The sequence below is a fragment of the Bufo bufo genome, chromosome 1 (genome assembly GCF_905171765.1).
Source record: "Bufo bufo chromosome 1, aBufBuf1.1, whole genome shotgun sequence".
NCBI lineage: Eukaryota > Metazoa > Chordata > Amphibia > Anura > Bufonidae > Bufo > Bufo bufo.
In genome coordinates, this window is record NC_053389.1 from 681,465,612 (window position 1) to 681,753,969 (window position 288,358).

The 288,358-nt window shown below is 42.3% G+C and overlaps 1 protein-coding gene across 1 annotated transcript; it reads left to right on the forward strand.

The window, feature by feature from the left end:
• Nucleotides 1-60,780: 60,780 nt before the first annotated feature.
• On the forward strand, nucleotides 60,781-219,484 carry LOC120985917 (aminopeptidase N-like). Its single transcript, XM_040414138.1, has 21 exons — nucleotides 60,781-61,008; nucleotides 180,582-181,427; nucleotides 184,780-184,922; nucleotides 186,331-186,455; nucleotides 186,667-186,796; nucleotides 188,630-188,784; nucleotides 189,885-189,998; nucleotides 195,182-195,325; nucleotides 199,087-199,152; nucleotides 201,101-201,166; nucleotides 202,421-202,593; nucleotides 204,877-204,953; nucleotides 208,123-208,262; nucleotides 208,758-208,813; nucleotides 209,975-210,122; nucleotides 211,304-211,395; nucleotides 212,285-212,392; nucleotides 213,584-213,751; nucleotides 215,916-216,056; nucleotides 216,142-216,223; nucleotides 218,811-219,484. The coding sequence occupies exons 2-21, from the start codon at nucleotides 180,811-180,813 to the stop codon at nucleotides 218,964-218,966; spliced, it is 2,901 nt and encodes a 966-aa protein (XP_040270072.1). The 5' UTR covers nucleotides 60,781-61,008; nucleotides 180,582-180,810; the 3' UTR covers nucleotides 218,967-219,484.
• Nucleotides 219,485-288,358: the final 68,874 nt, after the last annotated feature.

Genomic DNA, 288,358 nt, shown 5'->3' on the forward strand with positions numbered 1-288,358 from the left:
ACAAAAATAAACTTTATTCGTAATTATCAGTTAAAAATGGGCGAATCTCTCTTTTTTTATTATTATTCTCGTATAGAGAGAGGCAGATTGTGGAGATATTTAAATAGCGTAATAGAACATATACTATCCACTACTTAACACTCTAGTTTTCACACACCTTGGTTCGAGGGTATAAGGATATATAAGTATCTGTACCCCCGTTTGTTTCACTGTTCTTTAGTGCAATGCGGGAAATGAGTGTAATATCCACTAATTGGCAAATAGGGTGCCGACAAGGTTATGTAGAAATTAGTCGTTCATTGTCGTGTCCCACTGTGGGTACGTACATAGTCAGCTGCACATTTAAAGTACATAAACTGATTAGGGTCGTGTAGCGGCTGATCATATACGTCTATATCAACAAGTCTCTATTGACACTCCACATTCCAATGTTCCACTAGTCATCCATCTGGATCGCTCTATGGGGACACCAGTTATTGAACAGAGATCTACAGTTGCAAGAAAAAGTATGTGAACCCTTTGGAATTATATGGATTTCTGCACAAATTGGTCATAAAATGTGATCTGATCTTCATCTAAGTCACAACAATAGACAATCACAGTCTCCTTAAACTAATAACACACAAAGAATTAAATGTTACCATGTTTTTATTGAACATACCATGTAAACATTCACAGTGCAGGTGGAAAAAGTATGTAATCCCCTAGACTAATGACATCTCCAAGAGCAAAATGGAGTGAGGTGTCAGCCAACTGGAGTCCAATCAATGAGATGAGATTGGAGGTGTTGGTTACAGCTGCCCTGCCCTATAAAAAATACACACCAGTTCTGGGTTTGCTTTTCACAAGAAGCATTGCCTGATGTGAATGAAGCTTCGCACAAAAGAGCTCTCAGAAGACCTACGATTTAAGAATTGTTGACTTGCATAAAGCTGGAAAGGGTTATAAAAGTATCTCCAAAAGCCTTGCTGTTCATCAGTCCACGGTAAGGAAAATTGTCTATAAATGGAAAAAGTTAATCACTGCTGCTACTCTCCCTAGGAGTGGCCGTCCTGTAAAGATGACTGCAAGAGCACAGCGCAGACTGCTCAATGAGGTGAAGAAGAATCCTAGAGTGTCAGCTAATGACAAAAGTCTCTGGCATATGCTTACATCCCTGTTAGCGAATCTACGATACGTAAAACACTAAACAAGAATGTATTTCATGGGAGGATACCACAGAGGAAGCCACTGCTGTAAAAAAAAAACATTGCTGCACGTTTACAGTTTGCACAAGAGCACCTGGATGTTCCACAGCAGTACTGGCAAAATATTCTGTGGACAGATGAAACCAAAGTTGAGTTGTTTGGAAGAAACACACAACACTATGTGTGGAGAATAAGAGGCACAGCACACCAACATCAAAACCTCATCCCAACTGTGAAGTATGGTGGTGGGGGCATCATGGTTTGGGGCTGCTTTGCTGCATCAGGGCCTGGACTGATTGCTATCATCGAAGGAAAAATGAATTCCCAAGTTTATCAAGACATTTTGAAGGAGAACTTAAGGCCATCTGTCCACCAGCTGAAGTTCAACAGAAGATGGGTGTTGCAACAGGACAACGACCCAAAGCATAGAAGTAAATCAACAATAGAATGGCTTAAACAGAAGAAAATACGCCTTCTGGAGTGGCCCAGTCCTGACCTCAACCCGATTGAGATGCTGTGGCATGACCTCAAGAAAGCGATTCACACCAGACATCCCAAGAATATTGCTGAACTGAAACAGTTCTGTAAAGAGGAATGGTCAAGAATTACTCCTGACCGTTGTGCACGTCTGATCTGCAACTACAGGAAACATTTGGTTGAAGTTATTGCTGCCAAAGGAGGTTCAACCAGTTATTAAATCCAAGGGTTCACATACTTTTTCCACCTGCACTGTGAATATTTACATGGTGTGTTCAATAAAAACATGGTAACATTTAATTATTTGTGTGTTATTAGTTTAAGCAGACTGTGATTGTCTATTGTTGTGATTTAGATGAAGATCTGATCACATTTTATGACCAATTTGTGCAGAAATCCATATCATTCCAAAGGGTTCACATACTTTTTCTTGCAACTGTATGTTTAATCAGACTCCCCATTCATATTAAATTGGAACACAGCAAGTCAGTTCACCACCACCTTATGGCCTCATGCACACGACCGTTGTGTTCCGTTCCGCAAAATGGGGTTCCGTTGTTCCGTGATCCGTTTCCGTTTTTGTTTCCGTGTGTCTTCCTTTATTTTTGGAGGCTCACCAGACATGAAGGAAAGTAAAAAAAAAAGTCTGTCAAGTTTGCCATGCAAATGATATTGCATTAGAAAAAAAGATCTTTTTTTCTAATGCAATACATATCATTCCTCTGGAGACTTGGCTACTCCACCTACGAGGACTGAGAAGATACCGGCTGCACCGACCCCCTGTCCTCGCCAGTGTTGTGCCCACGTATGCACAACACCACAAGGTGAGCACTATTTCTGATATCTTGATTTTATATACTTATTACTGAACCTATTACCCTATGAGCACCTTCCTATCTTTTTTCGCCACAATTGATGCAAATGATAGGAAGAAAACAGATGCGGAAGCGCGGACGCGGATGACAATCTGGTGTGCCTCCGCGTTTTTTCAAGGTCCCATTGACTTGAATGGGTCCGCGAACCATTTTCCGTGAAAAAAATAGGACAGGTTATATTTTTTTGACAGACTGGAACCACGGATCACAGACGCGGATGACAAACGGTGCATTAGCTGAGTTTTCAACGGACCCATTGAAAGTCAATGGGTCCCCAGAAAATCACGAAAAACGGAACAACGGACACGGAATAAAACAACAGTCGTGTGCATGAGGCCTAAGGCTACCTAAATTCAACTCTCTCAGCCCGCTCAACGCGTTTCTGTGCCCCCTTTTTTTGTTGTTGTTTGGATACTTCATTAGGAGCTAAGGCATTTGGGTCTGAGAGGTGGTAATCTACAGTATCTACACTTTGCACCAGCGGCAGACGCTGCACGTGTCTCGTGCAGCGTATCGGCACTATGATGGTCGTATGCGCGCTACCAGAACCTGCTCTTTAAATAGGGATGTGCCCGGTCACAACGAGGAACAGAGGTGCTGTCAAACCGGGCCAATCACAGGTCATGGGTGTGGCCAGATCCATAGTCTCGCCCTCGCTTCATTCTACCGGGTCTCAATGCATTGTAGGAGGTGTTCCCCGCCCCATGATGTACAGCACAGAAGAAAAGAGGGGGGGGACTATTAGGCAGCTACATTACATTGTAGGGTGTTGTATTCTATTGATATGGATGGCGAGGGTATAGAGTAGCATGCGACAGAGGAATTACATATACCTCATAGGAGCATATGAGAGGGTTACTGTGTATCAGCATAATATTGTATCTTTATATTACGCTGATACAAAATAGCATCATGGTTATCAATCCACAGCTGAATATATTGATAAAGCAACTGTGGAGGATGGAAGAACTAGGATTCTGGTGAGAGATTGTCACCTGACCCAGATAACTTAGAGAGATACCGTATTCCTCAGAATCCACAATAGAGATACACGGCCAGGCACACTAGGCACCGCATGTCAGTTTCCAGACACACACGTACCTGTCATATGTTCCCAGATCCACTATTTTCTTATGGACTACTCAATAAAGTTACTAACTTCATTTAGTCCCTTTGGTCTCTCAGTGTTCAGGCGAAAAATCCACTCCAGTTCTTTTCGGAGTACTCTCTTGTCCAGATTACCTCCTCTAGGGGATTGGTGCACATGTTCAGCATGCACCTCACCTACATGTCATGCAATTGGGGTGTCCCGGATATTTCGGACATCGTTTAGGTGTTCCCCTATCCTGCGTGTCAGTTCACGTATTGTCATGCCGACATATTGTGCGCCGCAGTTACATGTCATCAAGTATATGACCAACGTGGTTCTGCATGTAATAAATGATCAAATGTCATACGTATCCGAGGTGACTGTGCTGGTGAAAGTTTTACCTGTCTTGATGGAATTGCATGCAATACAGCCGCTGCATCTGCAGTATATGTACCTTTCAGATTAGATGTCAGCCAGGTTTGTGGTAATATAGGTGTGAGGTAACTGTGAACCAGTCTATCTTTAAGGTTCCTCCCTCTGCGATAGGTTATTGATGGACGGTTCCCCACTAAATCACCTACATATAGATCTGTATGTAAAATGCCCCAGTGGCGGGCAAGTATGTTTTTAACTGCTTCATGTCCTGCATCAAACGTAACGATGATCCTCATGACACTCGCTATGTAAACAAAAGTTATCCTCCACAATAAACCCAGGCCCCTCCTCCTACAAATCCTGGCATACATGCACTAGCATGAGAGGGGAGAGGAAGGAAGAGAGGTTATGGCTGCAACCCGAGAGAACAGTGCACTGCTTTTGTTTATTTTTCATAGTCTGCAGTTGTGATATCTGACCAAATAAGAACAAATAACAAAGACACATAAGGAGATTTTATTCCATATTTGTTCTCATTCCCACTTTAGTTTCTGTTTAAGACTGTCTGCCATGATAAAAGTCCAAACAAAGAGGAAGTTAAAGAGCCAGGAAAGGAAGTAAAATAAAAAAAAATTATATCAGAAAACAATCCATTCGTTTTTTTTTGTAAAAATAAAATAAAAAAAAACAATAGCAGAAAATGAAAAAAGGACTCCTGAAAAACTTAACACTGAGACTGACAAAGTATGAACTGCTAGTGGTGCTTGGTCAAAGATCAAACAACTAAGGTAGTGCACCATTTTTGGGGTTCTGCAGCAGGGTATGTGAAGGGGCAGGGTCACATTAATACTGGGTGGCATTTCCCCTTGCTGCAGTACAAGCTTCCACTCCCCAATGGTAATGGCCATACAGATGCTAGATATCCTCCTGTGGTATGTCATTTCAAGCTATTTCAACTTGGCTCTGTGTTCAGCCAAGGTGGTTGTTACCTGCTGTGTCTGGGAGATCCATCATACAATCCACTTCCAGACTTTCTTTATGAGGGAGAGATCTAAGAATTGCAGACCAGCTTTTTGCATGTCTCCACAGGTATTTTTGCCCATTCATCTTTAGCAATGAGCTCCAAATCTTTCGGGTTGGAGGTTCTTCTTGCCATTACCCTGATCTTTAGCTCCCTCCACAGATTCTCAATTTAATTCAAGTCTGGACTCTGGCTGGGCCACTCCAAAACGTTAATGTTGTTGTCTGCTAACCATTTCTTCACCACTTTTGCTGTGTGTTTTGGGTCATTGTCATGCTGAAATGTCCACTGGTGCCCAAGGCCAAGTTTCTCTGCAGACTGCCTGATGTTGTCGTTGAGAATCCTCATGTATTGCTCTTTTTTCATGGTGCAGTTTACTGTGATTAGGTTCCCTGGTCCATTGGCTGAAAAAAACCTCCAAAGCATTAGGTTTCCACCACCATGTTTGACAGTGGGGATGGTGTTCTTTGGGGTGAAGGCTTCTCTTTTTTTATGGCAAATGAAGGAAACATCATTGTGACAAAACAATAAAATTTTTGTTTTATCTGACCATAACACAGAAGACCAGAAGTCTTCTTCTTTGTCCAGATGAGCTTTTGCAAAGGCCAAGCGAGCTTTTGGGTGCCTTATCTGGAGAAGTGGCGTCCTCCTTGGTCTGCATTGTGCAGTGTCCGTTGGATTGTCTGCCTTGAGACATTGCCACCAGCAGAGCCCAGATTCACCAGGATGGCCTTGGTGGTGATCCTTCGATTCTTTTTCACCTCTCTAACTATCCTCCTGGCCAGCACAGGTGTCACTTTTGGCTTCTGACCATGTCCTCTGAGATTTTCCACAGTGCGGAACATCTTGTATTTTTTGCTCAAATGTAAATAAAAGCTGAGAAATGAGCTGATGAAATACAAATGGCAGATTTAAATGTTGTATCTTGGAATGTAAGGGGACTGGGTAGCCCTAGGAAAAGGATTGCTGTATTCTCTCATCTCCGACAGTACAATCCCCACATCTTGGGGCTACAGGAAACCCACCTGACGCCAGATACAGGGAATAGAATCAAGAAGCCATGGGTCCAGTGGTCTCTGAATGCGTTTGGATCAACGCACTCCAGAGGGGTAGCTATACTTGTTCACAAGAACATTAGATGGGAAGTCCAGCAATCGGTGGTGGATCCTGAGGGGCAGTATATTCTTGTGTATGCATTCATCAATTGTGCTCCATATGTTGTGGTCAATATATATAATCCCCCCCCCTGCCACTATAGCCATATTCCAGGTGGTGTTGAGCTTTGCTGTGCAATATCCCAATGCTAAACTCCTTTGCATGGGGGATTTTAATCTAGTGATGCATGAAGACATGGATAGATTTCCCTCAGTGGCAGGGCCGGATTAACGTAGGGGCGGATGGAGCTGCAGCTCCAGGCCCCTGCGTGAAAATCGGCCCAGCAGCCCGCATAGGCCAACCAGAGCTAGGCCCGCATAGGCCGCCTCACTAAGGTTGCCTGGCGGCCGCCCCGCGACCCTTTAGTAGGACCGAACCGTGCCGACTGTCAGATGATGACAGGGCCGACGCGCAAGGAGAAATCTCCACGCGGGAAGTTCAAAATTCTTCATGCGTGGAGTCAGGGGTGCTGCCAGCGGTGTACTGCCCAGAAAACAACTCATAGGCGGTAAGTAAATCAGCATTGGCTCACCTCACCTATTATACTGTATACTGTATAATTTATACATGTCATTCAGGAGCATGGAAAAGCTGGGTGATGATTTTTTTCACCTAGCTTTTCCATGCTCCTGAATTGCATATCTGCTTATAGGCATATATATCTTTATAATAGCTGAGCCTGATCTATTATAAACAGATATGCCATTCAGGAGCATGGAAAAGCTAAGTGAGAAATAGTCACCTAGCTCTTTAATGCTCCTGAGTGGTATATCTGCTTATAATAGATCATGTATTATAAACAGATATGCCTATAGGCAGATTTGCCACTCAGGAGCATGGAAAAGCTAGGTGACTATTTCTCACCTAGGTTTTCCATGCTCCTGAATGGCATATCTGCTTATAATAGATCAGCTATTATAAACAGATATGCCTAAAGGCAGATTTGCCATTCAGGAGCATAGCATGGAATAGTTAGGTGAGAAATTGTCACCTAGCTTTTCCATGCTCCTGAATGATATATCTGCTTATAATAGTTCAGCTATTACAAACAGATATGACTAAAGGCAGATCTGCCATTAAAGGGGCCCTAAAGCATTTTAGGGGCCCTAAAGCGTGAGAAGTAGTTTGGAATCCAAATGCGTAAAAATGCCCTGTGAAATCCTAAAAGTACTCATTGGAATTTGGGCCCCTTTGCGCACCTAGGCTGCAAAAAAGTGTCACACATGTGGTATCGCCGTACTCAGAAGAAGTAGGGCAATGTGTTTTGGGGTGTATTTTTACATATACCCATACTGTGTGTGAGAAATATCTCTGTAAATAACAACTTTTTCCATTTTTTTATACAAAGTTGTCAATTTACAGAGATATTTCTCTCACCCAGCATGGGTATATGTAATAATACACCCCAAAACACATTGCCCTACTTCTCCTGAGTACGGCGATACCACATGTGTGACACTTTTTTGCAGCCAAGATGCGCAAAGGGGCCGAAAGTCCAACGAGTACCTTTTAGGAGGGCATTTTTAGACATTTGGATTCCAGACTGGATTCAAAGCTAGAGGGTGGTGCCGCCCTGCCTGATTTCATCCTATACTATTTAGCTGGTCAGCTGAAATTCTTAACCCCCTGGATTCTAACGTCAGAATTGCCAAATGCGGAATATTATCTCAGGGAATATTTAAGCATGTCCTCCCTGTGGCAAGTGCTGGAAGGATCACGTTCTGTTCCTAAGCGCTTGCTCCCTATACACAAATTGGCTCACCAGGTATGGAGTGCTGCCAAGATGCAATTATTTAAGGATCTCCCGGATGCTATACCGATATGGGATAACCCTATGTTTGCCCATCTGAAAGAATTGGAGGGAGTGAATCTGTGGAAGGCCCACGGGGTTCTTACCCTGAGAGACCTATATGTTGGGGGCACTCTATGCTCCTTTTTGCAGATGCAGGAGAAATTTGAACTACCTCGCAACTTTTTCTTTAGGTATCTGCAACTGAGGCACGCGTTAACAGTTCAATTCGGGGCAGGAGGTCGGAAAATTTCAAAATACCCCCTAATAGTTGTTCTAAGATCACAGGGTCCGAGAGGTATTATCTCTGTGCTTTATACGCATCTGCTCAACAACCGAATGCTGATGAACCCTCTTGCTGTTGAGGGAAGGTGGAGGAACTCAATACCTTCTCTAATGGCTGATGACTGGAATGAAGCCCTGATGGCTCCAGTAAGGGTCTCTCCATCAATTAATAACAGGCTGATTCAGCTGTTTATTCTGCACAGAAGTTACCTAGGTATTATTCTTTGCTAGAAAAGCCATTGCTCTGAGGTGGATGGCTGATAGAGCACCCACACTAGGTCAATGGAAATCATTGGTCAATCACACTGCGAGTATGGAAGTTTTTTTATTTATTCACAGAAAATGTCCACAAAAGTTTCACAAGGTATGGAGAGAGTGGTGCTCATCTCCTTTGACATTGCACAATGCATGTATGTATTCGGTGGCCGATATCGTCCATATGCCTGCTGTATGATAATATGTGGATTTCGGGCTCTAGATTAATGCCTCAATACTCCCACTGATTCCTTATGTCTGATCAAGAAAAGATTCCTCTTTAGACCTGATGCAAGATTCTTGAGTTATATTATGATGTCAATGTATCCCCTGCGTGGGATTTCCCCCTGGCTTTGTCCTGATTTAACATGCCTTACTTGTTAAACTTCAATAAAACGAGTTAAAAAAAAAAAAGCTGAGAAATGTTTTTTTTTCCACAATAATGCCTCCTGTACATCTACTTATTATCTTTTGGGAGACACCTATGTCATTTCCCGTCAAAAAATTACTTGCTGGTTGAATAAAAGTTACTTTAAGTCAAAATTTGCCAGGGGTATGAATAATTATGGGCAGCACTGTATGTACCAAGAAATATGAAAGGTATTACTGCTATTGGTATTTAGAACCAGTATCCTCTGTTTACTTTGGATTATGGTACTGGATTAAATTGCAGGGTTATGGAAGAAAAACAGTCCTGATCAAAAGTTTAAGACCACTTGAAAAATGGCAAAAAATCATATTTAGCATGGCTGGATCTTAACAAGGTTCCAAGTAGAGCTTCAACATGCAACAAGAAGAAATGGGAGTGAGACAAAACATTTTTTGAGCATTCAATTTAATGAAAACAACGAATAAACTGAAACAGGCTGTTTTTCAGCTGATCAAAAGTTTAGGACCACACCTCCAAAAAAAAAACTAAACCCCTCCAAAACAGAAATCCAACTTCCAAACATGAACTCAGTAATGAGAAGCTCCGCCGTTATTGTTTATCACTTAAAAAATTAGTTTCGGCATGCTTGATGCAAGCTTTTCCATGAGGTGAGTGGGAACTGGTGAAGACGGCCGCACGAAGGCCATCTACTGTCTGGAACTGTTGTCCATTTTTGTAAACTTCCCTTGCCATCCATCCCCAAAGGTTCTCAATTGGATTTAGATCAGGGGAACACGCAGGATGGGCCAAAAGAGTGATGTTATTCTCCTGGAAGAAGTCCCTTGTCCTGCGGGCATTGTGTACTGTAGCATTGTCCTGTTGAAAAACCCAGTCATTACCACACAGACGAGGGCCCTCAGTCATGAGGAATGCTCTCTGCAACATCTGGTCATAGCCAGCGGCCATTTGACGCCCCTGCACTTCCTGAAGCTCCATTGTTCCACTAAAGGAAAAAGCACCCCAGACCATTATGGCGCCCCCTCCACTGTGGTGCGTAGAAAACATCTCAGATGGGATCTGCTTGTCATGCCAGTATCGTTGGAAACCATCAGGACCATCAAGGTTACATTTTTTCTCATCAGAGAATAAAACTTTCTTCCACCTTTGAATGTCCCATGTTTGGTGCTCTCTTGCAAAGTCCAAACGAGCAGTTCTGTGGCGTTCAAGGAGACAAGGTCTTTGAAGACGTTTTTTGTTTTTGAAGCCCTTCAGTCTCAGATGCCGTCTGATGGTTATGGGGCTGCAGTCAGCACCAGTAAGGGCCTTAATTTGGGTCGAGGATCGTCCAGTGTCTTGACGGACAGCCAATTGGATCCTCCGGCTCAGTGCTGATGAAATTTTTTTGGGTCTTCCACTTGACTTTTTTGTTCCATAACCCTCAGGATCATTTAAGAAATTCCAAATGACTGTCTTACTGCGTCCCACCTCAGCAGCGATGGCGCGCTGTGAGAGACCCTGCTTATGCAGTTCAACAACCCGACCACGTTCAAAAAGGGAGAGTTTTTTTTTGCCTTTGCCATCACAACGTGTGACTACCTGACAGAAAATGACAATGAATCCACATCTTTGCACAGATTTGGCCTTTTAAAGGCATGTGGTCCTAAAATTTTGATCAGCTGAAAAACAGCCTGTTTCAGTTTATTCGTTGTTTTCACTAAATTGAATGCTCAAAAAATGTTTTGTCTCACTCCCATTTATTCCTGTTGCATGTTGAAGCTCTACTTGGAACCTTGTTAAGATTCAGCCATGCTAAACATGATTTTTTGCCATTTTTCAAGTGGTCTTAAACTTTTGATCAGGACTGTACTATGGGTTTTACTGCCCAAAGATTTCTAGTTCCTGCCAGCGTAATTGTGAAATTCAATGTTCTTTCCTGTTCAACTTTGTGTTTTTTTTATTTTTTTATTGCATAAATCCAGATTTATGACTGAGGAGTACTATATTTCTCCATTGCAGAAGTTTTGTTCCCAGCAAAAAAGTTTCACGTCAAGGGAAATAAAAGATATGTAGGCCTGGATACATGACTCATTTCATGATTTTAAAAGACACATTGTATATGATGGTCGCATAATTCTTGCCTCTTGATTTATTGGTTGTAGCTGGAATTTTGTTTTTACGGATATCTTCATTTGCATTTCTGGATTTCATTTATGCTCTTTTGATTGTTATCAAACCTTTCTGCTCTTTTCCATTTTATCTGTACAAATAATACAGTTCCAAATTTATTGCTGTGCTAAAGAATTATGAAAATATATTGGCTCATTAGAGAGTCATTTTAGATGTCACAATCAAGCTCTACAGTAATCCCCAGGGTAGATTAACCCTACTGTAGCAGTAATGCCAAGTGTGCTGAGCATAATCCTAATAAATGGTAAAGACTATGGAAAATATTACAGGTAATCCATGTAAAAAGATCAATAATTCTGCTATTTACTGACGTATCTGTTTACTGAAAAGGCGGTGTCTGATCTGTGTCATTAAAGGAGATGACAGTCTAGCAGTATGCAGTTATTCCAACCATTTTCACCAATTTTGTAAGGTGTCTTAAGCCTAGTGAACTGTGTCTATAAAGCTTTCTACTGTGCTGTAATGCTACTGCAAATCTAGATTTGATTACATTTTGAAACATTTAAATTTTTAAGACAAAAGCTGACTATTGAAGGTAATGTATGTAACATTCAATTAAAGGGGTTGTCCAGGATTTTTATATAGATTGCCTATCCTATGGATAGGTCATCAATATCTGATTCGTGGGAGTCCGACTCCCAGCACTCCCACTTATCAGCTGTTATTAGCCACGGTGCTCCAGGGAATGCTGCAGCCCGCCCTGTGCCAGTAGCATCACATTCACCAATCACATGTGTAGTCTCATCCTGTCACCCCACTAGTGACCCTGCTCCCCCTCCTCCTGTCACCTCACTAGTGACCCTGCTCCCCCCTCCTCCTGTCCCCCCACTAGTGACCCTGCTCCCGCCTCCTCCTGTCACCCCACTAATGACCCTGCTCCCCCTCCTCCTGTCACCCCACTAGTGACCCTGCTCCCCCTCCTCCTGTCCCCCCCTAGTGACCCTACTCCCCCCTCCTCCTGTCCCCCCACTAGTGACCCTGCTCCCCCTTCCTCCTGTCACCCCACTAGTGACCCTGTCTGTGTGTGTCTGTCCCTGTGTGTCTCTCCCTGTGTGTGTCACCATCACCACGCCCACAGTGTTCCTATGTCTTGACGCAGCTGCATCAGGACGTTCTGTGCGGGGCAAGAAGAAGAAGATGGTAGAGGAGGCAGCGCCACCAGCATGGAGTCCGTGGAGTCCACTTTATGGTGATGCTGCATATGTTGACGCAGGGCCGTGGTGCCAACATTGGCACCCTGGCTACGCTTTACCTTCTGCCCACAGATGCTACAAATGGCCATGTTCACCTCCTCCAGTGGCTTAACAAAAAACTGCCACACAGCCGAGTAGGTGATTTTGCCCCCAACACTCCGCACTGACTGACTGCTACCGCCACTGCCTCCGTTAACCCCCTGCACCACTACTTTCCGAGCAGCTAGGCTCCTGCAAAGTGGGTGGTCTGCCTCGGCCACGTTTGGCTCCCGATCTCCCACTGCTGCCACCCTGCTGATTCCCGGCCACGCAGCTTCCACCCTCGTCTTCAGATGATGATGAAGCCCCTTCGTCACCAGGCTCCCAATTGCGATCATCTACATTATCATCGAGTACTGTCTGCACGTCACTGATGTCCTCCTCAACGGTCTCTGACCACTCGCAACACGCCACTTTCCTCATCACTACTTGCCAGCCTACCGGAGGAAGCGGCAGATGTCTCCTCCAGATCTTGGCTGGGCAGTAGCTGCTGACTGTCCTCTAGTAGCTCGTCGATCATCTCTAGCTCTATGTTTGGGATTGTTGTCCTGCTGCAGAATACATTTGAAGCTAATCAGATGCCTCGCTGATGGTATTGCATGATGGATAAGTATCTGCTTGTATTTCTAAGCATTGAGGACACCAGTATCCTGACCAAATCCCTAAATCCATTTGCTTAAATCCAGCCCCAAACTTCCAAGATACCGCCACCATGCTTCACTGTTGCCTGCAGACACTCATTATTGTACCGTTCTGCAGCCCTTCACTGAACAAACTGCCTTCTGTTACAGCCAAATATTTCTAATTTTGACTTATCAGTCCAGAGCACCTGCTGCCATTTTTCTTCACCCCAGTTCCTATGTTTTTGTGCATAGTTGAGCGGCTTGGCCTTGTTTTCACATTGTATGGCTGTTTGGCCGCAATTCCATAAGGAACATTTCTGGCCGGACTTCTCCAAACAGTAGAAGGGTCCCACTGGTTTCTGCCAGTCCTGAATTGATTGCACTGCTTGACAGTTTCTGTCAGTTTGGCCAGAACCGTAGTGGGAATAGTACTTTCCTGGTCCCTGGTTCCCTGCTGCTGGGTTCTGGCTTTATCGCTCCCTCTTGGATGATGCAGATCTGATCTCGGGTCGCCCCTCATCAATATCTGGCTTGACGCGGGTCACATAGTTGCTGCAATCAGGGCCGGTTCTAGGTGAAATGGGGCCCTGGGGCGAAAAACAATACGGCCCCCCCCCCTCATGACACTTGATGACTTTTACAGAAGAAACTGTATATTGTGTGGCACAGTGTATGCTATATGTGTATAACATAAACATATTTCATATGAAAACTTAGTTACTTGGCTTGGCCCTTGGGGATCTCGGACACCACTTCAACACTTTGGCTGGGGGGCTCGGTGGAGCTGATGTGTTTTATCCTAATGAGAAAGATTTCATAATAAGGATTTGGAGAATGGGCAGAGGCTGGTGCTGCTACTAAGGAGCTCATACCATGGGGGATTAATAAAGCCCACAATAATGCCCCCCCCCCATATAAATAATTCTTCTTATAATGTGACAGTGCAATAAATACCCCCTTGTAATGCCCCCAGTTGAGCTAATGTCCCCATAGTGCCCCCATAATGTGCCAGTATAAAATACCCCTATATAGTGCCCCCAGTAAATGCCCCCAGAGTGCTCCTCTCCCCCCTCCCTCCTAGTGCCCCCTATAATGTACCAGTATAAAATGCCCCATCTATAGTGCCCCAGTAGATGCCTCCAGGGTCCCCCATAATTTGTAAGTATAAAATACCCCTTCTCAGTGCCCCCGTAGATGACCCCATAGTATTCCTCTCCCTCCTTCCCCATAGTACCCACCATAATGTGTCCCAGTATAAAATGCCCCTATACAGAGCCCCCATATAAAATAACAGTCCTTTGTAGCCTCAGTAGATGCCCCTATAGTGCCCACCAATAATGTGCCAGTAATAAGTGCCCCCATAGTGCCAGTAATAAGTGCCCCCAATAATGTGCCAGTAATAAGTGCCCCCATAGATGCCCCCCAATCATGTGCCAGTAATAAGAGCCCCCCCACTATCATGTGTCAGTAACAAGAGCCCCCCATATCATGTGCCAGTAGCCAGAGCCCCCCCATCATATGCCAGTAGCCAGAGCCCCCCCGATCATGTGCCAGTAGCCAGAGGACCCCCCTATCATGTGCCAGTAGCCAGAGCCCCCCCACATCATGTGCCAGTAGCCAGAGCCCCCCCATCATGTGCCAGTAGCCAGAGCCCCAACGATCATGTGCCAGTAGCCAGAGCCCCCCCGTCATGTGCCAGTAGCCAGAGCCCCCCATCATGTGCCAGTAGCCAGAGCCCCCCCATCATGTGCCAGTAGCCAGAGCCCCATGTGCCAGTAGACAGAGCCCCCCCCATCATGTGCCAGTAGCCAAAGGCATCCCATATCATGTGACAGTAGCCAGAGCCTCCCCTATCATGTGCCAGTAGCCAGAGCCCCCCTATCATGTGCCAGTAGCCAGAGCCCCCCTATCATGTGCCAGTAGCCAGAGCCCCCCTATCATGTGCCAGTATCCAGAGCCCCCCCTATCATGTGCCAGTAGCTAGAGCCCCCCCTATAATGTGCCAATAGCCATAGGCCCCCCCCCCCAATTATGCGCCAGTAGCCTGAGCCCCCCCCCCCCATCAACATGTGCCAGTAGCCAGAGCCCCTCCCCCCATCATTTGCCAGTAGCCACCAGTGTTGTACACAAAAAAAAAACACTTATACTTACCTCCATGTCAGCGATGCAATGCAGGCCTCTTCCGGCCTGTGTCCCGCTCTGTACGGCTCAGGCGGCGCGATGCGCGCCGCCTGCACCGGCCTCTGATAGGCTAAGTGCCTGCAGCCTATCAGAGGGAGGGGAAGGGACACACCTCTCCCTCCCCTGCCCCACAGCACAGCCATCTGTATCGCTGTCCTGAGGACTGCGATACAGATGACTATGGAGATGAGCGCTTCCACAATGGAAGCGCTCATCTCCGTGTGACTGTCCTGCCACCGCTGCCCCCACGAAAATATAGTTAGTTGCGGGGGGGGGGCCCCTAAGGACTCGGGGGCCCGGGGGCAATTGCCCCCCTTGCCTATATGGAAGCGCCGGCACTGTCCGCAGTGTTGATGTGTCAGCCATGTGTCATGTCACTTGGTAACGTGACACATAGGAGACCTGCATCAAACTGGATGTTGACATGGGGAGACTTGAGACCTGCATTGCCCAAGGGGAAGCAATGGAGCTAAAACCCAGCAGTGGGGATCAGATAAGTATGATTCCCACCTTGGGTCTGCAGAAAAGGTCCCCAGAGGTAAACAACCCCAACCAATCTCTGCAGAGATATTCTAAGGTATTCAAAGCTGTATAAGGTATTTAATACTTTAATCTTTAAAGGATCTATCCTGTTCTTTACCTACTAGTGGACAAAGGAGGAATCAGCAAACCAGGCCTTCCACCCACTGTGCCTATGACCACCAGACAAACCATCTGGATAATCCAAAGTAATAGATTATACCATTACAAGCTCCAAATGCTTGATAAAGGTGTTTTTTTTCGACTGAAACATTGCAATTTGGTTTGTACTGGATGCACTTGCTATAATAAACGGTTTGGAGCAAGATTTGGAGCCTGCAGTACTGCAATCTGTTCATTTACTTTCATTCTTTTTCTAGATAGACATATTTGGATTAATGCAAGACAAGACAGATGTTTGAATATCCAGTAAAACAGCCTGTACCAGTGCTTCAATGAAGTGGAGAGCGTGAGAATGCCACCACACAGGGCACCAGAGCTGGACTTTAGTGAGCAAAGTGCTTATCACATCAGCATTTACATTCCTCCTCCTAACAGTGAATGTCAAGGACAATTGCAAAGACAAACAATCACAAGCAAAAAGTAACATGAATAATATGCCATAGACCAGTAAAATCTGAATTGTGTACAACCTACATGAACTTGACAACTTTGTCACAAAATAGAAAATCTTCACTCTGAAAAGGAATGCAAATGCACAAGTTAAGTAAATCATTAGATAGAAAATGCTGGGCTAATTAGAAAATTGCTATCTCCAGGAACAGATAAATATAGGCTTAAGATAAGCATCCTGGATGTTAGTGAAAGAACAAAGCTCAAATGTAGAATGTATGTCCTATAAACCCAAGCACTTGTTACCCCTGAGGTTCTGAATAAATTGATCTGTGGCAGGGGCGTTGCCAGGGTCTCAAAATATCCAGGGCCCAAGCACCAATAAATATAGCCCAGTTCTCTAAATCGACCCTCCCCCGCACTTTCCTGCACTTGCTATACAGCAGCACGTACCTCTCACATCCAGGGCCTCCCAGGTGATGTCTCCTATGAAGTAGATCTTCTCCATTCGGTCCGGACAACTTCTTTCAGCCGCCTCGTCTCTGCAGAGTGTGACACACAGACATCTTAGCTTCCTCACTTTTCTATAATCATCCCCCAACCTAGAGTCCCCACAGTGTTATCCTGCTGCTTGCTGTGCCCCCCAATACTCCCAAATACTATCCTGAAGAAATATGAGTGCTCGCATAGTAATAGTGCTCCTCATAGTCCCACCAATAGAATGCCCTTATTATTAATACTGCCCCTACAGTGCCCCCAACAGCGATAATGCTCCCCAAGAATGCCCCCATTAGTAGAAGAGCCCTCCAGTATTATTAATGCCCTCACAGAGCCCCCAGTAAAAATAAATCTCCCCTATTGTTCCCTCAGTGGTTATAAAGCTATCTCCTCCCTCCAAAATACAGTCCCATGTAAATAACACTATTTCCCTCCCTCCGCCATAGAGTCCCATGTAAATAACATCACACATCTCTCCAGCCCCCTCCAATATACAGTCCCATGTAAATAACATCACCTCCTCCCCAGCCGCCTTTAACTCCTTAAGGACACAGCCTTATTTCACCTTAAGGACCAGGCCATTTTTTGCAAATCTGACCAGTGTCACTTTAAGTGGTGATAACTTTAAAACGCTTTTACTTATCCAGGCCATTCTGAGATTGTTTTTTCTTCACATATTGTACTTCATGACAGTGGTAACATAAAGTAAAAAAAAAAACATTTTTATTTATAAAAAAATACCAAATTTAGCAAATATTTGTAAAAAATTGCAAATTTCCAAGTTTCAATTTCTCTACTTCTATAATACATAGTAATAGCTACAAAAATACTTATTACTTTACATTCCCCATATGTCTACTTCATGTTTGGATCATTTTGGGAATTCTATTTTATATTTTGGGGATGTTACAAGGCTTAGAACTTTAGAAGCAAATCTTGAAATTTTTCAAAAATTTTCAAAAACCCAATTTTTAGGGACCAGTTCAGGTTTGAAGTCACTTTGTGAGGCTTACATAATAGAAACCACCCACCCATTCTAGAAACTACACCCCTCAAGCTATTCAAAACTGATTTTACAAACATTGTTAACCCTTTAGGTGTTCCACAAGAGTTAATGGCAAATGGAGATAAAAGTTCAGAATTTCAGAATGATTTTTTGGCAAATTTTCCATTTTAATCCATTTTTTCCAGTAACAAAGCAAGGGTTAACAGCCAAACAAAACTCAATATTTATTGCCCCGATTCTGTAGTTTTCAGAAACACCCCATATGTGGCCGTAAACTACTGTACGAGCACACAGTAGGGCGTAAAGGGAAAGGTGCGCCGTGTGGTTTTTGGAAGGCAGATTTTGCTGGACTGGTTTATTTACACCATGTCCCATTTGAAGCCCCCCTGACGCACCCCTAGAGTAGAAACTCCATAAAAGTAACCACATCTAAGAAACTACACCCCTCAAGGTATTCAAAACTGATTTTACAAACTTTGTTAACTCTTTAGGTGTTGCACAAGAGTTATTGGCAAATGGGGATGAAATTTGAGGATTTCAATTTTTTGGCAAATTTTCCATTTTAATCCATTTTTTTCCAGTAACAAAGCAAGGGTTAACAGCCAAACAAAACTCAATATTTATTGCCCTGATTCTGTAGTTTTCAGAAACACCCCATATGTGGCCGTAAACTACTGTACGGGCACACAGTAGGGCGTAAAGGGAAAGGTGCGCCGTGTGGTTTTTGGAAGGCAGATTTTGCTGGACTGGTTTATTTACACTATGTCCCATTTGAAGCCCCCCTGATGCACCCCTAGAGTAGAAACTCCATAAAAGTGACCACATCTAAGAAACTACACCCCTCAAGGTATTCAAAACTGATTTTACAAACTTTGTTAGCTCTTTAGGTGTTGCACAAGAGTTATTGGCAAATGGGGATGAAATTTGAGGATTTAAATTTTTTGGCAAATTTTCCATTTTAATCAATTTTTTCCAGTAACAAAGCAAGGGTTAACAGCCAAACAAAATGCTATATTTATTGCCCCGATTCTGTAGTTTGCAGAAACACCCCATATGTGGCCGTAAACTACTGTACAGGCACACAGTAGGGCGTAGAGGGAAAGGTGCGCCGCGTGGTTTTTGGAAGGCAGATTTTGCTGGACTGGTTTATTTACACCATGTCCCATTTGAAGCTCCCCTGATGCACCCCTAGAGTAGAAACTCCATAAAAGTGACCCCATTTTGGAAACTCTGAAATTTCATCTCTATTTGCCAATAACTCTTGTGGAACACCTAAAGGGTTAACGAAGTTTGTAAAATCAGTTTTAAATACGTTGAGGGGTGTAGTTTCTTAGATGGGGTCACTTTTATGGAGTTTTTACTCGGGGTGCATCAGGGGGGCTTCAAATGGGACATGGTTCCAAAAAAAAAAGGCCATCAAAATCTGCCTTCCAGAAACCATACGGCATTCCTTTCCTTCTGCGCCCTGCCGTTTCGTCATACAGCATTTTACGACCACATATGGGGTGTTTCTGTAAACTGCAGTATGAGGGTAATAAATATTATGTTTTGTTTGGCTGTTAACCCTTGCTTTGTTAGTGGAAAAAAACGGATTAACATGTAAAATTTGGCCAAAAATTGCATTTTTGGCACCGTTTTTATTTTTTACCGTGTTTATCTGAGGGGTTGGGGGTATTTTTATAGAGCAGATTCTTATGGATGCCGCGATTCCTAATATTTCTTCTTTTTATTTATTTATGTTTTACACTATATTATCTTTTTAGAAAGAAAAAAATAAACATTTTAGTATCTCCATAGTCTGAGTCATTTTTTTTTTTTCGTTTTTAGCCGATTATCTTATGTAGGGGCTCATTTTTTGCGGGATGAAAGGACGGTTTTATTGGCGCTATTTTGGGGGGCATATGACTTTTTGATCGCTTGCCATTACAATTTTTGTGATGTAAGGTGACAAAAATAATACCTTTTTTTCACAGTTTTTTTTTTTTACCGTGTTTATCTGAGGGGTTAGGGGGGGGGTATTTTTATAGAGCAGATTCTTATGGATGCGGCGATACCTAATAAGTCTACTTTTTTATTTATTTTAGTTTTGCTAAATATTTTTGAAACATTTTTTTTTTGTTTTAGTGTCTCAAGTCTGAGAACCAGTTTTTTATCCGATTGTCAGTGGCTAAATTGGGATATAAATTTTGTACTCCATGGAAGTGTGGTACTCCCTGAAGCAACCAATAATGCAGAGGCCCGGATGATTAGGGCACGTGTCACTTTGAGTAGTGGTGTCCTTCCGTATCCCCCTCCTGTGACACACTCTGCACCTTTTTTGGGTCCATCCCTTCTTTCCAGTATGGGGGACCACACCTAGAAAGTTTTGGCCAGGGACGATCCGGGCGCCTCCAGTTCCCGAGGTACTCCGGTCTGCTCTTTCCCGGTCCGAAAAGATCAGGGCCTTCAGGACTGCCTCATAGAACTGAAGGAATGTCCCTGTGTTGCCAGCGCTCCGGGACAGCACAAAAGAGTTGTACAAGGCAACCTGCACCTAGTAGACCGTAACTTTTTTGTACCATGCCCGGGTTTTGTGCATGGCTTTATATGGCTTGAGGACTTGATCAGAGAGATCAACTCCTCCCATATACCGATTGTAGTCGACGATACAATCGGGCTTAAGGACCGTTGCAGCGGTACCTCGCACAGGGACAGGGGTGATGCCGTTACCATGAATTGTGGACAGTACAAGGACATCCCTCTTGTCCTTATATCTGACCAGCAACAGGTTTGCAGTTGTAAGGTCACGGGTCTCACCCCTGGGGATAGGTACCTGGACGGGGTGGGCAGGGAGGCCGCGTTGATTTTTCCGCACGGTCCCACAAGCGGACGTGGATCTGGCGGCGAGGGACTGGAACAAGGAGATACTAGTATAAAAGTTATCCACGTACAGGTGGTAACCCTTATCTAACAGTGGGTTAATAAGGTCCCACACAAGTTTCTAGCTAACACCCAGAGTGGGGGGACATTCTGGAGGTTGAATACGGGAATCTCGCCCCTCATAGACACACGAAACTTGTTAGTGTACCCTGAGGTACTCTCACAAAGTTTGTACAGCTTCACGCCATACCTCGCCTGCTTTGAGGGAACATACTGGCGGAAACTGAGTCTCCCCTTGAACGCAATGAGAGACTCCTCAACGGTGACCTCCCCTTCAGGTACATAGGCCTGTACAAATTTGGCCCCAAAGTGATCGATGACCGGCCTGATTTTGTACAGGCGGTCATAGGCAGGATCACCTTGGGGGGGACATGCTGCATTATCTGCATAATGCAGGCATTTCCGGATGGCCTCAAACTGGGAGCGTGTCTTGGCCGTACTGTAAAGTGGGGTCTGGTAGAGGATGTCCCCACTCTAGTAATGCCTGACACTAGGGTTCTTGACTAGGCCCATATGCAGCACGAGGTCCCAAAATGTCCTCATCTCGGCTGCACTGACCGGCATCCAGCCACCGGGCCTAGCCAAAAAGGAGCCCGGGTGTTGAGCAACGAACTGTTGGGCGTACAGGTTCGTCTGCTCCACCATTAGATTTACCAGTTGGTCACTGAAAAAATGACTAAAAAAGTCATATTCAGTAAAGCCCACTGTGGAAATCTGGATTCCTGGTTGGCCTACAAAATCAGGAATCACGGGCTCAAAACGCTCTGGGGTATACCAGACAAGTTCACCGGCAGGGGGCTCCGGTGGATTTAACTGGTGGGCCGGAAAACTAGTACGAGCCCCAGAGCTGCTCATACTAGGGTGGGCCACAGGGTCCCTATCATGGCGGTCCCCTTGCTCCGCCTGGCGGCGTCTCTGCCGCCTTGGGGGCTCATCATCATCGCTAGATGATAAGGAGGACGCGGAGGACAACAGGAAAGTGGGGTCGTCCTCGTCCTCACTGGGACTCTCGGACTCGGAGGCAAGCTGGGCGTATGCCTCATCGGCTGAGAACATCCGTCGGGCCATAGGGGAGTGTGTGTCTGCGTGTGTGTGTGCGTGTAAATCTTTATTCATTGTGCGTGTGTGTGGGGGCACGGGTGTTTGCGTACTTATCCCTAAAACTAACAGAAAAAGAAAAGACTAACAAAAAAAAGGGGAAAAAATGTAAAAATAAAATAAAATAAAAATTCAAAACTGCTGATCAACCGTCCGAAGTTTATCAGCGGTGGGGTGTGCGAGGCGCTAACAGTGTCCGGACGCTAAGAGTGCCAGCCACAGTCAGCATACGCACACAAAAAAAAAACTGCTTGCGCCCAAAAATTAGTTGAGGGTGGGAGGGGGGGCAGGGGGGCAAGCTGCAGCACGCCTGGGGGGGGGGGGGGGGGGTCTAGGGTCACAGAGCTGTGCTGTGGACCCCCGACACCCGATTTAGGGTGATGCAATCAGAAATTATTTTTTTTTTTACTTCCACTAACTTTCCCTTTATTATCCCTGCCTAACCCAACCTTTCCCTATGTACCTGATTGAACAGATGGGGGGTGCTGGAGCACAGATCGGGTGCTGGGCACAGATGGGGTGATACCTGGACAGATGGCGGGTGCTGGCTGATCACCATTCTGTTCCGGGTTATCGGGTCCCCACAGACCCGAATAACCTGGAAACGCCGCAAAACGCAGGTCTGAATTGACCTGCGGTTTGCTGCGATCGCCGACATGGGGGGGTCACAGGACCCCCCAGCGCATTTAGCCAAGGTGCCTGCTCAATGATTTGAGCAGGCACCGGGTTCCGATCACCGCCCGCTGGGCGGCGGTGATCGGAACCTTACATGACGTACCGGTACGTCATGTGTCCTTAAGTATCAGGACAACATGCTGTACCGGTACATCATGTGCCCTGAAGAGGTTAACATACAGTCTTATGTAAATAATATCATCCTCTCCCCAGCCGCCTCCAACATGCAATCCCATGTAAACATCACCCCCTCAACATTCAGTCCCGTGTAAATAACAACACTTCCTCCCACAGTCGCCATTAACATACCAGTCCCATGTAAATAACATCACTGCCTCCCCCAGCCCCCTCCAACATACAGTACCATGTAAATAACATCACTCCCTCCCACAGCCGCCTGCAACATTCAGTCACATGTAAATAACATCATCCCCTCCCACAGCCACCTTCAACATACAGTCCCATGTAAAAAAACATCACCCTGCCCCAGCCCCCTCCAACATTAAGTCCCATGTAAATAACATCGATCCCTACCACAGCCGCCATCAACATACAGTCCCATGTAAATAACATCACCCTGCCCCAGCCCCCTCGAACACACAGTTCCATGTAAATAATACCCCTCCCTTCAGCCCTAACATACAGTCCCAGTTAAATAACTCCCAGCATTGCTCTGCCTCTCCCTTCACTTACCTCTCCTCATGTACAGACCTCACCACAGCTTCTTCCCCCAGGACTTCTCTTCTTCACTGCCGTCCTCTCCTGCACTGGTCACATGATGGTGACATCATCGCAGGTCGTTCTCAACCACTGCCTGTTTTACTGGTCACATGACCTGTGATGTCATCACAGATCCTTCAGCTTTTCCAGTGCATTAGATTAAATTGTATTGCCATCCTGATGACGGCAATACAGTTGTATCTAGCTGGTAGGCAGTACATTCGGGGCCTGGGACAAAACATCAGGGGCCCAGGCCCCTAATGTTTTAACCTAGCAACACCCCTGATCTGTGGTCTTATTGGATGCAAGAGGCACCACAAGATCGGCTAACCTATAAAACCCTGTAACATGACTGAGCAGCCTTATCTGCTAGATATGTGTCTTTGACACCAGGCATCATGAGGTCAATAAGCAGCTGGTTTGTCCTACACTGTAATGTGTGTGGGGACCTCCTGACTCTCCCCCAAGAAATTATGTTGTCTAATTAAGTTTCACCCGACCCTTTTGTTCTCCCCTGAGATAAGTCACTGCCAGAGGTATATGGCAGCAGCAGCTTTCTCCACTCTCCCTATAGAATACACATACACTTTTGGCTGAGCAAAATATGTATGGAAAAGTCATAAGAGATAGCTGCCGGCCGAACAATTGAATGTGTATACTCAACTTATCATCCTCCTTCATTACATACTCTCACGCCTACACTATGCTATTGCCTAAATAACTTGGCCCAGATACTCATACTCTTACATCCTCAACTTGCTACCTTTATTGCATCACTATGCACTCTAAATGTGTTTATTTGTATTCACCATTATGCATGCAGATGTACTTTATACCTACTGTATCATTCCCCTCATCCCCTTTAGTTACTGGTCCTGACAGTCATCGTCTTTTCCAAGCAGTCCCAATATAGCAACAGATGTGTCATCATATTATGGCCATTATTTGCACCATACAAATGGTATATATGTATGATAGACTTAAAATTGTGTTGGAAGTTGCTCCAAATGTATAAATGTCATGCTTTCTTACATAAAATACAGTGGTGTTGTCAGCCTCTTATAGTACAGTAGACAACAGAAGCACCATGAATAGACAATGGGGGGAAATGTATCAAGTCCTGCCCTCCACAATTTGAAAAGTCACAAAATAGGGCTATTGAAACTTTTTGAGATCACTTGCAAAGAGAAAAAATGTAGTGACTATTTGCATTTTACACCACTCACTCCAGTTTTGAAAAGTGGGTGCGAATGTGGGCATGGTTCACTATGTTAATGATTTTCACTCCAGATTTATCACTAGGGCATTTAAAAAAAAAGTCCCAAAGTCACTCCAGTAGGGGGCTGGTGCAGGAGACTAGAGTAGTATTTGTGGACAAAAGTGTTAGGTGTAAAGGTGACCAAAATTTAACAAATAACGTGAAATTTGATAAATTTAGCCCAAAATACATTAACGAACACTCAAGGAAAACTGACTTGAAATATTTTTTATATTTTTATTTTTTATTTTTGCTCCCCGGGTTCAAATAGCCATAATGTTTTTAATTTTCCGTTCACATAGACATATTTTTTGCAGGACAAGATGCATTTTTAATGGCACCATTTAATTTATCATATCTTGTATTGGAAAAGGGGAAAAATATTCTTTGTAGGGTAAAATTTAAAAATAAACACAATTCAGTTTTATAGCGATACCAAACTTGTATAGTTTTTATTTTTATTTATTACTTTAAAAAATAAAAACCTTTATATTTCGGTCTACAGAGCTGTATAATGGCTTGATTTTTGCAGAACAAAGTGTAGTTTTTATTGGTACCATTGTGGTATGTATGACTTTTTGATCACTGTTATAACATTTTTTTGGGTGAGGGACAAGGTGCCAAAAAAAATTGCAAATTATGAGTTTTTTTTATTTTTTTTCATTATGGCATTCCCCTAGCAGAGCAGGGCTAGAACCTGAGATCTTTTGATCCCTTGTCCCATTCACCCTAATTGAAGTCTATTAGGCTCAATTCACACCTGAGCGTTCTGAAAGGAGCGCTCTGTATGCGCGATTGTACGGACGTTTACAAGCGCGCATACAGAGACAAGTGTGCACACAGTGTCGCGCGTTCCCGAAAGTCTATGTACGGGAACGCGCGACAAGCGCCCAAAAAAACGCTCCTGTACTTGTGTGAGCGTCGGGCGTTTTACAGCGCGATCGTACGCGCTGTAAAACGCCCAGGTGAGAACCATTCCCATAGGGAAGCATTGGTTTCTCCTTGTTGAGCATTTTACAGCGCGTAGGAACGCGCTGTAAAACGCTCAGGTGTGAATTGAGCCTTAGAGTAAATGGAATTGTGTTGCACTCCCTGCTGAGCTGTCTCCTGCACATCTTAGCAGGGAGGTTGCTAAGACAGACCCCAGCCTGTTATGGTAACCAATCAGAGCCCCATGATTTCACTGTGGGGGCTCCAATCAGAAGGCAGAGGGATCCACATCCTTTTGCCTTACCTCACAGATGCCAAGACCGCTGTTGATCTCAGAATCTGATAGGTTAAATGATGAGGTTTGACGTGATCGCCATTCCCCATCATTGCTGCCAGGTGCCTTCTGTATTATACAGCTGGCACCTGCCGTGTGTGGAGCGAGCTTACTGCAGCAGCCCACTCCATATAATTGCAGGCGCATAATGCTGTACATGTACGGCATTATGCGTTAAGGGGTTAAAAGTGTTTATTACTGATGACCTATACTTAGGTCATCAGTATCAGAAAAGTTGGGGTCTAACACCCGGCACCCCTCCCAATCAGCTGTTTAAAAAGGCAACAGCCTCCTTACAGCTCACCAAGCACAGCACCATACATTGTATAGTGGCTGTGCTTGCTGTCCCACTCAGCCCCATTCACTTGAATGGGACTGAGCTGCGCCTAGGTCATGTAAATGATGAACGTGACATCACTGGCGTAGGAAGAGGCCACAAAGTTCGCCAGAGCGCCACGATCTGTCAGCTAGTCATCGGGAGACCTGGGAGTCGGACCCCACTGATCAGATACTAATGACCTATCCTGTGGATAGGTCATCAGTATAAAACACTAAGAAAACCCCTTTCATAATGAGGGCTCTCAACAAATATATTTTGTATAGTGCTCCTGTCATACTGTTGTTATCTTGGCTTAATATAGCCAACAAGGTGTCAAATCCAGGCCATTCTTTTCTTTGGTGGTCACTTTAATAACCCCATTCCCAGTGAATTATTACTCATTATTATTGGGGTAGAATAGTAAGGCTGCCAAAACAAGGTCAGGTTTTGAGATGCAATTCTGAAGCTAAAATCTTAAAGGGAGATATAGTATAAAGGACAGATACTATTTCTACCTCTCTTTTTTGGCACACTTGATTTTAGCTTCAAAAACTGCATCTGAAAACCTGATCAAAACCTGATCGAGTACAGGCACCCTAAAGGAATCCAAGGTGAACATAAACCCATTTTGAGGTAATCTGTTTGAATTTCAATTTCCCAAGCTAGGTTTTGTCTACAACACATTTTTGCTAGGAAGCCAAGTTTAAATGTGTGTGTACTGACTCATTCAACACATTCTGCCATAAATTGTAAATTGAGCAGCTTTGTAATACATCACTTTGTAATAACAGAGCTCTCAAATAAAGCACAGCTATACAAGTAAATGTAAAGTGTTCTAGAGATCACTGTAAACAGTAAGGACTTATTCATTAAAAAATCTGCATCATACTTGTACAAGATCCAAAGACAATGTGAGGCTAAATAAGAAGTGGATATGGTTGATTTTGTTCACTCAGTAGAAATGATGCCACATTTTCAGTGAATTAAAGAGAAAGGTTTTAGCTAAATTAGTGAATATGTTAAATTATGATTTTCTTCCCTGAACATTTGTTCTCATTGTTCTAAGTGAGGATGTGGGACTGAAACAGGACAGTTAGGGCTCATTCACACAACCGTATGAATGGGTCCTCATCTGTTCCGCAATTTTGCAGAATGGGTGCAGACGTATTCATTTCAATGGGGCCACAAAAGATGCAGACCCTCAAAAAATATAGAGCATGACCTATTCTTGTTCGCAATTGCGGACAAGAATAGGCATTTCTATCATAGTGCCTGCCATGTGCGGCCCACGAATTGCGGAACGCACACGGGCCGGCATCCGTGTTTTGCAGATCCGCAAATTGCGGACCACAAAACAATTCAGTCATCTGAATGAAGCCGTAAAGGGATATTTCAGATGCTATCTATCCTTGCACATCAAATCCATACAACTCTGTGGGAGATACAGAAACTGTACTGTATATCTAGTTTGGAAATATATAGGCTCCAATTTTATGCTGCTCTTGCTACTTTTCATAACAGTGGTTTGGGCTTAGCCATCTTTTCACGGCAGGCAGTTCGGATTTTAAGTCTAAAGCGATGTCTTTTGGCATTGCTTTGGTGGAGGGGGTTAATAGCTCCTGTATCATGTCTTCTGTAAGAACGAGCGGTTAATTACAGCTTTGGTTCTTACAACAGGATCTAGCTCTACAGCCTGGATAGGAGGAAGCTCCGATCCTGACTGTTAACCCTTTGATTCCCACTACAGTATAGTCAAAGGATATTCCCCCCTTCCACTGGGTCATCAGATTTCTAGGTAACCCAACTAGAGAAGCTATCTACAGTCAGCTCTGGGGAGTGGTGCAGAGAGTGTGGTTGCACTAGGGCAGTGATGGTGAACCTCTTAGAGACCGAGTGCCCAAACTGCAACCCAAAACCCACTTATTTATCGCAAAGTGCCAACACGGCGATTTAACCTGAACACCAATATCATATATCTTCCATGTACTTTATCATATAGCTATAATAACCTGACTACATTCAATGTGCTGCCTGTGATGTTCAAAGCATGTCCTGCACTGATGAATGGCAGGAAAAGTCTAAGGCATATTGGTACACCATAGACTTTCTCCAGGGTGCGGGTGCCCACAGAGAGGGCTCTGAGTGCCGCCTCTGGCACCCGTGCCATAGGTTCGCCATCACTGCACTAGGGCCTAGATACCTGAGGGGCTCATAAGGTCTCTATTTCTCATATGAGGAGAAGAGTACTGTAAATGAAGAATGAAAGGTGGTGACTCTGTTAATCATTTTTCATTGGAGGCCTGGAGCTTCTCATGTCCATATTTTATAACACATAACACACACATATTAGGTGTATATAAGGCCATAATTACTTGAACTAAGAATTTATTAAACTGGTTGTTTAGAATTTTGAATGAATGGTATAAAAAGAGAGCAAAAATGCAGAAAATCACTCTTTGTATATGACAAATATATAAATTACACAGTAATCTAAATGTGCCCCCAAAAGTTACGGTTGCTGAAATGTAGAGAGGCAAAAATGAAAATTTATACCTGATCATTTAGGCCATTTCAAGCCTGATCTAAAGGGTTAAAAAATTTGGCACATCTTACTCCAGCGCACTTATTATTAAGACTGCCATAGGAAACCCTAGTCTTATTAAATTCACCCCAATATACGCTACATACTCACCAGTCTGAGAGGAGCAAGTCGAAATTCAGTTCACTCTCATTATATTGATGTTTAATATGTAGGAGGCTACTTTCACATTAGCGGCAGCCTTCTCCAGCAGGTTGTTCCAATGGGTACACAGCCTGCCGGATCCGCGCTGCCGGAAGTCTGCTCCGGCCCTATCCACTATAATGGGGGTGGGCCGGGGGTACTGCCGCAGCACGGCAAACGTGCCGAGAGGCGGCCAAAATAAAACTACGACATGTCACCCGCCGGAGAAGGCTGCCACTAATGTGAAAGTAGCCAAATATGATTTTAATATGTCAAAATATAAAACAGTATAATAAGAATTCTAAGGCTTTTTTTTTGCATGTACCGGTATGTGGGATACTTGCAATGAGATTAATCATTTTGCTGTGTTGAGCTATATGCCATTTATTTCAGTATGTGTATCCTCAGCAGAACCATGAACACATAAATAAGACAATGTATCACAAGCTCTTTCCTTACTTTACAAGGTTTCAGTCAACACAATTCATCCATTATTCACTGTAGAGAGAGAATGAGCATGTGTTCTCCAGGAGTCTCGTTTTGGAACATTATGTTCTAGTATGTACAGATGAGTATCACGACTGCAATATATCAGATACATTGTATACCGAGTCAAAGGAAGATTACTGCAAAATAAACATGCAAGGCTGATGTCCTGACCATTCTAAAGCTTATTCTACACTTTATAACTAGTGTTGAGCTCAAATATTTGAATAGCAAATATTAATCGCGAATATCGTAACTTCGTAAATTCGCGAATATTACGAATATAGTGCTATATATTCGTTATATCGAATATTCGTCATTTTTTAACATCTGAAAACATGATTCCTCCCTGCTTCTTTCTTGTGGGTCAATAAGCCATTGGCCCACAAGCAACTTAAGCAGGGGGGAATCATGTTTTCATATGGAAAATAAAATGACCAATATTCTAAAAAACGAATACATAGCAATATAATGAATATATTCGTTATTTAGAATTTTGGCATTATTTTTTCCTATCTGTACAGTTGTTCGCATACTCCTCCCCGACAAGCGTCCCCGTCACCATGGGAACACCTGTGGGTTAGAAAATACCATTGGATCAGAGTTTTCCCTGAGATCGTGAAAACTCTGATCCGATGGTATATTCTAACCCACAGGCGTTCCCATGGTTACGGGGATGCTTGTCGGGGAGCAGTATGCCAAAGTGGAATAACAGTACACATTGGAAAAAAAAAAGACGAATATTCTAAATAACGAATTTATTCGCTCTATTGCTATAACTTCATCTTTTAGAATATTACGAATATTCTAAAAAATGAAGTTATAGCAATATAGCGAATATTTGTAAAATACACATATAGACTGTAATTTAGCTAATATAGTGCTATAGTATTTTTTTTAATAGTGTACATATTTTCCAAAACTGAAGTTCAGAAGAGGCAAAACAAATTTGACAAAAAAAAAAAAAGATTATAGCACTATATTAGCTAAATTACAATCTATATGTGTATTTTACGAATATTCGTAATATTGCTCTAACTTCGTCCTTTAGAATATTCGTAATATTCTAAAAGACGAAGTTATAGCTATATATAGAATATTCGTAAAATACACATATTAGCCTAGCCAAAGTCATAGGAAAGTTGCCTTATACTGTCAAAAGAAAAATCGCAATACGCGAATAATTAAATCGTATATTATTCGCGATAAATAGAATAATGATGAATATTCGACTTCGACGAATATAAGACGAATATTCAAACGAATATTCGCGAAATATCACGAAATCGAATATGGCACCTCCAGCAGATCACTATTTATAAGTTATATTCAGAACTAAGATATATTATTATTATTATTATTATTATTATTATTATACAATGACAATTGGAGCATAGGAATTGTGTAAGGCCTCTTTCACACTTGCGTTGTCCGGATCCGGCGTGTACTCCACTTGCCGGAATTACACTCCGGATCCGGAAAAACGCAAGTGTACTGAAAGCATTTGAAGACGGAACCGTCTTCCAAATGCTTTCAGTGTTACTATGGCACCCAGGACGCTATTAAAGTCCTGGTTGCCATAGTAGGAGCGGGGAGCGGGGGAGCAGTATACTTACAGTCCGTGCGGCTCCCCGGGCGCTCCAGAATGACGTCAGAGCGCCCCATGCGCATGGATGACGTGATCCATGCGATCACGTGATCCATGCGCTTGGGGCGCCCTGACGTCACTCTGGAGCGCCCGGGGAGCCGCACGGACGGTAAGTACACTGCTCCCCCGCTCCCCGCTACACTTACCATGGCTGTCAGGACTTTAGCGTCCCGGCAGCCATGGTAACCACTCTGAAAAAGCTAAATGTCGGCTCCGGCAATGCGCCGAAACGACGTTTAGCTTAAGGCCGGATCCGGATCAATGCCTTCCAATGGGCATTAATTCCGGATCCGGCCTTGCGGCAAGTGTTCCGGATTTTTGGCCGGAGCAAAAAGCGCAGCATGCTGCGGTATTTTCTCCGGCCAACAAACGTTCCGTACCGGAACTGAAGACATCCTGATGCATCCTGAACGGATTACTCTCCATTCAGAATGCATTAGGATAATCCTGATCAGGATTCTTCCGGCATAGAGCCCCGACGACGGAACTCTATGCCGGAAGACAATAACGCAGGTGTGAAAGAGCCCTTAAATAAAAAAGCATTATTTGACTGTTAATTTGGCTGCCTCCGTTCACTGGTCTGTGCTCACAGGACTGCAGTGCTGATGTCTCTTTGAAAATGCTTCTGATATCACATGAGCTGCAGCCAATCACTTGCCTCAACTGTGTACCTTTGAGGCCAGTGACTGGTTGCAACAGTCATGTGTTGTCATCATGCATGATGTCAGTACTTCAGTCCTGTAAGCAATAGCCACCTAGGAGGACCGGAATGGCAGTGTTGGAACGACAGGCGATTGAACAGGTAAATAATGCTTATTTTATTATTTTAGGCCATTTCCTTCCCATGCCCCATTTTTTGCTTATCTCAAACATACCTTTTTTTCTTGAAGGGCCCTTACTATTTATTTTTCCTTCCATGTAGCTGTATGTTATTTCTTTGTGAGATAGGTATTTTTCAGTGACCCCTTTTTGTGGATGCATACTGTATAATTTATTGATTAGTTGTACTAATTTTTTGGTAAGACGTGAATAAAAAAAAATCCTGTGATTTCCATGCTTAGTTACCTGTTGCATTGTGATCCCACTGACAATCATTCGATGCAATGCCGTGCGATCTTCATGTCATATGACACATTTTAAAATGTAGCCCCAGCCTTATAAGCAGGAAGGGAAGGTAAACATTAAACAAAACTTTGCATTTTTCTTGCTAACAATAAGACTTATATTTTTCTTCCAAATCCACCTCTCAATATACTTACATACACTATTGTGGACCATTAACTACTCTAGTGTAAATACTTTATTAACAATGTCGGAGTTGCGAGGTAACTTTAAATTCTACCAGAGCTGAAAATACATATTATTTGCTTTAGGTTATAAATTCTATGTAAAATTCCTAGTTTTTCTCCTTTTAGCTTAGTAACATAGTGATTGCAATTCCTCAAGATCTCTTGGTACTTGTCACTTTAAAACAACTCACAAAATAATTGTCTTGTACCTGCTATAACCGGATGGAGAAGGTCACCGCAGTCCTGAAGACTAATGGATGTTGACAAACAGAATAAAGCTTATTACTGTTTGCATTATCCTTCAACCACATCCTCTGTAGTGCGAGATGATTTGTAAGTAGTACAGTTTGTGAAAAGCAGCTTTTACCCTTTTCATGGTGTAAACACTGGCACACACGGATAATGTCTGAATGTGCTCCTCCATTCCATACCTCCCAGCCATCTGCAAACACAACACTGCACTTGGTCATTGACACTGCTGTCCCCACAAGACATTCATAGAGGATCACATTCCAAAATCTGTTTTGTATCAGTCCTAAGACTAATGAAAAACTCATTTTAGTTTGGACACTTGCTTTTTAACTCATTTTGAGAGCAGCTAATATGTTATAAAGTAAGAGTACGACCATACAGCGCAGTCATGATCCAATTTGGTTGTGGCCATCTGCGGTCAAGAACCACGCAGCCAATTAGGGTGCAACTGCCTGATATTTAACTTATGAAGACTGTATAGGCGGTCTGAATTCTTAATGGCTGCGCAGCACCTTCACTACCACGTGGCCATCAAGAATTCAGACCGTCTATGCAGCGCAGACTTCATTAGTTAAATATCAGCCATCTGCAGCCTAATTGGTGGCGCAGTTCTTGACCGCAGCTGGCCACTAACCAACCGGATCACAACCACACCATCAAGTGATGACCAAGGCATACGCAGTGCTACATGGTCTGCTTCCCCTTATTGTTTACCAGGCACTGCTCCGTTTTGTATCAGCAGTCCATGGTGCTGCAACTTACTTGGGTCTGAGCCTTAGCTTTCTGCAGTACCAGATACAGCCACTACAAAGTGTATGGCACTGTGCCAGGTAAACAATAAATAGGACGTGGTACTCGCATGAGTGCTATGGCCCCTTAATTCAGCTGATCAGTGGTGGTGCCAGAAATTGGACCACCACTGATCTGATATTGATGGAGTAGCCTAAGGATAGGCCATCAATAGGAAATCCCCGGAAAACTCCTTTAATGATGTTGTTTCATGAAGGCAAACGCTAACGATATATGTCTTGAACTTTATAGGGAGAAACCCCCGTCTATGAGCTCTGTGAGGCTGATCTGGTGGAATCCATTCATCTAAATGTTCTTCATGTAATACATTTTCTTTGCAGCTGTCTCTGTTTGCTATAGATGCTTCTCACAAGGTTCCTCTTTCATTCAGTATTTCATAGAGTGATGTACATGACAGGAATGTATGTAAGGGGAGTATATTGCACAGTTAAAAGTACTCCGATGAGGTAACCAACAATTACCCCCATACAGGGTCTGTATAATACCAACATTTGGTAACCAAATTCTATCTTCATATAGCGGCTGATTAATACCACTAGTCAGTGACTAGATTTGCCACCAAAGACTATCAGCAGATGTTTTCTCTGATTATGCTCATTTGATCCCATTTCATTGCTTTTAGCTATAATTTACCTCAGCAGATGTTAAGGTATGGACTTCTTTTGATTCTTCTAATACACCACATCACTACTCTGTATGACTGCACAAAACTACACTCTGTCATAGTATACACACACACAAAGTTTTGAAATGTTATAGTAACCCATTAAAATGTCTATGGTAGTGCCCAACAACAGAAAACCTCTTTTGAGAGCACCCTTCCTTAAAGAGCTATTCTTTCTGTATCCTATTTTTAATGCCTTGTGCCTTGTCCTATGTATGTGTCTGGTTTAGCCCTATGAAAAACACACTAGAAATATTGCCACTCAGGTGGGCTGTTAGAGATGATCATGGAAATTACTGTCTATTTATGATTGTCTCAGGGACAAGTATTATATGGAACATCAGCCTAGGCTACATTTCACATGTAAGAGGTCAAAAGAAGTGTGAACGTGATGTAGAATTCAGCTGGGGGTTTGTTTGGCTCTTAGATAGTCTTTAGCAAGTTTTGAAAACAGTTTAACTTTGCAAATGAAGCCAAATAATTATAGCTCTGCAACTTTCAGTCCTCAAATCATGTTTTCTTTCCTGAAATGAAATAGTAATAAATCAAGAACCCAGTTTTGTCATTAAAGAAGCTTCTGACTTTTATAGGCAAATAATAGTTAACTCAAATTAATCTAAAGTAGTTTCAAGTCTTTCATAAAATAATTATTTGCCAAAAAAGTATAATTGTTACTGATTTTCCTGTATGAAACACATGGCCTCTAACTTGGAAAGTGTTCTGGTGCTTGTCCCAAAAGTTGTTCATGGCCATTTACTCAGTGCTCTCTTATTCTCTCAGTACTCAGCTGGGAATATATTTGTTAGTCTTATACAAGGGCCATAGAGAACATCTGATTTAAAGGAAATGTATCATCAGAAAATAACCTGTTTAACCCCAAAAAAAGAAATAGTAGTTAGGGCCTTATATAAATATATATAGAGTTCTATATTTATATATATATAGATATAAGTTACATTTTTAGCCAGTGTTTAATTTTTATACTACAGTTTTTGCGTGCATGCACGATCTGCGTGCGTGCGTGCTGCAGAGCACCGATCACTAGTGTGCTCATTTATATCTGCACATTTTTGAGTTTTTTTTAAACATTTTTTTTGTTAAAAAAGAACTGCAGTTAATGGTAATTTGTTATATATATATATATATATATATATATATACACTGCTCAAAAAAATAAAGGGAACACAAAAATAACACATCCTAGATCTGAATTAATTAAATATTCTTCTGAAATACTTTGTTCTTTACATAGTTGAATGTGCTGACAACAAAATCACACAAAAATTAAAAAATGGAAATCAAATTTTTCAACCCATGGAGGTCTGGATTTGGAGTCACACTCAAAATTAAAGTGGAAAAACACACTACAGGCTGATCCAACTTTGATGTAATGTCCTTAAAAACAGTCAAAATAAGGCTCAGTAGTGTGTGTGGCCTCCATGTGCCTGTATGACCTCCCTACAACGCCTGTGCATGCTCCTGATGAGGTGGCGGACGGTCTCCTGAGGGATCTCCTCCCAGACCTGGACTAAAGCATCTGCCAACTCCTGGACAGTCTGTGGTGCAACGTGACGTTGGTGGATAGAGCGAGACATGATGTCCCAGATGTGCTCAATTGGATTCAGGTCTGAGGAACGGGCGGGCCAGTCCATAGCATCAATACCTTCGTCTTGCAGGAACTGCTGACACACTCCAGCCACATGAGGTCTAGCATTGTCTTGCATTAGGAGGAACCCAGGGCCAACCGCACCAGCATATGGTCTCACAAGGGGTCTGAGGATCTCATCTCGGTACCTAATGGCAGTCAGGCTACCTCTGGCGAGCACATGGAGGGCTGTGCGGCCCTCCAAAGAAATACCACCCCACACCATTACTGACCCAATGCCAAACCAGTCATGCTGGAGGATGTTGCAGGCAGCAGAATGTTCTCCACGGCGTCTCCAGACTCTGTCACGTCTGTCACATGTGCTCAGTGTGAACCTGCTTTCATCTGTGAAGAGCACAGGGCGCCAGTGGCGAATTTGCCAATCTTGGTGTTCTCTGGCAAATGCCAAATGTCCTGCACGGTGTTGGGCTGTAAGCACAACCCCCACCTGTGGACGTTGGGCCCTCATATCACCCTCAAGGAGTCTGCTTCTGACCGTTTGAGCAGACATATGCACATTTGTGGCCTGCTGGAGGTCATTTTGCAGGGCTTTGGCAGTGCTCCTCCTGTTCCTCCTTGCACAAAGGCGGAGGTAGCGGTCCTGCTGCTGGGTTGTTGCCCTCCTATGGCCTCCTCCACGTCTCCTGATGTACTGGCCTGTCTCCTGGTAGCGCCTCCATGCTCTGGACACTACGCTGACAGACACAGCAAACCTTCTTGCCACAGCTCGCATTGATGTGCCATCCTGGATAAGTTGCACTACCTGAGCCACTTGTGTGGGTTGTAGACTCCGTCTCATGCTACCACTAGAGTGAAAGCACCGCCAGCATTCAAAAGTGACCAAAACATCAGCCAGCAAGTATAGGAACTGAGAAGTGGTCTGTGGTCACCACCTGCAGAACCACTCCTTTATTGGGGGTGTCTTGCTAATTGCCTATAATTTCCACCTGTTGTCTATCTCATTTGCACAACAGCATGTGAAATTGATTGTCACTCAGTGTTGCTTCCTAAGTGGACAGTTTGATTTCACAGAAGTGTGATTGACTTGGAGTTACATTGTGTTGTTTAAGTGTTCCCTTTATTTTTTTGAGCAGTGTATATATATATATATACGTATGAAATCGGACAGCACTCCAAGACTTGAAAAGACGTGATGTATTTATTCACCCATGTGGAACAATTGCAACGTTTCAGCTCAAGCTTGAGAAAGGCTCAATTGTGAGCTGAAACGTTGCAATTGTTCCCACATGGGTGAATAAATACATCAAGTCTTTTCAAGTCTTGGAGTGCTGTCCGATTTCATACATATATTAAGGGTGAGGAGCTAATTCCCTTGGACCTTGCACCTGAGCCCGTTCACTGGTGCCGCCGAATCTCTTTTTCCTCTCTCTCTGTCTCTCTCTCTCTCTCTCTATATATATATATATATATATATATATATATGCAAAAAAAGGAGGTTAGTCAGCACCTCCCAGTGCGCAGGTGCACGCTGCCATGGCAAAGACCTAGAGGAAAAAAAGACAATGCAGCAGCACCCTGCAAATCAGATAAAGTACAATAATGCCAAAAATTATAGTGCTAATGCTACGCTTATTTATAAAGCGAGATGCTTGGCCAATGCATTTTGTACAAAACCATCTGAGCCCGTCTGCCGTACGTCAAGGCGATCTCTGTTAGACGGGTCCTAACACTAAATACTACCTGTTATGCGCCATAATGGCCGCCATAAAGTTCAGGGAGTGTTGGATCCACATGCATGCTGGATCCACTCTGCTTTTTACCATTTGTGGTGCCATAATGGCCTCCATTACAAGGGATGCAGGTACAAACATGCATGCCGAGCCCACTCTATACCTTTCCTTGTGCCAGACAGCTTTCAATGAATGTAGTGAGAGCAGGCTACAGCTTTATACGGGTCCTAGTATTTAGTGTTAGGACCCGTCTAACAGAGATCGCCTTGACGTTCGGCAGACGGGCTCAGATGGTTTTGTACAGAATGCATTGGCCAAGCATCTCACTTTATAAATAAGCGTAGCATTAGCACTATAATTTTTGGCATTATTGTACTTTATCTGATTTGCAGGGTGCTGCTGCATTGTCTTTTTTTCCTCTAGGTCTTTGCCATGGCAGCGTGGACCTGCGCACTGGGAGGTGCTGACTAACCCCCTTTTTTTGCAGAGTTACAATACTGGAGATGTGGCACTCCAGCAAGTCGTGCACTCCTGATTAGCCTGTCTGTCCCATAGGCTGATTTTAATTAGCTTCAGTATAAAGCTGTAGCCTGCTCTCACTACATTCATTGGAAGCTGTCTGGCACAAGGAAAGGTATAGAGTGGGCTCGGCATGCATGTTGGTACCTGCATCCCTTGTAATGGAGGCCATTATGGCACCAAAAATGGTAAAAAGCAGAGTGGATCCAGCATGCATGTGGATCCAACACTCCCTGAACTTTCTGACGGCCATTATGGCGCATAACAGGTAGTATTTAGTGTTAGGACCCGTCTAACAGAGATCGCCTTGACGTTCGCAGACGGGCTCAGATGGTTTTGTACAAAATGCATTGGCCAAGCATCTTACTTTATAAATAAGCGTAGCATTAGCGCTATAATATTTGGCATTATTGTACTTTATCTGATTTGCAGGGTGCTGCTGCATTGTCTTTTTCCCCTCTCTCTCTCTATATATATATATATACACAGTACAGACCAAAAGTTTGGACACACCTTCTCATTCAAAGAGTTTTCTTTATTTTCATGACTATGAAAATTGTAGATTCACACTGAAGGCGTCAAAACTATGAATTAACACATGCAAAATTATATACATAACAAACAAGTGTGAAACAACAAAAAATATGTCATATTCTAGGTTCTTCAAAGTAGCCACCTTTTGCTTTGATTACTGCTTTGCACACTCTTGGCATTCTCTTGATGAGCTTCAAGAGGTAGTCCCCTGAAATGGTTTTCACTTCACAGGTGTGCCCTGCCAGGCTTAATAAGTGGGATTTCTTGCCTTATAAATGGGGTTGGGACCATCAGTTGCGTTGAGGAGAAGTCAGGTGGATACACAGCTGATAGTCCTACTGAATAGACTGTTAGAATTTGTATTATGGCAAGAAAAAAGCAGCTAAGTAAAGAAAAACGAGTGGCCATCATTACTTTAAGAAATGAAGGTCAGTCAGTCAGCCGAAAAATTGGGAAAACTTTGAAAGTAAGGGCTATTTGACCATGAAGGAGAGTGATGGGGTGCTGCGCCAAATGACCTGGCCTCCACAGTCACCGGACCTGAACCCAATCGAGATGGTTTGGGGTGAGCTGGACCGCAGAGTGAAGGCAAAAGGGAACTCCTTCAAGACTGTTGGAAGACCATTTCAGGTGACTACCCCTTGAAGCTCATCAAGAGAATGCCAAGAGTGTGCAAAGCAGTAATCAAAGCAAAAGGTGGCTACTTTGAAGAACCTAGAATATGACATATTTTCAGTTGTTTCACACTTGTTTATTATGTATATAATTCCACATGTGTTAATTCATAGTTTTGATGCCATAGTCATTAAAATAAAGAAAACTCTTTGAATGAGAAGGTGTGTCCAAACTTTTGGTCTGTACTGTATATATATATATATAAATTTCAGTTAGTGTCAGTTTAGAACTTTGCACGAATGCACCATCCGCGTACGTGTATTTTGCAACCACTGAGCACCGATCAGTAGTGTCCTTTACTGATCGAGTCTGCTCAGTTTGCACTGCAATATTTTTTTTTGTGCAGAAGACTTTTTTTTTGCAAATTTTTTCTCAAAATTTCAAATTTATTACAAGCCCCTTCACGTGTGAAAACACAACATACACACCCCTCACACTAAATAAAGGTTTACACACTTCACACGTCACACCCCAATAAAATAAAAATGGCCCGTCTATCCGAACGAGTATACTCAGCTGAAGAGTCATACGCCATCCTTGCCTCTGAGTCTGCCAGTGAGGAAGAAGAGGATGCCACTTTCCCCTACTCTTCAACCCCCTCATCATCATCCGGTGATGAGGGACCCTTTAGAAGGCACCCCAGGGTAGCAGCGGAGGCAGCCCCCCAGAGTGAGCCCATATGGATCCCATCCCCTGACGATTATCAGCCCCAAATTCCTGAGTTTGTGGGCAACTCAGGAATTCAAATAGATTGTGTGGGCTTCGCAGAAACAGATTTTTTTCAAATCTTCTTCTCTGAAGATTTTGTAAATTTAATGGTGACCCAAACTAATTTATACGCCCAACAATTAATTGCTCAGAACCCTACATCGCCATACGCTAAACCCCTAGGTTGGACCCCAGTAAGTGCAGCAGAGATGATGAAGTTTTGGGGACTCATGCTGCATATGGGTGTTGTAAAAAAACAAACGTTAGGCAATATTGGAGTTCGGACGTTTTCTAACAGACTCCAATTTACAGTCAGACCATGACCCGGAACCGATTTGAGTCAATTAGGAAATCCCTACACTACAATGACAATGCGCAAGTGCCCACCCCAAAATGACCCAACATTTGACCGTCTGTTCAAAGTAAGGCCTGTCATTGACCACTTTAAACACCAAGTTTGCTGAGGTATACAACCCAGATAAAAATGTCTGTGTAGATGAGTCCCTATTACTCTTCAAATGGAGAATTAGATTCCGCCAGTACCTGCCTAGTAAACGGGCAAGGTAGGGCATAAAAATATACAAACTTTGAGAGAGTAGCTCTGGGTACACCCACAAGTTCCGCATTTATGAAGGGAAAGATTCCTAGATAGAATGCCCAGAATGCCCCCCCATCCTAGGAGTTAGTGGGAAGATCGTGTGGGACTTACTTCACCCACTGCTGGATAAGGATTACCACCTCTATGTGGATAACTAACGTCCCTAACTGCCTTGTGGCACAGTGCGCAAAAATCAGAGAGGCCTCCCTAGATCCCTGGTAGGCCAACCACTGAGAATGGGTGAAAGTAGGGCTCTCCTCCGTGAGAACATGCTGGTGGTTAAGTACAAGGAGAAGAGGGACGTCCTAATACTGATCACAATTCACACTAACGACAGCTCCCCTGCCCCTGTACGTGGTAGACCACTACCAATGTCCCCAAACTAGTTTGTATCCTGAACTACAGTACAACAGGCACATGGGAGGGGTGGAACTTTCAGATCAACTTCTGAAGCCCTACAGTGCCACATGTAAAACAAAAGTGTGGTACAAAAAGCTGGCCGTACACATTGTACAGATGGCAATGTGCAATGCATACGTGCTATTTCAATCTGCAGGCCACACAGGAACTTTCTTTCAGTTCCAAGAGGTGATTACCAAGGCCCTAATTTTTCAAACCCAGGTCGGGGAGGGTCCCAGTACTTCTGGAAGTCATGGTGCCCGTGTCGTGCCATTTTTCAGGTCAAGTCCCACAGACAGCAAGGAAGGGAAGGACCCAAAAAAGATGCAGGGTGTGTTCCCAAAGAGGGATAAGGAAAGACACTTCATATGTGCTTGTAGCATGCTGCATGGGAGCACAGCAGGCATATAGCAAAATATGAATTTTGCTGACAGGCCTGAATTGGCAGACATGGGTTTTAGCTGCCATGTCGCATTTAAAGAATTCCTGAGGTCCCCAGAAATTTAAAACACCAAGAAGTGACCCCCGTAGCAACATTGTAAGTGGTGGAAAGGGTACATTTCAACAAAAAGGTGTTTAACAGAAGGCAGAAACACTTGTTAAAGCATTTCAAAGCACACATTTGTAAAAAAAAAAAATAAAATAGCAAACCCCAATTTTCACTTTCACAAGGGGTTAATAAATAAAATGTACCCCAGTAAGTGTTCTTACTGCGTTTTTATTGCGGTTGCTAAAAAATGCATGTACATCCTAATGTTTAAAATATAACTTCACATGAAAGGGGTTAAAGGAGAAAATGCACCCCAGTATATGTTCCCCATTTTCTCCCCATTCAGGAAACACCCCATAAGTGCTTGTAGCCTGCTGAATGGGCGCACAGCAGGCAAATAGCAAAATATGAATTTTGCTTACAGGCCTGAATTTGCAGACATGGATTTTAGCTGCCATGTCCTCTTTAAAAAATTCCTGAGGTCCCCAGAAATTTACATTAACCACTGAGGAAGGAGCAAGTACAGGCTCCGAAACGCGTTTGGTGAAATTTAAGTATACCAAAATTATTAATAATGGAATGAAACAAAATATGTTTGAATAGCTTCAGCGGAGTGCTCCCAGAAAGTTATAATAGAGCCAGCTACAGCGCAAGAGACTACAGTGTGAGAGACCGCAATTACCTGACCAGACACATGAGACACTGCAAAACCACGGGGACCGGCAAATTCAAGTAAACCCAATGTGAGCGGAACAGCACGGGAAACGCCGCCATACCACGTGGGACGCCGAGCCTGAACAAGTACAGAAGCATATCCACGGCAGATCACATACAGACCGGGGCTGGTAAGTCTGTTCTTCCACCCACGTGGGACGCCACAGTTGGAGACAGACAAAACCGTGAGTAAACCACTCTGATTTCATGTATGCTGAATGAATAGTGTGCTCCAGATCCAGAAGAAGCACAATGAGTGGGATAGTTAATTATCTTCATGTCCATGTGTCTGGATAGTGACACAAAAAAGCGGTGCTCGCTGTTAAAAGGACCATTATAATTCCATCTCTGCAGAACTGTACATCTTCCCTTTTGCAGGACCATATGTTCTAAAATAATTCCCAATTCTACATGTTTGGACACTGATGGTACATGAGAAAGAGGTGACTGCTGCTAAAAGGATTACTGTAATATTTCCTTTTTTTTGTAGGATCATACATTATATGCTGCTAGAAGGACCATAATATCTTTTTATCCAGTTCTTTTTTTATTAAGTTATAGTTTTATTTTGTGTTGTATGTACACATTATTGAACAACAGGGTAAGTTGTAGCAGCTCTCACCTCTGATCACCTGCATGAAGCATGGAAAGAAAATGGCTTGAACCCAGCCATACTTGATGTGTCCGAAAACAAAGAGGTTGATTCCAGCTTTTAACGTATAAAAATGTGTTCTTTATTCGGCTTGCATAGTTTAAGATCCAACAAATATCACATGGAGAGACACAAAGTGATTGTGACGCGTTTCGGGCTGTGGTATTGAGCCCTTCTTCAAGACAATACATAGTGTGCTAAAAACAGGTACTTATATACAACACAGGAGGGTTCCTCCTCCATCTCTAATTGGATGGAGGTTGCGTCCCAGGCCCAGGTGTTCCAGGATTGGGAGATCCTCCCAGGAACATGTGGGTGGGGAAGCAGTAAATCAGTGTTATACATTCAAAATCACATACTGATGAATTACATGTACTGCAAGGTTAAATCATGTTTTCTGTTCAAACCTTTCGGTATACAAGTTTCCAAAATGAACATCCAATATGTTTCTCTACTTAGAAGCTTTTGTTTCCGATCACCTCCTCTGATAGGTGCGGAAACAACCTCCACCCCCTGTACAGAAAACGCAGAGATATCACCCTTGTGAACAGTGGCAAAATGCATTGTTGCCGCTGAGACATTGCGAGACATAAAATGAGGGACATCACTTAAGTGCTTTCTTATACGCACCTTCAAATCATTTGTGGTGCAGACCACATATTGTAAACTGCATGTTTTGCATGTTATAACATATACCACATGATCTGTATTGCAATGTATGTACTGTTTTAACATATGTTGTTTGTTGTTGGCCATGGATGTGACCTCTTTTGAGATGAGCATGTGTCGACAGCAGATGCATTTTTTGCTGCCACATTTGTAATTTCCGTTAGTTTTGGGCCAGGTGCTTATTCTAGGAAAATTTTCCCTGAATAGGCTCTGACTAATTTTTTGGCCCACTGTGGGAGCTCTTTTCGCTACACATCTTATCCCTGTGGATGCTATATTTTTCCAATCCTCATTAAAGTTCAGAATATGAAGATGTTTTCGTATAATTTTGCAAATCTTAAAATAATCTCTGCTATAATTTGTGGTGAAAGTAATGGGTTCCTCTTTATTAGTGATATTTTCCTTTTTATTCTTGTTTTTGTTTTTATTTTTATTTTTTTCAGGAAAAATGAGGGTTTCTATATTTTTAGATCTAGCAAAATTTATACCTCTGTTTATACTGGTTTGGGTATATCCTCTCATTTTAAGTCTGCCTGCAATGTTTTTGACCTCTCTTTCAAAGAGTTCCTGGGTGGAGCAGTTTCTTTTTCCCCTTATCATTTCTCCCTTAGGGATGTTTTTTAGGACGTGTGGTGGATGGCAGGAGGAGGCAGAGAGAATAGTATTACCAGCTGTAGGCTTTCTGTGGGTGTATGTAACCACCCTATTGGTGCCATTATCCACTTCCAGGCAGAGATCTAGAAAAGCAATTTTTTCCGGATCGCTGGAAAACATTAATTTTATTGATGTAGTGCAGTTATTCAAGTACTCTATACACTCTACTATTCTCTCTTTGTCCCCCTGCCATACCCACAGCATATCGTCGATAAATCGACCATACCATTTTATATCCTCCCCATATGGGTTTTTGTCAGAAAAGAGGAATCTATTCTCCCACCACGCCATATATATATTTGCGATTGAAGGTGAGTACTTAGCTCCCATAGGGATTCCTGAAATTATGTTTCATCAAAAAATCTATACATGAACATAAAAATTCCTGCAGCTCTGGAGTGTAGTTGCTGTAACATTCTAAGAACCATTTTAAAGCAACAATGGCAGATTTGTGAGGTATGCTCGTGTATAATGAGGAGATGTCTGCTGTTACCCATATATAATCCTTATGCCAGTCAAAAGAAAGAAAATTGCCCAAAACCGTACCAGTATCCCTCAAATATCCCGGTATCAGTGGCACAAGTGGCTGTAATAGGGAATCTGCCCATTCCGATAAATTTTCGGAATAAGAGCCGATGCCTGCCACAATCGGGAAACCTGGTTTGTGAATTTTAAGGAGCGCGTGAAATATGGGTGTAATTGCATGTTCCACATATATGAATTCAGTTTCTTTTTTAGACAGAATGCCCAAGGAGTGGCCCCTATTCAAAATTGCACTGAGCATTTTCTGACAAGGGAGGAGAGGATTGCAATCCAATGCGAGATAGATACTGGAATCTTTCAATAAGTCCAGAATCTGATTTTTATATAGCTCGCTATCTAGGATAACTACCGCTCCTCCCTTGTCAGCTCTCCGTATGACAACATCTTGCATATTTTGTAACTCTTCAAAAGCTTTATATTCATTTTTTGTAAGATTATTTTTATACATTTTTTTATCTGAAATGGCTTTCAAAGCACAAAGATCCCTCTGAACCAAATCCTGGAATCTGTCAAGCACCTCGGATCGGGACTGTATAGGGTAAAAGCTCTTATTAGAGGTCTTATATGAGATAGATCTATTATATACACAGTCCCCATCCGAGACCCCACACATCTCCTGGAGTGAAGAGATTTGTACCAGGTCAGCAAAAGTAAAGCATGGACATACATTTTTCATCTCATCCTTATGAGGTGCATTATTTTCATTTAATACATTCTCTGTTTCAATACCAATGTCCTCATTAATAGATGAAAAATGTTTCTTTAACGTCATTTTCCTGGCAAGTTTGTTCACATCTATGATTGTATGGTATAAATCAAAGTTGCGGGAGGGGGAGAAAGAGAAACCCTTCCTCAAAACCCTCTCCTGTAAAAGGGAGATGGGCTTTGAGGAGAGGTGGATCACCTGTATATCCTCAGCTATTTCTTGCGGCTCGGATATCGCCTGCTTTTTTCGGTGTTTTCTCCCCGCCCTCCGTTTTTTACTTGGTTTCGGTGAGAGGTGCCTCCTGTTGTCAATCCCTCCACATAAATGCTGGAGCTCGCTGCATTATCTGAATTGGATTCAATGGAGTCCATATCTGTAGAGCTAAATGACACACCTGTGTTTCGCTTTGCTCTGGATTTGAACCGATTCATTTTTTTGAGAATGGATCGGGGAGTTCCTATTTTATTATTGGACCAGGTGTACACTGCATCTGTGCTATAGTCCAGGAGATCACGATTGAATTTGCTCTGTTTGAATCCAATGAGCATGTCCTCCAATTTATTCAGATTTTCATTTAATTTGGCATCCATCTCTTGGAAGCTTTCACTCAATTCATGGTGTTTTAAATCCTCTTGCAGTATTTTTATCTCATTGTGGGTTTCTTTCAGGGTGATTTCTTCATGTGAAATGATTAATTCCATTAGTTTAATGGAGCATTCTGATAAAGTATTATACCATTGTGTTGTAAAAGATTCAGAGTAAATCGTGGTTGGTTTTTTTCTTAACCGCACTCCCCTTGGCACCATGTTTTTATCCAGGTATTTTTTTAGGGATGTGCAGTCCCACCACGTCTTTAACTTCTTTGCCAAAAGTTTCTCCAGTGAGGTCATTTTTATTTTTAGGTCAATTTCATCCTGTTTTGACGTGCCTGCTGTGTTAAAGATATTGTCCATGTTTTTCATGCGGTCTTCACATTGCTCCATTGAGCGTAATGCCGCAGACATATTTCAAATAATACAGCAGGCTTTTGGATCTTGAGCCAAAAGAACTATTCAACGTATTCAGGTGAGGGGAGTGCACGCTGGTTCGCATAAGCATGTGAAACAAAAGGGTAAGTTGTAGCAGCTCTCACCTCTGATCACCTGTATGAAGCACGGAAAGAAAATGGCTTGAACCCAGCCATACTTGATGTGTCCGAAAACAAAGAGGTTGATTCCAGCTTTTAACATATAAAAATGTGTTCTTTATTCGGCTTGCATAGTTTAAGATCCAACAAATATCACATGGAGAGACACAAAGTGATTGTGACGCGTTTCGAGCTGTGGTATTGAGCCCTTCTTCAAGACAATACATAGTGTGCTAAAAACAGGTACTTATATACAACACAGGAGGGTTCCTCCTCCTTCTCTAATTGGATGGAGGTTGCGTCCCAGGCCCAGGTGTTCCAGGATTGGGAGATCCTCCCAGGAACATGTGGGCGGGGAAGCAGTAAATCAGTGTTATACATTCAAAATCACATACTGATGAATTACATGTACTGCAAGGTTAAATCATGTTTTCTGTTCAAACCCTTCGGTATACAAGTTTCCAAAATGAACATCCAATATGTTTCTCTACTTAGAAGCTTTTGTTTCCGATCACCACCTCTGATAGGTGCGGAAACAACCTCCACCCCCTGCACAGAAAACGCAGAGATATCACCCTTGTGAACAGTGGCAAAATGCATTGTTGCCGCTGAGACATTGCGAGACATAAAATGAGGGACATCACTTAAGTGCTTTCTTATACGCACCTTCAAATCATTTGTGGTGCAGCCCACATATTGTAAACTGCATGTTTTGCATGTTATAACATATACCACATGATCTGTATTGCAATGTATGTACTGTTTTAACATATGTTGTTTGTTGTTGGCCATGGATGTGACCTCTTTTGAGATGAGCATGTGTCGACAGCGGATGCATTTTTTGCTGCCACATTTGTAATTTCCGTTAGTTTTGGGCCAGGTGCTTATTCTAGGAAAATTTTCCCTGAATAGGCTCGGACTAATTTTTTTGCCCACTGTGGGAGCTCTTTTCGCTACACATCTTATCCCTGTGGATGCTATATTTTTCCAATCCTCATTAAAGTTCAGAATATGAAGATGTTTTCGTATAATTTTGAAAATCTTAAAATACATTATTATAATACATTTATTTGATGGGAATCATGAGATATCTGTAATTCCATAGATTGTGTGCCTGTCCCCCATTTATCACATACAATATTTTGCTATTTGCCTGCTGTGCACCCATGCTACAAGCACATATGGGGTGTTTCCTGAATAGGGAGAATATTGGGAACACATACTGGGGTGCATTTTCTCCTTTAACCTCTTGTGAAAGTGAAAAATTGGGGTCAGCTAGTATTTTTTCATTTTTATAAATGTCTGCTTTGAAATGCTTCAACAAGTGTTTCTGCCTTCTGTGAGACTTTTCACCACTTAAAATGTTCGTACGAGGGTGCTCTTTCCAAAATGGGGTCACTTCTTTGGATTTTTAATTTCTGGGTACCTCAGGAATCTTGTAAATGTGACATGGCACCCAAAATAAATGTCTGCCAATTCAGGTCAGCAGAATTCATATTTTTCTGTTTGACTCTAGAGCCCTCCTGTGCGCCTGTACATAATTGTTTGAGCACATATTGGGTGTTGCTGTATTCGGGGGGAAATGGGGAACAAAATGTGTGGTGCATTTCATCTTGTTGGGAAAGTGAAAAATGTGGGTGTAAAGCAACTTTTTTGTAAAAAATGCAATTTTTCATTTTCACTGCCAAGTGTTTCCTAATTCTGTGAAACATAGAAACATAGAAACATAGAATGTGTCGGCAGATAAGAACCATTTGGCCCATCTAGTCTGCCCAATATACTGAATACTATGGATAGCCCCCGGCCCTATCTTATATGAAGGATGGCCTTATGCCTATCCCATGCATGCTTAAACCCCCTCACTGTATTTGCAGCTACGACTTCTGCAGGAAGGCTATTCCATGCATCCACTACTCTCTCAGTAAAGTAATACTTCCTTATATTACTTTTAAACCTTTGCCCCTCTAATTTAAAACTGTGTCCTCTTGTGGTAGTTTTTCTTCTTTTAAATATGCTCTCTTCCTTTACCGAGTTGATTCGCTTTATGTATTTAAAAGTTTCTATCATATCCCCTCTGTCTCTTCTTTCTTCCAAGCTATACATATTAAGGTCCTTTAACCTTTCCTGGTAAGTTTTATCCTGCAATCCATGTACTAGTTTAGTAGCTCTTCTCTGAACTCTCTCTAGAGTATCTATATCCTTCTGGAGATATGGCCTGTGATGGTTCAAAGTGCTCACTAAACACCTTGACATATTCCTTGGGGGGTGTTGTTTTCGGAATGGGGTCACTTTTTGGGAGTTTCCACTGTAGGGCCACCTCAGGGTGTCTTGATATGCGACATAGCTCCCAATTACCATTCCAGCTAAATCCGCTCTCCAAAAGCCCTATGGTGCTCCTTCCACTCTGAAGCCTGCTATGCGCCCATACATCATTTTTTGAGCACATGGGGCATTGCCGTATTCGGGGGGAAATGGGGAACATAATGTAGGGGGCATTTTATCTTGTTACCCTTTGGGAAAGTAAAAAATGTGGGTGTAGAGCAACTTTTTGTGAAAAAATTTAATGTTTCATTTTCACAGCCAAGTGTTTCCTAATTCTGTGAAAGTTCTGTGATGGTTCAAAGTGCTCACTACACACCTTGAAATATTCCTTGAGGGGTGTAGCTTCCAGATTGGGGTAAATTTTTGGGGGTTTCCAATGTAGGGCCACCTCAGGTTGTCTTGATATGCAACATAGCTCCCAATTACCATTACAGCTAAATCCGCTCTCTAAAAGCCCATACATCATTTTTTGAGCACACATGGGGTGTTTCTGTAAACTCCAGATTCAGGGTAATAGATTTTGAGTTTTGTTTGGCTGTTAACCCTTGATGTGTTGTAGAAAAAAAATATTAAAATGTAAAATCTCCTAAAAAAAGTGAAATTTTGAAATTTCATTCCCATTTTCCTTTTATTCTTGTGGTGCACCTAAATGGTTAACAATGTTTGTAAAATCAGTTTTGAATAGCTTTAGGGGTGTAGTTTCTAAAATGGGGTGATTTATGGGTGGTTTCTAATATGTAATCCCCAGAAAGTGGCTTCATAACTGAACTGGTCCTGAAAAAATGGGTTTTGAAATTTTCTTAAAACTTTTAAGATTTGCTTCTGGACTTCTAAGCCTCCTAACGTCCCAAAAAAATAAAACATCATTTTCAAAATGAGCCAAACATGGAGTAGACTTATGGGGAATGTAAAGTAATAACTATTTTTAGAGTTATTTATATCTATCTATTATAAAAGTAGAGAAATAGAAATTTGCTAATTTTTCAATATTTTTTCTAAATTTGGTATTTTTTTATAAATAAAAATTAAATATTTTGACTCAATTTTACAACTGTCATGCAATACAATATGTGACGAGAAAACAGTCTCAGAATGGCCTGGATAAGTAAAAGCGTTTTAAAGTTATTACCACATAAAGTGACACATGTCAGATATGGTAAAAATGGCCTGGTCCTTAAGGTGAAAATGGCAGGGTCCTGAAGGGGATAAATCACGTTACAAATATTTTGGTTTAAAGTTTTTTATTTTTTTTATTTCACTGCCTTAAGATGTTAATTGAAATCAAACTGTCCATACACGATAAATAAGAGTCAATTTGAGTGTGATCAGCCTACTATCTAATATGCGGATTTGAAAACATTTTAAAATAGGAATCCGAAGTCGGCTTCGGTACTGAAGGGTACCTTGGCACCGAAGCCAACTTCGGATTCCTATTTTAAAATGTTTTTAAATCTGCAGATAGGAATACCGAAGTCATTTACCGAAGTCTTGCGCAACTTTGGACGAGTTAAAGTTTTCCTACACAGAGCAAATACATAGTAAATGCTGTACAGAGCAGTATTACAAACAAAGGTTTTTAACGAATCTACTTCGGATCTATGATCAGAAGTTTGATTTGCTCAACCCTTTCGGCAGTGCTCGGGTAAGTACTGCAGCCTCTTCATTAGCCTATAACGTCACGCCCATCTATGAAATGACCTTTGTGCAGTTCAGTCCTGACTGCAATATCAAGTACAGGCACTATACAATGTACGGCGCAGTGCATGGTATACAATGAACAGGTTGCAGCACTCATACAAACACTGTGGCCTTTTGAAACAGCTGATCGGCAGGGTTGCTGAAAATCAGGTGCCACTGATCCACTTATCAGATATTGTGGACCAATCTTAAAGAATGAGGATAGATCATCAACAATGAATTCATGGAAAACTCCACACATAGCGAATACGATGTTGATTTTCTGTCATCAGACTGTGTGCAGAAAATACCCGCATTTTCCAGCAAGATCGAAGTGAATGACATTTAGGCTATTTTCAAATCTGCTTTTTTGCTGGATCCATCATGGATCAGCAAAAACACTTCCGTTATGGTAATACAACCGGCTGCATCCGTAATAAACAGATACGGTTTTATTATCTCTCAAATAGCCAGGACAGATCTCTCTCTAAAACCATTGTAAGTCAATAGGGGACGGGTCCGTTTTCTTTTGTGTCATAGAAAATGGATCTGTCACCATTGACTTACATTGTGAGTCATGACGGATCCGTCTTTCTCCGCATCCCAGGGTGCACTCAAAAATGCTGCTTTCAGCATTTCTGTGTGCGTCATGGGAATGCAAAAAAATGGAACGGACTGCATTCTGGTGCACTCCGTTACCTTCAGTTCAGTTTGGTACCCATTGACAATGAATGGGGACAATACTAAAGTGTTTTCCTCTGTTATTGAGATCCTATGATGGATCTCAATAGTGGAAAGTGAAAGCGTAGGTGTGAAAGTAGCCTTGTTCACATTCATCCACATACTACATAAAAATCTGCAGTGAAAACTGACCTGGTGTGTAAATTTTACATCCTTGGCACATCAATTTATGTTAGCTGTACATTGTGGTTTTCATCTTCTGAGATGAAAAGAGTGAAATCAGCAGCATTTATGAAATGAAATCCACAAAAAAAGAAAAAAAGAAAAACACATTCTCTTTTAAACTGCTGATCTGATCTCCAGCAGAAACCATACAGGTTTTCTACAGCTTAAAATGTATTTTGTAGCATTCCGGTCCCATATTAACATAACATACCCTGAATCTCTGGGTTTGTGATGTAACAGTTATGAAATAGCAGACTATGCAGATTCCAATGACTACCATTTTTTTGGACATTTACTCCATGTTGTTCTACTGTTTAAACTTTGGAAGGCAAAGCAGAGCTGAAAGGCATTGAATTTCAGACAATTGTCTTTGTTCGATGGCAGGAGGAGTTGGAAAAGAGGTACATTTCATGGCCAATTTCTAGTTTGCTTCCTTCCAAACTGCAACAATTTTAAGTTCTAAAACTGCTAGGATAATGATCACAATCACTACAGTGCTTACCCGACATACTAAAGCAGAGGTGGGCAAACTTTTTGACCCGTGGGCCACAATGGGTTCATATATTGGAGTAGATGGATAGGGCGTTTGTGTGAATTAATATAAATAAAATTTAAATTTCGTAAAGGTTTAGTTTCAAGGTAGAAAAGCATAAAAAGAGTTATTGTACAAAACTTTTATGCAATGTATTTCTTTTATAATAGATACTGTGCCAGTATATAGGGCCCCCATAGTGCCCCCCATATTGTGCCAGTATATAGGGCCCCCATAGTTCTTTCTCCTCTTCTCCATAGTGCTCCCCCATATTGTGCCAGTATTTAGGGCCCCCATAGTGCTTCCCCTCTTCTCCATAGTGGCCCCCATAGTGCTTCCCCTCTTCTCCATAGTGGCCCCATAGTGCTTCCCTCTCTTCTCCATAGTGCTCCCCATATTTTGGCAGTATATAGGGCCCCCATAGTGCTTTCTCTCTTCTCCATAGTGGCCCCCATAGTGCTTCCTCTCTTCTCCATAGCACCAATCCATATTGTAACAGTATATAGTGCCCCCACCCCCCCTTCTTGCCACAGTATACTATAAATAATAAAAACAATAAACACTTACCTTATGCTGTTGTCAGTGATGCGATGCAGCCCTCTTCCGGCCTGTGTCCCGCTCTGTACGGCTCAGGCGGTGCCGTCTGCACCGGCCTCTGATAGGCTACAGGCACTAGGCCTGTAGCCTATCAGAGGAATGGGCAAGGGATCTCTCCCCTGCTCCTCCGCACCATTCACCTGTATCGCTGTCCTGAGGACGGCGATACAGATGAATATGGAGATGAGCGCTTCCACAATGGAAGCGCTCATCTACACTTCTGCTGCCTCCAGACAGCTCTGCGGGTCGGATAAAAAGGTCCCCTGGGCCGTATACGGCCCGTGGGCCGTAGTTTGCCCATCACTGTACTAGAACCAAGGTCAATAGATGACAGGGGCCCTTTTACAATGGCCGATGACTGGGAATGATTCCTGATCATTGTCCCATATACACATGCGGCTGATCACCCTCTCACTCCCATCTTTAAGGCTTCTCTTGAGCTGCACCAGTTCTCTGGAATACTCTGCCCCAACCAATTAGGTTAATTCACGACATCCACAGTTGTAGGCACTCCCTAAAAACTCTTTTTAAGGTGGCCTATCACATCCCATAATATAACTTTTCTCCATTCACCCTCCCATCATCATCATTCTTCTGAACCTGATCCATCATCAATCAGTATCCACCACACCCCATACACTCAAATACACTACAGATATTGGTTGGTGGCGGCTCATGCAGCCTTATATCTACTCCCCTATTGTGTTAAGATGGACCTTTGTACACATCAAGCACTTGTAACCTTTTGTGTCACCCCTATCTTCTCATAGATTGTAAGCTCTTGTGAGCAGAGCCCTCACGACTCATGTTTTAATTGTTGACTTAACTTCTGCTATGTAATGCATATTTTTTTTTTACATAAACCCTCTGATTGTAAAGTGATGTTGAATATTTTGGCAGTATATAAATAAAGAATATTATTATTGTTATCACCACCCGACAAATGAGCATTTGCCCATCATATCACATCTGATCACATGTTTCATGCACTACCAAAAATTGTCTTCATCTCCATGAGTAATTGATAACAAGTTGTACCACCAGCTAGTCTTTAATAAATGGGATTCTTAAAGTTTATTGCTGGTTAGCTATGTAGTTATTTTATATTAATGATATTTACACATTTTAAATTACAGCAACACTTCAGATCTTCCTGGTGACAATCAACCTATTTTAAAAAAGTTGATAATTAAAGGTTTTCTCCATACCTTCCGTGTTATTGGTATATGTTATTAGTTAGCAGAGCATTGAAGTAATACAGGATTGGAAAAACATTTCTGCCTTCTTCCAAGCGGAGCATAATGAGGGTACCATATTTTTTGCCCTATAAGACGCACTTCCCCCCCCCTAAAAGTGGGGGGGAAATAGCAGTGCGTCTTATGGGGCGAATGCTGCATTTTGTCGAATTTTCAATGATACGCCACGCCGAGATGCTGCGCGGCAGGTGTATTAGCTGAGAGGGAGGAGGGGCTGGGGGCCGGCATCTGCTTTTATAATGACAGCGGGGCTCGTGCAGTGACTGTATTCTACTACACGGGCCCCGCTCACTGTATATAATCGTATCTGTAATTGTAGGCATTGATAATGTATACAAATTCTGGGTAATCAGCGCCTGTAGTAGAATACAGTCACTGCATGGGCCCTGCTGTCATTATAAAACCAGATGCGACCCCCACCCCCTGCATTGGGGTCATTCACACTACAGGGACACTGTTATGGAGGGGATCTGTGGATGACACATAGCATAAGATGCTATATATGTGTCATCCACAGATCCCCCCCATAACAGTGTCATCCACAGATCCCCATAACAGTGCCATCCAGAGACCCCAATAAGAGCCATCCAAAGATCCCCATAACAGTGTCACCCACAGATCCCCCATAACAGTGTCACCCACAGATCCCCCATAACAGTGTCACCCACAGATCCCCCATAACAGTGTCACCCACAGATCCCCCATAACAATATCCTCAACAGATCCCCCATAATAGTGTCATCCACAGACCACCATTAGTTCAAAACCCACCAAAAGCACACCTTTTGGTTCAAAATATTTTTTTTCTTATTTTCCTCCTCAAAAAATAGGGCGAAAAATACGGTATGTTCACACAGAGCTTTTTCTGTGCTGAAAAAAAAACTGATCTGGAATCCTTTTAAGGATTCCTTGTGGTGTTTTGGATGCAGGTTTTTTTCTGATATGGTTTTTGATGCATTTGTTAATGTGGTTTGATCCTGCCCATTTGAATTGCTAGTTTGGATCTGGATTTGACATGGAATCCACATGAAGAATGAACGTCACTTCTTTTTTCCACGCTGCGTTTAAAAAAAAAAAAAAACATGCATTTGGTTATCTCTGGCACTCCCATAGAGTTGAATTGATTGGCCATGGGCATGCGTGACCGATGCTCCATTGAAACAGGTGAACACAGGGCCCCTGTTCTCATGATCATTGGGGGCTTCAGAAGTTGAATGAGGCATTTATCTACTACATTGTGAATAAGAAATAAATTAATGTAATGGGTCAATCTTTTTAACTAAAGGTGTCTTTACTTAATGCAAGATGCACCAAATCTATCAAACACAATATGCCACAGTGATACATTTGGTGCATCTGCTGACTGATTATCTGTCTATTATACAGCATTAGAAATCTGAATGTATGTATCTTGTTTGGGAAAATATTGTTTTAACAGCTTGCGCCAATTTATTTGTTTTATCCAAATATTCATGTTACCAATATGGGATTACATCGTTTTTAAAGGGGTTGTCCAAGTTAAATAAAAACATCCCCTATGCCACTAAATGTCAAAATTAATGATGAGTCTAAACTTACCTGTTACTTCCCTATCATTTACAGCAGCTCCTGTCCTCCTGTTTGTGTACACGGCTGTAGCATTGACGTAGAGAAATATGGCACCAGCGCTGAGGCCAATGACTGACTGCAGTGGTCACGTGCCTTCTGCTGCAGCCTTACACACAAACAGAAGGACCAGAGCTATGGTGCTGAAAACGATGGGGTAGTAATAGGTGAGCATAGGCTGACTAATTATGTTATGACATTAAGTGGTATCGGGGAAGTTTTTAATGAACTCGGACAACCCTCATTAAGTGACACAAGAGGGCAAACCAAGGCCTGAGTGTACATATGTGGAGCGGTTACAAAGCATACATTGTACAGTATGTATCCTTTCTTTATGCTCTGTTACTCATCAAATAGGTAAATTCTGCTTACGCTGGAGTTCTAACATGGGGATGATTTAAAGTTGTCTTATATAGTTAGGAATTTCTCTGTTGTAACCTATTAGGTCATTTGAGGTTTGGAACAGTTTTTTTCTAGATTTAATAAATGACTATGTTGTTAATTGCTATCAAATTCCTATTCAGCCACATCCTTTCAAGACTCTCAAAGGTACAGTACCAACTGATATAAGAAATCACCAGAAGTAAGACCAATTAGTACATAGGATTGTTCAACACTAGGAAGTGTATTCAATGTGTTTTCCCACACAACTATAGAACTTCTTTAAAACATTTAGGAGGACACTTATCAACCATTTTGCTCAAGAAAACTGGTGTCACAAAGTCACAAAGTTTAGAGCATAGAGGAGGGGGGGGGAAGAGGGGAGGCAGCGCCAAATGTGTAGTACAGTATTAAGTAATTATAATATTACAGAAGTAATGCGCTTACCAGAGTATGTAGTGAGGGGTCGCAATACCTTAAAAAGCCCTGCTGGTAAATTAACCCGACCAGCATCCGGGGAGTGCCTTACTGCAGCCTTGGTTCCAGGACGCACTTATAGATTAAATGCGGAAGCAATGTAAAGTAAATAAAAAGAAAGAAAAACTGGAACTGCTTATTCTTTTTGCGGCGCTGCTAGGCTGGATACATCACGCAGGTGGTAAAGTAAAAGGTAGTATTTTATTTGTCTACGAGTTTTCGAGGGCATAGGACCCTCTTCTTCAGGACAATACACTATTAACAAAGTACAAGACAATTTGGATTTATTTATACACTTATTTTGGCGCCTTCTCTTGATTACAGGGGGCGTGGCTATGGGCGGGGGTTAATTTGAATGGCCGGAGGTTCAAAACAGATAATTAGTATTGTGCCGGCGTAGTGAGGTGCCTGCCCAAGCCCAGTTGGGCACGCCTCCCACTGACGTCAGCCCACCACTGAAAAGGAGGACATCCCCGGGTTCTTAATCATATGTAAGATGAGCGCTGAGGAGCGCTCGACTCTCAGAATAAATCTGCCCCGCCCCTTTGCCTGACGTCACACTCACTGCGAGAGGAGAGTCACTGGGTTCTGCTCATTGACGAAGCGCTGGGAAGCGCTAAGCCGTCCGGAGTAGTGGGACATGCCCCCCTCTGACTACGTCAGCTGGCGGGGTGGACCTCAGGCGATAGCGATGGATACTATCTGACGACGAGGGAGCGATGGAGGAGGGTACCGGGGACTAAGGGGAAGGGGGGGGGGGAAACTAAAGCTGCGCTCCATGACACCTTTAAGTGTCAGTGAGTTCGGCGCAGGCATATAAATGTGTGACATTAAACATTAAGTTGTGTCTCCACTCCCCCCTTATGTTTAATGTCACACATTTATATGCCTGCGCCAAACTCACTGGGATGTCCTCCTTTTCAGTGGTGGGCTGACGTCAGTGGGAGGCGTGCCCAACTTGGGCTTGGGCAGGCACCTCACTACGCCGGCACAATACTAATTATCTGTTTTGAACCTCCGGCCATTCAAATTAACCCCACCCATAGCCACGCCCCCTGTAATCAAGAGAAGGCGCCAAAATAAGTGTATAAATAAATCCAAATTGTCTTGTACTTTGTTAATAGTGTATTGTCCTGAAGAAGAGGGTCCTATGCCCTCGAGACGCGTAGACAAATAAAATACTACCTTTTACTTTACCACCTGCGTGATGTATCCAGCCTAACAGCGCCGCAAAAAGAATAAGCAGTTCCATTATTTTTTTTTTTTTATTTACTTTACAAAGTTTAGAGCATGACCCACTTGCATGAAATGCTGAAACTTTTTTTGGGGGGGTTTGCACCCACAAAAATAGGGCACAGCAGGGCAGAGCTATTAAGATTATATCTTAAATTTACACCACCTCCCTTGCTGGTGTAGATTAATGTTCTGGTGCACAGACCTGCATAGATGCACCAAACTGATTGGGACATGCCCCTCTTAAAAATTTTGTTGCATTTGACACCGATGAGGGAAGGCTGATGTTTAGAGTGCTGGTCTTAAAGGGTTTCTCTGGGAATCAAGAAAATGAAAATACGTAAATATTATTTTATAATAAATATATTCACAAATACCTTTTATTGGGTTATAATGGCTCGTTTTGTCTAGGGAGCAATTAATAGGAGAAATAAAATGGCCGCTATCCTATTAGTACACACAAAACCTGTCCTAACCACACAGGAGGGCAAGTTACTTCACAACACTAAGGTAAAGAGCTGCCTCATCCTCCTCTTTGCTCTGCTTGTCAGATATTATTATTCTGAATACGGGTGAATCTCTGTGGTAATGGAGCTCAATGGGATGTGGCTAATGAGCAGCAGCACTTGTATGCAGTCTCCACTACAACAGCAACACATTACCACAGTCTGTCCTGTGTCCATCCTCTCTGTACATCATGTCTCCTCATGAACTAAATTACCCAGAGATTCAGCTAAAGTTCTCATCATCTGTATTCAGGATCATTATCCCTGACAAGTAGAGCAGAGAGGAGGATGAGGCAGCTCTACCTCAAAGTTTTGAAGTAACTTGCCCTCCTGTGTGTGTGACAGGTTTTGTGTGTTCTAATGGGACGGCAGCCATTTTGTTTCCCCTGATGATTGCTCCCCAGACAAAACGAGGCACTATAAATAATGAAAGGTAATTGTGAATATATTTATTATAAAGTAATATTTAAGTATTTTCATTTTCTTAATTCTTAATTAATTTAATAAATGTCCCCCATAGAGTGTATTAACTTGCACTCAGTTGGAGATTTTGCTGCCAAACTGTGGAAAAAATTCACATCCTTGCAGAGCTTCAGTGTTTTGCTGTGATTCAACAGCAACATACCCTTACAATGAGGGCTCATGCACACAGCCATAAGTGTTTTGCAGTCCACAAATCGCAAATCCCAGCCGAGAGCCTGCCGCCTGCGGAAATGTCCTATCCCTGTCCACAAATGGACAAGAATAGGACATTTTCTATTTTTCTGTGGGGCCATGGAATAGATGCGCCGATGTGGACAGAACACAGTGTGCTGTCCGCATTGTGTGCGGTCCCATTGAGATGAATGGGTCCGCATACAACCCTCAAAAAATTTCCGTGTGCATGAGACCTGAGGTAAAAACTTGTAATAGGTCTGATGGCTGACTAAATAGCAGTTTTCCAAACCAGATCAGATAATGTCTCTATTCTAGATGGTTGGCACTGTGCCAACAATTCACTTCCCAACAAGGTTACAGTTCTGATGAGCAGAACACATTGATCATTATATTACTGCTGCTGCTAAATGTCTCCTCTATTTTATTTCTCAAGAAACTTCATAATGTATTAGTAATTCCTGCACCTATTACTTTTAATGTAATGTGATATCAGACCTATTGGAGTCCTGTTAGGCAACAGCACTGCCAGAAGTGATCCTTCATTGTTTTTTGATAACCATATTTGTGTGTAAAATAATAAATGAGCCCAGTTGGGCCACCATAGTACATTGAACAGCTGAAAGTTAGAACTTACTTTTTTTATGCTGCCAGGCTCCTGATATTGATGACGTATCCTCATGATAGATAATTAATATCCAATCAAAGGGGGCCCGATACCCGACACCCCCTTAATCAGCTGTTTCCTGCAGTCACCAGAACTGGATCTTGAACTTTGAATGGAACAAGAAGCACAGCTCCGTTCAAATTGTTGTGGTTGTGCTGGATTACCACAGATTAGCTCTCACTCAAGTGAATAGGAACTGAGCTGCAGTAACCCTGCCCGGCCACTACACTTTGAATGGAGCTGTGTTTCCTGTTCCATTCAAGGTGCAAGATCCAGTTCTGGTGAGTGCAGGAAACAGCTGATCAAGGGGGTGTGGGGAGTTGGGCTCATTGGATATTAATTATCTATCCTGAGAATAAGTCATTAATATCAGGAGCTTGAAAAACCCCTTTAAGATGCCTGTCAAATTAAAAGGCAGTTCTTAACAGAAGAGAATGAGAGGCATCTGTTAAATATTCTGCCATTGGAAGCTCCAGCTGACTGATTTGGTGGACCTTTATATGGAGACTTGTCTATGACTGTTGACTGTTGAGCCACAGTCGCAGTCCACAAGAGCTTCATTGAGGTGTATGCATCCTTTAGATTGACGCTGCAGTTCAATAGCTAGAATGTGAGTAGCAGTACAAAAAGTCTCCATGTAGCCTCATGCAAAGTAAGACAAGCTTTGATTTAAATATTCAGGAGGTGCAGGAGGAAGAAACTGTGGGAACTGAGCATCAAACTACTATTAACTATAATGGAATAATCATTCCCATCCTGTTCCTGTTTGAGTAGCTCTGCTCTGATGAAATCTACACTGATAATGCTTATATATAATATGTTCCCCATGTCATGAGACTGAAGCTAAGTACAAGAAAACTATTCAATCACCAAACATCATCTCACCTAACATTCAAATGTCTGTGCTGTTGTGGTGAGGGATCTTAAAATAAATCCTAAGGCAATAAATCTATTGTTTTACCATTTATTTACAGTAGGTAGATGTTAGGACTCACATAGTGAATACCCCTTATTTAACATACTGTATGTATCTAACCAGTGTGGGGATTCGCTCTGGTAGTTAGGATAAGCGGACAGTACAGAGGCAAAATACAAGTTTGTAATTCAAACTTCAGTGTTTATTCACACATGATGCCAAAAACAAAACGTCACTTTTGCGGTGTTGGTGTTACTTCACACCCAATGGCAAGTTAATAAAACAAAAGCCACCTCGGTGGCAGTTCTGCCTCAGAAAGTTTAAATACAGGCTTTAGGCGGCCTGTTCCTCTGACACACTGGTCTCCGCTCTCCAGCTCAGCACAGGCATCAGATCCCAGCACACAGACCTCCTGAGCTCCACTGTCAGATGGAGGTAATCCTCTCCACCTGGCAGTGCTGGCTGGTTTCATGCCTGGCAAAACCCGGCCTGGAACGTGGGGAGTAGTCACCCACCCAGCACTTTGGCTACTCCCAGTAACAGCTGTCCCGGATCAGCTATTACAGCCATGCTAAGTACCAAGGTGTCAAACAGCAACTGCTGCTGACCCCTAAAAAACGGCTCTTACTCTACCGAGGCCAGGAACCTTGGTGACATGTACCTATCATCCACGATGATTCCTTGTACCTTCTTACACCAGGTATTCACTATAAATGAGTACATTTCACGTTTTAGCCTCCCATTGCACTTGTAGTCCAAGCTGTTGGACAATCATCATGTGGTGCACACAAGAGGTTAACTCTGAATATTTGCTGTTCAGGCAGAAGGTCAGGTTACTTGCATTTATGTTGGGAGAAATTCTGCCTACCCTGTTTCTAATTTTGAGAGAGTGAGTGAGAGGAAGAAGTTGAACATATTTGGTGTAATAGAACAGTCATCCTCACACTGTGTTGAGTGTGTGTCTGTGTGGGAGGACTACTACGTTGCAGAAGTTAGGACAATCACAAATGTCATTCTGGATCCATAAATTGAACCTTTCACAGACCGAAGAGAAACTTTTTTCTGGACACTGCGACTTATGGGACACAGCAAAAGTTCTCTAAGTTTGTGAACCTGTGCAATGAATAGGCAAAGGTGAGTGATATCTCTTGTGGTTTTATGTTTCCAGCTCTGCAGAATACAATCAAGGATTCTTCTCAGGCATAGGAGTCACAGGTTCTTTGACATATCTCTTCATTCCCACAGTCTGTTACCCTGTGAAGGGCAGCGTACCATGAGTTAATGATTTTTCAACTCCATGGCAGCCTAAAACAAAATGCTGAGAAGTTCACACAATGCAAAAATAATACAAGGAAGAATATGGAAAAGTAAAATATTAGATATGCTCTCAGGTCTCTATTTACAGGCTCTTATACAGACTGTGCAAAGTCACATTTCATCACTGTGATTATCTGTTATAGTTTTTTTTACATTTTTTATTCCTCTTTACTTTTATACATGTTCCATAATCCTGTACCAAATGTATTTTCTCACATAACTCTGTGTCCCTAATCGGTTTACAATAGAGAATCCCGAAAAAGAACTGAAGGTGTGCCAATGATTATTACCCTCATCAGGGATCCAAATAATATAATACATAATCAAATCTCAGGACCACCGAATGAGATCAGGGGTCTGAAACGTCATGCTGGGTGAATAAACTTCACTTCCATTTATCTCATCCCATGGTGCTGCAATTTTTTATGGACTCATTGTGTCTATCGATCTATCTATCTTACTATCATGTTTAGTAAGTTAACTGTTTTACATCTAAATATACAGTACTGTAGTTACAAAAATAGTATTCAGTTTTTCAATAACACTTTGTTATTACATACTTCATTGGCATACATAAAAAAAACAGGGTGCCACAAGCACAGATAAAAATTAGGCTCTAATGAAATATCCAAAAAAACATGGATCGCACACCCACATGCTACGCATTCATCTATAACAGCTTCTCACCGTAATAAATAGTATACAGCCCCTGATATAAGGTCTGTACATGAGGTATACGTTTTGGTCAAAATGCATAAGCCCCCTCACCACGCCAAGGTTGCCCCCTTGAGTGGGACCTACTATAATTTGGTGCGGCACCATGCGGCAAACACTGACGCTGCAGCACTGCACCAGCAGACGGCAGGACCCAGCAGTCAAACAGCACCCCTGCTGCTAGACAAAGCCACCCTGGCACTGGGTCCCACCAACCCGCCAGCACAGCACAACATCAACAATGGCAACTACGCAGTACTGCACCATGTGAACAGATGTCAAAAGTTCACCTTTCCATATGCTTTCAGGAACGCCAACTGAGAACTGGTAGGAATTTATTAACCCTTATGCAGTCTCCTAATTAAAATCCCCTGGGCTGAATGTGAGGAGTGCTGATATCATGGGAGAAGGAAAGACACTAATGAAATATCCAAAAAAGAGAGAAAAACATGGATTGCAAATCCATATGCTATGCATCGATCTATAAATGCTTCTCAGCACAATTAATATCGCTTCTCAATGTAATAAATGGTATACAGCCCCCAATATACATACTGTACATGAGGCATTAGTATATGTAATAAATAAATAGTAGTAGGGCACTCTCTGTAGTATTGGGATTTTATTAAAAGTAGGATAAAATTCAGATAATAATTAGCACAATTCTAGAGATAAATTAATAAAACAAATATTCTCAAAATGAATAGCAACAATAGTAGAGAGTGGATATATATATATATATAATTTAAAGAGGACCTTTCACTAGAATAAAAAATGTAAACTTAGCATACAGACATGGAGAGCGGCGCCCAGGGATCTCCCTGCACTTACTATTATCCCTGGGCGCCGCTCCGTTCTCCCGGTATAGGCTCCGGTAGCTTCATATGTTCAGTTCAACTGGGTGGAGCCTGCCGGCATCTCCTTCTCCCAGGCTGTAGCGCTGGCCAATCGCAGCACTCAGCTCATAGCCTGAGAGTTTTTTTTTTCTGCGATTGGCCAGTGCTACAGCCTGGGAGAAGGAGATGCCGGCAGGCTCCACCCAGTTGAACTGAACATATGAAGCTACCGGAGCCTATACCAGGAGAACGGAGCGGCGCCCAGGGATAATAGTAAGTGCAGGGAGATCCCTGGGCGCCGCTCTCCATGTCTGTATGCTTAGTTTACATTTTTTATTCTAGTGAAAGGTCCTCTTTAAAACCACATCTATGTATATTCACAGTAAAATATGCATCCCAATTGTCAATATCAATCTCTAAAACCAGCAATCTGCCAGACCTCTGATAATTTGAAATGTTTGCGATATAACAATCGATCAAAACGTTAATGTTATACAATGTTCGATGATGTACAATATTCGATGGTGTCCGATAATAAAGTTCGATGATAAAATTCACAATACGGTAAGCACACGAAGTTCTTCCAAGCGCCAAGCCAATATACCAGATACTTATAAATTTCAAGCACAGGTAAAAGCTAGTAGCATATAGAGTGGCGTCCCACTCACTTAATGCAAATAGCGGCGTCCCGCTGTATATTCAACAGAGTGCGATCGCTTTTTTGAAAAGGAAACTAGCACAGTATCTGGTATATTGGCTTGGCGCTTGGAAGAACTTTGTGTGCTTACCGTATTGTGAATTTTATCATCGAACTTTATTATCGGACACCATTGAATATTGTACATCATCGAACATTGTATAACTTTAACGTTTTGATCGATTGTTATATCGCGAACATTTCAAATTATCAGAGGTCTGGCAGATTGCTGGTTTTAGAGAGTGATATTGACAATTGGGATGCATATTTTACTGTGAATATATATAGATGTGGTTTTAAATTATATATATATCCATTCTCTACTATTGTTGCTATTCATTTTGAGAATATTTGTTTTATTAATTTATCTATAGAATTGTGATAATTATTATCTGAATTTTATCCTACATTTAATAAAATCCCAATACTACAGAGAGTGCCCTACTACTATTTATTTATTACTTATTTTTTTCCAGACTGGGTGTTGTCTGCCAGTGGGAGCACCTCTAAGCGATTCCTCATCACCCGAGTGCGACATAATTTTGTATTTACATTAGTATATGTGTTGATCAAAATGCATAAGTTCACTCACCACACCAACGTCGAGTGGGACCTACTCTAATTTGGTGCGGCACCACATGGCGACCACCGATGCTGCAGCGCTGTCAAACAGCAGAAGGGTTAATAAACTCCTACTAGGTCCCAGTTTGTAGTTCCTGAGACTACATGGAAATGTGAGCTACTGCAACACTTGTGGAAACCACGTCCCTGTGTAGGTTCTTACAACCCACTAAAAGGGACAAAACCACGTCCCTGTGTAGGTTCTTACAACCCACTAAAAGGGACAAGACCAATCTAAAATGGGCTTCAACTTTCCATCTGCATGCTCTGCCTCCATGGTATGTACACACTTGTCCTAACTATGTTGCATTAGGATATAATGATGCTTGAAAGTTTGTGAACCCTTCCGAATTGTATACATTTCTGCATAAATTTGACCTAAAACTATATCAGATTTTTACACAAGTCATGAAAGTAGATAAAGATAGCTAAATCAAACAAATGAGTAAAAATTTTTACTATTAATATTATTTATTGAGGAATATATATCACATGTCTGTGTGGCAAAAGTTTGTGAACCTTTGCCGTCAGTAGCTGGTGTGACCCCCTTGTGCAGCTATAACTGCAACTAAATCTTTCTGATACTTGCCAATTAGTCCTGCACATCGGCTTGGAAGAATTTTAGGCCATTCCTCTGTACAAAACTGCTTCACCTTGGTTATGTCGGTGGATTTCCTCCCATGTACTGCTTGCTTCAGGTCCTTCCACAAGATTTCTATTGGATTAAGATCAAGGCTTGGCCATTCCAAAACTTTAAGGCCCCTTGCAGACGAGTGTGTACGGATTAGGTCTGGATGCGTTGCAAATGCGTTCAGTGAAAAATGCACGATTTCGCAGGCAAAGTCATTCAGTTTTGCCTGCGATCTCGTTCAGTTGTTATCGCGCGGGTGAAAAGCGTTTTGATGCGTTTTGCACGCGCGTGATAAAAAACTGAATGCATACAAACAACATCTCTTAGCAACCATCCGTGAAAAACGCATCGCATCTGCACTTGCTTGCGGATGCGATTTTCAAGTAGCTCCATTCACTTCTATGGGGTCAGCGTTGCGTGAAAATCGCAGAATATAGAACATGCTGTGATTTTCACACAATGCACAAGTGATGCGTGAAAACCAACACACATGTACACAGCCCCATTGAAATAAATGGGTCCGAATTCTGTGCGGGCGCAATGCGTTCACATCACGCATTGCACCCGAGTGGAATACTTGCTTGTGTGAAAGGGGCCTAACTTTATTCTTCTTTAACCATTCTTTGTTAGAATGCTTGTTATCCTTAGGGTTGTTGTCTTGAAGCATTGAGCACATTCTCCTGAAGAGATAGCTATAATCGTTTAAACCAAAAAGTTATATTTTGGTCTTATCCGTCTACAAACCATTATTCCAGTAGCCTTCTGGCTTGTCCAGGTGATCTTTAGCAAACTGCAGATGGGCAGCAATGTTCTTTTTCTAGAGCAGTGGCTTTCTTCTTGCAATCCTGCCATGCACAGTGATGGCCAGTTCACAGTGTTCACCCGCGAACACATGCGAGCTGGCCATCTTAAATCACAAGTCTGGTGAGGCACAGGTAAGTCCTTACCTCTGCCTGCACCGCGAGCCGGTCTGAAACAAATGCGGTCACCGGGAGCAGGCAGTTCCGAGAACAGCCCAATGAAGGCCCCCAGGAACTGCCTGCTCCTGGTGACCGCATTTGTTTCAGACCGGCTCGCGGCGCAGGCACAGGTAAGGACTTACCTGTGCCTCGCCGGACTTGTGATTTAAGATGGCAACCCGCATGTGTTCGCGGGTGAACACAACGAACTGGCCATCACTGGCCATGCACACCATTGTTCAGTGTCCTCCTGATGGTGGGCTCATGGACATTAACATAACGTGACAAAGGCCTTTAGTTGATTAGAGGTTATGTTGGGTTCCTTTGTGACCTTGCAAAATATTACATGTCTTACACTTGACATGATCTTTTTTGGTTGACCACTGCTGGGAAAGATAATCATGGTATTGAGTTTCCTCCATTTATAAGACATCTGTATGACTGTAGATTTGACCAGACTTCTTTTTTCTAGCCAGAAGAGCATGAATAACTCTTCATCTGGGCTCTAGAGAAATATTTTTTGTTCATACCATGATACACAGCCAAAAACATGTGTGAATATCAGATTTTGATAGATGCCTGTTCTTTAATAGAAATGTGTCACCAAAAATCTTATCTGCCAGTTAAATACATTTAGTGACACATATCCTTTTTTTCTAATCTGTTTTTATTTTCTGATTACATATTTTTTATTCTATTCTCTGAACATGATTATGGAGGCTGCCATCTTGCTTGAGCAGTTCTTAACAACATTTAGGCTACTTTTAACTGTGATATCACCTACTGTGAATGGTGGATCTTGTATAAGCAGAGGTGATTTTTACAGGCAGGATTAGAATGACAGATAAGCAGGTAACTGCCGTAATGTGATCTCTACAGACAAAGAAGAGGCATCTATTAGTCTTGGTGGCCAGTATGAAAACTGCATGATTTTATGTTTTTTGATTAAAGGGGTATTCCCATATTAGACAATGGGGGCATATTGCTAGGATATGCCCCCATTGTCTCATAGGTGCAGGTCCCACTGCTGGGACCCGCACCTATATCGAGAACTGAGCGGGGAGCGCTGTGGCTGGAGGACCCCAGATTTCCTGGGGTCCGTCCACCACCAATGCGCTAATCCCCGCCTCTCCAATAGAAGTGAATAGGAGCGTTCGGCTATTTTCGGCGGCCCCATAGAAATGAATGAAGGGTGGCTGCGCATGCGCAGTGCGTCCTCCTTCACTTTCGGGGCTCTGTTCTCAATATACAGTACAGACCAAAAGTTTGGACACACCTTCTCATTCAAAGAGTTTTCTTTATTTTCATGACTATGAAAATGGTAGATTCACACTGAAGTAATCAAAACTATGAATTAACACATGTGGAATTATATACATAACAAACAAGTGTGAAACAACTGAAAATATGTCATATTCTAGGTTCTTCAAAGTAGCCACCTTTTGCTTTGATTACTGCTTTGCACACTCTTGGCATTCTCTTGATGAGCTTCAAGAGGTAGTCCCCTGAAATGGTTTTCACTTCACAGGTGTGCCCTGTCAGGTTTAATAAGTGGGATTTCTTGCCTTATAAATGGGGTTGGGACCATCAGTTGCATTGAGGAGAAGTCAGGTGGATACACAGCTGATAGTCCTACTGAATAGACTGTTAGAATTTGTATTATGGCAAGAAAAAAGCAGCTAAGTAAAGAAAAACGAGTGGCCATCATTACTTTAAGAAATGAAGGTCAGTCAGTCAGCCGAAAAATTGGGAAAACTTTGAAAGTAAGGGCTATTTGACTATGAAGGAGAGTGATGGGGTGCTGTGCCAGATGACCTGGCCTCCACAGTCACCGGACCTTAACCCAATCGAGATGGTTTGGGGTGAGCTGGGCCGCAGAGTGAAGGCAAAAGGGCCAACAAGTGCTAAGCATCTCTGGGAACTTCTTCAAGACTGTTGGAAGACCATTTCAGGTGACTACCTCTTGAAGCTCATCAAGAGAATGCCAAGAGTGTGCAAAGCAGTAATCAAAGCAAAAGGTGGCTACTTTGAAGAACCTAGAATATGACATATTTTCAGTTGTTTCACACTTGTTTGTTATGTATATAATTCCACATGTGTTAATTCATAGTTTTGATGCTTTCATAGTCATGAAAATAAAGAAAACTCTTTGAATGAGAAGGTGTGTCCAAACTCTTGGTCTGTACTGTAGGTGCGGGTTCCAGCGGTGGGACCCGCACCTATAAGACAATGGGGGCATATCCTAGGATATGCCCACATTGTCTGAGATGAGAAAACCCCTTTAAATATAGATATTGACATGGAAAATTAACATCATCAAAAATTCTTTAAAAATATATTTCTGATGACACATTTCCTTTAAATAAAACAGGCCGTCCACTCACACCTGATTGTTATTGACTAAAAACATTTGACTCTAATTTCTCCTTATTATCTTATCTCCTTATACTAAAGCATCACATACTTTTTCCACTCACAGACATGTGAAATTGAATCATTTTCCTCAAAACATGTGACCAAGTCTAATCTTATTTATTTGATTTGGTTATGATGACTTGTTTGAAAATCTGATATCGTTTTAGGTCAAATTTATGCAAAAATATAGAAAATTCTGAAGAATTCGCAAACTTTCAAGCATCACTTTACTTTCTAGGTATTGCCATGTAGTACAAGATGTAGTGACTGTCAAAGGTTGTCATCACATACATGATATATACTGTACAAACAAGTATGGTTAGCATTGTGGTTCACAAAGCTATTGTCCCTAGTTGCCCTAGAGGCCTAAATAGCAAATATGAAATTTTATGGCTACAATGGATGTGTTGATATATCATGACATAACTAGGACAAAGAAAGCATAATTATCCATTGGCTGAATGCGATTTTCACAGCTTTTTCCTTTGAACCTCTTGAAGCCTCCTTTCTAAACTGTCTGTATATGAATGTAAAGATACTAAGAAATAATATTTTATTATTCACCTACCCTTATAGTGTACTGAATATAATGTTATACTGCACACTCTGCATAGTAATAAAACATACTACAAAATATCTACTGGTGTCAACAGTATAAAGATCATTTTTATCTGGAGAACATGATGTCACTGCAGAGAATGTTCTACAGAGCAATTCATAGTTTAATCAAGATAAAACACACCTGGATATGAGTTTCATTTCCCACAAGAAAAGTCATTATGATCTCCCTTCAACTGTCTCTATGGCTTTGTGCTTTTAGTCTTGACATACAGGTCATGTGTCCCAATTTTTTTTTGCTATATTGTTGTTTTGTGATTATCTAAGGGCTAATGCACACTACCGTAATCAGCCTGGGAAACACAGCCGCATCTCCAAAGCCGACCGTGGCTCCCCTAAACCCTAATCCTCGTTGCAAAGCCCGAATCACACATAGCTTAATACCAAATAACAGCGTAAGGGCTCATGCACATGACTGGCCATGCTCTGTGCGTCGGGCACATCTCCCCTGATTTGCACCAAAAGTATCACAGTAATTTATGATACAGTCAGTCTCTATTTGATTGTGATGCTATTGCAGTGTACTCACATCACCCATGTGTGTACACTGCTATAGCCCCGTGATCAAATATGAACTGACTATCATAAAACACTATGATACAGTCGGTTCAGGTCAGGGGAGCAGCAGTTGTGTGCGATTTGGGTTTTGCAATGAGGTTTAATGTCAGGGGTGCCGCAGTCGCCCTGGGAGATGCTGCCGACGCAAGGACTGTGTTTCCTGAGCCGATCACGGTCATGTGCATGAACCCTTAGGCTGTGATTTGGCATTAAGCTGTGTACAATTCCAGCTTTGCAATGAGGATTATGGTCGGGGGAGTCACGTTTGCCCTGAGAGATGCGGCCGACACATGGACCATGATTCCTGGGCCATTCACAGTCATGTGCATGAGCCCTTAGGATGTGATTTGGCATTAAGTTGTGTGTGATTGGTGCTTTGCAATGAGGATTAGATAATAAAAAAAACTACTGAAAGTGATAAATAACAGAGTTTGTGGCACACCATGATCTTTAGTGTCCTCTCTCTGAATGGAGCCACAGTTCCCATGTTGGTTCTTGGGTCTGATGGAGTGCTGTTCTCCTCCCTAGGTGTGGGTGTAAAGATGAAGATAGAATTCCTCTATTCTCTGTCTAGAGACAGTACTATCAGGGCTGTTGGGCCACCTGTATAGACTTCTTAGGGTTGGCATTTTCATCTGTATGTTGTGTTGGCACATTTTTGGTCCCACTAATAGAGTTTAAGGGTGGACATTTACTTCATGGCACACATCCTTATTTTTTCCCAAAAAAATTGTGGTGTTGTAAACTAAAGTTGATTTATTACCAATGCAAAATTACCTCATGCAACTTATTTTCTTGTTGAAGTTTTAATTCACTCCACAATTTATTATGGATTTCATCTGTCAATAGCAACACATCTGTTACTAGACAAACTGTGGCTGTTGTAGAACTACAAGTCCTAGTCAGAATAGATCAACAACAGATGGAAAGCAGCAGGATGCTTAAGTCTTCAGAAGTCAACCAAATAAAATAATGTACTAACATACACTTAGTCCTTTACTGAAGTGCCTGTGTCTCACTATGGAAGCTCTGTCCTGCTGTGTGCCGCAAGGTCAACAGTTAAAATGTGTTCTGAGTTTTCTAGTGTCATCTATTTTTTGTAGGCTGCCTAGTACTGATGAAATAGTTAGCCTCGTTCACACAGGACAGTACTGAATGTATTTCTAAGAATGCCAAGGATCGTACGAAGCATACCTCTAAACTGATGACCTATCTGGAGGATTGGTCATCAATACCTAAAAGGTGAGAGAAGCCCTTGAAGAAAAGTAGAGAAATGTAAAAATAAAAATAAAGGGAGATTTATTAAAAGTAGAATCGGCTTACTTGCCCATAGCAACCAATCAGATTATATCTTTCATTACTCACCGCTCCTTTGGAAAATGAAAGGTGGAATCTGATTGGTTGCTTTGAGCAATTAAGCCAGTTCTACTTTACACCAGTTTGATAAATCTTCCCCAGAATATTTTTTTTCTCCACTATAGCGAAATCAAATGTTATACAATGTACACATATTTGACATCGCTATGCATGTGAGAATCAGAGGATTAATTTTAGGGGTAAACATTATTTTCGACACACTGCCTTAAAGAATGAGAAAAGATAAGGTACATTGGAGCAGATTTACTAATGTGTCTGTGCATAGACTCTGTCTAAAAAGTGATGCAAATTGCTGCTATGTTGGCTCAGTTTGGTGCAACAAGGGTTTGTACACTTTTTTCTTAATTGCTTGAAAAGGCATGGGGCATAAAATGTGACATTTTGCATCAACATTGTGCCACAATTTTGGTGTAAATTATTATTATTTTTTCTCACTGTAAGTTGCAAAAAGTTTCAAAATTGACTCAACTCTAGGCTCAGCCTGGATGATAAATTAGCTGGAGGCTTTTTCCTAACTCTATACCATCTATTGGTTGAATAGATGGTATAGAGTTAGGAAAAAGCCTCCAGCTAATTTATCATCCAGGCTGAGCCTAGAGTTGAGTCAATTTTGCAACTTTTTAAAAACCTGCTCTAAAATCCTGACCAAAATTTTTCTCCACATCTGTAGGTGGTGCTGTAAGGGGCAGTGTGCAAAACCTCATTTGCCAGAATTCTGGAGTGAATGGCTTGATAAATAACCCTCATAATGTTCTAATGATATGGCAATGCAGTGCCCCATAGTAGTCCCTCTCATTGCTCACAAACCAAACTTAAAAGGGTTGCCCCACAAAGAATATTTATAGTTAAATGGGTATTTCCATCCAGGACATTTATGGCATATCCACAGAATATGCTGTAAGTGTTCAATAGGTGTGGGTCCCTCCTCTGGGCCCACAGCTTTATTTGAAAGTCCTTTTTAAGCGAATGGGGAGAGATGTGCAGGTCCGACGACCGCTCCATTCATGGTCAAATGCAATGCAGCCCCATTCCAGACCAAGAATCTGCACCTTTTGAACATTTATAGCATATCTCGTGAATATGCCATAAATTTCCAGGTGGCATAACTCCTTCCAAGCGTTTCTCTGGGAATTCATGAAATAAAATTACTGAAAATATTACTCTATTATAAATATTTTCCCAAATACCTTTCATTAGTTATAATGGCTTGTTTTGTTTAGCGAGCAATCATTAGGAGAAATTACCACCGTCAGCCTCCTCTCTGCTCTGCTTGTAAAGGATTATGATCCTGAATACAGATGATAAGATCTTCAGCTGAATCTCTGTAGGAATCGAATTCATGAGGAGGCATTAAGTACAGAGAGGGTGGGGGTGTAGTAATGAACAGCAGCACTTGTATGCAGTCTCCATTACCAAAGCCCCACATTACCACAGTCTGTCTTGTCCATCCCCTCTGTACTACAGCTGTCTCCTTATGAACTCCATTCCTACAGAGATTCAGCTGAAGATCTTATCATCTGTATTCAGGATCATAATTCCTGACAAGAAGGAGAGGAGGATGAGGCAGCTCTTTACGTCAGTGTTGTGAAGTAACTTGTCCTTCTGTGTGATTAGGACAGGTTTTGTGTGTACTAGTAGGACGGTGGCCATTTTATTTCTCCTAAGGATTGCCCCCTGGACAAAATGAGCCATTATAACCTGTGACGGATTATAATTGGGGCGTTTGGGTCGGTTGCCCTGGGCCCGGCATCGCTGGGGGGCCCAACGCCGACCCAAACGCCCACAAACTACGGCGGGGCATGGGAGCGCATAGTTCCCTGCCCTGCCGCCATCCGCCGATCACCGCCATAGGCTTCAGGCCTAGTAGGCCTGAAGCCTATGCGGTAGTAAAATCCTGACGCAGGCTGGCGTGATAACATCATTGCGCTGCGCCTGTGCCCGGATGCAGCACACTGACGTGTGTGCGCAGTGCGCCTGCACCATCGACGAGTGAGCGCCGACTGGGACACAGGTATTAGCTTTTGTTTTTTTGTGTGCCAACTGCCAACTTTGGGGGACATTACTGAAGGGACAGTGGGGGCAAACTACTACGTGGGAGAAAATTACTAGTGTGGGGGAAATTAGTACTCTGGGGGCAGTAAGGGGGACAATTAATACTGTGGGGGCAAATTACTACCATGGGGTAATTAATACTGTGGGGGCAGTGTGGAGAAATTAATACTGTGGGGGCAGTGTGGAGAAATTTATACTGTGGGGGCAGTGTGGGGGGCAAATTACTTAATGGATGGCAGTGTCGGGGCAAATTATCTAATGGGGGCAGTGTGGGGGGCAAATTACTTTTTGGGGGAATTACTACATGGGAGGCAGTGTGGAAGAAATTACTGTATGGGGAAGTGTGGTGGAGATTACTGTATGGGGCAGTGTGGGGGAGATTACTGTATGGGGGCAGTGTGGGGGAGATTACTATATGGAGCAGTGTGGGGGAAATTACTATATGGGGCAGTGTGGGGGAGATTACTATATAGGGGAGTGTGGGGGAAATTACTGTGTGGGGGCAGTGTGGGGATAATTACTGTGTGGGGGCAGTGTGGGGAAAATTACTATATGGAGCAGTGTGGGGGAGATTACTATATGGCGCAGTGTGGGGAAAATTACTATATGGGGCAGTGTGGGGAAAATTACTATATGGGGCAGTGTGGGGGAGATTACTATATGGGGCAGTGTAGGGGAAATTACTATATGGGGGCAATGTGGGGAAAATTACTATATGGGGTCAGTGTGGGGGAAATTACTATATGGGGCATTTCTATTAGGGGACATTATTTCTGGGGATACTATACAGGCATTATTACCTGGAGCACAATAACGGGTGTTATTATTACTGGGGGCACTCTAGGGGACATTATAATTACTGTAGACACTATAGGGACCTTTGGGGTAATTTATCAAACTGGTGTAAAGTAGAACTGGGTTAGTTACCCATAGCAACAGATTTCACCTTTCATTTTTCACAGCTCCTTTGGAAAATGAAAGTTGGAATCTGATTGGTTGCTATGGGCACCTAAGCCAATTCTACTTTACACCAGTTTGATAAATGACCCCAATTATGAGAAATCTAACGTGTCTGTGTAACAAACTCTGTAGAGACGAGATGCGGCTGAAAGAATTTGTCATGGCGGTCTGGGTCAAACGGAGGAAAAGAGGAAAGAGAAGATCTTCATGACAGGAGAAGTCACTGGATGTAACAGGTATGTGGTGCTGTATTCTCCTATATGTAGAGCTGGCTCACTACTGTGCAGAACTTCAGCGGTGTTTCTGGTGGATACTCAGACACTGTGTTTTAAAACAGTGCTGATTTTTATAAGTGCATTGGAGATATTCAGGAGATACTCAGGAGGTAATCTGGAGGTGGATACAATCTAAACAAGTAAGATTTGTTTGTTTATAATCTTTCCCCTCTTTAAAATGGCAGACCTGGTTCAGAGCAGGATTTGTTGTGCTTTTATTTCAGGTTCCACTCTTCAGAGGTTTGGATGCTGTCTGGTCTGTAGACAGCTCTCCATAATGCAGCAGGAAATCGCATTTTTTAAATCTGAGATTTGTAAATTAACCGTTAAACAAACTCAGGCTGAGAACGTTGCAATGCCACTGCCACAGAGGCCCCCTAGAAATGGAAGATGCGTTACTGAAGGTTCTGGTAGACTGAGAGTTGTTGATAGAAGACATGTCCCACAGTCTGTGGCTCTCCATAATTCATTTGCAGCACTTTCAGAGTGCAAGTGCAACATGGAGGATGGCTCAAGCACAGTGGGTGAGAAACAATTATCTCCCATGCCTAAAGTATGCAAGACTGCAGCCAAAAACAAAAAGGAGAAGGTGAGGACTGATAGTAAGCAGCTGTTGGTGGGCTATTCCATCATAAGAGGTGTGAAGTTTGAGGAAAATGGTGTTGTGAGATGTCTCCCTGGTGCTACCGCTAGCAGGGATAGACGACAGATCCTTAATTTTGTTAGGCAAGCAAAGCAGGAAAGGGTGGTGGATGTTATTGTCCATCTTAGGACAAATGATCTGGCTTGCAATGAGGTTTCAAAGGTGAAGGAAGCTTTTCACACACTTGGAAATGATATACGGGAGGTTGCATCAACTGTTTTATTCTCTGCAGTTTTGCCTGTGCATAACCTTCAGCATGACAGGAAGATGCGCATTAAGGAATTCAATGTATGGCTTGGTGAATGGTGTCTGAACCAAGGGTTTTATTTAATTTACATTTGGCCACTAAGACCATCAAGGTCCCTAAGCTGACACGTGTTAATTAATTATAAAATATAGCATTTATTACTTGTCCTTAAAATAAATCAATTAGAACTCTACTATTAAAATTATCAGCGATGTCTGCCTGCCTAATGTTTATAGTAGCAACATAGTGTCTGATTAATGAGTACGTCCTCTGGATGGCGCTATATACGTGTGGCTATGTCTCTCATTGCTCTCGTTATTACAGCATCTTTCTGCTTACATGATGCACGCTGTTATTTCCACAGCTTGCTACTTGCTACCATAACTGCCTTCCTAGTCTGTACTCCTATTGATATATCTCCCAGACGTTATTGCAGGCCAGGCATAGACTGGCTAAAACACTAATATCACTCGCTGCCCCCCGACATGTTTCGCCTACCAGGCATCTTCAGGGGTTTGGGCAGTGGACTCATGTTAGCTCTCGTTGGAATGGAAAAGAACTGTACAAGAAAGATGGTTTGCATCTTTCTCTCAATGGAACGAATGTCTTCAGTAAACAGTTCCAAGTATTTGCTAAGGAGCATTTAAACTAGGAAAGGGGGGCAAAAGAGTGATAATCCAGCAGTCTGACTGCCCCCCAGAACAATGCCAGAAGATGCCAGTAGCACAAAGGTTAAGAAATGACAAGCTCAGATTCTTGTCTACAAATGCTCGCAGTTTAGGGAATAAGATCAATGAACTTGAGGCTATAATGGCATCTGAGAATATAGATTTAGTGGCTGTTACTGAGATGTGGTTCAATGGGAGTAATGACTGGGATATAACAATACCAGGGTTCTCTCTATACAGGAAAGACAGAGAAGGCAAGAAGGGGGAGTGGTGGCTCTGTATGTGAAAGAGAGCATAAAATATAATTTGATACAAGTTAGCGAGACCAATTTAGAGTCCGTTTGGATTACCTTGCAGCTTGATAATCATAAGGTAACTCGTGTAGGTGTGATATATAGACCACCTAGCCAAGTCAAAGAATTAGATGATCTACTAGTTGAGGAAATAGCTAAAATGACATTGAAGGGGGAAGTTATCATTATGGGAGACTTTAATCTTCCTGATGTAAACTGGAAAACCAAAATAGCTAGTTCTGCCAGTACAGATATTCTAAATTCCCTACTGGGATTATCTCTACAGCAAGTAGTTGAGGAGCCAACCCGGAAGGAGGCCATTTTAGATTTAGTATTCACAAATGGGAATTTGGTATCTGATATTACTGTAGGGGAAAGCTTGGGATCTAGTGATCACCAGTCAGTGTGGCTTACTATAAGTACAGTGACCGAGTCACACCACACAAAAACTAAAATTTTAGATTTTAGAAAAACTGACTTTTCTAAAATTAGATTAGTGGTATACGAGTCCCTATCAGATTGGAACAGTATCAATGGAGTCCAGGAGAAATGGTACTACTTAAAAGTGGCACTATTGAAGGCAACAGAAAATTGCATTAGGCTTGTCAGTAAAAGCAAAAAAAGGAAGAGACCACCGTGGTACTCAGCAGAAGTGGCCAAAATCATTAAAAACAAAAAGATAGCATTTAGTAATTAGAAAATAAAAAAAAACGAGGATGACAGGCAAATTTATAAGATTAGGCAGAGAGACGCTAAACAAGTTATAAGAGCTTCTAAAGCACAGGCAGAAGAGAAATTAGCTCAGTCAGTGAAAAAAGGCGATAAGACATTCTTCAGATACATAAATGAAAAAAAGAAACTAAAACAAGGAATTACCAAATTAAAAACAAAAGAAGCAAGGTATATGGAAGAAGATAAAGAACTAGCTGACTGCCTCAATGAATACTTCTGTTCAGTTTTTACAAAGGAAAATGGAGGAAAAGGACCTCAGTTAGGAAAGAAGACTAATGAATCTTTTGATGTGTCTTTACAGAGGAAGAGGTTCTAAGTCAGCTGTCTAAAATTAATACAAATAAGTCACAGGGGCCTGATGGGATACACCCAAAGCTATTAAAAGAGCTCAGCGGCGAACTAGCAAAACCATTAACAGATTTATTTAACCAATTACTGGCAACAGGAGTCGTCCCAGAAGATTGGAAATTGGCAAATATTGTGCCCATTTACAAGAAAGGTAGTAGGGAGGAATCGGGCAACTATAGACCAGTTAGCCTGACATCAATAGTGGGGAAATTAATGGAAACCATACTTAAAGGGAACCTGTCACCAGTTTTATGGTGTCCTAACTAAGGGCAACATAAATAAGTGACTGATTCTCTTAGCAAAATGCTGGGTCACTTTCTTTAATTGACCCAGTCAATCTGCCAACATCTTGTATTGAAAAGCTCCAGCTGATAATGATGAGTCATGAATATTTATGAGCTCCTGACTCTCCCCGCCTACCTGCTGCTGATTGACAGTTATTTTCCATATGAATCAGCAGCAGGTGGGCAGGGGAGTGGCTATAGCTCTGAATTAAAAAAACGCTGGACTCAATGACATCACGCTGGACTCAAATCAGCTCATTAGCATGCGGCATGTGGCATCTTTGTGTGTATATTATGAGGTAACCATCTGTCACACCAGTAAGTGAATACATCTAAGGTACTTTTTAGTATTCATGATTGTATATAATTAGTTAGATTATAATCAAATATCCACATGACAGGTTCCCTTTAAGGAGAGGATTGTGGAACATCTAAAATCCCATGGATTGAAAGATGAAAAACAGCATGGGTTTACTTCAGAGAGATCATGTCAAACTAATCTTATTGATTTTTTTGATTGGGTGACTAAAATAATAGATGGCGGAGGTGCAGTAGACATCGCTTATCTGGACTTTAGTAAGGCTTTTGATACTGTCCCACATAGAAGGCTTATCAATAAATTGCAGTCTTTGGGCTTGGACTCCCATATTGTTGAATGGATTAGGCAGTGGCTGAGGGACAGACAACAGAGGGTTGTAGTGAATGGAGTATATTCAGACCATGGTCTTGTTACCAGTGGGGTACCTCAGGGATCTGTTCTGGGACCCATATTGTTTAATATCTTTATCAGCAAAATTGCAGAAGGCCTCGATGGTAAGGTGTGTCTTTTTGCTGATGACACAAAGATTTGTAACAGAGTTGATGTTCCTGGAGGGATACATCAAATGGAAAAGGATTAAGGAAAACTAGAGGAATGGTCAAAAATCTGGCAACTAAAATTTAATGTTGATAAGTGCAAGATAATGCACCTGGGGCGTAAAAACCCAAGAGCAGAATATAAAATCAGTGATACAGTCCTAACCTCAGTATCTGAGGAAAGGGATTTAGAGGTCATTATTTCAGAAGACTTAAAGGTAGGCAGACAATGTCATAGAGCAGCAGGAAATGCTAGCAGAATGCTTGGGTGTATAGGGAGAGGCATTACCAGTAGAAAGAGGGAGGTGCTCATGCCGCTCTACAGAGCACTAGTGAGACCTCATTTGGAGCACAGTACTGGAGACCATATCTCCAGAAGGATATTGATACTTTGGAGAGAGTTCAGAGAAGAGCTACTAATTTAGTACATGGATTGCAGGATAAAACTTACCAGGAAAGATTAAAGGACCTTAACATGTATAACTTGGAAGAAAGACGAGATAGAGGGGATATGATAGAAACTTTTCAATACATAAAGGGAATCAACAAGGTAAAAGAGGAGAGAATATTTAAAAGAAGAAAAACTGCTACAAGAGGACATAGTTTTAAATTAGAGGGGCAAAGGTTTAAAAGTAATATAAGGAAGTATTACTTTACTGACAGAGTAGTGGATGCATGGAATAGCCTTCCTGCAGAAGTGGTAGCTGCAAATACAGTGAAGGAGTTTAAGCATGCATGGGATAGGCATAAGGCCATCCTTCATATAAGATAGGGCCAAGGGCTATTCATAGTATTCAGTATATTGGGCAGACTAGATGGGCCAAATGGTTCTTATCTGCCGACACATTCTATGTTTCTATGCTTCTATTACCTGTGTCTCATCTTCTCCTCCAAGTCTGTTTTTTATCATAATCGTATGTATTTTAAATTTAGCAACTAACATTTTAATTTGTCACCTGCAGTCCTATGTAACAGCCCAGATAACAGTGATAACTTTCTGTGTACAGATAATGTAGTAGATGTTCCATGCAGTCCTATGTAACACCCCACATAACACAATAGTTCACTGTGTTATGTGGGGTGTTACATAGGACTGCAGGTAGCATTAATGACATCTGTACTCAGAGAGTTATGAGATGGTGGGGGTCCGACTCCTGGCACCCCCACCAATCCACTGTTTGAGACCGCGATGTCCCAGTGAGCGCCGCAGCCTCTTTGCTCCTTACCAAGCACAGCGCTGTCCATTTGATAGCACTGTGCTTGGTATTACAGCTCAGACCCAATCACTCAGATGGGACAGAGCTGCACCTAGACCATGTGAACAATGTCATATGGCCTAGGAAGAGACTTTGGGTAGACAGCCCCGGGCCTATCATGCACTTAATCCACCCCTGATTATAATTAATAAAAGCTATTTGGGAAAATATTTATAATAAAGTAATATTAAGTATTTTCAATAATTTTATTAATTCCCAGAGAACCCCTTAAAGTCCATACAATGATTATAAACATTTTTGTATTTACATTTAGAAAAAAAACACGTATATGCCTATTTGTTCCAAAAATAATCATGGTATAGTGCCACCTGCTGTTTTTAGTGAACAGCAATTCTGTACCCATCTCAGTGTGCCAAGATGGATACACATGCTCAGTCTTGTCTCTCTCTCTCTCTCTCTCTCTCTCTCTCTTCTTCACCGATATATGGAGGGATCCCTAGTATGGCTGCTGCTACACTGCAACATCTTCTCTGCTAGTCAGGGAATGCTGAGCAAGTACAAGTACAGTAACAATGTCTCACTCTCTTTTCACTTTCTCTGCATCTCATTTGATAAACAGAGAAGATGCTGTAGTTTAGAAGCAGTCAGCTCAGCACATAAGGGATCTCTGCTTACCCAAAGGAGCAAAGAGAGGCAAGACTGAGCATGTGTGTCCACCTCAGAACATTTGGATGGTGGGGGAAAGTTTCTGTGCTAGGATAGTGAGTTCCAGAGTATGGGGATCTTGTACATAATTTTTGGAAAGCAGAAAAGAGGAGAGCAAATAAGGAGGTGTTTGAGGATTGGAGATTAGATGTGGGGATGTATCAGGAGAGTAGGTCAGAAATAAAAGGCAAGAACTTTGACAGCCACAGTGCCTTGCAATTGTGTCAGCTAAGTTGCGCCTGTAATAATGCCAGACACAGTACTCTGCAATAGTGTCAGGTACAGTACACCTTAATATCAACCAAAATGACCTGGGATAGTGTGAGCTACAGTAGCATACAATAATGTCAGCTATAGTACACATGTAATAATTCCAACTACAGTGTCCTGTGATGGTGTCATCTGCATTGCCTACTTTACAACATTTCTCCACAATCAAGTGCTGCTCTACTACAGGCTAAGTCCATAGAAAAGTGGGTCTGCTGCCTTTTCTGTTAATAGACATTAAAGGGTTAAAATTTTATTTTTTACATTTCCTGTATGGGATCGAAGAAAGGTATGCAAATGAGCGCCTAACAAGCTCTGCCCCTAATGCTACCAGATGTAAGGCAGCTATCCTATAAGTCAATGTTTGACCCTTTATATAGGCCTTAAAACATGACTCAGATATTAAATAAGCCAGCACCTCATCTGCAGACAGCTGTTTCAGGTGATTGCCCCTCATCAGTGCAGAGCAGAGAGTACTGGCTTAACTGGGTGAGAGGCCTAAGTCAGGATTTGGGGGGTACTATCTCTCCTTGGGAGAGCGCCTTAATCGGCGTGAGGAGACTTATTGGCCATACATGCTCCTCTGGAATTCTGAGAAGAAAGGGATGCAAATGAGCTCCTAACAAGCTCTGCCTCTGATGCCACCAGATGTAATATGTGACCTGCATAAGGATTTCTACAAGCCCCATAAGGAGGAGTTAAGACTAAGGCCCCTTTCACACGGGCGAGTATTACGCGCGGATGCAATGCGTGAGGTGAACGCATTGCACCCGCACTGAATACCGACCCATTAATTTCTATGGGGCTGTTCAGATGAGCGGTGATTTTCACGCATCACTTATGCGTTGCGTGAAAATCGCAGCATGCCTCTATATTCTGCGTTTTTCACGCAACGCAGGCCCCATAGAAGTGAATGGGGTTGCGTGAAAATCTCAAGCATCCGCAAGCAAGTGCGGATGCGGTGCGATTTTCACGCACGGTTGCTAGGAGACGATCGGGATGGAGACCCGATCATTATTATTTTCCCTTATAACATAGTTATAAGGGAAAATAATAGCATTCTGAATACAGAATGCAAAGTAAAATAGGGCTGGAGGGGTTAAAAAATAAATAAAAAATTTAACTCACCTTAGTCCACTTGATCGCGTAGCCCGACATCTCCTTCTGTCTCCTTTGTTGAATAGGACCTGTGGTGAGCATTAAATACAGTTACAGGACCTTTGATGACGTTACTCCGGTCATCACATGGTACGTCACATGATCTTTTACCATGGTGATGGATCATGTGATGACCGGAGTGACGTCATCAAAGGTCCTGTAACTGTATTTAATGCTCACCACAGGTCCTATTCAAAAAAGGAGACAGAAGGAGATGCCGGGCCGCGATCAAGTGGACTAAGGTGAGTTAAATTATTATTATTATTTTTTTAACCCCTCCAGCGCTGTTTTACTTTGCATTCTCTATTCAGAATGCTATTATTTTCCCTTATAACCATGTTATAAGGGAAAATAATACAATCTACAGAACACCGATCCCAAGCCCGAACTTCTGTGAAGAAGTTCGGGTTTGGGTACCAAACATGCGCGATTTTTCTCACGCGCGTGCAAAACGCATTACAATGTTTTGCACTCGCGCGGAAAAATCGCGGGTGTTCCCGCAACGCACCCGCACGTTTTCCCGCAACGCCCGTGTGAAACCAGCCTAAGACAGTGTAGTAAGCAAAAGCAGGAAACAGGCCTGAGAAAGAACCAGCCAGAAGAGCTAAATATGTGAAGAGAAAGCCCTAAACCAGCTTATGGGGAGAAAAATAGAAAAGTGTGCATGCAAAGTTGAGACTGTGGAGATAACTTGTTTGAGAAACATATTGACTTTGCAGTTAACTTGTCCAGGAGATGAAAGACTTGGGTAGCCTGTACATACTTTAGAAGCAGATGGAGGATCTGCTAAGGACTACATCCTGCAGAGAAAAGCTGTAGTGCCACATTGTGAGTAAAGAATTAAAGGAAAATTGGCCTGTTAACTACCTTTGCAGCGATGAGAACTGTAAGAACTGGGCAATTGCAAAGCTGTGTAACATCTGCCGATCCATGCAAAGACTGAATTGTGACAACTGCCATGAGCACTGTATTCAAATTTTATTTGCCAGAGAAAGCACAGTTCTACTGCTAAACTGTCCTCATCATTGCCTCGCATTTTAGGGAACCCTGCCTTGCACCTCAAAACTTATCTTCACCAAGGGCAGGAACCCCAAACTAGGGCATGCCCCGAAGTGAAGAAAAAGTGCGCCCTTCCCATCACTGCACAGCCCTGGGGAGTGTCAGTAAAGACTGCCATCGTGAGTAACTGCTACCTTTATTATTGCAACAACCACTCCTATCCTCTCTGCTCTCCCCTGCGGGCCACTGCATAGGCAGGAAAAAGGGCAACAGGCTTGGTAATTGTGGAGTATTACAGTGTGCTGTTATTGATAGCGCCATCTTAGGGAGGTGTATCATTCACTTGAAATGGAGTAGCTTCAGTACCATGACAAGCTGCTGTGTCTCTATAAACAACAAAAGAGGTGCAGCACTTGCAGGACCACTATGGCTGATTCTTTGTACTGAATAATGGGTGTAAGGTAGGGGAGCTACACCCACCTTACGGAAGTAACACCACCCTCTTATACTAACAAATAGAGCTGCCACTCCTTAGCTGCAACCCATTGCAGAGTGCAACCCTTAAGGAATTGAGACAGGCCCATAGAATTTCTATTTACCCCCTCTCCTGCAGCGAGGAGAGAGAACACGTTACAGGGTATGTGAACACTTCTTTCTCTGTCTTCTAGCTATTAGTGGGGGCCTCAGTTCTCAGATTCCTTCCATATGTTGATATATCAAAAGTTTCTTCAAAGTTCATTGATCATTTAGGCGGAAACCAAATTATTTATAGCGATGTTATATATGAGATCTACTGCGCAAAAGAGAACCCATATACTACAAGTACAGCAGATTGCAAAGCTCCTGCAGAGGAATAACACCTTTTCATGTGAGTGAGCCTCCTCAGTCTCTGGACTCCAAAGTGGAATTTGATTCACACCAAAGCCGAATTTCCTCACGCTTCATGATAACGAATGAAATTTTTTCCTAAAATGGCACGTGTGAAGACATGGAGCAAGGAACTCTGGGAAGGCGGGATAACCCATAATGCCATGCATGCAGCCAATCAGCAGCCAGCCAGCCCTGTGCCATGACAGCCCTTTGAATAGCCTCAGTCATCTTGGATTCTGCCATTTTCCAGTATACGTAGTGCAGGGAGATATGCATCAGCAGGCGCTAGGGACAGTGCTAGGAAAGACTTTATTGTGCTAAAACAACGATTTACAAGTGCAGGGAAAGATTATTCAACTGCAAGGAAAGGATAGGGAGGAATCTTTCCACCGCATTTATGTTGAACAGGGTTCAGTAGGGGAGGTTACAGCCTGGGTAATAAGAACAATCCTATTACACTTTGCTGCACTGACTGCAGATCCAAATTGCCATTATACAGCTCTCTAATTCCAGCAAAGCATTCTTGTTATTGGGTTGCAAGTGCTGTTTGATACAGCCATTAACAGGGTTTAATTCAAGGAAATATTTCTTTGTCTTATTTGCCCTTGTGCGGTGCAGTTATATGTTCTAAAGCATTTTTTGGCTTGTATTAGTGGGAAAAAAGGGCTTATTAGCCGTTGTGTGGTGAAAATTACAGCCCATTTTGGCGTGTATTAGTGGCAAAAGTAAAATTTATTTGCCGTTCAGCGGTGCAGTTATATGTTCTAAAGGCCTTTTTGGCATGCATTAGTGCAAAAAGTAAAATATATTTTCCGTTCAGCGGTGCAGTTATATGTTCTAAAGCCCTTTTTTGCGTGTATTAGTGGCACAAAAAAAGTATTTGCCGTTGTGTGGTAAAGTGAGAAAATTACAGCCCTTTTTGGCGTCTATTAGTGGCAAAAGTAAAATATATTTGCCGTTAAACGGTGCAGTTATATGTTCTAAAGCCCTTTTTGTCATGTAATAGTGGCAAAAATAAAATATATTTGCCGTTTAGCGGTGCAGTTATATGCTCTAATTCTAAAGCCCTTTTTGGCGTGTATTAGTGGCAAAAGTATAATATATTTGCAGTTCAGCAGTGCAGTTATATGTTCCAAAGCCCTTTTTTGCGTGTATTAGAGGCACAAAAAAAGTATTTACCGTTGTGTGGTAAAGTGAGAAGATTACAACCCTTTTTGAAGTGTATCAGTGGCAAAAGTAAAATATATTAGCCGTTCAGCATGCAGTTATACTGTATGTTCTAAAGCCTTCTGTGGCGTTTATAAGTGGAAAAAAATAAGGGCCTATTTGCCGTTCAGCGGTGCAGTTATATGTTCTAAAGACCTTTTTGGCGTGTATTAGTGGCAAAAAATATATATATTTGCCATTGAGAGGTGAAGTTCCATTGTACTACAGCTATTTACATGGTGTATTAATAGGATAGATACGTATATCCTATTAGCTGTTCTGTGGTGAATTGTGATTGTTATAATTTATTTTTTTGGGGTGTATTAGCAGGAAAAAGAATATGGAAAAATTGATGGGTGATTGTTGACTTTTTTTTGTATGAACCGAATTCCGTTGATTAGCCATTAAGCGGTGAATTTTTTTTGTGAAACAGCCTTTATGGGGAAAATAGATGGGTGATTGTTGACTTAATTCTGTATGAACCAAATTCAGTCGATTGGCCATTCAGTGGTGAAATTATTTTTGTGAAACAGCCTTTATGGGTAAAATAAATGGGTCATTGTTGACTTAATTCTGTATGAACCGAATTCCGTCGATTAGCCATTCAGTAGTGACATTTTTTAGTGAAACAGCCTTTATGGGGAAAATAGAAGGGTCATTGTTGACTTAATTCTGTATGAACTGGATTCCCTCGATTAGCCATTCAGTAGTGAATTTTTTTTGAGAAACAGCCTTTATTGTTGTCATTGTTTACTTAATTCTGCATGAACCAAATTCCGTCGATTAGCCATTCAGTGGTGACTTTTTTTGTGAAACAGCCTTTATAGGGAAAATAGATGGGTCATTGTTGACTTTCTTCTGTATTAACCAAATTAGGTCAATTAGCCTTTTTGGTCGGTAGCTGTAACTATGGTCAAGGACAATATATGTCCTTTATGGCCCACTCGGTAAATGTGGTTCCTGCTCAGCCACACCAGCAACTTGGCCAGATGACGCCGCTGGTCCTGCGACAATGTCCGCCTCTACCTCCTCATCCTCCACCGTGTCCCCAGCCTCCACTGCAGGGACAATTCACAGTGCTCCTCCAGCATACCACATGTGCAGGGCACGGCGGTGTCACGCTGTTCTACATCTCGTTTGCCTGGGTGAACGGAGTTACACAGGAGAGAGACAGCTCTGTGTCCTTCATCAAGAAATCGAATCCTGGGGGGGCTGAACTGGAGGAGGAGTAGGACATTGGAGCACAAGCAATGTGTTGCAAAATGGGTGGTTTTTCTACACAGGTGACAGGAGAGGAGGAGCAGGAGCAGCCAGAGAAGCTACAGGGCAATGAGGAAGATGAGGCAGAGGACCCAGACACATTGTGGCAGTATACAGTGGAGATGGAGGCAGGGAGTCCCTCCGAGTCATTTGCAGAAATGGCCCGATGCATGCTCACTTGTTTACATAGTGACAGCTGAATTGTCACCATTCGGCAGAGGGAGGACTTCTGGCTCTCCACCTTGTTGGACCCTCACTACCGGTCCAAAATGCGGGCCTTTTTTACACCCACTGAGAGGGAGGACAAACTGAACTACTATAGAGACATCCTATGTAGTCCGTTGGCCACTGCCTATCTGCGCCATCTGTGGAAGAAAGGGGAGAGGCGCTCATAGGGTAATAGTTTTTGGGGTAAATGGTTGACAAGAAGAATAAGTTGTGCTCACCTTTTTGTGTTGTGCAAGCATAGGCTCAACACTAGTTTAGGTGTGTGGTTAGACAGTGGTCGGTGCTGCCAGTATCGTTTGCTTCTCGTTTTAGGGTTGCCAGTCCTCCAGAGGAGCGATGAAGAGACAATAAAGGGGTGTGGAGTAATTGTGGTCCACCGTTTTTAGATACTTCTTGGCACAAAGACATGACCTCAGGTAGTTGTAAATAGTTTTTTTATTGTTTATATATAGAGGTGACAACGCGCTTCGGAGTTGAAAACACTCCTTTTTCAAGTCTAAAAGGTAGTCAAGTTCCATAAAATAAATAAATAGGTAAAAAGTGGGGATATATAACATCAAGGATTGTGTATGATAATATATGATATATAAATAAATAAAATAATAGTAGCGTTGGTAATAGTATGATAAAATGAATGTTGATATATATATATATATATATGTTGGTAAGGCTGATTAGTCAGCCTGCATTTGTGGGAGGGGCGGAGGCTCTTCATATACGAGCCACAGCCTCACTCACAGGCATGTGTTCTCAGGTGCACAGCTATAATATTTCCAAATGACCCATTGGACCCAGGAGGTCAAAAGTACGGTTCCAATAGTCAAAGACTATAATTCCTGTTTCTGGTCGTTTTTTATTATTAAAATATAACTTTTATTTATTTTTTAATAAACGAATATTGCGCAAAAACATATAAATTTCAAAATTGCATATGGAGGGCAAATGCTGTTTGGGGCTATGGGTTTAACAATCACTACTTGTTTGTAGATGGGATGAGATTATTGCTTCTATCTCTTTCAATAGAGTGCAATAGGTTCGTGTTTGTAATGTCGGCCGACACCAGACACTCTGTAACTTATAGTCTCTCCGATTGTTACCCTACCTAAAGTGCTGTATTTCCAAGTGTCTGATATCTGCTCAGGCACTCTTAGCGGCTGCTACCGCCCGCACTTAAACCTTCTATCTGCCCCTGTAATATACATATATACACGGCGTCTGCAGATCGCCGTGCAGTTATTCATTCATTTGCCCTGCCATAATTATTAAAAAGCTAAAGGTGCAGCTCCCCCGACATGTTTCACCGCAAAATGCGGCTTCTTCAGGGGGATAAGGAGCTACTGACAACACGAGTGTTACATTTGTAGAGTCTTATATACCTATAGGGCGGTTCTCGCCCTATGATGTCCAATAGGATTCTCTCTCATGTTGATAGACTTACAATTGGGCCAATCCAGATGCGGATTAATCAGTCACGATGGACTGGTTATAAACTAATCACTTTGTTCCTTATGCGCTTGCGTCCGATACTTAGTATCTTTTCTCTACAGTTGTTATATGCGCATGCGTCTGGACTTCAGATTTTTTCTCTCTCGGCCTCAGTGGCGTCCGTGCGTGTGCGTGAATACTTAGAGTTTTCTCACTATTCCGGTGTTTCAGTGCGCATGTATAGGGACTTCGACTTTTTTCCTTTTCTCTACTTGAGGGATCTACTTGCGCTTGCGTGGATAAATAGAATTTTCCTACCGACCTGTAAGGCGACAGGGCGCATGCGTCAGGACTTAGATTTTTTAGCCTTTCTGCCTCGATCATATAAGTCCTTGAATTTTCTGCCAAGCTTTTAATCAGGTTTGTAGACTTTAGTTAGAAACATCTAGTCCTGTGAGTAATCAAAACGCTTGCGCTACTACTTAGAATGTTCCTATCTAAAATTTATACTAAACGCATATGCTTAGTATTGTCAGGTAGGTAGCATGCGTCCGTACTTAAATTATTGCAACTCCAGGTCGATGGATCAGATGCCTATACCGGTACTTGATAATTTGAATATACACTATACTCTGAGTCTATACTATATTCAGTTACCCCAGATATAGCTGTAAAACACATATACGTGCAGACTCTGACTAGACATGCTGCCTTTTTTCACTGTTTTTTGAAACAAAAACGCTTATTTATTGTGATATGGATATTAAAGCCCTTTTATTTTTTGCTTCTGAGCTTTTGTTTATTTACTATTATTTTTTATTATTACCTTATATAAGATTATTTTTAGTGAAAAGAGTAATGATTCATCAGTTGCTATGTTTTGTATCTTATTTTATTTTTTGACTTTTATTTTATATAAACGCTGTAAAGGTGAATCCTTCGTTCAAACCATTCGGGCTTATAGTGTTCAGCCTCTGGATCCATCTTGCTTCACTCTGCAGGAGTTTCCTATCCAGGTTACCTCCTCTGGGACCCATACTTAGTTTTTCTATGCCCCAGAAACGTAGGACTGTTATATTATTGCCATGTACATATTTTATATTATATGTCTGGCAATTGGTGTATCTTTCCCTGTTTCTATTGAGCTCATATGACCTGAGATACGGCGCCTCAGTTCCTGGATAGTTTTGCCCACGTAAAGTTTGGGACATGAACACGATGCTATATATACGACTCCTTTTGTCTTGCAGGTGATCAGTTGTCTAATTACATATTCCTTTCCATCCGCTGGGTTTATGAATTTTTTAATGCGTGGGATATATCTACAAAATGAGCAATCCCCACAAGGTGTTGATCCACAGTATTTCTCTCCTAATCAGATTTTTTTCGATTCCTTTTTCTTTTAGGTGGCTGTGTACTAGATGGTCTTTTAAGTTGGAGCTTCTTCTATAAGTAACACTTGGATTGACGGTAAGTACTTCTCTAAGATCTCTCTCTGTCTGTATAATATGCTAGTATTTTTGTAATATACTGTATATCTCTCTATTATACCCGTCAAAAGTTCCAATACATCGAATGATCTCATTTTTCTTCGGGGGGATAGTTGTAAGTAGTTCATCCCTGTTTGTGCCTTTCGCTCTATTATAGGCTCTTTTTAGGGGGGCTGCAGGATAGCCTCTTTTTTTGAAACTCGCATAAAGATGTCTGCTCTCTTTTTCAAAAGTTGTTTCATCAGAGCAATTTCTACGAGCCCTCAGGTATTGGCCCGGAGGTATTCCTCTCTTAAGTGGCGGAGGATGCCAACTCATCCAATGTAGATAACTATTTGTGGAGGTTGGTTTTCTGTATACCTCGGTACCAAGATGTCCATTGTCCATAATTCTTATTTTCAGATCTAAAAACACAATTTCTCTATCCTGTAGTTCGTACGTAAATCTCATCCCTATATTATTATCATTCAACACTTGGGCGAATTCCCTGAAGAGTGTTTGTGCACCATCCCACAGGATAAGGATGTCGTCAATATACCTGCCCCAAAATAGAATGTGGCAGGCATATTGCGACATCCCCTCCGTGAATACAGTGTTATTTTCCCACCACTGGGGAGCTGCACCTTTAGCTTTTTAATAATTATGGCAGGACAAATGAATGAATAACCGCACGGCGATCTGCAGACGCCGTGTACATATGTATATTACAGGGGCAGATAGAAGGTTTAAGTGCTTGCGGTAGCAGCCGCTAAGAGTGCCTGAGCAGATATCAGACACTTGGAAATACAGCACTTTAGGTAGGGTAACAATCGGAGAGACTATAAGTTACAGAGTGTCTGGTGTCGGCCGACATTACAGACACTAACCTATTGCACTCTATTGAAAGAGATAGAAGCAATAATCTCATCCCATCTACAAACAAGTAGTGATTGTTAAACCCATAGCCCCAAACAGCATTTGCCCTCCATATGCAATTTTAACATTTATATGTTTGTGGCAATATTTGTTTATTACAAAAGAAATAAAAGTTATATTTTAATAATAAAAAACGACCAGAAACAGGAATTATAGTCTTTGACTATTGGAACCGTACAGGTGCACAGCTGCCGCTGGGTGTCATTAGCAAACTAGCTTCTCTGGTGGTAGGATTCTTTCTTTGCAGCATGGAGCTTGTTATTAGGCTCTCTGCTACCGTAGCATGCACATGCCATACTACGTAAGTAGGTTGGGCCGGGGCCGTCTCTTCTGGCCGGTCGGAACCGACTTTGCTAGCGAACGGGAGGCTTCACCTCAGAATCTGCTGCCTCAGGTTTGTTCGTTGGGGCTAAATACACTGCTCAAAAAAATAAAGGGAACACAAAGATAACACATCCTAGATCTGAGTTAATTAAATATTCTTCTGAATTACTTTGTTTGTTACATAGTTGAATGTGCTGACAACAAAATCACACAAAAATAAAAAAATGGAAATCAAATTTTTCAACCCATGGAGGTCTGGATTTGGAGTCACACTCAAAATTAAAGTGGAAAAACACACTACAGGCTGATCCAACTTTGATGTAATGTCCTTAAAACAAGTCAAAATGAGGCCCAGTAGTGTGTATGGCCTCTACGTGCCTGTATGACCTCCCTACAATGCCTGTGCATGCTCCTGATGAGGTGGTGGACGGTCTCCTGAGGGATCTTCTCCCAGACCTGGACTAAAGCATCTGCCAACTCCTGGACAGTCTGTGGTGCAACGTGACGTTGGTGGATAGAGCGAGACATGATGTCCCAGATGTGCTCAATTGGATTGAGGTCTGGGGAATGGGCGGGCCAGTCCATAGCATCAATGCCTTCGTCGTGCAGGAACTGCTGACACACTCCAGCCACATGAGGTCTAGCATTGTCTTGCATTAGGAGGAACCCAGGGCCAACTGCACCAGCATGTGGTCTCACAAGGGGTCTGAGGATCTCATCTCGGTACCCAATGGCAGTCAGGCTACCTCTGGCGAGCACATGGAGGGCTGTGCGGCCCTCCAAAGAAATGCCACCCCACACCATTACTGACCCAATGCCAAACCGGTCATGCTGGAGGATGTTGCAGGCAGCAGAACGTTCTCCACGGCGTCTCCAGACTCTGTCACGTCTGTCACATGTGCTCAGTGTGAACCTGCTTTCATCTGTGAAGAGCACAGGGCGCCAGTGGCGAATTTGCCAATCTTGGTGTTCTCTGGCAAATGCCAAACGTCCTGCACGGTGTTGGGCTGTAAGCACAAACCCCACCTGTGGACGTCGGGCCCTCATATCACCCTCATGGAGTCTGTTTCTGACCGTTTGAGCAAACACATGCACATTTGTGGCCTGCTGGAGGTCATTTTGCAGGGCTCTGGCAGTGCTCCTCCTGTTCCTCCTTGCACAAAGGCGGAGGTAGCGGTCCTGCTGCTGGGTTGTTGCCCTCCTACGGCCTCCTCCACGTCTCCTGATGTACTGGCCTGTCTCCTAATAGCGCCTCCATGCTCTGGACACTACGCTGACAGACACAGCAAACCTTCTTGCCACAGCTCGCATTGATGTGCCATCCTGGATAAGCTGCACTACCTGAGCCACTTGTGTGGGTTGTAGACTCCGTCTCATGCTACCACTAGAGTGAAAGCACCACCAGCATTCAAAAGTGACCAAATCATCAGCCAGGAAGCATAGGAACTGAGAAGTGGTCTGTGGTCACCACCTTCAGAACCACTCCTTTATTGGGGGTGTCTTGCTAATTGCCTATAATTTCCACCCCTTGTCTATCCCATTTGCACAACAGCATGTGAAATTGATTGTCACTCAGTGTTGCTTCCTAAGTGGACAGTTTGATTTCACAGAAGTGTGATTGACTTGGAGTTACATTGTGTTGTTTAAGTGTTCCCTTTATTTTTTTGAGCAGTGTACTTCTATTTCTTTTCAACTTTGTTTGTCGGTAATAGGAGTTAGTTCCTATAAATCTTACAAGTTTCACTTCGCTTTGTTCGTCTCGTATGAAAAGTTACTTCAGCCGGTTTGCTGTAAAGGAAGAGTTACCCGGGCTGCACGTGACGTCATGTTTGGAGATCGGACGCAGCGTTTATTGTTTAGGCCTCTTGCTGTAGCTGTTCCTTGCCACGTGTCTCCCCCTCCCCCTGCTACCACCAACTGTAGACTTCACGTATTTCACTGCTCCATGTACTTAAAAACCCTGCCGCACTTTCATGCTCTGCTATTATCCTGAGCGGCATTTACACTTTCGGCTTTTATTTCATGTCATGCTGTATCCGCACGTCCTTACTGTCCAGCACTTTCCTACTCTTGGTTCGTATTCACTCAGATTGGTCTCACATTCAAGCTGCGGTCACCTATTGGCTGTTACATCTCATTCCGTACCCAGCCGACAGCCGGATCCTTACTGTCCAGCACTTTCCTACTCTTGGTTCGTATTCCCTCAGATTGGTCTCACATTCAAGCTGCGGTCACCTGTTGGCTGTTACATCTCATTCCGTACCCAGCCGACAGCCGGATCCTTACTGTCCAGCACTTTCCTACTCTTGGTTCGTATTCACTCAGATTGGTCTCACATTCAAGCTGCGGTCACCTGTTGGCTGTTACATCTCATTCCGTACCCAGCCGACAGCCGGATCCTTACTGTCCAGCACTTTCCTACTCTTGGTTCGTATTCACTCAGATTGGTCTCACATTCAAGCTGCGGTCACCTGTTGGCTGTTACATCCCATTCCGTACCCAGCCGACAGCCGTATTACACGCCTGTTATTACATGTTGTATACTCGGCTTACAGCCATAGCTGCTACTGTTACTCCATTTTTATTCTCTGGATGCACCACCCTGGTGTTCACACCTTGCTCCACTCACAATCAGAGCTGCGTTCATGCGTCGACTGGTATACCATGTTTGCTCTGCTCACTGTGAGAGCTGTGTTTACATGTCCGCTGTCACAACATGTTCATACTAGGCTTGTTTCAGAGCTGCATTCACGTTCACTGTTACATCATGTTTATGCTCCACTCACATTTAGAGCTGCTATTCTTCCAATTTCATTCTCGGCCACACCCAGAGGTGCATTCACACTACGCTGTCAAATCATTTTTTTGCACTCCACCCACGACCAGAGTTGCATTCATACGTCTATCGGTACATCATGTTTGCTCTACTCGCACTCAGAGCTGCGTTCACACGTCCTATGCTACTACAGGTTCTTTCCAGGCCCATTTCAAGAACTGCATTCACGTCGCTGTTACATACATGTTATGCTCCGTTCACAACCAGAGCTGCTGTTATACCAAATTTCATGCTCTGCTTATACCCAGAGTTGTGTTCACACTTCTACTGCTACACCAGGTCGTATACCATACTCACCAAAGCCGCTTTCCATGTCTGCTGTCACATCAAGTTAATATTCTGTTCACATCCAAAGCTGCGTCCACATGTCTGCTTTTACATCTTGTCCTATACTCCATTCACTACTAGAGCTGCGTTCACTTGTCTGCTTTCGCATCACGTCAATACTCTGCTCACTTTCAGATTGCATTTATACGTCTGCTTTATACCATGCTTTTCATGCGCTACCCATACTCAGAGCTGCGCCCATACCATGTTTTTTAGGTACTACTCACATCCAAAGCTGCATTCACCCATTTGTTGTTACATCATGTGTACTCTGCTCCCACTCAAAGCTGCATTCTCCTGTTCATTGCTACGTCATAGTTTTACTCAATCTCACCGGGGTACCTCTCTCCCGACAAGCATAACTGCGTTCTTTTCAGGCTTACGTTCCCTTCCTCGGTGGTCTGTTACATTCCATAGGCCTACTTTTCTGTTTAATCCTGGTTCATAATCACTCAGACTGGTCTCCTTTTACTTCTGGTTCGTATTCACTCAGATTGGTCTCCTGCCCCAGTTCACCAAACAGCTCCTCAGCGGAGGTCAGTGGGCCAATAGGAGTACGTTTCCTGCTATGTTTTCACAAGCTGTTCATTTGTTTTTTTAGCAAACTTGCAATGCCTCAGGCTCTTGTTTTTCTCCCATCTCTGTTTCAATTTCATGTTTACGTTTTATGGTTCGCGGTGGTTAGTGTTTTATGTATGCACGTGCTTCGGATTACTAATGTCTATATTTTCAACGCCTGTTGGCAGTTATGTTCCTTAGGCCACCTTCTAGCCAATCCAATCACTCAAGTCGCTGCATATCCCATCGGGTCCGGCTTACATTTTAATTACTTATCGTCACCACAACGTCATCCCTCTGGCTTCGGGGGCCCTATGACTGATCCGGCCTCATGGCTCCGGGGGCCCCATGACCGTTTTTCATGTTTTGTTTGTTAGGGGTACAACATGGTTGTAGGCTGGTTAGTGTCCCAGGTTTGCTGTTGGAGGGGGTCATGGTTATGCGAGTCTCCAAGGCATTCTGGTGCTGCATAAGTGGTTTATTTAAAAAAAACTAAAAAACATAAGAAGCTTGCACAAGTGGCTCTTCGCTTATAGGACCTCACGATTGGCACAGACACTTGTAGTTCGCACGGCCATCTTATACTTTTTTCCGCCATAAGAGTCTCGCATGCATGGCTCCGCCATAAGAGACTCGCACGCATGGCTCCTCCCATAAAAGACTCGCACGAGTGGGTGTTCGCTTAAAGGACCTCACGACTGGCATCGTCATTCGTAGTTCGCACGGCCATCTGATACTTTTTTCCGCCATAAGAGACTTGCACGCATGGCTCCCGCCATAAGAGACTTGCACGCATGGGTCCGCCACAAGAGGCTCGCTGGAGTGGCTCTTGGCTTAGAGGATTTCACAATTGTCATCGACATTGGTATGTCATACGGCCATTGATACTATTTTCCATGGCACACCTTTCAGAAGTTTTCTTTTGTTCATTTATATTTTACAGATTAGTACTTGCGGTTCATTTCAGACTCATTTCATTAAGAAGCTTAACCCCAAGTCTTTGTCTTTCTAGGTTATCGAGTCTAGGTTGATTACTAAACCAGTCGGGTTAAGCCCCAATCTTTTCCCCAGCCGTCCTTAATTCTTAAGGTTCTCATCCCGGCAGCTGCCCGGCCCCATGGGCCCCTGGTGGTTGCTTCGGCCCCATGGCTTCAGGGGTCCGACCAATGGTTGTCTGTCCACCTGTGCAGCTATGCTTTTGGTTTTGAATGACTCACATCTTTACCTGCTTGCCAGCTTATGTTATTTAGGTTTCTTTTTAGTTAATGTCCGTTATTATCTCCATTTACTGTCACGTTTTTCCCTTCGTCTTTTCAGGTCATGCAGTTGAATTCATGTTGGGGGTCACCTTCCACATTGGTCAGGTCTCGTTCCTAACGATATTTCGCCTTGCATGTTATTCAGGCCACGTAGTTTTAGGTATCGCCTGCCACATTGGTCAGGCTCATGGTTTAATTTCACCTGCACCTTATTCAGGTCACTTATTATAGTTATAATTTCTTGTTAAAAAAAACAAAAAAAGAACTCGGCCCCATGGCTTTCTTGGGGCCCGATGACAGCTTCGGCCCCATGGCTTCGGGGGGCCCGATGACAGCTTCGGCCCCATGTCTTCATGGGGCCCGATGACAGCTTCGGCGCCATGGCTTCGGGGGGCCCGATGACAGCTTTGGCCCCATGGCTTCGGGGGGCCCGATTACTGTTTTCAGTCCTGCTGGGCTGATTGCCTGGTTGGTTGTCCATCTGTGCATCACATCTGTGCATCACATATCACACATATTCCTAATAATCCATGTTGATCGCTCACTTTATGTTTTGACTGCAAACTGGTCAGGTTCGCCCTACAGCATCATTGTCATGTCTTATGCAGATATTTCGTCTTGCTTTAATTGTTTATGCTTTTGTTCAGGTCCTGCCAGAGGAGGAACAAGTAGGGTAATTCCCTCCAGCATTTCAGTCTCTGATCGTAGTCGATCATATCTTGTCAACCAGGTCCCCGCGCAAAGTCTTTGCCTTTTTACCACAACCAGGAATTCATTTTCGCCGTTAGCTTCATTGCAATTGCATTCCCTCACTCATGGGAGGGCATAGACAGAATCTTGTATTTTATGGCTTCGTAGCTTCTTGCCACACTAAACTCGGACTCCCTACAACCACGTTGAATCGGGTTTTGGACAAGGTCCAGCATTTCCTCACGGTAGAAGATTCAGATAGTAGGTTGTTCTTCACGTCTCAAGCGTTAAAACAATTCTCAGGTGCACACAGTAGAACAACGAGCGGACCACGGCTAGCAGATAGCTGTTGTCTGGGGAACTATTCAAGGATTCTCTTCCTATCTACATGGTTCTTTTTGGCCCTCATTCCTGCATAGTCTAGGCAGTTAGGGTCGGTCCCACGATCTCCTGAGGCTAGGGCCAGTACTCGCACTAGAACCAAACTTTACAAGGTTCAGTTGGTTTTCATGATCCATTTCACAACGTATTCCCGGTCCTCCATTCCGCTTTGGGGCAGTATCCGCAATATTGAGCATCATGTCTCTGGCAATGCCATCCACAAGATGGGTTGTAGGTCTCCTTCTGGTCTTGCCTCATACACCCCTAATTTTAGATCCCTGACGCCTTGCAGTTGGCTTGGGGATTAGTTTGCACATGCCATTCGAGTTCCTTTTCTACCCTACTTGGCTTGGTTTTTCCCCACTTATAGGCCTACCCACGATCATGGCTTAGGGCACACAACAAGCCATTTAGTCAGGTTAGCTAAGACGCGCCTGGCTGGGTTAGGTTGTTCCCGTTGATTCTCTCCCTAGGGTTCTTCGGATATCTCTTGGCCGTAGCCATGACCACAAATATATATAAAGAAGGTACAAGGAATCATCGTGGATGATAGGTACGTGTCACCAAGTTTCTTGGCCTCGGTGGAGTAAAAGCCGGTTTTTATGTGTCAGCAGCAGTTGCTGTTTGACACCTTAATACTTAGTATGGCTGTATAGCTAATCCGGGATGGCTCTTACTGGGAGTAGTCAAAGTGCTGGGTGGGTGACTACTCCCCATGATCAAGGCCGGGTTTGGCCAATAAGAAAAAAATATTTTTCATAACACCTCAGCTCAGACCACCAATCAGACCCCCAATGTTAATCAGACCTCTAAGACCTTAAATCAGACCCCCAATCAGACCTCAGCTCAGACCCCAATGTAAATGACACCCAATTAGACCTCAGATAAGTGTCTCATGCCTCTCATCAGCCCCTATATCAGCCCCCATGCCTCTCATCAGCCCCCATATCAGCCCTTATGCCTCTCAGCCCCCATTATGCCTCTCTGACCCATTATCAGCTTTTATGCCCCTCAGCCCCCATTAGCCCCCATTATCAGCTTTCATGACCCCATTATCAGCCTTAGGCTACATGCACACGACTGTATGTGTTTTGTGGCCAGAAATTGCGGATCTGCAAAAAAAAGAATGATGTTCCGTATAGCATCCGTTTCTTTTCCGGATCGTTTTTTTTTTTTGATCCATTGTTTTGTGTGGCAACAGAACGGACATACTGATGTGGACAGCACATGGTGTGCTGTCCGCGTTTCTTGCGGACCCATTGAAATTAATGGGTCCCCATCCTATCCGCAAAAAAAAACGGAACGGAAACAAACAACGTTCGTGTGCATGTAGCCTTAGGCTTCATGCACACGGACGTTTTTTTTTTGCGGTCCGCAAAACGGATTTCCGTTGTTCCGTGATCTGTGACCGTTTTTTCGTCCGTGGGTCTTCCTTGATTTTTGGAGGATCCACGGACATGAAAAAAAAGTCGTTTTGGTGTCCGCCTGGCCGTGTGGAGCCAAACGGATCCGTCCTGATTTACAAAGCAAGTCAATGGGGACGGATCCGTTTGACGTTGACACAATATGGTGCAATTGAAAACTGATCTGTCCCCATTGACTTTCTATGTAAAGCAGCACCTGAGGGGTTAATTGTGCGGATCACAGCCCCCGTAAGAGATCGGGTGCTGCCAGGCAGCAGGGGGCAGTCATGTACACAGTTCAAAGTATATTCTAACTAGAAGCGTCCCCATCACTATGGGAACACCTTTGTGTTAGAATATACTGTCGGATCTGAGTTTTCACAAAGTGAAAACTCAGCTCTGAAAAAGCTTTTATGCAGACGGATCTGCGGATCCGTCTGTGTGAAAGTAGCCTACGGCCACGGACCACGGACGCGGATGCCAATCTTGTGTGCATCTGTGTTTTTTCACGGACCCATTGACTTGAATGGGTCCGTGAACCGTTGTCCGTCCAAAAAATAGGACAGGTCTTTTTTTTTGACGGACAGGAAACATGGATCATGGATGCGTCTGCAAAACGGTGCATTTTCCGATTTTTCCACGGACCCATTAAAAGTCAATGGGTCCGCGAAAAAAATGGGAAAACGGCACAACGGCCACGGATGCACACAACGGTCGTGTGCATGAGGCCTAAATGTGTGAATAAACACAGAGCTGTTTAATTTAACTCCTTAAGGACACAGCCTTATTTCACCTTAAGGACCAGGCCATTTTTTGCAAATCTGACCAGTGTCACTTTAAGTGGTGATAACTTTAAAACACTTTGACTTATCCAGGCCATTCTGAGATTGTTTTTTCATCACATATTGTACTTCATGACACTGATAAAATTAAGTCAAAAAAATTCATTTTTATTTATAAAAAAATACCAAATTTGGAAAAATTAGCAAATTTCCAAGTTTACAATTTCTCTACTTCTATAATACATATTAATACCTACAAAAATAGTTATTACTTTAAATTTCCCATATGTCTACTTCATGTTAGGATTATTTTGGGAATGACATTTTATTTTTGGGGGACGTTACAAGGCTTAGAAGTTTAGAAGTAAATCTTGAAATTTCTCAGAAATGTTCAAAAACCAACTTTTTAAGGACCAGTTCAGGTCTGAAGTCACTTTGTAAGGCTTACATAATAGAAACCACCCAAAAATGACCCCATTCTAGACACTACACCCCTCAAGGTATTCAAAACAGATTTTACAAACGCCGTTAACTCTTTAGGTGTTCCACAAGAATTAATGGAAAATAGAGATACAATTTCAAAATTTCACTTGTTTGGCAGATTTTCCATTTTAATATTTTTTTTCCAGTTACAAATCAAGGGTTAACAGCCAAACAAAACTCAATATTTATGGCCCTGATTCTGTAGTTCACAGAAACACTCCATATGTGGTCGTAAACTGCTGTACGGGCACACGGCAGGGCGCAGAAGGAAAGGAATGCCATACGGTTTTTGGAAGGCAGATTTTGCAGGACTGTTTTTTTTGACACCATGTCCCATTTGAAGCCCCCCTGATGCACCCATAGAGTAGAAACTCCATAAAAGTGACCCGATTTTAGAAACTACGGGATAGGGTGGAAGTTTTGTTGGTACTAGTTTAGGGTACATATAATTTTTGTTGCTCTATATTACACTTTTTGTGAGGCAAGGTAACAAGAAATAGCTGTTTTGGCACCGTTTTTTTTTTTTTTGTTATTTACAACATTCATCTGACAGGTTAGATCATGTGGTATTTTTATAGAGCAGGTTGTCACGGACGCGGCGATACCTAATATGTATACAATTTTTTATTTTATTTATGTAAGTTTTACACAATGATTTCATTTTTGGTGTCTCCATGGTCTGACAGCCATAGTTTTTTCAGTTTTTGGGCGATTATTTTGGGTAGGGTATGATTTTTGCGGGATGAGATGACTGTTTGATTGGCACTATTTTGGGGTGCATATGACTTTTTGATCGCTTGCTATTACACTTTTTGTGATGTAAGGTGACAAAAAATGGTTTATTTAGCACAGTTTTTATTTTTTATATTTTACGGTATTCCTCTGAAAGGTTAGGTCATGTGATATTTTTATAGATCCGGTCGATACGGACACGGCAATACCTAATATGTATACTTTTTGTTTTTATTATGTATGTAAGTTTTACACATTAACAGCTTTTTTAAAACAAAAAAATTATGATTTAGGGTCTCCATATTCTGAGCCATATTTTTTTATATTTTTTGGGCGATTGTCTTGGGTAGGGGCTCATTTTTTGCGGGATGAGGCAACGGTTAGATTGGTACTATTTTGGTGGGCGTACGCCTTTTTGATCGCTTGCTGTTGTACTTTTTGTGATGTAAGGTGACAAAAAATGGTTTATTTTGCACAGTTTTTATTTTTTACGGTGTTCATCTGAGGAGTTAGTTCATGTGATATGCTTATAGAGCCGGTCAATACGGACGCGGCGATACCTAATATGTCTACTCCCCCCCACCTATTTTTTACCAATTTTATTTAACTTTATTTGGGGAAAATGAAGTTTTTGTTTATTTTTACTTGAAACTTTTGAATTTTTGGGGGGAAAACTTAATTTTTTTTACTTTTTTTTTCACTTAATTTTTTGTCCCACTTTGGGACTTCAACTTTTGGGGGTCTAATCCTTTACAATGCATTCCAATATTTCTGTATTGGAATGCATTGGCTGTATGAGTAATACAGTGAGTATTACTCATACAGCTTCCGGCCTGTGAGATCCAGGGGGCTGGAGCAGTACCAGCTCCATCAGCAGCAGCCTGAGTCTAGAGTAGCTAATGAGCAGCTTTCTTCACCCGCATAGTAAAGAAACTATGCACCAGCAGCTAGACATAGAGCAGCAGGTGGTGGCATACTTGGAGTGCACCCTGCCAGCCATCCTAGAAGATCCGCTGGACTACTGGGCAGCCAAACTGAATTTGTGGCCGCAACTGGCTGAGTTTGCCCTGGAAAAACTGTCCTGCCCGGCCAGTACTGTGGCATCAGAGCGGGCGTTTAGTGCGGCGGGGACCATAGTTACCCCAAGAAGAACTTGCCTGTCCACCCAAAATGTGGAGAGACTGACCTTGATGAATCAGGCATGGATCAGCCAGGATTTCCACCCACCAATGCCTGATGCATCAGACTAGATCATCCATGGTGCCACACCAACACTTTGACAAAAGAGACCTGTTTCTTCTGGCTACCTGCCTCAGCTACTATTCTGATGCTGCCACCAGCCTGATGCCACACATCTGATGCCAAGTGCTCCTTTTTTCACCCACCATCTTCAGCTGGTACTGGTATTGCCAACCACCTCTCCACTCTGTCACCTTGCCACTCTGTGGCCTCCTGATGCTGCTGCCACCTTCACACTATGTCACCTTGCCACTCTGTGGTCTCCTCATGCTGCTACCACCTCCACACTATGTCACCTTGAGACTTTGTGGCCTCCTGGTGCTGCTGCCACCTCCACACTCTGTCATTGTGCCGCTCTGTGGCTTCCTGATGCTGCCGCCACCTCCAGACTCTGTCTTTGGGCCACTCTATGGTCTCCTCATGCTGCTTCCACCTCACCACTATGTCATAGGACCACTATGTGGACTTCTCATGCTGTTCCCACCCTCCCCACTTCATGACTTGGCCACTATTTTGCCTTTTGGCCTGGCTGACATCATCATTTATTTGACCCTTCTTCTGATCTGTCAGAAGGAAGGAAAAATGAGACGCATACCAGATCCTGTCTGTGTAGCAGCTCTAAGGCCTTTATGGTCCCATCAGAATTGGCTTATGATTTGGTAGCCAAAAACAGGAGTGGGTACAACACACAGAAGACATGCAAATATTCCATACATGTGTCATCTCTGGTTTGGATCCACCCTTGTTTTTTTGGCATATCATATGTCATATATCATATGTTTCCTGATCGATATGTGACACAGAAGCAATGTACAGTTTAGTAAATGCCTGTAGTGCAAGAATTTATTAATAAAAATATTCAGTTATTAGGTCCATATTAAGCAGAGTTGAATATTCTAAATAATAATTTAGATTCATTACAGCCGGTTAATGTCTTGTCAGTGGCAGGAGTATATCTAGTGCAACAAGGGAAAATTATTTGTACATTCAGTCTTAATGGAGCAACAACGCTAAAGCTACATTTTATAAAAGTGTCTAAGACTCAAATCACATAGAAAGTTTTGTATTGTTTTTCGTGTTATATTTTGATGGAACTTTTAACCATGTTTCTTGGGTCAAAAAAGCTGAAATCACATAGAAAGTTTTGTATTGTTTTTTGGGTCAAAAAAGCTGCTGCCAGATGTTAAAATCTAAATAAAAATATTTAAAAGTATATGCAAAAAGTGTTATGGGTCTTTTTCTTTTTTTTCACATAGAAACTTAGAAGATTGACGGCAGAGAAAGTCTACCTGTTCCTTTTTAGCCTGCCATTGTAGTATACTTTTTATTTTTTATTTTTTTTATCTTACGGTAGAACTGTTTTTATTCCTTCACCATTTTTGTAGCCTGTCTCTGCACCCATTCCATGTTATCTATCCATTTTGTAGGTCACTCTCTAAAACTGGACACCATATTCCAGACGTGGTCTCACTAGCACCGCATATAGCAGGATCTGGCCTGTATGGTCTAATCAGAATTGACTTGTGATTTAGTAGCCAAAAGCAGGAGTGGGTACAAAACACAGAAGACATACAAATATTCCATTCACGTATCATCTCTGTTTTGGATCCACTCCTGTTTTTTTTTTGCCATTAGCAATACTGATGGATTATTACTGACCAAATGCTCCACAGACAGGATCCGTTTTTGGGAGTTATTGTTCTGACGGATCAGAGGAAGGGCAAAATAATCAATGACGTCAACACAAACTTACTGCTGACACCCTCTCCACTCTATCAGGGGGCTCTACTTGTATAAGCGTTTAAGAGAACAGGTTCTGTAGACATCTATGTGGAGTGTGCTTATTCTTGACGCTACCATCGACCTGTAAGGCTGAGTTCATAGTTATTTGGTCAGTTTTGGCCCTGTGACTGACAAATAAATGAAGCGTGCAGTGATTCTAAGAGCGACGCCTGTCATCTGCATGTCATACTGACTCACAGTATTATTTCACTACCACAGCAGACTCCCTATGCATGTTACTGCAAGGCACAGTGTTCTACACCACTATAAAGGCTCTCTGCAGCCAGGAAATAGCCGTTTTTAACGTGATTTACTGCAAATAAATTTGGATCGAACACAATTTTTCCGAAAAATTAGTCGAACTGGCTGAATCGAATTTTTTAAAAATTCGCTCATCTCTAGTTACATTCACCATACTTTTTGAACATAACATATTTGTTAATTTGACTTTCAAGGTGTTGACTTGGCCGCCAAATGTGTATGTATGCAGTATATAACAATTCAGTATTGTTAATTAGCAGCTGAAAAATTTAACTGGTTGAGCTGGAAGGTGATTTGCCAAAAACGTATGATAATTGTTATTCAAATACGTGTACACGTAAATCTCAGCGCACACATTGCTATAAAATGAGTGTAGCAAACCATGAAGCAGGCAAGCACAGCTGGCAGGAGAATCTATTACTGGCAACAGTTCAGGGCATGATTAAGGTAAGAAGTTACTTTTGGGATCGAATGCACATTGCTATATACCTGCTGCTGTTATACTAATGTAATATCATATGTTTCCTGATCGATATGTGACACAGAAGCAATGTACAGTTAGTAAACGCCTGTAGTGCAAGAATTTATTAATAAAAATATTCAGTTATTAGGTCCATATTAAGCAGAGTTGAATATTGTAAATAATAATTTAGATTCATTACAGCCGGTTAATGTCTTGTTAGTGGCAGGAGTATATCTAGTGCAACAAGGGAAAATGATTTGTACATTCAGTCTTAATGGAGCTACAACGCTAAAGGTACATTTTATAAAAGTGTCTAAGGCTGAAATCACATAGAAAGTTTTGTATTGTTTTTCGTGTTATTTTTGGATGGAGCTTTTAACCATGTTTTTTGGGTCAAAAAAGCTGCTGCCAGATGTTAAAATCTAAAGAAAATTATTTAAAAGTATATGCAAAAAGTGTTATGGGGCTTTTTTTTTTTTTTACATAGAAACTTAGAAGATTGACGGCAGAAAAAGACTACCTGTTCCATCTAGTCTGCCTTTATAGTATACTTTTTATTTTTATTTCTTTCTTTTATCTTACGGTACAACTGTGTTTATTCCTCCACCATTTTTGTAGCCTGTCTCTGCACCCGTTCCATTTTATCTATCCATTTTGTAGGTCACTCTCTAGAACTGGACACCATATTCCAGATATGGTCTCACTAGCACCACATATAGCAGGATCCGGAGCTCTTTCTTCCTACTGGTTATAACACTAATTATATAGCCAAGCATCATACTTCCTTTCCCTGCTGCCTGTCCACACTGTGCACTCATTTGCCGTTCTGTAGCCTCCTGATGCTGCCGCCACCTCCACACTGTCATTGTGCCACTCTGTGGCCTCCTCCTGATGCTGCTGCCACCTCCAGACTCTGTGATTGGGCCACTCTGTGGTCTCCTCATGCTGCTTCCACCTCACCACTATGTCATAGGACCACTCTGTTGACTCATGCTGTTCCCACCCTCCCCACTTCATGACTTGGCCACTATTTTGGCTTTCGACTTGGCTGACATCATCATTTATTTGACCCTTCTTCTGATCTGTCAGAAGGAAGGAAAAATGAGATGCACAACGGATCCTGTCTGTTTAGCAGCTCTAAGGCCTGTATGGTCTAATCAGAATTTGGTTGTGATTTAGTAGCCAAAAGCAGGAGTGGGTACAAAACACAGAAGACATGCAAATATTCCATTCATCTGTCATCTCTGTTTTGGATCCACTCCTGGTTTTTTTGCCATTAGCAATACTGATGGATTGCTGACCAAAAGCTGACCGAGTGAAGGCAGATGCTCAACAGACAGGATTCGTTTTTTGGGGGTTATTGTTCTGATGGATCAGATGAAGGGCAAAATAATCAGTGACGTAATCTCTAGTTACATTCACCATCCTTTTTGAACATAACATATTTGTTGATTTGACTTTCAAGGTGTTGACTTGGCCGCCAAATATGTATGTATGCAGTATATAACAATTCAGTATCGTTAATTAGCAGCTGAAAAATTTAACTGGTTGAGCTGGAAGGGGATGTGCCAAAAACGTATGATAATTGTTATTCAAATACGTGTACACGTAAATCTCAGCGCACACATTGCTATAAAATGAGTGTAGCAAACCATGAAGCAGGCAAGCACAGCTGGCAGGAGAATCTATTACTGGCAACAGTTCAGGGCATGATTAAGGTAAGAAGTTACTTTTGGGATCGAATGCACATTGCTATATACCTGCTGCTGTTATACTAATGTAATATCATATGTTTCCTGATCGATATTTGACACAGAGGCAATGTACAGTTAGTAAACGCCTGTAGTGCAAGAATTTATTAATAAAAATATTCAGTTATTAGGTCCATAATAAGCAGAGTTGAATATTGTAAATAATAATTTAGATTCATTACAGCCGGTTAATGTCTTGTTAGTGGCAGGAGTATATCTAGTGCAACAAGGGAAAATGATTTGTACATTCAGTCTTAATGGAGCTACAACGCTAAAGGTACATTTTATAAAAGTGTCTAAGGCTGAAATCACATAGAAAGTTTTGTATTGTTTTTCGTGTTATTTTTGGATGGAGCTTTTAACCATGTTTTTTGGGTCAAAAAAGCTGCTGCCAGATGTTAAAATCTAAAGAAAATTATTTAAAAGTATATGCAAAAAGTGTTATGGGGCTTTTTTTTTTACATAGAAACTTAGAAGATTGACGGCAGAAAAAGACTACCTGTTCCATCTAGTCTGCCTTTATAGTATACTTTTTATTTTTATTTCTTTCTTTTATCTTACGGTACGACTGTGTTTATTCCTCCACCATTTTTGTAGCCTGTCTCTGCACCCGTTCCATTTTATCTATCTATTTTGTAGGTCACTCTCTAGAACTGGACACCATATTCCAGATGTGGTCTCACTATCACCACATATAGCAGGATCCGGAGCTCTTTCTTCCTACTGGTTATAACACTAATTATATAACCAAGCATCATACTTCCTTTCCCTGCTGCCTGTCCACACTGTGCACTCATTTGCCGTTCTGTAGCCTCCTGATGCTGCCGCCACCTCCACACTGTCATTGTGCCACTCTGTGGCCCCCTCCTGATGCTGCTGCCACCTCCAGACTCTGTGATTGGGCCACTCTGTGGTCTCCTCATGCTGCTTCCACCTCACCACTATGTCATAGGACCACTCTGTGGACTCATGTTATTCCCACCCTCCCCACTTCATGACTTGGCCACTATTTTGGCTTTCGACTTGGCTGACATCATCATTTATTTGACCCTTCTTCTGATCTGTCAGAAGGAAGGAAAAATGAGATGCACAACGGATCCTTGTGATTTGGTAGCCAAAAGCAGGAGTGGGTACAAAACACAGAAGACATGCAAATATTCCATTCATCTGTCATCTCTGTTTTGGATCCACTCCTGTTTTTTTTGCCATTAGCAATACTGATGGATTACTGACCAAAAGCTGACCGAGTGAAGGCGGATGCTCAACAGACAGGATCCGTTTTTTGGGGGTTATTGTTCTGACGGATCAGATGAAGGGCAAAATAATCAGTGATGTCAACACAAACTTACTGCTGACACCCTCTCCACTCTGTCGGGGGGCTCTACTGGTATAAGTGTTTAATAGAACAGGTTCTGTAGACATCTATATGGAATCAGCTGACGACGGTGTAAAAGGAGTGTGCTTCTTCTTGACGCTAACATCGACCTTTAAGGCTGAGTTCATAGTTATTTGGTAAATTTTGGCCCCGTGACTGCCCAAATAAGTGAAGTGTGCAGTGATTCTAAGAGCGACGCCTGTCATCTGCATGTCATACTGACTCACTGAATTATTTCACTATCAAAGCAGACTCCCTATGCGTGTTACTACAAGGCACAGTGTTCTACACCACTATAAAGGACTCAGCAGCCAGGAAATAGCAGTTTTTTAAAGTGATTTGCTGCGAATAAATTCGGATCAAACCCAATTTTTCAGAAAAATTCTCCGAACCGGCTGAATCGAATTTTTCAAAAATTCGCTGATCTCTAGTTACATTCACCATGCTTTTTGAACATAACATATTTGTTGATTTGACCTTCAAGGTGTTGACTTGGCCGCCAAATGTGTATGTATGCCGTATATAACAATTCAGTATTATGCAGTATTGCAACAGTATTGTTAATTAACAGCTGAAAAATTAAACTGGTTGAGCTGGAAGGGGATGTGCCAAAAACGTATGATAATTGTTATGCAAATATGTGTACACGTAAATCTCAGCGCACACGTTGCTATAAAATTAGTTTAGCAAACCATGAAGCAGGCAAGCACAGCTGGCAGGAGAATCTATTACTGGCAACAGTTCAGGGCATGATTAAGGTAAGAAGTTACTTTTGGGATCGAATGCACATTGCTATATACCTGCTGCTGTCATACTAATGTAATATCATATGTTTCCTGATCGATATGTGACACAGAAGCAATGTACAGTTAGTAAACGCCTGTAGTGCAAGAATTTATTAATAAAAATATTCAGTTATTAGGTCCATAATAAGCGGAGTTGAATATTGTAAATAATAATTTAGATTCATCACAGCTGGTTAATGTCTTGTCAGTGGCAGAAGTATATCTAGTGCAACAAGGGAAAATGATTTGTACATTCAGTCTTAATGGAGCAACAACACTAAAGCTACATTTTATAAAGGTGTCTAAGGCTGAAATCACATAGAAAGTTTTGTATTGTTTTTCATGTTTTTTTTTATTGAGCTTTTAACCATGTTTTTTGGGTCAAAAAAGCTGCTGCCAGATGTTAAAATCTAAAGCAAATTATTTAAAAGTATATGCAAAATAACATATAAACTTAGAAGATTGATGGCAGAAAAAGACTACCTGTTCCATCTAGTCTGCCCTTATAGTATACTTTTTAGGGCTCATGCACATGACCGCATGCCCTCCGAGACATACGGTCCGTGAGAGGGCAATATGTCCCGGAGCCGCATACATTGTGCACACTGGAGCGTGCAGCATCATAGGTTATTAGAAGTGTGTTTATTGTGCCACAATTTTTGTCTCTGCACCCGTTCCATTTTATCTATCCATTTTGTAGGTCACTCTCTAGAACTGGACACCGTATTCCAGATGTGGTCTCACTAGTACCACATACAAAAGGTTTCGGAACTCTTTCTTCCTACTGGTTAGAACACTAATTATATAGCCAAGCATCGTACTTTCTTTCCCTGCTGCCTGTCCACACTGTGCACTCATTTGCAGCACACTCTGATTATGATCAATTTTTTTTTCTAGCAGTTATCCCATTAGACTTCAAAGACCCAAAGTAAAAATAAGTTTCATCAAAAAAGCTTGTAAAAACACTATAAAAACAATTGAAATTAAAAGTACTTTGTACAAGCATAAAAGTATTTTGTACAAACACTGAAAATAAATTTTGTATGAAAGAAACCTAGGTGTATATGTACACTGCAGTGTAAATTATTCAGCGTAGAACGTTGTGCAGATTTCACTGCATTTCTGCAAGAAATCCGTACCAAAATCTACATGTGTTACTTGCAGATTTTGATGTGGATTTTCTCCAGATCTCACCCTTTGCATTGCAAAGGGTGAAATCTGCACTGAAAAGCCATTCAAACTATTGACATGCTGTGGATTTTAAAAATTCATGCCAGAGGTAAATTTCTGTGTGGAAAATTCCCACACTGTGTACATGAGATTTTGAAAACCTCATTTATGTGGAAAATCCACACGTAATATGTATCATGTGCATTTGGTCTAAGAGTACTACACAAGTACACTAGGAGTCATTTAATATGACCCCTTATGCAAGAAATTAATGTTAAAAAAAAAGACATAAACTGGCGTAAAACTCTGGTCTTTGATAAATGACCCCCATTGTCTGGAATGGAATTTCCACTGTGGAGCAACAAATCTGCAGCACAATCCATATGTGCACTTATTTCATTGCTGTGTTTGCTGCAGAATTTACTTTATACATTGCAAATCTTGAAATCTGCAGAGAAAATCCGCAACATAAATTGATATGCTATGGATTTAAAATTTACACTGCAGGTTCATCTAAGGCATATTGCCTCTTGGTCTACTTTATTTTCATATAATAGGTGGACTGAGGTGGAGCGCCTTTGTTCGGCCCCAATCTATCTAGACTCCATGATATGGGGTCAGCCAGCTCACATTTCATCCGGTGAGAGGATGTCTTCACCCACAGTACGGCCTTGGCTTACTGCTGGGCTTTTCCGTTTTGTAGATTTATTTGACCTCTTGACGGGTAAATTACTACCTTTTGTAAAATTAATAGACAAATATCCAATTCTCTGAAATGCTGCTTTTACTTATAGTCAAATAGTTCACTACTATTGCTCCTCATTAGGGTCTATGGATATGCCCTCCCTTACCTCATTTGAGTGGGTGTGTTTGGGAGAACCATCACCAAAGGGTCTCATTTGCTATATTTATATGATGCTGAACTTGCATGCCGATCCTTCTGATTATAAACATCCTAACATGTTATGATGGGAAAGGAGGTTGGGCAAGGAAATATCGCCAGAGGTGTGGAAGGGGATATGGTCTAGGTCGCTCAAGAGCTCAATATGCACTATTTATAAGGAAAAGCAAATAACGATTTTAACGACCTGGTATCATACATCGGAATTGATAATTGGACTTAATTAGGTGATTCCAGATATTTGCTGGAGATGTTCATCCTTGGGTTGCTCATTCTATCACAGATAGTGGACGTGCCTAATGACCTCATTTGGCGAGAGGTGGCTTTAATGATACAATTGGTATTTGGGAACTTTCGACCTTGATTCCTTGACATACATTCTGAATGTGCCACCTAGAGGCTTTGGGGGGCTTGTGTCAGGCTGCTCCTCCATCTGCTGATGTCTGAAAAATGCTTAATTGCCTTTTTTTTGAAGCGGCAGGCCCCTCCTTTACAATCGGATTTATATGCTGGGATCCAGGACTTATACTCTATGGAATACCTCACGGATTTGATCCATCATTCTGTTGATAAGTTCTCAAAATTGTGGACTCCCTGGGACAACATGGCACACTCTATCCAGTGTAATATCCAGGCTCGGCTCAGTGTCTATTGGGATACGGTAAATTTGTACTTCATCTACAATAACTGTTACCTTTTTCCTTTTTAAAAAAAAAAAGATTTTATACTGATGGGAGATATCAAGCCTTTCTCTTTCCTCTGATATTTGAAACTATTAGATATTTTGAATTTTGTTGTTGATCCCATAAGTTTTTTTTTTTCTATTTGTATTATTCTAGACAAAAGTCAATTAAAACTAGACGGTGTCGTTTCTGAAGAAACCACAGGATGTTGGCTTGAAATCTGATTGGCTGTTGGTGGCTCCACCTACTTTTTTGAATTTTAATCCCAGTCCTCCAGTGACAAGTTTGAAGACTGTGCCAATAAAAGTCTAAGAGCAGCGGCAGTTTTAAATTTCCCCATTTAAACTAATGGCTGAAATTTGATTGGCCGTTGTAGACTCCGCCCACTTTTTATAAATTTTTTACCCCAGTCACCCATTGAACAATAGTGCAAAGTTTGGGTATTCTGGCCTAAATACTGTGAGAATGACAGCAATTTAAATTTTCTCATTAAAGTCAATAGGAAATTCTGATTGGTTGTTGGCTCCGCCCACTTTTCAGAATTTTAATCCTAAATTGCCCAACTGTACCAAGTTTGGGGACCCTGCCATTAACAGTGTAAGATCAGCGGCAGTTTTAAATTTCCCCATTAAAACAACTGACTAAAATTTGATTGGCCGTTGTAGACTCCACCCACTTTTAATAAATTTTAACCTTTGTCACACACTGACCCACCCTGCTGAGTTTGGGTGCTGTGGTTTAAATACTGTGAGAATTACAGCTTTTTAAAGGTTTTTCATTGAAGTCAATAGGGAAAATCTGGTTGTTAGTGGCTCCGCCCACTTTTTAGAGTCCCCAAAATGTGACAGAAATTTTCAGGTTGACCCCATGACTAAGTGATCCAAGTTTGGCGAATTTAACTTAAAAGCTGTACGAGTGGCAAAAGTTTAAAATTTTCCAATGAAGGTCTATGGGAAAAAATGGGATCTTCGGGGGGCCCCTGGAGCGGCCCCCCGAGGGTGGGATCACTTAACCAAGCACAAGCAACCTATTCGGGTATGTGCCGAACAAGTGTGCAAAGTTTGGTAATTGTACTCCTAAAACTGTGGGAGGAGTAGCGTATAGAAAATTGCTAAATTTTCATTGGCCATTAGCTCCGCCCACTTTGGGGTGTCCCCCCAAAATTTAAAGTTTTGTTCGGGGTGACACCAACAATATGTGATCCGAGTTTGGGGAATGTAGCTTAAAAATTGTGCGAGTGAGAGCGACTTGAAAATTTTCCCTGTCAAAGTCTATGGGAAAAAAGTGGCGTTTGGGGGCCCGTCACAGGGGCCCAGAAGGTGGGAAAAGTTATTAAAGCACAAGCAATGAACTTTGCTATAGGACGAAGAAGTGTCGAAAGTTTGGGGTATGTACCCCCAAAACTGTAGGAGGAGTAGGAAGAATAATAATAACTAGATGGTGTCGTTTCTGAAGAAACCACAGGATGTTGGCTTGAAATCTGATTGACTGTTGGTGGCTCCACCCACTTTTTTGAATTTTAATCCCAGTCCTCCAGTGACCAACTGCCAAGTTTGAAGACTGTGCCAATAAAAGTCTAAGAGCAGCGGCAGTTAGAATTTTTCCCATTTAAACAAATGGCTGAAATTTGATTGGCCGTTATAGACCCCGCCCACTTTTTATAAATTTTAACCTTTGTCACACACTGACCCACCCTGCCGAGTTTGGGTGCTGTGGCTTAAATATTGTGAGAATGACAGCTTTTTAAAGGTTTCTAATTGAAGTCAATAAGGGAAATTCTGATTGGTTGTTGTTGGCTCCACCCACTTTTTCTATTTTTGAAGTGGAAGTAACCTATGACCTGATTTCTGATATTTGAAGCCCCTGACATCAATAATGGCAGCATTTTTCAATTTTCAGCATTTTTCAATTTTCCCATTGAAATCAATCAAAGAAATCTGATTGGTTGGTTTTGGCCCTGCCCACTTTTCTGAATTTTAATCCTAAATTGTCCAACTGTACCAAGTTTGGGGACCGATCAGCGGCAGTTTTAAATTTCCCCATTAAAACAACTAACTAAAATTTTATTGGCCGTTGTAGACTCCGCCCACTTTTTATAAATTTTAACCTTTGTCACACACTGACCCACTCTGCCGAGTTTGGGTGCTGTGGCTTAAATACTGTGAGAATGACAGTTTTTTAAAGGTTTCTCATTGAAGTCAATAAGGGAAATTCTGATTGGTTGTTTGTGGCTCCGCCCACTTTTTAGCATCCCCAAAATGAGACAGAAATTCTCACAGTCCTCCAGTGACCAACTGTGCCAAGTTTTAGGACCCTGCCATTAACAGTCTAAGAGCAGCGGCAGTTTTAAATTTTCCCATTTAAACTAATGGCTGAAATTTGATTGGCTGTTGTAGACTCTGCCCACTTTTCATACATTTTAACGTCAGTCACCCATTGAACAATGGTGCAAAGTTTGGGTACTTTGGCTTAAATACTGTGAGAATAGCAGCAATTTCAATTTTCTCATTAAAGTCAATAGGGAAATTCTGATTGGTTGTTTGTGGCTCCGCCCACTTCTTAGAGTCCACAAAATGTGACAGAAATTTTCAGGTTGACCCCATGACTAAGTGACCCAAGTTTGGCGAATTTAACTTAAAAGCTGTACGAGTGGCAAAAGTTTAAAATTTTCAAATGAAAGTCTATGGGAAAAAATGGGATCTTCGGGGGGCCGCCCCAGGGGCCCGGAGGGTGGGATCTCTTAACAAAGCACAAGCAACCTATTCGGGTATGTGCCGAACAAGTGTGCAAAGTTTAGTAATTGTACTCCTAGAACTGTGGGAGGAGTAGCGTATAGAAAATTGCTAAATTTCATTGGCCATTGCTAGCTCCACCCACTTTAGGGTCCCCCCCCAAAATTCACAGTTTTGTTCGGGGTGACACCAACAATATGTGATCCGAGTTTGGGGAATGTAGCTTCAAAACTGTGCGAGTGAGAGCGACTTGAAAATTTTCCCTGTCAAAGTCTATGGGAAAAAAGGCGTTTGGGGGCCCCCCACAGGGGCCCGGAGGGTGGGAACGGTTATTAAAGAACAATCAACGAACTTCGCTATAGGACGAAGAAGTTTGGAAAGTTTGTGGTATGTACCCTCAAAACTGTAGGAGTAGCAGCATTTAGAAAGAGAGGGGGCGCCAAGAATAATAATAAGCTGAACCACCAACGAATAACAGTATGTTGGCTTTTCCAAGCCAACATAATAAGCTGAACCACCAACGAATAACAGTATGTTGGCTTTTCCAAGCCAACATAATAAGCTGAACCACCAACGAATAACAGTATGTTGGCTTTTCCAAGCCAACATAATAAAACTGAAAAAAACAAAAATTGCACTGCAGGTCAGTTCCGCTGTGGGATCTGCACAGATGTTTTACACAGTTTGTGGATCAGGTTTGGTACAGTCTCATTCACTTTGTAAGGCTACTTTCACACTAGCGTCGGGGTTCCGCTTGTGAGCTCCGTTTGAAGAGTCCGTCCAGCTACCAATGCATTCTGAGTGGACGCGGATCCGCTCAGAATGCATCAGTCTGGCAGCGTTCAGCCTCCGCTCTGCTCAGCAAGCGGACACCTGAATGCTGCTTGCAGCGTTCGGGTGTCCGCCTGGCCGTGCGGAGGCAAACGGATCCGTCCAGACTTACAATGTAAGTCAATGGGGACGGATCCGTTTGAATTTGACACTATATGGCTCAATTTTCAAACGGATCCGTCCCCCATTGACTTTCAATGTAAAGTCTGGACGGATCCGTCTGAAGCTACTTTCACACTTAGAATTTTTTCTACAATTTAATGCGGATGGATCCGTTCTGAACAGATCCCAAGTCTGCATTATATGAGCGGATCCGTCTGGGCAGACCCCAGACGGATCCGCTCTGAACGCAAGTGTGAAAGTAGCCTAACTACTGCAAACGATGCAGATTTTCCATCCACGATTCTGCAGCGTATCTGTGCTGTGTGGCTAAGGGTATATTTGCACGCAACAGATTTGTTACATCAACTGCCCCATTTAACTGAAAGTACGGTAGATATCCACATGCTTCCTGCAACAACAAAAAAACTATTCAGATGTATGGAATAGAATTCAGTGGCACAAATTTGAGTATACCCTTAGGTTACAGCATCATGGTCAGCTTTCCTAATGCAGTTTTGGTAGCGAAAATCAGGAGTGAATTTAAAAAGAGAACTTGTATCTGTCCTTTATATTTTTTTAACTTTTATGATCCACTCTCTAGTTTTTGCTTCCAAAACATCATCAGGAAATCTGTCTGTGTGGCCATACCGTAATAGTTGCAGATGTTTGCAGAAATATTATTCTAAATATCTGCATCTTCCCACATCTGCTGAGAAGTTTGTAAGGACTCAATCACGTGTGTTTTTTCTCAACTTCAAAGAAAGAGCAATGCACCCATTGCTTGGACAAGCAACTAAATTTTTTATATGGATGTAGTACATTGTTTCAAGCCTGATGCTTGCAATAATCATTCCCTTCATGAAATCCAGCGCCCCTCTGGCCTCAGTAGTAGTGGGGGAAATGCAATCCAGTTGGCACAGTTACATATGGCAGATTATTATTGTGCACAGGCTGCGTATTGTGTAATTTCCCATAACTATTCTATCCTGGATGTCCTGATTCTAAATATGTGTTTTACATATGAGGATCTGGTTTTAATTTTCTGCTGCCATTGCACGTTCTAGTCAGATGAATTCCCTGTGTTTGTGCTTAGTGTTACATTCTCACTGCAGACTTGGTGGTTGTTTCCAGGGATAAATGTTGGTAAATTTGCCGGACTGCATTCACGGCCCGACACTGCCCTGACACTCCCTGCTCTGTCCCATCACGCCCACAGTGTGAAACTGGCTGTGTGACTAAATATTGTCACACGGTCAGTTAAAGAATTAACTTGTGACTATTTTTTCAACTAAAATAGTCACAAGCCCCTTAATAAATGACCCCCAGTGTTTTATAGAGCATTGGTCAGACAATTCACAAGCTATAGAGAAATATTACAAATACATTGATCAAATCAACACAGATCTTTGCAATTAGAGGAAGCCTTATATGCATTAATCCCTTCAGGATCCAGTTAAGTTTGGCCTTGAGGACCTTAGGAATTTAAAGGGACACTTCCACGAAAAAGGAATATTTTTAAAAACTCCATATTCAAAGAAAACACATTTTTTTCATAGTTTTTGCTTTTCTTTTTCATTCTGGCACTACTACATGGAAAATGAAATGCAAAATATTGTCCTTCTGTAGGAGGACATCCTACATAGATAGGTCATCTATTGTCAGTTTACTGCTGCTGTAAGGAGATGTTATCTGAATAGTAATCCTCATGATAATAGTAGGTGTAGAATTTTGAATAACATTATGACAGCTCTATTGTTCTCTTTATAGGCCTAGATAAGGATGCCCACAGAATACCATTGCATTGAGCATAATTTGTGACACTCTAATTGAATAACTGGGGACTTTCTCAGGTTGCAGTCATGGCCTGACTGAAAAAGTTATGCATGGCTGTTTGCTGTGGTAAAAGTAAAAACAAAGGAGGATGATAAGGATCCCATTGCAGCAAAACATCCCAAATGAGCTAAAGCTAAGATAATAGCATAGCATTTTCTTGGTTTGAAACCCATAAGCTGGTCCTTTGGATGTTTGCATTATCTGTGTAAATGTGTACATATAGATAGCTAGTTTGTATACATAGATAGCTGTCAGTCACTGATAGCTGTACACAGGGGAGGTGTTATCAGTGATTGGTAAGTGTGTATACATAGCTGTCAGTCAGTGATAGTTGTACACGGGGAGGTGTTATTAGTGATTTATAGCATTCTCTGTGTAAGTGTATATACATAGATAGATGTCAGTCACTGATAATTGTACACGGGGGAGGTGTTATTAGTGATTGATAGCATTCTCTGTATAAGTGTATACACATAGACAGCTGTCAGTCACTGACAACTGTACACGGGGGAGGTGTTATCAGTGATTGATAGCATTCTCTGTGTAAGTGTGTACACATAGATAGCTGTCAGTCACTGATAGCTGTACACAGGGGAGTTGTGTATACATAGCTGTCAGTCACTGATAGCTGTACATGGGGGAGTAAATAAATGCAGGGTAAGCAGCACTACAGATCCCAATCTGGGAAAGACATGTCAATGTTAAGGGTAGTAATAATGGTGCTCGCGGGTAGAGATCCTGGCTGGGGGTCCCGTAATGCAGCAAATATATAGAAATCCACAGCACTTTATTTAGACCGGCAGCATAACAGCGACGTTTCGACCACCTCTGGTCTTTCTCAAGCACAAAATGTGCCTTAAATAGTGGATTTGTGGGTGTGTATAGCACCTCCCCCAAGTAGGAAGTGTACACAATACCATCACATATAATCAATTTATCTACATATAAAGTACCATACATATTGCTGAATACATTTATCAGACATCATAGGTTATGTTATGTCCTAGATGTTTCCTTATATATTTCCTTATGTGTCATATTTCAATAAAAACAGAATATGAGGTGGTAAAGATCCATGTGAAGTCCTGCGCTGCACTCAGAAGGTATTGTGTTCAGAGGTGATCTGTCGCCATTGCTCCCTATTCACCACTGCAGTCTTGGGCTCTGTCCTTGCAGGCATTGTCTGTCCTGGAATCCACTCCGTGGTTTTCTTCCAGCCCTGAGCACAGCTTGCCTTCAGCTTGTTCCCTGTAGCACTTCCTTTAGGGCTGGGTTATTTTTTAGCTCATGTGACCTTGCTGACCAATCCTAGCCCTCCTGAACCTATATAAGTGGTCCACCCCACTTGACAGATGCCTAAGCATCAAGGTCCTTATGTCGTGCAAAGGTTGCTGTTATCTCTGCTTATGTTCCAGTTTACCTGACCAGTGCTTGTGTTTTTGGACTCCGCTACCTGTTTGATCCCTGCCTGCTTGCCTTGACTCTCCTGTTGCCAACTCAGATTGCCTGACCTGTACTTGTGCTGCCTACCCTGACTTATTGCTTGTTTGATTCGCCTCTGTCTCATCCTTCAGTCTGGCACTGTTACTCCTGGTTACGACTCGGGCTGCTGACTATGTCTATACCTCTGGTACCTTGTTCAGGTACCTCCTGGTCCATCTGCACCAGCTGCCTCGTGTGCCAATCCTCCTCAAGAGGTAACAACCTGGTGTTCCCCTCGGGAAAGTCTATCCCCATCATCAGGGGTACTGTGAAGAACTAAGGGTTCACTTAGACAACGCCCTCAGAGGAGGTAGGACACGTGGAACAGTGGGTTCACACCTGCTGGTTCGTGATAGTGTGTAAACATAGGTAGCTGTCAGTCACTGATAGCTGTACACGGGGGAGTTGTTATCTCCTCCATATGATAGAGACAGATTGGAGGTTTCTAATGTTAAGATATATATTTTTAGCATCTATTATTGTACTGCATGAAATCCGAACAGTTTGATTTTCAGTGTTTTTTTGTGGAAAAGAGTGAGGGACCTATGCCAAATATACACTCACCTAAAGTATTGTTAGGAACACCATACTAATACGGTGTTGGACCCCCTTTTGCCTTCAGAACTGCCTTAATTCTACGTGGCATTGATTCAACAAGGTGCTGATAGCATTGTTTAGAAATGTTGGCCCATATTGATAGGACAGCATCTTGCAGTTGATGGAGATTTGAGGGATGCACATCCAGGGCACGAAGCTCCCGTTCCACCACATCCCAAAGATGCTCTATTGGGTTGAGATCTGGTGACTGTGGGGGCCATTTTAGTACAGTGAACTCATTGTCATGTTCAAGAAACCAATTTGAAATGATTCGAGCTTTGTGACATGGTGCATTATCCTGCTGGAAGTAGCCTTCAGAGGATGGGTACATGGTGGTCATGAAGGGGTGGACATGGTCAGAAACAATGCTCAGGTAGCCCGTGGCATTTAAACGATGCCCAATTGGCACTAAGGGGCCTAAAGTGTGCCCAGAAAACATCCCCCACACCATTACACCACCACCAACAGCCTGCACAGTGGTAACAAGGCATGATGGATACATGTTCTCATTCTGTTTACGCCAAATTCGGACTCTACCATTTCAATGTCTCAACAGAAATTGAGACTCATCAGACCAGGCAACATTTTTCCAGTCTTCAACAGTCCAATTTTGGTGAGCTCGTGCAAATTGTAGCCTCTTTTTACTATTTGTAGTGGAGATGAGTGGTACCCGGTGGGGTCTTCTGCTGTTGTAGCCCATCCGCCTCAAGGTTGTGCGTGTTGTGGCTTCACAAATACTTTGCTGCATACCTCGGTTGTAACGAGTGGTTATTTCAGTCAATGTTGCTCTTCTATCAGCTTGAATCAGTCAGCCCATTCTCCTCTGACCTCTAGCATCCACAAAGCATTTTTGCCCACAGGACTTCCGCATACTGGATGTTTTTCCCTTTTCACACCATTCTTTGTAAACCCTAGAAATGGTTGTGCGTGAAAATCCCAGTAACTGAGCAGATTGTGAAATACTCAGACCAGCCCCTTTGGCACCACAGCCATGCCACGCTCAAAATTGCTTAAATCACCTTTCTTTCCCATTCTGACATTCAGTTTGGAGTGCAGGAGATTGTCTTGACCAGGACCACCCCCCTAAATGCATTGAAGCAACTGCCATGTGATTGGTTGACTAGATAATTTCATTAATGAGAAATAGAACAGGTGTTCCTAATAATTCTTTAGGTGAGTGTATATGCATTGCTAGAGTCAGATGGAGTCTCAGATGGATAGGAATTGGATGGGCTCTATACCTATTGTGAGAATGATAGTCCGGGCATGGAAAAAATTTAGGGAGATCATTATGTGTCACCCCTTTATGGTTTAATGGTAAATTGGGACACATGATTGATGTAGATATATTAGCTAAATACTGGATTATGAGAGGGATGTGGTATATTTCAAAATTTTTACAAGATGATAATCTAAAACCTAAGGAAATATTATTAGGTCAGACCAGTAATAAATTAGGAGAGGTATTCAGATACTCACAGTTACAGTCACTAATTAACCTGTTTAGGATATAGGGTGTACCGGTAGCCCTGATGTCCCGATCCTTAAGGATACAGGACATACTGGTACTTCCTATGTATTTCCGATCACAGCCGTGCGGCGGGCAGTGATCAGAACAAGGTGCCTGCTCAAATCATTAAGCAGGCACCTTGGCTAAATGCGCAGGGGGGGGGTCCCGTGACCCCGTGTGTCGGCGATCGCCGCAAACCGCAGGTCAATTCAGCGGCGGGGCCATCGGGTCCCCGTGGGGCTGTAGGGGGGACACGATGCATGGAAGGCAGCGCGATGCCTTCCTTAGGCATCTGCGCTGCCTTCCGGTGACAAGCCTGTGAGATACAGCCCCCTGGATCTCACAGGCCGGAAGCTGTATGAGTAATACACACTGTATTACTCATACAGCCAATGCATTCCAATACAGAAGTATTGGAATGCATTGTAAAGGATTAGACCCCCAAAAGTTGAAGTCCCAAAATGGGACAAAAAATAAAGTGAAAAAAGTTTAAAAAATAAAGTTTCCCCCCCAAAAAATTAAGTTTCAAGTAAAAATAAACAAAAACGTCATTTCCCCCAAATAAAGTAAATAAAAATTGGTAAAAAATAGGGGAAAAATTAGACATATTAGAAATCGCCGCGTCCGTATCGACCGGCTCTATAAACATATCACATGACCTAACCCCTCAGATGAACACCGTAAAAAATAAAAAATAAAAACTGTGCTAAATAAACAATTTTTTTGTCACCTTACATCACAAAAAGTACAACAGCAAGCGATCAAAAAGAGGTATGCCCACCAAAATAGTACCAATCTAACAGTCACCTCATCCCACAAAAAATTAGCCCCTACCTGAGACAATCTCCCAAAAAATTAAAAAACTATTGCTCAGAATATGGAGACACTAAAACATAATTTTTTTTTGTTTTAAAAAAGCTGTTATTGTGTAAAACTTGCATAAATAAAAAAAAAGTATACATATTGGGTATCGCCGGGTCCGTATCGACTGGCTCTATAAAAATATCCCATGACCTAACCCCTCAGATGAACACCGTAAAAAATAAAAAATAAAAACTGTGCTAAATAAACCATTTTCTGTCACATTACATCACAAAAAGTGTAATAGCAAGCGATCAAAAAGTCATATGCACCCCAAAATAGTGCCAATCAAACTGTCATCTCATCCCGCAAAAATCATACCCTACCCAAGATAATTGCCCAAAAACTGAAAAAACTATGGCTCTCAGACTATGAAAACACAAAAACATGATTTTTTTTGTTTCAAAACTGAAATCATTGTGTAAAACTTACATAAATAAATAAAAAAGTATACATATTAGGTATCGCCGCGTCCATAATAACTTGCTCTATAAAAATATCACATGACCTAACCCCTCAGATGAATACCGTAAAAAAATAAAATAAAATGTAAAAAAGCCATTTTTTGTCACCTTACATCACCAAAAGTATAATAGCAAGCGATCAAAAAGTCATACGCACCCCAAAATAGTGCCAATCAAACCGTCATCTCATCCCGCAAAAATCATACCCTCGCCCAAAAACTGAAAAAACTATGGCTCTCAGACTATGGAAACACTAAAACATGATTTTTTTTTGTTTAAAAAATTCAATCATTGTGTAAAACTTACATAAATATGACAACCTGGTCTATAAAAATACCACATGATCTAACCTGTCAGATGAATGTTGTAAACAAAAAATAAAAACGGTGCCAAAACAGCTATTTCTGGTTACCTTGCCTCACAAAAAGTGTAATATAGAGCAACCAAAAATCATATGTACCCTAAAATAGTACCAACAAAACTGCCACCCTATCCCGTAGTTTCTAAAATGGGGTCACTTTTTTGGAGTTTTTACTCTAGGGGTGCATCAGGGAGTCTTCAAATGGGACATGGTGTCAAAAAACCAGTCCAGCAAAATCTGCCTTCCAAAAACCGTATGGCATTCCTTTCCTTCTGCGCCCTGCCGTGTGCCCGTACAGTGGTTTACGACCACATATGGGGTGTTTCTGTAAACTAAAGAATCAGAGCCATAAATATTGAGTTTGGTTTGGCTGTTAACCCTTGCTTTGAAACTGGAAAAAAAATATTAAAATGGAAAATCTGCCAAAAAAGTGAAATTTAGAAATTGTATCTCTTCTTTCCATTAATTCTTGTGGAACACCTAAAGGGTTAACAAAGTTTGTAAAATCAGTTTTGAATACCTTAAGGGGTGTAGTTTCTAGAATGGGGTCATTTTTGGGTGGTTTCTATTAGGTAAGCCTCACAAAGTGACTTCAGATCTGAACTGGTCCTTGAAAAGTGGGTTTTTGAAAATTTCTGAAAAATTTCAAGATTTGCTTCTAAACTTCTAAGCCTTGTAACATCCCCAAAAAATAAAATGTCATTCCCAAAATGATCCAAACATAAAGTAGACATATGGGGAATGTAAAGTAATAACTATTTTTGTAGTTATTACTATGTATTATAGAAGTAGAGAAATTAAAACTTGGAAATTTGCTAATTTTTCCAAATTTTTGGCAAATTTGGTATTTTTTTATAAATAAAAATGAATTTTTTTTTACTCCATTTTACCAGTGTCATGAAGTACAATATGTGATGAAAAAACAATCTCAGAATCGCCTGGATAAGTCAAAGTGTTTTAAAGTTATCAGCACTTAAAGTGACACTGGTCAGATTTGCAAAAATGGCCTGGTCCTTAAGGTGAAATATGGCTGTGTCCAAAAGGGGTTAAGGACATTAAAAATTAAATATATTTAACAGTTGAGAATCACAAGTTGATAAACCTTATTTGTGGGTGGAAAGGTAAACATAAATTAATATCACGATTATATATTAGATTAAGTGAATTATTGAATGAAAGTTTAGAGCACATTAGTAAGATTCATTGGGAAAGGGATTTAGGCTGGATGACCATAGAGTAATGGTATATACTTTGTAATAACTCAAAATTTACTCGGAATCCAAAGTAAAATACTAATACACCTATGGTCTGTCCCAGATGTGGAATATTAGAAGCAGATATTATCCATATGTGGTGGAGCTGCTTAAAAAACTCGCCATTCTGGGATATTTTAACTGAGATTATAGGAGATATACAGGGTGGGCCATTTATATGGATACACCTTAATAAAATGGGAATGGTTGGTGATATTAAGTTCCTGTTTGTGGCACATTAGTATATGTGACGGGGGAAACTTTTCAAGATGGGTGGTGACCATGGCGGCCATTTTGAAGTCGGCCATTTTGAATCCAACTTTTGTTTTTTCAATAGGAAGAGGGTTATGTGACACATCAAACTTATTGGGAATTTCACAAGAAAAACAATGGTGTGCTTGGTTTTAACGTAACTTTATTCTTTCATGAGTTATTTACAAGTTTCTGACCACTTATAAAATGTGTTCAATGTGCTGCCCATTGTGTTGGATTGTCAATGCAACCCTCTTCTCCCACTCTTCACACACTGATAGCAACACCACAGGAGAAATTCTAGCACAGGCTTCCAGTATCCGTAGTTTCAGGTGCTGCACATCTCGTATCTTCACAGCATAGACGATTGCCTTCAGATGATACGAGATGTGCAGCACCTGAAACTACGGATACTGGAAGCCTGTGCTAGCATTTCTTCTGCGGTGTTGCTATCAGTGTGTGAAGAGCGGGAGAATATCGCCAACCATTACCATTTTATTAAGGTGTATCCATATAAATAGCCCACCCTGTATATGAATTTAAATGAGAAAAATATATTATGTTATGCATATTAGGAGATATACCACAAGAGCACAAATATTTATAAATGTTTTTTCTTTGCCCACTTGCTTATGGCAAGAAGATTGAGGCGCCCTGAGATCCCAAATTTTCAGAAATGGAGGATATCTATTATGAATATGAATAGATTTATGGAGAAGTGGTGGTATAATAGGCAAAATAAAATGCAGACAAGTAAGGTATTATGGAAGGCCTGGGAACATTTTCAAATCTAAATATGTATAAAAAGGTTTAGGTGTAATAAGGTGAGAAGGGGAATAAAATGGAAAAGGATTATTTATTTTGTCTGAAGAGGAAAATATGATAGTAAAAAGAGAAAGGAGAGAGAGGTTTATTTTTCTTTTTTTCTTTTTAAATCCCTGAACTGTTCAGAGAGAAGAGGTTGGGGGGTATGGGTAGGGGTGGAGGCGTAGGGGTCATTCCTTGAGGTTAGAAAGAGGATAATTAAAATAAAGAAAAATAGAAATTTGTTGCTGAACTGTATTTTTATTGTATATGTCTTATTTCTAATAAAAATGAAAAAAAAAAAAAGTATACAGGGAGTGCAGAATTATTAGGCAAGTTGTATTTTTGAGGATTAATTTTATTATTGAACAACAACCATGTTCTCAATGAACCCAAAAAACTCATTAATATCAAAGCTGAACATTTTTGGAAGTAGTTTTTAGTTTTAGCTATTTTAGGGGGATATCTGTGTGTGCAGGTGACTATTACTGTGCATAATTATTAGGCAACTTAACAAAAAACAAATATATACCCATTTCAATTATTTATTTTTACCAGTGAAACCAATATAACATCTCAACATTCACAAATATACATTTCTGACATTCAAAAACAAAACAAAAACAAATCAGTGACCAATATAGCCACCTTTCTTTGCAAGGACACTCAAAAGCCTGCCATCCATGGATTCTGTCAGTGTTTTGATCTGTTCACCATCAACATTGCGTGCAGCAGCAACCACAGCCTCCCAGACACTGTTCAGAGAGGTGTACTGTTTTCCCTCCTTGTAAATCTCACATTTGATGATGGACCACAGGTTCTCAATGGGGTTCAGATCAGGTGAACAAGGAGGCCATGTCATTAGATTTTCTTCTTTTATACCCTTTCTTGCCAGCCACGCTGTGGAGTACTTGGACGCGTGTGATGGAGCATTGTCCTGCATGAAAATCATGTTTTTCTTGAAGGATGCAGACTTCTTCCTGTACCACTGCTTGAAGAAGGTGTCTTCCAGAAACTGGCAGTAGGACTGGGAGTTGAGCTTGACTCCATCCTCAACCCGAAAAGGCCCCACAAGCTCATCTTTGATAATACCAGCCCAAACCAGTACTCCACCTCCACCTTGCTAGCGTCTGAGTCGGACTGGAGCTCTCTGCCCTTTACCAATCCAGCCACGGGCCCATCCATCTGGCCCATCAAGATTCACTTTCATTTCATCAGTCCATAAAACCTTAGAAAAATCAGTCTTGAGATATTTCTTGGCCCAGTCTTGACGTTTCAGCTTGTGTGTCTTGTTCAGTGGTGGTCGTCTTTCAGCCTTTCTTACCTTGGCCCTGTCTCTGAGTATTGCACACCTTGTGCTTTTGGGCACTCCAGTGATGTTGCAGCTCTGAAATATGGCCAAACTGATGGCAAGTGGCATCTTGGCAGCTGCACGCTTGACTTTTCTCAGTTCATGGGCAGCTATTTTGCGCCTTGGTTTTTCCACACGCTTCTTGCGACTCTGTTGACTATTTTGAATGAAACGCTTGATTGTTCGATGATCACGCTTCAGAAGCTTTGCAATTTTAAGAGTGCTGCATCCCTCTGCAAGATATCTCACTATTTTTGACTTTTCTGAGCCTGTCAAGTCCTTCTTTTGACCCATTTTGCCAAAGGAAAGGAAGTTGCCTAATAATTATGCACACCTAATATAGGGTGTTGATGTCATTAGACCACACCCCTTCTCATTACAGAGATGCACATCACCTAATATGCTTAATTGGTAGTAGGCTTTCCAGCCTATACAGCTTGGAGTAAGACAACATGCATAAAGAGGATGATGTGGTCAAAATACTCATTTGCCTAATAATTCTGCACGCAGTGTATATATATATATATTTTTTTTATTATCTCTTTATTGAAGAATAGACATGTTACAGTTGCATTTGTGAAGCATGACATCAGAAATCTAGGATACATCGTAGACATGCCACTACTCATTTTCTGTTTAGAAATGTTCAAAACAAAAACTAAAGAAAACATCCCCCCTCCCCTCCCCCCAACAGCAGAGAACTTATCAGGATTACGCCTCATTTTCGCACCATTCCAATGGGTCATAATAAGACAAGAAATCATAATTCACCAGGAGGTCCTCTGGGGTCTCAGACCTTTAGTTTGCCTAGCTTGCCTCCTAATTGTGCCTCTAAATACCATGTGGTTTGAGTGAAGGGAGACATCAGTTCTTTAATCTCTCCCGGTGACAAGGCGGCTTCTATGAATTTTCTCCATTTTTTGACGAAGTTGCTTATTGATTTATTTTTATGGCTTTCCATTTCTAGTTTTTCTAAGTTGAGCACTTGTTTCATGGTCCCTAATACTTCTTCCCACTCAAGGGATGAGCTCTGTAACCAGAACAGAGGCTTTAAATGTACTGTATAAATTTTAATGAAACTTCCCACAAAACTATATATCAATCTGCTCAGCTCCTCCTGCTCTATAACCTGCTGTCCATAGATTGCATTGCTTTTCGTAGTGACAGGTCCTCTTTAAGTACATGTGAGCGTACAATACTTACACTCAGCTGTGTCCCTCTGCAATCTGGATAGCACTTCCTCAGCGGTATCTTCCTGTCTTCTCTCTAAGGCTGGGTTCACACTTGAGCGCATTTTATATGCGTGTTTAACGCGCGTTTTTGTCGCACGTTTTTATGCGTGTTTTTTGCAATAGTAAACGCGCGTTTGACGCGCGTTTGTGTGATTGACTGCAGTGTCCTATGGCCACAAACTTCAAACGCGCTGTAAAACGCTCAAGTGAGAACCAGGGCCATAGGGAAGCATTGGTTTTCATGTGTTGAGCGTTTTACAGCGCGTTTGAACGCGCTGTAAAACGCTCAAGTGTGAACCCAGCCTAAGGGCATGCAGCTCTCTTAATGGTGGAGCCATGGACAACAGCCACTGCTGCTGAACCACTAATCAATGCTGTACTTGCTTGGTGCAGACAAGAGAGTAGCAGTACTACTCTCTCACATTCTCTCTGCTGACCGCAATATTTCCACTCCTGCCTTCCCTACCAGAAAGACACCAGATTTAATAACGAATCTTTGTGTGAGGCAAGGGTAGGGTGGGGTTAAAAAAATTACTTCCAGTGCCTAGTGGTTAATATGGGCCTGCTTGTATATCAAACTTAGGCAGAAACATGAATCAGAGAAGAGGTCAGCTGCTACACAAGTTTGAGTGGGACCAGGCAGATGTGCCCACAGATCTCTCAGACCACAATCTTGCACAGCCTAGTTTTTCAAAGATGTCTCTCTAGGGACTTGAGACACTGCAGCGGCTATTTCTATCTCTGCTCTGTGAAGTGGCCCAGGAACCCTTTGCTGCAGGCTCTCTTACACATAAGTCACCCAAGGTCACAACAGTAATGCACTGCTGCCCTGATGCACGGCCTGACTTGTGGGAACAGAACCCAGACCGTAGACAATCTACAAAAAACAAAATGGCTGCACACCGTTATATATACAAATAATAGAGCTACGAAATGGGGGTCATTCTAGATAAAAGTGGTACAATACTGTAAAGGGGGAATATTAATCACCAATATTTATGCACATATCAATAATTAATATTCATAAATGGGAGGAGCCGTCTAGTGATAACTCCGCCTATTTATGCCTTTATATAACAATAACACAATACCTTCGCTATGCTTTACACTAATCACTATGCTAGCTGCATGCGCCTTACTCACTACCGCTAACAAGTACACACTACACAAAGGGTACAAATATAACGGTATTTATTACACTACGCAATACACTAACAATACAGCACTAAATATACAGTACTCAACTACACTACACGTTCCCAAATTCCACCCACAAACTAACTATACAGTTCACACATACAAGTAATATTAACAATAACCCACCCATCTTCACTGTCCTGGGGTACAAGGGGTTAACAGTGGCACTGCAGGGGAGTGCAGGCCACAGACACTATAGGTTATCCAGGGGATGCAGGGGTTAACCAGGGGGGTTAAATGGTAGGGGGTCAGGGATGTAACAGGGTATCAGGGGTGTGAAGGGTTACCAGGGGTGATAGGGGTAACCAGGCAAGGGACCAGGGGTAACAAGGGGTGTAATGGGGTTGCAGGCAAGGGACCAGGGGTACCAAGGGGTGTAATGGGGTTGCAGGCAAGGGACCAGGGGTAACAAGGGGTGTCCAGGGGTAACAGGGTTAGGATATATGGGAGGTGGTACAGGGATAGGGGATGTGGATCGTTGGTGGGATAGGGGAATAGGGGTTAATAGGGGGCGATACTTATGCCAGGGGTCTGCTCGTTCGTCCAGGGGGGGTCCCGATCCTCTCTCCTCCTGGGGAGGGCAGCCTTGAGCGCCGATCGTGCTCTCCTATGTGGGGGGTGTCCGGTCGGGGTCTTCAGCCGGAGCGCAGGACGCGCTCCTCTATCAGGTGGGGGCCCAGACCCTAACTACTGAGTGCCGGGGCCGCCGGATATTTATCCCCGGCGGCCCGCACTCCCGCGCACCAGGGGGCGCGCGCGCGCCCATCCGAGCCACGAGGGCCGGCGCAGCGATATGACGTCACTGCGCCGGCCCGCGTGCTCACATCGGGGACGCGCTTCTGGCAGACAGGCGGGAGAAGCCTTTGATCTCCCGCCTGCTGCACCTAGCATTCCGGACAGTGCGATAGTAATCGCATTGTCGGAATGCGCATAATAGAAGGAGGAGAGGCTTCTCCCCTTCTTCTATAATGCGTAATTATCTCCAGCGGCGCTGGGGATAATTACAACAAAGGGCTCAGATTCTGTTGAATCTGAGCTCTTTGTATCCATCAGGATGACCGGACCCTTGTCCGGTCATTCTGATGCAATTAGCCAGATTGCATCGGTGCGAATGCTTGGGGCACATTCACACCGATGCACCTGGTTTCAGGTGTAGGAGGGGGGGGGGAATATATATAATATACATGCGTATGGATGCTTGGGGCACATCCATACACATGTATACATTAATATTAGGGACAGACATATCTAGAGGGGGCACATTATTATATGAGGGGGCACAAGCCCCTACATTATAAGGGAGCACAAGCCCCTACATTATAAGGGGGCCCAAGCCCCTACATTATAAGGGGGCCCGGCTCCCAGGGGGCACATATTTCCCACAGGGGCCACTATGAGCCACTGGGGATCACCATGGGCAGACGTGCGCAGATGCTGGGCACATCTGCGCACATCGTCCCATGATGCTGTGGTTGATGTATGCACATATAAACCATACATGCCCGCACGTGTTTGCAGGCATGCATGGATATATATGCATACGTCTCAACTGTTCCTCAACAAATACTGACTATAAATGAATAATGGAAGCTCTTAGCGCACATACGTGTCGGCAGGGCCGCTGATAGAAATCATGGGGCCCCGTACAGCATACATGACGGGGCCCCCTTCAGCTCCACCCCCTGATCCCTCCTTCAGCCACACCCCTGGCCCCGCCCTTGGCCCCTCCCCAGACGCCGCCTTGAAACAACATGCAGATTTGTCTACAAGTGATATTTATTTTTCTCCAGCCAGTTATAAGTTTTATTATCCAAAATAAATACTGTTTTCAGATGAGAACAGACCTCTTTAATATCAATATGTAATAAAAAAACATTAATGAATAAATGAAGTGGTATTTTGAAAAAATTAGGAAGATTAAACAAATGATAAAGGTGGAAAAAAAACAACAAGCCAGGTCTCGTTAAAGATAGTTTACTGTAGACAACTCAACTACAGTGGGGTAGCCAGGCCTGAAATAATAATTAGAGTGAGCCTGCAGACAGTAGATCTTGACCCCCCCCCCCCCCCAAACAAGTACATTCATACCTGTTATCCTGATTCCTGGCCCCAGGACAGAGTCACTTCCTCCTTCACTGTAGATAGACTGTAGTAGTAGCGCTGGCTGCTGTGCTGTCTGCCTCCCTGGATTCCTGGATTCGCTGCCCGGAGTGTCACAAATTTTTTTATTTTTTTTCCTTTCTTCACTGCCAGTGGTGCTTTTCCTTCTCTCACCCTCTTCCCTGGCGCCGCGGAGGGAGAAGAATCACTCCGCGGCGCCAGGGAAGGACAAGCTGGCCGGGACTTGATTCTGCAGAGCAGACTGAGCAGAGCAGAGGAGCGGGCGCGGGAGAGAGAAGAGAAGAGATACTCTTCCGCGCCCGAAACAGAGGAAATAGTCCCTACCTGCTGCCGCATACAAACGGAGCAAGCAGGCAGGTACTGAGCGGCGATTTAAAAAAAACAAAAAACGTAGAAAGCAGGGGGGGGGGTACGACGGCGTTTGACTAGCGGTCAGGGCTGTGGAGGTTTTTTTTTTTTTTTTTTTAAAACATTAATTGGTTATGTCGAGGCTGCCCGGGCCCCCCTGCCAGCCGGGCCCGGTACAACTGGGCCAGCTGTACTGGCCTATCAGCGGCCCTGCGTGTCGGGCCCACCTACCAGGTGTCAAGATGGCTTCCGCAGATGGGTCCCTATCACTAAAGATACTGCCTCACTTTGGACTTACTTAAGCCTACAATATTCAGGGCAGTGTAGGAACCAGCTACAAATGTACTCTGCTCAGAAGTCCCAGGTAGATGGGCGTGTCCAGTCTAAAAGGGGTGCCACCCCCAATATATAACGGTATGCAGCCATTTTGTTTTTTGTAATTATGTTTGCTTCATGGATATGCACCTGTGATTCTGAAGGTTTTAGTCTAAATTTTCTTGCAATATATTGGGGGTGGCACCCCTTTTAGACTGGACACGCCCATCTACCTGGGACTTCTGAGTACGTTTGTAGCTGGTTCCTACACTGCCCTGAATATTGTAGGCTTAAGTAAGTCCAAAGTGAGGCAGTATCTTTAGTGATAGGGACCCATCTGCGGAAGCCACCTTGACTCCTGGTAGGTGGGCCCGAAACGTATGTGCGCTAAGAGCTTCCATTATTGATTTATACTCATTTATAGTCGGTATTGTACCACTTATCTAGAATGACCCCCATTTCTTAGCTCTATTATTTGTATAATATAACGGTGTGCAGCCATTTTGTTTTTTGTAATTATGTTTGCTTCATGGATATGCACCTGTGATTCCGTAGGCAATATCTAGCCCCGACCCATGTGCCCCCAGCTCAGTTCTCCCACGCTAATAACTGGGACTAACAAATAAACCCCTCCCATTAATCATGGCAGCGAAGGCAATTATTCTGCAGCACCATATTAACTAGGAGTGGTCCCTACCCCAACACTATTGTCTCAGCTGCACTAAAGGGCCAACTAAATACTGCTAGATTCACAAAGCTACGGGGTACTGCCAGCTCCTCGCCACCACAGCCTGTTATTGTTCAACCAATACCTCAGACGATACAGTAACAGGCCATCCATTTTATAGGAGCAAAAAATGGATGGCCCGGTATTTGACCTCATCTGGCTGGAAACCAGCCCAGCTGCACATGTTGGGAGGAAAATACCTGCCTTCCCAGACAAAACCCCTCTCTGTGTCACAATATATATATATATATATATATATATATATATATACATACACACACACCTAAAGAATTATTAGGAACACCTGTTCTATTTCTCATTAATGCAATTATCTAGTCAACCAATCACATGGCAGTTGCTTCAATACATTTAGGGGGGTGGTCCTGGTCAAGACAATCTCCTGAACTCCAAACTGAATGTCAGAATGGGAAAGAAAGTTGATTTAAGCAATTTTGAGCGTGGCATGGTTGTTGGTGCCAGACGGGCCGGTCTGAGTATTTCACAATCTGCTCAATTACTGGGATTTTCACGCACAACCATTTCTAGGGTTTACAAAGAATGGTGTGAAAATGGAAAAACATCCAGTATGCGGCAGTCCTGTGGGCAAAAATGCCTTGTGGATGCTAGAGGTCAGAGGAGAATGGGCCGATTGATTCAAGCTGATAGAAGAGCAACGTTGACTGAAATAACTGTTACAACCGAGGTAAAAATCGTTACAACCGAGGTATGCAGCAAAGCATTTGTGAAGCCACAACACGCACAACCTTGAGGCGGATGGGCTACAACAGCAGAAGACCCAACCGGGTACCACTCATCTCCACTACAAATAGGAAAAAGAGGCTACAATTTGCACGAGCTCACCAAAATTGGACTGTTGAAGACTGGAAAAATGTTGCCTGGTCTGATGAGTCTCGATTTCTGTTGAGACATTGAAATGGTAGAGTCCGAATTTGGCGTAAACAGAATGAGAACATGTATTCATCCTCTGATGGCTTCTTCCAGCAGGATAATGCACCATGTCACAAAGCTCGAATCATTTCAAATCTGTTTCTTGAACATGACAATGAGTTCACTGTACTAAAATGGCCCCCACAGTCACCAGATCTCAACCCAATAGAGCATCTTTGGGATGTGGTGGAACGGGAGCTTCGTGCCCTGGATGTGCATCCCTCAAATCTCCATCAACTGCAAGATGCTATCCTATCAATATGGTCCAACATTTCTAAAGAATGCTATCAGCACCTTGTTGAATCAATGCCACGTAGAATTAAGGCAGTTCTGAAGGCAAAAGGGGGTCCAACACCGTATTAGTATGGTGTTCCTAATAATTCTTTAGGTGAGTGTATATACTGTGAGACAGTGACAGGTCTCACTCAGGTTAGAGGCAAGGAAGGGGTGGATAGTGTGCTCCACACCCCTGTTCCACCACAGGTGAGAGAAGCTGGAGGTAATCAGCCTGGCATAAGGCACCTCCCAGAGTGTCAGAAAGGGGGTAGTGTGTTACCTGTGGACAGAGGCCTGGAGGCTCTGTCTGTGTGGTCTCAGCTGGGCAAGGCTGAGGGACCACAAGGCTGGGAGATAGCCTGGAGTTGGGGGACGCAGCGACGCCTGGGAGGGTCGCAAGGCCATAGTCAGGCAGACTACTGAGCCCCAATCCCCCACAGGAAATACTGAACTGGAGACAGTGGGCGTACTGTGCTCTGTACAGCCAGGAGGCTGTGGGACATTGGCTGACAAAAGCCGCATGAGTTCACAGGGTGTGAACTGCGACCTAGGTGAGTCAGGAAACTTTATGTTTAGTTAGAGCCTGGACGGGCAAGTGTTTATTATTTTGTCATTTTATTGTTGCTGGTGTTGAACAATAAATACACTGTTTGGACCTGAAACCTGGTGTCCTAAAGGTGTATCTGTGAGAATGACCCCCGGTGAAGAGCTAACCCCCCACAATACCCATTGACAAAGAAATTCATGCATAGAATACTGGGTCTTGCCACACAAGGCTGCAAAAGTGCTTCCTTCCCTAAAAATGGCTCTCAGAGGCTACGTTTGTGTAGTGTACCTCTTGGTGACTACTAGAGGTTCCTCTATGATGTACTGGAAGACATTTTGACCAGTTGACAGACTTTCAGAGAGTGTGCATCATTGCACTGACAGAAGCAGATTGGTCATTTTTATGAATAGTCCGCTATCTAGGCCTTTCTTACCTTGCCTCGGAATGAAACACTGCCACAACTGCTGGTCTGATGATCTCTGATCTGGTGAGATATCACATATGACAGTCGGTCCCCCTAGCAGTGATACGAGGGGCACTAACAGCTCAGCAATATATGCAGGACAACCTGCGGCACATGTGTTGCTTCTCATGGCAGGACTTTGAACTGGCATTTTACAGCAGGATAATGCTCACCCACTGACATCATTCAGGAATGTCTCCAACAGATTGCAACTCTTCCTTCGCCTGCCCAGTCGCCAGATTTATTGTAAATTGAACATTTATGGGATCAGCTGGGATTCCAACTTCAAAAACCCACAAGTGTCCAGGATCTACAGGTCCAGCGGCAGGATACCATATGGAATATGTGTGTCTCCAAGCCAAACTGTATCCAGGCTAGAAGAGGCCCAACAGGGTACTAGAGCCTCATTTCAATTGTACAGTTTTCCCCAGTAGACTTTGCCCTAATATTGCAATTGTTGTAATTGTACTTTAATCACTTACATATATCATAATTACATACACACATATAAAGTTTAATTTGGTTCCTGCAACTCTCTCTCTGTATATATACTGTATATATACACACACCTTGTGTAGATAGATAGATAGATAGATAAGACTTCAAAGCTGAGAGATATCATCACTGTTAATAGCCTTTGTGTCATATTTCTACCTCAAAGGTCAGGTAAGTAAATATAGAGCTTGTGTTAGAATATGAGCTTCGTCTTTGAACATTATATAATTGTGTATGAGCAGATGACAAATATTAACCCCTTAGTGACCACGTCCATTTTTTTTTAAATCGCATTCCAAGAGCTATAATTTTTTGTTTTTTCATCAATGTACTTGTATGAGGTCTTATACACTGCTCAAAAAAATAAAGAGAACACAAAAATAACACATCCTAGATCTGAATTAATTAAATATTCTTCTGAAATACTTTGTTCTTTACATAGTTGAATGTGCTGACAACAAAATCACACAAAAGAAAAAACTGGAAATCAAATTTTTTTAACCCATGGAGGTCTGGATTTGGAGTCACCCTCAAAATTAAAGTGGAAAAACACCCTACAGGCTGATCCAACTTTGATGTAATGTCCTTAAAACAAGTCAAAATGAAGCTCAGTAGTGTGTGTGGCCTCCACGTGCCTGTATGACCTCCCTACAACGCCTGTGCATGCTCCTGATGAGGTGGCGGACGGTCTCCTGAGGGATCTCCTCCCAGACCTGGACTAAAGCATCTGCCAACTCCTGGACAGTCTGTGGTGCAACGTGACGTTGGTGGATAGAGCGAGACGTGATGTCCCAGATGTGCTCAATTGGATTCAGGTCTGGGGAACGGGCGGGCCAGTCCATAGCATCAATGCCTTCATCTTGCAGGAACTGCTGACACACTCCAGCCACATGAGGTCTAGCATTGTCTTGCATTAGGAGGAACCCAGGGCCAACCGCACCAGCATATGGTCTCACAAGGGGTCTGAGGATCTCATCTCGGTACCTAATGGCAGTCAGGCTACCTCTGGCGAGCACATGGAGGGCTGTGCGGCCCTCCAAAGAAATGCCACCCCACACCATTACTGATCTAATGCCAAACCGGTCATGCTGGAGGATGTTGCAGGCAGCAGAACGTTCTCCACGGCGTCTCCAGACTCTGTCACGTCTGTCACATGTGCTCAGTGTGAACCTGCTTTCATCTGTGAAGAGCACAGGGCGCCAGTGGCGAATTTGCGAATCTTGGTGTTTTCTGGCAAATGCCAAACGTCCTGCACGGTGTTGGGCTGTAAGCACAACCCCCACCTGTGGATGTCGGGCCCTCATATCACCCTCATGGAGTCTGTTTCTGACCATTTGAGCAGACACATGCACATTTGTGGCCTGCTTGAGATCATTTTGCAGGGCTCTGGCAGTGCTCCTCCTGTTCCTCCTTGCACAAAGGCGGAGGTAGCGGTCCTGCTGCTGGGTTGTTGCCCTCCTACGGCCTCCTCCACGTCTCCTGATGTACTGGCCTGTCTCCTGGTAGCGCCTCCATGCTCTGGACACTACGCTGACAGACACAGCAAACCTTCTTGCCACAGCTCGCATTAATGTGCCATCCTGGATAAGCTGCACTACCTGAGCCACTTGTGTGGGTTGTAGACTCCGTCTCATGCTACCACTAGAGTGAAAGCACTGCCAGCATTCAAAAGTGACCAAAACATCAGCCAGGAAGCATAGGAACTGATAAGTGGTCAGGTCACCACCTGCAGAACCACTACTTTATTGGGGGTGTCTTGCTAATTGCCTATAATTTCCACCTGTTGTCTATCCCATTTGCACAACAGCATGTGAAATTGATTGTCACTCAGTGTTGCTTCCTAAGTGGACAGTTTGATTTCACAGAAGTGTGATTGACTTGGAGTTACATTGTGTTGTTTAAGTGTTCCCTTTATTTTTTTGAGCAGTGTATTTTGCAGGACAAGTTCTAGTTTTTAATGTACCATTTTGGGTACATGTAATGATTGATTAAAGCCAGCTGTTTTGCTAAAACCTCCTATGTTTATGTCATAAAAAAGCGTATTAGTAGTCACTAATACTAATCTAGTATTAATCACTAATTAATCTAGTACTAGTCACTAATCTGACACCTCTGTCCTTTCCCAAGTTGCAGAATCATTATTGGCATTCGGGAACATCACGATGTTGCTTAACTGTTGATCTTTACAAAGAGATTAGTGAGGATGAAATAACAAGATTAACGGTGACACTGTTTTTGGCATCAATAAAATCAGTGGTTTAACATTACCTGTATGCTAATCCATACTACTTTGTTCACATTTATCACCATATAAACTCTGTCTTATTGGGGGCAGATGGTGGTTTAAAAACACACAGTGTTACGGGAATAAAACAGTGCCTTGTTGGGACCAAGTGTCCAAAAATTATGCCTTAATGGGGGTAGAATGCCTGCCGGTATTTATGCACTCACAAGGGTTAATTGACAGATGAAACAGTGGCTTGTTCTGAAGTTGAAAAAGCCTGGAAAAATTCTCTTTTATTTGGGAGCAGTACAGTGTGGATATGGAAAGAGTAATGTTTGTCGGGGTAATAGTGGCAACAATAATAGCACCGGCAGTAGAAGCACAGTATGGAACAGATAAGGCAGCAAGTAAATCTGTATGAAGCTGTGTTGGGGTAGTAGTAGTGGCAGTTGTGTAGAGGTTATGGTTGTTGCAGCATGAGTAATAGTAATGGCAGCTGCAGTGGCAGCAGCAGCCATATGGTATGGAACAAGATGGAAGGCAGCAAGGGCAGCAAATTGTATCTAATTAAGGATACGGGGGGGCTTAGGATGTGAGATGTTGGCCACAGCACAAAGCCAGGCCTATCTTTATCATGCTGCCTGGACTTTCTCTAATAGTGACCGCTTTATTTCCCACAGTAGTATGTACCCGGCCAGCAGCAGTGACGAGGTCTCGGGTGGCCCTATGAGCATTGGCCCACCTGGAAAATTCCCTGTAGGGTTTATGGTCAGTCAAGAGCTAGAAGGGCCACTAGGCTGTAATAGACAGCTGTTCAGTAGAAGCGGTGATTCATCTGCTCTTCTACTTAATGATGTATGTAGGATTAGTACAGACCAGATTGACAGGAGTTCAGATTAGGGACACCTACTCAATGTGTACTAAGGCTACTTTCACACTAGCGTTTTTGCGGATCCGTCATGGATCTGAAAAAAACCCACTTCAGTTACAATAATACAACGCATGCATCCGTCATGAATGGATCCGGTTGAATTATGTCTTCTATAGCCATGACGGATCCGTCTTGAACTCCATTGAAAGTCAATGGAGGACGGATCCGTTTTGTATTGTGCCAGATTGTGTCAGAGAAAACTGATCTGTCCCGATTGACTCACATTGTGTGCCAGGACGGATCCGTTTGGCTCTGCTTTGTCAGGCAGACAGCAAAACGCTGCAGGCAGCGTTTAGGTGTCCGCCTACAGAGCGGAATGGTGACTGAACGGAGACAAACTGATGCATTCTGAGCGGACCCTTTTCCATTCAGAATGCATTAGGGCAAAACTATATCAGGAAAAATAACTGAAATAAAGTGGCCCAAATGGGAGGAAATGCTCAAAAGCCCCAAACACTGTGGCGTGTTTATAACAAGAGGAGCAATTCCTCTGCATGTGATCCGTTGCTAACGGCAATCCCCAGCAAAAATGCATACAATGGAGGATGTCGACAGCGGATCACATGCACCACAAAAGCATCCTACACAAGATGGGATAATGTGTGGATGCAAATATAAAAATACATAAATCACTGCTAAAGGTGAACCACAATGATATGCAACTGACAACACTGGCTAATCCCTCAAGATGATGTTAAGAACTGAGACTTTAGCCAATGTATTCCTGTCAGGAACAGATCGGAAGCATTTTTCACCACTGTCAAGGTATCTCAGCGTGGCACGGGTTCCTACCACTAGACTATTACCTACGGTGTGTGAACACGGTCTGACAGGTGCTAAGATACAACTTACAGCCAAGCTCCCACATACCTCCATAGTGAAATCACTCAGGCAGTGGGAGAGATGATAAGGCTGTAAGCCCCGCCTATAACAGGCCATGTGACACAGGCTACCAGGTGCAACAGAATGCCACCAGCAGTACGCAATGGCACATTCTAAACAGATCAAAAAAAATAACTGAAATAAAGTGGCCTAAATGGGAGGAAATGCTGAAAAGCCCCAAACACTGTGGCGTGTTTTTTTTAAACGGGGGGAGCAATTCCTCCGCATGTGATCCGTTGCATACAATGGAGGATGTCGGCAGCGGACCACATGCACGACAAAAGCATCCTACACAAGATGGGGTAATGTGTGGATGCAAATATAAAAATACATAAATCACTGCGAAAGGTGAACCACAATGATAGCAACTGACAACACTGGTTAATCCCTCAAGCTCATGTTAAGAACTGAGACTTTAGCCAATGTATTCCCATCAGGAACACATCGGAGCCCTTTTGCACCCCTGTCAAGGTATCTCAGTGTGGCATGGGTTCCTACCACTAGACTACCTGTAAGTTGTATCTTAGCACCTCTCAGACCGTGTTCACATACCGTAGGTAGTCTAGTGGTAGGAACCCATGCCACTCTGAGATACCTTGACAGGGGTGCAAAATGCCTCCGATGTGTTCCTGACAGGAATACATTGGCTAAAGTCTCAGTTCTTAACATCAGCCTGAGGGATTAGCCAGTGTTTTTAGTTGCTATTATTGTGGTGCACCTTTCGCAGTGATTTATGTATTTGTATATTCGCATCCACACATTATTCCATCTTGTGTAGGATGCTTTTGTGGTGCATGTGGTCCGCTGCCGACATCAGCTTGAGGGATTAGCCAGTGTTGTCAGTTGCATATCATTGTGGTGCACTTTTCACAGTGATTTATACAAAACTATATCAGGGCATACAACGGACAGAGGTCTGATAGTCTTTGCATTTGCCTGGATTAAACCGCTCAAAACGGGGGTAATAATTATCACCCTTTTTGAAACCAGGGTAAATATGTACGATTATCCAACCCTGCTCGTGATAGTGAAATAATCAATGCAGGGTGGAATTCTGTGTTTTTGTGGGGGAATATATCTATAGATCTACAACCCACATGACATCTGGGTTTAATAGGAGGGGGGCATCAGAAGTTTGCGTATACCCCCATAGATATACACCTGTGTTGTTATTGACAAAGGTGCTTATTTATGCTGCACTAATGTGTTAGTACACACAGCAGTTCCCCCTATCTGCCTATTTTCCTGAGAACAGGATGATTTGTGGCTTAATTTTAATCAGCAATACCAATAAAGAGATTATTATTTTCTATTTTTGACCGTCTTACATAGGCATAAAGTCCAAAGGTTGTGAACCGCACTGTGGAAGAACTTGTAGCGGGGTGCCTGCGGCTTTGGAAGTATACCAACATCCCAACAGTTAAGAAAAAAATTCCACGGCACTCCCAGGTGTAAATTAAATGAAGTGTGCTTTATTCACCAGACCGCAGGCAGTGGGATGGTACATCTCCGTTTGCTGATTTGCATCAGTCTGGCTTGGCACATGAAAAATTACTCCATCATGTTCATGAGACTGAATTGGCTTCTACTGCTTGTGGTAGCAGAGATGGCAGAAAGTTAGTGACTAGGTAGGGGGCAAAGAAGGGCCTCCAGGCCAGACACATGGGTGGCAAAAAGCTGTGGCTAGTTGCATGCAAAGTGTATCCCGGTAATAAAGCAATTTGGCCTCCCTTTTTTAGCAATAGGAAAACATTCCCCCATTTTGCTTTCATAGCGAGGGTCTAAAAGCATGGCTATCCAGTATCATCAGATTGCTTGATGGTCAGAATATGCCTGTCATTATGTAAGCAAGAAAGCATACAGCTTGCCATATTCATCAGCGTGCCGAGGACCTAGTCCTCTCTGGCTCCACTCAAGACTGAGATGATTGGTGATCATGACTAATGTCTTAGTCATAAGCCTCCGCCTCCTTCACAAAAGGTTCCTCCTCTTTCTGTTACTCCCCATCTCCAGTGGTAGCTCACCTTCATCCTTATCCTCCATTTCCTCCTCCATGAGACTTTGTTCTTCTTCCACTGTCCACTTTGTTGCATCAGAGTGATCATCTGCTTAAAGACAAATATCAGGGGGATGACAATGTTGATGCTGTAGTTGTCCAGACTGACAAATCTGTTAGCCTCTTTGAAGGGCCTAAGTACGCATCAAGCGTCTCTGATGAGCTGCCACTGCCTGGTCTCAAAATAACACATGGTCCCTGCTGACATGACAAAAATCATTCAACACTTTATGCTGCTTGTTCAGATGCTCTACCATATGCAATGGAATTTCAGCGAGTTGGATTGTCCTGGATCAAGCTATGCAATAGCAGACTATTCTGTTACTGCATGTCCTTACTACATAAGAATAGCTGGAATGTGAGGTCAGTCTCCTGGACATAGCCAGCACCCTCTGCCAGTCCCAATTTTTTAAAAATGGTTGCACTACAAAATTTATCACATGCATCATGGAGGGAGCATGTGTTATTTTCCCCAAATGCAGAGTGAGAATGATGTTTTTGTCATTGCCACTGACCACCTCTCCCAGTTGGCGAGGAGACATGGGATGTTTGCTGCTTGATGCAATTTAGCAACTGATCAGCTGTGTGGCTATTGTAAGGAGTGACTCACGTTCTCTGCCATGTGACAGTGATGGCTTTTTTGGAGAAATAATGGCAGCTAGGTGTCTTCCAATGAGGCTAGACACATGCCATCAGCTCCAAGGTGCAATTAAGGGGCTTTTGTCAGCAGATCTTCTATCTATGAACCAGGCTGACCTGTTACATGTGTGCTTGGCAGCTTAAGGCATCTGTGTTGGTCCCATGTTCATATGTGTCCACATTGCTGAGAAAAATGATGTTTTTGCATTAAATGTCTTTAAACACCACTGTATGATGCAGTAATGAGTTAACAAACACTGGGGTATGAATGCAATTTTTGCAGTAAAATGTATTTGAACTACATAGTATGATGCAGTAATGCTTTCACTAACATGGACATAATGCAATATTTGCAGTAAAATGTTTTTGAACTACATAGTATAAAGCAATAAGGTCTTTATTAATACCGGTATAAGAAGGCCATTTATGCAGTAAAATGTCTTTAAACTACATGGTATCTTGCAGTAATACAGCACTTTTTTGCAGTAAAAATAAAATAGCATTGTTACAGCATTGCTTTTGCTGTAACTACCTGTAATCCACTATCAGTAGTGTAGCCTACTCAGAGATCAGGTATAATGGAAAGATATGCACCTCTTCTGTGTGTTTAACTCGCACCTAGTTTTGGTTCACAATAACTGATGGAAATAACTGACCAAATAACTGAAGTGTGAACTCAGCCTAATATGGGTATAATGCACATATATGCCCAATTACAAAATGGTAAATTTAAACTGTTTTTTAGAAGAATAAATTGTGCAATTGCTCATTTGTTTGGACCAAAATGCATGCTATTGGGGTGCTGGCAATAAGCCTATAACTGTCTTCACTCCCTCATCATGTTTTCCCTGATCAAAGCCCATACCAAATTATATATTCTTATTCTCTCCCTATACTCACCTATTAAAGTTTCTAACACATTACATTAGTGGCTTGTGTCTGTAATAGCTTTTTGTCAGACACCGCCACAAGACATCCTTCCAGGTCACAAGCTAAAGACAGAATGGTGATTCTTCTCTCTTAGCAGAAGGACCTGCTTGTTTGTCTATTTGCCCCTGATTGGCTAATTAGGCTGTCTATTAGGCAAACACTCCCCTCGCTTCTCAGTATCATGATCCTCCTTCATCCTCTTTTTGCCTGTTGGTTTCCTCTGCCAATTTCCACAGTAAGATGGCTCTGGGTGCTATTATTACATTATTTATCTGAAGTGAATAGCTAAAACTTCCTATTCATTTGGCTGGCTTTTGTGAAATTTGTAATGAATCCTATTAGTTTATAATTTATTTTCTTATGTCATGTCTGAATAAATTCGAACCTAGTGCCTCAATTGCCCTGAAAATGTATGTATGACACTCTGGGGTTTCCTAGGATGTGCCCTACTTCTTTTCCAACTCTTTAATGCCAGCATTAATAATGGCAAAGTGATAACACACATGGCTATGAGTAAATGGATGGTATCTGGTGGTAAGAAACAGCCTGTTTAATAACACACTGCACTATCAGGTTTTTATGCTTTTTAAAATTAACAAACTATCCCCTTTTGAGGAGTAGCAACGGCTTTGGTGTTATTTTTTAGAAAGTGTATTTTGGCTTGGAATGTGAACAATAAGATGATTTGGCTTTGTACAAAAGCTGCTAAACAGTAAACACTACTAATGAAGATAGGGTAATTTACGTTCAAATTAGATTCATGAATTCTCAGCCTGAAAGAACGTTTAAGCAAAAATAATAAACTTTTAATAAAGGTCTTTTTGTAAAAATTTCTAAGGGCTAACACCCTCTGCAGTCTAAAACAAGCGAACAGGAAACCTTGCATGTGCAGAGGGATTTAGGTAATTACCATACACATCAATGGTGTCCTGATTAATGATCTGTTGTATCCTGTCATTGGATGCAGTCACCTATTTTGTATTGGTGAATGATGTAACAAACCCACAGATCAAATGAAAAAGGCCATTGCAGGTCAACCTGCTAGGTGCACAGCAAGCCCACTGATAATATCACTTCCCAGTGTCTATCCATGCATCTGGGTGTGAGGGAGCCGCTGAAAAGAGCACTGTAAATGGACTTATTGCAGTGTTACATGTAACTTCCGTCCGCATTGCAGATAGATATCTAGCAATGCTATAGGCAACTGCCGTCTGTCCTAGCTGGCGTGGACTCAGTTTAGGTAGCACATGCTAACTCACACTGCAGGTAAGTATCTGGCAATGTTAAAGGCAACTGCCATCTACCCTAGCTGGCGTGGACTAAGATTAGATAGAACACGCTCATTCACACATAATGCGCTCAGGCAATTGCCGTCTGCCTTAGCTGGTGTGGACCTAGTTTAAATACCACACATTCAGTCACACATCATGCGCTCAACGCGTTTCTGCATGGAGAAACCTCACGCTTCATCAGGAGCCCAAAAATGTAGTGGCACATTGAACAATTACATAGCCGCAATGTAGCGTGCGTGTTTCGGCGCTGTAGTGGACGCGAGTGGCACAAGGAGCAAATAAGGAATATGGGCGCGTCCTCCGACACAAACCCCGCCATCATGCAGATATGGTAATGCAGTCTGGGAGGGAGCACGCATGCGCATTGAAGGTATGGGGGAATCAAAATCGCAGCCCGTGATACCTGAGTTAGAGATACTCAATATGGTGCGGCGATCCGATACAGTTGGCAAAAGGAAGAATGGAATAACAACACATATTGACATAAATAATGAGAGTTAGCACTATAACATAGAATAAATTAGACAGATATCCAGGTGAGTATCAGAGACAATTAGGGTACATATCCAAAGAGTCTTAAAGCAGCTGTTATTATAATATCAAACATCAAATATATTTATGTCACCTATGTCAAAAGACATTGGTAGACTGAGGGTGACAGAACATATGTGATGTCGCAGTGTGATGCGGCATATAATTATCTGCTGGACTCAGACAATTTGATATAACTGAATTGATCTCACAAAAATAGCTCATCGTTTATTTGATGATACAAGCGTATGAGATCGCTTCATTGAGTCTCTTAGGGTTCACTGTCTGCAATTTAAAAATCCATTGGGTCTCCTTGCGGAGTAGTGTCACATCAATGTCGCCTCCGCGCATGGATCTTTTAACGTAATCAATCACTTGAAATGTAATAGCATTTGTGTTACCATCATGATGATCACATACATGATGTGCTACCGATGTTTCACGGATATTTTTAATATCCAACAAATGCTCACCAATTCGTCTGCGTAACCCGCTCTTCGTTTTGCACACATATTGTAGTCCACATTGGCACGTAAGCAAATACATCACCCCTGTGGATCTACAATTAATGAAAGACCTGATAACATATTTTTTATTGGTAACGGAGCTTGTAAACGATGCACATTTCCTTATGTTGTCACAAGGAAAAGTATCCATGAGGCTATTATTTAGCCATGTTGCTGATGTCGGTTCCTGATAGAAACTGTGAACTACGTCGATAGGTGACAAGTGGACATGTGGGTACCAAACCTCCTATGTCAGGGTCAGATTGTAAAATTGACCAATGTGTCTGCAAAATCTCTCAAATCTGTTTATGTGCTTTGTCATAGGTGCCTATTATTCTTGGGGTGGATTCGATCCCTCCAAAATGTCAATTTATTAAAGGACGAAGTTCAGAAAGAGACTTATATATATTTTAAATAGTAAAGCCATGTATCTAACAACAACAACAATATAATTAGAAACAACATGCAAACACCATATATAAGTTAGAATAATAATAGCAATTATACTGATATATTTTTAAAATGCAGAGGTCTGATGCGTTTTGTGCTCCAATGGATACCTTAGTTAGCACTATTTTAAGATATATCAGGATTCTTTTATACATGATTGCATTAATTTGTTTTAAGAGATTTTATTATAATTATTTGTATTAGATTTGTAGGTTGGAACAGACCGAAATCCATTTATTTATTGTGTCAAATAAATTATGCTATCTATATTTCTAATGAATGGACAACTTACAGTAGCCTAACGAGCTAAAATAAAAACAAAATAAAAATACAAGTTTAAAAATACTTGCAAAAAGAACTGCATTACAAAAAAAGACCCAATCTACAAAGAGATCCATTCCACAAAAAAGTTCCATATCGGGTTATTTCAAATCACAACTCCTATATAAGAGGAGATTTAATAGGGGGCCTACAACCACTTCGAAAGGGGTCATAGATACCCCGAAACGCGTCTGGTGAGAGAAGACCCCATACATGTAACCATCCGAGAAGCCACACGAATATCCTGTGCCTAATCCCCATTGCAGGACCGTCCGACGCGTGAGAGGAAAGTGGAAAGTTACAGCGCTTGACCCGATACCATAAGGAAGGGCCACACGTGTCAAACAACACTGCCAGCGTGGGAGAGCAGACGGACATTGCCTGTAAGAGATCGGTCCATAGCAATTTCGGACCCTCGTTTAGAGCGACATTGGGGTGGAAGCGAGACACACGGTAAGATCATTCCAAGTTATGCCAGCATATATCTATAACATTTAAACTGACAGTAGAGGAGTTCAGCGGGACGCCGCTGTTACTCCAATACAGCGGGACACCACTTCAAGCGGTTATTACCGTTGTGGAACAAAAGATCTGCAAAACTGCAATAAGATACTATTACAATATCTTAAGTCATCAATAAGTGAAGTGCGATCACCCTACAATACATTGGGATCGCACTATTTCGACACAGTTATAGCATTGCTGCATCCATACTAGTAGACATATTGATGTACGGACTGGACTTTGAAGTCTCATTAGGGGTCAAGTTAATTATTCTAATATTGGTGTTTATATATTGCTATTTGATTGATTGCTGCTATATATTCTGAATATTTTAGCCACCATATTTTAGGTTGAATATCTACTGCACTTGATGTCCATTTTATTTAATTTTTATTTATAATCACTATACCATTTTATTATATATTTATTAAATTACAAGATGGTTCCAGCATCCTGAGAGTGCCCAGTTTTTTTCTGGATTCGTCCTGAGTTGTTACTTTAGGACTTCAAAGTTGTTCCTGCTTGACACACATAGATTGGTGGAAAGTCTGTTTCAGAATTTCCTGTGGATATCTTCAGTCACTGAACCGGGATCTAAGGTCACGAGCAGCTCTTTTAAAGTCACCTAGTTCAGAACAGTTCCTTCTTGCCCTCAAATATTGTCCCTTAGGGATCCCTATCCCAATGCAGGAGACTATTTGTTGTTGTTGTTTTTCTGAATAAATTGTTGACAATTCTGCCTTCTCTCCCTCGAGAAATGGTAAGATCTAGGAACGTGATTTAATGCTCGTTGATCTCTGGTGTAAAGAATAGACCCAGCTCATTCACCTTCAGTGCAGTTACAAATTGGACAAATGCATCTTGGGTCCCTTTCTACAGTACAAATACATCATCGATATATCTGATCCAGATCAATATCGACAATGTAAATTGGTCCATAGTCTCATTGAACACTACCTCTCTTTCCCACCAGCCCAGGTAGAGATTTGCGTAAGTAGGGGCACAGGGACTGACCATCGCAACTCACCTGAGCTGGTGAAAAATTTGGCGGTCAAATACAAAGACATTGTGTGTCAATGTGAATTCCAAGAGGTCCATTAGAAAGGCATTATGTCGGTTAAGATGCTCACCTCTTTGTTGGAGAAAGGCCTTAATTGCCTGGCATCCAGTCTGGTGAGGAATTGAGCTATATAGGGCCTCGACATCTAAACTGGCCAACCATATATCCCCTTCAACCTGGATGCCATCCAATCTTTGGAGGACATCCATCGTGTCCCTGGCATACGATGGTAGCCCCATCACAAATGGTCTCAACACCACGTCAATATAGGTACTTATGTTGGCTGTCAGGCCACCTATACCAGACACAATTGGTCTTCCTTTAATTAGTGTGCCCACCTTGTGTAGCTTTGGTAATCCATAAAAGGTAGGTGTGACGGACTGAACTGTCACTGGGGCTGCTGGAGAAGCCTGAGGGCCAGCCCTCCTTCCTACGGACCCAGAACTATGGAGACCCCCTCAGACCTTTTGGGGTTACAAGGAACTATGAACCCTGATTTATGTGTGGAATTTATATGCAACATATTTCCTATTGCCCATTAAAGGTACAGGGTGTGACTTCAGCAACACACAAAGGGGTACCTCAAGGATCTGTTCTGGGACCCATATTGTTTAATATCTTTATCAGCGAAATTGCAGAAGGCCTCGATGGGAAGGTGTGTCTTTTTGCTGATGAAACAAAGATTTGTAACAGGGTTGATGTTCCTGGAGGGATACGCCAAATGGAAAAGGATTTAGGAAAACTAGAGGAATGGTCAAAAATCTGGCTACTAAAATTTAATGTTGATAAGTGCAAGATAATGCACCTGGGGCGTAAAAAACCAAGAGCAGAATATAAAATCAGTGATACAGTCCTAACCTCAGTATTTAGGGGTCATTATTTCAGAAGACTTAAAGGTAGGCAGACAATGTCATAGAGCAGCAGGAAATGCTAGCAGAATGCTTGGGTGTATAGGGAGAGGAATTGCCAGTAGAAAGAGGGAGGTGCTCATGCCGCTCTACAGAGCACTAGTGAGACCTCATTTGGAGTATTGTGCTCAGTACTGGAGACCATATCTCCAGAAGGATATTGATACTTTGGAGAGAGTTCAGAGAAGAGCTACTAAACTGGTACATGGATTGCAGGATAAAACTTACCAGGAAAGATTAAAGGACCTTAACAGGTATAGCTTGGAAGAAAGATGAGACAGAGGGGATATGATAGAAACTTTTAAATACATAAAGGGAATCAACAAGGTAAAAGAGGAGAGAATATTTAAAAGAAGAAAAACTGCTACAAGAGGACATAGTTTTAAATTAGAGGGGCAAAGGTTTAAAAGTAATATCAGGAGGAATTACTTTACTGAGAAAGTAGTGGATGCATGGAATAGCCTTCCTGCCGAAGTGGTAGCTGCAAATACAGTCAAGGAGTTTAAGCATGCATGGGATAGGCATAAGGCCATCCTTCATATAAAATAGGGCCAGGGGCTATTCATAGTATTCAGTATATTGGGCAGACTAGATGGGCCAAATGGTTCTTATCTGACGACACATTCTATGTTTCTATGTTCTATGTACATTGGTGACAAGCAGTGGGATGGCATCCTAGTGCGAGGAGAAGCAGCTTGGAGACACCGTTCGTGGAGTATGTTGAGGGCAACGCTAGTATCCTTACAGTGCCCCTGGCTACAGCAGGATGGAATCGGCTAGTCTTCGGACAGCGTTCCACTATGAGGAGGAGGATGACCTGGACTGGAGGGATGCAGTCCGGAAAGGCGTCTGGCACAAGGCCCTGGAATATGTACAGCATCGGCGGGGCGAGAGTCTCCCCAGTGAGGAGCAGCGGTTGCGGATGCGATTGGCCCTGCGAATGCCCCTTCTGGGAGAGCAGCCCCTGGATGAGTGGGTGACAGAACTCAAGAGCCTGGTATGTCATTCGGCACTCCCCCTGGATGGCTGAGCACAACAGACCCGAGGGTGAGGATTATGATGGCCCTGGCCTGTTGTTTGAGGCCTTCGCAGAACCGGAGTTTGGAGATGCTGGAGAGTCCCGGTTCTCGGATATCCATGACTACAGGGAGGCTATGCATGACTGGGCTACAGCGAGAAAGGTGAGACAAGACTTGGCATCTCTAGTGACAAGGGAGTGGGAGCTGGAGCAGGATTACCAATACTTATTCAGCTCAATTCGGCCCCAATATACACTGCCAGTGAGCTGAGTGACAGTCCTAGATCTACAACCCTACAGCTGGGAAGACCTGACTAAAGTATCCCCTGCTTAAGTACCAGCTACGGAAATAGGGGACCTCATAGACTGGTCCTGGGGGGACCCCCATATGGCAGGTGGAGATAGGACCGAGGTCTCTCCACCGGCCCTACAGGGATGCTGGGTGGTTGGCCCAGATCCCCAACGGCAGCCGGAGTTTCAGGGAGTAAGGACAGTCGGTCCTGTTCCCCAGTGGTAGTACGTTTTGCAGGGAGAGGAGAGCATTGTCTCCATTCCCTAGCCGCAGTGAACCTTGAAGGGAGAGGAGACAACCGGTCTCTCTCCCCAACCACAGGGGGACAGCACCCCTAACTCCGATGGTGCAGATGGGACCGCGGTCTCTGCACCAGACCTACAGGGGTGCTGGACGGCCGGTACAGATCCCCAACCAACCCTGCAGGAATGCCAGGAGGAGGAGGTAAGCAATCCCTCCTTTCCAGAGCCGATCCGCAACAAGGTCCTGGGGGTAGGATTCCCTGACCCCATCCCAGCAGACGAGCTAGCATCTGGGCAGAGCGCAGTCGGCCTCTGCCCTCCTCTATCCTCTTGTCCAGATGCTGACTCCCCACAGGCTACCCCAGCAGAAGAGCTAGCATCTGGGCAGAGCGCAGTTGGCCTCTGCCCCCCCCCTATCCATTTGTCCAGAGGCTGACTCCCCACAGGATACCCCAGCAGAAGAGCTGGCATCTGGGCAGAGCACAGTTGGCCTCTGCCCTCCCCTATCGTCTTGTCCAGAGGCTGACTCCCCACAGGCTACCCCAGCGGAAGAGCTGGCATCTGGGCAGAGCACAGTTGGCCTCTGCCGTCCCCTATCGTCTTGTCCAGAGGCTGACTCCCCACAGGCTACCCCAGCGGAAGAGTTGGCACCTGGGCAGAGCACAGTTGGCCTCTGCCCTCCCCTATCCTCTTGTTCAGAGGCTGACTCCCCACAGGCTACCCCAGCCGAAGAGCTGGCACAGCTCCAAACTAGAGAACAACAATGAAGCAAGGAGTAGCAGACGCCCATTCAAAAGCTGGGGACATACAGAACAGAACCAGGCCCCAGAGTTCAACAGGACCAGTGTTTGTTTATGGGTGGGCTACTCAACTAACTCAGGCACCGACCGACAGGAGGTCAGGTACCTGGTTAGTCTACTGATGGGAGGGGAGAAATGTGACGGACTGAACCGTCACTGGAGCTGCTGGAGAAGCCTGAGGGCCAACCTCCTTCCTACGGACTATGGACCCAGAACTATGGAGACCCCCTCAGACCTTTTGGGTTACAAGGAAATATGAACCCTGATTTATGTGTGGAATTTATATGCCGCATATTTCCTATTGCCCATTAAAGGTGCAGGGTGTGAATTCAGCAACACAAAAAGGGTTTACTCTGCACTGAGACTCCCACTGATTGTGTTAGTGATGGGATTACGATAGCTGACTCTAGGAGCAGCCGACTCCTAGATGAATAGATCACCCTATGATACACTCAGGAGATAATCCCAACACATGTGTCTCCTCTCTCCCTATTCATTCATTATGGAGGGGGTGAAGATGTCTGTTTGCATGTTGTTCATGGTTAAATGATTTATGTTGTTAGACTTCTTGAACTGTATATATACTGAGTTGATCTTCAATAAAGATCCTGTTCTGGCCTTCAACATAGAGCCTCATCTCATGTGTGTGGGGATTGCTATACGCTGTATACTCCTCTGGCTATAATCCCTAGCTCTTGTAAGAGCTGTTCCTGTTCCTTGTGCCTATGGTGGTTACAGTGTCGATCCGAGTGCTTGGAGCCCTCAGGAAGCACTGGGAGCACCCATCAACGGAGGTACCCAGTCGGGGTGCCAGGAGATCCGTTACAGTAGGTAAGACCGGAAATTGGGGTAGCAGGAAATCAAGCTGGGATCAGATGAGAGATGCCTGTATGTAGTGTTGTCTTTCAATGTCCTAAGACACATGTCTAGATAGTCATTGTGATCCATAATGACAATGTTTCCCGCTTTATCTGAGGGTTTGATAACGACTGTCATGTCGTCTTTCAAATCCCTAAGTGCATTCCTTTCTTCCTGACTTAAATTGTCTGGGCCAAGATGTTTCCCCTCTAATTTCCGAAGGTCTTCAGTGACCACACTGATATGAAAGTGTCTATTGGTGTCGTGTCACTTAAGGGGGGGGGGGGTATTTTTTAGAGGCACGTCTCAGATCAGCAAAAGGACCTTCACCAATGTCCCTTTGTTCTTCTGCATATAACTCAGCCAGGACTTGGACATCCTGGAGGTCCTCCGTACTTATTCCTAATTCCTTACATTATCATGGGTAAGGAAAAATATTTTCCATTTAAGCTTGCGGGCAAATAGGTTTAGGTCTTTAACCCAATTAAACAAGTTCAATTTTTATATGGGGACAAAGGATAGGCCTTTCTTTAAAATCTCCATTTCAGATAAGGAAAGAATAAGTTTTGACAGACTGATAACCTGCAATTCATCTATCTGAGTTTTTTCATTTTTTGTATGTATCCAATGAGAGGATACCACAGATCATTAATCAGGACACCATTGATGTGTATGGTAATTACCTAAATTCCTCTGCACATGCAAGGTTTCCTATTTGACTGTTTTAGACTGCAGAGGGTGTTAGCCCCTAGAATTTTTTACAAAAAGACCTTTATTAAACGTTTATTATTTTTTCTTAAACGTTCTTTCAGGCTGAGAATTCATGAATCTAATTTGAACGTAAATTACCCTATCTTCATTAGTAGTGTTTAGCAGTTTATTTATCAATCAAGTGTTGGGGAATAGCAGGCTTTCTGTCTAGTCATTTAGACTCTGAAAGTTGGTTGCGCGATCCGAGGGAGGTGTTTTCGGGAAGGGAATTGCCAGCACAGACATCAAATGTGAGCATCACTGCCTCTTTTAAAAAACTGACCCGTATATACTGTACAAAGATCATATATGGTGTTGGTGTGAAGTCCAAACTTTGGACACATATATTAAAAACAAGATTGTCCCTAGGGGGCTTCGTAATCCTATTTTACCAGCTGCACGAATCCGCTCCAGGGAATTTCTTAAGAAGTGGGAGGAAGAAATTATTACTGGAAGAAGAGAAGCGTTTACTGATCAATAGTGATATTGACCTGAAAGAAAATATTGCACAGGCCCAAAATTTCAGTACACACACTGATTTTAACAAAAAAGAAACCCTCTTACATCAAAATATTGAAAGGTTTACGTGTCAACTTAAAGAAAGAAAGCACTTCCAGTATAACAGGGACATTAAGGACTTTAAGGAAGGCAGGGTCTTTGACTTTAACCTAAAACGGAGTAACACCTCTGAGGTAGAGACAGATCTCTCCTCCTCAAAGTGCGATATGGACATAGATCAGACCGACTATATCCAGGGGTAGGGACTAACTAGAGGCCCCCAAAGATCGTCAGGTGGGAGACATAGAGGCAGATCAGGCAGAGGCACAAGAGTTTTTTTTTTAGACAATACCCCCCCAGTGTTGGACTATCTGCTACGCAACAAAAAATGAAAAAACTCAGATAGATGAATTACAGGTTATCAATCTGTCAAAACAGATTCTTTCCTTATCTGAAATGGAGATTTTAAAGAAAGGCCTATCCTTTGTCCCCATATAAAAATTGAACTTGTTTAATTGGGTTAAAGACCTAAACCTATTCACCCGCAAATGTTTCCTTACCCATGATAAGCGGAAATGTGAGTAATTAGGAATAAGTTTGGAGGACCTCCAGGATGTCCAAGTCCTGGCTGAGTTATATGTAGAAGAACAAAGGGACATTGGTGATGGTCCTTTTACTGACACACTTTCATATCAGTGTGGTCACTGAAGACCTTCGGAAATTACAGGGGAAACATCTTGGCCCAGACAATTTAAGTCAGGAAGAAAGGAATGCACTTAGGGATTTGAAAGACGACATGACAGTCGTTATCAAACCCTCAGATAAAGAGGGAAACGTTGTCATTATGGATCACAATGGCTATCTTGACATGTGTCTTAGGATTTTGAAAGTCAACACTACATACAGACGTCTCTCATTTGATCCTACCCCTAATTTTAAGTCTGAGTTGTCAGCACTCCTCAATAAGGCATATCACGACAATCTTATCAGTAGAACAGAGCTTGATTTTCTGCTACCCCAATTTCCAGTCTTACCTACCTTTTATGGCTTACCTAAGCTACACAAGTTGGGCACACTAATTAAAGGAAGACCAATTGTGTCTGGTATAGGCACCCTGAAAGCCAACATAAGTACTTATATTGATGTGGTGTTGAGACCATTTGTGATGGGGCTACCATCATATGCCAGGGACACGATGGATGTCCTCCAAAGATTGGATGGCATCCAGGTTGAAGGGGATATATGGTTGGCCAGTTTAGATGTCAAGGCCTTATATAGCTCAATTCCTCACCAGACTGGATGCCAGGCAATTAAGGCCTTTCTCCAACAAAGAGGTGAGCATCTTAACCGACATAATTCCTTCCTAATGGACCTCTTGGAATTCACATTGACACACAATGTCTTTGTGTTTGACCGCCAAATTTTTCACCAGCTCAGGGGAGTTGCGATGGTCAGTCCCTGTGCCCCTACTTACGCAAATCTCTACCTGGGCTGGTGGGAAAGAGGTAGTGTTCAATGAGACTATGGACCAATTTACATTGTCGATATTGATCTGGATCAGATATATCGACGATGTATTTGTACTGTAGAAAGGGACCCAAGATGCATTTGTCCAATTTGTAACTGCACTGAATGTGAATGAGCTGGGTCTATTCTTTACATCAGAGATCAACGAGCATTAAATCAGGTTCCTAGATCTTGCCATTTCTCGAGGGACAGAAGGCAGAATTGTCAACAATTTATTCAGAAAAACAACAGCAACAAATAGTCTCCTGCGTTGGGATAGGGATCCCTAAGGGACAATATTTGAGGGCAAGAAGGAACTGTTCTGAACTAGGTGACTTTAAAAGAGCTGCTCGTGACCTTAGATCCCGGTTCAGTGACCGAAGATATCCACAGGAAATTCTGAAACAGACTTTCCACCAATCTATGTGTGTCAAACAAGAACAACTTTTAAGCCCTAAAGTAACAACACAGGACGAATCCACCCCAAGACTAATAGGCACCTATGACAAAGCACATAAACAGATTTGAGAGATTTTGCAGACGCATTTGTCAATTTTACAATCTGACCCTGACATAGGAGGTTTGGTACCCACACGTCCACTTGTCACCTATCGACGTAGTTCAAATCTACGTGATCATTTGGTCCACAGTTTCTATCGGCAACATGGCTAAAAATATAGCCTCATGGGTACTTTTCCTTGTGGCTCTTGTGTGGCATGCAACAACATAAGGAAATGCGCATCGTTTACAAGCTCCGTTACCAATCAAACATATGTTATCAGGTCTTTCATTAATTGTAGATCCACAGGGGTGATGTATTTGCTTACGTGCCAATGTGGACTACAATATGTGGGCAAAACGAAGTGTGAGCTACGCAGACGAATTGGTGAGCATTTGTTGGATATTAAAAATAACCGCAAAACATCAGTAGCACATCATGTATGTGATCATCATGATGGTAACACAAAGGCTATTACATTTCAAGAGATTGATTACGTTAAAAGATCCATGCGCGGAGGCGACAATGATGTGACACTACTCCGCAAGGAGACCCAATGGATCTTTAAATTGCAGACAGTGAACCCTCAGGGACTCAATGAAGCGATCTCATATGCTTGTTTCTTCGAATAAACGATGAGCTCTTTTTGTGAGATCAATTCAGTTATATCAAATTAACAAATTCCAAAATATAGGCACTCAACAACTGAAATCACTCTGAATACACAATTTATTCATAGACTACATTGTACATATCCCTCAAAAGTAAAATCCAATTAATATACCATATACTATAATGCTCGACCTATCAAAGCTGACTCATAAATTTTTTAAAATGGGAGATAAAAATACAAAAATTTCTAAGCAGTCTCAATATTAGTTTTGTATGTAGTGTGTGGACGACAGGCTTTCAGATGGTTTGTATAATATCCAGTTGTCCGTCAGCCGCACAGTACATACAATACTGGAATAACTACCGTGGTGGTAATGCAACCAACCAATAATAGTATTTCATTAACCTCTATATATGTTCATTCATAGATATATACATAGGCTTTGTCTTTAGTCCACAGTGATAGTTAGTAAGCGAAGCAGGGTCAGTAATCCTGTGGTTAAAACACCTATAGAGTGTGTGGAATTATTGATCAACCCCAGAATAACCGCAGAAATAATTGTCCAGTCGGTGGTTTAACTGAATACACTGTGTAAGTTCTTGTGCATCAGTGTAATAATTGATGTCATATGTTTCAAAGAGGTATCCGTTCTCAGTTAAATATTAGTGTCATACCGCCACGTTATAGCGGTAGGTAGACACTCTGTTCTAATGACACTAATATTTAACTGAGTGTCTACCTACTGCTATAACGTGGCGGTATGACAATAATATTTAACTGAGAACGGATACCTTATTACACTGTCGCACAAGACAGATAGAGGGTGTTGTTACCCCCTAGAATTTTTTACAAAAAAAACTTTTTTTAAAGTTTATTATTTTTGCTTAAAGAGTTTCTGTCACCTGAAAAATGGGTATTAAGCTGGCTGACATTAGCGATGTGCTAATGTCAGCTGAACATAACTATATTAGTGCCATCTCACTACCTAAAGCCTTTATAGAGAAAAACAAACTTTTAAAATATGCTAATTAGCCTCTAGGAGCAGGGGGGGGGGGGCATTGCACCTGCTCCTAGAGGCTCTGTTTGCCCACCTCTTTTCATGCTTTTCTTCTCTTGTTTGACAGGGCCAGGCAGCGCTGCTCTCCTCCCGTCGGCCGTATCTGCAGTGTGGGCTATACTTTTAAAGAAAGGAAACATCCATTGATCACAGTTAGCACAAAGAAATAATAATAGCCATTTCTAGAACTGCTCCCACTAAAGTTTGATATAAGTTACCAAACCTGTTTGTAGTATTTATTCCATGGGGCAAATCCAGCAGCTACACCCTTTGTTACTGAGTTCAGTTTTCTGTTGTCTGTCAAGTGTGGCATGATGGATTAAAATTATTAAGTTTCTAATTAGGCCTGTGCAATAGTAACAGAATTAGTAATGTTAAAAGTAGTTCTTCATATACAGATGTGTCATTGCTACCGCTCCCTTATTTTGCAATTTGTTACTAACTAAACGCGATTTTATCTCCTCTAGTCTATCAATACAAACCAATGCCAGTAGATAGCGGTGTTGAGTTAAAGTTAATATCGCTATCCGGCTCCTGATACAGCCCGTAGTCATCCCGACACTATACAGGAGCTGGGCAATGGCACCTCAACATTAAATCATTAAAAAAAAAAATGGTCCTGTACCCCACAGCACCCGACTGTACTGTCCTGTGCCCCACTGCACCTGAGTGTACTGTCCTGTACCCCTGTCCTGTAAAAAATATGTTCAGTACATATAAGAATATGTTAAAATTACACAGGCAGTAATATAACCCAGCTATAGCGCTTATTAATATCATACTGGTGCAATCTAAACCAAGTATGATATTATTAAGCTATCTATCAATTTATCGATCTAAAAGTAAAACTTTTTGGTGTGCACACCTTCTGCTGGTCTTGCATCTAAGTTTATTTAACAAATAGCACTGTGAGATAACATACTCCTAATGATTAAAAATAATAATAATAAATAAGCATAGAAAGATAGCCTAAACGCCTAATTAAATAAAAAAAAATACATACAGTACAAATATATATTACTGTATATGGTGTTAAGTCAATGGGGACGGATCCGGTTACATTGACACAATATTGGTGCAATTGTAAACGGATCCGTCCCCCATTGACTTTCAATGTAAAGTCAGGAGTCCCTAATAATATACCATCGGATCAGAGTTTTCTCCAATCCGATGGTATATTTTAACTTGAAGCGTCCCCATCACCATGGGAATGCCTCTATGTTAGAATATACCATCAGATTTGAGTTCGATCGTGAAAACTCAGATCCGACAGTATATTCTAACACAGAGGCGTTCCCATAGTGATGGGGGCGCTTCAAGTTAGAATATACTAAGAACTGTGACAATAACTGCCCCCTGCTGCCTGGCAGCACCCAATGTCTTACAGGGGGCTGTGATCCGCACAATTAACCCCTCAGGTGCCGCACCTGAGGGGTTAATTGTGCGGATCTCAGTCCCCTGATCGGGTGCTGCCAGGCAGCAGGGGCCAGACCCCCCTCTCTCCCCAGTATTAAAAGCATTGGTGGCCAGTGCGGCCCCCCCCCTCCCTCCCCAGTATTAAAAGCATTGGTGGCAGTGGCCACAGGCTAACAACCCCCCCCCCCCCATTGGTGGCAGCGGAGCGGCATTTCCGATCGGAGTCCCAGTTTAATCGATGGGACTCCGATCGGAGCATCGCACAGACCTGTTACTTACCAGTAGGAGGAGCGCCGGCCGGACACAGACAGCGCATGTAAGTATAAGCTAAGAAAACCATGGCAGCCAGGACTGCAGTAATTGCTTTTAATACTGGGGAGGGAGGGAGGGAGGGGGGGCCGCACTGGCCACCAATGCTTTTAATACTGGGGAAGGAGGGGGGGTCTGGCCCCTGCTGCCTGGCAGCACCCGATCAGGGGGCTGAGATCCGCACAATTAACCCCTCAGGTGCGGCACCTGAGGGATTAATTGTGCGGATCACAGCCCCCTGTAAGAGATCGGGTGCTGCCAGGCAGCAGGGGGCAGTTATGTACACAGTTCTTAGTATATTCTAACTTGAGCTGGAGGGGTTAAAAATAAATAAAAAATAATAAACTACTGTACAATGGACTGACTGTACATTCATATATTTATGTATCGATCACAATTATGATTCAGTACATCGAGAATATTAGACTATATATTTGCATATGCAGCTCTATAATATATCTGTATACACCGCTCCATTATGTCTTTAGATCTGTGATACAAGTGGATTAGATTTGGATAACACCTGGTGATACATTGTACCGGATTTTTTGCGGTCTACTGCATACAGATATATAATAGAGTGGTGTGTACAGATATATAATGAAGTGTTGTATACAGATATGTAATGGAGCAGTGTACAGTATACAGATATATAATGTAGTGGATAGAGAGTGTATTTATTAGCTATGTTCCTATAGGGGCTGAATGTTAATACAGTATCGAAAAACATCATGTACAGTATGGATACATTTGTATTTAGCAAAGCCTTTTGATCATTTCCTCCTTGACGGCAAACCCCCATCGACCCCCCCCCCCCCCTTCTGCCAGGACAATTCCCACACCTATTCTTACTATTCTTAATGTTGGATCTCTTTGTCCACAATTGCGCAATGGAAACCTAATATGAATTATGATGTTAACACTGACACCATTAAAACAAATAATATTGTTACATGAAAAACAAAAATAAATAAATCAATACAGCTGCAGCGCTGGGTAAGTTTTAAAATACACCAAAAGTTTACAGGCAAAAATAGACCAATATATACAGCGTTGCTGCTATATTGATTTATTATATATAAATATATTTTATATATTTATATTATATATAAATTTACATATAGTATAATTAGTGTAATATTGTATAATTATTTTTTAATACAGAGGTTATCTATCTTTCTATCTATCTATATATGTCTATTATACTGTACAATACACTATATCTAAATCACCATACCTCATATGGATCATGGAATAAGTAATTATACAATATTACACTAATTATACTATATGTAAATTTATATATAATATAAATACTGTATTAACATTCAGCCACTATAGGAACATAGCTAATAAATACACTCTGTATCCACTACTTCAGAGAAAAACAAATAATAAATAAAAATAAATATGGAAAACTGCATCAAGATACAAAACAATATACACTTAAAGGATAAAAAAACTGATGAATTCAATAATATTGATTGTGTATCTGACATACTTGAAGCAAACTATCCTATTACTTGAAATTGGGACATTCTCTAATAACTTTCTTATCCCCTAAACACTGAAGGTATTTAGATGCAAATCGCGATTCATATGCTAATGTCGCCCTTCATTAAGGTTGCAAGTACATACAAAAGGATCGACTAATGGTGTACATTGCAGTATTAACCTCAGTATCGCTATTGTCGATATAATAGAGCGGTGTATACAGATATATTATACAGATTTATTATGCAAATAAATCCCAGTCTTCACTGAGAGAACATCCTGCATTGGTTATCATACTGGTTAATGAAACAGGCAGATCAGGATTAGCAGAGCTCAAGAGACCTGGCATTCTATTCATGAACCAGGAGGTGCAGGATGAACAGTGATACAGGTTGAACTTATTGTACTAAAAAGGGTCATGCTCTGGTGGCAAGGACATGAGGGGGAGTTCTAGTACTCCTTATTACTGTAGTTTTTTTTTTTTTACCTTCTACCTTACTACAGTATTTAAATAAATAGTCATTCATATTGGGTACAGATTATGTCACTGAGCTCTCCGTTTATGTATATAGAGAAAAACAAATAATAATATACATTATATCTTCTTATTAACGAAGATAGAAAATATAGCGCTATATTCTCTATCTTAGTTAATTCTAGCAAGCCAACCAATACAATATATCATTTACAGTATTAAGGACCGCTTACAGTGTCTCCAAGAAGTCCTGAGAAAGTGATAATAAGGAGACAAGACAAAGGCCAATCGTACTGTAAGCTTTGTACGTTTTTCACAGAGCTCCAGAACACCCAGGGTTAATAAAAAAGGAGCGGCATCCCTTCTTCCCATCCAAAAAGAAGTGCCATTTTCTTTTGTGGCTGATCCTTTTATACCTGGAGATTTGATTTCATTGGTTCCAGAAGTCACATGCCCTACCTTGCCCAATCAGATTAAAAACTATGTTTCATTCTGTGAATGAAACCTAATTTTTAATGTGAGTGGGCAGGGATGGGCATGTGACTTGTTTTTATTTTTATTTATTATTTGTTTTTCTCTGTATACATCAATATATATTTAGCATATCCAAAGCTACAGGTTGTCTGTTATCACTATGAGGGAGTGGTCTATTGTGGTGGAACTACAAGTGCCAGCATACATCATTAATAAAAGTGCAGCGCTCCAGTGTCACTTGTACTTGAAGGGCAGGCACTTCATTATTTCTGAGGGTGCGGGGTTAGGTTAGTATACATACTATATACACTCAGAAAGATACCATGGATAAATAAAATAAAAAGAACAAAACAGAGTTTCCCCTTCCCACCTCTATTTCTGGTTTGATGTTACACATTTGGTGTGTTACCCTCCGCCCCTCCCCCAGCTAAAGAAAGTACTATATGTACTACGTTTTTTTTTTCCTTTGAGAACATTATATGATAATTGTGGGGGTTGGGATTAGTCACAGCAGTTGTGAGTTCAATGGTTTGAAGCACTCTTTCTTTTTGTTAGGAGCTGTAGCTGTGCTCATGCTAAGCACAGTGACAGGACTAACTACAGTACAATGGACTAAATGTACATTGATATATTTATGTATCGATCACAATTATGATTCAGTACATCTAGAATATTAGACTATATATTTGCATATGCAGCTCTATAATATATCTGTATACACCGCTCCATTATGTCTTTACATCTGTGATAGAAGTGGATTAGTTTTGGATAACACCTGGTGATACATTGTACCAGATTTTTTGCGGCCTACTGCATACAGATATATAATGGAGCGGTGTATACAGATATATAATGAAGTGTTGTATACAGATATGTAATGGAGCAGTGTACAGTATACAGATATATAATGTAGTGGATACAGAGTGTATTTATTAGCTATGTTCCTATGGTGGCTGAATGTTAATACAGTATCGAAAAACAACATGTACAGTATGGATACATTTGTATTTAGCAAAGCCTTTTGATTATTTCCTCCTTGCCGGAAGCCCCCCCCCCCCCCCCCCCCCCCCCTCTTCTGCCAGGATAATTCCCACACCTATTCTTGCTATTCTTAATGTTGGATCTCTTTCTCCACAATTGTGCAATGGAAACCGAATATAAATTATGAAGTTAATACTGACACCATTAAAACAAATAATATTGTTACATGAAAAGCAAAAATAAATAAATAAATACTACTCCATATTATAGCCTAAACTGTGCCTTTTTAGACTGGGTTAATGCGGTAATAGCAATCACTATTGTGCCGTAATAATCTATCTATCTATCTATCTATCTATCTATCTATCTCATATCTATCTTTCTACATATCAATCTATCTGTCTACCTAATTAATGCAGTATCATCGCAGGATCATAGTGGCAGTAGTATATTAATAAATCAAAACAGCTGCAGCGCTGGGTAAGTTTTAAAATACACCAAAAGTTAACAGGCAAAAATAGACCAATATATACAGCGTTGCTGCTATATTGATTTATTATATATAAATATATTTATATATACAGTACAGACCAAAAGTTTGGACACACCTTCTCATTCAAAGAGTTTTCTTTATTTTCATGACTATGAAAATTGTAGATTCACACTGAAGGCATCAAAACTATGAATTAACACATGTGGGATTATATACATAACAAACAAGTGTGAAACAACTGAAAATATGTCATATTCTAGGTTCTTCAAAGTAGCCACCTTTTGCTTTGATTACTGCTTTGCACACTCTTGGCATTCTCTTGATGAGCTTCAAGAGGTAGACCCTTGAAATGGTTTTCACTTCACAGGCGTGCCCTGTCAGGTTTAATAAGTGGGATTTCTTGCCTTCTAAATGGGGTTGGGACCATCAGTTGCGTTGAGGAGAAGTCAGGTGGATACACAGCTGATAGTCCTACTGAATAGACTGTTAGAATTTGTATTATGGCAAGAAAAAAGCAGCTAAGTAAAGAAAAACGAGTGGCCATCATTACTTTAAGAAATGAAGGTCAGTCAGTCAGCTGAAAAATTGGGAAAACTTTGAAAGTAAGGGCTATTTGACCATGAAGGAGAGTGATGGGGTGCTGCGCCAGATGACCTGGCCTCCACAGTCACCGGACCTGAACCCAATTGAGATGGTTTGGGGTTAGCTGGACCGCAGAGTGAAGGCAAAAGGGCCAACAAGTGCTAAGCATCTCTGGGAACTCCTTCAAGACTGTTGGAAGACCATTTCAGGTGACTACCTCTTGAAGCTCATCAAGAGAATGCCAAGAGTGTGCAAAGCAGTAATCAAAGCAAAAGGTGGCTACTTTGAAGAACCTAGAATATGACATATTTTCAGTTGTTTCACACTTGTTTGTTATGTATATAATTCCACATGTGTTAATTCATAGTTTTGATGCCTTCATAGTCATGAAAATAAAGAAAACTCTTTGAATGAGAAGGTGTGTCCAAACTTTTGGTCTGTACTGTATGTATTTATATTATATATAAATTTACATATAGTATAATTAGTATAATATTGTATAACTATTTATTCCATGATCCATATGAGGTATGGTGATTTAGATATAGTGTATTGTACAGTATAATGGACATATAGAGATATAGATAGATAACCTCTGTATTATTAAATAATTATACAATATTACATTAATTATACTATATGTAAATTTATATATAATATAACTATATAAAATATATATAAATATATTTATGAATAATAAATCAGTATAGTAGCAACGCTGTATATATTGGTCTATTTTTGCCTGTAAACTTTTGGTGTATTTTAAAACTTACCCAGCGCTGAAGCTGTATTTATTTATTTATTTTTTGAAATTAGATATCAAGTATATAGCTATATACTGTATATCTAGGGTCAGTAGTGTATGGTATTTATTTATAGGGTGTCTCAGCCTACCCTGTTATTAACAAATCACTGTTAGGGGAATAAAAAACGTGCACAAGAACAATTCATAAATTAAAAAGAAGACATGAATGACAAAAGGCTGTGCGTTTTGCTTTCTTTTTATCTAACCATTTAGTGTCTATTAAAGGTATGTTAAAAGCAAGAGGATGAAAGGGTTAATGGGCAGTGTGACTGGAGTTCAGGGGGATGCCCCAGAACACCCAGGGCCAATTAAAATAAATAAATAAATAAATATATATATATATATATATATATAAAAAGAGGAGCTGCGTTTCTGCTCCACAAAAAAAATGGACTGCCATTTTTCTTCTTAAGCTGATACTTTAATACCTGGAGGTTTGATTTCATTGGTTCCACAAGTCACATGCCCACCCTTGCCCACTCACATTAAAAATTTCTAATTAGGTTTCATTCACAGAATTTTTAATAGTTTTTAATCTGATTGGGCAAGGTAGGGCATGTGACTTCTGGAACCAATGAAATCAAACCTCCAGGTATAAAAGGATCAGCCACAAAAGAAAATGGCACTTCTTTTTGGATGGGAAGCAGGGATGCTGCTCCTTTTTTTTAATTAACCCTGGGTGTTCTGGAGCTCTGTGACAAACGTACAAAGCTTACAGTACGATTGGCCTTTGTCTTGTCGCCTTATTATCACTTTCTCAGGACTTCTTGGAGACACTGTAAGCGGTCCTTAATACTTAATACACCGCTGTATGTCTTTAGATCTGTGACTGTACAAGTGGATTGGATTTTGATAACACCAGGTGTTATCTCGGGATCGCGGACTCACTGAAAGTAAAGTGTCCATCTTTTATTGTAATGTTGGCACTATCACTATGGACAAAACAGATTAAATAAGAAAGTACTGTGCCTACCCTTTTGCATATATTTAAATATAGGATCGATGGCCGGCTCTGTATATAAAATATTAATCTATTTTTTTTTAAAATAATATACTGTGCATAAAATCTGTATCCTTATTTAAAAAAAACATAGAAAAAGATAAGAGAAAATAGAAAAATACAATTGCACATTTTATTACTACCATATAATAGTACTGTAAGGGTTATATGCCATTCATTTAATTTAGCAGGTAGCCTTTTTTGTAACTGACAATTCTGTGCAGTTATCAATATAATATAATGCGCACATCTACAGCATATATATGTAAGAATGTCTCAAGTTCGGCCATTCATATAATTTCATAGATAGCCGTTTTTGTGGTGAACAATCGTGTATCTTGTATAGTGGTTATCTGCTCGCTACAGTACTATATTATGGTAGTAATAACATGGATTTTTGTGTTTTTATGCACTGTATATTATTTTATATATACAATATTTATATTGCATATATTTACATATATACAAAAGGGTAGTCACGGTACTTTCTTGTTTAATGTGTTTTGTCCCTAGTAATAGTGCCAACATACTGTACAATAAAAGATGGATACTTTACTTTCAGTGAGTCCGCGATCCTGAGATGTGTATGTGGTTGTATAGGGTTGTCCCCTCCCCCTTCCACTGCAGCATTGGAGCCCCCAGCATGGCATGTGTACACCTGCTTGTTATAGCAATATTTTATTGATTACAAAAATCGATGTATAAAAATTAATCATTAATTAATAAAAATATTAGAGAGTGGATATATATGTACAAAAATATGTACTAATTAATAACTTTTGCCCCCCCCTACACTAGACACTTTCTTACCACATGTAGCATTTTCTTTCATGACATGAGCGCACCTTCCTCTGTTAATCATTGCCGCAGCACACATACAACAGGCGCTCAGTGCGATCCTGCTATGTAGTTAGGATTGCACTCTCTGGCAGCATTACCATCTGGAGTCCCCATCGAAATCTCTTCCCGCCTGAACCCACCATAGCACCATCTCCCAAGATCCAGAGTCCCAATGTTAAATCCTTCTTAGCTATTAAATAAAGTAACAGTTTAACACATCGCGCTTGTCACCGGCGCATACCGCCAGCATACAGCTCTTCTATAATTGAAATAAAGACAAGTTAAATATTTTCGTTACCTATACATGCCTATGTATATATAGTACACCTTCTCTCCGCAGATTTAGTGTAGATATCCCTGCAATTAAGATATAGATCTTCTCTCTATCACATAATTAAGATATCGGGGATATCTACACTAAAGCTGGGGAGACTATATTACCGGACTAAGGATCGGAGAGACTCATACTCTGGCTCAGTGGAGAAATTCACAACTATATATGGAACATTAAGATATACAGGGATTGATGATATAAACCGGGACATACAGATATATGGCTGTGATTACATATATCAAATAACTATATATATATATATATATATATATATATATATATTTGAAGGGAACTCAATGTGTAGCAAAAATATATTAGTATCTACACCAACCCTCCGTAGATTTTATACTGAATAAGGATTATTGAATACAACTTTTTAAATCTTTCTTTTATTAATGGTCTTTTATTATCTAAAAAAATTTTTTGTCTGTGTTTATATATTAATAAATAGTACACATTTTTTTATAATCTCATCTATATGCCAGCAGCAGGGTGCGGGAGAAGGGTTAGCCATGTAGTTCCATGCGCCATCTGGTGTTCATAAACCTAAATTGCACCCTGAATTTTCTCACTCCATTTACGCGCTTCGGGTTTGTTAATGAAATTGGATATCGCTATGCGCTCACGCGAGTCTGAAATAAGCGTTAGCGATGCTATATCTCTACAACTTATATAACCGCACTGATCTAGAGAAATGCACAAAAATGATAGCTACGTAGCTGTCATTTGGCTCTTAAAATTCCAAGTTCAAATATGAAATTGATAGATCCAACACCCATTTCCAGCCAATCAGTCATAGGTGTATAAATTACCATTACAACATCTTGACATAGGGGCCACATAATATGGTGGATCTGGTGATCTCTATAGTGGAGACACCCCTTTGCTTGGTTTTCCTTCCTTTGAAGGATATCTGGCTTTCTCTGTGTTGAAGACCCATAACTGGGCCTCCATAGTCATTATGCATATTACTGTTTCCCAGGGAGCTTTGCATTTTGGATTGCTCTGTTGAGACTCTTAAATGAGGCTCCACAGTGTTTTCTTTAGCTGGTCTCCTTAAGATCAGCTATTGTTTTGTTTGAGTAGTCTCCAAGTCATTGCTCCTGGTTAGCCAGAATCCTACTCCACACTGATGAGGGGGCAACACCCTAAAACAGCTGTCTGTGGATGGATAACTGGCTTAGGTCTTCCCCGTCACATCCTTAAAGCTTGTAAAAGAGCGGGATCTTGACATAGGGGCCACTTAATATGGTGGATCTGCTGATCTCTGTAGTGGAGACACCTCTTTGCTTGGTTTTCCTTCCTTTGAAGGATATCTGGCTTTCTCTGTGTTGAAGACCCAGAACTGGGCCTCCACAGTCATTTTGCATATTACTGTTTCCCAGGGAGCTTTGCATTTTGGATTGCTGTGTTGAGACTCTTAAATTAGGCTCCACTGTGTTTTCTTTAGCTGGTCTCCTTAAGTTCAGCTATTGATTTGTTTGAATGTGTCAAAGGTGACAGTTTTGTCCTGAGCACTCTTGATGGTGTCTTAACATGTTTCCTACCACTCTGGCAGCAGAGTTGGTCGCTCGATCACTCTGCTGATCCTCATACGGAATAGCTTGCAATTATGACCCTGCAATATCCCTGGGGCAATTACATCCTCCTAGGTGAGCCACCTTTGTGCTCCATCTGGCCTGGAGGAGTGAGAGATGGATCACATGCTCCCTCACTCTACATTCTTAGACTGACTCTCCTAGCTCAGTCCTGCCTTTGAAGAAGTCGGACCAGCCCACTCCTACCAAAAAGGGAGGAATGTTCCATTCCTGTTGCCAAACAGTGACAACCAAACCCCATTTGCTGGTGAACAAAAGGCATTATATGTCATTACATCCACATTGAATATATAGTTGTACCTCCAGGTCTGGGGTACTATAGTAGCATCGCACGTGCCGACAGTTGCATTGAATGGTGAAGCAGGGAGCTTGACAGCCTTTGATACACCATTGCAATTAACTGTTTCTGCTTTCTGAGGACACAGAGACAGTTGAGTGCAGGACGTACCTCAGCCCTCCCGGGAACTTGGGACAGCTACCAAAATCAAGGCCTTGTTGCAGAGATAGTGTCTTAACGTACCAATTCTCCATCTATGCTGAAGGTGAAACCTTCTCTACTATAGACATTGTGGATGCCCTCTTGTCATGCCATAGCTGTGGCTATCACAATCCACCATTTCTATTGGGGAAGTGGGGGTTTAGGATTTACAGTATATATTGATGGCCTGTTAATATTTAATTGTAAGGGTCAGATGTCTAGAACCCTCAGCAGAATGAAAGGACCACACGTCTGTCTTTGTATACACAGACCCAGCACTGTGTATGGGGTTGTAGCTGTGCCTGCTACGATGGCTCAGTCTCATTAACTTTCTTTCTACTGGAAGTTGGGGGTACAATAAGTCAGACCTCCACTAATGGAATACCGATGACTTGTTCCAAGGATAGGCCATTAGTTTTAATGTCATGTCAACCGTCTTTCATTTCTGTGGTCATCCTCTTTTGTACCTGCTTCAGCACTCATATCAGTCTTTTCATTTAAAGGGGTGTTACCATCTTAGACATATGTTACTGTCACTAAAATTTAAGTTATAACAGGACGACTCACAATATATTTTTTTTATAAAAATAGAGATTTATTGCAGTTTTCCTGAAGGCTGTAGCATTTACAGGGCAGTGATACATAATGGATAATGGCTGTATATAGCAGCAGTCAGCACTCATGTCTGTAGATCCTCCCATCTATAGGCCTCTGTGTGCTTTCCTTGTCCAACCCCACCACCATGTCTGCCTCTTATGTATGTTTCTTTCTGCAAGTTTACCAGAGATTTAGGTGTGTCCTAGACATTTAGGTTCTTTTGTGTCTACTGTACATCCTGTATATAGAAGTCTTAACATACCGATAATGTACACTCATCCCTCCTCATCTAATATGGATATGATATGTCAGCAAATGTGTAGTTAATCCTTTACATTGAACACTTTTTATATTTTTTTATCAATATTCCAATGTCTCATATTTACCAGTGATGTGGACTGTGAGGTGGCCACACGTGATGCTTTCATCATTCAATTCTATGGGAGTTCTGGTTTCTCTGAAAGTGGATAGTCATAAGAATTGAATGTAACGTTTTATACAAGCCCTACAAATTATCTGTAAAATAAATCCTGATGTATATCTTATATACAAAAGAGATGCATAACAGGTAATAAACAACTTGCTGCATGCCCAAAAATAGCAAGGTAAAGCTTACCTATTTTTGAAAAAGTACAATTCAATATAATTCAACATGTAGATGTATATCAGATGCAAGGCAAGCAGAAATGTTTTGTGTAACCTGCATATTTTTGGCGTTCTTCCCCTGTGCTAGTTACCTTTAATGTACATTTTTCTCTCCATGATTGCAGATTTTCTAGAGAATTTTTGGTTAAAAAAAAACAACTTCAAATGTGTGTTCAAATTCTTCATGTCTGGTTGTCTCTGTTCAGAAAATGGCATCTATCATGTAGAGAAAGTAAATGCAAGGCACTTACTAATGTATTGTGATTGTCCATATCGCTTCCTTTGCTGGCTTGTTTAATTTTTCCATCCTGGAGTTACGACCACCCTGTAGTCCAGCAGTGGTGGTCGTGCTTGCACATAATAGGACATTAGTAAGTGCCTTGTATTAACTTTCTCTACATGATAAATGCCATTTGCTGAAGTGAGACAACCCCTTTAAGGCCCTATTAGGCCAAACTATTTTCGAGCTTAAGGATAGGTCATCAGAAAACCTCTTTAAATATGTAGTCCTATAGTGCCACAACGAGCACCATAACTGTTGTGAGGGATAAACTCTATCTCTGGGGTCTCAGTCACAATATTCTCGCTGAAAACCGTGTTTAATGTCCAAACAGTACATTTATTATGATACCAGCACCAGCAAACACGATACAAAATGAAAACCTTTCCGTCTGGGCTCTACCTAAACAAATAACATGATCCCTGACTCACCTATACAATGCGCTGTTCACAAATGGAACATAAATGCAGCTTTCTCCAGCCATACAGTCCAGCAGCTTCCGGGCTATGACCCTTCAACACATTCTGGGGGATTGTGGCCCAGTAGTCCTCCCGACTCTGGCCTCATGACCCTTGTTCCCAGGTGTCAAGGCGTCCCCCAAAGTTCCGGCTAGCACCTAGCCCCGTGGCCCCTCAGCCTTGCCCTGCTGAGACCACACTGACAGAGCCTCACCAGGCCTCTGTCTGTACATTCCCCACTAACTGACACCATGGGAGGATCTTTATCCCAGTCTGATTATCGCAGACCTCACCTGCGATCCTCTCTGGTCCAAGGGAACACCCATGCTGGAAGTGTGTGGATTGGCAGATCCCACTTCCAATCCTATCTGGCAATCCAACTAAAATCCGGCCCAGACTACATCAACAAGAACCTTGTCTCAGCAACCTACATGCTGCTGAGACTATTGCCTCCCTTATTTTAGCTATTCCACCCAGATGAGGTATCTGAGTGGGATATACACCTCTTTCCGCACTGTCCACTTTATCACACTGTGTATAGAAACTTATAGTGAGATATAGTTGCAACCAACTTTAATTTTGGGAGGTGGCTGGCCTCATTATGTCCTAAGCTAACTGGCCCACCAGGATTTGTTGAGTCAATGGCCAGTCTGCCCTTGGCTCTGTGTACTGAAAATAATTGTGAGACCTTCTGAGAGAAATAAATGGAAATCTAGAATATTATTCCTTTGTTGCTCTGATATACTACTCAGATCTCTACCATATTTGTCCCTACGCTCTGTCATCTACTGCATATTTCATCAACAACTGATGTAGACTTACTCTCCCTTTCATTACAAGTATATTTTAAAGAATGACTCCCAAGCATATACAATTGTCTAGAGCTCAAAATACCCTTGGCTTTTAAGGCTGAGATTAATTATATGTATTGTTTTCTTTGCTCCATAGTAATCTATATCAGGCTGTTTGTGAGATATACCTCTAGTAGTTATGGATGCTAGGGCTATACACCCATATATAGATAAGTGGAGTTTAGCCCATATCTTTGTCTTTTTCCACAATATTTAGAAATTACTTTGATATTTATTTCTTCATGAGCCATAACGTTAGTGGAAATACTGAAATATTTGAAACTAGAAGTTCATACAGGGAGTGGTATGCAGGGGTTCTCCAAAGGCCCACCCAGGAGCATTTTTAGAAATTTTTGTTACTATCTCTCTGTATACCAGAGTATGTGGAGAATCACTATTTATGACCATGTCCAGTGATTTTTCATTGCCCTCTAAAAGTACAATATCTGTATAAAACATGATGTTCTCTTATATATTCTGATAGACAAAGCCCCAAATTGTTATGGTCTGGGGTTCTATAGCCAATGCAAAAAGCAGAGGCGACACAGGCTACACACTGCATTTCTCTGATCAAACTGAAACTTGGAAGATTCTCTCCATTAATTACTACATGGGATTTTGTATAAAACTCTTATCCACCTTTTAAATGCAGGGCTGATCCCATAGTGCTACAGATGTAGCAGCGCTAGCGATCACAGTTTTCGCATAGCGTCACTAACGAATCGCGACTTCTCCTCCGAACGAAACAACTGTAACAGCAATACACTAAAAGGCCAGTGGATGGCAGTGTTAACCTGAAGTATGTACAGTAATGAAGCTTAAAAATCCCTTTCACAGCAGAATGCCGATCGTAAGCCTCGTAAGAAATGGTAAGCCTTCTGCTGTGAAAGAGGTACTGTACAGAGTAACACAGGGGGGAGGGGGCTACACCAAAGTGCTGCCCCATTTCCTCGGCTTCTCCCGGCTGTCGGAGCTCAGATTATCTCGGGCGGTGATGGAGCGGCTTCATCCCTGATACCGGCTACCCTCATCCCTACCCTGGGCTCCCCGCTCTCGATAACACCCGTACCTCTTGGTTGCCCCTGTCAGTGTCCCCTCCATTGTTGATGTCCGGCTGGCAGGATTATGTGGATATGTTGATGGCCGATGGCAACTGCCAAGACGCGCATCCCACCTACACGCTAAGCGCATCCCACCAGCGCAACATCGCGAGCGGCACTCTGCAGAGACAGTGCCCTCATCACCAACCCGGATAGACTAGGCTGGCAGAAGTTGCCAACTACATGAGGGCTCCAGCCATGAAAGGGTCCCAGTGTACGCTGGTATGCTCTGCGCGATATGCCTCTTGTCAAGCTACCTGTACCCCGCACGCCTCACCTGAGCCTCTCCCCTTCGCTTGTCTGAAACTAATAAATGGCCGGCTTTTTATATATAATATATCCACATTTATTTTTCAGAATATATATAAAATACCATAAACTTATATAAAACACTACATAAAAATAAACATAAGGTATAGTATAAAATATATAGTATAAAATGTAGATATATTATATATAAAAACCATTTATTATTTCTTGAATAAGAAGCTAAGTGGTATAGCAGCCCGAGCTATATTTCAGTGAGCTCCCTTTCTTGATATTGTTACTGTAGATCCACCAAAACTGCTTGCACACTACCAGATCTGCCCACTCACTATTAATATAATGAAATACTGTATATAGATACAAACTATAAATATATCCCTTCATCTTGCCTTTATATGTTTATAGGGTTTATAGAGTTTTGTGTTGTTTTTTTGTCTTTTTGTGTTGTTTGTGTGTGTGTATTTTAATTTTTATTATTTTTTTAAATTATCTTTATTATTATTTTTATTGTTTGTTTTTTCTCCAACATAAATACATTAAATTGTCTACTATAAGAGTCACACCCCTCAAAAATAAATATATATGAGCTAATGTTAAATGTCACTCCACAGACACCCCCTGACATCCCATACATGAAGCTTCTCATCAGCACACCCAGGAGGCACGGCATCACTATACAGTACACGCATCCCACACGCGCAACACCGCGAGTGGTACTCTGAAGAGACAGTGCCCTCATCACCAACCCGGATAGACTAGTCTGGCAGAAGTTGCCAACTATATGAGGGCTCCAGCCATGAAAGGGTCCCAGCGTACGCTGGTATGTTCTGCGCGATATGCCTCTTGTCAAGCTACCTGTACCCCGCATGCCTCACCTGAGCCTCTCCCCTTCGCTTGTCTGACAGATCCACCAAAACGAATAAATGGCCGGCTTTTCCAGAATATATATAAAATACCATAAACTTATATAAAAACACTACATAAAAATTAACATAAGGTATAGTATAAAATATAGTCTCGGTCCCTCTATTAACAGATGGTGCGGAACTCTCGCACCTCTGAAAGTTGAATATGTTCCACAGCGGTATTAAATGGAAACAATTGTCTTATTGATACAAGCTTTCTCGTTGTGCAGTTCTTAAATATTTTGCCAAAAGATCAATATGACAAAATATTTTTGGCAAAATAATTAAGAAGTGCACAATGGGAAAGCTTGTATTAATATCACCGCTTCAGCCCGTGAGGAGCTAGAGCAATGATGGAAGAAAGGGGATGAAAGGGTTAATGGGCAGCATGACAGGGGACGTTCCATTACTAAGAGTGGTATATCCATTCGAAAAGCATAAACAGTTATGTGATGCCATTTCTTCAGATAAGTCTTTGAGCATATGATCTGACTACATCATTTGGTCTGTTGATCAATATTTTAGAATATTAAAGAATAAATACAATGAAAGTGAAGTTTTAGTAAGTAGTCCTGAGGAAATATTTAAAAGGGTTTTTGGGTTTGCATCAATAACCATTTCTAAAGGTAGCTATAATTTGTAATGTATTTCTTTTACCTTAATTGCTGCTATTTTCTGTTCTGGGTTGTGGTCACATGACCATGTCCATGCAGCTCTTATTTCCTGTGATGTCGCTTCCATGGACATGTCAAAGCAGCAATAGGGGCAGTGATAGGGGAATGTCTTTGTAACTAGTGGGGTGGGAGGAGCTATAAACTAGCTGGATGTTGTTAGAGGCGGTAATAAGGGAGTGTCTATGTAACTAGCTTAGTGGAAGGAGCCATAAACTAGCTGGCATTGTTAGAGGTAGTGATAGGAGAGTGTCTATGTAACTAACTGGGTGGGAGGAGCTATAAACTAGCTGGCATTGTTAGGGGCAGTGATAGGGGAAGTGTCTATGTAACTAACTGGGTGGGAGGAGCTATAAACTAGCTGGGTGTTAGGGGCAGTGATAGAGGAGTGTCTATGTAACTAACTGGGTGGGAGGAGCTATAAACTAGCTGGGTGTTGTTAGGGGCAGTGATGGGGGAGTGTCTATCTAACTAGCTGGTGGAAGGAGCTATAAACTAACTGGGTGTTGTTAGGGTCAGTGATAGGGGAGTGTCTATGTAACTAACTGGATGGAAGGAGTTGTAAACTACCTGGGTGTTGTTAGAAGTGGTGCTGGAGCTATGGTAGAGAAAGAAGTGAATCATTGGTTTTGTTGGATACAGCAACAGGAAGTACCGCATACAGGATGGTAACAAAATGATTTGTTTACATGATGAAAACTGATCAGAAGAATGCAAACTGCAAAAAAGCATGGAAAAGATGTACATGAGGTAAAGAACTACATGAGCATATCTGTCAAAACCAGTAGGAATCCTGGAAATCCCCTTTATGAAGAATGCAAGTATTTACTGAAATACACATATCAGGAGAGTTGACAGATCATCTTTAACGTCTGATAGTTGTATTTGTTTTTTAAAGTCAAATCGTTTTTATTAGGTTTTTCAAATATAAGTGTAGTGGCCAAGGACACCATCGAGGTGTCACCACGTATTGCTGCTCTCCAGAGGGGATAGTAAAGGCGGTGCACCAAAATGAGAAATAAGTCCAGAGAGTAAGGGTATGCAGTAAACCAGTGTGCTTCTTTACTGGAAGAACTCAAGGGCAAAACGGTATAGGCAAGGTACTGTGATGGCTTCTCCAGTCTCCTCCATGACAGAATGTTCTGTGCTGAGGAAAAGCTTGGGCGAGTTGTCTCTCTCTCTCTCTCTCTCTCTCTCAGAAGGCTGGTACCCTGGTTAAAGGGCTGGTGGTCCATTGTCTGTGGCTCAGTAATCTGGCTCGCCCTCTGGTCAAAGGGCTGGGGACCCAGGGTCTGTGGCAGGGCCTGTTTCAGCTCCTTCTTCTGGTCACTCGTGCAGTCTTGCAGAGTCTCTTCTACTAAACACTCGTCCCTATCTGCAGACAACTAGGTGATTTAAAGGCTATGTAGACCTCTGGGGGCATGTTTTTAAATTATTGCATTGTACTCATTTTGAGCTAAAATAATTTTTTTAATTGGTCTTTATTAAAAATATGGTTTACTTTTTCCTGTACAGAGCTGACATGCTCTACTAGCACCCTTTGGATCTTCTGTCTTTTCTGTCAGACCAGGAGCAGACAGACTCCTTATCTCTGCTTTCTGACATTATAAACACTCACTATAGTTCAGTTCTTATCTTACTGATAAGAATGTGGCTTAAATAAGTGTTCATGACCTCTCAGTAGTTTAGAAATAAAGTTTATTAGATGACTGTATGATTCACACAGCTAAAAAAAAAGTTAACCCTTTGTGAAAGAACAACTCAATATTTTTAATAAAGGTGAATTAAAAAAATTACTTTTAGCCAAAAATTTGTAACATGCAATCACAAAAAAATTGCCTTTAACTGTTCTCCATATATATGGTTTCTAACTAAACTAAAACCTTTTAGTAGGAGGGGTGGAGTAGAAAAGTACAGCTTATACAGAAACAATCTTATTTCAGTCTGTCATAGACTTGTACAGCATTTCAATGCAAATCTATGGTAATGACCAAGCAGTTTTTCAATACATAAACAAGTCTTCAGATGTAAACAACATAGCCAAACCAGACTGTCAAAAGATCAGTGTGTCTGGGTTTTTCCCTCCAAGACATTGCATAGTTCCTTATAGTATCTGGGGAAGATTTCTAACTTCTCAGTGCAAAGATAGAACGTTCCAAAGAATCTCAGTATTAGCTGGCTGTGCATTAACCCTTTCCCCTGTGGAGTGCAGATATAGTGTAATAACATTGCAAATGAACAGGATGTATTACAATAAACCTATGAAATGCAATTCCGCAATATAAAACAGTATATGTAAACAACTGCATAAATTATAGTGAAAATGAACCCTTCCAAATGCACTAAAGTAATGAGTTGATGGCTTTGTGTAGTAGCAATAGGGGCAAATGTCCACAAACATCAATAGTCCAAAATAGCTCTGTTCCAGGGCAGTACACGAGTACAAAAAACTACCCTTGTACACGCCTATCCGACTCTGCTCTTTCTCCTAGTGACAACAACAATACCAGACACACTTCTGCACACAGTATAAATATGGATGCATAGAAATGCTGCAAACAGAAACTTGAAGATTTATATAGTACATACAGTTGCAAGAAAAAGTATGTGAACCCTTTGGAATGATATGGATTTCTGCACAAATTGGTCATAAAATGTGATCTGATCTTTATCTAAGTCACAACAATAGACAATCACAGGCTGCTTAACCACTTCCTGCAACTGTAACGCCGAAAGGCCTCATCGCGGCGGCGATCGTTCGCTGGCAGGCTGGAGATGTGTTTTTTTTAACCCCTAACAGGTATATTAGACGCTGTTTTGATAACAGCGTCTAATATACCTGCTACCTGGTCCTCTGGTGGTCCCCTTTGTTTGGATCGACCACCAGAGGACACAGGTAGCTCAGTAAAGTAGCACCAAACACCACTACACTACACCCCCCCGTCACTTATTAACCCCTTATTAGCCCCTGATCACCCCTGATCACCCCATATAGACTCCCTGATCACCCCCTGTCATTGATTACCCCCCTGTCATTGATCACCCTCCTGTAAAGCTCCATTCAGACGTCCGCATGATTTTTACGGATCCACTGATAGATGGATCGGATCCGCAAAACACATACAAGTGTCTCCCTGGAGCCTTCCAGGGGGGGGGGGATCACCCCATATAGACTCCCTGATCACCCCCCTGTCATTGATTACCCCCCTGTCATTGATCACCCCCCTGTAAAGCTCCATTCAGACGTCCGCATGATTTTTACGGATCCACTGATAGATGGATCGGATCCGCAAAACACATACAGGTGTCTCCCTGGAGCCTTCCAGGGGGGGTGATCACCCCATATAGACTCCCTGATCACCCCCCTGTCATTGATCACCCCCCCTGTCATTGATCACCCCCCCTGTCAGGCTGCATTCAGATGTCCGTATGATTTTTACGGATCCACGGATACATGGATCGGATCCGCAAAACACATACGGACATCTGAATTGAGCCTTATAGGGGGGTGATCAATGACAGGGGGGTGATCACCCCATATAGACTCCCTGATCACCCCCCTGTCATTGATCACCCCCCTGTCATTGATCACCCCTCTGTAAGGCTCCATTCAGACATTTTTTTGGCCCAAGTTAGCGGAAATTATTATTTTTTTCTTACAAAGTCTCATATTCCACTAACTTGTGTCAAAAAATTAAATCTCACATGAACTCACCATACCCCTCACGGAATCCAAATGCGTAAAAATTTTTCGACATTTATATTCCAGACTTCTTCTCACGGTTTAGGGCCCCTAGAATGCCAGGGCAGTATAAATACCCCACATGTGACCCCATTTCGGAAAGAAGACACCCCCAGGTATTCCGTGAGGGGCATATGGAGTCCATGAAAGATTGAAATTTTTGTCCCAAGTTAGCGGAAAGGGAGACTTTGTGAGAAAAAATAAAATAAAATAAATTTCCGCTAAAAAAAAAAAAAACTTCTATGAACTCGCCATGCCCCTCATTGAATACCTTGGGGTGTCTTCTTTCCAAAATGGGGTCACATGTGGGGTATTTATACTGCCCTGGCATTTTAGGGGCCCTAAAGCATGAAAAGAAGTCTGGGATCCAAATGTCTAAAACTGCCCTCATAAAAGGAATGTGGGCCCCTTTGCGCATCTAGGCTGCAAAAAAGTGTCACACATCTGGTATCGCCATACTCAGGAGAAGTTGGGCAATGTGTTTTGGGGTGTCATTTTACATATACCCATGCTGGGTGAGATAAATATCTTGGTCAAATGCCAACTTTGTATAAAAAAATGAGAAAAGTTGTCTTATGCCGAGATATTTCTCTCACCCAGCATGAGTATATGTAAAAAGACACCCCAAAACACATTGCCCAACTTCTCCTGAAAAGACAACTTTTCCCATTTTTTTATACAAAGTTGGCATTTGACCAAGATATTTATCTCACCCAGCATAGGTATATGTAAAATGACACCCCAAAACACATTCCCCAACTTCTCCTGAGTACGGCGATACCACATGTGTGGCACTTTTTTGCAGCCTAGATGGGCAAAGGGGCCCACATTCCAAAGAGCACCTTTCGGATTTCACCGGTCATTTTTTACACATTTTGATTTCAAACTACTTACCACACATTTGGGCCCCTAGAATGCCAGGACAGTATAACTACCCCACAAGTGACCCCATTTTGGAAAGAAGACACCCCAAGGTATTCGCTGATGGGCATAGTAAGTTCATGGAAGTTTTTATTTTTTGTCACAAGTTAGTGGAATATGAGACTTTGTAAGAAAAAAAAAAAATCATCATTTTCCACTAACTTGTGACAAAAAATAAAAAGTTCTATGAACTCACTATGCCCATCAGCGAATACCTTAGGGTGTCTACTTTCCGAAATGGGGTCATTTGTGGGGTGTTTGTACTGTCTGGCCATTGTAGAACCTCAGGAAACATGACAGGTGCTCAGAAAGTCAGAGCTGCTTCAAAAAGCGGAAATTCACATTTTTGTACCATAGTTTGTAAACGCATTTTTTTTTACCCAAACATTTTTTTTTTATCAAAGACATGTAGAACAATAAATTTAGAGAAAAATTTATATATGGATGTCGTTTTTTTTGCAAAATTTTGCAACTGAAAGTGAAAAATGTCATTTTTTTGCAAAAAAATCGTTAAATTTCGATTAATAACAAAAAAAGGAAAAATGTCAGCAGCAATGAAATACCACCAAATGAAAGCTCTATTAGTGAGAAGAAAAGGAGGTAAAATTCATTTGGGTGGTAAATTGCATGACCGAGCAATAAACCGCTAAAGTTGTGAAGTGCCGATTTGTAAAAAAGGGCCTGGTCACTAGGGGGGTATAAACCTGTGGTCCTTAAGTGGTTAAACTAATAACACACAAATAATTAAATGTTACCATGTTTTTATTGAACACACCATGTAAACATTCACAGTGCAGGTGGAAAAAGTATGTGAACCCCTAGACTAATGACATCATCAAGAGCTAATTGGAGTGAGGTGTCAGCCAACTGGAGTCCAATCAATGAGATGAGATTGGAGGTGTTGGTTACAGCTGCCCTGCCCTATAAAAAACACACACCAGTTCTGGGTTTGCTTTTCACAAGAACCATTGCCTTATATGAATGATGCCTCGCACCAAAGAGCTCTCAGAAGACCTAAGATTAAGAATAGTTGACTTGCATAAAGCTGGAAAGGGTTATAAAAGTATCTCCAAAAGCCTTGCTGTTCATCAGTCCACGGTAAGACAAATTGTTTATAAATGAAGAAAGTTCAGCACTGCTGCTACTCTCCCTAGGAGTGGCCGTCCTGTAAAGATGACTGCAAGAGCACAGCGCAGACTGCTCAATGAGATGAAGAAGAATCCTAGAGTGTCAGCTAAAGACTTACAAAAGTCTCTGGCATATGCTAACATCCCTGTTAGCGAATCTACGATACACAAAACACTAAACAAGAATGGATGTCATGGGAGGATACCAGAGAGGAAGCCACTGCTGTCCAAAAAAAACATTGCTGCACGTTTACAGTTTGCACAAGAGCACCTGCATGTTCCACAGCAGTACTGGCAAAATATTCTGTGGACAGATGAAACCAAAGTTGAGTTGTTTGGAGGAAACACACAACACTATGTGTGGATAAAAAGAGGCACAGCACACCAACATCAAAACTTCATCCCAACTGTGAAGTATGGTGGTGGGGGCATCATGGTTTGGGGCTGCTTTGCTGCGTCAGGGCCTGGACGGATTGCTATCATCGAAGGAAAAATGAATTCCCAAGTTTATCAAGACATTTTGCAGGAGAACTTAAGGCCATCTGTCCACCAGCTGAAGTTCAACAGAAGATAGGCATTGCAACAGGACGACCACCCAATGTCATGTCTCACTCTGACGATGTGCGGAGGTCAGCCATGATTGCAGCACGAGTCTAGTATTTGTTTTGATGCTGTGCTGGATCCGCCTCGCATCAGGTGCACTGGGTGGAGTCATTAGTTTAAATAGTCTCCAGCTAAAGTGCTCTGAGCGGATTATACTCATCATTGTGGTCTTGGAAGCTGGGAAGGAAGGTTGGCTGTTTGTTCCTGCTCTCAGCAGATAAGTGTCTTTTCTTGTTTGGTTGTTTATGTCATCTTACCCGTCCAGGTTCTGTGCGAGCTGGCAGCTCCTTTCTCCCCACTTCACCATCTCAGGGAGTTCAGGGTTCTGTTAGTATAGGCTGGTGGACACAGCAAATCTACCATCAAGATTTGTCTGTGGGCTGAGCATTGTAGGGAAAGAGGTCAGGGATAAATTAGGAGGTGACCCTTTCCCTGTCTCTCGTCCAGAGCCTGGTTGGTGTGTTATCTGTTAACTGTGCACGTCCGCCGTGACACCCAAAGCATAGAAGTAAATCAACAACAGAATGGCTTAAACAGAAGAAAATACGCCTTCTGGAGTGGCCCAGTCAGTCCTGACCTCAACCCGATTGAGATACTGTTGCATGACCTGAAGAAAGCGATTCACACCAGACATCCCAAGAATATTGCTGAACTGAAACAGTTCTGTAAAAAGGAATGGTCAAGAATTACTCCTGACCGTTGTGCACATCTGATCTGCAACTATAGGAAACATTTGGTTGAAGTTATTGCTGCCAAAGGAGGTTCAACCAGTTATTAAATCCAAGGGTTCACATATGTTTTCCACCTGTACTGTGAATGTTTACATGGTGTGTTCAATAAAAACATGGTAACATTTAATTCTTTGTGTGTTATTAGTTTAAGCAGACTGTGATTGTCTATTGTTGTGACTTAGATGAAGATCTGATCACATTTTATGCAGAAATCCATATCATTCCAAAGGGTTCACATACTTTTGCTTGCAACTGTTCATGACCCATAGTAAAATAACACATATCCAATAACATATGACCAATTACCATATTCCTTTTTTTTTTAAACTAGAAGAGGATCACCTATTGGCCCAAAGTTATTGAAAGGGGACAGTCACAAAAATCATGATAGTAGACCCAAGGTATCCAACCACAGACCCCAATTTAAAAAAAATATTTCCTCTACAAATTTCTCCTGTTTTTCTTTTATGATATACTGCTTTTTGAAGTGTAATGATTTTTGGAATATATTCTGATATAATAGGAAAAGACTGGCTTCAGTGCATGGCGATCAGCTTTCCCAGACCCTGTTTACCAGAAATAAGTAACCTATTCAGTTGATATGCCTTGCATATGGTGAGGCGGCGTATGCAGGCCAGGATACGATTCCTATTCTCATCTGATATGATACCGTCATCCAACTTTCATTTACTGTACTTCTGACTATGAAGGGAAACTTTTCATGATACAAAAATAACAATTGCAAAAATAACAATTGGCTGTTTTGATAGCTGTTTACTATTACAAAATCAGGTCTTTATCAGGCCATTCATCATAGCCATTCATCTTCATGAGTTATGTGGCATTTGTGTTTTTATTTTCAATATGTTGCATCCATATGTATGCTGGTTCTTTTTTGCACAATACTAGCATGGGGAAACGGCCATAGACCCTACAAGAAAATTTCCTGGTAAGCCGATGCCCAGATATTTTTTTCCAGGGCCACTTTTAGTTTCCAGTCCGCCCCTGATTGCCAGGATGGTTATTAGTTTCCATTGAAGACTGCTGTGTTAAATATCTGATGATAACATTTCTAATATAATATTATAAGGATAGTAATGAATGATAATAGTAATGAAAATAAATATCAGAAAGTGATATCCATATCCAAGTTAGACTCTTTTCACCTTCCATTGTAGAAGGCTTTCCTAATGTACCTTATACCGCATGCCACTGTATAGATATAGAGTAACATATGTTGTCTATAAGCAGCTAAGTTTTCTTTTCTATTACTCTATAGAAAAGGACAGTGTGCTGCATTTTTCTATTTGGTAAAAAGAAAGGTATGCTGACATATACCAGCTTGACTAATGCTAAAGGACATTCTTTTGGCCTCCCCTGGGTGAATGGGAGTGTATAGATGCATTTGACATATGCACCATGAGCTTTCCCGGAGCATACGCCAAATGTGCAATGCAATTCCAAAGCTAGGCTTTTGTTCATGCAGAACAAAGATTCAGTGTACTGCCCTAGCCTTGGATCTAAATACTCTATCCAAGACATTGTGGCTTGCTGGCACTTTTAATAACCGGAATACCCCTTTAAGCCAAAATCGCTTACACTAGATTCCACAACTGCTACAGAGTGGATCAGCCGACCATCTAATATGTGTGTGTGTGGGGGGGTCTCTGAACTCTCCCTTAATGGCAGATATAGGGGAGATTACATTTCATCCTCCCAATCTTCTGTTCTCATGGAAAAGAGTCCGGCAGCAGCTTTCTCCGCTATCCATGTTTAGGACTGTTCTGCCGGATCAAGCGAGCGTGTGAAAGAAGAAGGAGGGGGGGGGGAATGTCAGAAGACATAGCTGTTGGCTTAGCGAGCGTTCAGCTGACAGCTATCTATTGTGTATGGCCGGCCTAAGGTTAGATACTGTTGCTCTATATTACATTGTAAGAGAAAAATAATTCTTACAACTATGTGTAGTATTACAGGTCTACTCAAAGAAGCTTAACCCTATTGAAAATGACAGAAGCATATTTAATCTTTTTCCATAGGTGTACTGTACATATCAGCTATATATTAACAGACTGGGTTATCTAAGTGGAGGTCAAGTGCTGAAAATTTGGATACACAATTTGTTTGACTGGATTGCAACCTTTGTGCCAACTAGTTAAAGTTTTACAAATTAACTCCGCTCATGTGCAAACTCCTACCTCTGGATTCTGAGGAGGTATAAAAGGGACAGTGTTATTATTCTTGGTTTCTGTGGCACCTTCTGGCACAATGGGGAAAGGCTTCTACGTAAGCAAGATCGTGGCCTTTGTCTGCATCTTCTTTGCCATAGCTGCAGTGGCTACAATAATTGCTCTAGCAGTGGTTTATTCAAATGAGAAGTCCAACAATGATAAGGTAGAGAATGGAGGAACCACCACCACTCCAACAAGCACCGCTTCAACAAACACCGCTTCATCAGTAAAACCTGCCATTACAACTCCTGCGTCCAATGAAGTATGGGATCAATATCGTCTTCCGCCTCACCTACAACCAGAACATTATGATGTTGACCTTAGACCCATTTTAACAAAAAATGACCAAGGACTCTACGTATTTCATGGAGTCAGCAAAGCCTATTTCAGCTGTAAAATGGCAACACAACATCTCATTATCCACAGTAACAAACTCAATTATACCACAGACCCCGTACTCACTGATGACACCGGCGGACATATCAGCTCAAACAAACACTTTTTTGCAGAGGAGACAAATTATTTAATACTGCCTCTCAACGAACAACTGCAACCTCTGAAAAAATATGTACTTCACACAGAGTTCGTGGGAGAACTGGCAGATGATCTGGCGGGATTTTACCGAAGTGAATATGTAGAAGATGGTGTCACCAAGTAAGTAACAATCTAATAATGGCAGAAATGATAGATGCTGTTATTAATTGCTAATATCTATAGATCTATGTATCTATCTCATATCTATCTATCTATCTATAATGAAAAATAAGTCCACGGCACTCCCAAGAATGTGATTCAAAAGTGGTGTTCTTTATTCACCAGAGCGACGTTTCAGTCCTCTTACTGGGACTTTTCTCAAGCAGTGATATCCCTGCTTGAGAAAAGTCCCAGTAAGAAGACTGAAACATTGCTCTGGTGATTAAAGAATACCATTTTTGATTCACATTCTTGGGAGTGCCGTGGACTTATTTTTCATTTTATCTTCATTGGATGCTGGATCACGTCCACAGTCGCTGGCACACCGCTTTTACATTTTTCTACTGCGGTGCCGCTTTTATTATATTTTTGGATATTTTATCTATCTAATATCGATCTATCTAAGGCTAGTTTCCCACTAGCGTTTGGGAGATTCGGCAGGCTGTTTCTGCAGGGACCAGCCTGCCAGGTCTCTCGGGATCTGGCATTGCCAGAAGCTACACGAATGCTATCCGGACCCATTAACTATAATTGGGACCAAAAGTGATCTGGCCCTAACTCGGCAAATATGCCAAGACCGGATCTCCGTCTGTCTCCATTAGAATTAATGAGGGAGGACGGCATTCATGTAGCTTCCAGCAATGCTGGATCCAGAGAGACCTGGCAGGCTGGTCCCTCTCCTAAATGCTAGTGTGAAACTAGCCTTACAATCTATCTAGCCTAATCCATCTAACTTATTCTATCTAATATCTAACAACTTATTATCAACTTCACACATGGCAGAATTTCTGCCTTTCTTCCATATATCTAAATGAGGTTTTCAGAAATCCATGCATATGCTGCTGAAAAAGGAGTGTAGATGTAGGGTATGGATATTCAGATGTAGAAATTTCTGCAACAAATCAGCCATGTATGAATATGCTCTTATGCAAGATTCAGGCAGCCATTCTGATTCCTATCTGCCAATCACAGATATATTTGGACTATATCGTGTCTAGGCGTCTCAGTTTTTTTTGTTTTTTTTAACTGTTGAAAGTTGTACGTTGAAAGTTTTTTTGGGACTAAAGTGAGAATTGCACTATTTACTTTAATGTGGGTATAGACCTGATAGCACATGGATGGAAATTACTGTCCTTGCATTGTCTTTTTCTATTAGTTTGTAAAACATTCTATGTATCCATACTTTACAAAGTACATGGCTCCCATTCTTTTTAATGGGTGTCTCTGCCGCCATTCACGTGGCCGTAGATTTTCCCACATGGTTTTCCAGACTATGCCAAGAAAGGACATGTCCTTTCTTGAAGTGGTTTCTGCATGGACACTGCCAGAAACTGAAACGGCTGTCCACTCGTAGATTTTCCCTATTGCACAGTGCTAAAGCCGCGGGCGGATCTGCCGCAGGCAAAATCCAAACTATGGCAGAATTGCGGTGTTCTCTGTGAACATACAGTGGGATGCGAAAGTTTGGGCAACCTTGTTAATCGTCATGATTTTCCTGTATAAATCGTTGGTTGTTACGATAAAAAATGTCAGTTAAATATATCATATAGGAGACACACACAGTGATATTTGAGAAGTGAAATGAAGTTTATTGGATTTACAGAAAGTGTGCTATAATTGTTTAAGCAAAATTAGGCAGGTGCATAAATTTGGGCACGGTTGTCATTTTATTGATTCCAAAACCTTTAGAACTAATTATTGGAACTCAAATTGGCTTGGTAAGCTCAGTGACCCCTGACCTACATACACAGGTGAATCCAATTATGAGAAAGAGTATTTAAGGGGGTCAATTGTAAGTTTCCCTCCTCTTTCAATTTTCTCTGAAGAGTAGCAACATGGGGGTCTCAAAACAACTCTCAAATGACCTGAAGACAAAGATTGTTCACCATCATGGTTTAGGGGAAGGATACAGAAAGCTGTCTCAGAGATTTCAGCTGTCTGTTTCCACAGTTAGGAACCTATTGAGGAAATGGAAGACCACAGGCTCAGTTCAAGTTAAGGCTCAAAGTGGCAGACCAAGAAAAATCTTGGATAGACAGAAGCGACGAATGGTGAGAACAGTCAGAGTCAACCCACAGACCAGCACCAAAGACCTACAACATCTTCTTGCTGAAGATGGAGTCACTGTGCATCGTTCAACCATTCGGCGCACTTTACACAAGGAGATGCTGTATGCGAGAGTGATGCAGAGGAAGCCTTTTCTCCGCCCACAGCACAAAAAGTGCCGCTTGAGGTGGGCTAAAGCACATTTGGACAAGCCAGCTTCATTTTGGAATAAGGTTCTGTGGACTGATAAACTAAAATTGAGTTATTTGGCCATAACAAGGGGCGTTATGCATGGAGGAAAAAGAACACAGCATTCCAAGAAAAACACCTGCTACCTACAGTAAAATATGGTGGTGGTTCCATCATGCTGTGGGGCTGTGTGGCCAGTGCAGGGACTGGGAATCTTGTCAAAGTTGAGGGACGCATGGATTCCACTCAGTATCAGTAGATTCTGGAGACCAATGTCCAGGAATCAGTGACAAAGCTGAAGCTGCACCGGGGCTGGATCTTTCAACAAGACAACTACCCTAAACACTGCTCAAAATCCACTAAGGCATTTATGTAGAGGAACAAGTACAACGTTCTGGAATGGCCATCTCAGTCCCCAGACCTGAATATAATTGAAAATCTGTGGTGTGACTTAAAGAGAACTGTCCATGCTCGGAAGCCATCAAACCTGAATGGACTAAAGATGTTTTGTAAAGAGGAATGGTCCAAAATACCTTCAACCAGAATCCAGACTCTCATTGGAACCTGCAGGAAGCGTTTAGAGGCTGTAATTTCTGCAAAAGGAGGATCTACTAAATATTGATTTCATTTCTTTTTTGTGGTGCCCAAATTTATGCACCTGCCTAATTTTGTTTAAACAATTATAGCACACTTTCTGTAAATCCAATAAACTTCATTTCACTTCTCAAATATCACTGTGTGTGTCTCCTATATGATATATTTAACTGACATTTTTTATCGTAACAACCAATGATTTATACAGGAAAATCATGACGATTAACAAGGTTGCCCAAACTTTCGCATCCCACTGTACCTTAATAGTGTGTAACAACAAATCTGTCTAGTTAGATAGTGAGACTTCTGTAGTTCCTTTATCAATGGAAACACAAACGGGGAAAACTGGTTGACACCTCCTCAGGAGCCATCACCTAGAACCAGATGTAAATACGACAGGTCTAAACAGAATTTCTAGAAAAAAAGTCTCTTTTTTTAGTATTTTTGGTTCAGTTTTCTCATAAAAATGTTTATTTGGTGACAGGATCATAGCCACTACACAAATGCAGGCCCCTGACGCGAGGAAGGCATTCCCATGCTTTGATGAACCAGGATTGAAAGCTACGTTCAACATCACTCTCAGACACAAACCAGACTATGTAGCATTGTCAAACATGAATGCTTTAAGTAAGTCATTGTTTCATTTCGTAAGAAATACATACAGTAGATAGCTGGGGATTACATTAGATAGATGAAGGTGAAGCTCTGCATTTACATGTGGCGATCACCTCCACAGTATGAGGACGAGAGGTCTCTATTGTGATTGCTCATCCTCATTCTGCACTGTTTTGGGGCAGCAAATCGCTGTTCAGACAACACAATCTGCTACCCAGAAACGATAAATTAGGTGCTTGCTTGCACGAATGACTGGATCATCCGATGAACAAGCTTTTTGCTCATTCATTGGGTGATCTGCTGTACCTTCAGACGGGCAGATTGTCGGGAACGAGCGTTTGCAGGAACATTCCTTCCTGATAATCTGCCCAATAATCTGCTCATGTAAATCCACCTTTAGAATTGCCCAGATCTCACTATGTTAACTCCTAAAATGAATGTATCACCAGAAAAAGACATTGTTCAAATCAAGCTTTCTTTTAGAATTTTTGCTAAAATCAGGCAATTTTTGCCATGGCCACTGTTTTGGAATATGCTTTACAGCAGCCACATGAGCCATAGATAAAATAGAGTGTATAAGGCGTGTTTGGATACACAACTATCAGTAATGTATGACATATCCTGTGAATATGCCATAAATGTAACTGGCAGCAGTAGGTAGGGGCTGGGGAGAGCTTTACAAACATACCTTTTGAGTTTCTATTATCAGGAGTAGGTTAATATGACGTTTTATTCTGGCAGATTCTTCTCCTGCAAGTGCACTAAAGGCGGAGCTGTCTGCTTCACAGTCCCTCCACTCTTTTCTGAGTCAAAGCTGCAGTGGTCTTCTGGTTGGATACCACAACTGTGACTCAAAGCAGAGGGGAAGAGCTGTGAAGCAGCTCAATGCAGAAAGCAGATAGCATGTCAAAGTTAAGGTTAAAGAGGAACTGTCCACTTTGAAATGTATGAATAAACTTGCTATTACAATTTACCTTGTCAATAGTGCGTGTCCTTCCCAATAGTTGCCCCCTACAGTGATCGGGACAATTATTGGAAAGGTGTCTTCATTGGAACCTTGTGTAAAGTTGTACTACCGATCACTTCATGAATGCTCAAGCAGTCATCTAAATGATCGTTTCTGGGGAGCAGATCTTTCTGTGTAAACATGACAATGATCTATGGGGATGAGCAACGGTCTCTTGTCCCCATACAACGGAGGTGATTGCCTGCTATGTTGACCTGTGTAAAGGAGCCTAAAGAAAAGGAAATGCTTAATAAGACAGGTTTGACAGGAGAGCTGACAAGTTCCTTTTAGGAACCTAGATATACATTGTTATTATCTTAGGTAACTATGTTTATTTCCATCCCTATTATGAACTTTCCTAATAATCCTCAGTTCAATGTGATCTATCTTTTGACAAAAATCTTCACATTTCAGCTGTGACCACCGAACAGTGGAATAATACACAATGGAATGTCACTAACTTTGAAAAGTCTCCAAAGATGTCAACATATCTGGTGGCCTTTATAGTTTCTCAGTTTAAAGCTATTGGCGATAGTAGGGTAAGTATTTCTCTGTAATCTCTTGTGGATAAAGTAATGACAGATTTTTTTGCCATTGTTAGTAATTTCAGAGCTAGTTGACAACCATTGAGTGGCTGCAAGATCACCAAGTGCACAATTCTGTGACCTCTAGAGGAATACATATTTCCAGTTATGTAGATATCAGTATTGATGGTATTTAGTACATTTACTTTATTATATCAATTATCAGGTTAAAATTTGGGGCCGTAAAACAGCAATTGAGGATGAGAATCAAGGAGAGTATGCACTGAATGTGACAAGGCCAATACTAGAGTTTTTTGAAAAATACTACGGTGTTCCTTACCCGCTGCCAAAATCAGGTATGTGTACTGAATATATTGTACTTATGTCTATTGTTGGCTTGTAATACTAATTTTAAATGAGCACATTTTGGGTAAAAAAAATATAAAAGCCACTGTTAATTATATATAGTACAGAGAGATTGTGGAAGATGAATATAATTTATATAGCTTGTACAACTTCAAAAGGTTGTCTGGTTTTATGGAAATAAAATTCAGTACTAATCATAAAATGAAATGTTAAGTAACTTTCTAAAATGCTTTGAAAATACCTGCTCACGGTCAGTGAATGGAAACAATAATTGTTTACAGCCAGTGGCTGAAACGCTGTCTAGATCGTGTTCATCTGACCCTTGTGTCTCTCTTTTCATGAGCTGCGCACCTTGGTTGTAGAGATGAGCAATTCAATTGTAAACACTTTTTTTAAACCAAATTTTCTAAACAATTGGAGGTAGAACTGAATCAGAATTTTTGTTGATTTGGGCAGATTTTGGAGAGAGAGAGAGATTTTTAGAAATTGAGAAAAAAAAGAGAGAAAAAATATGAGTCCCAGAAGACACATACACAAATTGTCAGGCCAATTGGAGCACTTTTGATTCCGGTAGAATTGATTTGATCAGCCAATTTGGCCAAATTGAACCTGAATTAAATTTTGAGTGATCTGCTCAACTCTAGTCAGTTCACTGATGGATGTCAGAACCAAGATCTCAAAAACAGTATGGAACTAAAACACAACAGTATATTAGAAAGTTTTTTTTTTATCATATAGGAATTGTGTTACTTACATAAACCTGAAGACCCATTTCAAGGTGAAACAAAGGCACTTTTCCAAGTTCTTTTGGTCCTGCTCGGTATTCTGCTGGATTCCTTTTACCAGAGAGCAATGCATTGTAGGAGCTCAGGTGACAGTTCCACACTTAGAAAACCTCAGGGATTGGCAGCACTACTTATCCCACACACTTGGGTACGGACCAGTAGACAGGCTTCAAGACGGGTGGTGCACTCAGATAGGGATCCTGGCTGGGGGTCCCAACTCATCCAGAAGCTTCAATAATTTGCAGCACTCGCCAGTAGTTGATGTAAAATGGGGATTTATTCACTCAGACAGCAAGATTATAGCGACGTTTTCGACCATGGTTGGTCTTTATCAAGCTTGATAGAGACCAACCATGGTCGAAACGTCGCTATAATCTTGCTGTCTGAGTGAAAAAAATCACCATTTTACATCAACTACTGGCGAGTTCCACACTTAGGACATGACAGATGGTGGGATATAGATAAAGATAAAGCATCCAAATGATACCAGCACAATAGTGAAAGTACCAAAAGTAGCAGTAGGTGTAAAAAAAAAAAAGCTAAGTATTTGTAAAGTTACTCTTAATACTTCTGCCAGTTAAGAGTTACACATTGATGGATGGAAAAAAATACTTTTTTTTTCGTCCAAAATAACGGAAACCAGGATTAATTAAAATGGAAAGTTTTCTTTTCGTTTCCGGCACATCAATTGCGCAATTTTCCATTAAAAGCATGTTATAACGGAAAGCTATAACGGAATTGAAAGTCCCTATGTGAACCCCCCTAAGACAACACTGTTCCGGTAAATGGGTAATTAATGTAGTATACTATACAGAAAATATATTTTATGATTTTGTGCAATCAGGAGTTATACAGATGTTTTAGTAGTAGTAATAATCTCTTTAAGTCCGACACCAGAAATCATGCCATAAGGCCCCCCTAAATTTTCCAAGCTGTTTATTATTATAACATGAAAGAGTACACACTATATCAATTCCAAGCCTAAAGCTTTGTGTATTGGAAAGATGTAAAGTAAAATGCTTCTTTCTGTATGTCTAGACCAGGTAGCCATCCCAGACTTCAGCGCAGGAGCCATGGAGAACTGGGGACTTGTGACGTACAGAGACACTGCCCTCCTTTATGACACTAAGGAATCTTCCATTGGCAACAAGGAGAGAGTGCTCACAGTCATAGCTCATGAGCTTGCACATCAGGTTGGTTATCTTTTTGCATTGGTGATATGTGTTCTTCCATAAACATTGAAGGAGTCGGCCCACCTCACACTTTGATGGCATATTGCTAGGATATGTCACCAATGTCCAATAGGGGCACAGCACAGAGACCAATGCTGTAGATTCCTGCTACTACTGATAGTAAAGCTCCATCCGTAGTCAGACCCCTGTGCTCTTGGGCATTAGCATCCAACAGGAAGTCAAAAATGCCCCCTAGGGAGCCATGGAGTTAATGTCTGTGCATATACACAGTCCAATGGAGCATAATGTGACTTTTCATATGGAATCCAACAGAAAAAAACTCCTCATGATGGTTACATAAAGGGAAGCATACAGAGGGAAAGGAGTGGGTTCATGCACCTCTATGGCAGCTCTATTATGACCATACTTTTTAAAGACGGAGATGTCAGAATGCAATGCGCTAAGTGTGCTGCTGGAATTTTTCTTCTGGTCGTGGGCACATCCCTTTAGAAAGACCTTGGCACTTTCCTGTGAAGATCAACCCTGTTCAAGATACTGAACATCACATGCCTTTCAAGGCTACATCACGCCCCCTCAGAATATGTAAGGGTACCGCGAGTGGGGTCTGATGGTGCAATATCCTGGTTTTGCATACAGTTAGAGCTTATAGTGCACTGTTTGTTGGGAGAATGCAGTCCTCCATGAAGGGAATGGGGGCTTTTCCAGCTCTTCTGGGAGTTCAGGAGGTCTCCCCTTTTTTCTGGGAGCTCTCCAGACGTTCTGGTAGAGAAGGCAATGATGATTGTGACTGTATTATAACTACAAAACTACAAAAAACTACAAAATACAGCCATGTGCATGAGCCTTTAAAGAAGCTCCTGCAGCTTCAGTCTGTCTCCCGTTTCTCCCCTCTCAGCTCTTGCATGTAGGAGGCAGGAGACAGCAGCTGATGAGTTAACATTATATGCAAGAAAGATAACATTCTGAAGTACTTCTTTAATCAAAGTACAGTACCCTTTTGTCTAAATTTGATTTAAGTACCTTTTACATTGGTAGAGTTCTACAGCAGGAAGGCGCGCTTCATACACCATGCTCAAAATACAATTTTACTTCTGTTGTAGTGGTTTGGAAATCTTGTAACAATTCGATGGTGGAATGATCTGTGGCTGAATGAAGGTTTTGCCTCGTACGTGGAATATTTGGGAGCTGACTACGCAGAGCCCACCTGGAACATAGTAGGTTTCTTAAGACTTTGTAAAGTAGCATAACAAAGCTAAAAGAGAGTCAACAGTGGTCACTAGGGTTTGCTTTTTAAGACAGTTAAATATTACAAGATTTAAAATTACTGGGGGGAATTTATTTATCAAGTTCTACACTCCAGAATGCTGGTTTAAAAAGTAACAAAATAGGGATTTGCAACTTTTTGGCTTGATTCGTGAAATTATTTTGTGGCATTTTGCATTTTTACAACATTCACTCTAGTTTTTAAAAGTGGATGGGAAAGTGGCATGGTTAACCCGTCGAGCTGATAAGCAACATTTATTAACTGCAACTTTTTAAAATGACACAAAAAATGTGGCAATTTTACTCCAGTAAAGGGATGATTTAGAAATTGGAGTAACATCTCAAGACAGAAGTGTTAGGAATAAGTCATCACTTTTCCTAGTGAGAAGACCCCTTAAAATGTAACAAAAACATGTTTTTGTATTTTCCAAGAAACGTTTAATTTATTGCATTTTAACATCTCAAAGTTAAAACTCTGTGTCCTTCATAAAACAGTAAGTCTCTGAAATATTAAACACACCTAAATAGAAATTTTCTCTCTGTATTGACTGTGCAGTTATTAGAGAAGATGCTGGGTAGGTCAAATGCTTGTTCTGTAGAATTTGCCCTACTGTAATATATTTTTAATAGCAGCTCCCAATGTTATAAGCACTGAAAATGCTTTGCGTGTATTATTTAATAGTATTACATTAAAGGAGAGTGGAAATATAGAAACTCCAGCAATTGCGTTGCAAAAAAAGGAAATAATTTAATTGATATTTGCGGCTGTGTACAATTTGAGACGTTTCGGCCACACATTGGCCTTCATCAGACTACAGCAAAAAGGAAAAAATAAAAATAAAGTGAACAATGTAATCACATATTATATACAAACATTTGCATAATGTACCATGGCAAGTAACATGGAATATAAATAAGACACAGGTATAAAGCAGAGAAGCATTATATGCAATGATTGGAGTCCAGAAGGTTCTGTGATCCCATCCATCTGTCAGTCAATGGTCGGACATATCCGTATATCTGTCCATAGTCAGATAGACATCCTAGGTGCAGGTACTGTGGTCGGGTCCCATAATGGGGCTGCCTCCACTGAAATCATGTTAAGGGCTATATTGTCCATATGAAAAGGAGTCCATAGCATACGTAGATGATCCGTGAGTATCAACAGCGTTACAGGAGTAAAAAACATGCATTATCATGGTGATATGGTTCAGTCACCAGGTAGGACTAAGGTTAAATATCTCCATACTAAATGGAGCATAGGCATATGGATTAGCTGGAGCCGGATCCATGGATAAGTGGAAAGGATTGGGAGGGGGGGAGACAGGGGGGAGGAAATAGGGTGGTGGCGGCAACAAGATGTGCAGTTTGGCTTCTGATCATATACAGCTGGTACGCAGGGGAGGCTTAATAGTGATCTCCAATCCATAAACAGGTATCAATAGCTATTACTATAGAGTGGAAATATGTCCTACCTTCTGCTGCTTGTTAGGGTAGATGTACAGGGTACGGGCGTCGGGATAAAAGTGCATTTGCACTATCTGGAAAGCGCCTGTATAACTGAGAACGGGCACCCTTATTTAAAGGAGCGCGTCCGGTATTAGGGGGTGTTGCGCATGCGCAGTAGACGACGGTGCGTGTCAAGCCTCGCTTGTGTTGGAAGTGAGATCCGGTATAGGGTACATCGATGCGTCTCAAGCCTCGCTTGAGATGTGGACGTTGCGCATGCGCAGACTGTACTAATGCGTGTCAAGCCTCGCTTTGAGCCTCGCTATAGTTCTAAGAGATATCTGGAGCGCACTTATTCCCAGCGTCTTGTACAGAGGGAAATAAAGGGTTAAAGGGTATAGGCAGACAAGATGTAAACCGGGAAGGATATAGGGGGAGAGTAGAATATAGGAACATAAGATACATTAACATAGAATATATAGACATACGGACATAAGAAATAAAGCCTGTAATGTACGACATCAAACATGTAACATACCATAATGGAAAAAGGGATACTATGGATGACCCCAGGATGTGAAGGTCAGTGTAATTAATTCATCTAAAAAGGAATGACATGATAAATGAGATGGTGGTGGAAGTACGTTTCCACATGCTAACACATACATAGATATACAGTAAAAGGTATAGAGGTACATAAATCCCAGACGGACCTATCATGAGAGGGTCTATGGATATAGTGAAAGACAGGGACAGGGATGTCGTGTGTTAGAAAAAGGGGAGGGCATATTGAATACCGAAAATTGGATATTATTGCTTAGTTCATTATATTGTACCTCCGTACAACATACTGTGTGTAATTGATGACTTCGATGAGGCTGTGAATTTCATATTCCCTATTTAGTCCATTGGGTTCCAAACTATCAAGCGTGTGGATCCAGTATGCTTCCCTAGTTTTTAACAGTTTGATTCTATCACCTCCCCTCCTACTTGGTGTCACCTGTTCAATTACTTGGTATTTTAGTTGTGATAGATTATGACCTGCTGACTGGTACTGGAAGTAGTAGATTTTTCCGTCTGATGTTTGATTTGTGCTGGCATACACGATCACGTATCTTTTGAGTTGTCTCTCCTACGTATATCTTACCACAGGGACATTTTAATAGATATACCACGAAATTGGTTTCACACGTGAAAAAGCCGCGAATCGGGAAGCTTCTACCTGACTGAGGGTGATAGAATTGTGGTCCTTTCAATACATTTGAGCACTGGAGGCAATGTATACATGGAAATGTTCCTGTCTTTTGTTTCTGCATAAATGTCTGTCTCAGGGTGGTCTTAGAGGGGCCTATGTCAGCCTTCACAATTAGGTCCCGTAGATTCTTGGGGCGGCGTGTGCAAGATAATATAGGGTTTTTAAACTCGGCAATGTCTGGATAGGCCTTTTGTAGAAGGGGCCAATGGTTCCTAATACTATTGATTATCTTATTGGCACTTGGGTGAAAGGTATGAACAAAGGGTATCCTGTTAGTTACTCCTGTCTGTTTGTCTGATCTGGGTTTAACTGTTTCATGGAGAAGGTGTTGTGGATAGCCTCGCGCTAGAAATCGCTGTTTCATTTCTGTTATTCTGGTTTGTTGAAGTGGGGCTGTTTTGACTATGCGGCGTATCCGTTCAAATTGAGAATGTGGGAGTGACTTTTTAGTATTTTAAGAATGAAAACTGGAAAAGTGCAGCAGGCTGTTGCGATCTGTTGATTTTCTGTATAGATCTGTAGTAAGGGAACCGTTAGATAGTTTAGTGACCAAGGTATCTAGGAAATTGATTGAATCAGAGTGGTAATAAATGGTAAACTGCAGTTCTGGGTAGATGGAATTGAGGAATGTGTGGAATTCAAGCAAGGAGTCCAATGGGACGGCAGAGTGACACAAAGTTTTGCTTATATATTAAAGGGGAGTTGTCAGCTGTCCTTTCGGTTTAGCAAATATTAGTGTTTTTACTAAAGAGCATCTGTCAGCAGGATTAGTTTATTAAACCAGGCACAATGCCTGATAGGGTTGAACCTTCTGAGTAAAATGATAGCTTTTAATGTATTTACTTGACTCTTTTACCGGGCGAGTTTTCCGCGCGGGTGCAATGCGTGAGGTGAACGAATTGCACCCTCACTGAATCCGGACCCATTCATTTCTATGGGGCTGTGCACATGAGCGGTGATTTTCACGCATCACTTGTGCTTTTGCGTGAAAATCGCAGCATGCTCTATTTTGTGCATTTTTCACGCAACGCAGGCCTCATAGAAGTGAATGGGGCTGAGTGAAAATCGCAAGCATCCGCAAGCAAGTGCAGATGCGATGCGATTTTCGTGCACGGTTGCTAGGAGACGATCGGGATGGGGACCCGATCATTATTATTTTCCCTTATAACATGGTTATAACGGAAAATAATAGCATTCTTAATACAGAATGCATAGTACAATAGGGCTGGAGGGGTTAAAAAAAATAAAATAATTTTTTAACTCACCTTAATCCACTAGTTCGCGCAGCCGGCATCTCTTCTGTCTTCATCTTTGCTGTGCACAGGAAAAGGGCCTGTGGTGACGTCACTGCGCTCATCACATGGTCTGTCACATGATCCGTCGCCATGGTAAAAAGATCATGTGACGGACCATGTGATGAGCGCAGTGACGTCATCAAAGGTCATTTTCCTGTACACAGCAAACATGAAGACAGAAGAGAAGCCGAGCTGCGCGAACAAGTGGATTAAGGTGAGTTAAAAATTTTATTTTTTTTAACCCCTCCAGCCCTATTGTACTATGCATTCTGTATTAAGAATGCTATTATTTTCCCTTATAACCATGTTATAAGGGAAAATAATAAAATCTACACAATACCTAACCCAAACCCGAACTTCTGTGAAGAAGTCTGGGTTCGGGTCTGGGTACCAAACATGCCGATTTTTGTCACACGCATTACAATGTTTTGCACTCGCGCGGAAAAATTGCGCATGTTCCCGCAACGACCGTGTGAAACCAGCCTTAGGCCTCTTTCACACGGACGATACGGATTAGGTCCGGATGCGTTCAGGGTGCGTTCAGTGAAACTCGCACTATTTTGCAAGCAAGTTCAGTCAGTTTTGTCTGCGATTGCGTTCAGTTGTTCAGTTTTTTCCGCGTGGGTGCAAAGCGTTTTGAAGCGTTTTTCACGCGCGTGATAAAAAACTGAAGGTTTACAAACAACATCTCTTAGCAATCATCAGTGAAAAACGCATCGCACCCGCACTTGCTTGCGGATGCAATGCGTTTTTCACGCAGCCCCATTCACTTCTATGGAGCGTGAAAAACGCACAATATAGAGCTTGCTGCGATTTTCACGCAACGCAGAACTGATGTGTGAAAAACAACGCTCATGTGCACAGCCCTATAGAAATGAATGGGTCCGGATTCAGTGCGGGTGCAATGCGTTCACGTCACGCATTGCACCCGCGCGGAATACTCACTTGTGTGAAAGAGGCCTAAAGGGAATGCAAGAAGTTACAAAACAAAAAGAAACAAGATGAAATTGAATGGACCACTGTATACAATTTAAATAAGAAAACTGAAAGTTCACAGGCTTACTTTAAAATGTTGCTGTTTCGTCAATGAATGGATTTTTTTCTGATGTACTCACAAAGTTGTTCTCTATTACAGAAAGACCTGATTGTGCTTTACGACCTACACAGAGTGATGGGCGTCGATGCTTTAGCCTCTTCCCATCCTCTTACATCAAAGGAGGAAGATGTGAAAACTCCATCACAAATAAGCTCGCTTTTTGATTCTATAACGTATAGTAAGGTAAACTAACACAAGAGTGGTCAATGTCAATTACTGGATTAAATCTTTTAAGTCGTATTCCCGGATAGTGGTAGTTTGCTGTGCAGTCACCACAAATTCTCACAATCACTGCACGTTTTTCATAGGTGAAATATATAAACCCCCCCTCCCATGCCAAACTATTTCTCCCATGCACCTATAAATGAATACTAAAACTAGTAATCAGTGCAAAGAGTTGTGCATTTTCTGCACGATCCTGACATAAACAGTCTAGAAGAATTCCTGCAGAGAAAACAGGGATTAATCTCCTTCTGATCTATTATCTATGATTGATTATTTATTTATTTATTTATAATCTATAATCATTGTTTTAAACTCCACAATTCTGAGTGAATTAAATCCTTTGAATGTTTTTAGAGCAGTTGTAGCTTAATTTTTATGATACAGAGCTGAAAATCTCCTCTATAGGCAGATAGAAAAAAAATGAAAGGGAGCTATATAAAATGAAGAAAAGAACATACTCACCTTTTAATAAATATAAAGTTTGGATAGGGGGTCACTCAATATTAGGCAAACACACAGTAAATAGGTATCCACATAAATTTTATAGGCTTAAAAATAAACACACTACAATATTACATATAAAACATCTCATAAAAACAATTAAAAATATACCGCAAATAGTCAAATGCACTGAAAATCTGAGATTGATTAGTGCTAAAACGTCCCTGGGAGGGGCTATTTTTCAATAGCACTAGCACCCTTTGAATGGCTGTATGGCCGTAGCTGTTAAATGCTAACTCCAAGCATCATAGTCCTGAGACTGTTATGGTTGTAAGTTCCACATTAATTGAGGAGTTGTTAGTATATCCACATTGCAGCACTACTTAGATTTGTAATTATGCAGGGTACTTTACCGCTCCTATGATCGGTCCGCTTGTACACCAAGGTTTCCAAGTGTAATGCTCTGTTGTGAGCTGCAAGGACCTTTAGGCAAAGTCTATATATGAAGTTCCCCACGCTCCTGGATATGTAGTAGCGGTGCTGCTTGATATCACCGCTCTGACCTTCCAAGACCTGTGTGGTGTCCCATGTGGTTTGCTGGACAGGTCAGGTGAGCTGTAATTCCAGGCGGGGTTTTCAAATCTCTTTGGTGCAGATAGTTTAAAGCTTTCAATCCAAGTGTAGATACACGATTGTAGATAATTCTTCTTAGCAGTCCCTCACTGTCATACCAAACGCGTTTCGGGGGGAAGAGACCCCTTCCTCAGTGGTTTCTTCATATATAGACTTTGCCTAAAGGTCCTTGCAGCTCACAACAGAGCATTACACTTGGAAACCTTGGTGTACAAGCGGACCGATCATAGGAGCGGTAAAGTACCCTGCATAATTACAAATCTAAGTAGTGCTGCAATGTGGATATACTAACAACTCCTCAATTAATGTGGAACTTACAACCATAACAGTCTCAGGACTATGATGCTTGGAGTTAGCATTTAACAGCTACGGCCATACAGCCATTCAAAGGGTGCTAGTGCTATTGAAAAATAGCCCCTCCCAGGGACTTTTTAGCACTAATCAATCTCAGATTTTCAGTGCATTTGACTATTTGCGGTATATTTTTAATTGTTTTTATGAGATGTTTTATATGTAATATTGTAGTGTATTTATTTTTAAGCCTATAAAATTTATGTGGATACCTATTTACTGTGTGTTTGCCTAATATTGAGTGACCCCCTATCCAAACTTTATATCTATCTCCATTTACCAGCATTTGGGAGTGCTGAGAGGTAGTGCACCTTTCCAGAAGTAGAAAAGTGAGAGAGCCACCATTTTCTTTTCCAATTGTACCTTTTAATAAATGTCCCACCAGTACTCCAGTCCCCACTGAGCCTGCAGCTGTCACATGCAATTCTTTGGTCAGCAGATGTGAATGGAGTAGTGGAGTGCTTTTTCGACCAGCCGCTCATTTCAGGGGGACTCTACTAGGTATGGGGCCCCCGTTCTCGTGATCCCAGCGGTAGGACCTCCACAGATTTGATAGGTATCACCTATCCTGTGGATAGTGGATAACTTGTTATAATCAGATTACCCCTTTAATGGTTAGATGCCACTCATGCAACATGGATGCGCCGGTGCATGGATGCGCCGGTCACGTCAGCGATGAACAGGATAGAAAGCTGCAAGCCACACAGGGATCAGAGTGGCTGGGGCCAGAGCAGTGGTGGGACATTTAGGGTACCTGCACATGTAATGTTATACACACGTTTTTTTCAGCGGAAAACCCATAGCATGGTGCAGTACCAGCAAAGTGTATGAGAGTAAACAAATCTCATGTACACTTTGCAGATGTTTTCCATGTGGAAATTGACCTGCTGTGCAGACTTAGAAATCCACAGCATATCTAATATGTTTGCGGTTTTAGCTGCAGATTTCACTCTTTTCAAATGAAGGGTGAGATCTACGTCAAAACCACATCAAATCCGCACCAAAAACCACTGTTAGAAATCAAATTTTTTGGTGCAGTTTTGCAGTTTAGGCGCAAAAATGTACATAAATCTGCACAGATCTTCTGCTTGTTGACCTGCACCAGTTTCAGCTCCCTATAAAAAGTTTGTAAGGTTTTTAATTTATTTCATACATCCCCAAGTTTTTAACAAATCCTTTAATGATATATTAAAGGGGTGCTCCGGGAATTAAGAAAATGAAAATACTTAAATATTACTTCATTATAAATATATTCCCAAATACCTTTCATTAGTTATAATGGCTTGTTTTGTCTAGGGAGCAATCATCAGTTTAAACAAAATGGCAGCTGTCCTATTAGTACACACAAAATCTGTCCTAATCACACAGGAGGGCAAGTTACTTCACAACACTGAGCTAAAGTGCTGCCTCATCCTCCTCTACTTGTCAGGGATTGTGATCCTGTATACAGCTGATAAGATCTTCAGCTGAATCTCTGTAGGAATGTAGTTCATGAGCAGATGTGGCTAATGAGCAGTCTCCATTACTGCAGCCCCACATTACTACAGTCTGTCCTCTCTGTACTTCATGTCTCCCCATGAACTCCATTCCTACAGAGATTCAGCTGAAGATCTTATCAGCTATATTCAGGATCATATTCCCTGACAAGTAGGAGAGGAGGCTGAGGCGGCTCATTAGCTCAGTGTCCTGAAGTAATTTGCCCTCCTGTGTGATTAGGACAGGCTTTGTGTGTACTAATAGGACAGCGGACATTTTGTTTCTCCTAATCTTTGCTCCTTAGACAAAATGAGCCATTATAACTAATGAAATGTATTTGAGAATATATTTATAATAAATTAATATTTATGGATTTTCATCTCCTTAATTCCCAGAGAACCTCTTTAAGAAATAAATCGGCACAAAGTTCTGAACCTATATAGATTAAAAAGCGCACAATAGTATTCAAGTTCAATTTCATTTAAATCATCTGATTTCCAGTACCAAAATTGTAAAATTGTGGCCACAATGTGGGGATATGGTTAAATAGTATTCATTCCATATGTATGAGGCCATGGCAGCCAGAAAAAAAATCAAGGACTTTCACTATTTAAGGAAAAGTATCCCTGCACAATCATCTACTGGCCCATAAAATAATCTGTGCATACATTAAACATAATATACACAATACATGACAGAAAGAACCTGTATTTTAACCCATCATAAAGAATGATGAAGAATAAATGAATGTATTTATGATAATTAGTGTTTCATTGCACTTACAGTACATTGGATATTTATAATACGCTTCATTTTAGGGTGCAGTAGTTATTCGGATGTTGTCATCATTTATTACTGAAGACATTTTTGTACAGGGACTACAGGTAAGTACCACCTGCTTATAAGACATATACTGTCAGGTATAACCTGCTAATGGTCAGCAAAAATGCTGTCTAATCTAGGAAATCTATGTAAAAGTAAACTACATGCCTGGTATACCTTCTGTATGCAGCATAAGGGTACGGCCACACGGTCAGGTTTCCGTGATGTAATGCAAAAAGGCTTCCATAAAAAGCTGTTTCAACAACCCTACTTTGAAGGGCTACTACTGTATATCAATGTGCCAGTGTTGTTTCAGTTACAAGCCACTGTAAATTCATTATGCATTTGGATTACTCAATTGCATTATGTGCAACTTCCAAGTATAAAGTTTTTCCCAAGTTTAGACGCACCTTTATAAGTGTTTTCACTAGAATGCAGTGCAACATGCAATGCATTTCTACAAGACGACATGTGATATTGTGATTGCAAAAATTTCGTGTTTGGAGAAACCCTAATTAGGCCTCGTTCACACAAGTGATACAGATTGTGTCAGAACATGTTCAGGAGAAGGCCTCATGCATGGCCGTGGTTTGGGTCCACATACAAGCTGCATTTTATTGCGAGTCGGACGCAAACCCTTTCACTCCAATGGGGCCACAAAAGATCCGGACAACACTCCATGAGCTGTCCGAATCCGCACATCCGTTCCGCTGCCCATATCATGGACAAGGCTAGGACTGCTCTATTGAGGGCCGGACATTTTTTGCGGATTTGCAATTTGCAGGCTGCAAAACGGACACGGTTGTGTGCATGAGGCCAAGAACTGTATGCAAGTTCAATCAGTTGTGCCTACGATTGTGTTCAGTGTTTCAGTTCTTTCTGCACAGATGCCATCAGTTTTTGATGTGTTTTTCACGAGTGTGAAGAAAAACTGAAGAACAAAAATCTACATCTCCCAGGAACCATTAGTCAAAAGCGCATTGCATCCGGATGCCTTCAGTTTTTCATGCAAGCCCCGTTCACTTCTATTAAGCCAGGACCGGGTGAAAAATGCAATTTTTTCTGGTCACAAAGATGATGCGGGAAAAACGAAGTTCATGTACACAGACCCATTCAAATGAACAGATCATGATTTGGTCTGGATGCTATGAATTCGGACGGAAAACTTGCTTGTGTGAAAAAGTCCCTAGAGTTTTACCTGCCATAGTTCATCACCACCTTCCTGAGCAAAACATGATTATAATTATGGCTTATTATTAGCAAGAGAAGTTTTCAGTGTTAAACATACAGTTAGGCCCTGTGCACACGACTGTATGTATTTTGAAGTCTGCAAAAAACAGATACGTAAAAAATACGGATGACGTCCTTGTGCATTCCGTATTTTGCGGAATGGAACAGCTGGCCCCTAATAGAACAGTCCTGTCCTTGTCTGTAATGCGGACAATAATAGGACATGTTCTATTTTTTTGCAGAATGGAAATATGGACATATGGAAAAGGAATGCACACAGAGTAACTTCGGTTTTTTTTTGCGGACCCATTGAAATGAATGGTTCTGTATACGGTCTGCAAAAAAAATGGAATGGACAAGGAAAGAAAATACGTTTGTGTGCAGGAGGCCTTAATATGTGTGGTTTCACACTGAGAAGAGAAGTACAATGCTATACTTTCCTCTACAAAATGCTAGGCATGCAAAAAATGGCAGGTGCTAAAACACACACTATGGGTAAAAATGCATCAAAAAATGCTGATCAAGTCAGGTCTATTTGAGGCATTTTTACTCATCATGAACAGAAGTGCGTGTGCTTTTCATTGATCACTGAGAAATTCACAGCATGCTCTATTCTTGTCCATAAAAGACTCCTTCAAGTACAGTATATGGGGACTCGGAGATTTACACATTATAAAATATGTCCATTTTTTGTGGATAAAGATAGGAAAGACCATGTTATTCAGACCTAATATAAGAATTATGCATTATGTATAATCTTTTTTTTTTTTTTTTCCCCAGACCTACTTGAAAGAATTTGAATATAGCAACACGGTATATATTGACCTGTGGAAACACTTGCAAACAGTAAGTTATTCTATGTAAACTGTATAATGCATATATCATGTATGGGTCATCACACACTACATCCTAAAAGATCACTGTCCAATTTAGCCACATACCTAGGTTGTCTGATTGGATGAAAACTGACTTTTCCAGTCATTGAGATACTGGTATATATCGATTAACAGGAAACTCCATTGAAAGAAACCAAAGTCCTAAAAAATAAATTCAGTTCACAGCATTGCACCGGAACATGTTTGCTTTGCAATTATTACATGGCATTGTCCAATCTCCATAGTCTTGTGTCTTTGTTCCTAACCCTAAGAAAGGGAAGATAAGTACCAGCCTTTTATTGACCATGGTATTTGTGCTTCACACTTGGTCTACATGACCACTTGTTTTCACACCTTAAAAGATCGCAATGTTGAGAGGCTACATCGCATCTAATGGTAGTGAAGGGGGTCGCAGTCAAAGACCTGCAGTGTATCTCAGTAATCCATCTGCCAAGCAAACAAAACCTACATGATAAGCTTGTCAGATTGACAGGCAGATACTGTATATAGATAGATATGAAATATATAAGATAGATAGATAGATATATAAGATAGATAGATAGATAGATAGATAGATAGATAGATAGATAGATAGATATGAGATATATAAGATAGATAGATAGATAGATAGATAGATAGATAGATAGATAGATAGATAGATAGATAGATAGATAGATAGACTATTTTCCCAGGTATTATTTTTGGACCAGTAAAGGCAGTGGTTGCAAACAAGGTTGAATGGATCAGACTGGAGTGGCATACAAAGTTCTGGCCATGCAGAACAACTGACTGCTAGTTCTACTTTGCCAACATGACCCTTAGGGCTCATTCAGACGTCCGTATGTGTTTTGCAGTCCGCAAATTGCAGATCCGTAAAACACGGATACCGGCCCATGTGCCTTCCACAATTTGCGGACCGCACATGGCCATCACTCTCATGAAAAAGGTCTATTCTTGTCCACAATTGCGGACAAGAATAGGACATGCTCTATATTTTTTGCGGGGACGTGGAATGGAACAACGGATGCGGAAACACACGGTGTGCTGTCCGCATCTTTTGCGGCCACATTGAAATTAATGGGTCCACACCCATTCCGCAAAAATGCAGAACAGGGACGAAACAAAACATGCGGCCGTCTGAATGAGCCCTTATAAACATTGGATTAAAATCTGTCTGTGTTTTTTCTTCTTTAATTTAGTGTCTGTACTTTTCTTTTTGCCTCAGGCCATAGATAACAGTTCTATTCAGCTTGACAACAAAATTGAAGTTATCATGAACACATGGGTCCTGCAGATGGGTTTTCCTGTGGTGACGATAAATACAACTACTGGAGTTGTTCAGCAAAAACATTTCCTTTTAGATCCAAATGCAACAGTCACTCGGCCATCAGACTTTAAGTAAGATCATAGTTAAGAAAGGTGGAAGTACAATATTCCTTTCCATGAAAATGTATTTGTCGTATTTGCTGGACAAATTATTTGTAGTAGATTTGGGAAAAGATTTTAAATTCATGTGAGTGGCAAATTTTCTGCAAACCCCATTCCGATGTATAGAACAAATCTTCATACTCTTAAAAAGTCACCCAACTATTTTTTCCTGTTATAAATTTTAACCCCGGCCTGCTGAAAGAAAAAAACCTTCTCGCCTGTTCCCTATAAACTTCTGAATGGACGGGATCACATGCTCTGCAGCAGAGAATGGTGGTTCTCAGCGGTGATGTGCCCCTAAGTGGCATGTCACTGCTGGGTCACATGCTGCTTGGGGACACGTCACCTCTGAAGCCAGTCATTTGACACAATCCATCCAGAAGTTTACAGATGGGGACTGTAGGACCAGCGAAGGGAGCCAGTAATACCATGAAAAATGCTTGTTAAAAAATCCCTGATAAATTCAGAAGTGCGTGAAGGTGCCCTTGAGGATGCTTTCTCATATTTTTTTCAAAACACAGCATCTAGATGTTAACGGTAAGTTTATGGAAATTTATGAAATGCAGTACAAGCATGTGTTTTTTTTTTTATTTGGCATTTTTCTTCTCACTTGTGTTCCATGGCGTTTTTGCAAGTCTTCGCATGCTTTGGGTATGGCATTTTTATGCTATAGACATCTGTTGTTTTTTTGGCAGTGTGTGTTTTTACATAGTTTTTTTTTTACTGCTGTTTTTATAGAGATCTATGGAGGAAGTGACATCAGAAGGGATTTTCCGTTTAAAAAGACATAGCTTGCAAAAAAGCTACTTGTAAAAAAAGCCACAAAAATGCATAAAAAAAGGCACAACACACATTAAACATAAAAAAAACTGGTGTTTTTCATGTATTTTATAAGCTAAAAAAAGAAACGAAAATGATATGTCAAGAAGGCCTACTGTTATTAGCCTTTTATGGCTGAGATTGGAATAATCCTAGTAAGTGTTGGCCAGAGGGAGGCAAAGTTACAGCCGAGTGGGCTGCGCTGCACTGTTAGCTACCATAGCAGTGAATGGAATATGCACAAACTGAATAGCACATCAAGTTACATTGCTTCAGTTTAGGCTAGTTTCACACTAGCGGCAAGGAACTCCGTCAGGCTGTCCCGGCGGGTGAACAGCCTGTCGGATCTGTGCTGCCGCTAGTGCACGGAACTCCGGCCCGCCCCCATTATAGTCAATTATAAGCACTAGCGGCAGCACGGATCTGACAGGCTGTTCTCCCGCCGGAACAGCCTGCCGGAGTTCCTTGCCGCTATTGTGAAAGTACCCTAAGGCTACATTCACACAACAGTATTTTTGGTCCACGTCCAATCCGCATTATTTGCCGATCATGTGCGGACCCATTCATTTGTATGGGGCTGCAAAAAATGTCCACATCTAGGTGTCCTTGCCCCAAATTATAGAACATGTCCTATTCCTGTCTGTTTTGCAGACAAGAATAGGCATTTTTACAATGGGGCCTGTGAAAAGTGTGGGATGCGCATGGACCGCATCCTTATTTTGTGGATCCTCTATTTACAGACCACATTGTATGAATGTAGCCTAACTTGGGTATTATGGAAACAGCATAGCTTGCTTTAGTAGTTACAAAAAAAAGTGATTTATATAAAGCACTTGCCTGTGCTGTGGACCCCTAGTTGCATGGGCACCAGCCGTGTGGCCGCCATTTGCGGACCCAATCACTTGAATGGGTTCGCAATCCGCAAGATTCAGTTCATTTCATACTGCAAAAAAATAGAACATGTTCTATTTTTTGGCAGTGCGGAGGTAGGAACCAAAATCTCACACAAGTGCTCCGTAGTGCCTCTGTGGGCTTCCACTCCGTGCCTCCGCTCCACACCACTCCGTATTTTGCGGATTGCGGACCCATTCAAGTGCCCAGTGCCCGTATATTGCGGACCCACTGTTTGCAGTCCACAATACGGGCACGGGCTGCATACGTTTGTGTGCATGAGCCCTAAATCTGACCCCGCTTGACCAGTCTTTAATAAGGGTATACTAATCTCAGTCATAAAAGGCTGAGACGGGAATACCCCCTTAAAGAGTCTTTCCATTCTGTCAATGGCCTGAGAACAGAAGCAGAAAATGTTCTAAATCAACAAAAAGATGTGCCAGAAACAGAAGACACGGATATCTACTGTATATATTTCTCATAAAGATATCTCTTGTATTTCTGTCCCTCATATTTACAGTAATATTCTGTTCAATTTTTCAGCTATACATGGTTTGTACCGATCACATACTTCAGCGGAACTAGTGCCCTGAATACTTTCTGGCTAAATGGACGGGATGGTAAGTAGATGAACTTGACGCACATAGAAAGCAGTGAGTAATTTCACCTGTTTTGCTGTACATTTTTATTAGGGCTATATGGATTTTGTGAAGACAACTCTTAGGACTGTACTACAGTAAATGAAAAGTGATGAACCTATTTGGAGATCTCTGGGAAATGAAATAATGAAATAATGAAAAAATATACAGTATTACTAAAAATAAATTCACAAATACTTTTACGTGTTTCTTGTCTAGGGGGTAATTATTAGGTTCATTAAATCGATCTCCGTCACGTTAGTAAACACAATGCCCATTAAATAATGTAGAGCACATGCAGGATAACCGGTTGCATCAGGGCACATAGCCCAAGACCGACATAAGCCCTCCTTCCTTCTCGAGCTGTTGGTCACCGGGGACTGGAATGCACAGTCAGTCTAACAGGAGACAATTACCTATAGGCCATATAAATACCACAGCCAACATACACTCCCATACAATCTGTGCACCTCAGAGGCCACCCAGGAACGGAGCATGCACAGACACAACTGAAGTGGTAAGGAAGAGGGAGGAAGCAGATGATGACTGAGACGCGGGCTGGGTGTTGTAGCCTATAAGGGGTGAAGTCTTTGGGTTAGATGAAGATAAGCAAGTACAGCACTCGGCTAGCTTAGTCAGTCCCTTAGACTGAATGGAGCGGCAGTGCACTTGCTCGTCTACCACCTCATTCAAACTCTTCTTTGAATCGTTTGATCGATAGATGACGTGAAATGATTAAAGAAGAGTAATGGCTTATTTATTCACACCTACTCTACCAATGATCTCTTTACATACTACAGGTGTGAATGAAGTGATGTGCAAATAAAAGCATGGTGGCTCAGTGGTTAGCATTGGTGCCTTGCAGCGCTGGGGTCCTAGGTTCGAATCCGACCAAGGACAACATCTTCATGGAGTTTGCATGTTCTCCCTGTGTTTGCGTGGGTTTTATTAGGGCTATAGTTTCTCCCACGCTCAAAAGACATACTGATAGGGAGCTTAGATTGTGAGCCCCATTGGGGACAGTTGGATGCTAATATCTGTGAAGCGCTGTGGAATATAGTAGCGCTATATAAGTGCATAAAATAAATAAATGTAGCCTGTGAGGGTATGGACATACATAGCAGCCTCTGTGTGTGGCCAAAACCCCATCCAGTGCCAGAGCTGCAGGCAAATTTACTAACATGCAACAGTGGACTGGCCATAGACCCTACAGGGAAATTTCCTGGTGAACCGATGACCAGGGGGCTGTCCCCCATTAATGCTAGGAGCACCAGGTATCTGGAAGGCAGCCGCAAGTCGTCTCCCTTCACCCCCCCCCCCCCCCCAATTCAGGCACTCCCACAACATAGGGACACTTTTATTTTTTTAAATTTTTTTACAGGGCCACTTCAAAGGGCTTCTGTCACCCCACTAAAGTCATTTTTTTTTTTTGGGCTAGTTAAATTACTTATATTTCGATATATGAAAATATAATGGTCTTACTTACTTTGATTCAGCAGTTTCTTCTAAAAACAAAGTTTTATAATATGTAAATTAGGTCTCTACCAGCAAGCAGGGCGGCTACTTGCTGGTAGCAGCTGCAGAAATCCGCCCCCTCGTCGTGTTGATTGACAGGGCCAGCCGCGATCTCCTCCTCCGACTGGCCCTGTCAGCATTTCAAAAATCGCGCGCCTGTGTTCATTCGGCGCAGGCGCTCTGAGATGAGGAGGCTCGCCTCCTCAGCACTCCCTCAGTGCGCCTGCGCCGATGAAGTCTTCTATTTCGGTGATGTCATCGGCGCAGGCGCACTGAGGGAGTTCTGAGCCTCCTCATCTCAGAGCGCCTGCGCCGAATGAACACAGGCGCGCGATTTTTGAAAGAAACTGCTGAATCAAAGTAAGTAACACAATTATATTTTCATATATCGCAGTATAAGTAATTTAACTAGCCCAAAAAAAAAAAATGACTTTAGTGGGGTGACAGAAGCCCTTTAAGTTACCCCTGCTAACATGTATGCCTGGAAACAGGCGTAGATGTTGGCTAAAAATTATGCCAGCCTGGGGCTGTTATACCCTGTGCCTGTCGTGCCCTTAGTACCCTTACAGGAGCTGTCGTACCCTTACAGCTTTACAAAGCACAGCACCATACATTCTATACTGGCAGTGCTTGGTATTGCAGCTCAGGTGCACATACTTGAACAGGACTGAGCTACATCTAGGCCATGTGACCAATGAATGTGATGACATCACTGACCTGGGAAGACGCCATGGTGGTCACTGGAGCTCTGCAACCTCTTCAAGCAGCTGATCAGTGGGAGTCTGACTCCTTTTGATCAGATATTGATGACCTAAATTCCATCAATATTCTACTCCCCGAGAACCCCTTTAATATGTTGCACAACAGATTAGACATCATTTAGGGTAAAATGCAAATACAACAACAACAGATTGGAAGTCATTGACAAAGGCAGTAAAAGATCTTCATTTATGACGAGGCTTAGACCTCGTCTTAAAAAAGGTGCACTGCCGGCAGCCCGTGCGCCTGAAGTAAAAACCACTCCAGCCCCTGAAGTAAAAACCACTCCAGCCCCTGACCAGAGTAGTTTTCACTCTGCTTTTTTTGCCTGTTTCCAGACATACTGTAAAAGATAGTAAATGTGTCAGGCCTGATATCCCGGCCCTGGCCATTTCCCCATAGCTCACTCGCCACTTCCAAGTGAGGACTGTATAAAAATGCCTTTGCAACAAAATACTGCAATACGGGTTCTAAAAAGGTCGCAAAACGAGGTCTTGCAACTTTTTTTTGGCTTACAACTGGTGTATCGTCCATTGTATATGACCACCATCATGTTACTCCAATGGACCTAACATTTAGGGCTCATTCACACGACCGTGGTTTAGTGCCGCATTCGAGCCGCATTTTTTGGGGCTCGGGTGCGACCCCATTCAGTTCATTGGGGCCGCAAAAGAAGCGGATAGCACTCCGTGTGCTGTCCGCATCCGTTGCTCCGTTCCATGGCACCCGGGCGGCATTCGTGTTTTGCGGATCCGCAATATGCGGAGCACAAGACACGGCACGGTCGTGTGAATAAGCCCTTGCTGTCACCTACTGAGCGTTATAGTTCAATGTAAATGATAGTACGCACTTCATTTAAACTTTTCCTGTATTTCAGGCGCCAACGAAGCCTTTAAAACAGCTGGTCAACAAGATAACTGGCTGCTTGCAAACATCAACGTGACTGGATATTACAGGGTTAACTATGATGACGTTAACTGGGACAGACTGCTTAACCAGCTGAACACTGATCTTTCAGTGAGTATTGGTTATTGGTATTCAGGGGATCTCATGAAACAAATCACATGAAGGACATAGAAAATAAGACTCACATCATGCTTGTGGTGCAAGACTGTATATGCCAAACCTGAAGCCCCAACGTACAAGGCTGCGCTATGTATATTCTGGTCATTGACTCCCTGACCTTTTGAGAAGGCCCTCGTAATGAAAATTGATTTCACTTTTCAAAATGGCAAACAACAAAAGGGTATAATGACATATACCACCTAAAAATAAGGCTACATGCACACGACCATGCCGTGTATTGCAGTCCGCAAATTGTGGATGCGCAAAACATGGATGCCGCCCATGTGCGTTCTGCAAAACGGACAGGAATAGGCCAAAATTAGCAGTGAACTAAAGCATAGTCAACATGTGGTCATGCAGAGTGCTCCTTTTTACTTTTTAGTAAGTGGGGAGGCGGTGGATTAGCAGTAACTTACCATCAAACTCGTTTTATTTTTTGTTTTGCAGCGAATTCCTGTTATCAACCGAGCTCAAATCATCGATGATGCGTTTAATTTAGCCAGGTGAGCATAAAGATCTCCGAATATTAGCAACCTCTAGATTAGTGTCATTTTGTACTTTGAAATCATGAAAAACTGGCTCCATGTCTAAGGCCTCATTCACACGTCAGTGTTTTGGTCAGTGATTTCCATCAGTGATTGTGAGCCAAAACCAGGATTGGCGCCTCCACAGACATAAGGTATAAGGCCTCCTGCACACGAACTCCCAATGGTCGCAAAATGTGGGCGGCAAAGCACGAACACCGTCCGTGGGGCAGCCACAGTGGATCGTGGACCCATTCACTTGAATGGGTCCGCAATCCGGCCGTTCCGCAAAAATATAGGACATGTTCTATCTTTTTGCGGCATGGAAGTACGGGACGAAACCCCACGGAAGCACTCCGTAGTGCTCCCGTAGGGTTCCGTTCCGTGCTTCCGTTCCGCATACACGGAACGGCACCCGTGTATTGCGGATCCGCAAATGCGGTCCGCAATACGGCAACGGGAAGCACACGTTCGTGTGCAGGGGGCCTAAGGGAAAGATCTGCACCTGTTCTGTGTTTAGAGCCGCACCTGGTTTTGGCTCAAAATCAATGATGGAAATCACTGACCGAACACTGAGGTGTAAATTAGGCATAAGGGCTGTTTCACATGAGCGAGTCCATTGCAGGAGTGCATGGTGTTACACTGATTTATAATGCTATGTGTCTCTGTCTGACCTTACTTCTACAGGATCATACTGACATTAGGGCTGTGTGAAACAGCCCGAATAGCAGAGCATTAGAGGGAGCAATACCATGGAATGGTGGAGCATCCCTCGAAGCTGAGTGGGTGGCACACTATTTTACATCATATGCACACAATCCTCCTCCAATCAAGTGGCACTTTTTTTTAATATTCCACTCTGTCTACCTTACTTTGCTACTTTTATCAATTATAATAAAAATTCATTGACAAACTTTACTGGACTCAATTCGTTCTGGTGCTCATGGATTCCATGACAGACTATGATTTTGTACCAGATGTGAATAGAGACCAAGCAAAATAGCAAAGCAGATATTAGGAGGAACAGAGACCAGATTTCATTGAACCATGATGTCAGTATGAACAGAGTTTGACCTAATATATTACATTTACAACATGTACGGTAATGGAGTTCTTAATACTGTATTTATTGCATTTCAGAGCTCAGATAATAAGTACTGCAAGAGCGCTTGAAACAACAAAATTTCTGTCCAAGGATGTGGAGTACATGCCATGGCAGGCAGCTGTCAGCAGTCTCAGTTACTTTACACAGATGTTCGATCGCACAGATGTGTACGGACCAATGAAGGTAAATCAGCAGGGTGGAATTTATCATGAGGGTAATATTTTAAGTCACTGCGAAAGGTGCACCACAATGATAGCAACTGACAACACTGGCTAATCCCTCAAGCTGATGTTAAGAACTGAGACTTTAGCCAATGTATTCCTGTCAGGAACACATCGGAGGCATTTTGCACCACCGTCAAGGTATCTCAGAGTGGCATGGGTTCCTACCACTAGACTATTACCTACGGTGTGTGAACACGGTCTGAGAGGTGCAAAGATACAACTTACAGCCAAGCTCCCACATACCGCCATAGTGAGATCACTCAGGTAGTGGGAGAGATGATAAGGCTGTGAGCCCCGCCTATAACAGGCCATGTGACACAGGCTACCAGGTGCAACAGAATGCCACCAGCAGTACGCAATGGCACATTCGAAACATATCAAGAAAAATAACTGAAATAAAGTGGCCTAAATGGGAGGAAATGCTCAAAAATACTATTTTAAGTCAGTGAAGGTCATTTACAGTGGGCGCTACGCAAGTTTCTGGTATAAAAAAAAAGTTGCAAGAACTGATATTGTGCAACCAAATTTTTTTGCACCATGCTTGATGGGGGTGTAGCGGGGGACTAGCCTGGGCCAGGATACATTTACTATCCTGGAAACAGGGGTAAAAATAATAATAAAAAATAATAATAATAAATAATAATGAGAACTACTCTAGTCAGGGGCTGGAGTAGTTTCACTCCAGGCACATAGATTGCCAGTGGTGCACCTAATTTATGACAAGGCCTGAGCCTTGTCATAAATTAGGCGCTTTCTTTGCCAACGTAGCGGGGAAACAAAGACCGATGTAAAACACTGGTCTTTGTAAACGACCTCTAGATTTGTTTGTTAAGGGCTCATGCACACGATCGTGCCGTGTTTTGCGGTCCGCAAATTGAGGATGCACAAAACACAGATGCTGGCCGACGGACGTGCCATGATAGAAATGCCTATTTTTGTCCACAAAATGGATGTGGACATGTTTTATTTATTTATTTTTTGCAGGGCCACAGAACGGAGCAATGGATGCGGACAGCACACGGAGTGCTGTCCACATCTCTTGCGGCCCCATGTGTGAAAATGGCCTAACAATATAAGATAATGGTTATAGATGGTTATATAACAGCTACCATCACTTAATGTGCACAATTTCTCCAACAGGCTTACATGAAGAATCAGGTTACACCACTCTTTAATTATTTTAAAAACTTGACAAATGATTGGGGAGACAGACCTGCTACGTTAACAGAACAGTAAGTACCACATATTGTGTGTGAACTCAGTTTTAACCTCTAAACAAATTTCATTTTTATTTTTTACTTTTTTACTTTTTTTTTCTTATCTTTTACATTCATATAGCCTTATGGTGGCTTGTTTTTTTTTTGCCAAACAAGATGTATTTTCTAATGACACCATTTAATAAATCCACAAGTTGCATTGGGAAGCTGGAAACAAAATGTTAGTGTGAGGGAATAAAAAAAAAAAATCCAACTGCACCATTGTTTTAAGGCCTCATGCACACGGCCGTTTTGCAGCCGTTCCGTGCATTGGGGACCGCCACGGCCGGGAAACAGCTGTGTGCATGAGGCCTAAGGGCTTAATTTTAGGAAGAGCCTGCTTCTGATTATATGTCTACAATTGGAGTCTCCTCTGATCATGGACACCGCTGTGTAACAGAGCAGTTACCCACTGGCTATGGTACCCACTCAGCTCTTGAACGGGTACCATCTTTAAAGACCAGTCATTCACTATGCTGTATATGTATAGCAGATTTTGGGAAGGTGTTAGAGAGGTTTTCCCATCATTGAAAGTGGATGGCATATCACTAGGTTATGGCACCCCTTTATGATTGGTGGGGTTGGTCCAACTGCTGCAAACCCCCACAACTCTGAAAAAAAGGGCCACAGTGCTGGTTTATCGCTTCATCAACTTGAAGATTGGTCCTAGAACAGCGATGCTACCTTCAAAGGGCATGAAATTAGACAAAAAACTTTAAAGTGCAGTAAATATACATTCGATTGGACAAGAACTGTTATTTATCGCATTATTTCATTATTTATTCCATATACTGTAGATAATTAAGGTATTTAAATATCAAGTTTATACTTAAAGCTGGTATTTATTCTATTATTTTGTCTACAGATACAATGAAATTAATGCAGTCAGCATGGCTTGTAGCTATGGAATTCCAGAATGTGGAGAACTGGCCACCAAACTCTTTAACGAGTGGAGAAATTCAAATGTCAATGGGTATGTGTTCACAAAATTCTGGCCTCTGAAATATTGTACTTACACTGACATAGTGTGCAGATTAAATTTCCCTTTCAGATACAGTATCTTCCAGTTATTCAATCCATATACCTGAAATATGGAAAGCTTTACAATTGAGTCTGGTGCATTCAGTGTAAATGCTAAGCTAAACAATCCAATAAAACTTAAAACTGCCAATCAGTGGTTCAGATTTCATTAAAATTACGCTTTGCGCAAGACATACTCAGCCATTTACTATACAGGGAATGTTACAGGTCAGCCTCCAGATTATTCTTCTGACTTTGACATGTTGAGGTGGCAGAAAGAACGTGCCTCCCTTTTGCCTCTTGTCAGACCATGATGACCGGTCGCTACCTGCCTAAGACTGGATTCACACACATCGGCCCAGAATTTCTAACCCTAAAGATGGCATAAGCTTAGCCAGGCAGTCTAGACCTGCACCATATTTATCACATTTTTCTATGACTCTATACCAACCTTTCCTAGGAAGGCCTACACCTTTGTGGAGCATGTCTTAAAAAAAAGTGTATAAACCTTAACTGTGCCAAATTGCCCCATTTTGTGCCACTTTTTAGACAGATTTTTGGCACAGACATATTAATAAATCTGGGATATTGTTTTTGTTGGCATTTTAGCAACTACAATTGATGTTCTTGTAGTCAATAGAAAATTATGGAAAAGTCCTCATACACAGCGTTTTTTCATTTATGCATTTCTGGCTTTTTTTTTTTTTACAATACAAAATACAATGTCCTGGGTTATGGCATTTTTTCAAAAGTTTTTTCCCCCATAGAATTCTCCATATAAGTATAAACACCAGAAAAAATATATGTACAAAATGTTACAAAATAAATAATGGTACAGAAAAATGCTTGAAATTAATGGCATGTTTTAAAACCATTGTGATGTTTAGAAAATGATGGCTCAGCAGTAAAAACCACAGCAAAAACATAACCCTTCACGCGTTTCAAGTAGACAAATCACTCAAAGCACCTAAGAGTGGTTTGTCTGCTTGAAGGGTTATGTTTTTCCATTTGCTTGTCATGGATTTTGACTTGTTGACCATAAATTATTTTTTGCTGGGCTGTTGTTTTCTACATGGTGAATGTAATGGCTTGACAATACTATAATGATGCTCAGTTATGTTATTATGTTTGTCTATGTGAACAGCATTCATCCAAATCTGAGGTCCACCATCTACTGCAATGCCATAGCTCGTGGGGGAGAAGAAGAGTGGAATTTCTTATGGGAACAGTTCAGGAATACCACTAATGCGCAAGAGGCTGACAAACTCCGGGCAGCGCTGGCGTGTAGTAGGGAACCCTGGATCCTGAATAGGTAAACTGAGTTTGAAAAACTCAGAGATACATGGGATGCTGTAATGAGTGGCAATGCCTTCTTATCTACTCTACTCACTAACCATTTGCATTCACAATCACAATATCTAGTCAACCCTTGGTAGTCTTGTTTCTGATATTCTAAAGCCATCTGCCGCCTGAGCTGTGATAAAGTGTAACCTTCAAAATTTAATACAATTATAAGATTTAACGTGTAAGCGTCTCTTTTTTTGTTAATGTGTAGGGGCATTGATACTGACCATTTTTGTAATATACTTTAATTACTGAAATCGTGCATTTCTATTAGAAAACAAACTGTAAAGTGGCCCATTTTGAGCCTTAGCAACGCTCCCTGTCTTCTGTTACACAGTCAGTGTTTGCAAGTCTCCACAGTTAAAAGGGGAGCGTGGCTTTAGAGATATTAATAATTCTAAAGCGTGTTTTCTTATGACTCCATGTTGTGCTATTCCTCTACTATTCTTGCTAGAAGTTTATGGATAACGGTACAGATGGGTGTTACCAGTTGGGAGTATGTCCCTGTAGAGTCTGACTCTATCCAATTAGTGCTGCCAGTGTCACAGTATGCAGGGACACACTCCCAACTGGTAACTCCCATCTGTAGCGTTATCCATAAACTTCTAGCAGAAATAAGAGAAAAATGGTACAACATAGAGTCATAAGAAAATATGCTCCAGAATTGTTATTACACAGGGAATGCAAGCAGCTACTCAAACAGACAAGTCAGGAGAGGTGACAGCTCCGCTTTAAGTAAGTAGTGTAGTTTAAACAAAGTAACTTTAGCGCTAAAGGTATAGACAAAACAATGTGACTTTCCAAACTGTCTAGAATAGCAAAGAAAGGTGAATAAATAATAGAGAACTTCTCAGTTCTCCTGACGTGCCGCACCTCTGGAAATGTACAGGGTGGGCCATTCATATGGATACACCTTAATAAAATGGGAATGGTTAATGATATTAACTTCCTGTTTGTGGCACATTAGCATATGTGAGGGGGGAAACTTTTCAAGATGGGTGGTGACCATGGCGGTCATTTTGAAGTCGGCCATTTGGAATCCAACTTTTGTTTTTTCAATAGGAAGAGGGTCATTTGACACATCAAACTTATTGGGAATTTCACAAGAAAAACAATGGTGTGCTTGGTTTTAACGTAACTTTATTCTTTCATGAGTTATTTACAAGTTTCTGACCACTTACAAAATTTGTTCAATGTGCTGCCCATTGTGTTGGATTGTCAATGCAACCCTCTTCTCCCACTCTTCACACACTGATAGCAACACTGCAGGAGAAATGCTAGCATAGGCTTCCAGTATCCGTAGTTTCAGGTGCTGCACATCTCGTATCATCTGAAGGCAATCGTCTATGCTGTGAAGATACGAGATGTGCAGCACCTGAAACTACGGATACTGGAAGCCTGTGGTAGCATTTCTCCTATGGTGTTGCTATCAGTGTGTGAAGAGTGGGAGAAGAGGGTTGCATTGACAATCCAACACAATGGGCAGCACATTGAACACATTTTAAAAGTGGTCAGAAACTTGTAAATAACTCATGAAAGAATAAAGTTACGTTAAAACCAAGCACATCGTTGTTTTTCTTGTGAAATTCCCAATAAGTTTGATGTGTCAAATGACCCTCTTCCTATTGAAAAAACAAAAGTTGGATTCAAAATGGCCGACTTCAAAATGGCCGCCATGGTCACCACCCATCTTGAAAAGTTTCCCCCCTTACATATACTAATGTGCCACAAACAGGAAGTTAATATCACCAACCATTCCCATTTTATTAAGGTGTATCCATATAAATGGCCCACCCTGTAGAAATAATTTGACAATTGGGCGTGATCATTTGCCTTGTCCATGTGGTGTCACTTCACAGTCTGAAACGGTCAGCACTGATTGGACGGTGTCAAATGTACATGCCCCCCGTTCACAAGGGGACTAGTAACACCCAGTTTTTAAGTTATGCCTACATTTCCAGGAGGAATACTTCCTTAAGCAGAAATGCTAGAGGAAATGGTCTTCTTAAAGAACCAGGAAGACCTATGGACAGTACACAGTTGGTTAAATAACATGGGATAATTGAAACACATTATATCTGCTATCAAGATGTGATTTCTTCCTATTAGTTCATACCTCTTTCAATTAACAGACTACTGGAGTTTTCCTTTGACCCAACGAAAATTCGTAGGCAAGATACGGTCAGCACAATCACCAATATTGCTAATAATGTGATAGGCCAGAGTCTTGCCTGGGACTTTGTCAGAGCCAATTGGGTGAAACTCCGAGAACAGTAAGTGCTTACTTTTTCTGCAGGGACATATCAGGTGATATGATGCAATATGCAACATGTTTATTCATTGTATTTTCTTTGGTAGATTTGGAGATTCTTCTTTCTCCTTTGGTAACCTCCTTACTGGAGTCACTAGAAGATTCTCCACAGATTTTGATCTGAGCCAAGTAAGTAAGATTATTTTTTAGCAAAATCATTGACTTGTGTCAGTAAACAATATAATAGAAAAAGGCCATGATATAAGGTTAAAACATTAGTTCACTTCAAGATGCAGCAGGACCTAATGGTATGTATTAGAGGCTGCACATTTGCAAAATACTGATAAATATCCACCCAACCACCTTCCATCTCTAAAATGGGGTGGGTGTTATAGACTAAGGACACCTTTGTGGGCATTTTATTTTGGTATTGTATTCTACTTATTTGGGGCTAAAAATATATATTTTTCAATTATCCTTCATAAAAAGTTTCAGCCACTTTCCCAGTATAACAGTGTAATCTGTAGCTGCACTGCAGCAGGGTTCTGTGTCTACACTGAATCCCATCATCTGACGGCTCATGTAAATCCCTTATCCAAGATCTCCTGAAGCTCATAAACACTTATTTTTGAACACATGTTCTTATCAGCGTGTCAAGAAATGAATTGTAGTGAGTATTTATGAGCTGTCAAGAGTTTAAAGAACAGACTGAGTGGGCAGATCTGCTTGATGAGGGGACTGGAGGTAAATTGAAACTGACAGTTTGAAGATGCACTCTCAATTAACCCCTGTAGTGCAAGAATGGCTGGAGGTTTTTAGTAAAGACCAATTGAAAAAATGAGTAGAATACAATAATAAATAAAATTACCCCCAAAGGTGTCCACAGACTATAAATATTCCCAGGCATACAGGTAAGGCTTCTATTTTGATATCCTTTCCAGTGAATTCTTTATTGTGGGAAATAAGCAGGTGTATTTTCCATGTAGGTTCTTTAGGGAAGATTTATTATTAGGGGAATTTTTAAAGCCGGTTTTGCAGGAGTCTGTGTTGCCATGATTTGTTCCAAATGTATCAAATGTTGCACAATCTTTGATAAATTTGGTTAATCTTTAAAGTGGCTTTACAGTACTACAATATTGATGACCTATCCTCAATGTGACTCTGTATTAGGCTTGACAAAGGCTGGGATGCAGCCGAAACGTTGCTGCTTGATTTTATGGCACACTTTCTGTAAAGTCCGTCCAATAAAGGATTCACTGGAGATGCTGCCGCTACCTCTCTTCATTTACTGTCCTGAATATAGGTCATTAATATTGTAGTGCTGCACAACCCCTTTAAGTCTAACACTTCTGTCTTGAGAAGTTACTACAATTTCTATGCCATCCCTTTACTGGAGTAAGATTGCAACAATTTTGGTGACTTTTTTAAAAGTCCCAGTTAATAAATATGGAATTAAACTAATTAACATAGCCACAAAAAAACAAAATATGTGGCAAAGCATACTGTTACGTGGTTTCTGCTTCCTATCCTGAAACAATATCAATTACTGCCCTCCCAACAGAAGGAGGGGGAAAGGATTATATGAAACTTAACCTTTAATAATCAAAGTCTAAAAATGACTCATACTTTATCAACTGAAAAAATAATAATTAATACACCACAGTGCACCAAATTGTATAAAAAAAAGGGGGCGGTTACACCTTTGATTTTAACCACCAGTAGTATTCACGTGAGGTTACCTTAAGCAGTTACAGTAAATGCTAAAATGATTCGGTCTTATCGGATCATGCAGTCTATCTCTTTAGGGATCCGGATAACCTGGACAATGTTCCACACAATTATAGGTGGATAACCCCAGACGGAGGTGATGTTATTCAGGCATCTTAATATGCAGAGAGTATGTGTCACGACGTGGTGTGGGAGGGGAACTCCACACCAAACACAAGAGGGAGAGACAAGGTATCAGGCCTCAAGACTAGGAAAGGAGGAAAGGTCACCACCTAATGAAATCCTAACCCGAGCCCTGACTGCTATCAGAATGAACAGACCTCAATGGTAGGAGTGTTCATTCGCAGGAACCTAGTAGCATGGATCGCCCTGGAGATAGTGGCAGGTCCACAGACGACCTGTTCCTTCCCAGCTGAAGGAACAGGAGTATACCTCAGGCCTAATACCAAAAGACAGGGAAATAACAACCAAATACAAACAAGGAAAAGATACTTAACTCCAGGTAAATGGAAAAGCGGGAACTCCGCCGAGATCCAGACACCAACACTTTCCAACCAGAATGGAGCTATGAACCACATGGAGTGATGGGGTGAAGCCAGACTAAATAGGGAGCAGTAATAACCACACAGCTACACCTGAAACAAGAGGTGTGGTCATATCGGCAACAACACTGACACAAGTAAAACCAAAAGAGGCTGTCAGATCACTCACGTGCAACCAGTCTCTCAGATCTTCTAACACCTGTCATGGGTGAGACCGTGACAGTATGGCATAGTCAGGAACCACCTATCCCTGGAAAAGCCCTGCCAAGATGGAGAGATCTAAGATGCCTTACCTATCTAACACAGAGCACCCGCCCCGAAAGGGGGCAACCCCGTCAGGATCCTGTCCCTATCTATGGTCAACTCCCTAATCCTGTCCCTGAATGAATGCTCCCAACATTTCTGTCTACTTCGTTTTATATATATATATATATATATATATATATATAAAATAAATAACTAGATCTAAAATTTTCTTATTTATGCCTATGACACTCTCTCACCAGATTAACCAGTTTAAAGAAGACAACAAAGAAGTCGGTTTCGGCACAGGAGCTCGTGCTCTGGACCAGGCCATAGAAAGGACAGAAGCAAATGTCAGATGGGTAAATCAGAACAAAGCTGTTGTAAAGGAATGGTTTGAGGCTGCAGCAAAACCTTAAAGGACATATGAAAATCTCTACAGTAGAAGAACAAGTTTACAAACCACATGTGCCTCCTGTAAAAATAACATGCAGATCTTGGGTCTTAACAGTGGGAAATAGAAATCGATACTACACAGATATATGTTCTGACATGATTTCTTCTGCTAGATTACTCTTCATCAGGTTTCTATGAATCTCCTTTTTGAATGGACTGAGAAGCCCATATTTTCTAACATTTCTTCCCTTTTCCATATATGTGTGCTTAGATTCCCAAGACTTTTCTATATAGACAATGAGGAACTCCCATCTGCTCAGGGTTTAAATGTCCAGGTCATGCATGGCCTGGTGTACCAGACTTCCGATCAAGTTGACGCTGATCCCAGTGAACCTTACAGGTCACATAGAACAAGTGGGATCAGCCTAAAGAGATGTAAATTTTCCTATATGCAAAGCTAAAGTACCTTTATTTATACAAATCACTGTAAAAACCTGCTTTTTTGTTTTTAATATCAGAAAATAAAAATTAATTTGTCAAATGTGTGTCTCTTTGCCATAATTTAATAATTGTCTTCTAAATATTACAGTATTATAATTTTACCCAAAAAGGGAGCTTTTGGTACTGGATACAAAAGGAAGGAAAATTATAGAGGAAAGACGAATATATTTCCTATTTTGTAACCACTTACTGCTTTGGCTTAAATACTGCTTCAAAAACTGGATTAAAAAATCCAGCGTTATTTTACACTGGATAGGATATAAAATAGAGGAGCCAAAAAAGTATATTTAATTTTCTTTTTCCTCCTTTTAAATCCTGGCTTTGACTAAAACATTAACACAGCAAACTGCATGAAAAACTCCATATGTAAATGCAGTGTGTAGGACCCCCACATGCAAGGAAAGAGACAACAGATGGAGCTTTCAGACAAGAATGTTTCTGTTTTCTTCAGGGGAATTCCGGTTTTTTGAAGTTATCCCCTATCTACAGTATAGGGCAGTAATGGTGAACCTTTTAGAGACTAAGTGCCTAAACTGCAACCAAAAACCCACTTATTTATCGCAAAGTGCCAACACAGCAATTTACCCTGAATGTAGTATATCTTCCATGTACTTTATCATTTAGCTATAATAGCCTGCCTACATTCAGTACGCTGCCTGTGCTTTTTATAGTGCCCCCTGCACTGATGAATGGCAGGAAAAGTCTAAGACATATTGGTACACCTTAGATTTAGGTTCGCCACCACTGGTATAGGGGATAACTATTAAATCGGCGACAGTCCTACTGCTGGGACCCCACTAACAGTGGCGGACTGGCTATAGACCCCGTAGGGAAATTCCCTGATAGGCCGATGCCTGGGGGTTGCCTGTGCCTTCCTCATGGCCACCAGCCAGATAAACAACAATCTGATGCTCTCAGCATTAATTAATGCTAGGAGCATCTTATACACCTGTCCAGCAGCTGTAGGTGGCCTCTTGAATTCAACTGTATCCTTGGGATGGTGATACAGCTGAATAGTGTGGTGCGGGTGGCAGTATTATGTTCTGCATCTGCACTGTTATATTTGATTCTGCTGAAGCAGCATTTTGTGCTGCACTGTGGTATTTAGTTCTGCAGGGGTAGTATCTTGTACTGCACTATGGTATTGCTGCCCTGCCTACTTCTGTTGTCCCTGCCTACTTCTGTTTTCCCTGCGTACTTGTGTTGGCCATCCTTCAGTCAATTTAAACCTGCCTACAACATGGGGCCACTTTTTATGTTTTTTTTCAAGAGCCACTTTGAGTTTCCAGTCTGCCTCTGCCAACTGATCATGAGAATCGGAACCCATGTACCTATGAAGCCCTCAAAATGCAAGCAGCTATTTCTATGGAAGGTCCAAAGATAGCCAAGTGCTGTACTCAGTAGCAGTAGCCATCACTCGTTCCAATACAGTGGAGGGGATCGCTGTATGTAAATGCAGCTCTTCAATTCCACTATTGAGCGGGCAGTTATTGGGAAGGAACAGTCCCTTCCCAATAATTGTCTGCTCCATCGGGCTGTCTAAATCCATCTTCAGTGCGACTCAGCACTTCCATTTCAATATGTCTGGTCAACGATACCATGAATTTTGTAAGGACCTGGTGAAATTGGTCATGGTGCAGATGTTTCTCCAATAGAGCTTGTCCAATAAAATCCAGGAACTGGTATTTTCACTGTTCAAGGCAAAAATGTCAGATTTTCTGAACATATAACATAAGATAAAATAAACTCCAGCGAGATTTGCTTGGGTGTAGTTGGTATTTATTGTAATGCGGCAAAGAAACACTTTGTGTGACGTTTCGGCACAAATGCCTTTTTCAAACACATGCCGCTCTGGAGGAAGGAGCCAGATGATGCTGCGCTGAGAAGGGGTATAGCATGCCACTGCATGCAATTGGTATAAGCACCAATTATACCAATTGCATGCAGTGGCATGCTATACCCCTTCTCAGCGCAGCATCATCTGGCTCCTTCCTCCAGAGCGGCATGTGTTTGAAAAAGGCATTTGTGCCGAAACGTCACACAAAGTGTTTCTTTGCCGCATTACAATAAATACCAACTACACCCAAGCAAATCTCGCTGGAGTTTATTTTATCATATACAAGGGGTGGGATCCCGACTCCACGCTTCATAACCAAGTGTGCCACACTGGTCTACTATTGCTGAACATATAACAGTCAGTTATCAGTCTCAGTGAGAGCTCCTGGCAGAAAAGCCTCTGCATGGTTTGTCTGGGCACCATTTTCTTAGCATGATGATTAGGGCTACAGATGTCTTCATATTTGCTTGGTGTATTAGTGAAAAATTGCAGGATACAAGACAGAAAATGCACAAAAATGTAGTTCATCAAAAGCACAAGGGCTACTAAACTATTCTCTTTCAAAATATTGGGGGAGTGAGTGTTGATGAGGTCACAATTGAGTACTTTACACATCTAAAGGTGGTTTTACACTGAACGAATTTTCGGGCAGAAGAACGTTCCTGCGAACACTCGTTCCCAACAACCTGCCCATCTAAATGTCCCGCTGATCACCCAATGAACGAGTGTAACGCTTGTTCATCGGGTGATCCTGTAGTTCGTGCAGGCACCTCAAACATAATTTCTGGGCAGCAGATCATGCCGTCTAAACAGCGTTCTGCTGCTCAGTGCAGCTATATGGGAATGAGCGATTGCTATAGCGAACCCTTGGCCTCATACTGTGAAGGAGATCGCTGCATGTAAATGCAGAAGTCTCCTTCACTTAAAGAGGACCTTTCATGGGTCCAGACATTATGAAATAACTAGCAGGTTATGTAGGGCATAGTGCAGGGATGTAATATCACTTACTAATTTGCCTGGGTGCCGCTCCGTTCACCCGCTGTGCCCCCCGTTTACTTTTTCCGCCTGGTATGCTAATGAATAGCATCGGTACAGGGAGGAGACTGCCCTGATTCTCAATGGGTGTCTCCTTCTCCCTGGATGTAGCACTGTCCAATCACACCGGAGAGCATCACAGCCAGGGAGAAGCTGAGTTTTTTTTTCTCCATTGAGAAACAGGGCCATCTCCTCCTCCCTGTACCGATGATATTCATTTCCATACCAGGCAGGAAAAGTAAACGGGGGGCACAGCGGTCGAGATTTTATTGTGTAGTGCAGGTCGAGATTTTATTTTCAAAGGAAAATAAACACATGATGCAGCAGGTGGCCTCTCTGAAGGGCCTAAGTACATGACATAAATCTCTGATGAGCTGCCACTGCTTGAATTTGAAATAACACATGCTTCATGCTGGGGTGGTCTACTGCATGATGAAATCATTCACTGCCATATGCTGCCCGTACACATGCAAGGTGGAATTCCAGCAAGTTTGAACATTGCAGATCAAGTGGTGCAATGACAGACCATTTTGTCACTGCAAGTCCAAGAGGGAGTTTCTTGGCACATAAGAATGACTGAAATGCGGGGATAGTCTCATGGACATGGACAGCACCTTCTGTAAGCCATAGTACCTTTTCAAAAAGCAAATCCTGTGCACAATGTCATTCTCTTTGTCCTCAATAATAATGTGGCATCTGTAGGAAGCCAGGGAGAACTGTGGCCTAATACTACTACTACTGCTACTACTTCTACTGGCTGGATGATGGTGCTTCTACTGCTGTTTCTACTATTACAGCCACTCACATTCTGACTTTCGGATGATCAACTGTAGGTCTTTCATTTTCCACTCTACTGTTTCCCAGACATTCTATTATAATTCCTATATATGAAGAGTCACAGGTTTGGTAATGTAAAAACAGAGGCATAATTAAAGGTCCTTTCCCTTCTACAAACGCACTGCACACAGGTATTGACAATTAACAAGGGTAATACAATGCGTGGAATAAAACTGCTATATTAGTGTAGTTATTGCAGTACAACATGGTCACTAAAACTGCATGGTATCTTGATGAAATACAATTAGTTTGAAGCAAAATGTATGCTATTTATGCTGGTACTGGCGGTGCTAGCAATAAACCTATAAAACAGGTATGTAATGTACAAACTTGAGGTTTTTACAAAAAAGGCACAATTTTCAGTGCAACATGAACTTCTAAATTGCCAGCATCTGAATGAACTGTGAGTTTCAAGTCCTGCTTTCCTTATGCTTTCCCTGATAAATCCCTAATCTAAATAATTTAATATGTCCCTATATGCTACCTACCAGAACTTGATTCCTGGCTTGTGTCTGTAATAGCTAGGCTGTCTAGTAGTTTTTTTGGAGGTTTGGGGAGAAAGTGTTTGTCAGCCTCTGAGCCAATCAGTGCAAGCTCCCTTCCTCCCGGATCATGTGATCCTCCATCTTCACCCTTCCTGTTGCTTTCCCCTTAAATTTTCACTGTAAAATCATGTAGGCACTGTTTTGCGTGATTCATCAAAATCCGAATAATTTACAATTGCTTCACCCATCTCTACCATAAAACTATTGCAGTACACAGAGGACAACTGCAAAGGGTTAACTAATATCAAAAGGGTTAATGCAATGTTCTTAAGTTAAATTTTGTGATATATTGTGTGTTAAGTACTGTATCATCAACCTTTGGCAGACTGTTTAGGTTATCAGGTGATGGACTATGTCTGCTCCCTGATTAGTTAGAGTAAGGATACCTTCACACGCGGCAGATTTTGTGGCAGAAAATTCCACAACTCAAAATAAGTTCCATTCGCAATAATGGGGCTTGCAAAGGTCCATGTGCTTGCTGAAAAGGAACAGATTTTCAGTCGTGGAATTTTCTGCCATGTAATCTGCCACGTGTAAAGGTACTCTAAGAAGTCTAGTCTACAGGTAGGACTTGTGTGTGGAGAATTCCTGCAAATTCTAGGCCCAAGCTCAGAGAACCTCTGTTTCTGAGTCTACAGTTACCAGAGAAGCAACCTGCTAGTAGAAAACTCCTGAGGAGAGAAGATCTTGAACCCATAATCCATGCACAAGATATTGTGCACTTCTATGGCAGACAGACTTTGCTGCTTTGGAGAGAGAAAACTGCTAAAGTATCCCCAGGGGTGCACCACCAATGAGGCCAGGTAAGGCGATCGCCTCAGGCAGCACCAGGTAGGGGCAAGAGAGGGGCAGCCAAAGGGCCATGGGCTTAAGGGAAGGGGTTAGGTCAAGAAATTGGCATTGGGGAGGGATGAGTGCCATTTCAGTTTTCGCCTCAGGCAGCAGAAAGGCTAGGTGCACCCCTGAGCATCCCCCATACCTTGACTTAGATTAGTTACTGGATCATAAATATCTGCAGCTCTCAGTCCGGGAACATTGAAGAAATTAATAATAACCTCACCGCATGCCTGTGGTTCCGCCATCATTCGTTGATGTCAATATGCTGGAAATGAATGAGGCTTGCACTGTGATCTGTCTTGGAACTATGCCTTTGCTGCTATTTGTAATGCTGCTCCTGTCATCACATTCAGTAAAGAGAAGCCGTATTTATTGAAATCATCAGGCTTGGTTATTTTCTCTATCATTTGCCATCCCCTGCACCTGCCCTCCTGCCTTGCACCCAGCCCACTGATCAACATCAAGGGCCCACAGCTAACACCAAGCAGGAGCCACAATACCAGGGTGTGCCCTGAGGGAAGAAAGGGTGCGCCCTCCAATCACTGCACGGCCCCAGGGTGCACCAGAAGGAAGACTGCCACTGTGAAGTGTGAGTACTACCACCATCATACTGGCCACAACCACCACTCCCATCCTCTCTGCCCTGCAGCTCGCTTCACTATGTATCAGTCTGCTGAGCTCCCCTTGCTCTATAAAATGCTGCTTCCAAATAGCACTGCATTTTCCTGGTAAAAGGTTCCCTTTAAATAGTAACTAAACTTTTGATTAACTTTTTGGAAAAATGTCCCTAATGCCCTAATAATACTTTTTTTAAATGTATTTTATTAATAGATTCTCAATTTTTAATAAAGATATCCCCCCTGAAGAGCACCTTTCCCTGTGCGCTTAGAATACACTTTTCTGTACACCGTACGGGCTGTACAGGACTATACAGTTTATTAATGGCGCCACAGTGCATGGAGTACAGGCAGGAGCGCACATCACAGCCCCGAGGTTTGCTAAATCCTGGCATAGCACATGGGTACAGATTGTGCTATGTCAGAATTAGCTGGGCGGAGCGGGCTCCTGCCTGTGCCACTAAGGTAAGAGCTGACATGCAGGACTTTTAGCTTAGCGAAGCAGGCAGAAGCAGGAGCCCGCTCAGCTAATCCTGGCATAGCACATGGTTACAGGGTACCTATGTGCTATGCCAGCATTTAGTAAACCTCGGGGGGGCACAGGCAGAAGCAGCAATGTGCGCTCCTACCCGTACTCCGTGTGCTGCTGTCCCATTCATAAACTGTATAGCCCATACTCCGTACACTGCTGAGAAGTCAGCGGTGTACAGAGAAGTAGATTTTAAGCGCACAGGGAAATCTGCATTTTACGGGGGATATCTTTATAAAAAATTCAAAATACATAAAAAAATACATTACAAAAAGTATTATCAGGGAATTTGGGACATTGTCCCAAAAAGTTCATTAAAAGTTTACTTACCCTTTAAGAATTTAAACATCATAGTGAGAAAGCCATGTCGCAGGAGTGGGTGAGAAACATGAAGGCCACACACATCCCAACCCCCCGGAAAAAGTATAACATGATCTTAGTAATTTTTCCAACCCAGCTTAGGCCTGTTTAGCATTAATGTGGTTGTAGACAAGATATATTTATTTTATTTTAGTTTTTTTGACTAGGACTTCTTTTGCTTTCAAATCTGCGCTTTTACATTTCCGTTCTTCTGCTCTACTATGCATGCAGGTCTGCATTGTCTGCAGTGTCTCTGCAACAAAAACCTTTTCCTAAATGGAAACCTGTCTGTAGGTGGGTCTGTAGGTCCTGTTCGCTTTAGTTAAGTGCTGAATCTGGCACTTCTGTTATTTTCGTTCTTCTGTTCCTATAATGGAGTAGAAGAACGGAAATGTAAAAGTGCAGATGTGATAGCAGCCTAAGTCATTACACATTTATCATGCTCCATACTCATAACTGACTGTGAAAAGACAATAAGGGTAAGGAGGATTTATCAAAGACCAAGGTTTCATGTATTGCTTGTCAGTGTGTGTGCTGCCCTAGATTTCCATCATTTGCACCTGAAAAGAAGCGAAAATAAAGATAAATGCAGCAGATCCACAGGGCCCATCCGCTCCCAACTCTCATCATACACTTTTTTCAGAAAGTGGCATTAAAAAGGATTCATAAATGCAGTTTGAGACTTTTTTCGGTCACTTTTCAGGGACAGGGAGATAATAAATCTCCCTGATACTTCAAAGCTATACCAGGTAAATTGCAGTAAATAGAGCAATTCAAAGATAATTACAAAAATCATTAATTGATTTGATCTACAGTACACAAGGCCATATACAGTAGGAAATAAAAGTTATTTTCAAAGTAAGCAAGCTGTTCAGGTATTTATGTAACGGCTAAAGTGATTGAGTCATTTATGATGCTACAGGTGAAACTCGAAAAATTTGAATATCGTGCAAAGTTCATTTATTTCAGTAATGCAACTTAAAAGGTGAAACTAACATATGAGATAGACTCATTACATGCAAAGCGAGATATGTCAGGCCTTTATTTTTTGTAATTTGGATGATTATGGCTTATAGCTTATGAAACCCCAAAGTCCCAATCTCAGGTACCCTTTGCTCAGGGGGTATGGATTAATTAGCTGACTAGAGTGTGATACTTTGAGCCTAGAATACTGAACCTTTTCACAAAATTCTAATTTTAAGCTGCATTAATGCAATTCCTTTTAATTTGCATTACTGAAATAAATGGAATTTTGCAAGATATTCAAATTTTTTGAGTTTCACCTGTATATCCTGACTCCCAAACAACTCCTCCAAATATAAAAAAAAAAGCCAAGAGAATCCATACTCCACTGCTAGGTTTATGGCAATCTCACAAATCATAGTGTTAGAAGTTAGAAGTTCATTGTTTTTTGAGTGTGGAAATTCAGCAGTGTCACCACTCATTTAGGGCAGCCCTTAGATTAGACAATACTTGCAAATGGTAGATACAGGTGAAACTCAAAAAATTAGAATATCGTGCAAAAGTCCATTTATTTCAGTAATGCAAATTAAAAGGAATTGCATTAATGCAGCTTAAAATTTGAATTTTGTGAAAAGGTTCAATATTCTAGGCTCAAAGTGTCAGACTCTAGTCAGCTAATTAATCCATACACCCTGAGCAAAGGGTACCTCAAAATTATAACTTTGGGGTTTCATAAGCTGTAAGCCACGAATATCCAAATAATAACAAATAAAGGCTTGAAATGAGTCTATCTCATATGTTAGTTTCACCTTTTAAGTTGCATTACTGAAATAAATAAACTTTGTATGATTTTCTAATTTTTCGAGTTTCACCTGTAAAGGGCTTAACCTTAAAAATCCTTTTCTGGTTTAGGATAAAGAAGGATAGATTTATGTGAGGCACATCCTTGCTAGTCTAGGGCAGGGCACAGGTTAATTGCCAGATTTATGGTAAACTAGGGCAGTGAAGAGGAAAATAAATCAATCTCTAGTGATTAAGGTAGAGAAGAAGTTAATAAGCAGAGCATTACTGGTCTTAGATAGGGAAGTGATCAATGGGCAGATATCAGGTGGTCTTGGTCAGTAAGGGAGTTGATAAGGAGATCCCTTTTCTAGGGCAATAAAAGGATTAATATAGAGATCCCTGTTATGCCAGGGCAGTAATGAGGTTTTCTATGGAGGTCCATGGTGGTCTAGAGCAGTGAAGGGGTTAATAGGTAGATTGCTGAAAGCAGTAAATTGGTTAATGGGAGTTTATAGGCGTTACTATGGAGATCCTGTGGTCTTTGGCAGTAAAGGAGTTAATACTGTACATAAAAAGAAATATCTTCAATGATCAGTGAAAAGAGTGAACAAATCTGTTTCTCTGTACCCCTTCCCTCTACCCCTTTTGAATGCTCGGAGCAGAGAAAGCTCTGGATGCCACCAGGGATGAGTGACTGACATCTCCTATCAGTATTTATGCCAAGGGTGGGGAGACTTTTCACATCTGGTTATCTGTAGGGTGTGAGGGAGCCTGTAGAAGTAGAAGGGACTGCAGGGTAACTTATATTGAAAACACCAGTGTCCCATTGAGTAAGCAGAGGTGATGCACCCTGTGCAGCCACACAGCTCCCACACCTTCTTAAGCACTCCAGGTTTTTGTTTTTATTTATTTTACATGTAATGCAAACTCATCAGTATTATAGCAGTGTTATTTGTTACACCTCAACTCAGTTGCATCCATACATTTTGAACTTTTTCATTATGGGAATCTGGTCAAGGACCTCAAGTCTGACTACTTGCTCTAATGTGTAAATCTTAACTGAGCCTCTCCATTTGTCCAATTTCTCGTGAACTATAGGATGACATCATCACCAATCAAACCCCTCCTGGCACTTCTAAGGCACCTTCTCTCTCCAGCCTCCATGTTCCTCTGTATATCTCTGTATTCCATTAAAGATATAATGTCTCTCCTATCTAAAGAACCGGTCCAGAAGGTCAGATATATAGTAGGTAAGTGTACACAGTGATGGGGGGGGGGCGGAGCCTGACCGCGCTGCTGGATGGCTGCATGCATCTGAGCTCCCGACAAGAACTGGCCTTATAACCCCTTCATGCACCCTCCTTCTGATCTAAAATGGGGAAAAATGGTAGGGATAAGTCCAAGGATTCCGCAGAAGTCACCCCAGCCCAGACAAAACAACCAGACTTGGAGAAATTCCTTAAAAAGAAGCCTCCGATTTCGCCTCTGGCGTGGCCAAGATGGCGCCAGAAGCGCTGCCTAAAGTAGCCAAAGGGATCTTTGCCTCGCTGTTGGGGACTGACAGAGCTACTCAGTTTGTTATTGAGAGGATCCATAGAGCACTGCGCCCGAAACCCAAACTGAACGAGCCACCACGAGATGTCCCAGCCATTCATTATTTACTATGCTGTTCTTTTCTACCCCTATGACACCTATTTCCATTTTTCCACCTGCACTATCTTCTCCTTCTCCCCTCTATCCTTCTCTCCCCTTTGGAGGACCTGTGTGATAGCACTCTGTATCTCACATTGCCAATATGGTGTCTGTTGTAGTCACCTCCCTGAACGCCAGAGGTCTGAACGAGCCAAGGAAACATTCTCAAGTCTTCTTCCTTCTATGCAAAGACAAAGCTGCTATTGCCATTTTCCAAGAATCACATTTCAAGACGGGTAAGATACCCCGCCTCTCACCAAAATACTTCTCACAATGGTTCCATAGCACTCATACCTCTGCCAGCAGGTGTGTTAGTATTGCCATACACAAACAACTACCATTTAAACACACTGCTATCACCGTTGACCCAGAAAGCCAATATCTGTTCGTTAAAGGCGTGATTGCAGAAACACCAGTCACTCTAGCCAATGTATATGCTCCTAATATACGACAGCATCAGTGGCTCAAGGGATCGTGATTTTAGGTGGAGACTTCAATCTCCCCATAGAACCCACCCTGGACTCCTCCAACAAATGCATGCGCATCTCATGCAAGCTGCTCGGCTGACTCCAGAGGGCTCTAAAAGATCTACAGGTCACCGATGTGTGGTGGACACTTACCGCTTTAAGCCTCATTTACACCCTCTTCTCTCACACCAGCACCTCCTTCCATAGATTAGATTACCTCTTTTTGTCTTCTGCTCATCTTGCACTAGCCGACATGGCAAAGATAGGAACTATCACACTTTCCGACCAGGCCCCGATCTTTCTCACTATAACCCTGTGAAACGTACCCCAGAAGGAATGGAACTGGCGTCTTAATGAAACCCTGATAGCAGACCCCTCCCACATATCGCTGGTCAAAGCCTCTCTAGAGGAATATTTTAAATTCAATGCTACTGAACAAACTCCCCTGCCCATTGTGTGGGAATCCCATAAATCAGTGATCCGGGGCGTACTAATAGCCCTGGACTCAAGACTCAAAAAGAAATGCTCAGCTGTGCTTGATTCACTTCTGTCCCAAATCTCCAAACTGAAAATCTCACACAAACAGACCAATGCAGTGGCCATTGCCCAAGAATTATCAAAATTCCGCACTGACTTAAAGAACCTGCTTAATGTTACTTCTGCCAAGATCCTTCTCAGGTCCAAAATATAAAGCCTATGTTCATGGAGACAGAGGCAATAAACTTATGTACGAAGAAAGAACAGTCTGACTCCGTTATGCCACCTATTAAAGATACCAATAGCCTCCTCCATAAATCCACCCCAGATATTGCAAAAATATTTTACAAATTCTATGCATCCTTTTATAATCTCCCGCCCCCACCACTGCTTCACCGACTACAGTTGCTTCAGCTACAGAAACTTTCCTCTCCTCCCTACAATTACCCACTCTATTCCAGACAGACTCCGCCCAATTGTTGGCCCCTATCACGGAAACAGAACTTCGCTAGATTCTTTCCTCCATCCCTTCGGGTAAGAGCCCTGGACCCGATGGCCTGCCCATTCAATACTATAAAACTTTCCGAGACACCCTAGTCCCGCACTTCAAGACCCTATGTAACTAACTCTTCTGATTAACTTTTATTAACTCTTTCTGGCAGGGAGATGGGAAAAACATCAATACTGCCACTGCGTGTCACGGATGAAGTTAGCAGATAGCTGGAACATATAAATAAATGAGCGACTGGCTTGATCCCAAACTAAGGAGCTTATAGGTGAGCCCTATAACCCTAAGAGCTCTCCCTGACTGCTATGCACATGCAAGGGTCTGTATGGTAGACGATTGCATGCCCACGTACCTAAGACTGTGTGACACCTGAAAACCCTATAATAGTGAGGGGACATGACCACCGGCTCCCTGCACTTAATAAGGATGGAGTCATGGTCACCTAGAATCAAGCCAGCAAGGAAACACAATAAAGTAAAAGACTTATCTGAACAAACAGCAGAAGCAGCCTCCAGCAGTGAACACTTTATCCAGGAAGTAGTATAAACCGCAAAGTGAGGCAGTATGGGAGGGAATATAAAGGAAGACGATTAGTCGAAATAAGTGACACCTGGCAGAAGGAAAGGAGATGAGAAAGTGAAACCAAAACAAAGAACATCATACAAGAGGTAGAGAAGAACGTCTGCCAGACCTTCTCACAGAACTGGCGGTGACACCAGTTATAAATTTTACGGCGTTCATTTTTCGGTATAAATAACATAATATCTTTATTCTCTGGGTCAGTATGATTACAGTGATACCAAATACATATAGTTTATTTTTACATTTACTTTAAAAAAAAAATGTTTTTGCATTGCCACTTCCCAAGACCCATAACTTTTTTATTTTTCTTTATGTAAGGGCTTAATTTTTGGGGGACGACTTGTGTTTTTCATTGGTATCATTTTGGAGTAAATGGCACTTTTTGATCGCTTGTTATAAAAAAAATTTGGTGGCAACTAAGAATAAACTAGGTAAATGTAGGAGAGGATTGCGCTGCAGGAAAGAAATCTTTTTGTAGATAAAAGTTCCTTTTTGAAGGTCTTCAACCAATGGGATCACAAACCAACCTTACAGACCTTCACTGGTATGGAAATCTGTGGTATAAAGAAAAACGCACTATGGTGTAGCGAGTTCAGACATCTAACGCACCATGTGAATAGAATATACTCACAAGATTCCAGATAGGTAAGTGCACGTAGAGATCTTAAAGATGTTTCCTATAGGGCTCTGCTGAAAGGAGAAAACTATAGTGTAGTATGCAAAGACACGGTGCACGCCTGTAGAAGGATTGTACTCACAGAACTTCACTGGAAAAGTGCATGAAAGGATCCTGACAAAATCTTCACAGACAGCTGGGCAGATCAAACAGGCGGAGGTCCAGGGGCGTCAGTATAGAAGATCCCAAAAATCAATCAGCAGATTGGATACCTCTATACCTGGATGGCATCGAACCACAGCTTTCAAAGAAGATCTCAGTGGAGGAATCGCAGATGTAATGCACACCAAAGGGTCAGATAATAATATATTTAATATATTTGATAAAAACAAAAAGTTACAGCTAAAAACCGTATTAAAATATCTATCTAAAGCCCGACCCGGGTTTCGCCGTGATGCTTCTACAAAAAGATTTCTTTCCTGCAGCGCAATCCTCTCCTACATTTACCTACATAGCGGACTTTTCCCACATTGTCTTTTGGATTTGCAGCGCTAGAGAGGACAAGTATTTTCAATAGAGACTTTATCCTTTTATTATTTAAGAATAAATGAGCAATTCTGTCTTTTTTCCCAAATTTTTTTTACGCCGTTCACTGTAGGGGATAATTTACGTGATATTTATGTACGTGGCAATACCAAACTTATGGGGAAGTTTTGTTTTTTTTGCGATCTTTTTCATTGAAAAGAGTATTTTAAATGGAAAAAAAAGCATAATTTTTTTAATGGGATTTTTGTATTAAATAAATGAGTTTTTTTTAAAACTTTTTTACCAGTTAATAGTCCCCACAAGGCTGTTAGAGCAGGGCCGCGACTCTCATGTAAGAGCCGGGTCCCCCGCCCCCCGGGGGGACCCATGCAGCGCTTAGACTGGGCCTCTGTAAAAAATCGGCGGCCCAGCCTAAGGCCCCTTAGTTGCAGCTGTAAATGGCGAATGGGTGGTCATAAGGGGTTAAACATTTCTTGTCATGCATCAATTGCTCAGTCCCTAAAACAGTCTACTCACTTTACTTGGGTGTCGAAAAGTATACAATATCTAGGGATTCATATATCGGCAATACCCGGATGAGCTGTTTGCTCTCAACTACACCCACCTTTTACAATCTGTACAAACACACCTTAGATCCCTAAAATTCCTATTCATCTCTCGGATTGGAAAGAAAAACTTCCTCAAAATCTACATAGTCCCTAAGTTCCTCTACTTGATGCAATCAATCCCTATTTGGCTTCCTCTTACCTTCTTTGCCGAAATTCGCAGCTTGTTTCCCTCCTTCCTCTGGGGTGGGGGATCACCTAGAATTGCATATTCAATTCTAACTAAAAAGAAAAGATTTGGAAGCTTTGGTCTACCTGACCTACACATATACTACAAGGCAGTACAAGTGACCAGAAGCTTATCCCTACTCACACCCCACTCCCCCGACCTTTGCTCAGATTTGGAATGATATCTTCTGACCCCGATGGAGAGACTGGTCCTGTGGAGGCTATGACCATTCACACCTGCTGTCTTGACACAGTTCCCCCTGATGAAAGCAAATCTGGCAGTCTGGTCCAGGCTCTTCAAAACCGAGGAGCTTAGGTTCCCACTCCCTAATACTCCCTAAGACTTCCTGCAATCTTATATTCACCCCCAGGTTTTGGAGCCCTCTGGAGTGTGGTCAATGTTAGCTAATGTCTCTGTGAAGCACCCTTTCTGCATCTTCTCGACTTTCACAGAGACATAAGAAAGCTCACATTACCATGTAATTCCTCTTCTTCATTTTCCTGGCCAGAAAAGCTAATCTGTTTCCTAAGCGCCTACTATCTCTCTCATACAAGTCACTTCTATCCACCAAGTTATATTTCCTAGAGGCGTGGGAGAAAGAACTTGAGATCACTCTTACAGACCCTGAAAAAGCTTTCATTTTGTCCCATTCCCACGGGTTCAACAGCTGCATAAATATACAAGAGAACTCATATGAGTTATTGACTAGGTGATATAAGACCCCATAGTTTCTCCATAAGTTTAATTCTCATATATCTGACACATGCTGGAGATGTGGTGTGGGAGTAGGTTCCCTCTCTCACATCTGGTGGACTTGTCCATGTATCCAACCATTCTGGTCAGAGGTGAGGAGTGCAATAAACCAAATTTGCCCCGTGAACCTTACCTTAAACCCCAAATTGGTCCTGCTTTGCTGTCCGAATGCAAACTTTACCCCAGCCAATCAAAACCTGCCCACCATGCTCATCACAGCTGCTCTTTTACTTATACCGTACTTGTGGAGGAGCGATTCTGCACCTACTTTGTCAGCCTGGGTTGATAGAGTGGGTCATTTATTCCAGTTTGAGGAGCTGGCCCATTAGGAGACCAACACTTAATCAAAACTCCTGAAGATCTGGAATCCGTGAAAGGTATATAGAGGTTTTTTGCCCACAGCTTCCCCATCTTTAGAACCACCAATACTCATCTGCCCTCCGATCCAGCTGACAACATAGGTGACATGCATCTCCATGGGCGCTCACCTAGCCCTCTCTTGAGGTCCACTCCACACCCTCGCCATGCCATGGATCAGACATACCAGACACCAACGACTATTACATGCAACTACTTTTCCTAACTCTGCATTCATGATGCACCAAGTCCTCCAATCCTCCCCTCTCTATAACTACCCCCTTCTCCTCCTTCCTTTTACTTACCATGCCCACTTACTTGGCTATACAATTTGGATATCACACATGCCCTGCTCTTCAGTCTTATAACTAGACAGAGTGCTTATATCTGGCACTGTGTATTTATATCCTTGCCAAGTGCAAGGAGGCATGTATGTGATATGTCACCATCTTTGCAACGTACTTATGTTATCTTGCTGACCATGTATGCCTTTCACGATTTTTGTACAATTATACTTCTTTTCAATAAAAAGAGAATTCATAAAAATAGTGTACACAGTGATTAGCTGCAGTTATATAACCCTCCTGACTCACATCGCCTGTCTATACTATATGTGTATGCTGACTCTCCAGTGTAGTTCTACAGGATGTAGCTTCACAATGGTCTCCCTGCTTCTAGCATGTAACAGCTGACAGGTGGAGAGAGATGACAGGAAACACATAGTAAAACATGGAGACCCTGCAGTGTCAGGGGACAAATCACATTCAGAAATAAGATAGCAGCATACAGTATAACAATCCTTCACTCCATTGGCTCACATCACATCAAGAAGGCGGCAAATTCCAATGTTTATTAAAGAGGTTGGTTGTACTTTAGAGCGGAACCCGGACATATTCCGTTCGCCACCCAGGCAGCCCCTATAAGATGAGCATCGGAGCATTTCATGCTCCGAAGCTCTCTCTTGCTCTGTGCTGAATAGCGGAGGGCAAGGGCTTTTTCTGCAGATCTGGTGACGTACCGGGTCTGTGCTAGGCAGAGGCTTCCACCTAGCAGAAAGCCTGGTGCCCTAGCCTGTTGCAGCACTAAAGCCCGCCCATTAGTGCCAGTGATGTCACCGGCAACACTGCTAGGTGGAATCCTCTGCCTAGCAGAGTAAAAATATAAACAAAAAGGCCCTTGCCCTGCACAATACAGCGCAGGGCAAGGGAGAGCATCGGAGCATTTCATTCTCAGAGGGGCTGCCGGGTTGAAAAAAAGGATTAGTCCGGGTTCAGCTTTGAACCAGGAAAACCTCTTTAATTTCTTTGAAGACATCTGCCATACACAGCAGTGACCTGGGGCTAATATCCGTAATTGACGATAATGCTGATCGCAGACATTTAACCCCTCAGATGCCGAATGAGGGGCATGGGTCAGTTTTACTGCATAGGAAAAGTCGTAAAAATAAAACCTGTAAAACTGACAGAATTGTGCTTTTCAATTTCAACTCATTTGAAATTTTTTTTTACCAGCTTCCCACTACATTGAACTCAATAATAATTGTAGTCATTAGAAAGTACAACTTGCAAGCCCTCATATGGCTATGTGAAAAATAAAAAGTTATGTCACTGGGAAGGCAGCTGCATGCGCTCTTGTGTACTGGCTGCGAGCTGTTACCCGTGTATGCTGGTTCCTTGGGTGGTACATGCTGGCTACGGCCTTCTAGTGTGTGAACTGTGTCCTGTGTATCTGTGTACTTCCGATGTTTGTATCACAGTGCAGTTGTCAGTGACACTTTGTTGCCATGTTGGCTGTCTGTCTGTGCTTGCGTACTGGCTGTAGTTGACTATTCCTATGTATGCTAGTTGCGTGCTGGCCATGGTGTTCTGTGGCTATGCATGAACTGTCTCTTGTGACTTGTATGCTGTGTTCAAGTTGGGTTAATGTTTTCCTGGTCCATGTGTTTAATTACCAGGTTGTCTGGTCCTCTCATTACCCAGCTATTTAGTCCTGTGAGCTGTGTGCCTGACATGAGTGTGTCTCCAGGATTGCTGTGTGTAGGGTGCATGCTCATGACCTGGGTGTTAGTCATTGTACCCTGATCTGTGTGGTCGTCTGGTATTTCATCGATGTTACTATGGCCTCGTCTGACTAGGAACACCACGCTCCCCATTCCACATGGATTCTGGTCTATGTACTTTGTTACTATTTCTCTGTATGTTAATTTAACCATGTCTCAGCCTGTCTGGGAGTGCTTCTGTCTCTCTACGTTCAACTCTGTCTGGGTGTGCCATGCATCGGACTCCTGGCAATGGATCTATATCGCTATGTTCAGCGCTGTCTGTGACCGCCATGTATCTTTTTCCACATGGGGTCCAGGCATCTGTCTGTCTTCATGTTTTTTTTAGCTCTGTCTGTGACCGCCATGCATCCAGCTCTGTATGGGGTCCAGGCGTATGTCTTTGTCTGCATGTATTGGTCGGCCTGTGCTCACCATGTGTCCTGCATCTGTTCTGCATGGGTTCCTGACTATGTTGCTTGTCTGTGTTTCAGTACTTGGTTTATGTCTGAACAGTGTCATATGTTACAGGTTTGTTTGTTTCCAGTTTGCCTATGCTATTGTTTTGTTAGGTGCCTGGCCCGCTGGTGTCATGCACCAGCGTCTGTTGCCTTTCAGCTTTGGGCCAAGTGTACCGGGACCACCCCAGGAAGTAGAGGTCTGGTTGCTCCCATGTGGCGAAGAACAGATCCCTGTATAGGGGTTAAAGGACGAAAACCAGGGGAGCACTGGAATAACACCCTTAGGGCTTAGCTCTAAGTCCAATCAGTCACTTGGCCTGTGGTTCTACATCTGTCGCTGTTCCCTACTTGTTTTCTCAGGATCATACCAGTTGAGTTTGGTCACTACTTAATAGTTAATAAAGTATTTGTTTGGGCTCTCTGGTCTGTTTTCTGTATGTTCCTGGGTTCTCTTGAACCAAACCGCCCCCCCCCCCCAAACATGACAGGCAGAGAGTATAAAATGAAAATAGCCCAGTGATGAAAAAGGTTAAATAGAACCTGTCACCATGAAATGCAGTGCAATCTGCAGGCAGCATCTTATAGATCAGGAGGAGCTGAGCAGATTGATATACAGTTGGGAAAAGATTAAGTAAAACTTGTCATTTATACATTTAAAGGGGTTGTCCGGGTTCAGAGCTCAACCCGCACATGAGCGCCCCGTCACACGTTAACCCTGTGTCAGTGGAGCATCGGAGCATTTTTAGCTCCGCTGCTCCCCCTTGCCCTGCATAGTGCAGGACAAAGGCTTTTTCTTCACAGCTGGTGATGTACCGGGATTCTCATGGGCATGCTAGTCAGCGGCTTGTGCCTAGCAGTGAGTCAATTGATGTCACCGGTACATATGGGAGGTTTTTAGGGCTGCCTAGGCTGTTTTACAGGCCTATAGGAATGCTAACATCAATTTAGTCTTTTTTTGTGAAGACATTTTGCCAGGCAGTCATCTAACCAAATTTGAGCTCTGTCTTACCAGCTCTTCCAAGTAAGTGTGCCTGATGAATACTCTGCCAAATGTATGATTACAGAAGCAAATATTTCAACAGCCCTTCTTTAAATATCACCAAACAAACAGAGGGTATGTGTTGTATGGTATAAGGGATTCTGAGATATGTATAGATTTAAAAATCATTATGTGCAACACTAGACATATCCCAAACTGCTTCTTCCACAACTCACAAAGCTCTCTAGAAATAGCTGCTCTTTCACCTTGCATCTCCTTCTATGAATTTTTATACCTTTTATTAGGGCATATGCAAAGTTTTGTCAAGATGAGACAATCCCTTTAAATAACCATCACCTTTACATAAGACTGAGGTCATTTTATAATAATGTGTGACACAGGTGTACAAAGGTATAGATGACATTATCTAGAAGCTGGGCTATAAAATGTCACAAGATATATACAAGAAGAAAGTGGTAGAAAACATAAGGAGGGTGCGGGAAAGGGACAAAAGGACAAAGAGAAGAGAAGATAGTACAAAGATACTGCTAATAAAAGAAGATAAAGATTAAAAAATAAAGCTACAGTATGTAAAATATTCCAATGTGCAAAGTACTGTACCTTCTGCAATAAACTACTTCATTATTTAAGTTTCATTTCACATCTTCTCGTTTTATGAATCTTATAACCTTTCAATTACTTGGAAGGCTACTTTCACACTAGGGTTTCTATTGTGTACATCACAAAACGCTTCCATTTTGTCCCCATTCATTGTCAAGTGGGAAAAACGTAACTGAACAGAATGGAATACTCCAAAATGCATTTCGTTCCGTTTGGTTGCGTTCTTATACCGGACAGCAAACTGCAACATGCTGTGGTTTTCTTTCCGTCATGGAATGCGGAGCAAGATGGATCCGTCATGACCCACAATGCAAGTCAATGGGGATGGATTCGTTTAACTCTAACACTATCTGACACAATGGAAAACGGACTTTCAATGGAGTTCAAGACGGATCCGTTTTGGCTATGTTAAAGATAATACAACCGGATTCGTTCATAACGGATGAAAATGGTTGTATTATCAGTAACGGATCCAGCAAAAACGCTAGTGTGAAAGTAGCAGAAGGGTACTTGGGAAGCTGAACTGCTATGATTCCATAGTATAAATAACATTAACCCCCTGGATTCTTTCATTCCATAACTTTGAATAATACTAGATTTAATTAGGTTTTCTTTTACAATCACAAACGGACAAAAGAAACATGAACAATAAGTGCTTTTTTTTTTTTTTTTACTCTTCGCTCTGTCACTTCACTCCCACCCTTCTCCTCTCCATAGTCTTCTATGGGCAGCATGAAATCTGATTTAGATTAAGAGAGCTGACCGCTGTCTTGTCAAGATGGACCTAGCAAAGAATATTAGTTTATGAATGAGTCAGGGAAGAAAGAAGCAATTCCCTCTGATATAACATATTACAAAGTTTCTTATATTCTCCAGGACTATTGATTTACACAAAGTCTGTTGAAACAAAAGTGACCATAACAGCTCTAATAACTGTATATCCAGTATGGTTATTACACAAAAAAATAGTTAAATGCATAATATTCTCTTCATCTAACATTTGGTAGAGGTGTCTTATGTTGAAATTATAGTCTGTGTAGATTGGTATCCAGTGGCCTTGCATATGTGGACACTAGAGATGAGTGAAGCTTCGCTCAAAACTTCATTTTAATGCAGTACAGAGATTTGTCTCCATACAGCATTAAAAAGTATGGGCCCAAATTTGTTTTAATAACTTCGGGATTAGATTTTTCAAGTTGAAAAACTTTTTAAAATTTTGTTTAGAAGTCGGCTTCGGTACCGAGGTGCCGATGGGTACCAAAACTGATTCCGGATACCCGTTTTAAAATGGTTTGATATGATTAATGCCATTTGCTGAAGTGAGACATCCCCTTTAAGTAAACTACCTAAAGAAGACTATACAATTGGACATAAATACTTCATAAGGTTGAAGAAAGACTAAAGCTGGACATACACAGTAGTCTTTTGTGGGCTTAACCTGCCGAGAATGGTGGGTTCGGCCAACACACTAATGTGTGACAGATGATGTCGGGGGGAGACAAGGATCAGGTGAAATTATTATGAATATTTTCGCCCAATTGTTTTGTTCTTCCTGGAGATATACTGCTGCCGGAGGTGCCTGGCATCAGCTTTCTCTGCTCTCCCCATCAAATACACGCTTGGCTGAGCCTAATATTTATGTGTATGGGGAAGCCAGGAGGGAGTTGGGTGAGATAGTGATTGAATTTATATGGGCAGCTTTAGGTCTGTCAAGTTCAGCCCATAATCCTTCCACGTTAATCCAGAGATAGCCAAAAAATCCCAATGAGATGGATGGCAATTGCCCCATATAGGGGTAAATACCTTTTTGACTCTAAATAGGGCAATCAGAATAAGTTCCTGAATCAAATTCCAATTTCTAGTACAAATAATTTGCAATAAATTTTTTAAAGAAAAGCATCCGATCCATTTTAAAACTGTTCAATGGTCCAATCATCACAACATCTTGTGGTGGACAGCTGTACAGTCTCACTGCGCTTACAGTAAACGGTCCCTGTCCATGATGATGGTGAAACCTTGTTTCCTCTAGACACAGAAGATTCCATCTTGTCATGGTTACAGGCCTAGGTGTAGAAAGCTTATTAGAAAGATCTCTGTACTACCCATTCATATATTTGTACATTGTAATCAGATCTACTCCAAGCCATCGATTATCCAAAATTAATGTCCCCATGTTTGGTAACTTGTATTGTTACTTTAGACCACCTATCCCCTAATTAGGTTGGTTGCCCTCTTCTGCACCCACAGCAGCTGTATGACACTGGTTGCTAAAGTGTAGATTAATGTCCACAAATATCCTCAAGTCTTTTTTTTATATTTAAATGTTTTTATTTTGGGTTGACAGCAAAGGAGTTACAGACAAGTTATGATGGATATGTCAAAGGTCATCATACATTTACAATTTATAATCACCATTTATGCAATCCAACTCCAGCACCTTGTAGTGTAGAAAAAGGAAAGTTCAACCTGCTGACAATTTTCAAATAAAGAGAGCATGGAAAGGGAAAGGACAAAAGGGAGGGAGATGGGAAAATAAAGGGGTAAAACTGAATCACTGTGATTAACAAAGTTAACTGAATCCTGACACTCTACAACTAGCAAAGTGTTTACAACAAAAGCCTCGAAACAGTCATGTCTTCTCCAGCAATATTTAGCTCAGCACCCCTGTCAAAGAACAACATTAATTATGGGGTCATGCTGAGTGCTGTCTGTAAGCTGGCTGCAGTGGCAAAAGCTAGAAGAAACTTGTTTCCTGTTTCAGACCTCAAAAAGGGGTCCTGAACACCCAATTTTTTTGTCCATGTGAATATTTAATAAAGGCTTCAAAGTTTATCAACCCATTGGTCGTGCGTCTGTGCCTGTCAGCTATCACCCTCAAGTGGGACATAATGAGTCCATTCATCCCCATCCTGTACCAGGGTCTAAAATGTCACGTACACACAGAACTCCCCATCAAGAAAGACAACAGAAAGAGTTACACCAAGGTCATCGGCAGGTCTCCTAGCATTAGACAGGACTGAAACCACAACGTGAGCTAAAACAACAATCAGTCATGTGTACAGTAGACTGTTTAATGTGTCTTGGCATAAAGCAATAAGGCTAGCATGCAAAATACTTTTTCACATTCAAGTGTTTTTCAGTGGCAGTATTTAATATTTAGTACACTGTTAAAGATTCTCTAATCAGAGCTATTACGTTTGCTTCTGCTGCTCCAAATTAATAGCTTAGCTCTAGGATTTTGTGTGCACAGAAGAAACGACTTGACACCAGCAGGGTCAATTCAGTTCTCAGCTTTATTACACAGCACATTCCTATACATAGTGGGGGAGGGGGAGGAGTACATTGTGTGATGTCCTCATTGGTCAGTAGTAGTGGTACAACGTATATCACAAATGACCCCTCCAGAAGAGGGGTCTTCCAGGATGGGCTAAGACCATCATGCTGTCCTTTATTCTTGGCTTCAAACAACAGGATATGGGAGCCATCTTGGTTTCTGAAAAATGACATACATACTGTATATGCACATCTCTATCAGTCCCCCCTTGGATATCATTCTTTCCCTAAACCTAATCATCTGTCCCAATGCTCTGACTCCTCTTCACCAGCTTCCATGACAACCTATTCCTAATGAATAGACTCCCATGACACTGGATTTGAGAACGGGGAAGTCAGATGATCTGTCCCTATCTTTAATTGTCCTTCCAAATGGTGTTATAAAGGGGGAGTGTAGTGGACCTCTGTTTTCATCTTCAATTTCATCATAAAATACTCCCATAAGCATCTCCGGGCTAGCATCAGCTACAGCTTTAGCTAGAAGTGTTCTAATGCAGGGGATAACACAACAGACAATTAATGCAAACATTAATGTTGAGCGCGAATATTCGAATCGCGAATTTTAATTGTGACTATCCACACTTCGAGAATTCCATGCCAGACAATTTCCAACTTTGTCCTCAGCTTCATATCTGGACATAACCATATCACATCTCCCAGAGCTTGGGTCTGGTTCCACAAGTGAGTTTGGTAGTCCCAGTGGTGTTGAACACAGTTCCACAGTAACCTTTGGGAAATCTGCCCAGGTGCTTTCCCTCTGATCCTTCTATCTCAAAACAGGTATAATTCCCTTTGTATATTGTGATGCCTTCGCCAGGTGATGGTGCTTCCCTTAATATTGGGAATTTCCCTTTCCAAACTTTACATACGGTCTTATTAATAGTCTGATTCACATACAGGCCAATAAAACAGGAATAATGGTTGGGATCTAGATGGAGGGGTACAGTCCCTAGATGGGGCCTGAATGTAGAGCAGGTGATACATCCTAAGCTATTTACCTGGAATGCTGTATACCATATTTTTTGCACTATAAGACGCACTCCCCTTCCCCCAACGTGGGGGGAAAATAGCAGTGCTTCTTATGGGGCGAATGCTGCAATTTACAATGATACACGGTCGGCGGGTGTATCAACTAAGAGGGAGGAGGCGCTGGGGGTTGGCATCTGGATTAGGAATGACAGCGGGGACCGGTGCAGTCCCTGTATTCTAATGCACCGGCCCCGCTCACTGTAGTATAATCTTATCTAACCTGCATTGTTAAGATATAATAATCATGTGTAATCCATCTGTATTATTTACAACATTAAGTTCCGTAGTAGAGAGGAGGGAGGAGGCAGGCCGGGAGGCACGTCACTCACTACGTCATGCGCCGCCCACTTTATGAATGAAGCAGGCGGCACGGGCGCGTGACGTAGTGAGTGACGCGCCACCCCCGCCCGTCCTCTCGGCCTGCCTCCTGCCTGCCTCCTCCCTCCTCTCTGCTACGGAATCTAATATTGTAAGTAATACGGATGGATTACACATGATTATTATATCTTAGCAATGCCTACAGGTTAGATAAGATTATACAACAGTGAGCGGGGCCTTAGAATACAGGGATTGCACCGGTCCCCGCTGTCATTCCTAATTCAGATGCTGGCCCCCAGCCCCTGTATTGGAGGTCATTCACACTGCAGGGACACTGTTATGGGAGGGATCTGTGGATGGCACATAGCATAAGATGCTATATATGTGTCATCCACAGATACCCCCATAGAAGTGTCATCCACAGATCCCCCCCATCATAGTGCCATCCATAAATCCCCATAACAGTGCCATCCAGAGATCCCCCATAACAGGGCCATCCAGAGATCCCCCATAACAGTGGGTTTCAGTAAGGTCTAATACATTACCCTCAGTTATTAAGGAATATTCTGATGTATTCTCATCCCCTACTCCAGAGGTTCTACCCCCCCATAGACCTTATGATTGTGCCATAGTGCTAATAGAGTGTGCCAAATTTCCTAAAGGGCGAATTTATAATCTTTCTAAGCCCGAACGCAAGGCTATGGAAGATTATATTAAGGAGAGCCTTGCTAAAGAGCATATTAGACCTTCCGTCTCTCCTATGGGAGCGGGGTTTTTCTTTGTTAAGAAGAAGGATGGTGGTCTTAGGCCTTGTATTGATTACTGGAGATTAAATCACTGTCCAAAATAGATACTCTCTCCCATTGATTCCGGATTTATTTAACCAGGTTCTGGGGGCAACCTGGTTTTCCAAGATTGACCTGAAAGGGGCATACAATCTAATCTGAATCAAGGAGGGAGACGAATGGAAGACAGCGTTCAATACTACGATAGGACACTTTGAATATCAGGTGATGCCTTTTGGACTCAGTAATGCCCCAGCTGTGTTCCAAAACTTAATGAACAATATTCTTAGGGAGTTCTTAGGTAAATTTATTATTTTCTATCTTGACGACATTTTGATATTCTCTCCTGAATCTCATGTGTCTCATGTCAAACAAGTATTAGAGGTGTTAAGGGAGAACCAGCTATCCGCTAAGCAAGAGAAATGTGTCTTTGGTGTACAGGAGATACTGTTTCTAGGGCATGTTCTGACTCCTCACGCCTTTAAGATGGATCCTGGTAAGGTTTTGGCAATTAAGGAATGGGTAAGGCCTTCATCTTTAAAGGCCTTACAACGGTTTTTGGGTTTCGCTAATTACTAATCATGAATTTTTCTGTAATTGCTAAACCATTGACCGACCTTACTAAGAAAGGGGCGGATTTGGAGAATTGGTCTACCAAGGCCATTTCTTCATTTGAAACATTAAAAAAGGCATTTAGTAGAGCTCCCATTCTGATCCAGCCTGATCAGGAGAGACCTTTTATTGTGGAGGTGGATGCGTCCAAGGACGGCGCAGGAGCAGTCCTTTCACAAGGTCCTGCTAGCCTCACTAACCTGAGACCGTGTGCCTTCTTCTCCAGGAAATTCTCTCCCACAGAGAGAAACTACGACATAGGGAATAGGGAGCTGCAGGCTATTAAATGGGCATTTATGGAGTGGAGGCATTTTTTGGAGGGGGCAAGGCATCGGGTAACTGTTGTCACTGACCATAAAAAGCTAATGTTTCTCGAGTTTGCTAAGAGGTTGAATCCCCGGCAAGTCCGATGGGCTCTGTTTTTTACCAGTTTTGATTTCTCCATTACGTCCAGGCCGGGAAGTAAAAATGTGAAGGCAGACGCATTATCTCGGAGCTTCCATGCTTTTCAACCCACTGAGGCACCGCCTGAATCCATCCTACCAGCAAACATCTTCTTAGCGGCTCTAACCCAGGATATCTCGGCTCGCATTAAGGCTGAACAACATCTGGCACCGGCATCCACCCCAACAGATAAGTTGTTTGTTCCCGTACAATTTCGTCTCCAGCTGTTGGGGGAGTTTCATGATTCTGCCTTTTGTGGACATCCGGGTTTTGAGGACACTAAGGATCTGGTTTCTAGATCTTATTGGTGGCCCACTCTGACCAGGGATGTCAAGTCCTACGTGTCAGCCTGTGAGGTTTGTGCCAGGTCTAAGACACGTAGGACTCGCCCTGCTGGCAACCTACGACCCCTACCCATTCCCAGTAGACCCTGGTCCTATATCTCGATGGACTTTATAACTGACCTACCGCTGGCGGAGGGTAAGATTGTGGTTTGGGTAGTGGTTGATAGGTTTAGCAAGATGGTTCATTTCATTCCCCTGTCTAAACTTCCGAATGCAAAAACCCTGGTGTCTATTTTTGTGAGAGAGATTGTTCATTTACATGGCATCCCGGAAAATATTGTTTCTGACAGGGGTGTGCAGTTTGTGTCCAAATTCTGGAGGTCCTTCTGTCAAAGATGTAAAATTTCACAGTCTTTTTCTTCCGCCTTCCATCCTGAGAGTAATGGGCAGACTGAACACCTTAATCAGTCTGTGGAACAATTCTTGAGGTTGTATGTTGCTGATGACCAGCAATTATGGGTCAAATTCCTCTGTTGGCTGAATTTGCTTTGAATAACCGTGTCAATTCTTCTGCTGGGGTCTCCCCTTTCTTTTGTAACCATGGTTTTCATCCCCGTTTTCATTCTGGGTTGTCCGTCTCCTCCTCTAACCCTGAAGCGGATAAACTCTCCTCCGAACTGTGCACAGTTTGGGCCCGGGTTCAATCGAACCTAGAAAAGGCTCAAAGTTCTCAAAAACTCAAGGCCGATAGGAGACGTTTCAAGGTGGTGAACTTTCAGGTTGGGGATAAAGTATGGTTGTCCTCCAAGATCTATCTCTCAAGGTAGCTTCTAGAAAATTTGCTCCTCGTTTTATTGGACCGTATAAGATCACGGAGGTGATTAATCCGGTATCGTTTAAGTTAGATCTGCCTGAGTCGTTCCACATTCATAATGTATTTCCTAAATCTCTACTTAAAAAGTATTTTGAACCTGTTGTACTGTTGAAAGCCTCGCCTCCGCCGGTTCTTGTTAGTGATGCTGTCGAGTATGTGGTGTCTAAGATAGTGGATGTCAGGAGAGTGCGTGATTCCTTACAGTACCTGATTCAATGGAAGGGGTATGGACCCGAAGAGAGATCTTGGGTACCTGCCAGGGAGGTTCATGCTCCTAGACTTGTTCGAAAATTTCATTTAGAACACCCTGAAAGGCCATCGCCTGAAGTCCTGGGTCCGGTGGCCCCTCGTAAAAGGGGGGGGGGTACTGTCGCGGGGCGCCAAAGGCGCACCTGGTCTCCCATCAGCCGCAGACCTGCTGCTTAGCTTCGGGAGCGAGGATCTGTGTTTGGCCTCGTTCCCAGGGTGGCTTTGCTAGCTGGGAGGCTCCCTGCTCCTAGGTCTGCCTTGTAGGAAAAAATGTGTATAGCAGCACAACGAAAATTTTAAGTCTTATCTTGTGGTGGTGCCAGCCGTGTTGGGAGCCAGTCAGAAGTTCCCCCTTGGATGCGTCATGTAGAAGAAACCGCAGCACTCTCTTGTCTTCAGTTCAGTGGAATTTATTTCACCAGCAAAAAATGCGACGTTTTGACCGTAAAGGTCTTTCTCAAGCAACATACAGAGTGGATAATAACAGACATATATACCCATTCAACCCCTCCCAGTAAGTCACATGTCCTAATTAAACATGTAAATGAAGTGAAAATTACACCAATATTGTGGATCCTCTATCATCCACCCACCTGTGATTTAAACCAATAATATATTCCTCCTCCCTATCAACACAGTGACAAAATCATATACCATTTAAATGGTGCTTACTCATTGTAAAGTCTGGCTGGCACATCATGGGGGGGACTTGCTTCTTCTTCCTGTGTAGTGTGAAAAGGCGCGCATCCCAGCGTCTCCATGCCAGAGCTGCGCATGCGTCATGAACACGTGCAGGTTCATGGAAGACGCAAACAGTCCAGCGCTCCTGCAGTGTCAGTGCGCCTGCGCATCAAGTACAGAGCCGGACTCCCTATGCTGTTGTGTTCCTCCTGCTGCTATGGTGACGCCTCTATTCAAATCAGGCAGGCGTGCCACAGCAAGACTCTGGAACTGCGATTCAGCACTTCTAAGTGTATTCAGTGCTGTCTATGTGTAGCGATTGTCTTTGCCATATAGAGAGTGCTTCAGTATTCAGTATTAACCCTGTCATGTCTACCTATTGGAGTTTTAACCCCTACTGATTATCTATTTTGTACTGGGCAATCCTTAATTACTACCACAGGGAGTGTCCATTTATATGGCCATGTTAGTTAGGCTCCAAAAATGCCATTCTACTGCAAATATGCAAAATCACTCTGGTTGTGGTTTATTGCCAAAAGGGGGCTCCACAGTGGTAAACATAAAGACAGAGTTCAGCAGCATGTATTCCACCACTATTTCTGTATCCATATTGCCAGGGTTACGCTACAGTCCTCTCTCATCCAACGGCAGGTTTATAGGTCTAGTTATAATGCCACGTTTGAGGGCTCAGTCAACCATTTGGGAGTCCCCATACCCCCAATCTTTTTTAAGAAAGGAGGGTTTATTTTGGGGTCGTCCCTGTACAACACTTATGCTCACGGTCTCCGTGCGGGATATACTCCCCCAGATACCATGCGGGGTAGGTCTCCACCCTCTCAGGACCCTCGGTGTTCAGTGGGCCGGTGGCGCATCCCCCATTAATGTGGAAGAGTCGTCACCACCCACAACACAGTCTCTTGATTCACTCAATAGGACTAGGGGGTCATCTGTTCCCAAATTTACCCCTTTTAATACGGGTGTAATGTCTCTATTCATACCAGCCCATTGTTCAACTGTGGATAACACGGACCCTACAGTGTTATGTTAACAAGGGCCATTTATCAAGAGAATGCTATTCATCACATGGCAGAGGTACGAAAGAGGCAGTGTAAAAACGCACTGTGGAAATCATCTAGGCCACTATAAGCTCCCCCCTGACCCGTGAAAACATGTAGGCATATAAACACACACACTATGAGGTAGCAGAGGGGTATACGTTACTTTGATGCTTTCAACGTGGTAGTCCCGCTGTCTGTACTCTCCTGGAGCAGAGGTCCCCTTATTGATTGTGCCCCCAGACTTTGCCAATTGTGCAAATATCTGTGAAAATAAAGCTGAAGTTAAAAGAATGTATAAATCAGAAAATCATACATACATCACAACCAACGGTGGTTGGGTACATCACTTCAATAAAACAAATACTAGGATTATGTATAATAGTCCTATCACAGTGTGGAGGAAAAACAAATCTCTGTTCAGTCAGTATAGTGTGCCTATTTTGAATTCTCTGTTAAGGCCTTTGGGTTCAAGTGTTTGTAATTCAAATATCCACCTTAGTTCCAACTTTTTCAATAATTTCTCTCTATCTTCTCCTCTTATTTGTGGTAATACCCCATCAATCACCCGGAACCGAAGTTGGGAAACATTGTGTCTATGTTTTAGGAAATGTTCTGGTACCGGTTGTTCATTTTTCGGGGTGTCCTCCTGTTTCTCTCCTGAGAGTAGTTTACGTATAAGGTAGCGATGTTGGTTAACCCTATTCCTGAGCTCCTGTGTGGTCTCTCCTACATAGAGCAGCCCACAGGGACACTGTAGTGTGTAAATTACGTATTCTGACCTGCATGTATAATAGCCCTTTATCTGGTATATCTTGCCTGTTCTAGGGTGTGCAAAGCTGCTACCTTTCAACATATTATTGCAGTTGCAACAGCTCAAACAGGGGAAACACCCTCTCCTCTTTACTTTAGGTGATACTGAGGGTTTTATGTCGGCATGTATCAGTCTGTCCCCTAGATTATGTGACCTTCTGTACGAAAGGAGGGGAGTGTTGCGGAATTCCTCAATTCCAGGAAATGTCTGTGACAATATGTGCCAATTCTTTTTGAGGACCTGTGCTATTTGTGTACTTTGTGCCGTGTACGTGGAGACAAAGGGAATCCTTCTGTTTTCTTTTTTAGGTTTATTCCCATTGAGTAGTTCTTCACGTTTAGAGTTGTTCACCCTATATTTATGCCTCTGTACCATTGCTTTTGGGTAACCTCTCTGTTCAAATTTGTTACACATCTCTTCTAATCTGGTTTCCAGTTTATCTTCCTCTGATACTATTCGTTTTACCCTCAGTAGTTGACTGTAAGGCAATGACTCCTTCATAAACTTGGGGTGGTCACTTTTAAATAGGAGCATGTTGTTCCTGTCCGTGGGCTTTACAAAGAGGTCAGTCCGTAGTGTACCTTCGCTACCGTATACCATAGTGTCCAGGAATTGTAATCCTGTCTGTGTATGTACAGATGTGAATTGTAGCTCATCATATATGGAGTTAACATAGTGTCTGAACTCAAGGAGTCCCTCCAGTGTACCGGTCCATATGAAGAAAATGTCATCTATATACCTCATCCAGCCCTTCACCTAGGTGAAGTGGCTGGATGGGTATATGAAAGTCTCCTCAAACTTGCTCATATAGACATTAGCGTAAGTTGGGGCCACATTAGATCCCATTGTGGTCCCCCGCTGCTGGACATAGAATGTATCCTCAAACAAGAAATAGTTGCAGGTGAGTACTATTTCCAGAAGGCAGAGGATGAATAGTGCTTGTTCTTTTTCAACTTTGTCCTGATGTAGGGCCCACTCCACCGCTTCTAAGCCCTTTGTATGGTCAATGCTTGTGTATAGACCTACAACATCAAAGGAGACCAGGAATTGGCCTTCTTCATATTGTAGTGTTTGTAGTCTCTTGAGGAAGTCGGTGGTGTCCCTCACGTATGACTTAGCTGACAAGGCATACTTCCTGAGTTATTTATCCAGAAAGGTCTGCCTTGAGCACCGAGCTGATCACTCGGTGCTCGACTTGTCTGTCTGTCGGTCATGTGACGCTGGCAACGTCACATGACCCTCAGACCCCACTATAAATACAGGCAGCCTGCTGGCCACAGGTTGCCTGTTAATTCTAGGTTCCTGGCTATTTGTTGGACTACTGAATACTCACCTGATCCTGTTCCCTGACGATCCTTTGCCTGCTCCTCCTGTACTGTGCATCCCTCCTGGTATTGTGACCTCGCCTCCCCCCTGACTACTTTTTGCAGACTCTTCTGGTACTTCTCTACTCTCCTGGTATTTGACCCCAGCTTCTCCTGACCATTCTTTGCTTAACCCTTTGTACTGCGTAGCTCTCTTGGTTCTGACCCGGTCTGTTCACGTTCCATATTTTGTCTTGTCTGTCTTCCCTGCACATATCCTAAGTAAGGGACTGTCGTCCAGTTGTCCCCTGTCATCAGGACTCGTGAGGCAAATAGGCAGGGTCAGGGGTGAGGGTGGAGCGCCCCTGTGTGTGTGTGGACGTGACCGTTACATCTTCTATCCATTCGAATGGTATTTTTCCGCTTTCTTTCACATTTTTCAGGTTTTGGTTGCCATTCTAAAGCATTTGCAATTATTTTATCTGAGCAGCCTATCATTTTCTGCGCTTATTTATATGTTTTCCCCTCTCCAATCATCTTTTTAATCAAGGTAGGCTGTTCTTCTGAACAATGTCTGAAACAACCCATTTTCCTCAGAATTTCGGACAGAAATGTACTGTAACCAGCATGTACAACATTTGCTGCCTTCCTTCCTTAAATAAGGGCAATAATTGCCACCTGTTTTTCAAAGAATGAATCACCTCACTCATTAAACTCCACACTGCTATTATTTAGAACATGCCCCATTCAATAAGTGATTGAATTACAGAGAATCAGAAGCATGAATGTCATGACTGTTGGGTTTGTTGGGTTTCTATTACTCTACTACACCTGTAAGTAAATTATTTGCCATGTAGAAATATCATTTCTACCAAAAACAGTGATTGATCAGGTTAGTGATGTCTGACTGCTATTATTTTGAACACAACTGTACATAGGCAGATAAACAATCATATTGCAAAGTAAGTGTTTGGGGAAAATACTGTCCTAACTTAGGGGCACTACCAAACAAATTCTCAAAAGGGGACAGCTTCTCTTTACCTCTAGGGGTATGTCCGACACTGAATAGGGCAATAGGAAGAGCCTCTGGCCACGGCCTTCCAGTCTCTTGTACTATTTTCAACATTTTTAGTTTCAATGTGGCATTCATTATTTCCACTTTTCCTCTGCTTTGCGGTCTGTATGGAGTATGGAAAGCAAGATGGGTCCTTAGTGCAGCCCATATTTCCTGAGCCACGTCTGCTATGAAGGCAGGTCCTTGATCACTCTCTATCACTTCAGGTACCCCAAATCTACAGACAATTTCATTTAACAACTTCTTCACTGTTGTCTTTGCCATCTGATTCTTCACGGGGTAGGCTTCAGGCCATCCAGAGAACATGTCTATGACCACCAGGACATACTGGAACCCTTGAGCAGGGGGCATCTGTATGTGGTCAATCTGAATCCTTTGAAAGGGATAGAGAGGTTTTTGTAGGCACTTGACAGGGACTTTTTCCATCTTCCCAGGATTACATTTGGTACAGACCATGCAGCTATTAACATGTCGAGTGGTGAGTGTAGTGATGGCAGGGGAAAGCCATATAGAAGAGATGAGGTCATTCATTGCAGATTTTCCTTGATGTGTGGGCCCATGAGACCAAGAGACTACTGCAGGGTAGAGACTTCGAGGCAGACAGAGAAGATGTCCTTTCCTCCAAATCCGGTCTTCATCAGGGCCTCCTCCGTTTCCAAACCACACTTCTTTCTCCTCTTATGATGCCGCTTCTTGTATATCCACCAATGTTTTCTTTGTGAGGAGGAGTCCACTTGGTATACCTGTCTGATCTCTTGCAGCCCTGGATCGTGTCTGCACTGCCATCATCTTCACCTCCTCTCTTTTCCTCATTGCTCTTCCTTTGCTGCTTTATCAGCTCTCGCCTTTCCCTGGGTTTCCGGGGTATCAGCTCTTGAATGCGCCTTGACTTTGAGTATAGCTACTTGCTTAGGGAGTGCCAAAGCTTCCATTAATGTGTGCCACAGCTTCAGCATTTTTAATGGGAATCCCGTTAGCTGTGATAAAATTACGGCTCTTACAGATGGGACTGAAATCATGGGCTACTCCATAGGCGTATCTAGAGTATGTGTATATATTGGCAGTTTTCCCCTCAGCTATTCTGCAGGCTTCAGCGAGAGCTGAGCTATCAGTTCAGCCTCTTGGGCAGATTTGTCAGGAGAAAGAGGGTGGGCTTGCAGCACTTCATCTGAAGAGGTGACAGCATATCCAATGTGATACCTGCCTTGTTCATCTTCTTATCCAGTGTGATACCTGCCTTGTTCATCTTCATATCCGGATCCATCCACAAACAAGTTGAGGTCAGGGTTGTCCAAAGTTGTTTCAGTTACATTTGGAAGAGGCTCAGTCTCTTGTTTAATCAATTCTGTGCAATCATGACAGTATCCAGAGTAAAAATCAGCAGCAGAATAAACACCTTCCGCCTCAGCTGTCCCCCTTGAGGAAAAGGGAGGAGGGAAGCGGGTTGAGCACATGACATCTAGCTATAGTAACAGTATCCGGAAGTAAAAGGGAACACTGCATACGGAGATGCCTAGCAGCTGAGAGATGTTTTGGCTGAGTTTGCTGGAGGATTGCAGAAAGGTCATAGGGGCTAAAATATGCAGGGGGCGACCCAGGACAATGTCAGAAGTTTTGTCCAGGAGGAGATGACAGGCGTGGATAGCTCGAATACAGGAGGGTGTCCCACGAGCTACTGGGTCCAAGCAGGCTGAGTAGTAGCCCAGGGGACTGTGCCTGCCTCCATGACTCTGGGGGAGGACCCCAGTTGCATGTCGCTGACGATCCATGACAAACAGTCTGAAGGGTAGGTCATAGTTAGGCAATCCCAGGGCAGGAGAGGACAAGGCCGCTTCCTGCAACTGTTTAAATCAGTGTTTAGCATTCTCTGTCAAGTAAAAAGGGGCATGCGGTACGCAATCATACAGAGGCTGCATAAGAATGGAAGCATCCAGGATCCAAGGGCGACAGTAAGATATTAGTCTCAGAAAGGCTTGCAGTTGTTTACAGGTAGTAGGTTCTTTAATTTGCAAAATAGTTTTCTTCCTCTCCTCTGTAAGGTGTTTAGCACCCGTACTGAGGCAATGTCCGAGGAACACCACTTTTAATCGACACCACTGGATTTTGTCTTTGGAAACCTTGCACCCCTGAGCTGACAAAAAAAAAAGTAAAGAGAGTGAGGCATCTGAACAGATGTGTGTCCTGGACACACACTAAAAGATCGTCCACATACTGGAGCAGCTCAACATCATCGTGATTTTGTTTCCATTCATCCAAGATAGATCACATGGCTTTGCTGAATTGAGATGGGCTATTTTGAACCCCTTGAGGCATGACTGTCCAGGTATACTGGGATCCTGCATGAGTGAAGGCAAAGAGGTATCGGGGTGTAAAGGCACAGAGAAAAAGGCATTAGCTAGGTCAATGACTGTAAAGACTGCTGCGTCAGAGGGTATGTTAGAAAGCAGGGTATGAGGATTTGGTACAATGGGGGTTTCTAGGATGGTTCGTTAACCGCCCGAAGATCAGGTACCATTCTATAGGTATCAGGTTGTCCCTTTTTCCCCTTCTTCCTTACTGGGAAGAGGGGCGTGTTGCACGGGGATGTGGTATGTATTATAGCACCAACTTTCAAGAACGCCCGCACCTGTTGGGTGACAGGATCCATCTGGGCTATAGATAAAGGATATTGTGGCTTCCTAGGGAGCACTGCTCCTGGTTTGAGGTGCACCATTACAGGTTGCACCCGCAACCTGCCCACATCCTGTGGTCCTGTGGACCACAGTGTCTCAGGCATGACAGACAGCACAGCAGCTGGATGTGGCTCAGTAGTGGGCAGACAGTCTTCTAAGGATCTAAGGGCGGCCAGCATTACTGTTTCCTCTGGCTGCAGAGGAGTAGAAAGGGTAACAGTGCCATCAGGGTGAAACTGAATAATAGCTTGCATCTTTTGTAGTAAGTCCGTCCCAGAAGGTTAAGTGGACATGTGGAGGAAACTACAAATTGCGAGAGTACTCCAGTACAGGAATGTGGGCAAAAAGAAACATTAGGGGAAAGGACCTAGAACGACCATCTATGCCAACACACTGTACAGTGATTTTGTCTAAAAAAGCTGGGTCGGGGATCTCATCACGTCAGATTACACTTCTGGCTGCACCAGTATCGACAAGAAATGTGTGCATATCCCCTCCTATCTGAAGCTGCACAGTAGGTGCAGGGCCACAATGCGAAGGGGGGTTGGGGTTGGCTTCTCCAACGTGTGGATCTGGCTTGCCCCTGTCCTATGAGGCATGGTGATATTCCTCCCTCTCTACTGTTGGAGGGGGGAGCCAATGGAAACACACGAGGCGGCCCCCCTCTTCCTTGCTGAGGGGGGCGATGTGGGCACACCCTTTTGAAAAGCCTGAGCTGGCCATACCCATAGCAGAGACGAGCGGGTCTGTTATCTCCCCGGGGCAGGGGGGCATTCTCCCCTGTTACAAGCATTATGCTAGTCCTGGGGGCTGCTTCAATACTTTTTGCTACCAGAGTTAATGTCTCAATAGGAACAGAACGATACTCTCGGCGGGCAGTTTTTAGTGGCTTTTGAATATGGGGTTTTAGTCCATCAGCAAAAGCACTAGACAGCATCCCAGTAGTGTTTAGTAAAACCGAGATCTTTGAACATTTGTTCCATTCGATTTGCAAATTTCTCCACTGACTCTCCCTTATCTTGTTTCATGTCTTGAATTTGAATTTCTTGATCTATCAGCCTGGTCCTAGCCCATTGTTCTAACAGGTCACAGTATCGTTCCCCAGATTGGTAGGTTTTCAAAAACTCCACCTCCCCATGGTTGGGAGGTGGTAGATCCTTCTCCATTGTGGGCCAGAAAGAATCTCCCACCTTAATCTGGGTAAGTCCTGCTAATTCCCTCCATGTGGCAGAGTGAGTTTTACTGATCTGTTCCAATGCCCTATAAAAGACACTAATTATTCAACCCAATTTAAGAATCAAGGCCTAATGGTATTGCTTATCTATGAAACAATGTAGCTACCCCAATAACAGTAAAAATAGGCAGCTTATTCATCCCAATTTGAGAATCAAGGTGTAATATAATTACTTATCTATAAATGAAGATGGAAACAACAATAACAGTTAAATTACAAGGCGTAATAGAATTGCTTATCCATTTAACAAGGGGGACACCCCAATAACAGTTAAATTACACTACTTATTCACCCCATATTGAAAATCCAATAGATCTGTGTATCTATTAAACAAGGGGGCACCCCAATAACAGTTAAACACTGTCCCTAGCACTTGGCACATCTGTCTCTATGCTCAGTTCACTGCAAAATGGCTGAGACCGGGCAGGATTAGAATTTTTATAGGGCTGTGACATCACAGGGGATGACCATCTGCTGATTGACTGGCTGCACTGCATTACGGGTGATCACTTGTTCCTGAGCTTCTTACTTTCATTCTGTAACACAAGTAGCTGCCATTTTAGGAAAAAATCGATTCGTTACCACGAAGCGCCATAAAATTCAGATTTCCTGCAAATCAAATTTTTTATAATTTTTCAATAACCGTTTACGACGCCATCTGCGTCTGAAATACGGCTAAGGCTACTTTCACACTTGCGTTGTGGGCAGATCCTTCATGGATCTGCAAAAACGGATCTGTTACAAACATACAACCGCATGCATCCGTCATGAACGGATCCGTTTGTATTATCTGTAACATAGCACTCTGTTGTAGTGGTGGCTCACTCCCTATTACCTATGGTATGGTGCTACCAACCCAATAGAGAGGACAACCTACCTCTCAAGAGCGGAGAAAGCTAAAGTAAAAATGTGTTGGGCGAGCACTCTAACATCAAACACACATTTATTATGTAAATATAATGATATCAGACACTATAAAAATCAATATAAAATCAATATAAAATCAACTAAATTAAATAAATCGCAATGTCCACAAAGGGGGCAACTAGTGTGCGCCACTATGAGAGTCCGTAATAAAAATAAAGATCTCTTTTAGCATACAAGTGCATATATTGGAGCCTGGAAAGTTGATGTTATGTCGACAAAAATAATCGCAAAAGATGCAAGTAGTGTTGTTACTTTCGGGTAAGTTCAGTAGTGATCATATATGATTTAGTCAGATTGTGACAGATGGTAGTGTCGGCTATTCAGCCGCTTACCTCCTTCCTTCAGGAGTTATTCATGGCGTCTCCGCTGGTGTTGCCGAGGGGCGAGCCGTGCGGGAAAGCTCCGGAGTCTCGCGTCGCACTCCTCGAATAGGTATTATCGAGGTCTGTATTCACAAACTCTCGCGGGATCACACTTACGGGATTTCTGTCTCGTCTGGAACTAACGTCTCTAGTATATATATATTTTCTAATTCTTTTACGATGATGTCTGCATGGCCATGCGACTGGAAGTATTTCGACAGGTGTGCGGCGTTACCAGACACGTTTCGGGATATGTCACTACCCCTTCCTCAGTGGTTACGCTACACCTGTCTGCATCCATCTTATATACTTGGTAAAGGTGGAGCCAATACATGGAAGCCGGATCCGAAATTTACGATTAGGTGTTCGCGATTTTTTAAGGAACATTCATTGCAGTTTATTTGTGATTTATTTATTGCAATTTTTCTTCTTTTATATACTTTCTAGATCAGATACTGTAGTTTACAATATCAATGATAGATATGAGATCTTGTTCAGAGTTAGGTTTCTACAGTATCTATCTTTAGTATGGTTCTTCTTTCATGCGTTTTCTTTGCGATTTTTTGAGATTTCTATTTGTTTATTTCTTTTTTATTGTTTAAAACACCAGATTAAAATGTTATTCAAATATGTGGACAGTTCAAGTTGATTTCAACATCAAGTTGATTTCAGCATCAACATAAAATATGGTGGAAAATCTGTATTATGTCATATCCTGATTGACAGATGGGTACATAGATCAAATCATTCAGATATTGCAATCAGTGATGATATTACATACACTTAAGGTTGAATTCAGAGATGGGCCTCCACGGTGAAGAGGGTGGGGGCCCCAGGCTGAGGGGGCGTCGCAGTGCCGATAAACGGCCAGACATGCGACCCCCCATCGGACCGGGGGGCACCCACCTACAAAAAGCCGAAGAGCTCCAAATCCGAGTTCAACCCTGCTGGTAGCAGAGTCCCAAATTCATATATCCGTCGGGATTCCATCCTAGACATCTGTTTAATAAAGTTCCCTCCTCTCCAGTGCTGGTCTACCTTTTCCAGTGCCATGAAAATGAGATTGGTTGGGTCGCTGTTATGGACCTCTTTGTAGTGTTTAGACAGAAAGTGTTTCTCATAGCCTTTTCTAATGTTGGCTATGTGTTCACCCAATCTCGTCTTTAGTAGCCGTTTGGTCCTACCAATATACTGTCTATTGCATGGACACTGGATCAGGTAGACAACTCTGGTAGAGTTACACGTAAGGCAGTCCTTTATCTGCCAGACAAATACATTTTGTGTGGAAGAGACTGTTATAGTCTTATGAGGTTTACTATTGATTTTGCACGCCATACATTTCCCACATTTGAAAAATCCCTTTAGATCCATCCAAGTATTCAGAAGGGTTTTCTTCTTATTTTTGGATTTGACAGAGGGAGCTATTTTGATGCCCAAATTGGGTGCCTTGGTAAACGTAACCTGCGGAGATGTAGGTAGAAGATGACCTATCACTTTATCATTTAATATGTGATGCCAGTGTGTTCTTATTATTTTTTGTATTTTTCTATAGTCATCATTAAAAGGAAGGATAATCCTACTATTGATCTCGTTGGTTGTTCGGGATTTTTTCTTCCTCTCTACCATCTGATTATCAAAAAAGGTCTGTCTGTCTAATTTTCTGACCTTTGGACATTGCGATTTATTTGATTTAATTGATTTTATATTGATTTTGTATTGATTTTATAGTGTCTGATATCATTATATTATCTGTAACATAGCCAAGACGGATGACATCATGAACTCCATTAAAAGTCAATGGGAGACGGATCCGTTTTCTATTGTGCCAGATTTCTATTGTGCCAGATTGGCTCAGTTTCGTCAAGCGGACAGCAAAACGCTGCAGGCAGCGTTTTGGTGTCCGCCTTCAGAGCGGAATGGTGACTGAACGGAGGCAAACTGATGCATTCTGAGCGTATCCTTTTCCATTCAGAATGCATTAGGGCAAAATTGATCCGTTTTGGACCGCTTGTGAGAGCCCTGAACGGATCTCACAAACGGAAAGCCAAAACGCCAGGGTGAAAGTAGCATAATTTAGGCGTATTTCACAATAGTAAATGACCCCCTGAGTGTAAAATCACCCTTTTGAACAGACTCTGCAATTTATTTCTCTGGTTGAGGTGATAATGCAATGACAATGACAATGAAAAATGGTTGATAGTGAGTATGTGGTTTTACCCGGTTCTGCAATGTCCAAAAGACTGGCTACTATACTGTAATTTGAAAGACCAATAGACCTTGGCCAGCATGGTGACTCTGGGTAATACTGCCCCTTTGGGTTCAAATCCAACCAATTTTCGTGGAGATTTCTTTGCTTCTCATGCATTTCTTAGTAGAGTCTTACTAATATTACATTTGTACATGTAAATAGTTTGATAAGATAAGGTGAACAACTGCAATCTCAAGTATATCTGAGAAATATGAGCTCTGAGATAATATAAAATCATTTTCTTCCTGTACAAGCTGTTATCACCAAATTACTTTATTGTTGTTTCATGGAATTTAGACTTAATCTAATAACTAGAAACTTTTTGAATCCAGAGGGAAAACAAACCAGGCTGGTGTAGTGAGCTGCATTTATATTTATATAAGGAGATATATAACGCGAGTTTGAACGCGACGCGTGGTTGATTAAGTGTGGTTGCGTAAGTGTGTGACTTAAGATTAAGTGACTTTAGATTCAGGGACTTCAGTGGGGGACTGCAATTAGCCAGTTTCTTAGTTCTACATTATATTGTATTTTTCGCTTTGTGGTGTAATCCCCATTTAGTATGTGTTGCACAATTGACAACGCAGTCCAGTGCACATCTTGCATGATGTATGCAGTCCTGGAACAGCCGTTCAAGGGTGTATATCTTTGTTCAAGATGTGAGCAAATTACCCATTTGGAATCGCAAATCGAGTCTCTAAATGGGCAAGTTGCAACACTGAGAGGCATTGACAATTTGCAAAAGAGTTTGCTTTTCACCGAGCAAGCACTCTTTGGGGTAGATGAGGGGGAGGGTGTCAGAGAGGAGGCTGAGGAAAGTGAGGTAGCTAGCTGGGTAACAGTTAGAAAGCGAGGTAGAGGGAAGAGTGCCAGGGAGGCTAGCCCTGATCTGACACACCCCAACAAGTTTGCACGTTTGGCAGATGAGGGGGATATCAGTCCAGGGACGGCACTGCCGCAGCCGGACACTTCCTCTGCCAGTCAGGGGAATGTCAGCACCGGTAAGCAGGGGACCAGGAGAGCAGGGCAGGCCAGACAGGTGCTGGTAGTGGGAGACTCAATTATTAGGGGAACAGATAGGGAAATCTGTTATAAAGACCGTGATCGCCGAACAGTGTGCTGTCTTCCTGGCGCTAGAGTTCGACACATCGCAGATCGGGTTGACAGATTACTGGGAGGGGCTGGAGAAGATCCAGCGGTCATGGTCCATATCGGAACCAATGACAAAGTTAGGGGTAGATGGAGAGTCCTTAAATATGATTTCAGGGATTTAGGTCAAAAGCTTAGGGCAAGGACCTCAAAGGTAGTATTTTCCGAAATACTACCTGTACCACGGGCCACACAAGAAAGGCAGCGGGAGATTAGGTAAATTAACAAGTGGCTCAAGAACTGGTGAAGGAAGGAGGGGTTTGGGTTCCTGGAGAACTGGGCCGACTTCTCTATCGGCTACAGGCTCTATCGTAGGGACAAGCTGCACCTCAATGGGGAAGGGGCAGCTGTGTTGGGGAAGAAGATGGCTAGAAGGTTGGAGGAGTGTTTAAACTAGGGACTGGGGGGGAGGGTAATTACGTTACAGGATGGGAAGATAGTGCAGATAGAGACCGGGGGCAAGGTAGTGGGACTGGGGGAGGAATGGAAGGAGGGACTAGAACAGTTCAGAAGGAAAGGTGTAGAGTAAAAAATATACATAAACCTCTCAAATGTATGTATACTAATGCCAGAAGCCTGACTAATAAAACTGGTGAACTGTAATTAGTGATGTGTGAGGAGGACTATGACATCGTGGGAATAACTGAGACATGGCTGGATGATAGCTATGACTGGGCAGTTAATGTACAAGGTTACAGTCTGTTTAGAAAGGATCGTCAAAACTGGAGAGGGGGAGGGGTCTGCCTTTATGTAAAGTCCTGTCTAAAGCCCACACTCCGTGAAGATATAAGTGAGGGACATGAACATGTGGAGTCACTGTGGGTAGAGATACATGGAGCTAAAAACAACAATAAATTACTAATAGGAGTTTACTATAAACCACCTAATATACCAGAGTCCACAGAAAATCTACTACTAAATGAGATAGACAAGGCGGCAAATCATAATGAGGTGGTTATTATGGGGGACTTCAACTACCCAGTTATAGACTGGGAAACTGAAACTTGTATATCTCATAAAGGAAACAGGTTCTTGGCAATAACCAAAGACAAATACCTCTCCCAACTGGTTCAGGACCCGACTAGAGGGACGGCCATACTGGACTTAGTATTAACCAATAGACCTGACAGAACAACAGACGTGCAGGTTGGGGGACATCTGGGAAATAGTGACCATAAAGTAATAACCTTCCAATTATCATTCAAAAGAGCGTTTCTACAGGGAGGAACAAAAATACCAAATTCAAAAAAGCTAAATTTAGCCAACTAAGAGAGGCCATAGGCCTAACTAAATGGGATAATGTCCTCACAAATAAAAATACAGCCACAAAATGGGATATCTTTAAAAGCATCCTAAAAGCTCATTGTGAGAGGTACATACCGTATGGGAATAAAAGGTTAAGGAACAAAAAGAAACCAATGTGGATAAACAGAACTGTAAAGAAAGCAATAAATGACAAAAAGAAAGCATATACAACACTAAAACAGGAGGGTAGCACGGAAGCACTGAAAAACTATAAGGAAAAAAATAGAACATGTAAAAAACAAATAAAAGCGGCCAAACTAGAGACCGAGAGATTAATTGCCAAAGAGATTAAAACTAACCCTAAAATGTTCTTCAATTATATAAATGTTAAATAGATATAGTATAAGTATAAATCTGAAGGTGTCGGCCCTTTAAAGAGTAATGAGGGGGGAGTCGCAGAGAGCGACGAGGAGGAAGCAAAGCTATTAAATATTTTTTTCTCCAATGTATTCACTGAGGAAAATAAACTGTCAGATGAAATGCTGAATGTTGAAATAAATTCCCCATTAAAAGTGTCCTGTCTGACCCAGGAAGAAGTACAAAAGCGACTTAAAAAGGTTAAAATAGACAAATCGCCAGGACCGGATGGCATACACCCCCGTATCCTAAGGGAATTAAGTAATGTCATAGCCAGACCCTTATTTCTGATATTTGCAGATTCTATACTGACAGGGAATGTCCCACAGGATTGGCGTATGGCAAATGTGGTGCCAATATTCAAAAAGGGTCCAAAAACAGAGCCTGGAAACTATAGGCCGGTAAGTTTAACATCTGTTGGGGGTTTTCTGAGAGATGCTATGTTAGAGCATCTTAACGTAAATATGCAAATAACGCCATATCAGCATGGCTTTGTGAGGGATCGGTCATGTCAAACTAATTTAATCAGTTTCTATGAGGAGGTAAGTTCTAGTCTTGACAGCGGAGAATCAATGGATGTCGTGTATCTGGACTTCTCCAAAGCATTTGACACTGTACCACATAAAAGGTTAGTATATAAAATGAGAATGCTCGGACTGGGAGAAAACGTCTGTATGTGGGTAAGTAACTGGCTCAATGATAGAAAACAGAGGGTGGTTATTAACGGTACACACTCAGATTGGGTCATTGTCACTAGTGGAGTACCTCAGGGGTCAGTATTGGGCCCTATTCTCTTCAATATATTTATTAATGATCTTGTAGAAGGCTTGCATCGTAAAATATCAATTTTCGCAGATGACACATAAACTGTGTAAAGTAATTAACACTGAAGAGGACAGTATACTACTACAGAGGGATCTGGATAGATTGCAGGCTTGGGCAGATAAGTGGCAGATGAGGTTTAACACTGACAAATGTAAAGTTATGCACATGGGAAGGAATAATGCAAGTCACCTGTACATACTAAATGGTAAAACACTCGGTTGCACTGACATGGAAAAGGACCTAGGAATTCTAATAAACAGCAAACTAAGCTGCAAAAAACAGTGTCAGGCAGCTGCTGCCAAGGCCAATAAGATAATGGGTTGCATCAAAAGGGGCATAGATGCCCGTGATGAGAACATATTCCTACTACTTTACAAATCATTAGTCAGACCACACATGGAGTACTGTGTACAGTTCTGGGCTCCAGTGAACAAGGCAGACATAGCAGAGCGGAGAGGGTCCAGAGGAGGGCAACTAAAGTAATAACTGGAATGGGCCAACTACAGTACCCTGAAAGATTATCAAAATTAGGGTTATTCACGTTAGAAAAAAGACGACTGAGGGGAGATCTAATTACTATGTATAAATATATCAGGGGTCAGTACAGAGATCTCTCCCATCATCTATTTATCCCCAGGACTGTGACTGTGACGAGGGGACATCCTCTGCGTTTGGAGGAAAGAAGGTTTGTACACAAACATAGAAAAGGATTCTTTACGGTAAGAGCAGTGAGACTTTGGAACTCTCTGCCTGAGGAGGTGGTGATGGTGAGTACAATGAAGAAATTCAAGAGGGGCCTGGATGTATTTCTGGAGTGTAATAATATTACAGGCTATAGCTACTAGAGAGGGGTCGTTGATCCAGGGAGATATTCTGATTGCCTGATTGGAGTCGGGAAGGAATTTTTTATTCCCCTAAAGTGAGGAAAATTGGCTTCTACCTCACAGTTTTTTTTTTTGCCTTCCTCTGGATCAATTTGCAGGATGACAGGCTGAACTGGATGGACAAATGTCTTTTTTCGGCCTTATGTACTATGTTACTATGTTAGTGAGATCTTGGAAAATGGAATGCTCATGTTAATAAAAAATAATACGGCCAAAGGCAGAGAAGGTGTTGGTCAATAGCAAAATAAGCTATACTCACCTGTTCAATCCACCTTCTCTCCGGTTGTGGCCCTTCTGGCCAGGTTGTGTTTACATGTCTGCAGTCATGTTAACATTATAGGATCCAGTAGCGGATGTGTATTCATACAGGAGATGGAGCAGTTGATGACATCATGCTGTATGTGTAATAAGAGAAAGAAAACCAGAGATATCAGATGAGACTTTAGAGCATTGGAGAACCACTGTATTTGCACAGAAAAAGGGATTCGTGAAATACAGTGTAATATTTAACCCCTTCCTGACCAGCGCCGTACATGTGCGGCACTGACCGGGACTTTAAACATAATGCCTGCTTGTGCATGCAGTGGGTGCCATAGCCACCAGATGCCTGCTGTTTCGTACAGCAGACACTCGTGGCTAAAGTGGACTTTTAGGCTACTTTCACATTAGCGTTAGGTTTCTCCGGCAGGCTGTTCCAGCAGGGGAACAGCCTCCCGGATCCGTGCTAACGCTTGCACACCTGTACTGCCGGAAGTCTGGCCTGGCCCCATTCACTATAATGGGGACGGGCGGGGGATGTGGCCGCAGTATGGCAAACATACAGAGAGGCAGCCTGACAAATACCGCAGCATGCCAGACAAACCTAATGCTAGTGGTGTGAAAGTAGCCTAAACCTTTTAAATGCTGTGGTCAAACATGACCACAGAATCCGCATGCTTCCGGGTGTGTTCTGGCTCCCCTGGGGGAGCTGGATGCATTGTGCAGGCAGCTTCAGTCCTCTGGAATGAACTGAAGCGGCCACACATTAGTTCCTATGGTGACCTTGCCTGTGGCAGGACTCCATAGGAATACATTGAAACTCTCATATACTGCTAATGCATTGGAATGCATGAGAGAAGCAATCTGATGATTGCTTTTAGAGAGGAGCAAAGTTTTCAAAAATTTGATTTGGCCGATTCGAAAAATTTCTCCAAGAAATTAGCTTCTTTTCAAATTAATTTGTCACGAAGTGCATTAAATCAGGTCTATCGGAGGCTGCAGTTAAACTGTAGGGAGAATGTATCTTGGTGTACATCACTATGCATTGCATAGCTAGCAACGTGCATAGCTAGTCCTTTCTGGTAGGGAAAGAGTTACTGTGCGTCATAATGACAGGTATGTCCCATATATGGACGTGCACATCATTGTACAGGCCATTAACAGCTCTAACTAATTCCTAGCTAAACCAAAAGAAAAGCATACAGCAGCCTTCAGTAAAGCAAAAAAAAAAAAACGCAGCATGCTGCAGGAGCTGTGTCCCAATGACTCTTTAGGGTCCATTTACATGTCCGCAATTCTGTTCCGCATTTTGCAGAACGGAATTGCAGACCCACTCATTTCTGAGGGGCCGCACGATGTGCGGCCTGGATCCAGAAACGCGGACCCGCACTTCCGGGTCCGCATTTCCGTTCCTGAAAAAATAGAACATTCTTGTCCGCAATTACGGACAAGAATAGGCATATTCTATTAGTGCTGGCGATGTGCGGTCCGCAAAATGCGGAACACACATTGCCGGTGTCCATGTGAATGGACCCTTAGTGGAACAAAATAAGGACATGGAGGAAGCCCCAATAAAGTAGTGGAAAAGAAAAGGTTCTTTTAATCCATGTTGTGGCAGTACAAACACATGTATTTCAAACCCTTCTGTTAGCTGTAGAATGACTGCGCATCACTGTTAGGCCTCATACACACGGTCGTTGTTTTGGTCCGCATCCAAGCCGCCGTTTTGGCGGCTCGGATGCGGACCCATTCACTCCAATGGGGCCGCAAAAGATGCGGACAGCACTCCGTGTGCTGTCCGCATCCGTTGCTCCGTTCCGTGGCCCCGCTAAAAAAATATAACATGTCCTATTCTTGTCCGTACTTTGCGGACATGAATAGGCATTTATATTAAAGGCTGTCCGTGCCGTTCTGCAAATTGCCGCAATTTGCGGACCGCAAAACACACCATGGTCGTGTGCATGCTGCCTTAGGCTTAGTTCATACTTCAATTATTTGGTCAGTTATTCATATCAGTTATTGTAAGCTCAAAGCAGGTGTGGGTCAAAATCACAGAACAGGTGCAGATCTATTCATGATACATAATCTAAGAGTAGGCTTGGCTCCTGAATTTGGTTCACAATAAGTGATGGAAATAACTGACCAAATAACTGGTGTGAACAGCCTTACATGTCAATGTTAGCATCAGGTCTAATTTAAGATAAAACAATGTGAATTAGGGTGGGACTCAGGGTCGGACTATTAAAGGATTACCTTATCTTAATTTATCGGTGTGGACTTAACCATGCAGTGGCCCAAGATTCAAGTAGTGGCCTCATGACAGTGGGGAAGGTGTCAGCCATAAGGCTGTGTTTACATCACTGTTTATTTTCCGTTCCATCAGAAGAACATCCCAAAAAAGTAGATCCTGTATTTTGAACATCCGTCTTTAAACCGTCAGTATTTGGTCATCATTTGATCAGCATTTGTAAAGCAAAAACAAGAGTGGGTCTAAAACAGAGATAACATGTGATGAAAATATTTGCATCTGTTCTGTGTTTTGGACCCACTGCTGCACTGTTTTCTGATTTCACATAGATTGCTAGAGAATTTGTTCTGTTACACACTGATACAAGTAGTGGCCCCATGACAGAGTGGAGAGGGTGTCAGCAGTAAATTTGTGTTGACATCACTGTTTATTTCTTCTTTCTGATCTGTCAGAAGAACAACTCCAAAACAACTGCAAAAAAATGGATCCTATCTTTTGAGCATCCACCTTCACACAGTCAGTATTTTGTCAGCAATTCACCAGTATTGGTAAGGCTAGTTTCACACTAGCGGCAGGGGACTCCGGCAGGCTGTTCCGGCGGGTGAACAGCCTGTCGGATCCGTCCTGCCGCTAGTTCACGTGTGCCCCCGGACTGTGTGCCCCAGTACTTTTAGTCCGGCTGCCTCTCGGCGTGCACTGCCGTGCTGCCGCCAGAACTCCGCCCCCGCCCCCATTATAGTCAATGGGGACGGAGCTGCAGTCTGGGGGCACATGTGAACTAGCAGCAGGACGGATCCGACAGGCTGTTCATCCGCCAGAACAGCCTGCCGGAGTCCCCTGCCGCTAGTGTGAAAGTACCCTAAGAACAGGAGTGGGTCCAAAACAGAGATGACATGTGATGGAAATATCTGCATGTCCTCTGTGTTTTTGACCCACTCCTGCTTGTGGCTTCCAAATCATGATCAAATTCGGATGTAAAATACTGATCATGGGATAGAGGCTTCATGCTCAATTTGCATGAGTTCTGGCCATTTGCATCTGAAATTGGTTTTATTCAGGTGGGAAAGAAGTTCTGCAAAAATCAGTCTATCACACAATCGCAGTCTATCACACAGTCAGCATTTGGTCAGTTTTTTCCATCAGTATTTGTTCAGTATTGGTAAGGCAAAAAGAGGAGTGGCTCCAAAACAGAGTTAACATGTGATGGAAATATTTGCATGTCTTTCTGTGTTTTGGACCCACTCCTGCTTTTGGCTTCCAAATCATGATCAAATCCTGATGCAAAATACTGACCGTGTGATAGAGACCTTATGGATACTCAAACAACAGGACTGAAAAATAAACGTTGATGTCAATGCGACTAAACAGGGACACTAGTGGACCTGTAACAGACTGGTGAGGGTGGCAACAGCATGAAGAGTCACAATAGTGACCCATAACAGACTGGCAAGGGTGGCAACAGCATGAAGAGTCACAATAGTGGCCCCAGAACAGTGATGGCCAGTTCGCCGTGTTCGCCCGCGAACACATGCGGGCTGCCATCTTAACTCACAAGTCCGGCGAGGCACAGGTAAGCCCTTATTTGTGCCTGTGCCGTGAGCCGGTCTGAAAAAAATGCGGTCACCCGGGAGCAGGCAGTTCCGAGAACAGCCGCCGGGGGCTTTCATCGGGCTGTTCTCGGAACTGCCTGCTCCCAGTAACCGCATTTGTTTTCAGACCGGCTCGTGGCACAGGCATAGGTAAGGGCTTACCTGTGCCTCGCCGGACTTGTGAGTTCAGATGGCAGCCCGCATGTGTTCGCTGGCAAACACTGCGAACTGGCCATCACTGCCCCAGAACAGAGTGGTGAGGGTGGCAACAGCATGAATAGTCACAATAGTGGCCTCAAAACAGAGTGGGGAGGGGGAGGCAACAGCAGTGGCAGTAACAGCACAAGTTAGTGGCAGATCACAGTAGGAGCAGATGGAAGTAGAGGCAGCAGGTGTGTGGCATCAGGTGGGAGGCAGCATTGGAATAGTGGCAGCAGCTTGTGGCCAGAAGTAAAGAGCCATTTGTAATAATGTTCCAGTGTGGCAGCACACAACAGTCAGAACATTACTGCCAGAATGATCTAGTCCAGTGATGGCAAACCTATGGCACGGGTGCCAGAGGCGGCACTCAGAGCCCTCTCTGTGGGCACCCGCGCCTTGGAAAAAGTCTATGGCGTACCAATATGCTTTAGACTTTTCCTGCCATTCATCAGCACAGGACGCACTATGAACAGCACAGGCAGCGCACTGAATGTAGGCTATTAAGCTATTATAGCTAAATGATAAAGTGCATGGAAGATATACTATATTGGTATTCAGGTTAAATTGCCGTGTTGGCACTTTGCGATAAATAAGTGGGTATTTGGTTGCAGTTTGGGCACTCGGTCTCTAAAAGGTTCACCATCACTGATCTAGTCTATTGTATCAGGCACCGGTGTTTAGAAATCCTGGTTGATCCACACCTGTGTTGAATAGTGAGTTCTCTTTGGAGTAACTATGCCATCTGCCGCACCACACACCCGTTTTGATGCCACACTACTGGCCGGGCAGGAAAGCTTGCCCTGGGCAAACTCGGCCAGTTGCGGCCACAATTCAAGTTTGGCTTCCCAATAGTCCAGGAGATCCTGAATCTGGGGTGACAGGGTACAGTCCAAGTATGACACCACCTGCTGGTTCAGGTTCTGCTCCATGTCCTGCTGCTGCTGCATGATTTCTTCAGTAGGCGGCTGAAGAAAACTGCTAATCAGAGACTCAAGACAAGTTTCTGCTGACAGAGCGGGTGCTGCTTCTGACCTCCACCCCCCTCCAGCAGTCATGGCAGTGGAGCGCGAGCTCAGAGAGTCCCCCCAGTTAGACCTTCGTGAGGATGGGTGATGGCTCACGTAAGCAGCGACCAACCAACTACAAAGGATGTCTCGATAGTAGTTGAGTTTTTCATCCCTCTCAGAAAGTGTAAAAAAGGCCCTCATTTTACACCAATGGTGAGGGTCTAACATTGTGGAGAGCCAGTAATCCCTATACCAAATGGTGAGGGATGAGAGAAAGCTGAATGGAGCAGGCTACAGAGATATTCTTAATGAAAACAAGATCTAGAGTGCTCTGGATCTCAGACTGAGCTGAAGGTTCACCTTTAAAACAAGACAATGATCCTAAGCACACAGCCAATACAACACTGGCTTAGGGACAACTCTGTGAATGTTGTGAACGGCCCAACAAGAACCCTGACTTGAACTCCATCGGACATCTGAAAATGGCTGTCTACCGACGGTCCCCATCCAACCTTACAGAACTCGAGAAGAATAGCAGAAAATCCCCAAATCCAGGTGTGCAAACCTTGTGGCATTATAGCCAAGAAGACTGGAGGCTGTAATCACTGCCAAAAGGGCTTCAACTAAGTATAAAGTAAAGGGTCTGAATACTTATGTCAATGTAAGATAGAGGAAAATTTGAAATATTTTAGAATTTTATTTTTTACTTTAGCACAAGACTGCAATACAACAAAATATGAAAAAAGGCAAAAGGGTCCGAATGCACTATATATATATATAAATATATATATATATATATATATATATACACACAACACATACACACACACACTGTGGATCATATTTCTCTCTCAAAGGTCACAAAAGTAAGTAGAGAGCTTGTGTTACAATATAAGCTAAGTCTTTGAACATTATATAATGGTGAATAAGCAGATGACAAATATTACAAATCTGACACTTCTCTCCTTTGCCAAATTGAAGAATAATTATTTCCATTCAGGAACATCACAATGTTGCTCAACTGGTTATTATTATTCAGAAGATGAAATAACAAGATTATCAGTGACACACTGCTTCCTGGTGTTTTATACTGTGGCATCAAATAATCAGTGGTTTAACATTAGGCTACTTTCACACTGGCGTTTTGAATTCCGTTTGTAAGATCCGTTTCAAGGCTCTCACAAAGGGTTCAAAACGGATCAGTTCAGCCCTAATGCATCCTGAATGGATAAGGATCCGCTCAGAATGTATCAGTTGCGTTTGGTCAGCGTTCCGCTTTGGATGCAGGCACCAAAACTCTGCTTGCTGCGTTTTGGTGCCCGTCTGACGATGCGGAGCCAAACGGATCCGTCCGGTCTCACAATTGAAGTCAATGGGGACGGATCCATTTGTACTGGCTCCGCTTTGAGACGGATCCGTTTCAAAACGTTCACGTCTCTGCGCATGCCCAGTAATTTTCTTTTCCTCCCATCATCGTCGGCCATCTTAGATCATCGACTTGCTGAACACTGGTAAGTATTGGAAGTTTTGTCAGTTGTCTTTCTTTATTTTATTCTATCTATCTATCACTGGGGGGGGGGGGCTGCTGGCACTGGGGGGGGGGGGGGCAGGAACTGTGGGGGCTGCTGGCACTGGTGGGGGCTAGCTTTATGGGGACTGCTGGTTCTGGGGTGGCTGATGGCACTGGGGTGGGGGGCTGCTGGCATTGGGGGGGCTGCTGGCACTGTGGGCGGGTGGCACTGTGGGGGGGGGGCTGGCTTTGTGGGGGCTGCTGCCACTGTGGGGGGCTGATGGCACTGGGGGGGCTGATGGCACTAGGGGGGGCTGCTGGCACTGTGGGGGGCTGATGGCACTAGAAGGGGCAGATGGCACTAGGGGGGCTGCTTGCACTGTGGGGGTCTGCTGGCTCTGTGGGGGGCTGATGGCTCTGGTGGTGTCTGCTGGCACTGTGGGGTGCTGTTGGCTCTGTGGGGGCTGCTGTCTCTAGGGGTGGCTGCTGGCTCTGGGGGGGCTGATGGCACTTGGGGGGATTATGGCACTTGTGGGATTAATTATTTATTTATTTTTTAGTTTATGTTCGTCAAAAAACAAAAAGTTTTAATAGAAAGTTTTGTGGTGGGCAAGCACCAATTTATCTTGTATAAAGTAAGTATTTAAAAAAAAAGTGTTGATATATCTGGAAACCGTGCTTTAAACAAGTTCCTTTAACGTTAGCTGGTATTCTGTTGCATATAGATATCTTTAAAGAAGCAAACTATTGATTGGAGGCGCCGTCGTATTCAGAGGCCGGTAAGTATAAAATCAACGCTTGGAGTTTGTACTGTTTAATTCATTGCATTAATCAGTATGTGCTCTTATTATAGTCTTCTTCATCATCATCAGACGGCTCTCCAGCTGTGGCCGGCCAACCTGCCGGGGCCCACTCACCAGTAGTGGCCTCGCCATCGTCCAGGGGAGGTGGACAAAGCTCGGACCGGGGGCTGTCAAGAAGTAACTATATATATATATATATATACACTGCTCAAAAAAATAAAGGGAACACTTAAACAACACAATGTAACTCCAAGTCAATCACACTTCTGTGAAATCAAACTGTCCACTTAGGAAGCAACACTGAGTGACAATCAATTTCACATGCTGTTGTGCAAATGGGATAGACAACAGGTGGAAATTATAGGCAATTAGCAAGACACCCCCAATAAAGGAGTGGTTCTGCAGGTGGTGACCACAGATCACTTCTCAGTTCCTATGCTTCCTGGTTGATGTTTTGGTCACTTTTGAATGCTGGCGGTGCTTTCACTCTAGTGGTAGCATGAGACGGAGTCTACAACCCACACAAGTGGCTCAGGTAGTGCAGCTTATCCAGGATGGCACATCAATGCGAGCTGTGGCAAGAAGGTTTGCTGTGTCTGTCAGCGTAGTGTCCAGAGCATGGAGGCGCTACCAGGAGACAGGCCAGTACATCAGGAGACGTGGAGGAGGCCGTAGGAGGGCAACAACCCAGCAGCAGGACCGCTACCTCCGCCTTTGTGCAAGGAGGAACAGGTGGAGCACTGCCAGAGCCCTGCAAAATGTCCTCCAGCAGGCCACAAATGTGCATGTGTCTGCTCAAACGGTCAGAAACAGACTCCATGAGGGTGATATGAGGGCCCGATGTCCACAGGTGGGGGCATTTTCCAGAGAACACTAATATTGGCAAATTCGCCACTGGCGCCCTGTGCTCTTCACAGATGAAAGCAGCTTCACACTGAGCACATGTGACAGACGTGACAGAGTCTTGAGACGCCGTGGAGAACGTTCTGCTGCCTGCAACATCCTCCAGCATGACCGGTTTGGCATTGGGTCAGTAATGGTGTGGGGTGGCATTTCTTTGGAGGGCCGCACAGCCCTCCATGTGCTCGCCAGAGGTAGCCTGACTGCCATTAGGTACCGAGATGAGATCCTCAGACCCCTTGTGAGACCATATGCTGGTGCGGTTGGCCCTGGGTTCCTCCTAATGCAAGACAATGCTAGACCTCATGTGGCTGGAGTGTGTCAGCAGTTCCTGCAAGATGAAGGCATTGATGCTATGGACTGGCCCGCCCGTTCCCCAGACCTGAATCCAATTGAGCACATCTGGAACATCATGTCTCGCTTTATCCACCAACGTCACGTTGCACCACAGACTGTCCAGGAGTTGGCAGATGCTTTAGTCCAGGTCTGGGAAGAGATCCCTCATCAGGAGCATGCACAGGCGTTGTAGGGAGGTCATACAGGCACGTGGAGGCCACACACACTACTGAGCCTCATTTTGACTTGTTTTAAGGACATTACATCAAAGTTGGATCAGCCTGTAGTGTGTTTTTCCACTTTAATTTTGAGGGTGACTCCAAATCCAGACCTCCATGGGTTGAAAAATTTGATTTCCATTTTTAAATTTTTGTGTGATTTTGTTGTCAGCACATTCAACTATGTAAAGAACAAAGTATTTCAGAAGAATATTTAATTAATTCAGATCTAGGATGTGTTATTTTTGTGTTCCCTTTATTTTTTTGAGCAGTGTATATATATATATATTATTTTTTTTAAAATACATTATGGTTAAAACATTTTTTGTTTTTGTTTCAGCGACCTGCACCTAGAGCCGCCAGCAAGGATCCCCCAGTAGCCTCCAGAGTCCGCGGGAATGTGCGTGGCGGTCGTAGACGTGTAAGTCTTGATTAAGTAGTTGTCATTTGCATTTTGTATTCGGATTTTCAGTTAATTCTGTTTTTCTTTTTCTTTCAGAGTTCCAGAGGCTCTACCAGAGAAGATGAGGAGCTTGGGGTCCCTACCATTGATAACGAGCTCCTCATCCAACTGGTGGAGGCGCATCCATCTTTATGGGACCACTCTGACCGCCACCACGCTGATCATCATTGGACCCAGCGGCTCTGGAGGGACATACAGTACAGACCAAAAGTTTGGACACACCTTCTCATTCAAAGAGTATTCTTTATTTTCATGACTATGAAGGCATCAAAACTATGAATTAACACATGTGGAATTATATACATAACAAACAAGTGTGAAACAACTGAAAATATGTCATATTCTAGGTTCTTCAAAGTAGCCACCTTTTGCTTTGATTACTGCTTTGCACACTCTTGGCATTCTCTTGATGAGCTTCAAGAGCTAGTCCCCTGAAATGGTCTTCCAACAGTCTTGAAGGAGTTCCCAGAGATGCTTAGCAATTGTTGGCCCTTTTGCCTTCACTCTGGGGTCCAGCTCACCCCAAACTATCTCGATTGGGTTCAGGTCCGGTGACTGTGGAGGCCAGGTCATCTAGCGCAGCACCCCATCACTCTCCTTCATGGTCAAATAGCCCTTACTTTCAAAGTTTTCCCAATTTTTCGGCTGACTGACTGACCTTCATTTTTTAAAGTAATGATGGCCACTCGTTTTTCTTTACTTAGCTGCTTTTTTCTTGCCATAATACAAATTCTAACAGTCTATTCAGTATGACTATCAGCTGTGTATCCACCTGACTTCTCCTCAACGCAACTGATGTTCCCAACCCCATTTATAAGGCAAGAAATACCACTTATTAAACCTGACAGGGCACACCTGTGAAGTGAAAACCATTTCAGGGGACTACCTCTTGAAGCTCATCAAGGGAATGCCAACAGTGTGCAAAGCAGTAATCAAAGCAAATGGTGGCTACTTTGAAGAACCTAGAATATGACATATTTTCAGTTGTTTCACACTTGTTTGTTATGTATATAATTCCACATGTGTTAATTCATAGTTTTGATGCCTTCAGTGTGAATCTACAATTTTCATAGTCATGAAAATAAAGAAAACTCTTTGAATGAGAAGGTGTGTCCAAACTTTTGGTCTGTATTGTATGTTCTGAACTTTTTGAGACCTGGGGCGATCTAAATGCGGCAGCTCAGAAGAAATGTGGTAAGTACAACAAGTCAAACAGGTTACCACACGTTGGCATTCTCTCCAAGACCGCTTTAGGAGGGATTATAACAAGGAGGTTCAGACCTCGAGTGGCTCCGGTGCAACCTCAGGGCCCACATACACCTATACGGCAGCCCTGGGGTTCCTGCGACGCACAATGGCACCAAGAAGGTAAATATTTTTAAGGACTGTAAAAAGAATTTATTTAAAGGAGCTGTCTGAGACAGCAGAGCCTTTGGCTCCCCTGTTTTGGCCAGCCCCCTACAGTCAGAGAGACAACTGTTCTCTCCGTCTGAGTGTAAGGGGCTGTCTGAGACAACGGAGCTTTTGGCTCCCCTGTTTTGGCCAGCCCCCTATGGTATAAGGTAGCCATAGCATAGAACATGGATGTTGTATTTAAAGGACAATTCTTTACTTTCCCTTTTTTTTTCCTACAGAACTGCCAGCAGCACCCAGGAGCCTGAACAACTTCCTGAGGTGGAACCGGAACGGATCGCCAACGCCAGCCCTCATGCATCGGCTCAGGGCAATCCGGGTCCCCTACCGGATCCCTCCGCTCAACAGAGGCTCTTTGGTTTCCGCCCAAATTTGAGAGCCCTGGTGAGCAGGCAGAGATCCGGTAGGCCAAATCGAACTGATTACGTGGACCTTGTAGAGGTTGCTTCCGACGCTCTGGAAAGTTTTGCCGAACATCAGAAGGAGTTTAGTGCTGACTTGATTCGCCGCTAAGAGGGGGCGGAGTCGGCGATTCAACGCAGCCCAAACTAGCATTATGGGCTAAGCATAATCAGTTTGATGGACTCAATGACGCTCAAGCAGTTGCATGAGTTTAAGATCATGCTAGAGAACGGGTCATGGCAAATTTTGCCTTTAACATCTAAATTGAATGTATGTGAGGGGTCAAACAACATATCCTCTCTGATTAACTCTGTGCACCTATATCGAGAACGGAGCGGGGAGAGCTGTGGCTGGAGGACCCCAGATTTCCCGGGGTCCGTCCACCACCAAGCGCTAATCCCCACCTCTCCCATAGAAATTAATGGAGGGCGGCTGCGCATGCAGCCGCCCTCCTCCACTTTCGGGGCTCCGTTCTCAATATAGGTGCGGGTCACAGCGATGGGACCCGCACCTATAAGACAATGGGGGCATATCCTAGCGATATGCCCCCATTGTCTGAGATTAGAAAACCCCTTTAACCCCTTAAGGACTCAGCCCTATTTCACCTTAAGGACTTGGCCATTTTTTGCAAATCTGACCAGTGTCACTTTAAGTGCTGATAACTTTAAAACGCTTTGACTTATCCAGGCCGTTCTGAGATTGTTTTTTCGTCACATATTGTACTTCATGACACTGCTAAAATTAGAAAATTTCAAAGTTTCAGTTTCTCTACTTCTGTAATACATAGTAATACCCCCAAACATTGTGATGACTTAACATTCCCCATATGTCTACTTCATGTTTGTAGAATTTTGGGAATGATATTTTATTTTTTGGGGATGTTACAAGGCTTAGAAGCAAATCTTGAAATTTTTCAGAAATTTACAAAAACCCAATTTTTAGGGACCACTACAGGTCTGAAGTCACTTTGCGAGGCTTACATAATAGAAACCGCCCAAAAATGACCCCATTCTATAAACTACACCCCTCAAGGTATTCAAAACTGATTTTACAAACTTTGTTAACCCTTTAGGTGTTGCACAAGAGTTATTGGCAAATGGGGATGAAATTTGAGAATTTCATTTTTTTGCCTAATTTTCAATTTTAACCCATTTTTTCCACTAACAAAGCAAGGGTTAACAGCCAAACAAGACTGTATCTTTATTGCCCTGACTCTGCCGTTTACAGAAACACCCCATATGTGGCCGTAAACTACTGTACGGGCACACAGTAGGGCGTAGAGGGAAAGGTGCGCCGTATGGTTTTTGGAAGCCAGATTTTGCTGGACTGGTTTTTTGACACCATGTCCCATTTGAAGCCCCCCTGATGCACCCCTAGAGTAGAAACTCCATAAAAGTGACCGCATCTAAGAAACTACACCCCTCAAGGTATTCAAAACTGATTTTACAAACTTCTTTAACCCTTTAGGTGTTGCACAAGAGTTATTGGCAAATGGGGATGAAATTTGAGAATTTCATTTTTTTGCCTAATTTTCCATTTTAACCCATTTTTTCCACTAACAAAGCAAGAGTTAACAACCAAACAAGACTGTATCTTTACTGCCCTGACTCTGCTGTTTACAGAAACACCCCATATGTGGCCGTAAACTACTGTACGGGCACACAGTAGGGCGTAGAGGGAAAGGTGCGCCGTATGGTTTTTGGAAGCCAGATTTTGCTGGACTGGTTTTTTGACACCATGTCCCATTTGAAGCCCCCCTGATGCACCCCTAGAGTAGAAACTCCTTAAAAGTGACCCCATCTGAGAAACTACACCCCTCAAGATATTCAAAACTGATTTTACAAACTTTGTTAACCCTTTAGGTGTTGCACAAGATTTAATGGAAAATAGAGATACAATTTCAAAATTTCACTTTTTTGGCAGATTTTCCATTTTAATATTTTTTTTCCAGTTACAAAGCAAGGGTTAACAGCCAAACAAAACTCATTATTTATGGCCCTGATTCTGTAGTTTACAGAAACACCCCATATGTGGTCGTAAACCGCTGTACGGGCACACGGCAGGGCGCAGAAGGAAAGGAATGCCATACGGTTTTTGGAAGGCAGATTTTGCTGGACTGGGTATTTTAACACCATGTCCCATTTGAAGCCCCCCTGATGCACCCCTAGAGTAGAAACTCCAAAAAAGTGACCCCATTTTAGAAACTACGGGATAGGGTGGCAGTTTTGTTGGTACTAGTTTAGGGTACATATGATTTTTGGTTGCTCTATATTACACTTTTTTGTGCGGCAAAGTAACAAGAAATAGATTTTTTGGCACGTTTTTATTTTTTGTTATTTACAACATTCATCTGACAGGTTAGATCATGTGGTAATTTTATAGAGCAGGTTGTCATGGACGTGGCAATACCTAATATGTATACAATTTTTTTTATTTATGTAAGTTTTACACAATGATTTCATTTTTAAAACAAAAAAAATGTTTTAGTGTCTCCATAGTCTAAGAGCCATAGTTTTTTCAGTTTTTGGGCGATTATCTTAAGTAGGATCTCATTTTTTGCGGGATGAGATGACGGTTTGATTGGCACTATTTTGGGGTGCATATGACTTATTATTATAGTACAGTATGGCAAGAAGGGGGCCCTATATACTGGCACAATATGGAGGGGGACTATGGGGGCCCTATATACTGACACAATATGGAGGGGGCACTATGGAGAAGAGGGAAAGCACTATGGGGGCCCTGTTTACTGGCACAATATGGGGGGGCACTATGGAGAACAGGGGACGCATCTACTGGGGGCCCTATATACTGGCACAATATGGAGGGGCACTATGGGGCCCTTTATACTGACACAATATGGAGGGGGCACTATGGAGAAGAGGGAAAGCACTATGGGGGCCCTATATACTGGCACAATATTGGGGGGCACTATGGAGAAGAGGGGAAGCACTATGGGGGCTCTACTGTATATAGGGGCATTTAATACTGGCAACCATTTTGGTGCTACTATGGGGAAGAAGGAGAGGAGCATTATGGGGGCATCTAGGTGGGGCAGTCTATAGGGGCATTTTATACTGGCACATTATGGAGGACACTATGGGGACAGGGGAGGAGCACTATAGGGCACCTTCTGGAGGCACTATATAGGAGTATTTTATACTGTCACAAATTATAGGGGCACTATGGGCACCAAAGCTCAACTGGGGGCACTAAGTGTTTTTTCTAGTGGCACACAGTACGGGTCATTGGAACATATGAGGGCATTCTGGGAACATTGGCTCTACTGGGGGCACTAAGATGTTTTGTTTTTTTTTTGTCTTTTTTTACTGACACACAACGGGGCATTTTTTGCACTGGCGCACACTATAAATATAATTATTACTACCAGGGGCATTATGGTGGGCTTTATTACAACTGGGGGACTATGGGAGCATTATTACCGTACTTCTGGGACACAATTACTGTTGGGGGCACTGTAGGAGCACTATTACTACTAAGTGCACTCTGGCACAGTATTATCACTATTGTTGGGACTTTTGGGAGCACTATTACTGTGGGGGCACCCTGGCACAGTATAAGCTTAGCACAGTTGTTTTTGGGGGACATTATGGTTACACTATTAGTGTCAGGGACACTATTTGCTGGGTGCAGTTATTTTTTAGAGCATTGTGTTCCAATAATTATTGAAGGGGGCGCTATTTGTGTGTAACTAGTATTTTCAGGGGGTTTATCAGTTTATGCAGTATAGTTTTAGGGGTGCATGATGGGATGTTGAGATGGTGGGAGGATGATGGAAAAGTCTGTCAAACTCTGCAGAGCAAAGAGATGGCTGAAATAAATAATCATGGCGGTCTGGTCTGAATGGAGAAGATAAAGAAAGAGAACATCTATATCAAAGAAGACATCACTGGATGTAAGAGATATGTGGGGCTGTATTAGGCTACTTTCACAACTGCGTTAGTGATTCTGGCAGGCTGTTCCAGCTGAGAGCAGCCTGCTGGAATTCACTGGATCCGGCATTGAAGACTGAATGCCCGTCGCCCCCATCAACTACAATGGGGTACGGCAGAGATCTGCCCACAATCGGGGGGGGACAGATGCAGCAGAGTTAAGAGTTACAGTCATAACGCATTAATCAAATGTGATAACTTGAAAAGTATGTGTGATAACTCTGCTACATCTATAAGTCTCTCCCAGGATTCAAACCGTGGATCTCTACATCTCTCTCTACATCTGTACATTTTCCACCAAGCTATAGAAATAGCACATAGTGATGCATATTTTTTCTATGCTTATAAGCTGAAACATATTACTGGTGTCTTTATAATCATATAATGTGCTTGTGAATAAAGCAGTTATATGTACAGGGAGTGCAGAATTATTAGGCAAGTTGTATTTTTGAGGATTAATTTTATTATTGAACAACAACCATGTTCTCAATGAACCCAAAAAACTCATTAATATCAAAGCTGAATATTTTTGGAAGTAGTTTTTAGTTTGCTTTTAGTTTTAGCTATTTTAGGGGGATATCTGTGTGTGCAGGTGACTATTACTGTGCATCATTATTAGGCAACTTAACAAAAAACAAATATATACCCATTTCAATTATTTAATTGTTACCAGTGAAACCAATATAACATCTCAAAATTCACAAATATACATTTCTGACATTCAAAAACAAAACAAAAACAAATCAGTGACCAATACACTGCGTGCAGAATTATTAGGCAAATGTGTATTTTGACCACATCATCCTCTTTATGCATGTTGTCTTACTCCAAGCTGTATAGGCTCAAAAGCCTACTACCAATTAAGCATATTAGGTGATGTGCATCTCTGTAATGAGAAGGGGTGTGGTCTAATGACATCAACACCCTATATTAGGTGTGCATAATTATTAGGCAACTTCCTTTCCTTTGGCAAAATGGGTCAAAAGAAGGACTTGACAGGCTCAGAAAAGTCAAAAATAGTGAGATATCTTGCAGAGGGATGCAGCACTCTTAAAATTGCAAAGCTTCTGAAGCGTGATCATCGAACAATCAAGCGTTTCATTCAAAATAGTCAACAGGGTCGCAAGAAGCGTGTGGAAAAACCAAGGCGCAAAATAACTGCCCATGAACTGAGAAAAGTCAAGCGTGCAGCTGCCAAGATGCCACTTGCCACCAGTTTGGCCATATTTCAGAGCTGCAACATCACTGGAGTGCCCAAAAGCACAAGGTGTGCAATACTCAGAGACATGGCCAAGGTAAGAAAGGCTGAAAGACGACCACCACTGAACAAGACACACAAGCTGAAACGTCAAGACTGGGCCAAGAAATATCTCAAGACTGATTTTTCTAAGGTTTTATGGACTGATGAAATGAGAGTGAGTCTTGATGGGCCAGATGGATGGGCCCGTGGCTGGATTGGTAAAGGGCAGAGAGCTCCAGTCCGACTCAGACGCCAGCAAGGTGGAGGTGGAGTACTGGTTTGGGCTGGTATCATCAAAGATGAGCTTGTGGGGCCTTTTCGGGTTGAGGATGGAGTCAAGCTCAACTCCCAGTCCTACTGCCAGTTTCTGGAAGACACCTTCTTCAAGCAGTGGTACAGAAAGAAGTCTGCATCCTTCAAGAAAAACATGATTTTCATGCAGGACAATGCTCCATCACACGCGTCCAAGTACTCCACAGCGTGGCTGGCAAGAAAGGGTATAAAAGAAGAAAATCTAATGACATGGCCTCCTTGTTCACCTGATCTGAACCCCATTGAGAACCTGTGGTCCATCATCAAATGTGAGATTTACAAGGAGGGAAAACAGTACACCTCTGAACAGTGTCTGGGAGGCTGTGGTTGCTGCTGCACGCAATGTTGATGGTGAACAGATCAAAACACTGACAGAATCCATGGATGGCAGGCTTTTGAGTGTCCTTGCAAAGAAAGGTGGCTATATTGGTCACTGATTTGTTTTTGTTTTGTTTTTGAATGTCAGAAATGTATATTTGTGAATGTTGAGATGTTATATTGGTTTCACTGGTAAAAATAAATAATTGAAATGGGTATATATTTGTTTTTTGTTAAGTTGCCTAATAATTATGCACAGTAATAGTCACCTGCACACACAGATATCCCCCTAAAATAGCTAAAACTAAAAACAAACTAAAAACTACTTCCAAAAATATTCAGCTTTGATATTAATGAGTTTTTTGGGTTCATTGAGAACATGGTTGTTGTTCAATAATAAAATTAATCCTCAAAAATACAACTTGCCTAATAATTCTGCACTCCCTGTATAGCCACCTTTCTTTGCAAGGACACTCAAAAGCCTGCCATCCATGGATTCTGTCAGTGTTTTGATCTGTTCACCATCAACATTGCTTGCAGCAGCAACCACAGCCTCCCAGACACTGTTCAGAGAGGTGTACTGTTTTCCCTCCTTGTAAATCTCACATTTGATGATGGACCACAGGTTCTCAATGGGGTTCAGATCAGGTGAACAAGGAGGCCATGTCATTAGATTTTCTTCTTTTATACCCTTTCTTGCCAGCCACGCTGTGGAGTACTTGGACGCGTGTGATGGAGCATTGTCCTGCATGAAAATCATGTTTTTCTTGAAGGATGCAGACTTCTTCCTGTACCACTGCTTGAAGAAGGTGTCTTCCAGAAACTGGCAGTAGGACTGGGAGTTGAGCTTGACTCTATCCTCAACCCGAAAAGGCCCCACAAGCTCATCTTTGATGATACCAGCCCAAACCAGTACTCCACCTCCACCTTACTGGCGTCTGAGTCGGACTGGAGCTCTCTGCCCTTTACCAATCCAGCCACGGGCCCATCCATCTGGCCCATCAAGACTCACTCTCATTTCATCAGTCCATAAAACCTTAGAAAAATCAGTCTTGAGATATTTCTTGGCCCAGTCTTGACGTTTCCGCTTGTGTGTCTTGTTCAGTGGTGGTCGTCTTTCAGCCTTTCTTACCTTGGCCATGTCTCTGAGTATTGCACACCTTGTGCTTTTGGGCACTCCAGTGATGTTGCAGCTCTGAAATATGGCCAAACTGGTGGCAAGTGGCATCTTGGCAGCTGCACGCTTGACTTTTCTCAGTTCATGGGCAGTTATTTTGCGCCTTGGTTTTTCCACACGCTTCTTGCGACCCTGTTGACTATTTTGAATGAAACGCTTGATTGTTCGATGATCACGCTTCAGAAGCTTTGCAATTTTAAGAGTGCTGCATCCCTCTGCAAGATATCTCACTATTTTTGACTTTTCTGAGCCTGTCAAGTCCTTCTTTTGACCCATTTTGCCAAAGGAAAGGAAGTTGCCTAATAATTATGCACACCTAATATAGGGTGTTGATGTCATTAGACCACACCCCTTCTCATTACAGAGATGCACATCACCTAATATGCTTAATTGGTAGTAGGCTTTCGAGCCTATACAGCTTGGAGTAAGACAACATGCATAAAGAGGATGATGTGGTCAAAATACTCATTTGCCTAATAATTCTGCACGCAGTGTATATTAGCTTTCTGAGCACATAGGGATATGATATTTAGATGTTCGGACACAGCTCTGCCCTCAGCATGCTGATGTCTAGCCCTGTCAATCAAGGGAGGGGGAGTGTGCAGAGCACAGGGGGTGTTACATAGCAGTGCTCAAAAGATTCAACCCCGCCTCCTGGTGCTTGAACGTCTCATTTGCATATGAATAAAAACGCACAGAGTTCTCTACAGCTGTTTAGCATACAGACAAAATAAAGGTATTGTTTTAATCAGCATGATGAGCCCTACCAGCAGTGGCCTACATAGAGAAGTATATTTTTTACTTGTCTATTTTTGTTTTCTAGAGAAAAAAAAAAAAAGAGAAGTAAGAGCCCCATAGCAAGGATCAAACCAGGCCCCCTAAACAGGACTGAAGGGTTTCCGTCTAAACCCTTTCAATAACCCTTGGGACATTTTTTCACTGCCTCATTCGCTAAAAGTTGTTCCTTTAGAGGGTAGAGTCCTGACCAAGTTTTCACATCCAGTAGAAGAGGGGATTATCCCAACTGGGCCCCCTCTTGTCCTGGGCCCCATAGCAGTCGCATGGTCTGCCACTATGGTAGTTATGTCCCTGCCTACCAGCCAGTATGTTTGGTTTAATAGGGTTGATACTGGTGACAGAGCAATTTTAAAGTGTGGAGATGTAGTTTCTGATCATTTGGTGTGGGTGGAGTTTAGTACTGCACTTATCCCTACCTTTAGTGACAGAATCACAGGCCTTACCTAAAAATGGACCCTACGCGAGTCCTTACGGATCAAGTACATAATCTCGCCCAAATGGTGCAAGAAATGGCAGAGAGAGTACAGCAGCAGGAGTTACTTCAGACCCCACCTATAGCGGCCTCTTCCTTTCGGAATCTTGAACCTCATGTTAAGTTGCCGGATCGTTTCTCAGGGGATCGTAAGCAGTTTCTGACATTTAAGGAGAGATGTAAGCTTTATTTTTGTCTATGCCCACACTCTTCGGGTTCCAAACAACAGAGAGTAGACATTATTATCTCTTTGTTGAAGGGAGACCCACAAGAATGGGCTTACTCTCTCCCCACGGATTCCCCTTGCCTAGCTACTGTTGAAGCATTTTTTCAGGCTTTAAGTGTACTCTATGAGGAAGCCGATAGGTCGGCTGTGGCAGAGTCTCATTTAAAGTGTGATTAGTCAGGGAGACAGACCTGTGGAGGAACACTGCACCAAATTCCAGAAATGGTGCGTTTCCTCTGGCTGGAATGATCCAGCGCTTAAGTGTCAGTTCAGGGTAGGGCTCTCTGAAGAATTGAAGGATATGTTGCTCAGTTATCCCGTTCCCGACACCTTAGAGCAGACGATGACTTTAGCTGTTAGACTAGACCAACATATAAGGGAAAGACAAAGAGAACAATTGACGTTTCCACAGGTGGTAGCTAAACCTGACTCCTCACCCTTGAGAGTCAAGTTGGAGGATCATCTAGAAGAGCCTATGCAGCTCGGAATGTGTCACGAGGGTATCAAGAGCCACGTCTGACTCCGTTATACCCGGGGTCAGGAAGTCGCAGCGGGTGGCTGCGCGCTCTATATCTAAAGATCACGGTGTTTCTTTATGATTGTTTTCTGTGTTTGCCTTGCTATCCTTTTTGTCTCTCTCAGGGATCCGTAGCTTCTCCTCCTCAGCTGTTTCTTGTCTGCCACTCCCTACCTCCTTATATTCTCCCCTCACACTTCTCTAGTTGCCAGTTATAGAGCTTCCTGCCTGGACATCTATACTGACCCACTGGAGTGGTTAATCCTGGTTGTCGTTCCTGTGTGCTACCCTCCGGATCCCTGTTTGGCTTATTGTTGTCTCCTGTTGTCGCCCACCTGGGAATATATGTTAAGTCTGTGTTGTCTGTCCTCCCCTTGGTGTTTTCCCTTAGAGTTAGTGGTGCGGACTAGTGTTCCCATCGCCCTGTTCACTACCTAGGGCTCAGCTCAGGGAAAGCCAGGGCTTTAGGCACGTGATCGGCGTACGGGTGAGGAACCCGTCTAGGGACGTCAGGGCAGCCAGGTGCCAGCCGCCAGGTGAGTCAGGGGTCACCATCTTCCCTCTCACTTGGACAGGGCCTTCCTCGTTCCCTCCCTCTGTGTCACGTATGTGATAGCCACGCCGACCGTGATATTATAACTGGCCCTTACTTTTTGAGAAAAAATAAATAAAAATAAAAAATTTTTTTTTTTTAATTTTTTGTTTGTTGTTTTTTTTTTTTCTCTCTCTCTACTTAGAATCCAATATGGATCCTATTGATGCCTTGGCAGAACAGCTTCAAAGCCTGTCTTTGGAGGTGGCAGGATTGAAGGCGTCTGTTCTCCAACAACAGCAGCAAATGCAGCAGACCGCACCCCCAGCGGTTGCTATGGGTAACCAGGTTGTCACTGAACCCAAGGTTGCTCTTCCCGACAGATTTTCTGGGGGAAGGGACAAATTTGCGACGTTCCGTGAGGCCTGCAAATTATATTTTAAGTTGCGCCCTTACTCCTCAGGTCATGAAGAACAGCGGGTAGGGATTGTCATTTCCCTGCTTCAGGGGGATCCGCAATCCTGGGCGTTCTCGTTACCCCCTGGTTCTCAGGCTCTTCGGTCAGTGGAGGGATTTTTTGGGGCTTTGGGTCTCATATATGATGACCCTGACCGAGTCGCCCTGGCTGAGTCGAAGTTACGGAGACTCCTACAGGGAGATCGGTCAGCAGAGGAATATTGCTCAGAGTTCCGTAGGTGGGCTACGGATACTCAGTGGAACGACCCAGCTCTCAGGAGTCAGTTCTGCTCTGGGTTATCTGAAAGGGTTAAGGATGCACTGGCGCTGTATGAGACCCCCCTTTCCCTTGATGCTGTTATGTCCCTCTCTATCAGAATAGATAGACGTCTTAGGGAGAGATCGAAAATTCCGGAGCAATTGGTTACCTCTCCCAAGCAACAGTCAGCCTGTACTGACTTAGATGAGCCTATGCAGCTAGGCGGAACTTCTCGTCAGGTCCGTCCTCCCGAGGTTCGCCGTAGGGGGGGGGCTTGTTTTTTCTGTGGGGGGAGGGGTCATTTCATTAATGTCTGTCCCTCCTTTCTCAAAAACAAAAGACCGTCGGAAAACTACTAACCCCGGGCTGTGCGGAGGATGTCAGCCGGGGGGTATACGTTTCCTCCATACGAACATCTCAATTTGTGTTACCAGCGGTCATTGTTTTTGGTGTTAAGACGGAGTCTATTTCTGTTTTTCTAGACAGTGGAGCAGGGGTAAACTTGATTGATGCCCATTTTGCCCGCACTATGGGTTTGTCTCTCTGTACGCTGCAGAGACCTATTCCCGTATTCGCTATAGATTCTGCTCCTCTGTCTCAGAGAAACCTCACCCACATTGTTTGTAATTTACACCTTCGGGTAGGGGACCACCATAATGAGTGTCTTTCATGTTACGTTCTGGAGGGCCTTCCCTCTCCGGTGGTATTGGGTCTTCCCTGGTTGGTAGCGCACAATCCAGTGGTGGATTGGCAGGCCAGGGAGATATTGGAGTGGAGTGAGCATTGCAGAGAGAATTGCTTAAATAACAATTGCTTAATCGCCTCCATAGCTTCCCTACCTACATTTATTTCGGACTTTGAGGACGTTTTTTTCTGAAAAGGGTTGTCAGAAACTACCACCTCATCGTCCTTATGATTGCCCGGTTAACCTGATTCCCGGGGCAAAATTACCCAAGTCCAGGTTGTATAATCTTTCGGGTCCCGAGAGACAAGCCATGAAAGATTATATCTCCGAGAGTCTGGCTAAGGGACACATCAGACCCTCTTCTTCACCCGTGGCTGCAGGGTTTTTCTTTGTTAAAAAGAAAGATGGGGGCCTGCGTCCTTGCTTAGATTTCCGTGAGTTAAACCAGATAACCATCCGTGACCCATACCCTCTTCCTCTCATTCCTGACCTTTTTAATCAGATTGCGGGTGCTAAGTGGTTCTCCAAACTTGATCTTAGGGGGGCCTACAATCTGATTCGTATCAGGGAAGGGGATGAGTGGAAGACAGCTTTTAACACCCCTGAGGGGCATTATGAAAATCTAGTTATGCCTTTCGGTCTGACCAATGCCCCTGCTGTCTTCCAACATTTCGTTAATGATATTTTTAGTCATCTCATCGGCAGGTTTGTAGTTATATACCTAGATGATATCTTAATTTATTCGGCTGATCTGAAAACACATGAGGTGCATGTCAGGCAAGTACTGCAGGTCCTACGGACGAATAAATTATATGCGAAAATTGAAAAATGTGTCTTCGCTGTTCAGGAATTACAGTTCCTGGGATATCTATTATCTGCTTCAGGTTTCCGCATGGATCCTGGGAAGGTCCAGGCAATTTTAGATTGGGATCTTCCTGAGAACCTTAAAGCCCTACAACGGTTTTTGGGTTTCGCTAATTTCTATAGAAAGTTCATTAAAAATTATTCAGTGATCGTTAAACCCCTTACCGACATGACTAGGAAGGGGACGGATTTTTCCAAATGGTCTGACGCCGCTAAAGATGCATTTTCCTCTCTAAAGGAGAGGTTTACCTCGGCACCTGTTCTAATTCAACCTGATGTCTCCCAGCCTTTTATTGTCGAGGTAGATGCGTCAGAGGTGGGAGTGGGAGCTGTATTGTCTCAGGGTCCGTCTCCTGGCAAATGGCGTCCTTGCGCTTTCTTTTCCAAAAAATTATCTTCTGCGGAGAAGAATTATGATATTGGAAATAGGGAACTGTTGGCGATTAAACTGGCGCTTGAAGAGTGGCGTCACTTCTTAGAGGGAGCAATCCACCCCGTCACGGTGATTACGGATCACAAGAACCTTCTGTACCTAGAATCGGCTAAGCGTCTCACCCCTAGACAAGCTAGGTGGTCGCTATTCTTTACCAGATTTAACTTTGTAATCACCTATCGTCCTGGGGCAAAAAATACCAAGCAGACGCATTATCTCATAGTTTCCCTGGAGGGGGTAATGTTTGTGATCCGGTACCTATTTTACAAAGAGGAGTGGTTGTCTCTGCTGTACACTCTGTTCTAGAGGGAAAGGTGTTAGAGGCTCAGGGGGACGCCCCGGCCTCTTGCCCCTCAGAGAAATTGTTTGTACCGTTAAACCTGCGTCTTGAATTATTAAAAGAACATCATAATTCGGCACTTGCTGGACACCCGGGTAGTAAAGCAACCTTGGAGCTTTTATCTCGTCGTTTTTGGTGGCCAAGGTTGCGTCAGGATGTAATGGATTTCGTGTCTACTTGTTCTACTTGTGCACGCGCGAAAGTCTCTCATACACGTCCAGCAGGGTCTTTATTGCCACTTTTCATCCCCAATAGGCCATGGACACATCTGTCAATGGATTTCATCACTGACTTACCGTTGTCGGCAGGTAAAACAGTTATCTTGGTAGTAGTAGACAGGTTTAGCAAAATGGTACACTTTATTGCGCTACCCGCACTTCCTAATGCTAAAACTCTCGCTCAGGTGTTTATCAGTGAAATCGTGAAGCTTCACGGGGTCCCTTCCGATGTGGTTTCGGATCGGGGAACCCAGTTTATTTCTAAGTTTTGGAAAGCTTTTTGTTCCCGTTTGGGGGTTCACTTGTCCTTTTCCTCAGCTTTCCATCCTCAGTCGAATGGACAGACTGAGCGTACCAACCAAAACCTAGAAACATATTTAAGGTGTTTTGTGTCTGAAAACCAAGAGTTGTGGTCATCATATTTACCGTTAGCTGAGTTTGCCATAAATAATCATTATCAGGAGTCCACTGGCAAGTCACCATTCCTTGGTGCATACGGTTTTCATCCCCAATTTTGTACTTTCAAAGAGGGGGGGTCTTCTGGGGTTCCCGAAGAGGAAAGGTTTTCTTCATCTCTTTCATCGGTATGGCAGAAGGTGCAAGTTAACTTGAAAAAGATGAGTGGTAAATATAAATGCATGGCCGATAAGAAACGGTCGCCAGGTCCGGACCTAGGAGTGAATGACTATGTGTGGTTGTCTACTAGGAATATTAAGTTGAAGGTTCCTTCTT

Excerpts from the sequence above, each read along its gene's own strand:
- LOC120985917 (XM_040414138.1), top strand. The coding sequence starts at position 180,811 with ATGGGGAAAGGCTTCTACGTAAGCAAGATCGTGGCCTTTGTCTGCATC. Across the intron at positions 195,326-199,086 it reads ATTCTATAACGTATAGTAAG|GGTGCAGTAGTTATTCGGAT; the intron begins GTAAACTAACAC and ends GCTTCATTTTAG. Across the intron at positions 216,057-216,141 it reads TGGGTGAAACTCCGAGAACA|ATTTGGAGATTCTTCTTTCT; the intron begins GTAAGTGCTTAC and ends TTTCTTTGGTAG.